Consider the following 288358-nt stretch of genomic DNA (forward strand, 5'->3'; position numbering starts at 1 on the left):
GCGAGGCTGAGGCTGCCGTCTGGGTAGGAAGTTCTGGGTCTGTCTGAGACCGCGAGACTGTGGCTGCCGTCTGGGTAGGAGGTTCTGGGTCTGTCTGAGACCGCGAGACTGTGGCTGCCGTCTGGGTAGGAAGTTCTGGGTCTGTCTGGGATCGCGAGGCTGTGAGGTCTTGATATATATATATATATATATATATATATATAATAGGAATTCCCTGTCCCTAGGTGGTACATATATATGTGGTTATTTAGGTGTAAAAAGGCCCTAGGGAGGGGTAACGTTCTGGTTTGGGTTAGAAAGGCTCTGTTGAGCGGGTTCCACCTGATCCGAAAACCCAAGCAGAACATTTGGCGTCACGAACTGTTTACGAAACCTGTGTGCGTTTTGTTTGTCTTATGTTTGCTTTCGGTGTGTGCGTGGTTTTCTTTGCATTCTTTTTTATATATTTGCGTGCATAGTTTTTTTTTTCCTCTCTCTCTTTCTCTCTTCCTTTCTTTTCTCTGCGTTTCTTTATCTTTCTTTTTTCGCGATGTTTTCTAAGAAATCTAAATCTACTCTTAAATTGTCCGTTGATATTCCCGGATGGGATTCAACGCCTTATGGAGCCTTAGCCCGTGAATGGGCTGACTCTACTGGTCTGAGTGAAAATTGGAACTCTTCTTTGGAGTCGGCGGAACCGGCTGACGTGATTACTTGTTTGCAGACGGCACCTGTATTGAAGGGTGAGGAGGTTCCCGCTTTGGGGCGCAGAGGTTGGGTTATTCTGTCTGCGTATCGGATTCTGCATGAGAGATTGTTGAAATTACAGATCTCTCTTAAGGATGTGGAGGCACACTTTGTTGAGATTCAGAATTCTAATACTCTACTGCGATGTCAAAATAAGTTGCTTTCTGACAAACTTGACACTTACCAAACGGTTGCCGAAAGGGCGGCTGTGCGGATTGCTCGTTATAAGTACAAGAACAGGCGTGGTCGAGTTTCGACGCGTAAGGTGCGTCTGGTCGTGGCGAAAGCTGGACTAGATTGGAATCCTGATGAATGGGATGGTAATATCTGGGACTCGAGTACCTCTTGTTCCTCGGGTGAGGAGTCTGTTACGCACGAGTTTTCTCGTTCCCGTCATGAATGTAAGTCTGCTTCTCGCACCTCTGATGGTGCACCCCGTGATTATGCTCGTTCTTCGGGCGGGATCGATGCTTCTTACACTGATTGTCCCTCTACTAGTACTGCTCGAGCTCCTTGTGATGCTCGTCCCGTGGTCTCTGCGCATCCGGTTTTTCGTCGGAAGTTGCAGCAATCTCCTAATGCTCCGCAGGGTGTTTCTTTGGACTGTTTAGAAGATTTTACTCAACAAGAAATTAGTGATATTTTGCAGCGCTTTCGGCAGCGGACTGGTGAGGCCTTGCTCACATGGATGGTGCGCCTTTATGAACTGGGCGCTGCCGGTATTATGCTGGATACTGGCGACTGTTTGAAATTTTGTTCTTTGAGTTTGGATTCTACTGTGCAAGATCATTTTCGTAACTATAATGGTGGTGGTCAAATTTCTTTGCTCCAATTGGCGACTGAGGGTTGTAATTTGAAGTATCCTACTGAATCTGACTGGCCTGTCAATGACAAGCCGTGGTATACCTTGCGTGATGCTGCGCAACGTCTTAAGGAGGAAGTGATGAAAACGGCTATTTTTCTGGGCACTGCTGACAGGTTGCTTGATGGGATGTTGACTTCTTCTGTGCGGAATCGTATCATTCGCTCTTCTCCTGTCGCCTACAAGCAGGTCATGATGACTTTGTTGATTAACCAGACTGGTAATGTGCTATCTACGGTGTTGGAATCGGTGCGCCAACTCGGTGAGTTGGGTGAGTGGTTTAAACCTGAACGTCAGCCCCGGTCTGACACTCGTACTCCTGGTGAATATAAATTTACTAGACGTGATATCTTTACTGGTCTTTTGGCTGATGGTGTACGTCGGGAGGACATTGATGGTGAGACTACTGCTCATTTGTGGGAGTTGTTTCGCAAACGGGGCCTGGATCGGAAGGAGGGTGCCCGGCGTGTTCGAACGACTGAGTGTGATCGTGGTTGTTCTGATGGTAGCGGTGATGACGATCGCCGTGGGCGCTCTGTTCGTCGTGATGATCGGTGTCCTGTACGTGATCTGTCCCCCCGTCGAGAGCGGGACAGGGAGAGAGAGGGGGAAAAGGAAAGGGGGAGAAATGATCATGCTTACAGCAGGCGTAGAGATGATAGGGATCAATCTCCTGAGTTGAGGAGGAGAGAGAATCGTCACAGCTTGGTTGATCGTAACCCACGGTATAATACTGAAGACTTGAATCCGTTCCGTACGGGGAATGGATATGAACAGGAGGTACCGATACCTAAGAAACGTGAGAGTCTTTATCCTGATTTGTCCTGGTACACAGAATGCAGTAAGAATGACTAGGAAATAGGTCAAGCTCCGGTACACAGATGGGCTCATAGAGATAATAGACCCTATGTAGATATTGATATTTATTGGAGACATCGTAATATCCAAAGGGCCCGAGCATTAGTTGATACAGGAGCGGAGGCCACTCTTATTCATGGAAAATCAAAGAAGTTTACAGGGCAGCCTTTTACTATTACCGGATTAGGAGGAAAAGAAACCCCTGCAGTTCAAACTTTGCTTGAAATGAGAATAGGTAGAATCCCTAGAAAGGAATATTCTGTATTCGTGGTGCCACTCTTAGAATTCATAATTGGAATTGATATTTTGAAGGGAATGACGTTGCATCTTGATGATGGGTGTTACCAATTTGGAACGACGCATTATATCTCGTCCAGACCTATACGGGTTGGTCGTTTAAGGATGCCCCCCATACAAGTTCCCCAGGCGACCAAAGTGGTTTGTCAGAAGCAGTATCGTATTCCGGGTGGTCATGAAGAGATTAGTACCACCATTCAGGAGTTGGTTGATGCAGGTGTTATAACTCCAGTTACTTCTGCTTGGAATAATCCTGTTTGGCCGGTGCGTAAGAGTGATAATTCTTGGCGCATGACTGTTGATTATCGAGAATTGAACAAACACACGCCCTCTTTGACTGTTGCAGTACCGGATGTTATTACCCTGATTGAAAGAATCCAAACACATCCAGGTACATGGTATGCGTCCATCGATATTGCTAATGCTTTCTTTTCTATTCCAATTGCCCCTGAGTGTCAGGAACAGTTCAGTTTTACGTGGAACGGGCGTCAGATGACGTTTAGAAGTCTTCCTCAGGGCTATGTGCATAGTCCTACGATTTGTCACCGGCTGGTGGCAGAACATTTGGCTGAGGTACCAGTTCATCCCAAAATTCAGATATGTCATTATATTGATGATGTTTTGATCCAAGGCGAAACACAAGAGGATGTTCAGACACAATTAGATAGAGTCATTGAGTGTCTGCGTGAGAAAGGTTGGGAGATCAATCCGGATAAATTACAAGGTCCGTCCCAAGCTGTAAAATTTTTAGGTATTAATTGGCATGAGGGACTCCGCGAGGTGATCCCTCAAGTTAAACAGAAGATTCTTGATTTTTCGGTTCCGAGGAATAGGAAGGAAGCCCAGAGCTTCATTGGCTTATTTGGTTTTTGGCGCCAGCATATTCCTCATTTGAGTCAAATATTGGCCCCTTTGTACCGAATTACACGTAAAAAGAATGCATTTGAATGGGATAAGCAACAGCAAGATGCATTTAGTCTGGCGAAAGAGGCAATTCAACATGCTATGGATCTATGGCCTGTACGTGATGGTGATGTGGATTTGAATGTGTCTGTGCAAGGCCCTTATGCAAATTGGAGTTTGTGGCAGAAACAAGGCAGGAGTAAGGTACCGTTAGGTTTTTGGACCAAAAAGCTACCTGATGCTGGTGAGCGTTATACACCCTTTGAGAAACAGCTACTTGCTTGTTATTGGGCTTTGGTGGATACCGAGCAATTGACTTTGGGACATGATATATTCTTGCGTCCTGAAATTCCTATTATGCAGTGGGTTCTGAGTTCACCGAAAACTCATCGAATTGGGCATGCTCAAGAGGCGAGCGTGATTAAATGGAAATGGTACATACAAGACAGGGCACGTGTGGGCCCGAAAGGAGTTGCGTCTTTACATGAGCAAGTGGCGCAAGCACCGTCGACTGAGACTGAGAGTGAGTGTTCCGTACCTTTAGAACAGGAGTCTCCTGTTAAGTGGGGTAGACCTTTTGATGATTTGTCCGCTGAGGACAGAAACCATGTTTGGTTCACAGATGGGTCGGCGAAGTTTATTGGGACGACACGGCACTGGAAGGCGGTGTCTTATAATCCGGTCACACAGAAACTGTTGAGCACAACTGGTGAAGGGAAGAGTAGCCAATTTGCCGAGCTTTACGCTGTTTACCAAGTTTTGAAACAAGAATTACCTGGTACATGTCATATTTTTACCGATTCTTGGTCAACTGCCAATGGACTGGCTGTTTGGTTGCCAACTTGGCATTCCCATAATTGGAAGTTACATTCCAAAGAATTGTGGGGAAAAGAGTTATGGCAAGAGATTTGGGAGATGCTCCCACAGAGTACTGTTACAATCTTCCATGTGGATGCTCACACTCCAATAGACTCCCTTGACAAATTTTTTCATAACATTGCAGATGAAAAATCTAAAATTGCTGAGGCAGTGGTGGACAGACAAGATCCTGATATTGTGGGATTGGCGAAATGGGCACACCAGAAGGCAGGACACTTTGGAGAGAAGGCCACTAGCAGGTGGGCTGCTGATAGAGGAATTTATATTCCCCTGGATCTAATCAAAAATGTTATTTTACATTGTCCCGTCTGTCAACATATCAGACAGCGTAAGGTACCCCAAATTGTTAGAGGCCATTTACATCGCGGGAAATTGCCCGCTCAAATTTGGCAGATTGATTACATCGGACCCCTTCCCATGAGTAGGAATTGTCAATATGTTTGCACAATTGTCGATACATATAGTGGCTTGCTGGTAGCTCTTCCATGTAAGCAAGCTACCCAATTGAATACCATAAAAACATTAGAATTAATTATGATGTATTATGGTGTGCCATTCCAAATTCAATCTGATAATGCATCCCATTTTCGTGGAAGATTGGTACAAGAATTCTGTGTGGAAAATAATATTGAATGGATATTTCATATACCCTACTACCCGCAGGCCTCGGGCCTGGTGGAGAGATTGAATGGCCTGTTAAAGGACCAATTACGAAAGTTAACAGATGACAAGTATAAAAACTGGCGAGACTTTTTACCACAAGCACTATTGATTCTGAATAATCGTCCTTTTTTAAATGCTGAATCTCCACTTATGCGTTTGTTTCCCCCAAATGTTGAGACTATGCCTAATGTAATCAGTGAAACTGTGATGTATTGGGAAATTACTCCCGGAGCTCTGACTCCATGCAGAGCTACCCCAGGGTCGGCAGGTTTAGACTTGCACGCCATGGATGACACCGTTCTGGAGAGTAAGAATCGGGTCATCATTGCTACTGGTGTTGGTATTCATATACCACCTGGGAATTTTGGATTGATCGCCCCTAGATCGGGGCTGGCTGTAAAAGGCATCCAGGTACTTGGAGGTGTCATCGACAGTGACTATCAGGGAGAGATTAAGGTACTTCTGCTAAATAGCAGTGAGATTGACTTACTGATACACCGCACTGACCGAGTGGCTCAATTACTCATTATGCCTGTTTTCAGTGGCGAGATATTGAAAGGCACTGCCCCAACTTTGCTAACTGTACGTGGCCAGAAAGGCTTTGGCTCTACGGATAACCCTGGGGCCAGGGTTTGGGTGCAATCGCCTAAGAATCCCCCTGAACAAGCAGAGGTTATTGCCACCGGTCAGGACAATACCATTTTGGTTATGAGGCCAGGGAAAGATAGCTGGGAAGCTGTCCCAGCTGATAAATGTTATTTACGAGAATGATTAATGCCTGTATTTGGTTCTTTTTCAGATCATTCTTTGGATTGTTGCTGCAGGATGTGTCGGAACTGGACTCCTTTTGGATTGGTTCGGCGAGAGAGAAGGGATCCCGTCAACCCGGGATGAACTGAGAACCCAAGTGTTGCGTTCCTTCAATGCGTGGGATTCGTCATCGAACTTTTGGACATTACTGGCCAAGAGAGTGACTGATGCCCCTCACTTCTGCTTGACACCGATGAGATCTGTGCATGACATTCTAGCGACTTGTCTAGTTGCTGTCCCCGCCTCACTGGAGACTTTAATTAGTATCTTTAACGTTTCGAAGGCTCGTCCGAATATTATCCTGGGTGATTTTGCTACCCATGTATATTGTCCTTTGTGCACTGAACTGCCGAATGAGCAACTCCCCATCCAGTCCCAAATAATTACGTATAATATCACACGAGGTGACCTATGCTTCTTTCTTACATGTAATCCTAATGCAATTTCTGAATGCCTACGCCTCAAGTTAAGAGGCGCCACTTCATTCACAACTCACGAACGGACTTTGTGTTTTCAGAGGACACCGACCACATGTGTCTCAGTCCAGAACAATATGACTTGCAATAGTTTGGTAGTTACACCCAGTCACTATCGTGCGATGTTGCTACCTGCCGGATGGCTTTTCTCATGTGGTAACACTTCCTGGCCATATGTCCCTGCAAACATTTCCGGAGGCCCGTGTGCCATTACCAGACTGAGTTTGCTGATGTTCTCATCACATCCAAATGCCAACTCTCGTGTGCTTCGAGATACTATGATGTTACAGGAGGATTGTGACTCATCTTTGCATTTATATTCCAAGTCTGAATATCTTAGCCTAGCTGTTTCAATTATTGGTGTTCCTGCTTTGGCGGTTTATAATGCCAAATCTATTGGGAAAATGGCTTGCTGGATGGTGAAATCTATTAATCATACTTCTACAGTCTTGTCTGACTTGCTATTGGACGCCCAGGGTGAACGTAGGGCCATTTTGCAAAATAGAGCAGCCATTGATTATCTTTTGCTTAAACATGGACATGGTTGCTCGGACTTTGAAGGCCTCTGCTGTTTTAACTTATCTGATCATACACAATCCATTCGTGCACACCTAGATAAGTTGCATGACTTAACGGATGAAGTTAGAAAACACATTGATCAGGGCTGGTTTGACTGGCTCTTTAATTGGTTACCGGACGTGCATATGTTACGCCACACATTAGGTGGCATTTTGATTGCTATCGCTGTTTTGATTTCTGTTGCTTTATTCAGTGTATCCCTTCACTGCTTCACTTCTGTACACTCGGTACTAGACATAGATCAGTTAGTTTTGTTTCATATTATTCTTCCACCGATGTTAGTTCTGTTTAATGGATGTATAATAGACTGAAGTCAAGGGTGAAATGTACTGCTCGATTTTCCCGGCCTTCTTGTGTTGTAGAGCGATTAATATGACTTCAGTCTCTTTCCATCCAAGTCTAAGGATTAGAGTAGTGAATAGAGCCTATTTATTAGACACTTTGACACGATCCTGTGCTCCTCCCCATAGATCAGGGCTTACATACATAGCCTAGGGGATAGATTCGTTAGTATTAAGGATAACCTGCCCTATAGTGAGGGTATTTCATGGAGTCGTGCTGAATTCAGGCCTGGTAGGCCTCAGACAGGAGAGACTCCATCTTTCTTTCTGCCCCGGCAGCTTGGGACATTTCTAGGTGAAGGGTGATATTTTAGTTATGAGGTGTTATTCGCTCGGAGAGAACCGGTTCAGGCCGGCCCTTATCGAAGGAGTGTATTCTTCCCCTGCCGAAGACACTACATCAGGCCGGCCGGCTGGGAACGTGTCCTTGGCACGGGGAGGTACAGGAATTTGGTGGGCGGCAGGTTTCGAGCTGGAATTTTCCATGAGAGAATGCACCTCTATATTAGTGAAAGTCTGAGTTAGATATTGGCACTTGCTTCTAGTCCATAGGCGGCACCTGGCCGTTAGCAGAAAAGCTACTACTTATTTCAGGGAAGACAGATGATGAACTTGAATCTAAAGAGGAGAGAGTAGCCGATGAGGAAGAGGTTCCAGTGACTCGGAGAGGGAGAAGGGAGTAGATCCGCGACTGCGGAGGTGTGACTTCCAGGCGAAGCCGAGGCACAGACGAGAAGGGAACCTAGATGACCATTGAGCACAGGCTACATACGACTAAGGTGATGTCGACCCCTTTTTATTGAAGTGTATAACTTAACCTTTTACTTTCCTTGCAGGTTGTATATATGATGTATTCTGTGAGTGTGCATGTAGCAATTAAATAAAGTATTTAGCTTGTTGTGAGTCAGCATGTGTTGTGTATCCTTGTATAGGAGGATAGCCTATTCTTCTAGTCAGATTCAACTTGACATGAACAGATGTTAATCCTGATCAGGTAAGTGGTAACTGAATGAGGGAGAAAAGAGCCCCTCGAACTAAAGAACAGGTTGTGCTCAACTAATAGTCTTTGTGTGATCTGATACATAGTAACCCCGATTCCCCTATCGTGTACTGCGGTGATAATAGGATGAGCTCGTGCTAAGGCTGCCGTCTGGGTAGGAAGTTCTGGGTCTGTCTGAGACCGCGAGGCTGTGAGGTCTGAGACTGCGAGACTGTGGCTGCCGTTTGGGTAGGAAGTTCTGGGTCTGTCTGAGACCGCGAGACTGTGGCTGCCGTCTGGGTAGGAAGTTCTGGGTCTGTCTGAGACCGCGAGACTGTGGCTGCCGTCTGGGTAGGAAGTTCTGGGTCTGTCTGAGACCGCGAGACTGTGGCTGCCGTCTGGGTAGGAGGTTCTGGGTCTGTCTGAGACCGCGAGACTGTGGCTGCCGTCTGGGTAGGAGGTTCTGGGTCTGTCTGAGACCGCGAGACTGTGGCTGCCGTCTGGGTAGGAAGTTCTGGGTCTGTCTGAGATCGCGAGGCTGAGGCTGCCGTCTGGGTAGGAAGTTCTGGGTCTGTCTGAGACCGCGAGACTGTGGCTGCCGTCTGGGTAGGAGGTTCTGGGTCTGTCTGAGACCGCGAGACTGTGGCTGCCGTCTGGGTAGGAAGTTCTGGGTCTGTCTGGGATCGCGAGGCTGTGAGGTCTTGATATATATATATATATATATATATATATATATATATATAATAGGAATTCCCTGTCCCTAGGTGGTACATATATATGTGGTTATTTAGGTGTAAAAAGGCCCTAGGGAGGGGGTAACGTTCTGGTTTGGGTTAGAAAGGCTCTGTTGAGCGGGTTCCACCTGATCCGAAAACCCAAGCAGAACATTTGGCGTCACGAACTGTTTACGAAACCTGTGTGCGTTTTGTTTGTCTTATGTTTGCTTTCGGTGTGTGCGTGGTTTTCTTTGCATTCTTTTTTATATATTTGCGTGCATAGTTTTTTTTTTCCTCTCTCTCTTTCTCTCTTCCTTTCTTTTCTCTGCGTTTCTTTATCTTTCTTTTTTCGCGATGTTTTCTAAGAAATCTAAATCTACTCTTAAATTGTCCGTTGATATTCCCGGATGGGATTCAACGCCTTATGGAGCCTTAGCCCGTGAATGGGCTGACTCTACTGGTCTGAGTGAAAATTGGAACTCTTCTTTGGAGTCGGCGGAACCGGCTGACGTGATTACTTGTTTGCAGACGGCACCTGTATTGAAGGGTGAGGAGGTTCCCGCTTTGGGGCGCAGAGGTTGGGTTATTCTGTCTGCGTATCGGATTCTGCATGAGAGATTGTTGAAATTACAGATCTCTCTTAAGGATGTGGAGGCACACTTTGTTGAGATTCAGAATTCTAATACTCTACTGCGATGTCAAAATAAGTTGCTTTCTGACAAACTTGACACTTACCAAACGGTTGCCGAAAGGGCGGCTGTGCGGATTGCTCGTTATAAGTACAAGAACAGGCGTGGTCGAGTTTCGACGCGTAAGGTGCGTCTGGTCGTGGCGAAAGCTGGACTAGATTGGAATCCTGATGAATGGGATGGTAATATCTGGGACTCGAGTACCTCTTGTTCCTCGGGTGAGGAGTCTGTTACGCACGAGTTTTCTCGTTCCCGTCATGAATGTAAGTCTGCTTCTCGCACCTCTGATGGTGCACCCCGTGATTATGCTCGTTCTTCGGGCGGGATCGATGCTTCTTACACTGATTGTCCCTCTACTAGTACTGCTCGAGCTCCTTGTGATGCTCGTCCCGTGGTCTCTGCGCATCCGGTTTTTCGTCGGAAGTTGCAGCAATCTCCTAATGCTCCGCAGGGTGTTTCTTTGGACTGTTTAGAAGATTTTACTCAACAAGAAATTAGTGATATTTTGCAGCGCTTTCGGCAGCGGACTGGTGAGGCCTTGCTCACATGGATGGTGCGCCTTTATGAACTGGGCGCTGCCGGTATTATGCTGGATACTGGCGACTGTTTGAAATTTTGTTCTTTGAGTTTGGATTCTACTGTGCAAGATCATTTTCGTAACTATAATGGTGGTGGTCAAATTTCTTTGCTCCAATTGGCGACTGAGGGTTGTAATTTGAAGTATCCTACTGAATCTGACTGGCCTGTCAATGACAAGCCGTGGTATACCTTGCGTGATGCTGCGCAACGTCTTAAGGAGGAAGTGATGAAAACGGCTATTTTTCTGGGCACTGCTGACAGGTTGCTTGATGGGATGTTGACTTCTTCTGTGCGGAATCGTATCATTCGCTCTTCTCCTGTCGCCTACAAGCAGGTCATGATGACTTTGTTGATTAACCAGACTGGTAATGTGCTATCTACGGTGTTGGAATCGGTGCGCCAACTCGGTGAGTTGGGTGAGTGGTTTAAACCTGAACGTCAGCCCCGGTCTGACACTCGTACTCCTGGTGAATATAAATTTACTAGACGTGATATCTTTACTGGTCTTTTGGCTGATGGTGTACGTCGGGAGGACATTGATGGTGAGACTACTGCTCATTTGTGGGAGTTGTTTCGCAAACGGGGCCTGGATCGGAAGGAGGGTGCCCGGCGTGTTCGAACGACTGAGTGTGATCGTGGTTGTTCTGATGGTAGCGGTGATGACGATCGCCGTGGGCGCTCTGTTCGTCGTGATGATCGGTGTCCTGTACGTGATCTGTCCCCCCGTCGAGAGCGGGACAGGGAGAGAGAGGGGGAAAAGGAAAGGGGGAGAAATGATCATGCTTACAGCAGGCGTAGAGATGATAGGGATCAATCTCCTGAGTTGAGGAGGAGAGAGAATCGTCACAGCTTGGTTGATCGTAACCCACGGTATAATACTGAAGACTTGAATCCGTTCCGTACGGGGAATGGATATGAACAGGAGGTACCGATACCTAAGAAACGTGAGAGTCTTTATCCTGATTTGTCCTGGTACACAGAATGCAGTAAGAATGACTAGGAAATAGGTCAAGCTCCGGTACACAGATGGGCTCATAGAGATAATAGACCCTATGTAGATATTGATATTTATTGGAGACATCGTAATATCCAAAGGGCCCGAGCATTAGTTGATACAGGAGCGGAGGCCACTCTTATTCATGGAAAATCAAAGAAGTTTACAGGGCAGCCTTTTACTATTACCGGATTAGGAGGAAAAGAAACCCCTGCAGTTCAAACTTTGCTTGAAATGAGAATAGGTAGAATCCCTAGAAAGGAATATTCTGTATTCGTGGTGCCACTCTTAGAATTCATAATTGGAATTGATATTTTGAAGGGAATGACGTTGCATCTTGATGATGGGTGTTACCAATTTGGAACGACGCATTATATCTCGTCCAGACCTATACGGGTTGGTCGTTTAAGGATGCCCCCCATACAAGTTCCCCAGGCGACCAAAGTGGTTTGTCAGAAGCAGTATCGTATTCCGGGTGGTCATGAAGAGATTAGTACCACCATTCAGGAGTTGGTTGATGCAGGTGTTATAACTCCAGTTACTTCTGCTTGGAATAATCCTGTTTGGCCGGTGCGTAAGAGTGATAATTCTTGGCGCATGACTGTTGATTATCGAGAATTGAACAAACACACGCCCTCTTTGACTGTTGCAGTACCGGATGTTATTACCCTGATTGAAAGAATCCAAACACATCCAGGTACATGGTATGCGTCCATCGATATTGCTAATGCTTTCTTTTCTATTCCAATTGCCCCTGAGTGTCAGGAACAGTTCAGTTTTACGTGGAACGGGCGTCAGATGACGTTTAGAAGTCTTCCTCAGGGCTATGTGCATAGTCCTACGATTTGTCACCGGCTGGTGGCAGAACATTTGGCTGAGGTACCAGTTCATCCCAAAATTCAGATATGTCATTATATTGATGATGTTTTGATCCAAGGCGAAACACAAGAGGATGTTCAGACACAATTAGATAGAGTCATTGAGTGTCTGCGTGAGAAAGGTTGGGAGATCAATCCGGATAAATTACAAGGTCCGTCCCAAGCTGTAAAATTTTTAGGTATTAATTGGCATGAGGGACTCCGCGAGGTGATCCCTCAAGTTAAACAGAAGATTCTTGATTTTTCGGTTCCGAGGAATAGGAAGGAAGCCCAGAGCTTCATTGGCTTATTTGGTTTTTGGCGCCAGCATATTCCTCATTTGAGTCAAATATTGGCCCCTTTGTACCGAATTACACGTAAAAAGAATGCATTTGAATGGGATAAGCAACAGCAAGATGCATTTAGTCTGGCGAAAGAGGCAATTCAACATGCTATGGATCTATGGCCTGTACGTGATGGTGATGTGGATTTGAATGTGTCTGTGCAAGGCCCTTATGCAAATTGGAGTTTGTGGCAGAAACAAGGCAGGAGTAAGGTACCGTTAGGTTTTTGGACCAAAAAGCTACCTGATGCTGGTGAGCGTTATACACCCTTTGAGAAACAGCTACTTGCTTGTTATTGGGCTTTGGTGGATACCGAGCAATTGACTTTGGGACATGATATATTCTTGCGTCCTGAAATTCCTATTATGCAGTGGGTTCTGAGTTCACCGAAAACTCATCGAATTGGGCATGCTCAAGAGGCGAGCGTGATTAAATGGAAATGGTACATACAAGACAGGGCACGTGTGGGCCCGAAAGGAGTTGCGTCTTTACATGAGCAAGTGGCGCAAGCACCGTCGACTGAGAGTGAGTGTTCCGTACCTTTAGAACAGGAGTCTCCTGTTAAGTGGGGTAGACCTTTTGATGATTTGTCCGCTGAGGACAGAAACCATGTTTGGTTCACAGATGGGTCGGCGAAGTTTATTGGGACGACACGGCACTGGAAGGCGGTGTCTTATAATCCGGTCACACAGAAACTGTTGAGCACAACTGGTGAAGGGAAGAGTAGCCAATTTGCCGAGCTTTACGCTGTTTACCAAGTTTTGAAACAAGAATTACCTGGTACATGTCATATTTTTACCGATTCTTGGTCAACTGCCAATGGACTGGCTGTTTGGTTGCCAACTTGGCATTCCCATAATTGGAAGTTACATTCCAAAGAATTGTGGGGAAAAGAGTTATGGCAAGAGATTTGGGAGATGCTCCCACAGAGTACTGTTACAATCTTCCATGTGGATGCTCACACTCCAATAGACTCCCTTGACAAATTTTTTCATAACATTGCAGATGAAAAATCTAAAATTGCTGAGGCAGTGGTGGACAGACAAGATCCTGATATTGTGGGATTGGCGAAATGGGCACACCAGAAGGCAGGACACTTTGGAGAGAAGGCCACTAGCAGGTGGGCTGCTGATAGAGGAATTTATATTCCCCTGGATCTAATCAAAAATGTTATTTTACATTGTCCCGTCTGTCAACATATCAGACAGCGTAAGGTACCCCAAATTGTTAGAGGCCATTTACATCGCGGGAAATTGCCCGCTCAAATTTGGCAGATTGATTACATCGGACCCCTTCCCATGAGTAGGAATTGTCAATATGTTTGCACAATTGTCGATACATATAGTGGCTTGCTGGTAGCTCTTCCATGTAAGCAAGCTACCCAATTGAATACCATAAAAACATTAGAATTAATTATGATGTATTATGGTGTGCCATTCCAAATTCAATCTGATAATGCATCCCATTTTCGTGGAAGATTGGTACAAGAATTCTGTGTGGAAAATAATATTGAATGGATATTTCATATACCCTACTACCCGCAGGCCTCGGGCCTGGTGGAGAGATTGAATGGCCTGTTAAAGGACCAATTACGAAAGTTAACAGATGACAAGTATAAAAACTGGCGAGACTTTTTACCACAAGCACTATTGATTCTGAATAATCGTCCTTTTTTAAATGCTGAATCTCCACTTATGCGTTTGTTTCCCCCAAATGTTGAGACTATGCCTAATGTAATCAGTGAAACTGTGATGTATTGGGAAATTACTCCCGGAGCTCTGACTCCATGCAGAGCTACCCCAGGGTCGGCAGGTTTAGACTTGCACGCCATGGATGACACCGTTCTGGAGAGTAAGAATCGGGTCATCATTGCTACTGGTGTTGGTATTCATATACCACCTGGGAATTTTGGATTGATCGCCCCTAGATCGGGGCTGGCTGTAAAAGGCATCCAGGTACTTGGAGGTGTCATCGACAGTGACTATCAGGGAGAGATTAAGGTACTTCTGCTAAATAGCAGTGAGATTGACTTACTGATACACCGCACTGACCGAGTGGCTCAATTACTCATTATGCCTGTTTTCAGTGGCGAGATATTGAAAGGCACTGCCCCAACTTTGCTAACTGTACGTGGCCAGAAAGGCTTTGGCTCTACGGATAACCCTGGGGCCAGGGTTTGGGTGCAATCGCCTAAGAATCCCCCTGAACAAGCAGAGGTTATTGCCACCGGTCAGGACAATACCATTTTGGTTATGAGGCCAGGGAAAGATAGCTGGGAAGCTGTCCCAGCTGATAAATGTTATTTACGAGAATGATTAATGCCTGTATTTGGTTCTTTTTCAGATCATTCTTTGGATTGTTGCTGCAGGATGTGTCGGAACTGGACTCCTTTTGGATTGGTTCGGCGAGAGAGAAGGGATCCCGTCAACCCGGGATGAACTGAGAACCCAAGTGTTGCGTTCCTTCAATGCGTGGGATTCGTCATCGAACTTTTGGACATTACTGGCCAAGAGAGTGACTGATGCCCCTCACTTCTGCTTGACACCGATGAGATCTGTGCATGACATTCTAGCGACTTGTCTAGTTGCTGTCCCCGCCTCACTGGAGACTTTAATTAGTATCTTTAACGTTTCGAAGGCTCGTCCGAATATTATCCTGGGTGATTTTGCTACCCATGTATATTGTCCTTTGTGCACTGAACTGCCGAATGAGCAACTCCCCATCCAGTCCCAAATAATTACGTATAATATCACACGAGGTGACCTATGCTTCTTTCTTACATGTAATCCTAATGCAATTTCTGAATGCCTACGCCTCAAGTTAAGAGGCGCCACTTCATTCACAACTCACGAACGGACTTTGTGTTTTCAGAGGACACCGACCACATGTGTCTCAGTCCAGAACAATATGACTTGCAATAGTTTGGTAGTTACACCCAGTCACTATCGTGCGATGTTGCTACCTGCCGGATGGCTTTTCTCATGTGGTAACACTTCCTGGCCATATGTCCCTGCAAACATTTCCGGAGGCCCGTGTGCCATTACCAGACTGAGTTTGCTGATGTTCTCATCACATCCAAATGCCAACTCTCGTGTGCTTCGAGATACTATGATGTTACAGGAGGATTGTGACTCATCTTTGCATTTATATTCCAAGTCTGAATATCTTAGCCTAGCTGTTTCAATTATTGGTGTTCCTGCTTTGGCGGTTTATAATGCCAAATCTATTGGGAAAATGGCTTGCTGGATGGTGAAATCTATTAATCATACTTCTACAGTCTTGTCTGACTTGCTATTGGACGCCCAGGGTGAACGTAGGGCCATTTTGCAAAATAGAGCAGCCATTGATTATCTTTTGCTTAAACATGGACATGGTTGCTCGGACTTTGAAGGCCTCTGCTGTTTTAACTTATCTGATCATACACAATCCATTCGTGCACACCTAGATAAGTTGCATGACTTAACGGATGAAGTTAGAAAACACATTGATCAGGGCTGGTTTGACTGGCTCTTTAATTGGTTACCGGACGTGCATATGTTACGCCACACATTAGGTGGCATTTTGATTGCTATCGCTGTTTTGATTTCTGTTGCTTTATTCAGTGTATCCCTTCACTGCTTCACTTCTGTACACTCGGTACTAGACATAGATCAGTTAGTTTTGTTTCATATTATTCTTCCACCGATGTTAGTTCTGTTTAATGGATGTATAATAGACTGAAGTCAAGGGTGAAATGTACTGCTCGATTTTCCCGGCCTTCTTGTGTTGTAGAGCGATTAATATGACTTCAGTCTCTTTCCATCCAAGTCTAAGGATTAGAGTAGTGAATAGAGCCTATTTATTAGACACTTTGACACGATCCTGTGCTCCTCCCCATAGATCAGGGCTTACATACATAGCCTAGGGGATAGATTCGTTAGTATTAAGGATAACCTGCCCTATAGTGAGGGTATTTCATGGAGTCGTGCTGAATTCAGGCCTGGTAGGCCTCAGACAGGAGAGACTCCATCTTTCTTTCTGCCCCGGCAGCTTGGGACATTTCTAGGTGAAGGGTGATATTTTAGTTATGAGGTGTTATTCGCTCGGAGAGAACCGGTTCAGGCCGGCCCTTATCGAAGGAGTGTATTCTTCCCCTGCCGAAGACACTACATCAGGCCGGCCGGCTGGGAACGTGTCCTTGGCACGGGGAGGTACAGGAATTTGGTGGGCGGCAGGTTTCGAGCTGGAATTTTCCATGAGAGAATGCACCTCTATATTAGTGAAAGTCTGAGTTAGATATTGGCACTTGCTTCTAGTCCATAGGCGGCACCTGGCCGTTAGCAGAAAAGCTACTACTTATTTCAGGGAAGACAGATGATGAACTTGAATCTAAAGAGGAGAGAGTAGCCGATGAGGAAGAGGTTCCAGTGACTCGGAGAGGGAGAAGGGAGTAGATCCGCGACTGCGGAGGTGTGACTTCCAGGCGAAGCCGAGGCACAGACGAGAAGGGAACCTAGATGACCATTGAGCACAGGCTACATACGACTAAGGTGATGTCGACCCCTTTTTATTGAAGTGTATAACTTAACCTTTTACTTTCCTTGCAGGTTGTATATATGATGTATTCTGTGAGTGTGCATGTAGCAATTAAATAAAGTATTTAGCTTGTTGTGAGTCAGCATGTGTTGTGTATCCTTGTATAGGAGGATAGCCTATTCTTCTAGTCAGATTCAACTTGACATGAACAGATGTTAATCCTGATCAGGTAAGTGGTAACTGAATGAGGGAGAAAAGAGCCCCTCGAACTAAAGAACAGGTTGTGCTCAACTAATAGTCTTTGTGTGATCTGATACATAGTAACCCCGATTCCCCTATCGTGTACTGCGGTGATAATAGGATGAGCTCGTGCTAAGGCTGCCGTCTGGGTAGGAAGTTCTGGGTCTGTCTGAGACCGCGAGGCTGTGAGGTCTGAGACTGCGAGACTGTGGCTGCCGTTTGGGTAGGAAGTTCTGGGTCTGTCTGAGACCGCGAGACTGTGGCTGCCGTCTGGGTAGGAAGTTCTGGGTCTGTCTGAGACCGCGAGACTGTGGCTGCCGTCTGGGTAGGAAGTTCTGGGTCTGTCTGAGACCGCGAGACTGTGGCTGCCGTCTGGGTAGGAGGTTCTGGGTCTGTCTGAGACCGCGAGACTGTGGCTGCCGTCTGGGTAGGAAGTTCTGGGTCTGTCTGAGATCGCGAGGCTGAGGCTGCCGTCTGGGTAGGAAGTTCTGGGTCTGTCTGAGACCGCGAGACTGTGGCTGCCGTCTGGGTAGGAGGTTCTGGGTCTGTCTGAGACCGCGAGACTGTGGCTGCCGTCTGGGTAGGAAGTTCTGGGTCTGTCTGGGATCGCGAGGCTGTGAGGTCTTGATAGATATATATATATATATATATATATATATATATATAAAATAGGAATTCCCTGTCCCTAGGTGGTACATATATATGTGGTTATTTAGGTGTAAAAAGGCCCTAGGGAGGGGGTAACGTTCTGGTTTGGGTTAGAAAGGCTCTGTTGAGCGGGTTCCACCTGATCCGAAAACCCAAGCAGAACATTTGGCGTCACGAACTGTTTACGAAACCTGTGTGCGTTTTGTTTGTCTTATGTTTGCTTTCGGTGTGTGCGTGGTTTTCTTTGCATTCTTTTTTATATATTTGCGTGCATAGTTTTTTTTTTCCTCTCTCTCTTTCTCTCTTCCTTTCTTTTCTCTGCGTTTCTTTATCTTTCTTTTTTCGCGATGTTTTCTAAGAAATCTAAATCTACTCTTAAATTGTCCGTTGATATTCCCGGATGGGATTCAACGCCTTATGGAGCCTTAGCCCGTGAATGGGCTGACTCTACTGGTCTGAGTGAAAATTGGAACTCTTCTTTGGAGTCGGCGGAACCGGCTGACGTGATTACTTGTTTGCAGACGGCACCTGTATTGAAGGGTGAGGAGGTTCCCGCTTTGGGGCGCAGAGGTTGGGTTATTCTGTCTGCGTATCGGATTCTGCATGAGAGATTGTTGAAATTACAGATCTCTCTTAAGGATGTGGAGGCACACTTTGTTGAGATTCAGAATTCTAATACTCTACTGCGATGTCAAAATAAGTTGCTTTCTGACAAACTTGACACTTACCAAACGGTTGCCGAAAGGGCGGCTGTGCGGATTGCTCGTTATAAGTACAAGAACAGGCGTGGTCGAGTTTCGACGCGTAAGGTGCGTCTGGTCGTGGCGAAAGCTGGACTAGATTGGAATCCTGATGAATGGGATGGTAATATCTGGGACTCGAGTACCTCTTGTTCCTCGGGTGAGGAGTCTGTTACGCACGAGTTTTCTCGTTCCCGTCATGAATGTAAGTCTGCTTCTCGCACCTCTGATGGTGCACCCCGTGATTATGCTCGTTCTTCGGGCGGGATCGATGCTTCTTACACTGATTGTCCCTCTACTAGTACTGCTCGAGCTCCTTGTGATGCTCGTCCCGTGGTCTCTGCGCATCCGGTTTTTCGTCGGAAGTTGCAGCAATCTCCTAATGCTCCGCAGGGTGTTTCTTTGGACTGTTTAGAAGATTTTACTCAACAAGAAATTAGTGATATTTTGCAGCGCTTTCGGCAGCGGACTGGTGAGGCCTTGCTCACATGGATGGTGCGCCTTTATGAACTGGGCGCTGCCGGTATTATGCTGGATACTGGCGACTGTTTGAAATTTTGTTCTTTGAGTTTGGATTCTACTGTGCAAGATCATTTTCGTAACTATAATGGTGGTGGTCAAATTTCTTTGCTCCAATTGGCGACTGAGGGTTGTAATTTGAAGTATCCTACTGAATCTGACTGGCCTGTCAATGACAAGCCGTGGTATACCTTGCGTGATGCTGCGCAACGTCTTAAGGAGGAAGTGATGAAAACGGCTATTTTTCTGGGCACTGCTGACAGGTTGCTTGATGGGATGTTGACTTCTTCTGTGCGGAATCGTATCATTCGCTCTTCTCCTGTCGCCTACAAGCAGGTCATGATGACTTTGTTGATTAACCAGACTGGTAATGTGCTATCTACGGTGTTGGAATCGGTGCGCCAACTCGGTGAGTTGGGTGAGTGGTTTAAACCTGAACGTCAGCCCCGGTCTGACACTCGTACTCCTGGTGAATATAAATTTACTAGACGTGATATCTTTACTGGTCTTTTGGCTGATGGTGTACGTCGGGAGCACATTGATGGTGAGACTACTGCTCATTTGTGGGAGTTGTTTCGCAAACGGGGCCTGGATCGGAAGGAGGGTGCCCGGCGTGTTCGAACGACTGAGTGTGATCGTGGTTGTTCTGATGGTAGCGGTGATGACGATCGCCGTGGGCGCTCTGTTCGTCGTGATGATCGGTGTCCTGTACGTGATCTGTCCCCCCGTCGAGAGCGGGACAGGGAGAGAGAGGGGGAAAAGGAAAGGGGGAGAAATGATCATGCTTACAGCAGGCGTAGAGATGATAGGGATCAATCTCCTGAGTTGAGGAGGAGAGAGAATCGTCACAGCTTGGTTGATCGTAACCCACGGTATAATACTGAAGACTTGAATCCGTTCCGTACGGGGAATGGATATGAACAGGAGGTACCGATACCTAAGAAACGTGAGAGTCTTTATCCTGATTTGTCCTGGTACACAGAATGCAGTAAGAATGACTAGGAAATAGGTCAAGCTCCGGTACACAGATGGGCTCATAGAGATAATAGACCCTATGTAGATATTGATATTTATTGGAGACATCGTAATATCCAAAGGGCCCGAGCATTAGTTGATACAGGAGCGGAGGCCACTCTTATTCATGGAAAATCAAAGAAGTTTACAGGGCAGCCTTTTACTATTACCGGATTAGGAGGAAAAGAAACCCCTGCAGTTCAAACTTTGCTTGAAATGAGAATAGGTAGAATCCCTAGAAAGGAATATTCTGTATTCGTGGTGCCACTCTTAGAATTCATAATTGGAATTGATATTTTGAAGGGAATGACGTTGCATCTTGATGATGGGTGTTACCAATTTGGAACGACGCATTATATCTCGTCCAGACCTATACGGGTTGGTCGTTTAAGGATGCCCCCCATACAAGTTCCCCAGGCGACCAAAGTGGTTTGTCAGAAGCAGTATCGTATTCCGGGTGGTCATGAAGAGATTAGTACCACCATTCAGGAGTTGGTTGATGCAGGTGTTATAACTCCAGTTACTTCTGCTTGGAATAATCCTGTTTGGCCGGTGCGTAAGAGTGATAATTCTTGGCGCATGACTGTTGATTATCGAGAATTGAACAAACACACGCCCTCTTTGACTGTTGCAGTACCGGATGTTATTACCCTGATTGAAAGAATCCAAACACATCCAGGTACATGGTATGCGTCCATCGATATTGCTAATGCTTTCTTTTCTATTCCAATTGCCCCTGAGTGTCAGGAACAGTTCAGTTTTACGTGGAACGGGCGTCAGATGACGTTTAGAAGTCTTCCTCAGGGCTATGTGCATAGTCCTACGATTTGTCACCGGCTGGTGGCAGAACATTTGGCTGAGGTACCAGTTCATCCCAAAATTCAGATATGTCATTATATTGATGATGTTTTGATCCAAGGCGAAACACAAGAGGATGTTCAGACACAATTAGATAGAGTCATTGAGTGTCTGCGTGAGAAAGGTTGGGAGATCAATCCGGATAAATTACAAGGTCCGTCCCAAGCTGTAAAATTTTTAGGTATTAATTGGCATGAGGGACTCCGCGAGGTGATCCCTCAAGTTAAACAGAAGATTCTTGATTTTTCGGTTCCGAGGAATAGGAAGGAAGCCCAGAGCTTCATTGGCTTATTTGGTTTTTGGCGCCAGCATATTCCTCATTTGAGTCAAATATTGGCCCCTTTGTACCGAATTACACGTAAAAAGAATGCATTTGAATGGGATAAGCAACAGCAAGATGCATTTAGTCTGGCGAAAGAGGCAATTCAACATGCTATGGATCTATGGCCTGTACGTGATGGTGATGTGGATTTGAATGTGTCTGTGCAAGGCCCTTATGCAAATTGGAGTTTGTGGCAGAAACAAGGCAGGAGTAAGGTACCGTTAGGTTTTTGGACCAAAAAACTACCTGATGCTGGTGAGCGTTATACACCCTTTGAGAAACAGCTACTTGCTTGTTATTGGGCTTTGGTGGATACCGAGCAATTGACTTTGGGACATGATATATTCTTGCGTCCTGAAATTCCTATTATGCAGTGGGTTCTGAGTTCACCGAAAACTCATCGAATTGGGCATGCTCAAGAGGCGAGCGTGATTAAATGGAAATGGTACATACAAGACAGGGCACGTGTGGGCCCGAAAGGAGTTGCGTCTTTACATGAGCAAGTGGCGCAAGCACCGTCGACTGAGACTGAGAGTGAGTGTTCCGTACCTTTAGAACAGGAGTCTCCTGTTAAGTGGGGTAGACCTTTTGATGATTTGTCCGCTGAGGACAGAAACCATGTTTGGTTCACAGATGGGTCGGCGAAGTTTATTGGGACGACACGGCACTGGAAGGCGGTGTCTTATAATCCGGTCACACAGAAACTGTTGAGCACAACTGGTGAAGGGAAGAGTAGCCAATTTGCCGAGCTTTACGCTGTTTACCAAGTTTTGAAACAAGAATTACCTGGTACATGTCATATTTTTACCGATTCTTGGTCAACTGCCAATGGACTGGCTGTTTGGTTGCCAACTTGGCATTCCCATAATTGGAAGTTACATTCCAAAGAATTGTGGGGAAAAGAGTTATGGCAAGAGATTTGGGAGATGCTCCCACAGAGTACTGTTACAATCTTCCATGTGGATGCTCACACTCCAATAGACTCCCTTGACAAATTTTTTCATAACATTGCAGATGAAAAATCTAAAATTGCTGAGGCAGTGGTGGACAGACAAGATCCTGATATTGTGGGATTGGCGAAATGGGCACACCAGAAGGCAGGACACTTTGGAGAGAAGGCCACTAGCAGGTGGGCTGCTGATAGAGGAATTTATATTCCCCTGGATCTAATCAAAAATGTTATTTTACATTGTCCCGTCTGTCAACATATCAGACAGCGTAAGGTACCCCAAATTGTTAGAGGCCATTTACATCGCGGGAAATTGCCCGCTCAAATTTGGCAGATTGATTACATCGGACCCCTTCCCATGAGTAGGAATTGTCAATATGTTTGCACAATTGTCGATACATATAGTGGCTTGCTGGTAGCTCTTCCATGTAAGCAAGCTACCCAATTGAATACCATAAAAACATTAGAATTAATTATGATGTATTATGGTGTGCCATTCCAAATTCAATCTGATAATGCATCCCATTTTCGTGGAAGATTGGTACAAGAATTCTGTGTGGAAAATAATATTGAATGGATATTTCATATACCCTACTACCCGCAGGCCTCGGGCCTGGTGGAGAGATTGAATGGCCTGTTAAAGGACCAATTACGAAAGTTAACAGATGACAAGTATAAAAACTGGCGAGACTTTTTACCACAAGCACTATTGATTCTGAATAATCGTCCTTTTTTAAATGCTGAATCTCCACTTATGCGTTTGTTTCCCCCAAATGTTGAGACTATGCCTAATGTAATCAGTGAAACTGTGATGTATTGGGAAATTACTCCCGGAGCTCTGACTCCATGCAGAGCTACCCCAGGGTCGGCAGGTTTAGACTTGCACGCCATGGATGACACCGTTCTGGAGAGTAAGAATCGGGTCATCATTGCTACTGGTGTTGGTATTCATATACCACCTGGGAATTTTGGATTGATCGCCCCTAGATCGGGGCTGGCTGTAAAAGGCATCCAGGTACTTGGAGGTGTCATCGACAGTGACTATCAGGGAGAGATTAAGGTACTTCTGCTAAATAGCAGTGAGATTGACTTACTGATACACCGCACTGACCGAGTGGCTCAATTACTCATTATGCCTGTTTTCAGTGGCGAGATATTGAAAGGCACTGCCCCAACTTTGCTAACTGTACGTGGCCAGAAAGGCTTTGGCTCTACGGATAACCCTGGGGCCAGGGTTTGGGTGCAATCGCCTAAGAATCCCCCTGAACAAGCAGAGGTTATTGCCACCGGTCAGGACAATACCATTTTGGTTATGAGGCCAGGGAAAGATAGCTGGGAAGCTGTCCCAGCTGATAAATGTTATTTACGAGAATGATTAATGCCTGTATTTGGTTCTTTTTCAGATCATTCTTTGGATTGTTGCTGCAGGATGTGTCGGAACTGGACTCCTTTTGGATTGGTTCGGCGAGAGAGAAGGGATCCCGTCAACCCGGGATGAACTGAGAACCCAAGTGTTGCGTTCCTTCAATGCGTGGGATTCGTCATCGAACTTTTGGACATTACTGGCCAAGAGAGTGACTGATGCCCCTCACTTCTGCTTGACACCGATGAGATCTGTGCATGACATTCTAGCGACTTGTCTAGTTGCTGTCCCCGCCTCACTGGAGACTTTAATTAGTATCTTTAACGTTTCGAAGGCTCGTCCGAATATTATCCTGGGTGATTTTGCTACCCATGTATATTGTCCTTTGTGCACTGAACTGCCGAATGAGCAACTCCCCATCCAGTCCCAAATAATTACGTATAATATCACACGAGGTGACCTATGCTTCTTTCTTACATGTAATCCTAATGCAATTTCTGAATGCCTACGCCTCAAGTTAAGAGGCGCCACTTCATTCACAACTCACGAACGGACTTTGTGTTTTCAGAGGACACCGACCACATGTGTCTCAGTCCAGAACAATATGACTTGCAATAGTTTGGTAGTTACACCCAGTCACTATCGTGCGATGTTGCTACCTGCCGGATGGCTTTTCTCATGTGGTAACACTTCCTGGCCATATGTCCCTGCAAACATTTCCGGAGGCCCGTGTGCCATTACCAGACTGAGTTTGCTGATGTTCTCATCACATCCAAATGCCAACTCTCGTGTGCTTCGAGATACTATGATGTTACAGGAGGATTGTGACTCATCTTTGCATTTATATTCCAAGTCTGAATATCTTAGCCTAGCTGTTTCAATTATTGGTGTTCCTGCTTTGGCGGTTTATAATGCCAAATCTATTGGGAAAATGGCTTGCTGGATGGTGAAATCTATTAATCATACTTCTACAGTCTTGTCTGACTTGCTATTGGACGCCCAGGGTGAACGTAGGGCCATTTTGCAAAATAGAGCAGCCATTGATTATCTTTTGCTTAAACATGGACATGGTTGCTCGGACTTTGAAGGCCTCTGCTGTTTTAACTTATCTGATCATACACAATCCATTCGTGCACACCTAGATAAGTTGCATGACTTAACGGATGAAGTTAGAAAACACATTGATCAGGGCTGGTTTGACTGGCTCTTTAATTGGTTACCGGACGTGCATATGTTACGCCACACATTAGGTGGCATTTTGATTGCTATCGCTGTTTTGATTTCTGTTGCTTTATTCAGTGTATCCCTTCACTGCTTCACTTCTGTACACTCGGTACTAGACATAGATCAGTTAGTTTTGTTTCATATTATTCTTCCACCGATGTTAGTTCTGTTTAATGGATGTATAATAGACTGAAGTCAAGGGTGAAATGTACTGCTCGATTTTCCCGGCCTTCTTGTGTTGTAGAGCGATTAATATGACTTCAGTCTCTTTCCATCCAAGTCTAAGGATTAGAGTAGTGAATAGAGCCTATTTATTAGACACTTTGACACGATCCTGTGCTCCTCCCCATAGATCAGGGCTTACATACATAGCCTAGGGGATAGATTCGTTAGTATTAAGGATAACCTGCCCTATAGTGAGGGTATTTCATGGAGTCGTGCTGAATTCAGGCCTGGTAGGCCTCAGACAGGAGAGACTCCATCTTTCTTTCTGCCCCGGCAGCTTGGGACATTTCTAGGTGAAGGGTGATATTTTAGTTATGAGGTGTTATTCGCTCGGAGAGAACCGGTTCAGGCCGGCCCTTATCGAAGGAGTGTATTCTTCCCCTGCCGAAGACACTACATCAGGCCGGCCGGCTGGGAACGTGTCCTTGGCACGGGGAGGTACAGGAATTTGGTGGGCGGCAGGTTTCGAGCTGGAATTTTCCATGAGAGAATGCACCTCTATATTAGTGAAAGTCTGAGTTAGATATTGGCACTTGCTTCTAGTCCATAGGCGGCACCTGGCCGTTAGCAGAAAAGCTACTACTTATTTCAGGGAAGACAGATGATGAACTTGAATCTAAAGAGGAGAGAGTAGCCGATGAGGAAGAGGTTCCAGTGACTCGGAGAGGGAGAAGGGAGTAGATCCGCGACTGCGGAGGTGTGACTTCCAGGCGAAGCCGAGGCACAGACGAGAAGGGAACCTAGATGACCATTGAGCACAGGCTACATACGACTAAGGTGATGTCGACCCCTTTTTATTGAAGTGTATAACTTAACCTTTTACTTTCCTTGCAGGTTGTATATATGATGTATTCTGTGAGTGTGCATGTAGCAATTAAATAAAGTATTTAGCTTGTTGTGAGTCAGCATGTGTTGTGTATCCTTGTATAGGAGGATAGCCTATTCTTCTAGTTAGATTCAACTTGACATGAACAGATGTTAATCCTGATCAGGTAAGTGGTAACTGAATGAGGGAGAAAAGAGCCCCTCGAACTAAAGAACAGGTTGTGCTCAACTAATAGTCTTTGTGTGATCTGATACATAGTAACCCCGATTCCCCTATCGTGTACTGCGGTGATAATAGGATGAGCTCGTGCTAAGGCTGCCGTCTGGGTAGGAAGTTCTGGGTCTGTCTGAGACCGCGAGGCTGTGAGGTCTGAGACTGCGAGACTGTGGCTGCCGTTTGGGTAGGAAGTTCTGGGTCTGTCTGAGACCGCGAGACTGTGGCTGCCGTCTGGGTAGGAAGTTCTGGGTCTGTCTGAGACCGCGAGACTGTGGCTGCCGTCTGGGTAGGAAGTTCTGGGTCTGTCTGAGACCGCGAGACTGTGGCTGCCGTCTGGGTAGGAGGTTCTGGGTCTGTCTGAGACCGCGAGACTGTGGCTGCCGTCTGGGTAGGAGGTTCTGGGTCTGTCTGAGATCACGAGGCTGAGGCTGCCGTCTGGGTAGGAAGTTCTGGGTCTGTCTGAGATCACGAGGCTGAGGCTGCCGTCTGGGTAGGAAGTTCTGGGTCTGTCTGAGACCGCGAGACTGTGGCTGCCGTCTGGGTAGGAGGTTCTGGGTCTGTCTGAGACCGCGAGACTGTGGCTGCCGTCTGGGTAGGAGGTTCTGGGTCTGTCTGAGACCGCGAGACTGTGGCTGCCGTCTGGGTAGGAAGTTCTGGGTCTGTCTGAGATCGCGAGGCTGTGAGGTCTTGATATATATATATATATATATAATAGGAATTCCCTGTCCCTAGGTGGTACATATATATGTGGTTATTTAGGTGTAAAAAGGCCCTAGGGAGGGGGTAACGTTCTGGTTTGGGTTAGAAAGGCTCTGTTGAGCGGGTTCCACCTGATCCGAAAACCCAAGCAGAACAGATGCCATCCGCTTACTGGAGGCATCTAATAACGTAGACTCTTTATCAGGGGGTGGGGCATCCCCTGAGGTTTGTGAGGTGGCTCTCTTTCAGGCGTTAGAAACCACTAATGAGTCTAAAGGGAGCTGGCCTTTAATATACGCTGTGTCAGTAGGGGCAGGTTTATATTTTTTCCCAATCCGACGATTGATAACTCTGGCTCTGACAGGGTCTTTAAAGACCTCTGGGGCATATTTGATGACCCCCTTGAGCATTGGCAGTGTTATTGTGGACCTTTGCGGAGGTGTGATTGTGTCCATGAGGAAGTCATCATCTACGGGGTCAGTGTGCATATCTACCCCATGAAACTGAGCAGCCCTGTGAAGTAGATGTGAAAATCCTATGGTGTCGTCTGGAGGGGATGGTCTAGAGGGATAAATGTCCTCCTGAGGCACATCAGGTGCACCTGGTGCTTCATAGTCTTACCAGGGGTCATGTGATGGTGAATTAGGATCCCTAGGGTCTTCGAATGGTTCTTCATTGTCTACGTCCCCAAAATCCTCATCCAAAGGTGGTGGAGTGTTGGGTAATGGTGAGTTTATAGGAGAAATGTCAGGGTCAGGCACCAATGGAGGTGGTGAGATGTCCCTTATGGGAGAAGTCTGGGCATTTTTCTTCTGAGGAACTGGAGCTGGAGCTGGAGGGTCCAATTTCCCCTTTTTAGGCTGCAGTATTATTTGACCTGTTTTGGGGTTTTGTAGAAGAGTCTTTTGGGATGGGTCCGGCTTAAAAAGCTCTTCATCCACAGTGTCCTTTTTGGGAACAGATTTTACGGGTCCGAGCGTTTGTCTGGTGTAGCTTTGGGAGGTGTTTTCGACTCCTTTTGATCGGAACCTTTGTTTGGTTGGGGACCAGAATCTTTTTTCGTTTCGGAAGGTTTAGGATCGAAATGTTTTTTGGAATCCTGTTTTTTGGGTTTCGAAGATTTTTTTGGTACCGGTTGTTTAGGTTCCGAATGTTTTTTCGGTTCCGGTTGCTTCGGGTCCGAAAGGTTTTTTGGTTCCAGCTGCTTTGGTTCCGACTGTTTCTTCGGTAGAGGTTGCTTGGATTCCGAAGATATTTTCGGTTCCAGGTGGCTAGGTTCCGAGGTTCCAGGTGGCTAGGTTCCGAAGCTTGCTTCGGTACAAGTTATTTGGGTTTCGGAGCCGGGACTTGGTCGGAGTGGAGGGAAGGTTGACTCGAGCCCGAGTCACCTGAAGGCTTTAGTTTTGTCTTCTTTGCCGGGCCAGAAGGTGGGGTGTGAGAAGTGTTAGAATGGCGTCCACCTAGGCCCGAGGGTCAAGGTGTTACCATAGCCTTGTCCGACGTGGAGGGGTGAGAGGGGTCAGTAGGGTCGACGTCTGTACTTACGACCCGTTGACCAGGTGGAATGCTGTCGTCAGTCTGCTTCGTCATCGGCCTGTTGACCATCTTCAGAATCGGGGTCTTCGGCTTGAGAGTCGATGACCAACTGTTCCTCGGTGTCTTCGAAGTCCTGTTGATCAGGAGTCTCTGGTACGATGTTGTCGACTGGAGGCGCTGAAGCTTGAGCCATGGCCCTTCAAGCCTGTCGATCCCGGATGGTTTTCTTTGACTTAAAGGAAGTGCAGACCTGGCAGTGTAGTCTCTCGTGTTGTGGCGACAAACAGAGGTTGCAGACTTGGTGCAGATCAGTGTGGGGGAATTTGTGTTCACACCGAGGGCACTTTTTAATTAAATTCTGTTTATTTAACATAAAGAAACTTTGGTCATGTTATACAGTTCCGTTCAGTTACCTCACAAGGTATACTTGCATCAGTTTATACATGCGTCAGTACATACTGTTCAACGTAGCAGGCGGAGTTACATTACATACATTGTAGTTCACACTGTACAGTGGTCTTCTGGGAAAGAGACAACTGGCGGTTCACATATACCCGCCGGTACACATTCCACTTTGTCCAAATCGATAACCATTTTTTGGGGCATCCCCGTGCAACATATACAGTTTTCTCGCAGACCATACACCAGTCCATATCGTCCTTCCATTTCTTTAAGGTAGGAGGTGCAGCGGCCCCCCACAGTTGCGCTATGTTGCGCTTGGCCACTGTCTGCTCAAGTGTGACCCACAACCTCCCATGTATGGGTAGATCTGTGGGCTCCCACACATTCAGAAGGCATCTCTTTGCCTCAGGCAACACGGGTACCCCCCACACCACACTCATTACTTTCAGCACGCACCGCCAGAAACCATGAATTACTGGGCACTCCCAGAGCACATGTAGGAATGCGCCCTGCATTCCACAGCCCCTCCTGCAAAGCCCGTCCGTACTACTCTCCATGTGGATCAGTTGGGTCCCTGATAGGTAGACTCTGTGCAAAATCTTCAGCTGTATTAGTTTCAACTTTGCAGAAATAGCCCCCTCCTTGGGTGAGGAGAGGGCCTCCTCCGAGGGCACTTTTTGAAAGGACTTCCATCGGCCAAAGGCATGATGGCGCAGATGGGCCCGACGGCCCGCGTGGACAACCGGAATCGATAGATGGAGGTTTTGAACGATGCGCGTCTAAGAGGAATCGCGATGAAAAACAATACAGACGATAGGGTTATGGATTGCGTGTCGAAAGGTCGATCGGTAACTAACCCGACCGGGAGCACGACAAACACATCCGAGCCCGATGGCGGAAAAAAGAATCTGAAGATGGAGTCGATGCCCATGCGCACTATAGTCCATAGGAGGAGTCACCTATCTTGTGACTACAAAGACTTCTTCCAGGACAACAACAAAGTGTAATCATCTGGGCCCACCACCAGATGGCGACCTATGCACAGTGTGTGATCTGCAGCTCATATGCCTCGAACATAATGTTCCAACCTCACTTCAATCAGATTACACATAATGTTTTCCAAGCCCTCATCACAATGCTAGAGATGCAATCAACTCTATATATGTAGGAATATTCCTACAAATATAGTGGTCCTGTGTTGTGATAAAAACCTTTTGAAAAGAGATCTTAAGCCATATCAAAGGTGTGCTGGGATTTCCGATACCTAATGACCCACTTATTATTATCGTGGGTATTCAACCTCCTACCCTCCAAAACATGACAGGACTCTCCTACGCCACGTGACAGGGGGCAGCCAAATAGCTCATAGTGGTGAATTGGAAAAAGAAAACTGCTCGACACCAGACTCAATGGTTCCACAAAATATGGCAGATTCTGGCTACAAAACAAAATACACCGAACCTCAATGATACTGGGTGCAAATTCAAACGCATCTGGCAACCCCCGATAGACTATGTCTCGAATAGAATTCTCCTATTACAACCCACAAAGCCTCTGAGTTTTACATCCTTTTGATTGAACTGGCTAGGGAAGATCCCACAGAGAAACACCAACCATGCTGACTTCAATCACCTAACATTCCACGAGCTCCTACAGAACCTGCAGCTTGCTGGACTCTCTACTATTCAAACACACTGAAACTGCCACTTAAAAATCCTCCAATATTAATCTATGGCCAACCACACTGCGCACTTTGGGACCATACATTTGGGGAAGGCACCACCCTGAACCCTCCTACAGGATCTCCCTGACCAACCACCCCCCTATTCTGCCCTCTCCTTAACCCCACCCTGTGTAACCCAGTTCATGTTTAGACGTTCTATTTCCATCGTTTTGGACAGATGATCACCAGCATTTATAACGCAGCCAGCAAAACTATACTGAGCTAAAGCACATGCCACTACCCCTAATGCACTAGTTTATTATTTTTTAAATAAGAAAAATGTTTACAGAAAAAAAGGAGGGCTAGTATAGCTGGAAACTTACTGGAATCTTCCAACCAATATTGTAACTGTGCCCCCAAAAAACCTTGCTTATCGCAGTCAAGTTTGGTATCTGAAGACCGTTTTGCTAGGGCCGGAAACTTCGGATGATGGAGGATAAGTCATGTGAAAGAAAAGGTAAGACTCATTGGAAAGGTGCAATTGCGGTGCAGCAAAGTAATGGTTGAATGATGCAAACTGATGTTTGATACAAGTCCCTGGGAGACAAGAAATAGTTCGAAGGAGAATCCTAGCTTGCGTTTCGGATCCCATAGCCGCGAAACCATAGTACATGAACGTCACCGCTATTACAAATGGGACCGCGTAGTCGGGCTTTACACGCGATACTGGTGACCTTATCTGCTATTACGAACGGGACTCCGCAGCCGGCTGAAAATTCGATACTGGCAAGCGGACCGGTGTCAATTGCATATTTTAAGCGACAACCGGAACGGGCAGAGTAAGGAGTACCAGTAACCGGATGAATAAAGAACCTAAAATATCAGGTAAGCTACCGCCTGTGCATGAGTAGAGATTACCGCATCCATCCAGACCATGCATAGCCACCTTTAATGATTATATATAGGTGCCCGAATCTGACACGCTTATTTAGAAAGAACATGGCTATTTTTTCTAAGCATTATATAGGCGCTTAACTTGACGCCACAAGCATTTAAACGCAGGAGCTCTTCACCTATAATTACAGGCATGTTCAAAGACCGTTAAAAGTCTTTCTATGGTTATTCCATCCTTTTCAAGTTCAATACAGGCTCATAATTCGATGCCATTATGAACCACATCTAGGAACATTTGATTTACAGCCAGCAGCGTAACAGCATAGACCAAACGTGGCCATTCCTTTCTAGGAGTATAACATTCATTTTTAGAAGCAGTCTAAATAAACTTCATTTCTAGACTCAGAGCACTAGCACTAAACAGCTCCTACCGATTTCTCTTCGTAGATAACACTACGTCTCATCTTTTATTTGGACTGGAGAACTTGAAAACCACCGATATTGGTAGGCGCCTGTCAGCTTCCCAGACCCTTAACATGACAGTAAACAACACATACTAGTCATCCACTAGTATTTTGTCTCTCGTCAGGTTTGTAGACCATACATAAAACGCAAAGTATTTGGCTACCTTCTTCAAAATCATACTTACACGTCCAGTTATAAGGTAAGTGTTTCTATGGCATTATGCCACTAATCATACAGGAGATAAAGGTCTCTATACTTCGTTTTATACTTTACCTTTTCTTCTTTTTTCACAATTTTTCGTTCTATAAATTGCATGCAGCATCTATGGTATACACACCATAGGCACACCAATGTGGAACCGTTAGTTAGACCTTTTTGGTGCATTATTCAATGTTATTCTCTTTCTTCACGTAGGGTGGATGCGGAATGTATCAAACATTCATTCTTCACAATTTTTCTTTAGTGGCCCACCATGGTTTTTATTGTACAGTTAAAAATAACTACATGAAGTGGGACCTGCATTTGGTAATTCAGATGCATTTCTGTACATTTTTAGGATTTACATCAAACATGGCTTCCTGATGATGGCTCAAAGCCGGAACGCACACAGGACATGACTGATTTTAGCCATGACTATATTGAATGTTTTCTTCAATTGAAAGAGATGCCATATCCCTATTGGTGAAACCACATCCTCATTTGAATTGTTATATATTCCACATGGATACAATCTTAATCATGTTTAGCACTGACCAATAGTCATTTGTAATAAAAATACTGGACAAACTGTTTTGCCTAAAAATACAATACATGTTATGAATTCTTGTATCAAATTACATGATCAGATAAATAGTGGATGAATGTGGAAGAAAGTCTAGATAGGATTTGGTTATAATTATTGTAGAATAACACCAACGGAGTGGAGTGACATGCACTGTATCTATTTCCTGAATACGAATATGAAATATGAGTGTTAATTTTTAACAAAAAAATGATAAAAGAAAGAAAAAATATTTAATTGCGTTGAACAAATAAAAACATTTTTGTAAATTATTAGCATCTGGACAATGTTAAATTGATATTGAAACCTTTAAGGTCTACTTAGTATTGAATTTCCTAAAAAGAATTCAAGCAATTGTTACTTTTTCCCTGATTTAGGAATAATTTTCATTTTCAGGGGTACCCCTTTTGTTTGTAACTATTGTCTCCACAGCCTGGCTGTCCAGGGTTGTTTTGTTCTTTCCAAGTAAAGAATCACTGGCTTTTAATGATATATATATCTTGTAGTTTGCCACTGTTCACCCTATTCTTCTTACCTATTTTTCTTATCTTTAAGTTATTCACACACACACAAAAAAAAAATACCTTTTTTTCATTATTATTTGTCCACTTGATAACTAAGGAAAGTTACCTTACATTCAGGAGCACACGTAGGTATTCCAGTTTAAACCACATTTTTTCCCAATTTTATAATCACATTGTTCATTTCACACACTAATCAGTATGGATAAACTACAAACTTTTGGTTTTATAGATGAAGACTTTGCCAGACTAGTGGGAGAATCATCTCGAGGAGGCAATATAACCAATACTGCCATGGTAGGTAGTGAGGATACACAGAAATTAACAGCTCTTAGGAAAAAAATCAAAATAATAGAGCTGCATGGGCATTTTATGCTCGAATATTTAAGAGCAGGAGCAATTCCACAAGAGCTTCGAGTAAAGAATATACCGGGCCTATTTGTACAAATACGGAAATTTCTTGAATGCTAGCCAACAGATGTTCACGAGATCTCATGATCTTAATAGTTGAAACAGCCAAGGAGCTAGTTCAAACCCTTCTGGACAAAGTACAAGAACTTGGGACAAAGATCAAGGCTAGCCATGCTGTAGAAGAGGCTAAAAAGAAATTGGAGGCGATAGAAAAAGATATAACCTCTTATAATGACTATCTACTTAAGAGGAAAACAGAAAAACTTAAAAAAGATGTTAGGTTTGCCAGCCAGGAAAAAATATATCCGTACCTAGCAGATAATTTTTACCAACAAGAATCTAACTACACAGAACAACACAACCCCACATATAATCGACCACCAATAAAGAACTACATTTTCTGATACCTCCGATTCGGAGGGAGAAGGATACACCAACAACTATGAGCAGAGCTCAAGTAGGAATTTTAGGGGAGACCGTCCTCCTTTTTTAGCCAGGCGAGGGAATCAAAGGAATCAATGGCATACCAGATATCAACCCATGTTCCATGGCAATTATAAACAACCTCAGAACCAGTACCAGGCAGGGCAGAATCAATATCAGAACGAGAATCTATATCTCGTAACCAGACATGGCCAATACTGGTGAGATTAGATCTAATACCAATATTTAATCTCAGTCCCCACACGACAGATTTATCCACCAAATCTCTCCTTACAAAAGGTTTCTCCTTTGTCTCCCATACCAGAGCTAACAAATTTGAAATCTTTCAAGACTTAATGACCTTCTTTAGGAAGATCAGGCTTCGCGCCTACTTTGAAGATCATAACGACCAAACATTAAGTACTCACAACAAATCAGGACTTACCCCCATTTCCACCTTTCTTCCCACATTAGAACAAGTGGGTCCCGAGATAGCAGTCTTTGAACATGTCGTGTTCAACAAAATGAAAGCAGCTATGAAATACATCCCTGCACCTCCTTACAACATATCACGTGAAGAACACACAGCACAAAAGGATTTGATTCAAAACAGAGAACTCATGGTCAAAAGCTGTGACAATGGGGGTGGGATAGTTTTGTTGGAAACTGACCAATATCTTCTCAAAATGCAAGACATGCTTAAAAACAGGGAACATTATATACCGATTAAGATTGATCCCACCAAGCAAGTCCAAAAGCGAATCCTTGAGATAACCACAAAGGCTATAACAGACAACCAGACAGACATGCACTGTATCTATTTCCTGAATACGAATATGAAATATGGGTGTTAATTTTTAACAAAAAAATTATAAAAGAAAGAAAAAATATTTAATTGTGTTGAACAAATAAGGAAAATGCTACTTACCAGTATGCATCTGCTCTTGGCATGTAGAGCTGCAGAGTTGTACACTGTGCAATAGATCGCCATCTGGTATTGGGCTCAGATGCTTGCACTTTGTTGTCTTGGAAGAGTCTTTTGTAGTCACGAGATAGGTGACTCCTCCCTTGGACGATAGTGCGCATGGGCAGCGACTTCATCCTCAGATTGTTTTTCGCCATGATGGGAAATGATGGAGTCAGTAAGAAATAAAGAGATGCCCATGTGAATGTATCTAATTAAGATAGTACTGGAACAGATACAGGTTCTGGGGAGGCAGGTGGGCGTGTACAACTCTGCAGCTCTACATGCCAGGAACAGATGCATACTGGTAAGTAGCATTTTCAGTTCGAGGCATATGAGCTGCAGATTGTACACTGTGCATAGACTGTACAGCAGTGTCTCCCCTAGCGGTGGCCACCTGTATCTGTTGCAGTGGTTTGAAAAAGTGTTTTAAGAACAGCTTGGCCTACAGATGTCTGTTGCTTAGCCTGCACGTCAACACAATAGTGTTTGGTGAAGGTGTGTGGTGTAGACCATGTTGCTGCTTTACAGATGTCATTAAGGGAATGTTTCCTAAAAATGCAGTGGAAGCCCCTAGTTTGCTTGTTGAGTGCGCTCTAGGGGGAATTGTTAATGTGCGTTTAGCCTTCTGGTAGCATATTTGAATGTATTTTACTATCCACCTAGTGATCCCAGCTTTGGAGATGGGGTTATCTTTATGAAGTGGTGAGAAGGTTAAAAACTGTTGTTTTGTCTTTCTAAAGGGTTTAGTTCTGTCAATGTAATAAATTAGGGCTCTTTTGACGTCCAGTGTGTAAAGAGCTCTCTCTGTTACAGAGTCTGGGTTTTGGAAAAACACCGGTAACTCAACTGATTGGTTAAGATGAAAAGCAGGGATTACTTTGGGAAGGAATTTTGGATTTTTTCTAAGAACCACCTTGTTACGATGTATTTATAAGAATGGTTCTTGTATAGTTGAAGCCTGGATCGCACTTACTCTCCTGAGAGAGGCAATTGCGACAAGGAAAGATACTTTCCATGTGAGGAACTGCAGTTCACATTTGTGTCTTGGTTCAAATGGTTCACCCATGAGCCTGGTAAGACCAATGTTTAAATTCCACACCGGAGATGGTGGCAGTCTGGGGGGGAATTATCCTTTTAAGGCCCTCCATAAAGCCTTTAATTGCAGGTTCTCTAAATAGTGACAAGTGTTGTCTGTTTTGTAAATAACAAGTGCCGCTAGGTGTAATTTTATGGATGAATATGCTAGATGACACCTTTGTAAGTGTAGCAAATAGCAAATTATGTCCTGCATTGAAGCATCCAGCGGATCGATGTTATTGCAGTAGATGACAAATCTTTTCCATTTTGCTGCATAGCAAGCTCTAGTAGTAGGACTTCAGGAGCCAGATCGCTGGTTTCAGTTTACCTGGATCGGGGTGCCTTATGTCTCCATAGTTCTGCGTTAGCAACGTTGGGGAGGGACGTAGTTTTTGGTGTGGTACTACTGAAAGTTACAGTAGTGTTGTGAACCACGGTTGCCGTGCCCATGTGGGAGCTACCAGGATCGTCCTGAGGGACTGTTCTCTGAGCTTGCGTACTACTTGGGGAATCAGTGGGAGTGGCGGAAAAGTGTATGCAAATCTGCCTGACCAGTTCATCCATATCGCATTGCCTTTGGACAACGGGTGTGGAAACCTGGCGGCAAAGGTTGGGCATTTTGCATTTGCGTGTGTGGCGAACAGATCTATGTCTGGTTGACCCCACATTTGGAAAAATGGTTGAAGGACTTGGGGATGAAGTTCCCATTCGGGTATCTGATGTGTCTGTCGACTTAGCAGATCCGCAATGTGATTGTGAACTCCTGGAAGATGTTCTGCCAGAAGTTATATGTTGTGAGAAATGGCCCATCTCCAAATGTTTTGCGCCAGCTGCAAAGAATGTGTGCCTCCTTGTTTTTTGTATGTAATACATGGCTGTCATGTTGTCCGTTCGGACTAGGACAGTCTTGTGTTGTGATGTAGATGTACTTGGAATGAGTTTAATGCTAGAAAGATTGCCAGTAATTCTAGGTGATTGATGTGGAACACTTTCTGTTGAGCAGTCCATTTGCCTTGAATTGTGTGGTTTAGGAGATGGGCTCCACAGCCGATGAGTGATGCGTCTGCTGTTAGCACTATTTGTGGAACCGGCTCTAGGAACGGCCGCCCATTGGAAAGGTTTTGTGTGTTCCACCACTGCAGAGAGCGAAGTGTGCGGCTGCCCACCAACACCAGATCTGTACGTTTTCCTTGAGCCTGGTTCCACTGACGTGCTAGGCATTCTTGTAAGGGGCGCATCTGAAGTTTTGCATGAGGTACGATAAAAATGCAAGAGGCAATCATTCCTATGAGTTGCATGAATACCCTTGCTGGGAGGGAATGCTGTGGCTGAAATTTGGCGATTAGTGTTTGTATACCGGTTATCGAGGCTGGATTGGGATATGCCAGAGCTCTGGAGGTGTCCAATGTGGCCCCTAGATACTGATGTATGTGGGCGGGCTGAAGATGTGACTTGGTATAATTTATTGTGAATCCCAAGTCGTGTAGCAGCTGGATGGTTTGATGAGTGTGATAAACACACTGTTTGAATGACTTGGCTTTCATCAGCCAGTCGTCGAGGTATGGAAATACATGGATTTGTTGTCTTCTCAAGTGTGCTGCTACTACTGCAAGGCACTTAGTGAACACCCTGGGTGCAGTGGTCACCCCGAATGGAAGGACTTTGAACTGATAGTCTTGTCCGTCGACTATGAATCTTAGATATTTCCTGTGAGCAGGGTGTATGGGAATGTGGAAGTAGGCGTACTTGAGATCTAGTGTGTCAAGGAAGTCGCCTTGTTGAAGTAGTGGGAGGACCTGTTGAAGAGTGATCATGTGAAAATGATCTGACTGTACGTAGAGATTGAGGGGTCTGAGGTTGAGTATTGGCCTTAGGGTGCCGTCCTTTTTGGGGATTAGGAAATACAGCAAGTACACCCCTGTTCCTTGATGCTGTAAGGGAACTAGTTCTATTGCCTGCTTTTGAAGCAGTGAGAGAACTTCTTGTTTTAAAAAAGTGTGAGATGTTATGTGGACATTGGACGCTGTTTTGGTGGTATGGTGGGTGGGGTTGCTGTAAGTTCAGGCAGTAACCATTCTGGATAATTTGTTTTACCCACTTGTCTGTAGTGATGGAATTCCAGACAGGTAGAAACTGTGATAGTCTCCCTCCGACTGGGGTGGAATGGTCTGGGGGGAGTGAAGGGAAGTTACTGTTTATTAGTGGGGGAGGCACGAGTGTTGTTGTTACCTCGGCCTCTCCCTTTGTTGTTCTATCCCCTGTATTCACCTCTAAAATATCCTCTGTTGGGGGATGTTTGCGTGGTGTTTTTGTAGGAAGAAGATGCTGTGTCTGTTCCGATATTTTTGGATACAAGGAGCGACGAAAGGAACCACGTGTGGATGGAGACTGTAATGCCCCCATGGATTTAGCAGTCTCGGTGTCCTTTTTCATTTTCTCTAGAGTGGTGTCTACAGGCGGTCCAAAAATGTGTTCTTGATTGAACGGCTGATTGAGGATAGTTGTGTGTACCTCCTGTTTGAAGCCTGAGATGCTTATCCAGGCATGTCATCTGAGTGACACACTAGTGTTAATGGACCTAGAGGCTCGGTCAGCTGCATCAAGGGCACACTTGATTTATGCATTGGTTATTAATTTACTCTCCTGAATTAAATAATTTGCCTTGGTTTTATATTGATCAGGTAAATGTTCCAATAGGGTTTCTAGTTGGTCATAGTGAGCCCTATCGTACCTAGCAAGTAATGCCTGTGTGTTGGCTATCCGCCAGTGATTAGCTGCTTGGGCAGCAACTCTCTTGCTGGAGGCATCTAACAACTTAGACTCTCTATCCGGAGGTGGCGCATCACCGGAGGTCTGAGAGTCGGCACATTTTCTAGCATTAGTTACCACTAGTGAGTCTAAAGGTAGTTGACCCTTGATGTAAGTGGGATCATCAGGAGCGGGTTTATATTTTTTGTCAATCCTGGGATTGAGAATTGTAGCTCTCACAGGGTCCTTGAATATGTCGGGGGCAAGTTTAATGACACCCTTTAGCATTGGCAGGGTTTGCACAGTCCTTTGTGACTGTTCAAAGGTGTCTAGAAGAAAGTCCTCTTCTGCAGGGTCAGAATGCATCTGAACACCATGGTTGAGAGCAGCTCTATTTACAAGCTGACCAAAGCCAATATTGTCATCTGGGGGAGATGGCTTTGTTGGATATGCCTGGGGATCAGGGCGGTCTGGAGGATCTAATGGGTCATCATAATCGTCTCAATCGTCCTGTGGTCTGTCTGTGTCGTCATCAGGGTCAGTGAAAGGGTCATTGTTGCCTCCCCACCCCGAAATCATCATTATCCTGTGGTGGTGGTGAGTGTGGTGGAAGTTTTGGAGAATGTGGAGGAGAGACAGGCTTAGGAGGAAGAACAGGAGAAGAGGGTTGTATAGGTGAAGTGGCACAGTCTTCTCTTCACAGGCACTGCAGGAGGTGTGTTCAGCTTCCTCCTCTTGTGTGGAACAGCAGCCAAATGTCCTGTTTCGTGGTCTATGTGGAGATTTTTTTGTTTTGGATCGATAGGATCCAGTCGAAAAAGTTCTTACTCTTCGGTAACCGTGTTCGGCGCCGATTTTTTCGGGTCCGAGCGGGGTTTGGATTTCTGCTCCGAGGCCTTGGGAGGTGGTTTGGGGTCCTTCGGCTTGGCTGTGGAGGCGGAAATCTTTTTCGGTTCCAAATGCTTTGGTTTCGGATCCGATGTCTTTTCTTTCGGCGTGGAAGTGGTCGGTGCCGATGTCTTTTTGGGAGTAGGCTGTGCTCCAGTCTTCGGTGCCGAAGGCGCCTGCGGGACTGTGAGATGCGGTTTGCTCGGTCCCGAGCAACCAGAAGGCTTGTCCCTTATCTTTGGGGGCGGGGCTTCTGAAGCGTGTTTTCAGGCGAAGTCTTGACCAGGGCCACCTTTTTTTGGGGTGGAGTTGGGGTAGGGGCAATTGTACTCACTCGTTGACCAGGAGTGATGTGGTTGTCTGAGTCGTCTGCTTCGGAAACGATTTCCAGGTCCTCAGAATCCTCCTCCGGGACATCGGGGCCTTCATCGTAGGTTTGTCCGCCATGACCCGGATGGTCTTTTTGGATCTAAAAGAGGCGCAGGCCTGGCAATTGTTCTCGTCGTGCTCAGACGAGAGACACAGGTTACAGACCTTGTGGTGGTCACTGTGTGGGAATTTAGCTCCACACTGGGGGTATTTTGTAAATGGAGTACTTTCCATTAACTGTAGGCCTGAACGGCGGCGATAGACCCAGCGGCCCGCGTCGACAACTGGAATCGAGTAGTTGAGGTGCACGTCGAAGATCATGCGATCGAAAACAATACCGTAGAGTTTTAGATAGTTTGCACGTCGAAAAGTTTTGGCGAATCTAGTGCCGAACCGGAGCGCAGAAGTTACATCCGAACCCGAATGCGGAAAAAAACAATCGGAGGATGGAGTCGATGCCCATGTGCACTATCGTCCAAGGGAGGAGTCACCTATCTCGTGACTACAAAAGACACTTCCAAACCGTTACATATTTTTTCACAGGAAACTGTGCAATATGGATTTTATCATCAAAATAAAATTTCGAACACTGCTATGTAGAGTTTTTTTGGGCGAGCTACTAATATTATGCAACACAAAAGGCCAAGTTAAACTGCAAACTTATCTCAAGTTTGTGTCTAAAGCTGTAAATTATGCAGGACATTCTCTGGCAGCAATCTTTCATCAATTTAAGCTGAACATTTTTTTTATCTGTGAATTATGTGGCAAATGGCCTTCACTGTGGCCCATTATGTTTTTTAATCAACAATTACTTCATGAAAGGTAAACAATTCTAAACAGTCCCCATTGTCAGATGCCCTTCGAATAAAACAACTTTTTCAGGCTAACCAACCAAAACAGACATGGTATAAATAAAATGCAGAACCTGTTATGTGCAATATGGCCCTAAAATGACATCTCAGGGTTCTGGTGATATTCGCAAAACTGTTCCTTGGTCCCCTGGTGTTTGTGTCATCCTCAAAATCCCTCAATAGCCATACTGGGCATTATTATACAGTTACCAGTTATGCATTTTCTATATACATAAACATACATTATTTTTGGGTACATCATCCCAGTATCTTTATCCTTTTTATCTGTATCATTTGTAACCTGGTCTTACGTAGAGCACGCTTTCTCTTCTGGGATTGGTTCCACCCTATAACCAACTCTTTATAGATAAATGAATTAATATATGAAGCTGCTCAGGGTAAACAAACTCTGCATTAGCAGTGAATTCATGAAGTTCTTCTAATTTCACTATGTAATCTCACTTTCTGTGATAATGGGCTTGAAGTTGCACTCCCTTCTCCCATCACACCTTAGGAAATACACATTTTTCAAATGTGCTAGAAATCCCCACACAGGACGGTGACAGAAAGGTCTAGGACTAAGTAAGTAAAGATCAACTGCGATTCAGCATCCATATTCCATAACTTTAATAACAAAAAGACAATACACAATTATTTACACATTTATGTAAACAAATACAAGTGTCCCAAAAACCTGAAACGAAGTAAGCTTTAACAGTATGATGTCAGGATCTGAAAAGCTTGAAGGCATTTCACAGAAATTGCATTGATTACTGGGTCTGGTGAGATGCTATTAAATTCCTGGTCACAGTATAATAACAAAAGCACCCTTTTGCTCAGCGTAAGTAAGAATTAAAACTGCACAACAATAATCTATATAATCTGTCACAAAGAAATAAAACATTTGAGCATGTCTTGACCCTAATGCTCTCTAAAGAAGAAATATGACATCTACATGGGAGCTGGCTGATACGTTCAATGAGGTGTACTAGGTCTATATCCATTTCAACGCTCAGGCATGGCTTCAATCGGCTGCGTACCAACCAGACTCAATTTCAGCTACGGCTTGCTTGCCTAGTTCATATGGTTGAAGATACTCAACAGCTTGGCAATAATCTTTGCATCAGGCTATCAGAAGGGTTACAGTAGCTCACTCATTCGTCTGAGGTAGATAAAATCTAATATGTGCAACTGCAAACAAGCAAAAGGTTTCTTGTTCATCAAGTAATCTTGTGTACTCTTTAGGAGGAAAGGTGCTATGGAAGAACTGCAACGACATCACCCTCAGCCAAGTGAGGGGATGATATACATACAATGATTTCTCAATTTACATAGGTCATAAAGCGACTATTTGGTTGTTGCTACCTTTTTTACATCACGTAATAGGATGAACACACAAGTTACCAAGTTAGACACGTGCCTTACCCACAGCATCTCATTTTGGATAACACTTCGAAAAGGAAAGCAGAAATAAGGGCAGGGGTAGAAATACCATGGGGGAGAGAGAAATATCACAGAGGTAGGGAGTCTGCATCAGGAAATGGTACTACCAGAGGCCAATGTTCCTCCATAGATAAGAACGATAAAGCGAATGAGAGGAGGGAGAGGAAGCTCGATACATGGCAAAACGCAAAGTAGTTAAAAGATACAATGTAAAATTAGTTCCCAATTTTTTGGGTACAGCAGGTAAATCAAAATTGTGCAATAAACTGGAAAATAGGTTAGGTAACATAGCTTTGGACAGTTTCCTGGTTCTATACATTTAGATCTCTCGTTTTATACAGTTTCATCTTACCAACGTTACAAAAACAATACATTACAAATGCTCTACCTAACTTATGCAAGTACCTTATGTAGAATTGAATTTCAAAATATTCTACAAAACAACCTAAAGAGTGTAGAATTTCACAAGCCTTGAAGAAGCTTACAAAGGTGAACCACTACTGTTGACTACTGTTTGCATATACCCTGTGTGGCAACTTACCAGTCATTTTAAATAAAGTGACATACTGCGAAGCAGCTCAATGATGCCTAAAGAAATGCAGACTTTTTTCATTGACTGAGCCAAGTATTTGGTTCGGCAAATCCAAGAAAACCATCAAAGTAAGGGGTGCTGCCCATCCTCAAACTGCTATGTATAGTTTGAAGCAGCCATACCATAAACAATTGCTGGACATGCTCCATTAATTTAAGTGCCTGCTACTTTTCATAAAGTGCTTGTGTTGCCAGGATTCCCTTAGGAGCATTATGAAGGGTGGATAACCGTATCTTCTCACAGGCAAAAAAATGGCAGCACCGCTGGCCTTCACTGTACTTTGGTTTATTGTGCAATTCACTTTCTAATGCCATCTCACTGCAGAAGACTGACTGAAGAACATTTTTCATGGACTCGCAGTAATAAGGATTAACACTGTGAATAGCAATATTTTTTGTTTGTTTCCATTCCTGCGAGTAAGCAGAGACGGCCAAGTCTACATTAAAATGTTCTTATTTTTCTTTGGTGAGAACAAATTTTTTAGTATTTGTTTTTAAATGAAACTGCATGAACATGTCCCTGAAAAGAAACACTTTCCCTGCCCGTCACTGAGGCAGCAGCTGTGAGATCTGGAACACCACTCTACGATACACTTGGTAAGTCACATCCAACTAGAATACACCACGTTAATCAATTAACATTAAGCATGCTATGCACATAGTGCATTTTTTCCAACAGGAATGCCTTTTCAACAGGTGCTTCGGACTCTGAAGTGCCCTTGACAACATCTTGCTTGAGATGTTCTCCACAATAAGGAGGACCGGACTTTCTTATGAAGACACTATTCCAGCTGGTGGACCCAACAAAATGTCTATATCCTCAGAATACCAGCCTGAGACCCTCAGGTATCTGCTATTGTACCAGTAACACTGATACGTTAATATGCAAGCACACATGTATATCAATTACAAGATGATGCCCGTTCTCCTCTGTACTCAATTATTGTTATATTTTTAATCATATCTCCAAATGTAACATTTCCCCTTTCCTTTCACAGTAAAAAGTGTAAGGAAAACAAAACACTGAGTGAGTCATGTTAAATACAGAAGAGCAACCATCTGTTCATGACATCCATGTAGGGGTGAGAAAAGATGTTTATTAGACAGGAGTGGCATACCTCATTTTCTCAGGCCTTTTGGCAGAAAGTTGATCAAATGTTTGCATACATGGTTTGACGACGGGGAGCCCCAATGCTGGTTCAGGCCTTGGTAGGATAGATATGCGTCCTCCAAACACCAGTCTAACATTGCAAAAAGTGTTGCACAGTTCTCAACTCTAAGACTTTTGTGTTTTTAGACTTTCTCTTCCAGCTGTTATCGAAAAACTATCAAAGGAATTAACTGTAGACTACTACTACAGTTGGGAAGCCATCAGCCTGGTCTTTTTTCACAACCTGGTTCTTCTCTAAGATTTCTCCCATAACGCGCAGGATAATAGGAGGGCCAGACCCTTCGTACTGCAAACAAGTAGAAAATTAAATCATATGCGGGTATTCACCACTTTCTGTTCTCTTAAGCGGGCCATCTATCTATACACTGACACCACTGTTTGTGAAGTCTCACCTGGACAACAGAACTCAAATTCTTTTAAAGTGCTACTAGCCAAGCAAAGGGTGTTCAAACCAGTTAGTTTTCAACATACCTCATTAAAAGCATAAATTATATTTTACTTGAGATAACTTTATAGTTGGCGTATTACAAAAATATGAAGAGTTATCAAATGTCTCCATTCCGCCTGCCCTGAAAAGTGTCCAGTATGGAGGTAAAACCAATTGGTGCTCCTTGTAGCACACAGGTGTCTGTCTTGATTTCCTTTGGATTTTAGAAATTTTTTGGTCTTTAAAGAGAAGTTTCCAAATACCTCTCAATAGGTAACAAAGTAACAATTATCCTTAGTAAATGTCCCATTGTGTACAACATATGACATTGCGCAAATTACTGCCTTACCTCAAGTGCAACAACTGTTGCAACAGTTGTTGTAATATGAAACTATGTTTCAGAAGAATTATAAATAATATATTTTGAGCTGGAAGTGGTTAGGAACTTTATGCTCCACCAAAAAGAAAAGTGATAAGCAAGCCTTTAAGTAGTAGGCAAAAACCGAAGGCAGGAATGAATAAGTACGTATGTATCCACAGAGTAAAGAATGCAGTGAAGACCACGACTATCTGTAAGGATTTCAGACATATAGACACAATATGTTTCTATTTCAAACTGCAGTCACCTCAAATCCAACCTGAGTAAAGGAGAGTCATCTTTAAATAAACAACTATACAAATTGCACATATTACAGCAATTAGCTTGGGGTGGGCGCCCACGAGGGTCACACAGGGAACACCGCAGGCAAAAACTGCAACGTATCCCTTTTTCAAAATCTAAGCATCCTGTTAACGTGCATAAACTCAGGACGATCACTGGAGTACCCTGCTGATGTAGGTGGTGGTTGGGCTGTACCAAGTTTAAGGCGCATGTGCTTTCCCTCAGAATGTGCCTGCCACTGTGAGGGCAGTTACAACTCTCGACGTCCCACTGTACAACACTGTTCACACGCTGATCACAGAAGCATGGCTTAACGGTTTTAGGCAGTCTCTGGGAGATGCGTAACCATCATCCACTGGTAAATTCAGCTGGGGCTTTTGATAGTCTGAACTGTCATCCACAGAAGCCGTGTTCTGGATAATCTTAGGCCTGTCATATTCTCCCTCGGAGTTCCTAGAGCTCTGCAGAGATTTATAGTCCCCACCTGCAGGATCCTTTAGGCTGGAAATTCCTATGAGGGGAATGTTCAACTGAGGGGCGGCAGCAAGGACTGGCACTTTGTAGCCAGACACAGTGGTGAATGCCTTCTCTCGCTTGGTGTGCCGCTCTATGATAGGCGTGGCGTATTCTGGCTCCTGGTTCATCAGTGGCAAGGCATACTCATGTCGACTCGCTCTGTGAGGGTAGTCGTAGTGATTCTCAATCTCTGCTCTTCCAATCTGGTCTTTCGTCTCAGTGTCGAGCGGTTTGAAGGTAGAGCCTTTTCTTGTCACAGTGTCTGTCCCAACCATGAGAGGCAGCTGAAAATCTAAAGAAAGGGAAGAGTTCACTTCAGAGAGAGAACAAAACACAGTACAAGGGTGATTGCTTTCATGCGAAAATAACTGAATATGTTGTTGAACATATGCATATGTGTCTATTTGCAGAACTTGCCAGGTTGGTTTTTCTTGACAATTATAGGAAGTTCCCTATTTCTGAATTCTCAAAACACTCCATTGACAAATGGGAAAGCCACTTCTACCATTTATAAAATTCTAACACTGGAGGAAGGCAACTTACCAATAAAGAAAACCCTTTTGTTAAACAGCAATGAATAAAACAAAACATTAAGTAAAGTGGCATCAGTAGATTGACCTGGTCTATAAGGATGGAGTCCTCACCAAAACTGAATGTGAACATATTGTTTTTTCAATGGGTTTGCTACTCCAACCAGGCATTCCAGACGCCAATTCCTACACATCAACTATCAAAGGACACAGACACACAAACACGGAGACATACACACAGTCTGTCGGGTATCTCTCTTTTTTTTCTCTCTCAGCACAATCAATCATTCTCATGCTTATTAAAGTATAGTGTAGTTCTCCCGGTTATCGTTACACCGGACAACATCAATGATCACAACCTAGATGAATGTGTCACAGAGACATGGTACACATCCATATATACCCTGCACATCCCAGTACAGTACAGCATCCAGAACATACAAGACAGAAGATGAACTAGCTATCTTCTACAACTCCTCTTGGTTCTGCACAGTCCACCAAGGAAAGTAAACCAAACTTTTCAATCTCCTCATGGACGTCCTTCAAGAAGATATCCGCAACTTTTTGTAAACGACATTAGATGTCACACTCCTTGGCATCTAGAACACTACCCTGAAAAACAGAAGGCCAGCTAAATGCATCCCTGAAAACACAAAAACCTTCACTTATTCAGTGTACCCAAGAGCTCTCTGACAAGCGCATCCATAAACAACCGAAAGAAGACCAAATGATCCTGACATTCTCTTCGGACTTAAAACTCTCCACTTTGAAAGCGAAGCCCTCATCACATTTACCAAATCCAACTTCTTGACTATCCACAAAGCTTCTAACAGAAACAAATCTCTTAATAGTCAAACATTGCACGTTCCAGACCCACCCATCCCTCAGTCAACTGAGTGCAAAACATTGAAACATTTTCACCAACAAATATCAACAAAAGAAGGCCCCACCTACAACACAAGAAAATTTACTCTACTTCCTATGTCACACCACTACACCCCGAAATGGACCGCATTCAACCGCCTCTCTTACAAGGAATTCAGGATCACCAGCATGCTGAACTCACTCAAGGCCATCTCCAATGAAAACAATGTCCTTCTATCTTGCATCATTAAATCACTTCAAAAAGGTGCCTTCCTGAAAACAACATCCTTCAATCCTTCATCATTAATCTCTTCAAGGAAGAACCACTGCTCCCAATCTCACCATCATCAATTCCTCCCTTAGCCAAGGAATGCCTCCAGATGCTCTTGAGACAGAACAGATCTTCCCATTACTGGAGATACTAAGTTTGGACCCAGACGATCTCACCAACAACAATCCATCACCTACTATTCTTCTTCGGAAAGACCACAGAGAAATAAATCACCACCCAACTCCTGGGGCAAATCAGCAAGAATGATCTTCTAAAGGGACTATGAATCTAGTTTCAGCCCACACTGTACCACAGAGACACCTGCCACTTATAGACTAATGAAAAAAATGAGCAGTGCCTCCGGATCCAGCATGGCCTCTCTGAAGCATTTGCCACAGTTGACCACTGTTCATGGAGTTAAACCCTGATAAAATGCACAGATTTCTCTGAAACAGTCCTGCAATGGTCCACCTCCTGCCATGCCAATAGTTCATCCAAGTAGGACCCACAATATCCCAGAAGCTCCCCTTCTAATGCAAAGTTCTTCAAGGATCCCTTTTTTCTTGCATAATCTTCAACCTCAGGATAGAACCGCTTAGAAGATCCCTTCTCACCAATGACATTAAGATCCACAAACATGTAATTGGCATCCACCTTTACCTTAAAGTCTCCTTAGCTGACGATGCTACTCCAGAACATGATATCCAGTACCTCCATGAAGGTTGTCTCAACAGAGATGAGTAGCTCCAAACAACCACAAATCTAATTATGACTCGCCAACTAGAACAAGAGTGATTGACCCCCTACAGATCATCAGTGAAAAATCACCTGATTCGTCCCCAACAAATAACTATTTCATAGAACATATCTCTAGGAAAACAAAGACAGCGTGGTCTCTCCTTCCTGAAGAAATGTAAACTTTTCAATCCTGAAAGTGATTTCATACTCACAAAGTAGGCCACGGTCCTCTCACATTAGGATGAAGGCAATGCTCTGCACCATGGCTGACATGAACTCACTATGGCACCGCTTCAACTTATCTTCCACAAAGTAACCTGCCTGATCAAGGGCTTTGGAAGCAAGACCACAGTACCGCCACACTGGGGGAACCTTCATATACTTCTCCTCTTGGCCTGCATTTTAACAACCAAATGCATCACCTACAAGGCCATCAGAAATGTCAGCCCAACATACCTTGCCAGGAAATTAACCACCTCAGAGAGCCAGTGCCAAACCAGAAGTCATGACATTAGCTGGCAAGAAAATAAAATATGCAATAAAAAATAAAAGAGCAGGCCGGCCTTTCCAGTCTTCGCTTCTAGGATATCGAACAACATAACCCTGATGATCTCAGGATCACCGCAAAGCTCCTACAATTCAAACAAGTATAAGGTATGTTACCCCTTCCACAATAGGAACTCACTCATCACCCATTAAAATGCAAGTCCTAGTAATAAAATGATGGTCCTTCGAACTTACATTCAGTTGCTTCCCAGCTAGGAGTGCAGTGTATAAATAACCATATATACATACAAGTTAACTCAAGGTAATACAAGGTAACTCAAGTACTTCTGGTGCTCTAGCCTACAACCCTCGTTTGGATGTGTGGGGTATCCATGCCCAGTATGTGAAGGGACCTGTGCATTGCAAAGCATCTGGAAAGCTCAGAGGAGGCTCAACCATATTGGTGTTTGAGTGGAATATCACCATACATTTTTGGTACCACTCACAGGTCTTCAGTTGTGCACGGTCACCTCACAGAGGCACAAGATTAGAGCTCAAGACCCATAGCTTGCTAGAGAATAAATTCAACTTATACATGTATGATGGGCTGAGCAGTCCATCGCAAATGTGGTTGAGTTTTATTTGGCTTGTGGTGTATTACCTCTCTAAGTTGGTGGCCCTCAGTTCTCCAGCAAAGCTTGTTTATGCTTCTATGCCAATCATTAAGGTATCTTTTCATTTTAATTTTCTCCCATTTAAAAAGCATTCCAGATACATAGTTTTGTTCTCATGCTCCAATATTGAGTCCGCAGGAACTTTTATTTAAGAGTTAAATACTTCAGTGCTTCACCTCTGTGACCCAGCCTGGCTCATAAATCTGCATTGCTCATCATCAGGCCCTGCTAACTGTAGCCTGATGGTAATAATAATAAGTAAACAGCCTTCCCTTAATGTTAAAAGGAAAATGTGACCCTGTGCTTATTTATAAAGGAACTCAAGGCGGTGGGCTACTTTGACGGTGTCTGGTAGCTCGCAATCGACTGGTTGGAGACACCTGCTTTAAAGCCTGAAATGTAGGCTCTTAGAAACTTTGTATCATGCAAGACTGGAACGGAGTATGCCAATGAGCAAGAGCAGAAAGGGGCCACAACAATTAAGGTGTAGCTTTAACTGTGAATGGAATAACTGTGAATCAATGGTGGCATGATTTGTACATAGAGAAGTTCTACGTGCCTCCAATGCAATGCTTAATTTGAATGAGAGAAAAAAAAAGTATGTGCAAGGGCCCTCATTAGGAGGCCACTGGAGCTTGCACCATCCATTGCCCCTGCCAGCGTTGCCAATGACAGTACCAACGCAACTACTAACCATGACACTCTTCTTACAAGAGCGACGATTCAGACTATTCCAGAACCCCACAACTAAGAGTGGCTTTGGTGGCAGTCATTTTAATGCATATTAAATTACTAAACAACGGTTATCATACTTTTCTCTGTATTAGACAACACTGCCACCTTGTGGTAGAATGTCAGAAGTGCTGTTGTTGACAATGTGCAGTTGTCGAGCACCGGAAACCACTGTCTCAAATTAAGCATTTCTCCAATGTACGGTGAAGGATATAATGATAGAGAAATATGCCAATTTAGAATGGGTCAAACCAATTAGTTTTAGTGTCCTAGTAGCCGTCCCAGATCTAACTTTATATTCCACAGATTTTGGATGTGAACCAAGGACAGGGCAACAAGCATTTTCTCTGCCATTCTGTACTGGTCGGGAATAGAGCCTATTTACTTAATGAACTCTGAGCGCTTTGTGTCAACTCTAAAATTGCAAGCATACACATTACACAAAGAACAACTATGTGAAACCACTGGATTACAATCTTCCATACTGCATACATCATTTCATTCATACATACATACAGCAAGTTGGTATTTTAGTCATCAAAAATACTTTCCCTTCTTCAGTGACACAATAAGCAACCAAAGCACTAGTGAGGGTAACAAAAAATGTTATAGTTACCTGCCATGTCACAAGTCACCAAATCTAATTTTTGTACGGTGTCCTTGTCATTACTATAGCTGATGGTAAACTCGGTTGACTGCTGTCTGGCAAAGGGCTGTTTTATTTGCTTCCAACAACCTATGACAGAAACAACAAAAAACAAGGATGGACAGTTTAAGGGGCATTGCTAGCCTTCGTGAGTTACCACACAATCAGACCAAAAGAATATTTTTACCAACCTGTTTCTTGGGCTTTGCTTAACCCAATGCCACTTCCTTGAGTCTTTTTCCTGCAAGAAATACCAATTTTAGGGGGTGTGAGCTTCTGTGGTGATATTTAATACGACTGTATGCTATATCAACAAAAGTATTGTCCACATAAGTATTATTTCCTTATTGACTTTGCCTCTTTTCTTCTATATCAGTTAAATGTAATTAAAGGAATTCATGTTCCTTTTCAGGTCTGCTTAGAGACGGTTTTAGAATACTTGTCGGCCTCGTCTTATAAAAACAATTCATAAAATATCAGAAAAAACACGCTTGGTTAAAATCTTGAATTAATTTGAATTGTGATGATAAATTAAAAATCCCTTTCTACAGAAAGAATGTGTCAGGCCGCCTTGTTCCAGACATTTGCTGGTAAAGAGACATGGGGGAAAATGTGAAAGCGTTTACAGTTTACAAGAATACAAAAAGTGTAACACAAGAAAGTCAAGTTCAAAGAGCAACACCTCATCCTGAAACAGAAATTGACAAATCAAAGCCCTCTATGAAGTAGGCAGTAAGTAATAACTCAAAATAAAACAGCGTTTCTGTCTATAAGTATAACTGAGTCACTGAATGCAAGTGATGTCAATTAGCTTACGAATATACTCATTATGAACAAAAAAGACCGCTAACTCTAAACCTTTGACTTTGCAGGTTGTACAGACCTACAGTTGTTAAAATAATAACCCCAAATGAGGCACAAACAAAAGCATGCTCTGAAACTAGAGCGGATGAATCCTGCTTTTGCTGGCGGCCAAGTATGCTCAAATAGTGTACACAAATGATGGCATGGGCTGAGAGCGGAATGAGCTGCAGGGAGATTTAGACAAGTTGGGAATTGCAAGCCGAATATGTAGGACGGATCTCGAAAAATATATTTTGCTGCACACCAGGGGAATAGAGCATGCCAGGCAAGAAATGGAGGAAAAGGACAGAGAACCATCAAACTGCATGATGTAGAGCTGTAACAGACTGGCGTTTGAGGTCAAGATAAAGAAAAACCGGAGTATTACAAGAATATATCATTTACTTATCAATAACAAAAATAACAATTAAAATAATAATCAGTAACAAGAACTACAACAATAATAATACATGGTCATACTGTGTTTAACACGCAATGGTACTCAATTTACCACCCTTTGAGCTGGCCATGCCTGAATTTGAACCTGTGCCCTGCAGATCACATCCACTGTCAACCGTGAAAGCTTTATGTTTTATCAGCAAACTTCTGTGATTTTGAATGTAGGGCTCTCATAAATCCAGCCCGCATAACCCACAACATTTACCATTCCTTATAATATCTTATAAAAAGGCAATTGATTTTCCCTGCTTACAAAGTCAGGACCTGTACTCGAAAAAACTCATCTCAATATCAGAAAAGACATGGAACCAAAAGTAGTGAACACAATAGTGACTTTTCCTCCTCCAGGAGATATTTTTTGTCTAGCACAGTTAGTTAGTTAACAGATTACAGGCCACTTTCCCCATCCCAAAAAAAATACAGTTAAGAATGGGTAGCAGATTGTTATGGTACAAGCCTCTGTGAGAGCCTCACATAGCGTTTGTAGGTGCTTGATCGCCATCTTCCTACATTCTTGATGCCCTCCTCTGTAAGCCCCCACCTAGCAGCTGTTGGTGCTCTCCCAATGGGAAAGGAATGAGTGCTAAACTCTGCTGCTTGTAAACCGGCCTTTGTGAGTGCCATCCTCAGCACCACCTGAAACTGGAACCTGCTCAGGCACTACCTGTTGTTGTGTTTGTATAGCAGACTTTTCCCTGCGGGGCGGATTGCCCTTTACTCCCGCATCCACTGCATCCGACACATCGCAGCTTGACAGGCCCTGCAGCTTTACTACCGTACCCTTTGCCTCTTGATCAGTCTTGGATCTCCTCGGCATCACCTCCATGTGTCCCGGGACTCTTACTATTTCATTTTTAGATAGAGCTACCAACTTGCGTACTCTAAAGGCCCCGAAGATGGCGAGCATGAAGGCTGCTTTGAATAGAGTAACTTTTGATGCGTCTGTGCATATCTGAGGCAGAACCCCCTAGCAGGTGTGACAGCATGCTGAACGCAATGGGCCTCCGTTTGTCCACCTTCACCCCCTCTAGGAGCCGCCAACCCTTCATTGCTGCTCTGAGGTAGGGAGCTGTTGTTGGATCTTCCCAAGTGGCAAGCTTAGCAAAATGGGCTATTGCTGCCAAATGTGCTCGTGCCCAAGATCTGGTTTTGTTGTGATCAAATGCCCACTTCACAAACTGTCTGCGGCTCGGGCTGTACTCGCTGTTTCTTTGAAAGAGTGCGGCACCATTCATTTACTCAACGTTTCTTTGTAAGTGGCATACCTCTGCGCTGTCTTAGGTGCCAATGAGTGCTCTACCAGCATCTTTTAAGGACCACAGCTCCACTTGGAAGGGGATCAATACACTATACTGTTTGAACCAGTTCCTTGAATTTCCCCATCTGGAAACGAGAGAGCGCATCCGCTTGAGCATTATTGATCCCTTGAACGTGCCTCGCCCTCACCTTCATGTTTCCTGACAAATGCAACTTCGCCGGACTTCTCAGTAGCCTCAGCACTAGTGTACATTTGGCTGTCCCCATGTTAATAGTGTGTACTACAGGTTGGTTATCAGACCATAGTGTCAGATTCATGTTGCATAGTCTTGCTCTCCATTTTGTCAGAGCCACAATAGTTGGGAACAATTCTAGAAATAATATGTTCTTTGTTATCCCTGAGCCCACTTCTGTGTGCACTATTTGTCCCTCAGAGTTACTCTAAAATCCAGGCTGCCTACTGTGTCCCGTTTACAGGGCCAGCTCTCCTCATCGGCGATCCACCCTTCCCTCCATCTGAGCACCCATTCAATTCTTGCATGAAGGATAACCAGAACCCCAAATCCTTGTCAGCTGGCCCTACTGTTTTGTTTGCAGCCAATGGCACACCCAACTTGACTCTCAGTATGTGCTAAGTAGGGTCTCACACTCTTCACCCCCGGATGGAAGGGTAGTACCCGGAAACCAAATAGCAAGATGATGTGTCTCTAGGAAAGGCTCCGCTAGCCAATAAGCAGAAAACTGATTCTGGGGCAAGAGACCACAAGGGCAGGTCAAACTTTCACAGACTTCCCACCGGATTCACAGAATAATCCTGAAACCCGCACAAGCTCATGCCACCCTTTCAAACATTTTGCAAACGAAAATCTGACATAAATGTGACCTAGAACAATAACTTTGACTCGTTTCTCTTTTGGACAACACTCTTTCCCTAAACTCCCCAATTAAATTGGGGGAGCTCTTCCTGCACTTACGTCTGTCCTTGAAAGGAGGCACACAGAGCGTATCCAGAGTGGGAATTTACATACAAAAGGTGCATGAATATCCACAGACCTACAAGTAGTTGTTCATTTACTTTTGAGGATTGGACATAGCCTTTCTTCAATTAAAATACATCTTCTATCAGTAGTAACAAATTTAAACAAACTATGCACTGATTTCTGAATCATGTCAACTTAAAACGTCCATTAGTACTTCCATTGACAATTTGTTTTGTCTTTTTAAAACACTAAAGATAGTTGAGCAACATACTTTCTTAAAGTTGCACAGGCACAAATACCACCAATCAGGAGCAAGAGAGACAGGATTACTGGGGCAACTATGATTGCAACTTTCAGTCCTACAACAGAGAAAAAAGAAAAGGAAATATTAGACTAATTGCAGTTTTCTCTTAAATCTGATAGAAATGTATCAACTTACACAGCTTTGCTATGATTTAACGGATAAAGATCATAATTTGATAACAATGCTCAGTTTGCGAAAGGAAAATGCTACTTACCAGTATGCATCTGTTCTTGGCACGTAGAGCTGCAGATCCACACACTATGCATAGATCGCCATCTGGTGTTGGGCCCGGATGTTTGCACTTGTTTTTTTCTTGGAAAAGTCTTTGGAAGTCACGAGATAGGCGACTACTCCTTTGGATGATAGTGCGCATGGGCATCAGCTCCATCGCCAGCAGGGAAATTATGGAGTTTTGTGAGAAACAGATAAGATACCCATGTGTGCTGTATCTAAATAAGATAATACTGGAACAGATAAAGGTAGCCGGTGAGGTGGGTGGGTGTGTATGGATCTGCAGCTTTACATGCCAAGAACAGATGCATACTGGTAAGTAGCATTTTCCGTTCGAGGCATATGAGCTGCAGATCATACACTATGCATAGATTGTCTAGCAGTACCCCTCTTTAGCGGCGACCACCAGTTTCTGTTGCAGTAGTTTGAAATAATGTTTAGAGTACAGCCTGGCCCACAATTGCTTGCTGTTTTGTTTGCACATCTACACAATAGTGCTTTGTGAATGTGTGCGGTGTAGACCATGTAGCTGCTTTGCCGATGTCATCTAAGAGAATGTTCCCTAAAAATGCCATTGAAGCCCCTAACTTTCGGGTAGAGTGGGCTTTAGGGGGAACTGATAATGTACGTTTTGCTTTGTGATAGCAAATCTGTTTGCATTTGACAATCCACCTAGCTATCCCAGATTTTGATATGGAGTTGCCTTTATGTGGTGGTGAGAAAGATGCAAAAAGTTGTTTTGGTCTTACGAAAAGATTGTGTTCTCTCAATGTAATAAAGCAATGCTCTTTTAACATCTAGAGTATGAAGAGCTCCTTCTGCGACTGTTTGTGGTTGCGAGAAGAACACTGGCAGCTGTACAGACTGATTGAGGTGGAAGGGAGAAATAACTTTAGGATTCGTTCGGAGAACAACCTTATTATGATGTCTTTGTAAGAAAGGTTCCTGAATGGTTAGTGCTTGGAGCTCACTAACTCTTCTAAGAGAAGTGATGGCCACTAAAAAGGCAACCTTCCATGTTAAAAACTGTAGCTCACATTTATGTAGAGGTTCAAAGGAAGGACCCATTAGTCTTGTGAGAACTAGGTTTAAATTCCAAACAGGTGAGGGTGTTACTCTGGGAGGAATTAATCTTTTGAGGCCTTCCATAAATGCGTTGATGGCAGGTACTCTGAAAAGTGATAAGTGTTGCCTATTTTGTAAATAAACAGGTAGAAAGGTGCCTTCAAGGGATTTGTTTGGTAAATTTGTATAATTTCGATTCTTAATTAAAGGTAGGGCAGTTATATACCTACAAATGTATTAATTATCACTTTTTCAATACTTAAATCAGCTTAGTTTGTCAGAATCAGGATTGAATAAGGTGTGAGTGAATCATCACATATTAACCGGAATACAATAAATTCAATAAACCAAAAGGAGGAGAAACAAGCGGGTGTATATATAAAAATTGAATTTATATTTCTAGTTCAAAAAAGGGTACTTCAAATTACAACAATTAAATACAGTGAAAGGAAATATTTCAATATTTGATGCCTTCACTTTCAAATTGATCCAACACTTTTTCACAACAATATATAGCCATTTCTCTGGAAAACAGTGTGATTGTCGACGTTTCGGTCTTTAGGTTTTCTTTACCAAGACCATCCTCAGGACAATTGTATTTACAAGGTTGACCCCTCAAATCACTGCGGGTTATTTTATCCACTGAAAATCAAGCGGGACGTCCTAAATTCGTAACTAATCAGTATATTGTAGTCAAAGAAATTCAGTTGATTGTCAAAAAGCTCCCGTCTTAATCTGTAGGTTATTTAAATCTCAAAAGAGCCTCTGTGTGTCAAAACTACTCTTGTGTCTGTTTACCGACACCGTTAAACACTCAAGTGGTCGTGAAGATGTCAGCGAATTAATCTGGCTGTTCTGAAGGTTTGAGTCTTGCATGCACATCTGGACGTGCATGCAAGACTCAAACCTTCAGAACAGCCAGATTAATTCGCTGACATCTTCACGACCACTTGAGTGTTTAACGGTGTCGGTAAACAGACACAAGAGTAGTTTTGCCACACAGAGGCTCTTTTGAGATTTAAATAACCTACAGATTAAGACGGGAGCTTTTTGACAATCAACTGAATTTCTTTGACTACAATATACTGATTAGTTACGAATTTAGGACGTCCCGCTTGATTTTCAGTGGATAAAATAACCCGCAGTGATTTGAGGGGTCAACCTTGTAAATAAAATTGTCCTGAGGATGATCTTGTTAAAGAAAACCTAAAGACCGAAACGTCGACAATCACACTGTTTTCCAGAGAAATGGCTATATATTGTTGTGAAAAAGTGTTGGATCAATTTGAAAGTGAAGGCATCAAATATTGAAATATTTCCTTTCACTGTATTTAATTGTTGTAATTTGAAGTACCCTTTTTTGAACTAGAAATATAAATTAAATTTTTATATATACACCTGCTTGTTTCTCCTCCTTTTGGTTTATTGAATTTATTGTATTCAGGTTAATATGTGATGATTCACTCACACCTTATTCAATCCTGATTCTGACAAACTAAGCTGATTTAAGTATTGAAAAAGTGATAATTAATACATTTGTAGGTATATAACTGCCCTACCTTTAATTAAGAATCGAAATTATACAAATTATTTACCAAACAAATCCATTGAAGGCACCTTTCTACCTGTTTATTCATATTTGCCCGAGCCCTCAAGGGTATATTGGGTTGTCCACTGCACTTACCTTATTTAGTAAATAGGCCGCTATGGCAGCGAGGTGCAACCTGATAGATGTATAAGCTAAGTTACACCTTTGGAGATGTAGTAGGTAATCTATGATGTGTTGGATAGATACATATAGGGCATTGATGGTGTTGTTATGACAATATATAATGAATCTTTTCCACTTGGCTGCATAGCAGGCTCTAGTGGTGAGACGTCTAGCCTCCTTAATAACGTTCATACAGTCAGGGGGAAGGTTAAGGTAACCAAATTCTAAGACCTCAGGAGTTAGATTGCAAGGTTGAGCTGAGCTGGGTCTGGGTGTCTGATCTCTAGGATTCTGGGTTAAGCGGCGTAGGGAGAGGTGTATTTTTTGGTGAGGAACTACAGAGAGTTCCAGTAACGTGGTGTACCATGGTTGTCTGGCCCAAGTTGGAGCAACTAGAATGAGAGTCAGTGAGTGTTGCTGTAGCTTTCGCACCACCAGTGGAATGAGTGGGAGAGGCGGAAAAGCGTACGCAAATCTGCCTGACCAATTCATCAATATCGCATTGCCTTTGGACAATGAGTGAGGGAATCTGGCAGCGAAGCTTGGGCATTTGGCGTTTGTGTGTGGCGAAGAGGTCTATGTGTGGTTTGCCCCACATTTGAAAAAAATGGTTGAAGAACTTGCGGATGAAGTTTCCACTCGTGAATCTGTTGCATTTGACGACTTAACAGATAGGCTATGTTGTTGGGCTAGGAGAAAAATGTTCTGCGGTATAGCCCATCTCCATATGCTTTGTGCTAGTTGAGAGAGCTGTAGAGAATGTGTCCCCACCTTGTTTCTGTATGTAGTACATGGCTGTCATGTTGTCCGTGCCGACTAGGACAGCCTTGCCTTATATTTGCTTCTGGATTGCCTTTAGGGCTAGGAATATGGCTATGAACTCCAGGTGGTTGATGTGGAGTAATTTCTGTTGAGGAGTCCACCTGCCCTGCATGGTGTGATGTAAAAGATGAGCTCCCCAGCCGGAGAGCGATGAGTCTGCTGTCAGGACAATCTGTGGAATTGGCTCTAGGAACGGTCGCCCTTTGGGAATGTTTTTGGTGTTCCCCCACTGCAGAGAGCGATGAGTGCGACCATCTACTAACACCAGATCTGTTAACTGACCGTGAGCCTGGTTCCATAGGCGTGCTAGGCACTCTTGGAGAGGACTCATCTTGCGTGAGGCACTATGAATATGCAAGAGGCCATCATCCCTATGAGTTGCATGAACACTCGAGCTGGAAGAGAGTGTTGAGGCTGAAATTTGGTTATGAGGGTTTGAATGCGTGCTATCCTGGCAGGACTAGGATAAGCGAGCGCTTTTGAGGTGTCTATTGTGGCACCTAGGTACTGTTGTATGTGGGACGGTTGTAGATGAGACTTTGCGTGGTTTACTGTAAACCCCAAGTCGTGGAGTAGTTGAATGGTGGCGTGAGTGTGGTGTACACACTGACTGTATGAGCTGGCTTTTATGAGCCAGTCGTCCAGATATGGGAAGACGTGAATGTGTTGTCTTCTTAGATGAGCTGCCACTACCACCAGGCACTTGGTGAATACCCGGGGTGCGGTGGTGACACCGAAAGGGAGTACTTTGAATTGGTAGTGTTGACCGTCCACTACGAACCTGAGATATTTCCTGTGAGATGTGTGAATAGGAATATGGAAGTAGGAGTCCTTGAGATCTAGAGTGGCAAGGAAGTCGCCTTGTGAAAGAAGAGGAACGACCTGCTGAAGAGTGACCATGTGAAAATGGTCTGACTGTAGATAGAGGTTTAGGGATCGGAGGTCCAGAATAGGTCTCAGAGAGCCGTCTTTTTTTGGTATGAGAAAATACAGAGAGTAAACTCCTGTGTTTTGTTGGTGCAGGGGAACTGGTTCTAGGAGGGAGTTGACTTCCTGCTTGAGCAGTGATAAATGTTCTAACGACATTGGGCACTGTTTGGGTGGTATGTTTGGGGGGGGGGTAGAGGTGAGTTCTAGACAGTAACCCGATTGAACGATTTGTCTCACCCACCTGTCGGTGGTGATGTTGCTCCAAACAGGCAGGAACTGTTGTAAACGTCCCACGACCGGAGTGGAATGGGCCGGGAAGTCATTGGGTAGGGGAGGAGGCAGAGCGGGTGTTGTTGGTCTTGCCTCTACCTTTGTTATTGTTGCCTCTGTAGCCTCCTCTCTGGTGAATGTAGACTGGGTGGGAGTCTTATAAGAGGTGGAGGGGCTGTCAGAGGAGTAGCCTCTGGAGGTGCCCTTGTAAGAGGAACGACGAAAGGAACGTCTGGGAGTTTGCGTTTGAAAGGCTCCCATTGATTTAGCTGTGTCCATGTCATTCTTCATCTTTTCAAGAGATGAATCTACATCAGGGCCAAATAGGTGTTCCTGATCGAATGGTTGGTTTAAGATGGAACTTTGTACTTCAGGTTTAAAACGTGAAATGCGTAGCCAGGTATGTCTACGCAGGAGAACACTTGTGTTGACAGCTCTGGAGGCGCTATCTGCCACGTCCAGCGCGCAACGAATGGAGGTGTTAGTGATGAGTTTCCCCTCCTGTATAAGGTGATTGGCCTTGTCCTTATATTTGTCCGGGAGGTGTTGCAATAGGGTTTCTAGCTGGTCGTAATGTGCCCTATCCTACCTGGCTAACAGTGCTTGAGTGTTGGCGATACGCCATATGTCAGCTGACTGTGATGCGGTTCTTTTAACAGAGGCGTCTAAGAGTTTGGACTCTTTATCGGGGGGTGGAGCATCCCCTGATGTCCGAGAGTTGGCCCTCTTTCTAGCATTGGAGACTACAAGGGAGTCTAGTGGTACGGGGCCCTTAATGTAAGCTGGATCTGCTGGGGCAGCCTTGTATTTTTTCTTGATCCTGGGGTTAATAACCCTAGCCCTGACAGGATCTTTAAATACCTCAGGTGCATGCTTGGGGACTCCTTTTAGCATGGGCAGAATAGTGGTGGACCTTTGTGGGTTATCAAAGGTGTCCATAAGGAAATCTTCTTCCACAGGGTCAGTATGTAAGTCAACCCTGTGGTATTGGGCAGCTCTGTGGAGAAGCTGATGAAAACCCATTGTGTCCTCCGGAGGGGAAGGCCTGGAGGGGTAGATGTCATCCTGTGGAACATTAGGGACATCTGACGTACTGTAATCTTCCCAGGGGTCAGGGGAATAAGGTGCGCCCCCTAGTGGCTCATCATCCACACCCCCTCCTGTGTCATCAGTGGTGTCATCATCATCATCCATTGGTGGAGGAGATGGTGCAAGAGAATGGTGTGGGGGGGGGGGGGGGGGGGGGGGGGGAGGTGGAGAAGGGACCCTGAGGGGAGATGTTGCAATGTCCCTTTTTTTAGGTGGTGGAGCCGGTACAGGCGTATCCAATGGTCTCTTCTTTGAACTCAAAGTCAGCTGACCAGTTTTAGGGTCTTTTAGAAGAGTTTTCTGTTTAGGGTCTGGTCTAAATAGCTCTTCTGATAGAGGCAGGTCTTTCTGCGCCGACCGTTTCGGTTCGGAAGACTTTCGCGGCACCGACTCTGGAACGGTTTTGTGGTCCTTTGGCTTGGAACTGTGATGTTTTACAGTCTCTGTGGGCGTTTGTGGAACCGGGTGTTTTTTGGGTTCCGAGGCTTTTTTCGGTTCCGAAGGGTGTGAATCGGAAGCTTTAGGGATCAGCTTTTTGCTCGGATCCGAGTGTTTTTTTCGGAGTCGATGGAACGGTGCCTGTAGGTTTCGGTGCAGAGTGCTTGGATGTGGAAGCAGCGATCGGCACGGAGGAGGAGGGCGGTTTCTTTTCCGGTGCCGGTGACTGCTCGGTGCCGACGGTACACTGACTCGAGCCCGAGTCGCCTGAAGGCTTAGTAAGCTTCTTTGCCGGGCCCGAGGGCGGAGGCATGGGATGCAGTCTCTCGGTGTGCACCTGGGCCCGAACATGAAGGTGTGACCGAAGCCTTTTTCGATGGTGTAGGGAGTGGGTCGGGGTCGACGTCTTTACTTACGAACCGCTGCCCAGGAGTGATGTCCTCGAGGTCGGAGTCATCGGCTTTGGAGGCGCTGACGGGGCATTCATCGATTCGCTCCTGTTTTGGTACATCAACGCCCTCCTGGAAGATGTCATCAGGAATGGGTGCCGACGAGCGAGCCATTGATCTCCTGGCTCGACGATCTCGAATGGTCGTCTTGGAGCGGAAAGAGGCACAAGCCGCACAGTCTCTGGCCTCGTGCTCCGGAGACAAGCAGAGGTTGCACTCCTCATGCAGATCGGTGTGGGGAAATTTCGACCCACATTGAGGACATTTCTTGAATGGTGTCCTTTCCATGAGCCAGATACCAAGGCTTAAGTAGGCCCGAATGCCTTCGTCGATGACTTCGATGTTGAAGAGATGCGCAACGACTAGGGATCGCAATCGAAAACAATATCGGAGAAGGGTGAAGGATTGCGCGTCGAGAGTGGAATAGGTGACGGTTCCGAACTGGAGCGTGAGAAACACATCCGAGCCCTATGGCGGAAAGAAAACAATCTGAAGATGGTGCCGATGCCCATGCGCACTATCATCCAAAGGAGGAGTCACCTATCTCGTGACTGCCAAAGACTTTTCCAAGACAAAAACAAGTGCAAACATCCGGGCCCAACACCAGATGGCGATCTATGCATAGTGTGTGATCTGCAGCTCATATGCCTCGAACATGTATTTAGAAAAAAACTACACACTATTTGTATTGTAACAACAATGCAGAAAAACTTACGCTTTTCAAACTCAATTGAAAGAAGTGGTCAATGTGATAAGTGATATGTGCCTAAACAAAAGTTATTTAAAACTGCAGTTTCCTACCCATTTTTAAAATTGGAGTGATTGCAATTATGCTGATCATGCCGTTATCTGGCCAGTAAAAACGGCCAATTCACAGCGCAGGGCTCCGGTCGGATGCCCTTTGCCCCCGCTGCTCCCATCCCAGCGCAGACTTCTATCACATGATGTGGCTTTGTCCTGCGATACAGAGGTACTGGGAGTCCTTAACAGGAGAATTGACGGAGGTCTTGGGCTGGGAGGTCCCTCTGACTCCTACGCCTATTCTATTGGGCATAACTGATGGTCTGGATGGTAGCAGAGCCGAAAAGCTTTTTCTTAGCACGGCCTTGGTGGCAGCAAAGAGATATCGCTGCCCATTGGCGGACTGCTACAGCACCAACATTGTCGCGTTGGTGTAGGGGGGTGGACTGGTGTGCCGCCCAGGAACAACCTCTTTATGTGGCCAGGGGATGCCCCGGGAAATTTCGCCGAATATGGGGGAAGTGGGTGGGGGTGATAGAGTTTTAAGGTGGGTTGGCTGGATCTACGGAATGCTTCTAGGGATTTGGGCCTTTGATTTTCATGTATGTCACCTTTTATATCAATATGAAATGTGCTTACCCTGGACTATTCCCATGCGACGTAATTCTGAATGGTGCTGTTTGTTTGGTTACATTGGAAACTCAATAAAAATGATTATAAAAAAAAAAAAAAAAACGGCCAAGCAGACTCTCTCATTAAAAATGGCCGAATTGGTATAGCTGAAGCTAAATTTAAGAACCCTGAATGATAGGTTTGGTAACTTAGGTTTAGTTGTATACATTCTAATAGTTCCTGAACCAACATCAATTGATTACACTTTTGCAGTTTAATAAAAAAAAAAGACAAAATATTGTGATACTGAATATGAATCCATGTGCAGTGAACAGCATTGGGGCAAAGCAGATGTTAATTTTGTGGTTTTGTTGAGGATGAAAATAATAATAAAATTAATATTAATACACACCATGTCAGAAAGTAGTTTATCTATTATCTAAACTAATAATACACCGATTTTCATCTATGTTGCGCTCTTGAGTGACTGTAGGTTCATCTCCTGAGGACTGCCAGCCTTAGTCTTTTCTGGGCAAACTCAATGGCTTGTTGGTAAACTGGAAAGTACAAAGAAGCTGCTCCCCTTGACAGAGTGTAAGTGATCGCTATGCACTGCACAGTGTGTGTTCTTTCTGGTGGATACTCTACACAACCGCAGATTCCTCACCTTTAGACTATTCCTCAGGAGCCGATCTGGAAAGTTTTCATTAACACCGCTAGATGGTGCCATGACGCTCAAAGTTGACTTCTTTCCTCTCAGACATAACAGAGCTGTTTAAAAGCAACACCCCTGTGCACTAACATCCATTTCTGGCTTGACTCTTTCCGCACCCTCAGGCAGAAAGCACAAAACAATTGCTGGTACCAGTGTGCAGATCTCTAATATGGAACCATTTTAGATGATAATAAGAGACCACTTCACTGAATAGGTTGGTTGCACGGCAGGGAGGAATCTGCTGTTACATAGAGTATTCACCAAAAATAGTGTTACCGAAGGTAATTAACTTGTTCTTTCAATGGACACTGCTAACTGCATATTCCTCACCTTTAGAATATACACAAAAGCAGTACCTCCCAAAGGTGGAGGGTCTTTGGAGTGGGCTCAGTTCAAAAAATCCTGCAGGGTTAAACAGGCAAAGTGCCCTTCCCCTCAGACCTGGCTGGCAAGTCAACAGTGCTTGCTGAATGGGTGAGCCAATGTTGCAGAATGGCAGCTGTCAAGGACCGGCGCTCTGCATGCCAATGCAGTGGTTGCGGGAAGCAAACAGTAGACACCCTGTATACCCAGTTGAGACCGGGTGTCAATTCTATGTAACAAACAACAATGGCTCAACAGGTAATATTAGTGAGAGTTAATAAGACATGCACATTTAGTTGCAAAAAGGGAAGACAGGGAGCCAGAAGGATTGGTTTGAGAAATGTAAGAGTGGTTGATATTTCAAGTCGATTAAGGCCAGAGAAACAGTATCAGCACTATTTACAATAAGTGTAAGTAGCCCAAGGGTACTAGTCCACATAAGTGCTCGTGAAAAGTTGAATGGTGCAAATGACAAGTGTTACAGTGAGAGGCGGCGCAAAAATAAACAGTAATGACAATATTCACAAAGGTTTACGGTTCACGACTATTGGAATACAAAAATGCAGCAGGGTAGGCAATTTAGGTGAACAGTGGAGATGCACCAATAGTTGCACTGGATAGTCAACGACGTTTCGACCTGTTATAAGTTCAGGTCATCTTCAGGACCAGGTTACAGGGGTATTGTGCTGATCGGACGGGGGTCCTTGATGTGAGGCAATCACGGGTACAAGAACGGGGAAAATGTCTAGGAAAAGAATGCAGGAGTGCGGGAGAGGAGGCATCCAACGAGTGTTACCGGCGTGGAGGGGAGGCCGTCTGGTATTAAGGGCCTTGAAGTAAGCAAACCGACTTTGTTAACAACCGAGGTGCGCTTGGAATGACGAGGCAGAGCACAGCAAACTGGAAATGTTCTTTACTAACCTTAAACTGCAAGTAACATCTGTGGGATTGCAGGCAGACAGGTGAATGTATGCATCTTGCAGGTTGAAGGCTACCATCTAGTCACCTGGATCCAAGGCAGACTAAACCTGGGCAAGTGTGAGCATTTTGATTTTTTCTTTCCGCAGGAAGGCATTCTAAGGGAGGGGGGAATCTAAAATAGGATGAAGGCTTCCACCCTTGTTCGGCACAAGGAAATAGCAGTAGTAACAAACCCTTTCCTGTTCTTGAGTCCGGAACCCTCTCGATGATCCTTTTCAAAAGTAGAGCATGCACTTCTTATAGAAAGATGGACAGATGCTTCTCCGATAGTCGCGCTAATGTAGGAGGCATCTGCTTTTGGTCAGATTGGAACTATCTGGAGGACCCATCTGATAGATGTGCTGGATTGCTACAGTGGGAGAAAATGTTGGCAGTCTGTCGCTAAGGGCATGTTAATGTGGCTTGGAGGCTGATGTCACAGGAGAGGGGGACTGGGAAGATCGATCCCCTGGGGACATGAATAGTGCCTGCCTGATTCTGGCTACTTAAGTAGGGGTGACTGCAGTGAGGGGGTGGGGGGGGGGGGGGAGGCAGGAGCTTGGGGATGCCTGTACACCAACCCTCTGCAGTACCCTCAGAAGGGCTGAAACTGGTGAGGAAACTGTCTGGCAGTTATCAAGGGGCCAAAACAAAGCACTGCAGCCCAACTTTCCTTAAAGCATTCCCAGACAATCAGCTTTTTCATGAAATAGGCGGTGGCCATTGAAAGGCATATCCATAAGGGATTACTAAACATTTCAGACAAAAACTTGTGGACCACATCCACACATGACACCAGAACTCCACAATAGTGCCGACTGCTCGTCCCAAGCAATCAGTAGTATTCAGCCTAGCAGGTATGACTTATTCGACTAGATTGTGACCACCTTTAATGGTTTGAGCCAGGGAGGCCCTAAATTCTTCCAAGACCCCAGGGAAGATCTCGCTGGCCATGCTCCAGAGGACATGCTTATTTCGGCTTAGTAAGCAAACCGCGTTGACCGATCACAAGGCTAGGCTGGCAGAAGAGAACATCAGTTTTCCAAAAGCCTCAATCCTTTTTGACTCCCTGTCCATGTGGGTAGTGATGATTAAATTAGGATTCACCTTGCTGGTGGAAACGTGGACCACAGAACTCTCAGGAATAGTATGCTGTATAAAAAAACAGGGTTGCTGGATGCTGGTCTGTGGCATCAGGCCACATGCCTGTTAACCAGTGGGCAAAAGAAAGACTTAGACCAAGTGCCCATGAGAGTATCCAGTGCTTCAATTGAAGTAAGGGCCCATAGAGGACAGGTCCAGGCTGCATGAGGATGCATTAAAAGCATGAGTTGGAGTCATGCCCCCAATCCCCAAACCCCCCAAAAGGCACACATCATGTGGGTCCATTACATACATCTGTTTTCGACAATCAAGGAATGGTTTGAACACTGTAGTTTTAGGTGGTGACATTGTTACCCTGCACACCCATTGAAGAGGGAACACACCTATGGATCAGTCTTTGAAGGTGCGGAAAGTAATGAACTGACATCGGCACACAAGGGTCGCGCTTATATATGCCTCCTCTGTTACTTCCGAGACTTAAACTGAAATCAGAGCCACATGACGTCACCTAGCAATGCACAGCAGCATTGCTATGAAAACTTTCTTAATGCAGTATGGCACCTACAGAATATTCTAAAGGTGAATATTCTGCAATTAGAAGTATTAATCTGAAATTTATTAATTTACATAGTTCGTGAAGTGCTTCAGTGTCCTCTTGGGACCTGCTTCCATGCCCTCAATAATTAAGCATAAGAGCCCATGGCTGAGGGCTTTAACAAATGTTAAAGTCTCAGAACCCAAGTTATAGGCCAGGCAAAGGCCTGGAACGGGTGTGAAGGCTTATAACAACATTGTAGCCCGAGGCAGAAGGGCTATAATGTGGTTAGAACGTTTGACCCAGAGGGTAGAATGTTCTAAAAGAAACAGGAGATACAGAAAGACAGTATTTGGAATGGTAAAAGAGAAAGTCTATAGCAGCTATTATTGCCCGGAGTCACTTCACTGTCTTCATAAGAGCTCCAAACACTCCATTGTTCTAATATAGCCTTAGAGCCCGCCATAGTGGACTCTACCTGCCATTAAAGACCAGCTCCAGTGTTTTGGCTCGGGCCCTTAACAATGGAGCGGGCCTTTAGTGGCCAATAGAGTTCGCTATGGAGGGCTCTAAGGCTATTAGAACATTCTGCCCCTAGAAAGCAGAATGTTCTAATTTGTTAAACAAAGGCCTCAGGGAACCCGAGGGGACTGGAATTCCCTCAAGCTCCATGAGGCCTTTTGCCCACAGAAACAGCTGTGAACAAACATTGGAATGTTGGAGCTACGGGCGTCTACCGGCCATTAGAAGCCCAGAGCACTCCATTGTTTTCAATGGAGCTCCCAACATTCCAGCGTTCTAATAAATAATAATAAATAGTAAACCTTTCGAAAAAGTAACTTTACCCTTGCAGACAAAACAACTGTACACCACAAAGGAGATTGAGACAGGAAGCTCTCTTCAGGATTCCAAGGCTGACAACTCACAAGATGGCACAGCATTTCTCACACAAGTGATCACCTTTCACAGTTGCATGTAGTAAATGTACTGTCTCACATGGGGTGCGCTGCAAATACTTACACAGAACGCTCTTACCTGCCTCATCTTGTGCGACTATGCTCAATCTGAATCCATTTCAAATCACTTTTAGCTGTATGTAATATACAATGGGATGCTTCTGCTAGATCTTCCATAAAACTAACACCACTGCCCGACAAGAAGCTTTGGAGTCACATGGTAATTTCTGCTTTAGAGTACCTCATCCCTCACCCCAATGGACCAAATGTCGTCTTGTCCCTACAAATTTGATAATAGATTCCATGGTGGAAACTTCTCCATAGTGGTTCTGTGATTTGTTTCTCAGAGCTCATCATCCTGCTTTCTGTCATCATTCTACTTCTACAGATTTTCATCCTGCCCAGCTTCAGTCCGCTTGCTCCGTCACTGCAAAGACGTACAACCAGCTTTTGCTGAAACTATCTCTGCACATAGACCTTGTCTACTGGTTTACTCCAAGACAGATCTATTCTTATGGTCTCTTTTTGTTCCTGTTCACTATCCATTTGTACAACTTAACCATTTAGTGTGAGTGAAGCGGAGTATGGGGAAGTAACAGAGTAGAGGTGTAATGTCAATGTGGTGTGTCAGTATGGACTGCTGTTCATATTGTGACCGTTCTGGATATGTAGGAAGCTTTCCCTGCTGCTGCTTGTCTGGCCCTTGTTCTGAGAGCATTACTGTAGCTATAAAAATGCCAGAGCTTTGATTGAACTGACAGATTTGGACTGATGAGGATGCGCTTTGATTGAATTGAAGTTTCGAGGGAATTACCTCCTCTCTGGGACGTTTTTATTACGGCCAGCTTTGGAAATGACATTGAATTATTTCCTTGGCACACCATTGATGGACCTCCCTCCGGGGACACATCGGCTTCCTAAAAATACACTGGGGGCGAATACAAATTGAGCACAGGTCCCCTTTATCCTTGTCCTGATGAAGACCCGTAGCTGAGGAGATTACTCACCCTTTCGCGCCAGGGTTGAAACGTCGACGAATCCCTCCCACGTTGGGCCTGTACTCTATGTACCCCACCCCCCTACCTTGATGACAGATGAAGCACTAATAGGCTTCAACCATAGACTAATAACGACTTAGACTTAAATGTTATTAGGGGCAGGCCTGCTAATCCAAGGATTTTGGCCTTGACAGCTTTTTGATTGTGCAAAATTATTACTGTTTCTCAATTTTTTCTGATTCTCTTCCTCCACTAGAGAACTAACTTTTCACTTTCTCTTTTCACTCCTTGGTAGTAACCCCCCTTTTTCTTTAAAAAAATTATGTTTTGAAATGAAATCATGGATGATGTATAACGAATAAATTATTGACTTTCGGCATAACCACATCTGAGGGTACTGTTCTCATTAACAAGGAATGCAATTTGGCCTTGTGTTTTCTCTCTCTGTTTTATATTACAGGATTTAATCATTCTCTAAAGATAAATTGTCTACATCTATTGTAATATTTATTAGTATTGTCTAGGACCTATTGTTTTCTGTACCTACCAATACCCAGGTCCTTTGACGTTTCTCTGGGTCACCCCATTTATATTAATGGAGAGCTTTGATTTTCAGCACTACCTAAATTAAGTGAAGTAAAAGAGGATTCAAAAAAATATACAAAAAGATGCAAGAATAACCAAATACTATAGAGCTACCTTAGAATGTCAAGCACTTCTTACCTAAATCGCTTTCTTCCGATGGAATGGGCTCTGTGAAGCTTCGGTCTTCATTTATTTCTAATGTGGTTACAACTTGGTTTGGCTTCTGGAGCAGTGGATTGGCGGAGGTAGGAGTACCTATGTTAAAGAAACCCCCCCAAAAGAACATTTTAGAACTCTGCAATGATTTCCCTATACAACTTTAGGGCAGGCCATTCACCTGCCCCCTCCTTAGGACGACCAGTTTCGCATTTCAGGTGAAACCTGTGCTATATATGCAGCAACCAAATGGAAACGATTGACCTTTCTCAGAGTTCTGTTTTTCAACTGTTATAGGCTAGTAGTGCCCGAATCTCCCCTTATCTGTCACGTCACCAACAATGTTCAAATCATTCAACTTCGTCCACACATCACGTTAGCTCCTTTCCACCAGTCGATAATCAGTTGTCGCTCATGCGGTCAACAAACTTTCAGCATTTTCAGTACTTATTGCCAATAAACTGCACCAGGCAGTGCCTCTCAATCTATGACCTTCACCTACCAAGATCAACTACACCTCTGTAAGAGACTTTATTGAGCTTCCCGCATCTCTTTATTTCCTTTTTGTCAGCAATAGAACAAAAATTCCCTGAAATCTATTTCTGGTCACTTAACTCTACACAGAACAAAATAAACTCTTTAATGCACACCAAGATGGAGAAAGGGGGTATTTGCAGTCGTACCTCATCCTCAAAAAGGGAAAGACTAAGGAGCTAATTCTAATGATTCCCAACAAATGCAGTGGTTACTTGTGAGCAAACATTTATGGCCAGAGATGAGGAGCATGATGAAGGACTGTTAGGAAGGTAGCTGGATGGAACAGAGGTTAAATCACAGAGAAAGCATTTGAAATGCTAAAGGAAGAGAGTTTACAAGTTCAGAAATGTGGGTACTGCTAAAGACCTATATTTACATAGAGGTATGACTTCTCACATGGACCTATGATCCCTCACTGCCAAGACAACAAAGCTGTCAACAGCTGCATGTGCCTCTAATGAACTACAGTGGCAAAGGGCTGGGGATCACAGGGGAAATTATAAAATGTACTTTGTAATCTCCATAGATGAGACTCTTCCGGTACATCTCCTGTAATGCTCTCATACTTCCATACAACAAAACAAAACTGTGCTGTACTGGAGCCAAAACCTCTCGCACACACGATAAGGAGGCACAAGGCTAGGATGTTGTGGTCAGCGGTAGTTCACAAACACATCCATCTGAACATTATTATATGTTAAATGCACATACTGCAAGTAACAAGGAAAAGTGAGGCAGATATAATTTTCACGAAGGACAACCAATGCAATGGGAAACAGGGGCCACAAAAGAAGGTTGACGAGCGACTGGGAGCGAGCATGGGGTGGTGGAATATAAACATTTCAATGGTGAGACAACAGGTTTTATTCCCCGTGGAAGACAAAAATGTGTCGGATGTATGGGGTGGAAGATTAAAAAAATAATAGAACAGCAAAAATGTAGGGTCTTTTGATGGCATAAAGGCCATCCACCACCCTATAATATTTGTACGCGAGTTCTAAAAGACATTGTCTTCATTTGTCCTTGCAGGTATCTTGAGCGCATAACATAAGCACCAGCATATCAAGTGTGCATCCTATCTGAGGACAGTGAACACATTTATTACCCCAATTATCACTGTCCTTAGCCTCCCAGAATCTAAATGGCTCCTGCCTCAGTTGATACGCGCGCATTTCCACATTCCAATGAAAGGATATTGTAAGGTTCAATGCAAGGAGAACGATATGCCCCACACAATTTACTCCTTCATTCCCCTGTACATGCAAGTGGGCCTCTAGCAAAACTCACATTTTGTTTAATGTTCTACCCCTTTTTCTTTCCCAGCTTCATGTGTCTACAGTCTTAACTCCACTTGCCTTAAAGCACTCTATCTGTCTGGGTTCACTTCACCTTCTCACATCATTCGTGCAAATCATTCCATAAAGTCCATGCTTGTTATTTACCTTCTGAAGGTAAGCAGCGGTGGTTTAAAGAGATTTACATGACGTAAAAATGGATAAAAGACCCACAATGAAATAAGAAACTTTTTGCGGCATTGTTAATCGTGTGACAATCAGTAATATTAGTAGACCCCGACAGAAGAGTTTATTTGTTTAAGTTCCTTTTTAAAAACTGCTGCTTGAACAATGTTTCATTTTTACTTCATTTAAAAAAAATCTTAAACACTGCATAACTGTAGTAAAATGAAGGGAAAATGCTTGCAAGATCAACAAAGCTTGTACCAGTTAAGAAATATTAGTTAGCACTGGTTTACCTGTATCACTTTCTTGATCAATAATCAGCTTTGGAATGGTTTCGTCATTATTCACTAAAGTAGTAGGTGAACTTTGGCTTGGCTTCTGAAGCATTGGATGGGCTGAAGTAGCATTACCTGTGTTAAAGAAAACCGTATCTTAGGAACCATACGGGGGTGGGTGGGAATTCAACAATATGCATCCTGCCAAGCTAGCCCTCTCGACCTAGCAGTGTTTAATCTTTCTTAAAGAGGAGCTCTTATTTAGCTATGGTGTTTAAACGTCATGGACTCTCAAAGGCGCACTGCATTAAATTCAAGGTAATGGCAATAATCTATACAACAGTTCTCTGCAAATCACCATACTACTTGACCCAACATATTCTTACTATCCAGACAATGATATCCAGATCCTCGGGTAAGAGACTACCAATTCCAACTAAAAGCATGAGCAAGCAGGTCAGTGGTACAGATTCTCCAGCGATATCCTGTGTTTAGGGAACATTATTCCAGAAGACTTTAAAACACTTATGTACTACTGCTATTCAGGAAGGCGTTGTAAACTCTTAAGTGTTTCGCTGGCAATAGCAGTGTATATAGAGGCCATAGGTTTAGTCTCTAGTGCCACATAAAAAAACTCGTTGGTTGACCTATGCATGGCTCAACAGAGCCATTCTGTTCCGCTCTTCGGGTGAGTCTATTCCCATGAACAAAAGACATCAAGCATTTCCACCCATACTCCTGCCTCTAAACTTTTCTACTCTTGGTTCTTTGTGCATTCCCTTATATTGCAGTCATCATTTTGGCTCTGGTTGAATTCTACATTGAGTGTTATAATCTTCCTAATTTCTCCTGCCCCTTTGGTACGTTCCTTCCCCCCTCTCTTTCCCCTCTCCTTGGTTTCTTCCACTTGGAGCTTACCTTAGAATGTTGGTGCTGTTAATCAGTGTGGAGAGTGGATGATTAATAAAGCAGTACCTAGAACTACTCCGGTTCCTGTCTTTCATACTTTCAACACAGGCGACGAGAATAGGATAATTGGGCTTATGGCTCATGCACAAAAACTGATTAATATAAATTCTGCCTTCTTGCCCCTAAATCAATCAAGTGCTCTGCCTCATTATCTGATATACACTGCGCACAACGAAATCTAAATTATTTCTTTATTTCATGCTTTTAATACCTCTTCCTGAATATTCTACTGTTTGGTACCAATTAATTTGAAGCACTATATAATTTCATGAAAATCCATGAAGAATTAACGACTAAAGTCATTCACACAAACTTGGGGAAAATACTGGATAACGGCAAGTGCTTCTTTACCAAAATCAATTCCTCCTGAGTCAATGGGCTCTGTCGTGGTCCTGTCTTTGGCCACCAAGGAAATTCCTGAACTGTAGATTGGTTTCTGAAGGGTGGAGTGGGCAGAAGGAGCAATGCCTGTATTAGGAACAATACAGAAGATACAATTAAAAGCCGACGTAAGGTTCAGTGTCCAGCTGTCCCTCCTTTTTTTGCTGCAGCTAGTCCAGCCAATCATATGCACCTACCTTGGGTTAGTCGACAGCCCAGCAGTTCCACTTTCAGTGCTATTCTCTGGTGCCAAGAATACGGAACAATCCGCATGTAGCGGGCCACAATAGGGCGGAGGAAGCTGTTTCGTGCGTCACTGAGGAAGTTATCATTGCCACTGAAAATCTGCAGGGCAAAAAAACAAACTACTTTACTTTCTGCAAGGACAAAATTTAAGAGACAGTAAATCTGTTATTCTTTGAAGCATGTTTTTTGTTTCAAAAACATACTTTAAATATGCGCCAAAAATAACGCCACATTTAGGAGTATATTTTTGCCATTGATTATTTCTCTTTAGACCAACCAATTTACCTTGGAATAAGAATTCCCTGGGTTGAAAAGTCATCATACAATACAGATGCGGTTTTCACCCCATGATGCCAGCTCTGCATCGCATTTATCCAATTCTTGGTAACCTTTAATGCTGAGGATTAAAGTTGGAATATCACAGTAAAAGCAGAGTCCAGCCAGAGCAGCACTTCAAGACAACAGCAGCAACCGCTATTAAACCCTATCAATACGGATTCAATAGCATGTACAACAGAACCTAATACATGTTAGTGCTGCTTGACGCCTTCAATCACAACATCATTTTATATATATATACATACATATTACCCACTTATACTTAGGTCAGCTGTTCCATAGGAAAAGCATTTTTGTGTTGCTAATAACTTTGGCACCGTTTGACGAATCTCCAAGAAACTTTCCAAAAAGGTGCTACTTTTCGACTAGTTTGTGCATGGAAAGTTTCGGGGTGATCTGTTAAGCGAGGGCTGAGAAAAAACTAGGGTCCCAAATCTCAAAATCCCTATGCATTTGCCACAGACTTCTTTTAAGATGGGCTACTGCACAAATGCTGAACTGAATTACACCAAATTAGGGAGGAAGCTAGATCTTGGTCCGCAGATTGTGCTTTTTGTGATTTGGTATAAATCCGTTCTGCAGTTTTTGAGAAATTAAGGTTAAAAAATAATTGTATATCTGGACGGTTGAGTCCGTGAGAGGCTCAAGAGACTTTTGCGGGAGCACCAATTTAAAAAGAGCGTTCTGATGGACTCATAGAGCTTTATTTCCCTTGGGTCATCTTGCTTAAGAGCGAGCGCACCAATTAGCTGGCAGCAACATCAGAAAAATGTTGCTGGCAGCCATTACAGGACTCTCCACGGTCCTGAAGTAACTAATTGAAAGTAATATAAGGGGGCAGGGGCCAGAATTAATATATAAGAAGAGGGGGGGGGGGGGGGACGCGTGGCTCCCTCCCCGAGCCATCAGAAGCCCTGGGGGGCCTACCCCCTGGGCTGAAATTTCTAAAAATGGGGAGGGCGCGCAGACGCCCTACGGAGCATGCCTGAGCCCATCCCTTGGCCCGAAATGTAGGTTAACGGGGAGGAGGAACCCTGGGATGATATCAATTATGTCATCAGTGATGTCATAAATGATGCCATAGAACATGTCATGAGTGATGTAATATGGGTAGTCATAAGCAAAGCATGGTGGGGCGAAATTTTTTTTGGTTCAAAACTTAATATTGTCTCTGACATAATCACCTAACTATAACTTTACTTTAACCCTTGTTTTTTCCAGTGACTATATATATCTAAATACACATGTGCGCAAACACACACCGAGTGGTCACCACTGTGCAGTTACAGTTAGGACAGAGTTTACAAAGTGTAAGCATTTTTTGTCTTGCTAAATCTTTAGCGCCGTTTGAAAAATCTGCACAATACTTCCTTAAAAAAGGTTCAAAAGCGTCAGTGACTTCATGGGAAGTATTGCACCGATCTGTCTAGCGAGGGCAAAGGCAAATTGTGAGGAGAGCCCCAAACTGTTGATTTCCCTTGTTAATTCAATAGCACATTTTGCTCTAAGATACAGAAAGAAACAGCTGAACAGAGTTACACCAAACTTGGCAAAAATTTCGAACTTTACTCAGATAGCGTACTTTTTGTGATTATGTGTTAATACATTCAGCTGCTTGAGAAATTTGTGTTTAAAGAGGTGCTCAGGTTGGCCATGAAGGAGTTGAAAAAGTTAGGTATATCTGGACATTTGATCCCACAGAAGTCCCATGGTACTGAACATTTTTAAAAGCAGGGTCCGCTGATTAGTCAAGGCATCTTTTTTCCCCCCCCATCGGCCATTAAGGCAGCGCGGACTAGGTCGAGTAGATCTGAGTGATAGGATTGGCTTGCTGCAAAATAGAAGAAAATGACATTATAGGACTTGGGAACACAGCCACTGTGTCCTGAAAAAGTTATTCAAAATAGGCGTAAGGGGGCAGGGGCAGGGTAGGGAACACCTTGACGCACAGGCCTTTGTGGAGTGGGACCAGAGGCACCTCACCATCCACCGGGGCCAAACTCAAATGGAAAAAAGGATTGTGCTACGAGTACCATGGCACTACCGTGGTACACTGAATTACCCTCCCATGAGGCACCACAGTGCTCCACCTTGCACGGTACTGCGGTGCCATCGGGGGTGGGGTGGCACAAGCGGCAGGTACAGCCGGGGTACCGCAGTACCTGAAAAAAAGAAAAAAAATAAGAATAAAAAAAGCCAAATTGTGGGTTAAGGGTTCGTGGGGTATGGGGATGGGTGCAGGGTCTGGCCAGAGGACCGTGTGAAGCAGTGGGTTGGCTGCCCTTTGGGTGCTGGCCGGAAATCAGGCATGGTGGTCAACACCCCACTGCGCATGCCCGTCGTGGCGTTGGACGCTTGCAGCAGGGGTTTAGCGCAGAGCCTGGCCAGAGACCAGGCACTGTGGTCAATCTCCTGCTGTGCAGGGTCAAAGGCCATGCACAGCAGGGGAGTTGGCTGAATACGATTTTTAAAAACAGAAATTCACTAAACACAAAAGAGTTTAAAGTGACATAATATTTAGGTGTTGAAATAAGATAACTAACATTGAAAATAAAGACAATATTCACCAGTTATAATTTACTGAGCTAACTATAACTTGCGATCCTGCCATGCACTGCTTAGAACCTCCCATATTACATGCATACATGCCAACAGACACGAATCAGGTGGGAGACTTCTAATGTTTTAAGACAAAAAATGGCCTAATTTTGCCCACCTCCTGTCTGAAATGGACTCTGGTTGAACAGAAGTCAATGGGGAAAATACATTCTCCCGGTTATTTTTTTATAATTTCCAAATTTCCTCTTCTAAAATGTTGGTATGTATGGACATATTCAATCACATCAATGATGACATGACTGATGACATCTCAAATTACATCACTAGTAACATCACACTAGCATTGTGGCAGCCTCCTAGAGGGTTTGTGGACTTGAAGTAGTTCAACATGCTTCACCTGTTAGCAATTTTCTATTCACCTTAAAGAGATTATACTCTTAAAGACTTCATATGCACAGCAATTTTAAGTTAAAGAGTTTGACATGTATACCTTTGCCAGTGAAAAGACACCTTCTGCCAGACCCTATGGGCAACCCTTTGTAGTTCAGTAAAATGCACTACACACATTCCTGAGATTGGCACAATGGCATACAACCTTGAGCCATTCTTACAAAACTGGCGTGAGATAAACCAAATTCTAAATGGTACAAACCTATTGTCTACTTCATTCAACTATCTGCAATGCCTTAAAATCTTCAGAGATGTTCTGGAAATAAACACCTATACTTTATAAATGTCCCTGCTACTTATAATTTGCCTATAGCTCTGAATTACAACACTTTTACAGAGGCACAAGCCTAGATAGCCACGAGTGGATAATCTGCTGTCAACAGAAACTTTGGCCTTACTCACTGATTTATTGCGAGAGAGTTTTGCTTTAAGCCATAACCAGGGCTCCCGGTTTGACTTTTTAAAAAATTTTCTTTTTACATTTCTATCTGTATTTATCCATGATTATTTTGTGCTTAGTGTAAAAAAAAAAAAATGTGCAATGGATATATTTCCACATTTATTTAACAAACAAATGTTTACTCACGTTTGAATGACCAATGAGTTTGACATTTACAGTTAAATATAGTCATCTGAAATCATTTTCATAGTATAACAGCTTAAACAGCGTTACTGCTGCAGTTATTTACACTTCAGCAGGAAACCTTTTTTCCTTTTTCTTGTTTTACTTTCCTTCCTCTCAGTCTGCACAGCTATTGACCCAACATGCATGATTGACAGTAGTGAGAATTGTGCAGAAGAAAATCTATTTTCTTATTTTTCCATATTTAAAAACCAATACAACCAAGAAAATTGATTGTTTGTTAGTATTTACCTTTAAAAATCTGTATAAAAGGAAAACTGTGAGCTTTAACTAGAACCACTTTTGAAACATACCTCAAACCCACATCAGGTATGCCCAGCCTTCACCTCATTTAACATGGACTACTTCTTGCACCCCAAACTTTAGTCATTTGTAAATAGGGCACCATTTACCTTTTCAACATGCACAACCACACTTCCCTCCAGGGCATACGCTATTTCCATGTTAAGCACTGGAAGAACTTTGTTTTAGGTTTATATTTTGTATATTGACTGAATTAACATAACTGCAACTGAAACACATTTCTTATGATGAATAGAAGTGAAATGATTGATGTTATTGATCTGTTTTAGTTAGGCCACCTGAGCTGTATTCAACTCCATTTTTTATAACATAGCTGACATAGTCCCTCATTCCTGTCCCTCTCCCCATGCACATCCTCGCCCCACAGGTTCTGTAGAGCACAGTCAAGCTGATGACATCATGGTTTATTCACACTGCAGTAGCTGCTTTGCTAGTACTGAATTTTCTATGGTGTGGAAGTGAATTTGCCACAAGTATCCATGTTTTCAGTTCTTTCACTGGTTCCTTCCTTCAGAGAAAGGGGGAAGAATGACAACCCTGATCTCCGCAGATGAGCAGCAACCACCACATCACCTTGATGAATACCCGAGAGACACTGGTAAGGACAAAGGGGAGCACGGCAACCAAAGTGCTCTTGGCCCACTGTGAACTGCAGGTAATGTCTGTGGGCAGGCAGGACAGGAATGTGTAAATAAGCATCCTGCAGGTCCAATGCTACCATCCAGTTTCCTGGGACCAGGGCAGACAGGACCAGAGAGAGCGTGAGCATTTTGAACTTCTCCTTCTTGAGGAAGAAATTGAGAGAGTGCAGGTCGAGGATAAGACGAAGACCTCTTTCCTTCTAGGGCACCAGAAAAACTAGAGGGAATAGCAACCACAACCTACTTCTGGTGGCGGCACTCTCTCTATGGCTTCCTTGCCCAAGAAAGCCATCACTTCCTGGCGGTCTTATGTTATAAACCGCTAGTGGGGCAGGTGATGGCGGATCCTGCCCATGATGGTAAAAGGGCAGACTATAAGGGTTTGGAGGCTGCGACTGTCGGGGGAGTGGTGGACTGGCTCGACCTCTGGCTGCCTGACCCATGGAGTTTGTAGAAACTGCGCCCTCTGCCATGCAAAGGCGGAGAAGAGTATATGCCACAGTGGCTGGGGGGCTACAGAAGCAGCTGCATGCCCCATCCGTGGTGACGAAAGAAGCGAATGGAGGATTTGGGGTGATGAAAGGCCCAAGGACCGGACCATAACCCTGCTACCCTTAAAGCGCTCCAGCACTGAATCCACCTCGTCTCCGGAAAGATGGGAGCCATCAAAGGGCACGTCCATAAGTGATGTTTGGACATCCCCAGAAAAGCCAGAAGTCCTCAACTAGGCGTTGTGCCGTACGGCCACTGTCGACGAAACCGCTCTGCCCAGTGAGTCGGTGGTGTCGAGTCCACAACAAATGGATAACTTAGCTGCATCCCTCCAGTCGGCAACAGCCTGGGAGAGTAAGGTCCAGGCCTCCTCCGGGACCTTTAGCAGCACCTGCGCAACCATATCCCACAGAGAGTGAGTATAGCGTCCCAAAAGGCATGCGGTGTTCATGGACCATAGAACCAGGCTGGTGGAAGAAAACATCTTCTTGTCCAATTTGTCCAGCATCTCTTGGATTTCGTATCGGGGGTTCGGTTGGGAATGTGCCACGATTTCCTTGGGAAGTGGAGGCTTGTACCACCAAGTTCTCAGGGGTAGAGTGTTACATGATGAATTGGGATCCACTCTGGGGCAATGGCAGCAGGCTATTGTCCTGTTCACAGTGCCCCCTCTGTTTAGCCTTGGACCAGGTCCCAAGCAGGACATCAGTGAGTCTTGACAGTCATCGAGGGCAAGTTAAAGTCCAGGACCTCTGCCAACCTCTTCAACACAAATGCAAATGAAGCTCCCTCCTCTGTAGCCATGTTAATGGAAGAAAGCATGCTAGTATCTAGAGAAGTATCCAGTCCATTGTGGTCTGCCATATCCTCACACCAGTCCATATTGCTTTCATATGGCTGGTATTCTTCAAGGTCCAGCGACCCCTACAATTCATTTCCGAGTCCTAGGCCATACAAATATTTCTCAGGCTCTGGCCTGGAAGGTATGGCTCCAGTCGGCGTGGTCGAAGTCAAGGATATAAATGGAGATGGTGCCGCCAGAAGCATCGAACTTGGGACCAGCGCTCAGGAAGGTCGACAAGCCACAACTGGCGCCAAACCGGATCAATCTGTGGATCCGTGAGGCCCGACTGGCACTAGAGCCAGAGATGTAGATCCAGGAGGGGTCCCTCCCGAACCTGCGGGCCCAAAGTGGGGCCAGTGGGTGCGGGCCGCTCAAATATGAGGCGCATGGCCTCGTAAAACTCATGGAGTTGAGCAGGGGTCGATCACTACTTAACAAGGCTCCCATACACAACTCTAAGCTCAAATCCTTCAACTTGAAAAGACTTCTATGCTAACCAAACATGGGGTTCCCTTCCCACCTCCCACCATACATTTCTGAATCTCTTCCACAGGGGAATCAACTTGTAGTTAGCAAAACTTTTCTTTGAGGTGTTTATCAAAGAGATCTCTTATCTCGCCTCTTTAAAACAATCAAAAATATCTACACTTCAGGAGCTATTGCAAATCATTCTCCTTTTCTAACAAGTCCCTCGTTAGGCACACCAGGGCACTTGCAATATACTGCACCCCAAAAATATCCAAACAACTAAAATAAATAGTTTACAAATTAATTTGCATTACCTTAAACAATATTCAGACATATGCATCAGTCTTCACAGTCTAAGGACTACTCGGAATGGCATTTTCAAGGACTGCTTTAACAATGCATAAACCAAACTTGAACAGTCGCTTGCACTGCCAGGAGCCTACTATGGATTGGTGCCCGCCAGCAGGCGTTGCTCTAAAATCATGGTGGGTTCCTTACCTTTTCATCACTGCCAGGGGTGTCTTTATAGGTCTTCCATTTCAAGCCTTCTTTACTAAACTGGACTTTATACGATTGCACGTAAAAAATAAAATCTCGTTTTGTCGATCCTTTGGTAACAATTCCTTTAAAAAAAGAAAAAAAAGGTTACTAGAGTTATTTTTTGTTTTCATACAAAAGTACCCTTCATTTCATAGTTCCACCAATAGCTAGTCACAAATGTATCCTTGGTTTAGCAATGCAAACTTTCACTGTAAAAAGAACTGGTATAACAAAGCTACAGGAGCACTTAGGAAAAAACATTCAATTCCACAGTCTTCAATATTGTATGTCAATGTATCTGTTGTTCAGCTACAACATGGGTAATAGTGTCACCAACTGAGTAAGTAGCTTCTTAAATTTGTGTAATCAAAAAGAAAATCACAATCGCCACTGACGAGCACACCACACCAATCAAAGTCTCATCCTGAAACCTCGCTGTAGGAAAATCTGAATTTACTGAGTCGTCATGCTTGATTTTTCCACATTTTTCTGGACTCCATATTTTTGCTGGCGTAAGAACTCCATACAGTTTAACCCTGATAGCCAGTGGTAACGTGCCTCCTTTAAACATGGTCGAAGTGGCATCTTCCTAACTGGTTTATTTAACTTATCTACAAGACCCTAGTTTATACTACAAAATGTATCCACGGCCTGCAAGTTATATGTCAGTAGAGGACTGCAGCAGCTTTTGTGTCATCTACTACAGTTGCAGTGTAAAACATGGCTTCAGGACTACAATTCTAGCCTAACTTTTAAATATTAATAAACCACCCCATGTAGGCCTTGTGGCCCACATAGCAAGGTGCCTGGTATTTGAAAGTAGGACATTTAAAAATGTAATCTTAACATATGCTTACAATGACTAGCACCCACAAGCTATTTTCACTGTAGCAGGCCTAGCTCTTGTATGCAGAAAACCAGAGTGCAGATAAAAAATCCTAACACTGTATCTCGAGAACGGCAGTAGCTATAATAGTAATTAAACAACTATTTTTAATAGTTATTAAAATCCCATTCAATGGTGAAGTCTGATTTTTAATAAATATTAGGGAAAAGTAACTTTTAGAAAGTTACCTTTTCTCTACCAGGAGGCTAATTTGCATGTACTCTCCCACTTCTATCAGCCAGTAATTAGCATTAGAGCATGTGTGAAAAATCTGAGAAGCACCTCCCAGGAGCAAACAATAGCCTGACCTGAATGGGCAGAGATGACTCCTCTGAACCGGATACCCTATGAGTCTCCAAGTATCTCCCCTGAGATTTAGAAGTGTACTCCTGTGGGGAATTATTACTTAAAGGACTAAAGTCATAAGGTAAAAACTTTGACCAGGACGACCCTGGTTGGTGTATATGACCCAGATGCCAAAGTGGTCAGCGCCAAATTGTGCCTAGGTCCCGGTCCACTGTGACCATTAACAATCATTGGCACTTTGAGCTTCTTGCTGCTCTTCCTACTTAAGTTTCAAAATGTATATCTCTGGTTCCCCTTTTTGGACATTTGTCATTTTGGTGTTGTTCTCTTCAATAACATTTGCTCTATATTTCTAATTAGTTTTGCAATCCTAATTGTTTAGCATTGTGACTTTACTACTGTATTGGCACTGCATAAATACATTACATATTTCCTCCAAGTAAAGCCTGTCTGCTCTGTGTCACTGCTACCAAAACGTTAAGCTCGGGCTTATTTAATGACTTTAGCAGTTCACACTAAAAAGGGTTGTGATTATTCCTTGAGGTGGATAGTCACCCAATGAAATATTAATCCATTTTCTTACACTCACCTGTCAGAGCAGAGTTCTGTGCACGGATTCTGTGAAGTACATGTAGATCCAAAACCTGGCATAGTGATTAAGGTAATACTTTGTCCTAGCAGCTAACTAACCTTTGCACTTTCTTTATCAAAAGTGTTTTATATGTTGTGTTTTTACAGAAACGGTTTCAATACGGCACAAAACACAAACTTCATTAGACTTTTGGCAGATGACTAGTGTTCCTGGGTGAGCACTGATCTTCTCAAAGTGTCTATTTGTGCTTTCATTCCAGTGTAAAATTCATCAATACGAGACTGCAGAGGACTTTTTGAGCTGCACATTTTCATGGTGAATATAACTTTGAACTTAACATTACAACTGATGTACCACACATTGCAGCTTCCAATAATTCCTTTATGCAAAAGGTTTCAGATAGTTTTATATCATCTTTTACGAACAAAAGATCGTGGGGGTGACCCAGTATGGTCGGTCTTGTGCAGGCTTTCAAAAGATTCCGCTACATGCCATAGGGGCAGCAGTTAGGGATGCCCAGTGTCTCAAATGCTTTATTTGCACTGGCAATATAACTATCTGTTGCTGCAATGGGAGCGAGTGGACATATGGAGGCCATTCCACAATATCGTTCTAGGTGGATGCTCTATCACTATTCCTACGAGGCAGCAACACTGGAGAGGCATTCGTAACGAAGGAATCAGGAAATTGGGCAGGATAGCAGGACTAGACAAACTGGGCTAGACCTACGTATTCCCACTTACGCCAGGCTAAACAGAAATACCCTTGTCAATGATTGAACAAGAGATTAAGTGGGAATTGTACACAATGTTAACAGAATGCACGTTTCAAGCAGATGTGGACATGAGAAATGGTAATCTCAGAAAAATAATAACAGTCTTGAAGCAATGCGTAACATTTTCAAAAAGACTCAGTTATTGGTAATAGGACATATAGCTCTGGCCGAAATGGTCCTACTCCCAAAGAGCTATATCTCTAGTCCATTGCTGATTTGGATTCCCCAATCATAGTTCAATGACTTTAATGTACTGCTTGTAGACCTGATAATGAATATAGAAAAACACCCAGTGGTGTTGCATAAACTAGTATTGCCAAAGGAAGAGGTGGTCTTGGGGCACCAGATTTTTAGATGTACTGCTTTATGGCACAACTACAAAGGATAGCCAGGTAGATTAAGGAAATACATATATCGCCAACACCAAACTAACGGATGTATAAATCAGGGATGGGAAATTAAAATACCTATTTATAAAGGAAACCCTAAATGCCAACTGCCCAAAACTACTAGTGACAGCAGTGTAAAGAAGGAAAAGAACACAATAAAACTCAAACAGCCCGATTCTATGTCTCTTAGCTTCCTTTAATAGGACTTCGCCAATTAAGGTCAATTTCATGAACAAACAATTGTACATTTAGACTACTGTGGGCTTGAGGTTTTGTGGATTGTTATGAGGCTGGCAATCTTAGCTCATTACAAAATATGCTGGAGAGCGACAGGCTGCCTGGGGAAGAGAAGTGGCTGTTCTTACACTGTAACATGTTTAAGAAGACACTTCAGATGGTTGGAGAGGGACAGACAAAAACCACCAAAACACAAGGTGCTAAAACTAGTGCATAGTAGGGGTATCAGGAAGCAATTAATTGACACGGTTATACAAAGGACCTATAAACATTAGAAAAAAACAATCTCAATGACATCAGAAGGAAATGGGAAGAGGATCTGGTCAAAGAGCTCAATTGCACAGAATGGAAACATATAGCAACGTAAGCAGATAAACTCTGAATAAACTCACGATTCAAATACACACCACTTAGATATCTGCACACATCCTAGCTTACTCCTAGAAGGCTTCACAAAATGTCCAAAACGATACATTCTTCATGCCCTAAATGTGGATACGCAGATGCAGGTTTTTTTCACATAGTATGGACTGCCCTACTCTTGGTCAGCTTTGGGAAGGAATCACTGGTCACTCAAAAGCTTCCATGAAAGGTGTGGCAGGGGGGCTGTAATCAACAGTGGGTTGCTTGTTGGAGCAATTTCCTTGTGCTAAAATCAATAATGTGTAGCCCTTCATAGAGTGCAGACCCAGGTTGAACCATGTTGAATCACAAATCAACTAGTGGTAAGGTGGTCTCCCCTCTAGATACAATGACTAATCCCCAGAGATAATGAGACAAACACAAGCAAACCCCCCCACAAAATACATGGAAATTAACACTGACCTATACAGTCAATAAGTATATACAGGCTCAGGTAAGAATGCCCCCTTATCTCATTAGAGAATCCCTAAAATGATGAAACATGCATGAAACAAACTTCAATACAAGCAGGAAAAGGAACACATGCAGAAGATAACCAAGAAAATAGCAGTGACACCATATAATTTGGGCCAGGTGTACTAATAGTATGTTAGCAAACAGAGGCCACAAATTCCAGACCATCTTTTAGGAGTGGGACTGATTTTGTGAAGCGACCCATGTATAATAGGTTGCATCACAAAATCACCATTTGCAGGGGGTCGCAAAAACAACTTATCCAACAAATAATTACTAGACAGTCGCAATTTGTGAACCCTATGATTGGCTACTGTTAGACCCATCAGCCTTAGGGTGGTCTTGTCCCAAACTTTTTGCCTTACCCCATCCTGTTTTACTGAATGTGTTTTTGTTGGCCTTAGGCCACTGTGCACTTTACCACTGCTAACCTGTGCAAAAGTGATTGTGCTCACTCCCTAAAATGTGGTCAAATTGGCTTACACCTGATTGGCATATTTAATTCACTTACTGTGCCACCCACTTACGTAGCCCTTCCAAACATGTCTCTGGTCTGCAATTTGGAGCCTGGATGCAGTTTTAAACTGCCAATTCCTCCTGGCAAAATAACCACTTTGCCAAGCCTAAAGCTTCCTATTTAATACATATAAGTCAGCCGTAATGTAGGCCCAAGACAACCCAAAGGACAATTTGCAGTGTATCTAAAAAGTTGAATCACAAGGAGGGATTGGGGTTTGACAGGTTCAGCATATGTGCCCCTTGTAACAGTGGCGAAAACAGGGGTATACAGTTCCTAGAGGAAGCAGGAGAGGAGGTAAGTAAGGACAATATACCAAGTGTCCACAAGGGAGTAAGAATAGAGGTGGAGTAGCTCCTATTAGGAGCAAGGGCCCTCACACACCCCAAGGGTGTCATGCCTCATCATCGGGCAGCTCCTCGTTGGGCCGGCGCTGCAATGCCCAACGGGCCCCCTCACAGGGCCCGTCTCATAGATGCCAACACTTAGCGGCAAAAACCATGACTGGGTGCCAGTCAACTTTGTCTCAACATGCACCTGATTGCCACGGGTTCTGGAAAAGCCAAGGAGTTTCCTTCCAATCCAATACCTAGATATATAGTCCTTGTGGCCTGTCCATTCATAGTGGGTCAGCAAGAAAACAAGGCCCATAAACACCTCTGTGTTGGCCTTTACCTTGGATATTTTGGTCTATGGTGCACAAACGTGGAGACTTGCTAGGTTTCTTGAGAGAATAAAAGGTAGCTAATGCCTACACAGGTGTGGTTATGAGTTGTACCTAACCTGGCATGTCCTGCAATTTATTAGATGTATTTCTATGTACAGCGCATGCTCATTGAACACTTGATATAGGTTATCAACCAAAGTCATATTTGCAGGTAGCACAAATGTAGGGTTCTATAGCACATAGAGAGTTTGGTGACAATGATTGATACAGGTGTCAGAAAAGCAACACAAATTTAGAAGCAGTGCCTGAAGACTTCTAATTTCTTAGACATGGAATCATGAGGAAAATTAAGCCAAAATCACAGAAAGATATGTAAGGGAACAAATTGTACAGAAAGCATACCCATATTTTCAAGATCTTCGTTCTCTTGAATATCTCTTATATTGTTTTAACAATGTCACAAAAGGGCTCAAAATGGGAAGGCGCGGTTAAAGGCATAGGCTTGGTTTTTAACAGAAAAGTCTTTTTTTTTAGACAACCAAACTTTTGAAGTGCTAGTGGACTCGAGTAGTCCACAGAGATCCCCAGCTACCTTTCCTTTCATGGCTAAGAATAGTCGAACTAAAGATGTATCCTTGAAAACAATTACATTTCCAGCACCATTACATGGCTGTCTATTAACAGGCCTTAGAAGAGTGATGCTCCTTGGCCATGCTAATGCTGTATAATTTAGATCCTCCAAACTGCCCCTATACAAAATGGCGTCATTTGCGTTACCTTTGTGATAGCAACTTTCCTTTCTATCATCCAAAATATTTTAGAAGAATAAAGTATACAGGATAATGAGTACATCAAGAATGCTAGCTATTCAGTTTCCATTTGTCCACTTTACCAGTTATTCTCCTTCTCTCCCCCAGGTCTATTTCCAGCCACTCTCCGTTAGTGTTGCCATTGGAAGCCCAGGATGGGCCTTGGTTCTGGAACAGCGCTCCGGCTGGAGTCCAACGGACAACCTCTCCATTGGCATTGATGGACTCCCAAGAAGAGGAGGCTGTGATCCCGCTGCTTGAATTGACTCCAAATTCCGTAAGTTGGGGTGTACTGCATCCTAAAAAAAAATCCAAACTATTAATTTACATCCAAGTTTTATCAAAATGGGACATGGTTTTGAAATTGCTTCCTCACAGCTATCGCTGAAGACTTTTTAGGATCTATATCGTAAGATGTAAATTTATCAAGATTGTTGAATAGAAATGCATCTATTGGGAAAAATTAATTTTCTTACCATTTGAGGTAAAAACGAACCGCCTGTCTGACAGCGAACCACTGTAAATAAAAAACAAAAGTTAACTTTTCTGAAACAAAAGTTTCGATTTGATGAATAAGATGCAGTCATTTCTTTTTTTTTTAACGCAGATGTGCTGCCAGGCTATCAAACTGTTCCATTCATTCATTTGCAATAGGTCGGAAGGTACAAAAACAGATCTTTGTAAGTAGTGCACCATTTCTACCCCTTCTGAAATATTTTGAATTCTTACTCATTATCTTTTTGCCTTTATTTACACTCTGCGCCCAAAAGAACGTCAATAAAAACAACTTAATATGGGGGGAAAAAGTCAATAAATGAAGAAACCACAAAAGCAATTAACATCTTTAATAATCCAGCAAACATGGTAGTCATGGCCAAAATTCTATTTAGCAACACAAGAGCGAGTGTGGCGCCTAGAGGTGACCGGTTCATTAAGGACAGCTGATCCAGACCGCTGCGAAGTAACAGGTCAGAAAACTGGTCTAGCTTTTTTTTCTTCAAGATGGAGAACAGTAGTAATTTCATCTATATGCTTCCAATAAATTCCTCTTGCTTTTACCAAAAGGGAAAAAAAAAGTCTATGAAGAGCATCACATTATTTAAAATATTTCTCTTTATAGCCAACTCTATGATGCTTTCCAATGATTAAGGTTGGCATGAGACATCTGTACTGTAATAATTATTGACAATGTATTTGTGGTATTTATGATCACAAATAAGCAAGTGTAGAACTCTTTGCACTCCTGGTTTTAACCCTCTTGGGTCATCAGATCTTTCCTGATCTAGTAGGGAACTAATCAAAAGGTAAAAACAACAGTTGATGGACAGAATGCAGAACAATGTCATACATACACCCCAGTACAGAGATCTGGGCCTAAATCCATCGTTTTTTTGCTCACCATGCCATTCCAGTTTGAACCCAGCCATATGCAAATCAGTCTTGACCCTGTGCCTCATGGGAACAGTCCAGCCCGAACTACCAAGCCAGGTCCTCCCTGGACTGGAACCAAGCATCCTAGGAACGGTTTCGGGGTTTCACCCCTCTTCAGCCGGGATAGCTTGATTCCAGTGGCATGGAAAGCACGGGACTCACGTCTGAGCATATGGCCATCTCTGAACTGGGGTGGCGTGGTGAGCAAAATAACGATGGATTAAACCCAGATCTGTGACTGGGGGTGAATGTTTTGCCAATGTGCAACATTCCGTCCATCATCTTGTGTGTTTTGCTGTTCACCCTATGTGGGAAGGGTATGCCCAGATGTGGGTCCCGTGCTCACTTCGCCACTGGAGTCAAGCTATCCTGGCTGAAGAGGGGTGAAACCCCGAAACCGGTCCTAGGATGCTTGATTCCGGTCCAGGGAAGACATGGCTTGGCAGTTCGGGCTGGACTGTTCCCATGAGGCACAGGGTCAAGAATGATTTGCATATGGCCATCTCTGAACTGGGGTGGCGTGGTGAGCAAAATAACGATGGATTAAACCCAGATCTGTGACTGGGGGTGAATGTTTTGCCAATGTGCAACATTCCATCCATCATCTTGTGTGTTTAACTATTCAAATGTAATCAATTTCCATACTGGCGGCAGATGTTACTATCATGGTGAAAAAGAAGAGTACATCTTGCAATCGTTGTTACTTGCCCTGCACAGGATTAGACTAGCCCATTGCTATGGTGATACTGACTTAATACCCTGAAGGCTGCTCTGCATATTTAGGGCACACCTCTCACGCTACCACTGCTCAACTGTACGATGTGTTAGACTGCAATGTGCCCTGAAAACAACTCAATATCCTGAAGCATGAACTGCGTAGAATGAAATTGTAAATGGTACACGCATACGCACAAATCACCTCATGGGGCACTGTGCCTGCGCTTAGAAAGATCTTCTAATCCGGGAGACGCTGTATTCACAGGCCTGCTTCCTGAGGGTTGCACAACCTACATTTTAATTTGTTTTTCAAGAATTAAACCTAAAAGATGATTTTATCATTAACTAACATCGCCTCGGGGCAACAGTCCTGCCCTAGTGCTTACATTCCTTGACTTTTCTGTAAGATCCCTTTTTTGTACAACAGTAGAATTTGTGTTATTCAGTTTCTCAAACTGCTGCAAAGCCCAAGAGATGGTCAAGAAAGGGAAACTGATGCGGCGGATTTTCCAAATGGGGGTAATTGGGCGGATTTCTAGGAAAAGACATATGTCAACAGCATTTCCTAACTGCACCAGTGCCCATTCACTGCCTTTCTTACCCGCTGCCACCAAATTTAGCCAAAAAAAACACCAGCATTTATCAAAGAATACTAGACATGATTGTTATGTTTCTAGATAGTTTAGACCGTTCATTTATTTGAATGGAACTTTTTAAAGTTTTTAAGATTGCAATCTATTTGTAAAACCTTTGACAAAATATTTCACTTTTCAGGCCTGTTCAAGAATAAAAAGATTATTTCAATGCTTCCACCCATGCCCACTCAATCTAATGTCATGAATTTTTGATTTATACAGTGTCTACTATTGTCTTGAATAATAAACTAATAAACCTCAATTTTGATCCTATTCATCTGTGCACTCAAACCATACACCTAGCGGAATCTACAGGACGTATTGAGCCCGGTTCACATAGCCCAGGTTATAACAAAACAAACAAAAAAAAAACGGAAATCTACTCTTGTAGGATTCCACCTAGCTTTCTAACCTTGTTGGATTTACAAAGAATCGTTGATTCCAAGAGTATATGCGGACGTGTACAACATTCGTATACCTTTATGAGATCTCCTACATCCAAAAATGTACTCTCAATATGGAAAACCTACACGAGAACATTGTGTGAAAATGTGATTTTGCACATGTCAATTCTTTATTATGCACAGTGAAAATATTTGCCTACGAATAAACCGTTAACCATGTGCAAAGAAATATGAGAATGAACCCACCCCTTTTCCACCATGTGAGAGCAAAGCTTCCTTCCATAAACAGAAGCAGTTTCATTTGCCTTTCATGGGTAGGAAACCGCGTGCAAAATATTTGTGAACAAACACAAAGGGGCAAGGTCTTGGGTGTCTGCGCCACGGTGCCTGGTTTCACGCTCCATCTTAAAAGCCCACTCACTACATGCCCCGCCCCACCCCACCTCCTATTGTTATGTGGGTGTAAGATCCACCACACCAGTGTCTCTTCCGCCGTCGTAAATTAATGTTGCTCTGCAAAAATGAACGCCGGTTTGTTAATGAGGATGTAGAATTCAGAAACTTTGTATTTGAAATTGCATTCATATAGCGCTTACTACCGCTGACGAAGCATTTAAACTAGCCATGACAGTGCGTAGCGTATTGTTCTATGACTGCGCTACTTGGGTGCACAGGCTCCCCTGTAAACCAGGCCCGGAATTCTTATTTATTCATGCATTTTTATACGGCGCGTCAGAGCGCTTTAGAAAAGAACCAGTTGCATTACATAAAGACCTCAGAGTACATGAATAACATAAAAGATACAACAGATAAACTCTAAGCTCGCATAAGAATGGTAGTAAGGACAAAAATCTACTACAGATACTAGTGGTTAGAGTTAAATATATAGAAGTCTCAAACTCACTCTTGTACTGCGAGCATTTACTTAAGCACCAGTTTTAGTTCTGCATTTAAACAGCGTGTGAAAACACGCAGGTCTCAAGAGTTATTGCGGGCCTACAAAAATACTTGTTAAACAGGCCATTCTTATGCAGATAACAAAGGCCTCCTCCTGTCAGCGCATAACAATGTCTTGGTCACGTGGTAGTGGCTTTTGCTCTGACAACTTCAAAGAATGGTCATTCAAAGTGCATTTTCTTCCGTGGTCAATGGGAAGGAACTGCCCACTGTTTCGGTGCCACTCACACCCCACTCGCGATCACTACACTACGGGGTGTCAGGGAAACGCCTCACTGCCGCAGCAAAGAAATCGGCAGCGTAGCGTTTTGTTTTTTCCATCATGCCACTCGCAGCGGAATAGTTTACTCTGAATTGTTTTCTGGCGCTCACTCAAAAACTAAGACCTGCCCAATTGTTAGACTGGAAGGCGTTAAAAATGCGTTGGCTCTAACCCGTTCCTCGACCTGCCACTAGGTGGCGGTGTCAGTTTGGTATCTCTCCGTTACTTCCTCGCGCAGGCTGGGCACGTGGCGCCCATAAGCCTCACTGCACAACACACGTTCCTCTGCATGCCCAGCGCGGTCATTTACTGGCCCGCTGCCCGGGGAGATGTGCGTTTGCACTCGGGGCTGGTGTCTAGGGAGAAAACTAGCCCGCAATGGGCTTTACTAAGGTGCCGCTTGGGCTGTCAGGAGAGGAGACATTGTTGTCTCGTCGCATCATTAGGTGACGGGGAGAGCTACAGTTACAGAGTTAAAGATTGCTGAGGTCATCGAGTAAAAAAAAAAAAAAAACATCTTAACCCTGCCACCAATAAACATTTATAAACGCCGTGTGTGTGGCCGTTTGGACACATGCTTTGTGTGTGCGCCATTTTAATCATTGTCTTGCAGTTAAACACCCCTATAAAATTCAATGGTTATTATTAACCAATTCAGTACTAGCCCTTGACCACAATATGCCCAAACTCCAAGAAGGCTTCAGTGAGAGCCGAATCTTTATGAATATTCACAAACAGAGCAGTCTGTATGTTAGGAAACTGGCAAGATACCCAAGTGGGTCAGGGCACAGTCTGTGAGCGGGCCGAGGCACCCTCTGCAGAAATGCGTGTATTCTGCAGACTAAGAAGTGTTTAAAAAATAATAATAAAGGCAGCAGGTCTTTTTAATCCATGCGCCCAGGATGTGAAACAACTGGTTGCTCCAACCAGACTACAATTCAGGAAAGAGTTGGACTCACGGCTTTAGAGATCATCACGTCACCACGCATAAACAGTCCACAAACCAGCCACCTGTCCTTTCACTCGCTGACCTTACGCTGCTCTCTGACCCTGTCCAGCATTCCTGCATTCTGGTGAGGTTTGAACTAGATGAATACCACACACTTTACATTCTGCGGGTCTCAGTAGCCAAGTTGCTTAGACTGTACACAATGTTGTACAGACCGAAATGTGATACGAGTAGAATGTTAGTGTAAAATGCTGCACAGAGACCAAAGTTGCACCGAGAGGAACGGTGCAGGAGCACAATAGTACCTGGAGAGGGTTGCCGTGAGGTACTAAATGGTGCGAGAAGCCGAAAGGTGCAAGGAACAAATTGTTGCATGGAGCAGAATGTTGACGCGAGGGATGCTAAATGGGCCATCTATGTGTAGAGAAAAACACAATTCTCTTTACCCAGTCCTGCACCTCTAACGATCACCAAAAACAGGCATTCCAGAATATCTGTTTGAGACATCTGATTGGGTTTTAAGATCTACTACAATGGAGTTGCTCTGGGCTTATAACGGCTGGAATAAGCCTTCTGCTCCAACATTCCATTGTTTGTCATTGTTTCTTCCTTTTAAATTTAGAACATTCCCCCTTTAGTGGGTGGAATGTTCTTATAGCCTTATAGCCCTTTTGCCTTGGGATATACCAGTTGTAAAATGCCCTCACCTTCGTAACAGGTCCTCGTTTGTAGCTCTGGCCTATAACTCGGGTTCAGGGCCTTTAACAACTGGTATAGCCCTCAGCAGCAGGCTGTATTATGACGTCATTCACTGGATGGATGCATGCTGCACACAGAGAATACTGCATATCGGAATGTTAAATAGAGATGAGGATTATGCAGAGATTAAGGATAAATTGAGAGAACTTTTTCATGAGAAGAAGGTTTGTCACAGAAAAAATGCACCACAGAATATAATGGAGCTTACAGTGTTATACTAAAGAGTATAGTGAAATATAATATAAAGTGGTAAGTAATATGAGAGAAGTGGTATGTGGTGTTGGACGTTACATGAAGAGGAATGGAATTAAACATTCAATCTGGTGGATTTTTGAATCCTGAGGAATATTTCAAGATGTAGAGCATTACATGGAGAGAAAAGGTATGTCAGCTGTAACACTGTAGGAAGAGAACTGATACATGGTGTGGAATGATTCATGGAGGACAAGGTTGCATGAAAAATAATGGAGTGGAATAGTACCTAGAGTTCAACACTACATAGAGAAGAATGCTTCACTGAGGGTAATGGAGACGAATGGAGTAAAATATTGCATGAAAGGGATGTTCGATGAAAATGAGGTATATAGTATTAAAAAAGTTACATGGCCCGTGCAGCATCTCGCCTTTAGCAAAGACGTTAATGCTTGGGGAGCTTGAGGAGAAGTGAAGCAGGAATGGGTAAACACAAGGACCAATCACCGAAGGAGGGATCCCATCGGATTATGAGCCTGTCCCAAGGAAGGCAGCATGGGTGGCTGCCACTAAAGAGGTAAAAAGTAGCAGGTAGAAGAAGCAAACCAGTGTGCCGCGATACTGGTGGAGAAATACTTCATCCATAATAGCAATGCAATTTTCACTTCGCAACAGTTGGATCAGCAGCACTTCTTTTCCTAGCCCCACGCACCGTAACACAAAACATTTGAAATGGGATTTAACTCATGTTTCGGGGAGTTATTCAATAATTTCACTCCGATGAATGATACATGTACGGTTCTGCCATTTTCATCTTTTATTTAATAGTCCTAAATATATCTACTTGTATGAACACCCACAAATTTCTCTCACCGTGCGTGGGTGACGTATCTGCCAAGTGGCCCTATATGTGACACCTTAAATTAGTCCTAGCATCTAAGACATTGTTTTGCGTGCTGGGATTTTTGAGCCCACTCTCCGAATGTTAAAAGTGAAATTATATGTCCCAGAAAACAACATTTGTTGGCAGAAATAAAAAATGACTGACTGAAGGGGTCACATATGGCATGGGGCCATTCTGCTGCTTCTGTGTCACTGGACCTGTAATGGTGGGTGACATGTACAAAGGTGGAACTCTGGCAAGAATGAGAGACCTGGTGCCAAAGGGCACTGGACTGGGGGCTCAGGAGGGAAGCTGATCTGAGCATGCCAAAATGTAACAGAAAATGATAGGAGTGATATGGGAATGATACTTGGCCCACCAACGCAAACCAAGTAAGGGAGATTTAAGAGGAACAGCGTAGAAAAGGACAAGAAACATTACATTTTGATGTGAAAAGCAGGGTTGCACATCCTAAGAAGGAACCCTTGAGCCGGACGAGCTTACATAAACAAACACCAGGAGCAGTCATCCTCCCAGCCCACACAGTGCATGCATCCACATTCGCCAAAATTAAATACTTAAGCCTTATTAATTATTGGCCTCATTTGAGTCTAAGCCCACAAACATTTACTAAATGAAGAACTCATGCGAAAAGTTAAAACAGAATGTGGAAACATTCAGGGCCTGTTTCGCAAATCCATCTGGGCACCTAAACTGAACTCGGATCCAAAAAACAGCATTTTTGTGAGCTTAATGTCACGCTTCGGGAATTAAAAAAAAGTGTGTTTACACAAAGAAAACAGGCCATTTTACACTTGTAAGCTTATTAACTCAAGCATACAGCACAATTTTACAATTGAACGAATCTCCGGTAAGAGGCGGGGAGCGGGTGCCACTGGGCAGGGGTGACTTGAAGAGCCGATGGGCACTCACAGAGCTAGATTCTGTGGGCATTCACGACCCCTCTGCAAGTCACCATCCGACCCGGGATACTGCTGGAGAACTAATCCTCTCAAGGGCAGGAGTGAGACCCTCTGCAAAAAGGGATTAGGGACCACCCATAAAACTGGTTTTGGTGTAGGGGAAGGATATTCTCCAGTGGAAAACATCAGGAAAGTTTATAAAATTCTACAATGCATTTACACGTGCATAACTGTAAACCAGGTACATTTACACACTCTACTTTAGACACCTATGTGTGCGAGTACAAAAGCTGGGACGGTTGTAGAGTCCCAGAAATACTCCTGGAATGCTGTTAAGATAAAAAATAAAAAAACACAATGATGCGTTTACTCCAAATGGAAGAGTAAGACCAGAGTTGTGAATTTACATTTTATTATTTATAAACACGTTTCGAAATACTGAACTGAATTCTTAAAAGGGCCCTCCACTAAACGATGTCACAATACATCTCAAATCCCCAGGTGACATAATCAAATAAAGCTCCATTCTATAATGCCTATTGCTGGGGATTGCTAAAGATGGAGTAGGACATGTTAAAAATAAAGTAGTTTTTTTCCAACACATGGATGGATGGCACCTTTAACATTAACCTCGGATTTACCTTTCATTGTTTTGCTATTCTTCCAAATAAAAAACGTCTGATCTCTGACAAAGAAAAGCAAACGCAAATTCCATCTCGTGGTCTGCAAGACAGAAGGAACGCCCTCCGCCCCTCCTTCAACCATAAATCTCGACAGGGGCCATTATATCTCCACGAACGCGCAAATGAGTCTCGGGCGACAGACTCACCTCGAACGCTGCAAATCACAGATAACGGCGCGCGACAAACGAGCTTTAAGTGAGTTAGGCAGGGCAAGGTCACGTCTGCGGAGATAGGGGGGGCGCTTTACATCACAACAAACACATTCGGGGTAGACATTAAAGGGATCGATACTCCGCCGCAGCGTTTGATGAGCTGAGGGCACGGGGGACCCCCGTGGCGAAATAGACTGATCCAACCAGACAGAAGGACGTTTGCAACTCCAAAATGGCAGCTGTTTATTGTAATACACTGAGGCGGAGGTTGCGTTTTTGGAAAGGTTACTGTACCATTAATCAATTAATGGAAACCACCTGCAGTGTGCAAGGGAAGGTGACCTTCAAGGCCTAGTCTGCAAAAGAATTCCAGTGTGTGGACTTAATCAAATGGAAATGGAGCTATGCAAAATACTCACAACAGACAATGCACGGAGGCTGGTTACCACACCGGCTCTACTGGAACGCAATATAATGTTTTAAAAAGGCTTTTTCTATACCAGCAAGTGTTTTAACTGACGTTTAAGAATTCAGAGCTCCGGGTACTCATGGATATACCATTTGCATACTTGACAACACTCAAATTAGGCAGGAGAATTTTTTTTCCAGAAAAAAGTAAGACATTATAGCCATCGGTGGTTCAAAACCTTGTTGACTACAAAGAAAGTAAAGGGGAAAAATACATGTAACTTTTTTTGTTTCTCAGTCTTCCTCTGAGGTCTTCTCAAATGTTGCAACATATGCATAAGAGGTTCAGATTTTCCTAAAAGAGTCTGCTTTAAAAACACAAAGTGGTCCTAAAGCAAGCCCGAGAAAAACCGAACACGAATAGAGGAGAAAAACGAACTGAACAATAACACCCACTGCTGCCCTCTGGATTTCAAGTGGAGGTCTATCTCTGAAGCACGCAGAGAACAGACTTAGGCTGGAAGTTGTAGGATCTCCCTTTATTTCCTTGTAAAAGAGCCTTCATTTACATGACAGAATTTTCCTTAGGAGATCTGCCTTTCCTAGGATTACCGCCCTGCTATTTGCACCAAGCGTGGCCGCTGCACTTGAATTTAATTAAAATCTGGGGCACCTTTCACAAACCAATATCCACCGCTTTGTTACACATAGGGAGAATTTGACTGGCAGTGTGCATGTGTTTTAAACTGAATTAATTTACCTTGAACCTAATAGTGTTTTGTGACAGGGCCTATTGAAGTTAGTAAAAAAAACCTTAAAAGTACCTTTAATTGGGTCAGGGTTGCAGTTAGTTATGAACTGCACCCACAATGTAAAACACAGAGGAATGTTTTAATTAGGAGCCTAATGGCTTCTAATTGGTACTAATTATTAAATCATTAACTTTTATATCATTTGGGAAATTACAGGTGCTCTGGGGGCAAGTGTGGGCATTCATTAAAACATCATTAGATCTACGCCTTCCTAGGAATTTCCTGTTCCAATTCTTCAAATGAATTTCTATATGGATGCCCAACGTGCTCAGTATATGCAATTTATATGTTAGTAGATTATTAGTGCTAGCCTATTTTCGTTCCAGAAATTGCTTGACAAATGTAATAATATGTTGTGGCCAATCTAGTACCTACTCTAAGTCTCACCCTCTTGTTAGTGACAAAATGCCTATTAATTTCAACTCTGTGTAACTAGAAGTATTCAGTTCCTTTATTTCATAATTTTGAGACCACATTCAGTCACCAAAACGTTACTATCCTAAATATGTACTCGTGCCCACTGCATCTCAAGACTTGAAGTAATGGAAGACTATCTTCTTCATGGGGCTAACTAAGGCACAATCGGAAGCCGCAGATGAAACGTACCAGTGGTAGTGGATTAGAAACCAAATAGCCAGCCCCTAATGAAGGGACAGAAAGGCCTTGAAATTCATAGGGCACACGTGGCTACATATAGCCACTTCTGTCCTACGTTCCATATAAACATGGGTGAAGGGGGAGGGGTCTGTCCTATTAGCCCTACTGCTCATTTATGTTGACGTTAGTTACTAAGTGCCATGATCCCTAAAACATTTGGGCTTGCAAAAACCAAGTGAAAGCTTCTCGGAAAAATATTTTAAGCTCAAAATTACAAAATGGATGAAAAACATTGAATGAAAAATATATATCTCTAGCCATTTTATGGAAAGGACAGAACACAGGGGCCATTACTCAAGATGTCGATGATGCAAGCAAGGGTTTCCTAAAGCACTCTCATAAACCAAAGCTCTACAGAATTCAAATAAAGAGGCGAGGATAATTATTGACAAAACTCTAACAAGAAGACTATTCTGGGAAGGAGAGGTCCCGGGGAAAGAGAATTCATCTGGCCATTACAGAAGGGAACTTGTATCATTAATTTATTACACATTGGCCCTTTTGAATAAGCTCCATTCCTTACTGGGACACAACAGACACCCAAAAGAAAGCATCTCTATTACAATAAAAACACACGACTCAAACAGACTCAAGAGTCTGCAGTAAAAAGTCGCATTTACACAAATTCACGTGGAGACTTTACAAGCAATGCAGGCACTTCTCTCTTAGATCGATGCAGCATCGCACCTGTCACTTTCTCTTCTCAAAGACAACCATATTCAACCCAATCCCACACCACACCACCCTGGAGCCAACACTTTATCAAGGAAATCATCAGTTTCAACCACCTATCGTGCCAAAACATCTTTCTCTATGACGTCGACCACCCTGGTAACTCTTTCAAGGCTTTGCCTCCACATTCATCAGTATGTAGGGCCTCCTAGAGGTGTTCAAGGGGGACTGCATGTGAACCCAGGATGCTGGACACCAGCTCTGGGGCACAAAGTTACCTCCAAAGCCTCCGACTCCCTCAAGTACGTACCCTGGACAACCAGTCAATGCCTAGAACAAAGGAGGTGGCTTTTACATTCCCAATATAGATGGAAGGTGCAGTCAGAGTTGCTACCTTGTGAAAAGTACAGGACTTTACTGATACATTTACAGTAGAAAATAAACCGAACAGTAGAAAATCACACAACACAAACAGAAAATATCAGCAATGACTACAAAGTTGCAACTATGTGCGAGTTGCAGTCAACATACAGTGTTTGCTGTCATTACGATGATCACAATTCGCACTGCTTTTCGGAATGAAGTGTTTACAAACATCAAGGGGCAATCCTATTTCATAGGAAAAGAAGCATAATTCTATCCTATTGTAGGGTGTTCGACAAAAAATGATGGCTCTCACTATACACTTTGACACATATATCCTATTATAAATCGCAGTTTATAATACATAGACCACAATATTCTCTCAAAGGAAACAATGGACTAATGCTATCCTGTTGGAGTGGTTCTGAATACAAAGTCAACCTGCCACAATCCTACGGCTTTTTAAGGAACTGCTAGCGATTACTAACTGAAATCCCTAATACTAATACAACAGACACACAATGCAGTACAGGCAGCTAGCTGACACTTTCAAAAAGACACCAATATGCACCTAGTTGCCTGCAAGCTTTTGCAAGTGTAACCTGCTTTGGTCTACCAGTTTAAGCTTTGCGTTTCAGTGTACCTTCTATGACGGACGTCGTGTGAACTAAAGGTACTACCTGGCTCAGAGTCAAGGACGGATATATACTGCCAGAAAAGAGGGCTCTTTGGGTTTTGGACCCTGAAAGAAAATTATAAAGTGAGCCCAGAAGGGTGCACTCAAGATCCTCTCACAACCCTCTGCATGCTCAGGATTTGGCCAGTACACACTCAGACAGGTTCTGGACCTCTGCCAAGCCAAGCAACATTAGTGGCCCTGCATGTGACTAAGAAGCGATACTATTTGCACAGTCGACACTAAGATTAGTGATGGGCCTAAGTGCAACGTCATTTAAGATGGAGACCGATGGGTAAGGTGGAGGGAATATAAAGCTGAAATAATCAACTGTTACGCAAAATCAGCGTTCTCACCAGTCAGACAACACTCAGCTCACTTATGCTTGTAGCGTTGATCGTGTGCAGCCCATCTCAGATCCTGGGTAGAAAGGGCATCATGGCAGTTTGTACCAGTGTTTGTGGACGCCTGAGGCTGGCTGGGGCTTGCATTGCAAGCAAGTTCCCCACAAGGACAGATCCACAGACTTAAGCCCCAACTGCAGGAAACAGGGATCGTCAGACCCATGTTTAGGATGCACCAGGACAGCGTCCACAGATCTGGCTGAGGTGAAAGTTTTCAATGAGCTGTTGGGCAACGTGTGTACAATCCATGGCAGAAGGGGAGAAGTCCACTGTCACAAATAGTGCTTTTTTACAGTTTCGTAATCCTGCCACTCTGGCTGGGCCAGTACTGTTTCTAGCCACAGGCATGTGTGTTCTGGCTCTCTACATGCCAGCACACAAGGGTAGCCCTCCATGAGAGTCGCTTTTGTGGAACACCAATTTCACACTCCTAGGAAAGAAGATGGGCTGTCCTCATCTTTTCAGTGTGCCACATCCATCCTCCATCTTGCACTCACCATAGAAATAAGTACAAAAAGTTCCTGTGACCAGATGTCTCCAGACTTAATTTATATAGGCAGCCACTGCAACCCAAAATGATGAATACGCCTCCACCAGCTACAACTCAATATAAGAGGTTCAGCGGTTATCCCTTTGAAGCAATACGGTTGGGAGACAGTTTAGAGTCTTCCCCGTTCAAGAAGTCACCAAAGGTGGCCCTGGAGAGCACCTCATTTGCAGTCTGGATTTCCCGTAGATTATTGACACACAGCCAAAAGGGGAGTACATGGGACTACAGGGGTCACAAAATAACTGGAACTAGCTGGGGACATTGGTCCTTAAACCAGAACATGAATAAAGAGCTCTTTAATCTCCTCTCCAAAATAAGCCTATTTAACCTCTCTGAACCACCCCACATCATAGGCAACATTCTCAAGCTAAGGCCATGCCATTACTAAAATGCCACTCAATGACACAGCTGGACCAGACAGACCACACTGCCAGCCTAAACACCAGGGTCAACCAAATCATACTGATGCAAGAGTTGCACTACTTAAAACTCCTCTCGAAAGAGTGTCTCAAACAAGATTGTCTCCTGCAAACACAGTCACACTCAAAAACATCAACACACTCAGCAACCCCACTAAACTCAACACTGAAACAAGGCATAGGGACGTATTCACCCAAAAAAACAGTGTGCCTCTAAACCGGAACCAACTTTACCATGGTACACACAAGGCTAAAATGAGCGATCCCGAAGGAATAAAATTATTTACTACTCAGCACTACTTAAGACTGTCTATTCTGCAGAGATACACCTGAACACCCCAGGCAAACAACATACAATTCATTTACCACAGAAGACTCCAATAAAAACACAGCGACACTTAAGTTCATCACTGTTTCAGCCATCTCTTCCTGATGTTCCACACTTAATACAATCCCATTAACACATTTAATAGTGAATAAATAAAATATATTATTCACTAATAGAGTAATAAAAATGGAGTACAATAAGCTGGAATATGCCCTTCCATTGCAGCTGAGGTAAGTACAAAATGCTTTTAAATGTATGTTGTGTGCGTGCTTGCGGTTGAGAGTGAGTTTATGCGTGAGAGTGTATATGTGTGAATTTGGTGGTATGTGTAGGAGTGTGAAAGTGGAGGTCAAAGGGCATGTGATGTAACTTCTGCTACCCCTGGCATTTCGGTGAATTGACGTCCATGAGATTGTTAAGCTAGCAGAGAGTTGAAACCCTTTAAGTGTAAGAGACGTACTGTGAGGTGTTGCATTGGTAGCAGAGCATAATGCAGAGAAGGTAAACAAATCTGAGGAGTGTGACCTACATTCTGGACAGAATTTCCCCACAACCCACTGCCATCCTAGTTGTGCCACACAAATTCCAAAGTACTGGATCCACAACAAAGAGCTCCAAGGTGCCCGCAAGACGTGAAGCATAATGTAATTCTACACAAAATATAAATGTATATTTTTCTTTGGTGTTCGGGATGCTAATGAGTTAATCGCTGTCAACTTCAATTTCGACTGGTTGCATGCTTGTGGTGCTCTTTCATTTGTAGGGGTGCATCATATTCCCGAGTAGTCTGCACCTAAATGTATTCTTTAGTTGTATTAACATTTGGTCATTAGGATATACTTGGTAATAGTATGTGAACGTGAAATATTAGGATTATTATGTGCCATGTAAAGAAATAACGTGCTAGTTGTGTTTTGAATAATGTAACCTTTAGCGTTTGTCTGCAGTTGATTAACGAAGTTGTTCATTTGTAAGGTAATGCATAGTTTAAACGTGCACCAAATTAAAGTTGCAAAAGGATGTGGCAACTCAAGTTTAAACGTTTAGAAAACATAGGCTGCTCACTATGATTTGTGCATGTGTTTATGTAACATGAAATGCTTAAGTAAAACTGTTAATTTATGTGCATTTCCGTAGGGTCTATGTGTTTCATTCGTATGTTAGCCGATTTCTGGAGGCCTGAAATGTATTGTCCTCGATGGCTCTCATAGTGGGGTAAAGAAATGAATTTCATGTGTATGTTGGATTTGTTCAGTTCTCACGTTTCTGTTGCAGGTGGAGAAAGTTGTCTTTGTTAGTTATAATAATGTCTTTTGTTTTAGGAGTTAGGGTCAGGGAGAAGATACTTTTATGCAAGAATGCTGATAATTGGGAGCCGGTGTTCTTTCTCACTGAAGGAGGCCTGGGAATCAAAGTCATCGAGCCAGGAGCTGGGAGTATCGAACTAACAGGAAATCACCTATGAGAAGTGCCCAGCAGGATGAGGTGATACAGATGCAAACAGTAGGCGTGTTTTTACATTTTTGAACTAAGGACAGTGCCCTGGGGGTTGAGTCAGGGGAGGAGGTGAGGAGATCCATGGAGAAGGAAGGAGCATCTCAGAACGAGCTCTGTAGCTTAGGCTACTTGACCCATACAAAGTGAATGCACTTCTTAGGAAGTCTTCACGCGCTGACACCTTTTCCTAATCTTGCCTGGGGAATGCTAAGTAGGGATGTCACGGTAGTAGTAGTGTAGGGATAGACTAATGCTTTTCACGTATTCACCCCAAATAAAAACGGATCTTGCTGTGGAGGTAATCATTGCCTGTGTTTTGGTTCTGGAATTTGTCATTCTTTTTATAATCCAGCGTTTTCATCTTGCCCGTAGATTCGGATTTGTTTTAAGTCCAATGCACTTCTACAATCTCATCTTGAGGTGTCTGTATATCCAGTTATTTTTGGCTTCGTAACAAACCCACTAACTTAGAATTCGGAGTCTGTGAGTCATGGTTCTTTAAAGTCGTTGAGTTTGCCTTAATGATTCATTTCTCCCCTCTACACTTCTTAGCAGGCAACAAAGATTCATTGACAAAGGGTTCCACAGTAAACTTTTAGAGAGGAACCCTGCCCTATCAATTGGGAGTGTTTTTTTCAGCACTAAGTACAACACACGTTTTGCCACGGAGTTGTAAGATATGTGAGACATACTGTTTGAGGACAAAATGCCTAACATTTTATAAAGGGGAACTGGGGATGAACAGTGCCCACAGGTCCCATACTGGGAGTTTAATTTGTACAAGAATAACTCTGGTCACATACTAAAGAGAGAGAGTTCTCATAGAACAACTCTAGTTAAGCGACATGACTGAGTATTGGTTTGTCTTTTTTTAGGGCGCTTTCCAATGCTGCAAGAAAAGATGGACGAAGGTCGTGCCAGGGGACACTCACAGACATACCACACGCAGTTTACAAAACACTTGTCACAGCTTGGCCTCTATTTCCGAGTAGCACCGATGACGGTTCGCTTCTGCAGCAGCACATTCCCTCTCATGCAAATTTGTGTTTTCTTAACTCCTGATCTGTCTTTCGCCCAAGTGAATGCAAACAGAAGTGAGAAACTTCTGACTTCCGACGGTACAACACTTGCTATACGAGACTTTCCCAAGAATCGCGGTGTGTATTACCAAATCACTATTCACAGCCGAGTTTGGGTTAAAAGCAAAGCTACATGTTTTAATTAGAAGCAGCAATTGACACTGTTTATAGACCTGTTCATCCTTTCCCACGCAACGCAACCATTACAACGCGTAATGGTTACATCGTGGTTTTAACAACGCAAGTCATTACGTCGACTTGCACTGGAAGGCACGCTAGGCTAAGGAATAGTGTGAATTACTATTCCAACACCTTCCCTACTGGACGTAGACTGGAGTTGGAATAGTAATTCACCCTATTCCTAAGTCTAGTGCCCTCCAACGCAAGTCGATGTAACGACTTGCGTTGTCAAAACCGCGATGTAAAATACCGCGTTCTGTTGGTATGCATGGTATCATCATACATTCCTTGCAGAGAGGGATTGGCTACTTACTCCACAGATGTGATTCCGTTGGCCAGGACTCCCTCGTATCGGCCTATCCCCTTGTGCTGCGTCACGTTGATCCGTCCACCCTGCTCGTCCGCAATGACCCCTGCGTGGATGGCGGCTTTGCACAAGAGCGAGGTCTAGAACGCAAGAGGACATGACTCTTTAGAGATTCAGTTGCAATTAAAAGTCCTTTGTTGATAAAGTAGAGCATATTAAGATCAAGGAACTTATATGATCCCATCTTCTGTTATGCACCATTTCACTGTGAGACACTTGCACCATTTTTCTCCTTTCTGATATCTTTCATCTCTCACATTATCACCCTGTCCTCTCATAGGCACAAGCATGTACACGTTCACTCTCTCTCCTCACCTGTAAATGCAAATTTTTATTTTCCTGTTGTCAATATTTAATCTGCTGCATACCTCCTTCACGTACTTACCTACAGAATCATAGCTGGGACACTTCGGTAGAAGTAACTATGCGCTTTACAAGTTACTCTATTATTATTAATAAAACTGGCACATATGGAACTATTGTCCGGTACATTCTGCTGAGAGGCCAAGGATTGGATGTGCATGTTGTCTGAACCCCTTTGTGACCCACTGGCAGGCACAATCACACTTCCTTTCTCTTCAAATCGAAAAGCTCCTGATCTCATGACACCGGGAAGATGGGTGCCATTCTCTCACCTCACTACTCTGCCCATTATCTTCTGACTTTTCTAGAAGTCTTTTTGCTCCCTTCCCTAATCAAAACAGCAAATAAAGAAAGCACTTTAAAATGTGTGCTTGAACTATATTAACTATCATCCACTTATAAATAAGTAAAAAAATACAGAAAAGTCATTTTAAAAACAAGCACTGGTAAATGCATTAGGTTTCACCTACGTGATTAATATTAAGCTGTTTTCTTGTAAGTTTAGGCTTGCTGAGTAGTTGTACAATATAAGTTACAGAAAATCTAGTAAAGTGTTATGACTGGTTTATGTACAAAAACGCAATATATTGTGCTGCTACTAGTGGTATTGTGCGGATAAGTCAAAATTTTGAAAAATGAAAGATGGAAATTATATAATTAATAGATGTAATAGCAAAATTATGTGTTTAGAGGCGTTCGGACAACTTTTGGGCCCAGTGCCAGTGCACCTGCTGCACCATTCAAATCATGCCCCTAGTGCCTGCAAGATAACTGCATTTGTGACTGCCTGTTTAGTAGTAAAATATGGAAATATTAGGTGTTTAGAGGAGTTCTGATAACTTTTTGGCCTGGTGCCACTGCACCTGCTGCACCATTCAAATCATGACCCTAGTGCCTGAAACATAACTGCACTCATGACTGCCTGTTTAGTTGTACAATATAGCAATAATCAGTGTTTAGTGGAGTGCATGGAGCTTTTGGTGCCACTGCACCTGCTGCACTATTGAAATATTGACCCTAGCGCTTGCTAGATAACTGCACTAGTGACTGCCTGCTTAGTTGTAAAATAAAGCAATATTAAGTGTTTAGAGGAGTTCTGACAACTTTTTGGCCCGGATGCACTGCACCTGCTGCACCATTCAAATCATGACCATGTTATCTGCAAGGTAACTGCACTTGTGCCTGCCTGTTTAGTAGTAAAATATAGCAATTTTAGCTGTTTAGCAGGGTCCCTAGAGCTTTTGGCCCTGGTGTCACTGCGCCTGCTACACCATTGCAATCACGACACTGTTGTCTGCAAGGTAACTACACTTGCGACTGCCTGTTTAGTTTTACATGTTGGCACTAATCTGGGTTTAGTGGGGTCCCTTCAGCTTTTGGCTCTGGTGCCACTGCACCTGCTGCACCATTCAGATCAAGTCCATTTTAAATGAAAGATAATTGTGACTGCCTGCTTACTAGTCAAATATAGCAATATTAGGTGTTTAGAGGAGTTCTGAATGTTTTGACCCGGTGTCACTGCACCTGCTGCACCATTCACATCATGACCCTGTTGTCTGCAAGGCAACTGCACTTGTGGCTGCCTATTTAGTAGCAACATATGGCATATCTGTTGTATATTACCTTTATTTTTAATATGCAATGTTTATTACAACATTTAGAATTTGATCATAATGACCAGATAGATTAAGTTGAAAGAAATCTATCCGATAATGCCTACAAGGTGCAAAGGAAAGTACTGAGGCATGAATAGGAAATGCCACAAACTTTTTGAGGCTAAAGTGTCTGCTTCACATAACAAAGTACTAAAAAGCAAGAATTCCAGCATACTGTTAGAAGCTGTATGCCTTTTCTTTGGGAAGAGAACTTATCTTGACAGTGAATGGCACTAAAACAGTGAGAACAGCTTTATTAGAAGCATCATAAATGCATGCAGCCGGGGAAGTTAACAAAAAAAAGTTACACACAATAGCGAATGAACACTGCAATTCAGAGGAGTTTATCTAGAAGCCTAATTTTAAGACTCATGTGCAGGCCTTTGCAGAATCTTAAAATATTAACCAATGTCCAGTATTTGTCTCTTGGTCCTGTCTGGCGCTCACTGGAACGAAGTTCCCACTGGAATCCGATGCTGGCTGCCTGGTGACGGCCCTCCTAGCTGGGTCCTCGACCTCACTGCTGCGCAGGGCCGGCTTTAGGGCGGTGCGACCGGTGCCACCGCACCGGGTGCAGGCTTCCTGGGGGCGCCGTGTTTGATAGTTTATTAAGCTTTTGAAGCACCTGCTGCAGCGTTTCTTTCCGCCGGCAATTACCAGGCCTCACATACATGTCAAGAAAACTCCTGTGATTAATTATCTTCCTGGAGAGAGATCAGCGTTTTGTATAGTTGAGGTTTTGACTTTTAGGTGAAGTTAGTGCAGAGGGTTAATATGCCTGCTGCAAAGAACGTGTACCAAGTAGATTACAGAGTGACTCCTACACTTTCAGTCCTTTGGCTTATGTAACATTTCCTATACACTGATTTACACACGTATGATTGATTGTCTCTGTGTAATGTGTGTGTGATGCAAAGTGCTCTGACACCCTACACTGGTATGAGTGGTGCTATATAACTAATTCAATGCATCTGAGACAGTGTGGTTATGGTGACTTGGTCACTGTTAAAGGGTGCTAGTGAGAGAATCCGTGGTGGAGGTGGTCATTGGGGGGGGGGGGGTGCCAACAAACATTGTCGCACAGGGCGCCACCAGCACTAAAGCCGGACCTGCTGCTGCGGCACTGCAAGGGACAAAGGCGTTCCTCTTCAAGGCGCTCGCTGGGCATGGCTGGATATGTATGGTCCTCTTCGTTTGGTGAGGGAAGGGAGCGCAATTAGAAACCGCTCCCTTTGAAGGGATCCCTTCCTTCCTGCCACACTGCAACATCTCAGATGACGTCAGGAGCCATGTTTAATGCAGTGTCTCCTCACGGAAAATGGTCATTAAAGTGGGCTATAGTAGAAATGCTGTGCATGCAGACATGACCATTTTACCCAAGACCGACACACCCTAGTAAGTATCGGTACTCTCCTCAGTCCTGGAGAAGGAAAAAAAAACAGAAGTGCTGGTACTCAGTACCTGTGAGTGCTGGCCCATTTAAAGCACTGGATATGTCAATCTATTTGAAGGCTTCATGTAAATACCAATTAGAACAGTGGAAGAAAAGAAGTTACAAAGCACTGGTAACGGATTCTTTCTTTCTTTAAGTTTGCCGTTTATTTCACAGCGTGACATTGTGGCTCTCTGCGATTCTGGACGGTTTTCCGTTATCTCCTCCCAGACAGCGGAAGCGGACGGACTGATTGAGAAAGACCTATTGTGGTCTTACCAAGATCTTACAGTGGGCTTACAGCCCGCCCATTGCTTAACACTGGCTAGCTTCACTGTCACTCATTTGTTTGCTTCTTACTTGTTGGCTTGCCTTCTTCCTCTTCTGATGTTTGTCCCTTTACTGGAGCCCAGCCTCTAAACAATCCTTTTTATTGGGTGCCATGTTTCTAATTTGGTTAAGCACTTTAGGAGAGCGCATGTTTTCAGTCTCAGTCTCTCAGTCACCGTCTCAGTCTCGCACAGTCTCAGTCTCGCACAGTCAGTCTCTCTCTCTCTCTCTCTCCCTCCCTCCCTCCCTCCCTCTCTCCTGTGCGGACCTCATTCTCTTGCCTTCTCTCTCCCTCATGTACCCTATCTCTCCCTCTCGTATGCTTTCCCCTTTCCAGCTTCCTGCCCTGTGCTCTATGTTGCTTCTTCCTTCATGAGCTTCTCTCCCCTTGCCCTCCATGTTGCTCTCTCCATCGTGAGCTTCTCCCTACACTTATCCGGTGTAGCTCTCTCCCCGTGTTCTATTTTTCCCCTCCCACTCCATTACTCTTCTACCTGTTAAAGTACCATTTTTGTAAACGAGCAATCGAGGTAATTAAAGAGAACAATGACAAACATTTAAATACCATCTTGCTGTTCCAACAAAACGTAATTAAAAATGTGCAAGAAACTGTGCTACAATGCCCCATGCCAATATTAACTTCAGTATTTGCTGCACTCCACCTTAAACAACCAACAACAACACATGCAGCATGAATTTAGAGTGCGGCATAATTTGTTATTGACTTTCAAGTTGTCATACATTGTGATGTATTTTACATCTCTTCAAGGTCACGGTCTAAAATAGAAAGCACGCCGGAAAAGGACAGAGCGGCCCAAAAACTGACGTGACCTTGACAAATCCACCCGTTTTATCATTTGCATAGAAAAGAAAGCTCTTCTTTGTCCATGAGCAGGCAGACACGTGCAGACAGGAGAGCTAAGAGGAGGACACGGAAGGTCACAACATCACGGGCTTGATAAGGGAGGAAGTAGGGGGGGGGGAGGGGGGTGTTGAGTGCAGAAGGAGCGCCGCAGTTTTGGACAGAGCGGAGGAAAGAGGTAGAGATGGACGGGGGAGAACTGCTGCTGGCACCTGGTTATGTAGGGCGAAAGACGCACCAGAGAGCTGACAGAGGGCAAGGGAGGTGCAGGAGTATTGCATTTATATAGCGTACTACCCCTGAAGAGGCGTCGAAGCGCTTTATCGGCGAGTAGCACGCTACTCCGGAACCCATAAAGGATTAGTGTTGAATTAGTATAGTGAAATACAAAAGTAATTTGAGTATAAAGGGCCACATAGTTCCCGGCAGACAGCGAACGCCGGTGGAGTAGGAAAGTGGTACTGGAGCCTTGGGTAGAGGGAAGGCGAAATGGGTGCCAGGGTGCAGGAGGCTCGGGGCGCTGCAACCGTGGGCACAAGTAACAGAAGTAGGTGTGGCGGAGGCAGAACGCAGCGGCATACACAGCGTCCTAGTGCCGGAGTAAACCGGTTTACATCAGATGAATGAACAAGCAGTCCTGTCCAACACCATGATACAACAGCCAGGTGCGTGGCTACCGTAGGTGCAGTAGGCCGAATGGAACAGAGGCCCAAAGTCCTGAGGGGCCCATTGAACCCCGATAATTGCTGTACATTACTACCCCAACGGCAGCCACATTTGCCTTTTTCCTTGACTGCAGCAGGGCCCATTGCATCCTTCTACACTACTGACAACAGGGTCATGATTACAATCAACAACCAGGTAACCTTCAAAGGGGTTCTAGTAATTACCGGCAACCACAGCACCGAATGTTCCAAATCCATCATCAGGGGGGTGTGGCTGTCAGTGAAGTCAAGCACTATGTGGTACCCATGCCCAAGCTGGCATGCACCACAGACAGTGCCCTTTGATGTGCCCCTGTGCCCTGTAGTGGGAGAGCGAACAGCCACACTGAAGCCTAAGAGACATCCCTTCAGGAATGTCACAAATACCCCAGCCCTGCTCAAGAAATAGTGCGCCCCCACTGGTGCCAGTGTGTCACTGCAGACAAAGCAAAAACTGCAGCTGCACTCAGCGAAAAGGATTTCCAAGAGATAAGACCGTCACCATCTGTTTACTAGACATATTCTTGCTTGGAAAATGAAAACAAAAGGCTGCTGCCTTTTCTCCTGTTATGAGCTTACTGTGCACTGCTTTAAGAATTTGGTTTCAGTAAATAAACACGTTCCACGACGTCAAGAAGGGAAGAACCCCCATGGTCCTAATAAGCCAGTCCTCCTTTCCTTAGATATTCCAAATGTTCTTAGTATTAACTGCACAGGACACAAAAACTTCATAAATCAAACTACTTAATCTCAGTGCTTGTACTTACATCTCTGTAGCCTTCAAGATGGTCTCCAGAAACAGTTCCCGGTATGTCTCTGCACCCAGCAGGGCAGTATCGGCTACAAAGAGAACAATGACAAATGGAAATGATGAATTTCTCCACACCACTACATTAAAAAAAAAAAAAATATATATATATTTGTGAGGCCGCTCTGTAGGATCCTGGGCTCCAGTAACGTGGGAACTTTTGGTGAATATATATATATATATATATATATATATATATATATATATATATATCATACTTCATTACCTACTAGTTAAACATTTTTTTGCTGTTTACTAATTAGCAATTTAGCACACCATACAAGAAAAATCATTGCTCATTGCGTGTGGTTTAGTAGCTAACCTTGGTGCTGAGGGATCTAGCTTTTAATCCCAGTTTACAAGCTCAACACAGGTTGAGTCCTCCTATAGGCCAGACAACTCCATCACCATGGGTCATTTCTCTCCCTCTCTCCTGAAGGGCCTAGGCAGAGAGAGGTCTGAAAGGCAGTTTCATATTGGAGATTCACTACAGTGAGTAACTTGCTCTTACACCCCCTCTGCACACAAATTCAGGGGGAAATGGAAAAGGTTGTTTTGGAAGTTGACCAGAGAAAACAGGTCAATCTGTGAATGATCAAAAGTAGAAATAAAAATCACTAGAGAGATGTACATTGGTTACTTTTATTAAATTAATTGTTTTGTGCTAGGCACACTACAGAACATAGGGACATATGTATGAAAGCATTTCCTATAGACACAAAATGGGAAAAAACCCTTTGATACATCAGGCCCTTAATTCCTTTCTGGTGTTTGCAAGAATGCGCTTTTGGAAGCTGGAAGAGGAGGCGCCCGTTTAGGTGGTTAGCACAGAAGGTTTTTTTGTGTTTTTTTTCTTCTGAAGGGCAAGAGGTTATGACTGCTGCTGCTCGTCTGCAAGAGGTCATTCCGTAGGGGCGTGCCAGCTACTGTCAGCATCAACCTCTTCTGCTATTGCAGTTTAATTTAAGTCCACTAAGGTGGAATCTGCTGCACGGCATTTGGTGTAGGGTTAGTATGGTTTGATTTTCTCCATTTGATATATTGGTGCATTGCCTTCTCAGTATTTTGAAGGGGATACCGGCTTATACTAATGGCCACTGGAAGTTTCTGCGGTCCAGTGTAATATTTAGATTTTTGTGTGAAGTGTCTTAATTAGGCAGATTGAACATTTTGTTGATTTGTTAAGACAGTAGTAAGCTGTGGTATACGGAATTCTCATGTAAAGGAAAGACATAACAAGCACTTGGATTGCCCTGGAGGTTTTCCGCAGAAATGAAAGCAGAGTTGTTTTTTGTATCTTTAGTTTGCGAGGGGTAAATTTAACCACTGCACTTCGGTACTTTCAGCCGTGACCAGCGTCTTGGATTTTACCAACGTTTCTGATCTTGGTTTTGATGGGGAAAATGTCTCTTAAGGTCAGATGAGCGCAGCTCGGGACGGGGTTGGGTGGGGGGGGGGAGGGCTTCTTAGGTGTGTTTATTTTCTGGGAACTGGGATCCAAACTCACAAGTGGACCACCCAAAAATCCATACTAGAGGTGTCACAGCACATCCTGGCACGCTTTTAGAAGACATGCCAGGGCCACTGGGCCAGGAAATGTGACTCCTAGTGCAGGCCCACTGAACTGTAGGTATAGTATCTCTGTACAACACATGAACAGCCATGAAAGTATCAAGAACCGTCCAAACTCACATGTGGTAGAAGTCAAGCCACGAAATGAGAAATCTGGTGTGGTTAATCTGTCTATGACCACACTTTGGTCCAGTGCTCGCTGCACCACTGGATTCAAGCTAGTCTGGCTGATGAGGGGTGATGCCCCAAAGCCAGTCCCAGGATGCTTGTTTCCGGTCCAGGGAGGACATTGCTTGGCAGTTCAGGATGGACTGTTTCCCTGAGGAGCAGGATCAAGACTGACTTGCATATGGCTGGGTCCAAACTGCAGTGACATGGCGACCAAATAACAATGGATTAAACCCAGATCTGTGTCTAGGAGTGAGTGTTTGAAAAGTTTCAATGCTTCGTCCATCATTTAATTTTGTGATGTTGCTATATGTGCCCTAAGTGGCTAGGGCTATGCCCATATGTGGGTCACCTGCTCGCTGTGCCACTGGATTCAAGCTAGCCTGGGTGATGATACCCCAAAATCAGTCCTAGGATGCTTGTTTCCGGTCCCGGGAGGACCTGGCTTGGCCATTCGGGCTGGACTGTTCCAATGGGAAGAAGGGTCAAGACTGATTTGCATATGGCTGGGTACAAACTGGGGTTATAGTGCGAGCAAAATAACTACAGATTAAACCCAGATCTAAGGCTCAGAGTGAGTCTTTGAAAAGTTTCAACACATTTTGTGATTTTAACCCATGTCCATGCCAGGAACAAATCTACCTTTGTCCACTCCAAAATACCACATAATCTGACCAAATAGTACATCAGCCTACAGAAACACTTAATAGAATCATTCCCAAGTTACACAAAGAAACAACCTTTCCAAAAATACAATTACTAGGGTCAGGTAGGTGGAAAAAAAAAAGATGTAGCTACGCATGTGCAGCATGGAGGTATAAGGCAGCAGGACAGAGTGTTAGAATGTATATAACTACTGTCGGTTATGAAGAAAGAGGCCAATTGACCTCTGTAGAAGTTTCATAAGCCCCAAGAACGGAACCTGGAATTCCCAGTCCGAATGCTGAGGGATGTGTCCTTAGCAGTACTGTTAGCTGATGGGGACATCCAAGGCAAAATGTTTTTTTTGTATACATAAAATAAGGCTTTTCACTGCATTCCTGCTTAATTGCTTTACTTGCTCCAGAACTAGAAATAAGTTGGGCTAATTAAAGCCTTTGGAATTTCCTAAACCTCTGGCCCAAGTCACCCACAATCCTTCCAACATGTTGTTATGTACTCTCAAATTAATAGCTATAGTAACGTGATTTGAGGTGGACGACCCAGAAAATTATCAGCGAGCCAAAGGTGGGCTCTGGCTCGAAGAGCCAGTGCAAGTGCCGAGCCCTGAAAATATTTGGCATGCAATTCATGTAACAAACATCACGTTAGGATATAGTAAGGTGTCCTCAAATAAAAAAAAAAGCATCTTTCTTTAACACGTTAAAGCTTTCCAGATTAGCACATCAGATTGTATCCTTGCACTTATTAAAAATGAGAGAAACTGAGACACATTCATACCCTCGCTGTGACGACAATGCTATTGGTGAAAACTAAGAGGTAAGTCAGCTGTAACGTGTACCCCAATATGTGGTCTAGATTCTTGTTAGACATAGATAAATATTATATTTTATTAATTCAAGCAGAAGAGAGCTTTTCGTACAGCACAAGACCTCATATATTTGAAGATGCTCAGATATATTATATTGAACAAAAAGGAAACTCGATACAATAAAGTGTTTCACACAGTTTGGTCAAGCAGGGGAGGCAGCATTGATCCCCTATTTTGTAGTTTCTCGCTGTGCAATTCAGTCACTAGATCAAAGGTAAATGCTTTGTCCTTAATTCTTGTAAGAACAGATTAGCGCCTGCATACCAGGCAGAATCTACATTTTATATTTGACAGTTTCAATTGTGCCCGACAACAAATACAGATTACTTTACACTCTTTTCTGACACTCCGAGAGGTGTGCTGGATTTCCAAGACGCGTAACACAGGTTTCCCATTTTACATGTTTATCCTTTGTGGCCAATAAGCAACATGGCCTCCCATGAATCCTCACTCTGCTCGTTTCGGGCTCCAAGCCCTAAGAGGACCGCGAGCAGAGGCGAGCATCTGGCTCGCGCCTTGCTTGAGCGGTCAGTGGAACGCCCACCTCTAAAGGTGATGGCTTTTTCACATTTATCTATACCAGTGTCATCTGCAGTACCCCATTTTTAGGTCATTTTGTGATTTCTGTGCCGTATATTTTCCACAGAGCCATTGAGAACGTCCAATATATTAAAAATGGCCTTTTGGGATATCGTGGAACATGTTAGATCTTGACATAGCAGAAGCATAACACCTACATATAGAACCCCTGCCGTATTAACTCCTGCCGCTTTCGAAATTTGTATATCAAGTTTACTAGCAAGTGTATTTATCCTTTTAATGTGAATGCCTCGGGCATACGTCGTCTTCACATCTAACTCTCTTAGCCATCTATAACAATAGCATTTAGTAGGTACGTCTTGTTGATACATTCCATATACCCATCGCTCCTTCTATAGAAATATGGATAATAACCCTTGTCCCTGGTGGTCTTCCAAGATTTAGCTAATTTAAGTAACAGTAGCCCCTCACTCTAGGTTTCGGAATGGGCATAAAACATGTTACTTAAATGACATTGCCAACTAGGCAACCAGCAGAAAAAAATGTAATTGAACCATTCACAGTCCCCAAGGTAGCATTTGATTGTAGTAAACTTAAACTGCCATCACTCTGAACGTACAACGCCAGCAACCATGATGCCAAAACGCAGATTAATTCTGAGCCAAGTTCAGAAGCCACTGAACCAGCTATACACAGAGGCCGCATTGGGGTGGTATTAGAATTAAACACAACAGCGGAGGCAATACCAGTGCACCAGCACTCCTACGGTATTGGCCTATTATCGGGGTCCTGATGCTCCACACACTGGAAATCCATCTATTGTCAAGGGAAGGATTATTTGAAAAGACAGAAAAGGGAAGTCTCTCAAAATTGCCTTGGAGAGTATCTTTGTGTTTGGTACTGGTGGATCTGATCTTTACATTAGATAAATGCTTTATAGCAACAGAAGAAACAAAATACCATAGCACTCTTGTCAAGGGGCCAAAATGTTAAAGGATGAACATTATGAAAATCAGTTTTGATGGTAATTTGGGTGTTGGGTTGGTTCTAAAAGGGACATTCCTTCATAAACTTTAACTCCAGTAATCAGCGTAACAAAGATGAAACAATCAAGAGATACTTTTCCCCCGAGGACTTTACATTTTTTTTTCCGCAGCCTGAATGAATAAATGGAAGAGGCGTGAGATCAAGGCAATTTGCCTCTTTGAAACTAGCACACAAAATATTTGTTCCACGTTTCAAAGCGGTTGACTTAGCCTCTGGTGACTCAAATCCTGTTAACACATATTGTCTAGTTACCCTCAACACAATATAGTTTTCTAACAGGACACAACACCAACTTTTAGATGTTCTTGCTAAACTGAGATCAAGTATTGGGGTTATCACCAGTTCGAGGTTGGACGCGGTTTGCTGCAGGTACGAGTCACTCTTTATCAAGCTATTCATGTTTTGGCAGATGTGAACAACCATGCAGGCCCTAGTATTCTGTCGCGAGCAAGATACAGGTAACTGTTGATCTAGGGAGGATTTAACAAGTGCTTATTATGGCATTCTACAGATGCGTGCATAACAAGAACTGACAAAGCTGACAATACTCATCCTATACAACTATCCTACTTTACCCTCCACATCACAACCAATTCCATCACTGAATACACAAGAGTTCTCCAAATGCAAGCTAGACAGGAAATAGTTATTCTAAGCACACCACTGCACCTTCTGGGTTTTCTAAGCATGTCTTGACAAGAAACAAACGCAAGCTACCTAGGTAAATCCGTCCTGATGATTAAGAAAAGATTTAGTGAGACAAAACAGTACTTAAAATCATGAAAAAAACAACAACGTATATTTACCTGAACTCTGACTCAGCAAAATGATTTGATTTTTCCAAACATGTGACTAGATCTATTGTAAATGAAAAAGGTTAGCCGCATCAGAAACAAATACAACTCACAGCATGACATATTTAAATATTTAATTACCAATTTAAAAAATGGCATGGAAATAAACGTTGCATGTTTACAATGTGGAAATTATGTTTAAGGAAGGCGAACGCCATTATAATTTGCAATTAATTACTAGAATGCACACGACAGTAATCGAGATATGCCTAAATATGTCTGATTGCCGTCTCTCGTACAGTCAAAATAATGAACTTTTACTCTATTAATGAAAATGATGACACCCCACAAAACACTTCAAGCCTCACTGTACAACCCATCACCAACTTCAGATTCATTATACAACTTATAAACTAGTACTGAAACTGGGTACATGGCTGCCCCACAGTTATCACAAATTGGCATTGTACGGTCTAATTTCTATCAAAGGTAATACATTTTTATTCGATGAAGGACACCCAAGAAGAAACTTACCTTTAGTATGAGAAAGGGCAATCAAGTGGACCTTTCTCCTGGTTGCTGTATAAGAAGCATTTTATGTAAAGTGATTTATAGAAATGTAGAATGCAAAATACACCCGCAACTAGGCCATGCTAAACCTTACCAAGGTTTATTTTAAGAAAGACAAAAATGAATTCTTTCTTATCCCAAAAAATATCACATGGAGTAAACAAGGATGTTGACTTTACCATTGTTCGGAGAAAAGAAGTTACTCATCAATTAACGCAGACCCCCACTACGTCGGTCTATGAGCAACTCCAAACAGTGAGGCAACAAGGTAACTTATTCCACAACTTAATTGATGATACAGCATAAAATAGATTGATACCTTTATTCAACTAGTCCTAATAGCCCTGCGTTTTCTATGGTTCTGTAACTTTACAGGATCACTGCCAAATATGATGTAGCCATAAACTCAAGAAGACGAATTTAATTGCCGCTTAATCTCCGCTTCCCAAATGAGAATTACCCGGAATAGGCGAGCCTCTCTTTTTTAAATTCAGACAATACGGAGTAATTGGGCGATTTTCTGCACCAAATTAACCAATATGTTAGCTATTTTTATTGTTCCGGTAACCGAACCCCATATTCCACATGTGCTCTTCACAAAGTTTTCAAAGCTGGTAAGTAAAACGGTGTCTCTAACCTACCTGTTTCAATTCTGATTACAATTAATGCAAAGTAAGGATCTATAGCGTGGAACGTAGCTACAGAATAACAGTACAGTACAAAAAGCAGGTGGGTGTTACAGGATAGGGGTCTAAAATAAGACAGGATACATGGGAGAAGAGGATCCTAGAGGGATTGGAAGTTGGGTGGGGTGGCCAGTCAGATTTTAGGATGCATCAAGATGATTTGAGAAGAGTTTCTTAATTTGCTTGGGGTGTATGCTGTAGATGGACTGTAATCCTGGTTCCATATTCTCAGGGAGCAGCAGAAAAAGGGTTGCTGTTGGGTTTCCTCTTTCTCCCATCTCTTGCTTTCCAATCTTCCAGTACTGCTGCTCTGAAAGAGGCTGGTCCTGTCAGAGATTTGGATCTTTGAGGCCAGGCAAGGAAAGATCTATGGGTTGACAGTGCGTAAATGATGCAGTTTGTCTTGAAGATAGTGTATGCTGATCAGGTAGAGTCAGTGGAGTTTTAAAAGTGTTTATAATCATGTCAAACCTCCGGAGACACAAAACTAGGCAGGCTGCTACGTGGAGGACACTTTTTCCGAGTGTTGAGGTAGTTTTTCTGTATTCATAGCAGTCGGCATTGCATCCATGAAGGAACTGCAGTTCTGAAGTCTGGTTCTTGAAGGAAAGGCTTTACTTTCTGAAGCACCAATAGTTTGTGCCAAATGTTTTTCGGCTTTGAGCAATATTAAGGGAAAAGCTAAGGAAGATGTCAATTGGGAATCCAATGGAAGTGGCATTGTTGCAAAGACAAATTGCTTTCCGAACAGATCACTTATAACCGATCCATTCAGATGATTATTTTGAACGTATTCCCAAAAAGTCTCAATGGGATGGAAGGTCCCTTATTATAAGGATGCAGGACTATCCTTGACATTGAAGTAAATGTAATGGGTCCAAATAGGATAGTTTCAAATGTGATCTTCTCGGAAGGACTAGGGTGCTTTAGGTATATTTGTCGCATGACTGCAAGGACACACTTAGTCCTACTTTCAACTATAGATAGTAATCTCAAGTGACCTTAAAATAACTGCAACTGTTGCAAAGACAACTAGTGTCATCTACATTAGTATGCTTCAATATGTGGATAGCTGCAGTGTAGAATCATGAACGTATCTCAATTTGTTGTCTAAAAAAAAGTTCAAATCTTTTCTATGGTCACTTTGAAACATCTCCAGTTTGAGTTTTAACAGTGTATTTTTAGAGCTTAAAATGTAGTGATGGAGCAAGGACTCGTAGAAAAGAGACTTGCTTGAAGAAAATCCTCTCATATAACTCATAACGTCATACTAATTTTATGGCAAGACCGGAGGCTAAGATTATGCAATCCTCTTTATTAGAGAAGAGAAGAAGCTTGTGAATGTGTCTTATTAACAAGTAACCCGAGTGAAAGCTAAAATGGCTGCTAACGCGAGAATCTGTATTGCGCATGCGCCAACTGTATCTACGCAGTATGACGAGCTAACGCTTGGAGGGAATTTCCTGCACCTGCGCAGTTGCTCTTAAAATGGCCGCTTGAAAGCTCACATGCTAAGCATCTGCTCTGCTGAAACTAAACAAAGCTATTTCACTAATCGCTAACGCGGGGAGTACATTTATAAGTAAATGGGATTAGAGTAGAGCTAGGTGGTATACAGTGAAATCATTTTATTTTTAAACTAATATACATTTTCTTGACTTTTCTTATTAGTTCGTTTTCGGGCCTCTATACTAGACCGAAGTCAATATCCCATGTGACCATCACACATGCGCAGTCTAAGTGAGCCAGAAGCCGCAATGCAAATCCTTGAATGCCATCCAAGAAAAACAGAAACATACCCTGGGAACCAGCATGATGTCCTGTGAAAGGAAGAGACTTTATACAAAAAATGTATACTTTGTGTTGTTTAAAATGTGAATACGGGTGGGAATAAAGATTTTGAATAGAAAATTAAGGGGCGGGATCATTACACAATGAACTAAAGAAATTATTGAAAATCTGACATGGTGTGATGATCATCCCCCTTGCCTGTCCAACCAGAATTAGGGGTTTGTGAAATTGAAATATTAATGGGTGGTACATGATTTTAGAAAAGTATAATTGAGTTAGTTAGTTAGTTAGCACAGAGAAACCAGAATGCTGCAGAGCTCGGGATGCTGTCGGAGTGACAAGCGCATGCTGATTGAAGAATCGTATTGCAGACTTCAAATTAAGCCAATTAATTAATTAATTAGAAGATCGCGGAAGAATCGAGGAGGGAAATAAGCCAATTAATTAGAAGAAGATTGCGGAAGAATCGAGGAGGAAGATAGTGTCAGAGAGGGGTGCGAAGCAGGCATCGGATCTAGAAGAGGTCACCTTATCCTGTCCTGAAACCTGAAGCCTTTGTCTCCTGGCCTTTTCCCCGGGGGACCCATTCCAGCTCCTTGGCCAAGGGGTTGGTTTTCACACCATTTAGGTAACTATAATTCTGAGTATTTAAAATTGTACTGCTACCTCTATCCTCTCTCTTCTGAGTAACGTCATTGAAATCCGTACTAATTTAACTTTCCTTCCTTTGGTGATGGAGACCATACTGTACTTTGTATTTGGCTCACATGAATTTATTTTAGATAAAGCATTTAACATTTTCCTGAGTCTGTGGTTATTTCATTGCAGAGAAAGGTAGATTTTTCATGTCATTTCACCATCAACTAATGGTCCATTGACCAGAGGAAATAACTTTTTGATCTGTGATAGATTAGTTGAGAAACGACAGGTAACTAATCTTAGAAAGACAAATATAAAAATTGACCTCAGTGGATTTTAACTGGCCTGTGTGTGAATGTATGGGCCCAATGTGAGTATGTGATATTAGAGTATCTGAGGCTGGTTTACCGCTGGATCAGTAGCTATCACCTAATTGTCTTTTTTAGTCATTTCAATAGAAAATAAGCTTTGGAAAAGCCAATAGGTTTGGCACTGGCCACCAGCTGTTTGGTTTTGTCAAGGTTTTTATTTTGTTTTAGTGTGGTTTTAGCAAAACTTTATTGTTGGCGAAGCTATCTGGCCCTCATCAATTTATAAAACAAATTTGCTAAAAGCAGAGACTCTTGTTTTTCTTAAAAGCGCTCATTGTCATAGAAGACCCTGGGCACTTAAGGGAACTACTTTGTGTGTGGAATTGCTCTTTGAGAAAGGACGAAACACTTTCACTCACAATGTTAGCCAATCACAGAAGTGTTGTGACTCATTGCCTCATTCTTCATGCTGTAGTGGGCAGAAGAATAATGTTAATGAGACAATAAAAGACCAATGGATGGATGGCAAAGGATGAAAGTCCCATTAAGTATATTATATATATTGTAAGTAAAATCAGAAGGTGTTGGCTAATACTGGACCTAAAAATACCTAAATATTAGGCTCATTGAAGCATTAAAAGGCATGCTATTTAACTAAAGGCTGAAAGCTACCTCTTGGCCACTCGCACTTTATGTCCACTTTATGGTGTCAGTAAGAAAGGGAGCTTATACTCGTCTTTGAAATGCAGGTACAACTAACAGGATGGAATGGAGGTTGAGATTCTCTCTACAGCGTAATCATTTAACATTCAGAAACTTAGCAAACTTTTTCCTATTCCTAGGCTTTTTTAACCACACACAGAAGATGTTCATGAACACAGAGGCAGTCATTTAAATACATATTAGGATATGGCTAACAGACATAATTTGTTAACCTATGGCAAAGTCGACTTTTGCCAACATGCTGTAGAATTGCACCCTCCTTTTCGGTACATATGGCCACATTTTTGTTTCCCTGAGAAGTGAAAAGTCACCTTAATCAATGCAAGTGTCCAAGCATATGCAACAGATAGAACTTGACAAGGTATAGTTATGATAATGACAAATGATGACAGACAAAAAAAACACATTTGTTCCTTTGCTCTACAGTACCTGGATGGTCACTGGAAGTAAAACTTAAAAGGAATCCGCGTCCAGACACATGAGATCCACTCTTAAAGCGGACAGTTGCTTCATTAGACTCCAAGTAGATTTCACTCGGTGAATTGGTCATCACTCCACAGTGGTTTACTGGAAGAAAAATTGGAAAAATAGCTGGCATGTTGTTGGATAGATTAATTGTATCAAAATTACATATGACAGTAATTGTATGTATCTCCATACTTTTAAAGCATGCAAGCCTCTTCCAAGTAAGAAATTGGACAACAAGTAAGGAATTGACCAACACCGAGGAAGGAGAATTTGGTCTTCACACACTTAAGATTTCTTGCTATTATTTTAAAAAGCCTGAGACGGAGGTGAATGGAATAGGACTTTAGGGCTTCTGGCAGCATTAAGGCTCAGCGTGCTCCTTCTTCAAACAGCAAAACAACTGTTTAGAGATGTTCATGTGGTCAAAATCATATCTGCGAGGGGAATGGCTAGTTATTCTGTATGATGGTGCCTGAGATATCTCATATTGGACTAAAACAGAGTATAAAAATGGCTTAGTGCATTTGGCTTTGAGGGCAAGTAGAGCTCCACTAACTACACAGTTGAAAGTAGGTAGCTAAGCATGCATGCATAATGAAATCCAATTCATCCGACAAGAGTCTTTCCTCACTTTTTGTAAAAACACCATCATAAATGGGTGAAGGGATGCATGAGAACAACCTTGCTGCAGCTAAAAGGTGACACGATGTTGATGTCAAAAAAGGGAGAAATGTTAAATAAAGAGGAGATGAGGATGTGGGGATTAGACAACAAAGCATAGCAACAAATGCCTTGTGCACTTTAAAAAAAAAAATTAAAGGGGAAAACAAAACAATCAAAAAGCAATCCTGTGTGCCGATTTAGACATGACAAGCATCGGATTATCTAATTATCATCATACAAGAAGCTCTAGAGCTACTAACTTAATTTACTTCTTTAGTATTATTTTTCCTACAAAGCAACCAACACACGCATATGCGGGAATAAAGGAATGCAAATTTAAAAGACGCCAGTGGGATACAAACCATTCTATAGAGATTGACATTAAAGCACCGAAAAAATCATCAAAAGAACCAATTCAACGTGTTCTTAAAGGAATAAAACAGGAGGTAGACATCAAAGTAGAAGGGCGAGAATACCACATCCAATCAGCATTTCGTAGAAAGCAGTTAGAGGTCAAAGTTTTCCACAATGTTGGTGCATCCAACCTATGCTGTAATTCCCTGTAATGTCCTAGAATTATCTGAAACTATATGCTGCTACTGTTAGTTAGATTGTAGAGAGACAGCATACACAGCCACGTGGGCAAGGCACATTAAGAGTGTATAAAATGTGTATTGTTCCTGTTCTCTACAAATAATTTTAAGATAGAATCATCATAAAAAGTTTTTTTTTTTTTTTAAAGTTTTTCATTTTCTGACTGTGACTCTGCCTAAAGGAGTCTATAATACGGATGATCTTTCACAATGTGAGGGCAGACCCCTTTCTGTGTAGAATGGCACACCAAATACTTTTGTTGTCGCACGGTTGCTAGATAGTGGCTTCATCGATTGGACCTCTTGAATGTTAACTATCCCGGAGCATAAATCCCAGCAGTATTTTGAGCCTTTTAGAGCCTTAAGACGTTTTAAAATAGGCAGCAATACAATACGCATCTATAGCCCTGATGTGACTTTATGGTAGCGACAATGAACAGGATCCAGTGAGCTGCGGATAGCAGGGAGAATAGAACTTCTCCTTCCTAGCTGAAATTACACAACTCTTGAGTACAGACCCCAACTAGGGGAGATAGGTTGGCTTCAGATTCAAAACAAGCATTGGCAAAGCCACTAGGTCTCGCCTTTGGGGAATACTGGCTTTGGTGATGCCCTGGACGACACTCCACGCTGTTGAGCTTTTTCCCAATATGCTGCAGCATCATCAAAATAAATAAATATCTAAATAAATAAAAAGGTACAATGAAACAACTGCTACTGCTGGTCACAGCATTACACTGCGGTACGCATTTGTGATGACATATGAACATGTCAGAATTAAAGGAATGATTCGGCACCATTTGCTTCAATTTCTTATAAATCCAAGATGGCAGATGCCATCCGGTAAATTAAAAAATAAAGTTTTTTTAAGAACAAAAGTGCAGTCTTTAAAACACGAAAAGAACCTAATGCTAGGAGACAGAAACAGAGGAGCGAATGCGGGGAGCTGGTGTGGGGAGGCCGAAACGTTCTGTAGGCACACGGAATGAGAACCTCAGCACTGGAGTCATTAAGTTGCAGAAAGTGTGCCTTGATCCATAGTTGGATTCTCTGCAGCTAAAAAAGTAGCAACATTTCAAGCGTCTTCCGAGAGTCTAGTATAGACCTGTGTGTCATCTGAATAAGGTTGATTAACACTTACAAAACAAGTCAAGGAGGGTTATGAGATAAACATTAAAGAAGGGCAGTGAGAATGGTCAATTCAGAGGTATACAAGTCAGTATCCATCACAGAGAAAACGCATTTGATCTTCATCTGCCGGGCCCTGTACTCTCAAGAGTAGGCAAACCACTCGCTTGTTCCTCTTTGCACCTGCCACAGTGAAAAGCAATTCTAACTCTTCCAGCCATGAATCTGCACCATGCTCCAATGTGAACCAATCTAAGTCCTACAATCTTTTCTGGTCCACGATTTTGTGTTTTATTTGCCCCAGTTTTACAGCAGTGTTACCAAATATATGGGTCCATCCTTCTTGCAGTTTTCAGGAGGAAAGATTTGCCAGATCTGCAAACAATCCTAGTGCCGCATATTTCTGACCCTGTTCTCCGGCTTCCAGTAAGGTCGTATGCACTCCAGGAAGTCAAAATGAAGCAATATAGGGGTGTGGGCTATCCAGGAGCAGGACTTGCCAGCGGCCATCTATCCATCACTGCATTATCCACTAATAATCCAAAATGTTCCCTCATTGCGCCAGGTTCTAGATGATTCTCAGTACTTTTAGTCACTGTCGATCTTCAAACAGAACACACTACTGAGCAGCAACAATGTGGCTATGGTGGTTGATGGAGAATCTACAGCTGCGGACTATATATTTGAATCAACGTCAAGTTAGAGAATATATGCTCAGTAGCTTACTATGCAAAGTTGCAAATATTCCCATGACCTCATTTGAGTTAGAAATTTAAAGCAGGGTGGGAGGAGAAGATTTGCTGTGCAGAGGAAAAGCGCAAAATAGCAAATGCATCTGCGTTGGTTTATGTTCGTTATTGTAGACAGCCTTGCAGTTTGACCAGCACTGCTACCTCTGCAGTGAGGTTAAACATATTTGCATACGGCTGGACTTCTCTGATAAGAGTTTGAGGGATCCAAAAACAGGGATTCACCACCAGTAGCTTGAAAGCTAGAACTTTGAATCTTCCACAGTAGCAATCAAGGAGCCATCATTTGAATACACGCTGCCATCATCCCTGACACAGTTCAAATACTCAAGATATAAGCTTTTGTATAGGTTTCATACTTGTAGCTAGAGATTGTCCTCTCAGATCAGCAGCAAGTGTACCTCCTCAGGTATTTTTACAGAAGGCAGTGAATTTCCTGGGGTAAACTTGTTCAACTCAATGCAAGTCACCCCTATTTATTTCTGTATGTCAGAGCTTGCTCTGTACTCTACCGTGGCTTTTTCCTTCCATAGATAATGTGGAAATAATAATACAAATGTAGCAATCTAAACACCTACGGTTTGGCAATACTTGCAGACATACACATGCTAACTAAGCAGTAGTGTTTTGCACTGCACGTTGGTAATTAATAACTTAGACCACCCTTTACTCTCTGTTGTCCTGTGTCCTCGTCTGCCTCATTACTCAAGTCTCAACAATAAAAGAACTGAAATTACATAAAGTCAGACGGGGTTTTCTCAGAAAACAAATGAACACTCTAGTAGAATAGAGTAATGCTTTAAGTGGGATGAAAAAAGTGTGGCGGAGCTTAAAATGGGTGTGGCTTAAAAAGTGCATCAAGAAACCTGCAAAACAAGCGAGGCGCAAGACATGCATTGTGTTGTAATTGCATTTATATAGCACTTACTAGCACGGCCAAAGCGCTGAATCGCTTTACAAAGGACAGCATGCTGCTCCAGAGCCCGAGGTTAATGATTAGCCCAGTGTTATTGGTTATTGTAAGTGAAGTAGAATTCTGTGTTTTACAAATTCACAAATAGAGCCGTAGTGGCAAAGAATAGCCAAAATCAGCAGGCAACAAGATGTAGATTTAAGAGGTTATATAGCACCATCATCCTGGGCAATAAGCAATAAAACAATTGACAAAGTAAATTTAGAAGTAGGCGGCGGCTTGGCTGCTTGCTATCACCGCCCTTAGAATGTTGAATGTACGATGGGGATAACAGTTATTCGAATCGAATTAAACAGTATCTTAAGCCCAAGACACCAATGGCAACCAATATTATTCACTATGTTGCTTCACCCCCATTCCATAAAGGGGATTTATGGTGACAGCGTGTTGCTGCTCTGTCGTGCGGGCATGTAGGTACAGTTTAATTTTCTTCAGCCGATGAAGGACAACAATAGAGGACCCCAAAGCCCAGGTTCAATGTACATTTTTCTTTTTTAAATAAGCAAGGGCTTTGCCCAGGAAAGCAAGGAGAGATGTGAGGAGTCACTGACTCTGCCACCTATGTATGGGTATTTATGCATGAATGTATGTGTGGGTACTTGTAGAGTGTAAACCTAGCTAAAGAGAGAGAGAGAGAGAGAGAGAACAATGCGCATTTGTAGGAGGCACACCTGGGTGGGAGCCTAGGGATACTATTGGAGACCGTTCACAAGCAGGCAGAGTACTTTAGTGTGGGTTCATATCTCTATAGGTGTAGCGCGCTCCCCTTCAGCTACACTCTCTACAGTCGAACATTCACCCCAGCAGAAGGCAACTCTGCTTATGCACTTGAGCTCACTAGATTCTCCTTTTACTTCAAATACAAATGAAGAGTAATAAACTAATGAGCAGTACTTTGCAAAACCTCTAGATACATTTAAAAATAAAAGAATAAAACTAATAGCCTCCTCTTTGCCGGATCTGAACTCTAGAGCACTTGTGTGAATAGATCTTTTTAATCACCGAAGGTTACTATGCCAGGATGCATAGGTCTTCAATAACTGAACCGTATATAAATCTAAAATTGTTTATTGTACTTGTCAGCAAGGATTACAAGATCTTCCTCTGTGCTAAATGACTTCTGCTGAGTTGGCAAGGATACCATGACTGGGCGTGCTCGGGCAGAGGATACACAAAACAACAACCAGTGAAAGAATGCAGCGCTTCAACATTCTGCTACCGCTTCTTACACGAAGACTCTGGCAAGCTGCCGAAACAGACAAACCTCTTTCCCCAAATAATAAAAAGTTCTTCCCTTTTAAGATTGTGTGAGTGAGAGTTAAAAAAAAAAATTATATATATATATAGTTATAGTTAGGACCCCTTTTCCATAGGAAATCCGCAACATTCTATTTTGAATAACTTTGGCGCCGGTCGACGAATCCTCGCGAATTTCTCAAAATAGGTGGGGCGCTCCGCTCCGCTCCTACCCTGAAAGTCTCGGGGGGATTCGTCAAGCGGGGGCTGAGATAAAAGGGGGGTCCCAAAACGCGTTTTTCCCATGCATTTTTCCATAGGACCTTTAGACAGGGCTACAGCCCGAACGGCTGAACAGAATTACTAGAAATTTGGCAGAGAGGTAGTCCTCAGGTCAAGGAAGTGCCTTTTGTAGGTTTGGTGTAAATCTGTTCAGTAGATTCTGAGAAAATAGCCTTTAAATCAATATATATATCTGAGCCAGCTTACGGTACGCTTACCGTAAGCTTACCGTACGCGTACGGTGGCGTGCGCGAGCGCGATTCTGATTGGCTGTTACATCTAAGTAAACATTCGAATCGGTCGAAACCAGGAAGCGGCGGCCGCCATTTTCTCTCTCGCACTCTGAGGGGGGGGCTGTAAATAAAGGCAAAAAACATATAAAGGGGCTGTTTAGACAGCGCCCATGCACATAGCCATGTTAGTTGAGTCCTCAAAGGCCAAAACGGTAAATTTTTATTTTTTGAAAATTTCGCCGATTACGCTTACCGTACGCGTACGGTGCGCTTACGCTAAAAATTTGAATAAAAAAAAAAAAAAAAAACTCTGTGCATGGCATATTATTGTCATCACTTACAAATTAAATTTAACAGATTACCTATCACAAGGAAGCGCATAATATGTCCTCCATGTGCGCACGGTGCGTAACGTGGGCACGCGGTGCGCGTAGCGCACTGCGTGCCCACCTTGCGTGTACGGCACTAACTGCGTAAAGTGGGCGCGCGGTGCGCGAAGCGCACCGCGTGCTTACCGTGCGCGCACGGAACGAACTGCGTTAAGTGGGCGTGCACGCCACGAATGGCGTAAGGTAACTTAGCATTTAAAAAACCGTACAAATTCACTGAAAAAACCATAGGTTTCACACACGTTATAGTTAGGAATTAGCATTTAAAAAACCTTGCAAATTCACTGAAAAAACCATAGGTTTCAGACATGTTATAGTTAGCGGAAATTTTACTGATAAAAAAACCAATGAAATTCCCCCGTTATAGTTAGTGCAGGCAACTATAACTCACGCGACCGCAATCTTCTGCTGATGACATATGTGTCTTTATGAAAAAAAAATATTTCTAATATATGTATAGCTAAAAATTTATGGAAGAAGACATGGGCAAATAAGTGTCTAAATACAGTATTAGCATCAGCAGAGGATTGCGGTCGCGTGAGTTATAGTTGCCTGCACTAACTATAACGGGGGAATTTCATTGGTTTTTTATCAGTAAAATTTCCGCTAACTATAACATGTCTGAAACCTATGGTTTTTTCAGTGAAATATATATATATATATATATATATATATATATATATATATATATATATATATATATATATATATATATATATATATATATATATATATATATATATATCACTGAGCAAAATGTCCATTTGACAGTGGGAGCTCCTTAGCCAGCTGGTGCCCGCGTCGAGGCCAGGACAGGGTCTCGTACGAAATCTTGCTCAAGGATAAAGTACACGGCACACCTCTTGATGATTTTAAAGTTGTTTATTCAGTTCGTGACTGTCTCCTACGCGTTTCGAACCGTAGTTCCTGATCACGGTAGAGTGTTATTCTAGTCCTTTTTCAATTTCCTCTTAAATACACTTTGACTCTTTCTAGTGCATTCTGGGTTGAGTAGTTTTTACACACATTTTTTTATATATACATTTTTCACAAAACTTTATTGTTTATCGCGCTAGTGATTCTCTTGTCTGAGTGGCGAGGTTGAGCACCAGAAAGCAGGGTAATTTTGAATCTGGTTTTTACTTTTGTCGAGTGACCTCCAGGTTGTGATAGGTACGGTCCACTTATAGTAGCGGACGTGCCAATATTGGTGACTTGTCCAATATATTTTATATGGTTACACATGGGGTAAGCTTACGAACTGAGTGTTCAAAAGTTGATGGGCTGAGTGCCCCTTACTTTGCTTTCGATTGCTCATGTCACCAGACAGATAGAGAATGTGCGAGCATCATTGTTGTTAAGGCAACTGCTGTGTAGGTGTTGTTAGCTTTGTCAACACAGTCAGGATGTATACACACAATTTTACTGCAAGCATGTTATTAAGAGTTCATCAACAGGGCAAGTTTGATTTCAGGAAGCTGAGTGCTGTTGGGCTTTTTGTTCTTTTTTGTTTCTTATCTCTCTTTCTTTTACCAATCAGTTTCAAAGGTGAACATACATCTCCTCATCCCCATTGAGGCCCAGCGGTTGTTTTGTTCTGAACCTCATGATCATACTGGACTCTAGGCGGCGTAGTTTTTGTACTCGGTTCCCTCCACGTTCATTTGTTGGAACTGTTATTAGACCTGAGTATTTGATGTCTAGCCATGTTTTGTCCTTGTGTATGGTCATGTGTTTCGCGATTGCGTATGTATTGTCCATGTTTTGTATCGCTCTGATGTGTTCCAATATCCGTTTCTTAAGGGGACAGATCGTACTCCCTATATATTGTTTTCCACAATAGCATTGGAGAATGTATACTACATGTGTGGATTCACATGTGATGGTTTCCTTTATTTCAAAAATTTTGCCCGTTGGATCACTCAAGTTTTTCAGATTTTTGCCGATTTTGCATGCCTTGCAGGATGTGCATTTGGTGAACCCCTTAGATCTCATCTGCAGCCAAGTTTCCGGTTTTTTGTTTTCGAAGTGGCTTCTGATCAAGTGGTCAGTGAGATTCGTCGCCCTCCTGAATGAGACCAAAGGCCGATCTCCAATAGAGTTTCCTATGTCTGGATCTTTTTTGAGTACATTCCAGTATTTGGTTATTCTTTTTTGAATTTCATAGCTTTCTTTGCTATAGGTGAGTATTAGTCGTGGTTGATTGTTGTTAGATTTTATAATATTTTTTTGACTATCTGGATTGCCATCTGTGTCTGTGCTGTTCTCTTGACTGCTCCTTTGTTCTTTTTTGGTCAGTAATGTGTCCGCTCTTGTTTTTTGTCTTGCTTTCATTTCGCCTCGTTTTATGTCTGCATATTTATATCCACGTTGTTTGAAGCGTTCTTTTGTTTCTTCAAATTTCTCTTCCATTTCCTGCTCCTCCGGTGCGCTTACGGTAAGCTTACCGTACGCGTACGGTGCCGTGCGCGTGCGCGATTCTGATTGGCTGTTAGATCTTAGTAAACATTCGAATCGGTCGAAACCAGGAAGCGGCGGCCGCCATTTTCTATCTCGCACACTGAGGGGGGGGGGGGAGTAAAAACAAAGGCAAAAATACATGTAAAGGGGCTATTTAGACAGCTCCTAACCACCGAGCCTTGATGAAGGGGTCCCCAAATAACCCCCAAGGCAAAAAATTAAATTTTAATTTTTTTCGAAAAATCGACGATTACGCTTACCGTACGCGTACGGTAAATTTTTTTAAAAAAAAATAAAATTATCCACACTCTCCACACCCCGTGTGCAAATGGTGCTCGAAGGGCACCATTTGCGCATTATATATCAATAACAATTGATATATAAAAGATTACCTTTCACAACGAAGCGCATAATATGTCCTCCATGTGCGCACGGTGCGCGAAGCGCATCGTGCGTACATGGCCCATCCAGCGTAACGTGGGCACGCGGTGCGCGTAGCGCACCGCGTGCCCACCGTGCGTGCACGGCACTAACTGCGTAAAGTGGGCGCGTGCACGGAACGAACTGCGTTAAGTGGGCGCGCACGCCACGAATGGCGTAAAGTAACTTAGCATTTAAAAAACCGTACAAATTCACTGAAAAAACCATAGGTTTCACACACGTTATAGTTAGGAATTAGCATTTAAAAAACCTTGCAAATTCACTGAAAAAACCATAGGTTTCACACATGTTATAGTTAGCTGGACATTTTACTGATAAAAAAACAATGAAATTCCCCCGTTATAGTTAGTGCAGGCAACTATAACTCAAGTGACCGCAATCCTCTGCTGATGCTAAAACTGTATTTAGACACTTATTTGCCCATGTCTTCTTCCATTACATTTTAGCTATACATATATTACAAATATTTTTTTTTTCATAAAGACACATATGTCATCAGCAGAGGATTGCGGTCGCGTGAGTTATAGTTGCCTGCACTAACTATAACGGGGGATATATATATACACATACACACACACACACACACACACATTACCTACTGGCGGTCGCCAGTAGGTAGTTATAGTTAGGACCACGTTTCCATAGGAAATCCGCAACATTCTATTTTGAATAACTTTGGCGCCGGTCGACGAATCCTCGCGAATTTTTCAAAATAGGTGGGGCGCTACGCTCCGCTCCTACCCTGAAAGTCTCGGGGGGATTCGTCAAGCGGGGGCTGAGATAAAAGGGGGGTCCCAAAACGCGTTTTTCCCATGCATTTTTCCATAGGACCTTTAGACAGGGCTACAGCCCGAACGGCTGAACAGAATTTAATGAAATTTGGCAGAGAGGTAGTCCCCAGGTCAAGGAAGTGCCTTTTGTAGGTTTGGTGTAAATCTGTTCAGTAGATTCTGAGAAAATAGCCTTTAAATCAATATATATATATCTGAGCCAGCTTACGGTGCGCTTACGGTACGCTTACCGTACGCGTACGGTGGCGTGCGCGATTCTGATTGGCTCTTAGATCTTAGTAAACATTCGAATCGGCCGAAACCAGGAAGCGGCGGCCGCCATTTTCTCTCTCGCACTGAGAGTGTGGATTAAAACACAAAGCACAAAAACATGTAAAGGGGCTGTTTGGACAGCTCCAAAACACCTAGCCATGTTGAGGGAGTCCCCAAAGATCCCCCAAGGCCAAAAACTGAATTTTTATTTTTTTGCTAATTTCGCCGATTACGCTTACCGTACGCGTACGGTAAAAAAAAAATTTAAAAAAAAAAAATTATCCACATTCTCCCCTCCCCGTATGCAAATGGTGCCTGAAGGGCACCATTTGTGCATGGCTTATTACAAGTATGAAAAAGTAAAATATTACCTTTCAAAACGAAGTGCATCATATGTCCTCCATGTGCGCACGGTGCGCGAAGCGCATCGTGCGTACATGGCCCATTTAGCGTAACGTGGGCACGCGGTGCGCGTAGCGCACCGCGTGCCCACCGTGCGTGCACGGCACTAACTGCGTAAAGTGGGCGCGCGGTGCGCGAAGCGCACCGCGTGCTCACTGTCCGCGCACGGTGCGCGAAGCGCACCGTGCGCGCACGGAACGAACTGCGTTAAGTGGGCGCGCACGCCACGAATGGCGTAAAGTAACTTAGCATTTAAAAAAACGTACAAATTCACTGAAAAAACCATAGGTTTCACACACGTTATAGTTAGGAATTAGCATTTAAAAAACCTTGCAAATTCACTGAAAAAACCACAGGTTTCACACATGTTATAGTTAGCGGAAATTTTACTGATAAAAAACCAATGAAATTCCCCCGTTATAGTTAGTGCAGGCAACTATAACTCACGCGACCGCAATCTTCTGCTGATGACATATGTGTCTTTATGAAAAAAAAATATTTGTAATATATGTATAGCTAAAAATTTATGGAAGAAGACATGGGCAAATAAGTGTCTAAAAACAGTATTAGCATCAGCAGAGGATTGCGGTCGCGTGAGTTATAGTTGCCTGCACTAACTATAACGGGGGAATTTCATTGGTTTTTTATCAGTAAAATTTCCGCTAACTATAACATGTGTGAAACCTATGGTTTTTTCAGTGAATATATATATGATCAAGCCCAGTTGTTGGGCGAAACGCGTCATCTGCCATGCTGATCAGTATAAGCAAATAAAGAAGCAAATTCATGCACTTAACTGGTGTCCGTATATATCTGTGCCATGTGGCTACAAAAATAAATCACCCGTAACCCCTCCGACCAGCCCCTATAGCCCTTCAGAACGAGATTAACCTAGATCACTAGTACTTGCAATCATTTTCCTATGGGCACACCAGTATGGTCTATGGTGGGACAGGGGTCATGCTGATCTCAGGAGGGTGGGGTGAGGGGCAAGGTGGACAGAGGGGAAGAGAAGCTTGCATACAGTGTAGACTATGAGTAATCAAGTCATTTTGAGGGTTTCATTCCATACAGCTGTCTAATTTAGGTCCCTAGTCTCTAGAAGAGACATTGATTTGACAATGCCATGTTGTGCTGTATCTGAGTTGCTTTGCTGACCCTTTACCATACCTGGAGTAATTATTTTCTGCTTGCTATCACTACATTTGGCGAGTCAGGTATACCAAGGAAGTAATGATTATTGAATTGGAATGAAATAGAATCTTCAGCCTGACAATCTCCTTATGCCTTTAGTCTTGTACCCATAAACATTAGAAGTGCTTAGAAACAGGCTCAGTTAAGGTAGTACATTCTATTTTTGAAAGAGATCTATGACAAAGACCCCAACACCCTAAACAAGGTGTGCAGTTCACTTGGTTAGACGAAACACTCAGCATCAACCACTAGTTCTAGCCATGGCAGTAGGCGACTTGCTATATGATCATGGCTTCATCACTGTACCAAAATATGCTGGTTGCCAACTCTGAATTAAACGTCTGGGTAGGTTCAACAACACAGTAGCATTTCTTTGGTGAGGGTAGGGTCAGAACAACACGCTGACTTCATTCAGCATGCTGTTAACATTTAGTTCAATATTACGACCTTTAAAATTTTTTAGAAATTTTGCTACATCTCAACCCCAGGCAACACTTGGACAATATATACATAAATATATACATGAATACACGAATATAACAAAAGACCAAAATGTAGTTTTAACACAGGTGACTTTATGATTAATGGTAAGCAAATGTACCTTATGTTATGGTTGGTATGTTTGGGCCCTGACCTTCACTTTCCTCAATAGGGTGAATCCCATTTTGGGTAACCGAATTTAGGGCCGGGGCAAGAACTGGACCCAGAAATGACATCACTGGAGCTGGTGCCAGCACTCATGGGGCATCCAACAGCATAACCTGTGATAGAGGAGCTGAGGCACAGCCTGGCACTAGAAAGGGCTGTTTTTTACTGGGTCATTCAGCTACTGGAGCAGGCCTATCGGCAAAAGTTCGACTGTGATCTCTAAATGCATGGGGTCAGGAAGACGCACCAGAGGAAGCCAGACCAAAGTCGAAGATGTGAAGCACAGCCTCCTTTAAGGCAGACATTTGGTGCCTGTGGCACTCTGGGAGCATCAGCTCTAGAATCGGCATTGGATTAGAAAGGATGACAAAGCCTGAGGTGTGTTTTAGAAGAGACCTCTCCCTGGAGCGGCACCGTCTAGATGTCAAAAAGCTACACTTGTGCTTTTTTTTTTTGCCTTTTCTCCAACCTGCTCTTCAAATTCACATTTAACTCACTTGATGAAGGTGAGTGACCTGAATCAGGAGTAACCTCATTTCTTGTGTTCAGCGATGTATAGTTTAGATACCCGCTCCCCGATTACCTTCGCGATCATCAGGAAGCATTTGTCACAGGACTTGGGAGTCATTTTTGGTACCAAACCCCACAGATAGGCATTGAGCAGGACCATTACCAGCATCTGCCTGTGACGCTTACACACAGTATGAAGCCTGTTGCCTTCAGGGGCATCTCCTCTGCACACTACCAAATCTTTTTGTTGGAAGTGAAACCCTTGGTAAAAAAGGAAATCCAAAGCCTAGTTCCAGATCGAGTCGAATGGTGAGGATAAAGTGGAGTGAAGGGAAGGTTCCCTTACGCGGCTCATTGCCGTCAAGACTGGAGGCTGGACAGAGTGCAATGATGGCACTTGTCAGCTTGCAGGCACTACTGCAACTGCACCTGTAACATGTTTATATTCATAATCATGGAATTATGGTAGAGGAACTATATTACTTCACTTTGAGGTCAGCCTTCTCAGAGGGAAGTTTTCAAACACACACTACCTTCTACTAGACTTCATGCCCACCTGACAATCTACATGTGCCTGAACTCCTGCAAACACTGCAGCTTATCCTCAGTCAATATGGTAAATTGATTTAACAGACAAGGAGTCAATCAGAGGGCACACCACAAAGTCCTCTTCTTCATTTGGGAATCTTTAAAAACCAGCATTTAATACCATGGGCATGAATGCAGAGTTGGTTTTCCTGTGTTATTTGTACCATACCACCATGGGAGAACTCTTCCTCTGAATTGAAGAACACAGCTCTTTCTTTTCCTACAGACTGATGGGGCCGGGTTCCCTGTCTGTATATACTTTGGAACCCCTGGTCAATGGACCGTATGTACCTGCTTAGAAATGTAGAGGGGAGAAATAACTTGTCGCATCAGATTTCAGAATCCCAACAGTTCACGACTCCAAAGAATCACAGACTTCAGATTCTAGATTAGTTGGTTTATTACAAAACCAAAAATATTTGGACATACAGATACCTCAAGATGAGGTTGTAGAAACACATCGGAACTAATATAAAGCCAAACCTACGGGCAAAGTTAAATTTATGAAGCATGGAAATAATGACGAATTCCAAGATCAGAACGCAGGCAATGAGTTCCCCAATGTCGAGATTAGACTTCATTGGAGGTTCGTAAGTAAAAAGCATTAGTCTGTCCCTATTCTACCACTAACATCCCTACTTCAGGAAAAAGGTGTCAGTGTTATAAAGACTTCTTAAGAGGTGCGCTCACGTTGAATGGCTCAAGTAGCATAAAGCTACAGGGCTTGTTCTAAGATGCTCCTTCTCTCTCCATCGATCTCCTCTTCCCCCTCGGACTCTACCTCCGGGGTACTGTCCCCAATTCCAATACCAAAAACCTAGAACACACTCATCTCACATCATCCAATCGCCTCATTCGGCTGGGCACATCCTCAATGGTGATTTTCCATTAAGTTTCGATACTCCCATCCTCGGGCTCGGTGACCTGGATTGCCAGGCCTTCTCCAGTGGGAAAGAACTCCATCTCACATTATCAGCCCTACTTGCTCAAACGTATCCTCTCCTCCCCAAGCCTAGCTCCTAAAACAAAAGCGTTATTTTAGCAAAGATGAATTTCTCCACCTGTAACAGAAACATGAGAAAGAAAAATATTCTTCATACACATGAACATTACAAACAAACCCGTTTTGTGAGAGCCAGGGAAATGCGCATGAGGCCTACTGAAAATCGACTAACATAAGAATCACCATGGAACAACATTAAACACGCATATACAGACATTAATATGATACACGTTTAAATCAATGCATTTCATTTCGATAATTTAGCTTTCATTAGTCAGTTACAAACGAACATTAGGACTTTCATCATTTAGAACGCGATTACAATGTTAATTTCCCCATGTTACACGAAGTATCTTCTATCACTTCACTTTTACACGTTATTACATTTCACATTCTAGTAACCAAATGTCAACACGACAAAAGAATAAATGCTGGTACAAAGTACTTGTGATTATAGTGCACCCCTACAAATGAAAGAGCACAATCGCGCTCTATCAGTCTGCTTTAAATATCTCCCTTTGAGGCAAGAGAGGCGCCAAGCGTTTGCATCTTCCTTGCACCCCATCCACCTCAATGGCATTCAAGCTTTAAAAATGCGTCTCGGGTCTGCTGACCATCTGACCATTGAGCGGCCTGTGCCTTAGGTGAATGATGTGTCAAGTTCCAGCCCGGTCTCGTCCTACGTAAGACTCCCCAAAATAGATTGCAAATCCCTTTTCCTCTCCAGGCCCATAACCAAATATTAAGCGTACACACCCAATAAAGTTTAAATAACTCTAAACTGCTAAAAAATCCCTTCAGAAATATAATTACCAAGGCAGTGAGTACTCCTGAAAATATAAAATAAATACAATACAAATAGATATTGTCCACAATCAAACCCTTTATTTACAAATCAATATTTCCGCGGAAATGGCAGACTGTTCTGCATACACAAGCAAGTAGCCTAACTGGAAAGTTAAGCTAGTGAAGGACGGGGGAAGATGATGAAAACACACGCTTAACAAATCACCTACATTCCAAGCATTGCAACATGCAACCAAGGCCTCCACCCCAACCTGTACTGCAGGTTTAACCACGTGCTGCAATTTATGGCCCTTCCCCCTTGTGAGGTTTCTTTTCTTTGCAGTTTTTTAGTCCCTGCTTTTACATTTGTTTTGTTCGCAGCTACTTTCTTAGTGTAATTTAACAATTCTTTTTACCCTTCTTGTTTGAGTTTGTTGTGTTCGTCCCATCTTGTTTGAGTTTGTAGTACTAGTTAGATCTTTCTAAGAGCAAGCTTCTTCCAGTACTCTTATCTTTTCTTCTAGGTATTGGTAATTCTTTTCTTCATTTACCCCAACATTCTTCTCAGCTGGTTTTATAATGCATCTTAGCATCACTTTGCATTTCCACCACAGTACCTACAGACCAGTAAGACTGGTCATAGTGAGTGTTCCAAGTTACAACATGTTTGCCGTTCATGGCATAGAAAAGCAGCTAGCCAATCAAAATTCACATATCATTATCAGAAGCACACATTCTGCCAAAGTTAAAATAGGTAATGGAGCATAATAGATTAATAAGACAACTGCTGGTGTTAGCATCCATTTACTATATATCCACGGGTCACATTTGCATACTGATACCTATTTGGGTTGAGAGCGCATCTCCACCAAACATAGATAAATATAAACAAAAAAGTTTTTTCAGATTGTGGGACTGGTTCTAGGCAGTGTGCGTCACCCCGTGGGGAAAAATAAAGATCTGGGCAGATTAAACCGAAATTTCAGAATCCTTGTTCTGATCCAAACCTCAGCTTAGAGTGCCACACGTGTGTTAAGTGCTGAAGATTCATCCACCGAGGCGCTAGGTCCACGTGCACGTCTGTCACACTCAATTCAGAGGAAACGCTTCTGTGTATCCCGCAAATATTCTATTTCTTGTCGTTTCTCAAACAGACCCGCGGTTTTCAGACACCACACAATAGCCTGTTCTAGGACAAAGTTTAGACTGCAAAAAATAGACTAGGTGATTTATAATGACTGAATGTAATGGTATGGATCCCTTGGCGAGCAAAGCACACTAGTGCAGGACCTGGACGGGTTAGTACAATGTCAAAAGTAGCCCCCCCCCCCCCCCTCCCCAAAGCACGGCTGCACCCAGCCAATAACGCTGCACAGCATCTATATTATTAAAATCAGGAGAAATGGATGAGCCGCATCATTGCATGTGCCACTGACGACCACATTAAAGTGCTCCTTGGCACGAGAGAGAACATTTGTAAATATTGAAAATGGCTTCTTTATAGGGCTTTCAGTACAAAGCAAAGGTGGCCATCTCAAGAAGAGAGCACACAATGATTGCAAGCGACAGCATGTACTAAATGGATACTCGTGCTATACTGATGGCACCAAACACTTGAATATAGGGCTTCGAGCAGTGGTTCATGTGCCAGGGACTAAACTGGAAAAGTTGTCACTCAGCAAAGAGGTTCTGCAACACTGCTGGATCAAACCAGAGAACTGCGACAGGCCTGGGACTAACATAAGGGCTTATGCAGAAAAAAATTAAAGATTACTTTTATTAGTAGACAATTCTGTTTACAATAAATAGAATGCCTTAGTGACAAAGCACATACAAAACGTATGTGTAATAACTGTGTATTGAGTTATAGTGCCTAGTTGCAGGGTAGTTCAGAGGGACTTAATGTAAGAGGCAGAATTATTTCTGTGTTATGTCAAACTATTTGTGAGTGTTCATAGGGTTTTGATGCACCTCTGACCAATTTACTTTAAAAAGGTTGGGGTGACTAGCCCTTGGATCACCCGGAAAGAGTGGGAGTCCTCCCTGCAGTTTTCAAAAACAGTTCCCCGGGTGAGAAGGTTGAGTGGAAGAGTAGAGCTTGTTGCACGGATGAAGGAGTTCCAGAGATAGAGTGCCCCCTCTGGACAGGGTGGGAAAGGCATTCTGCATGTAATATGAGCGAGTATGTTTATATAAAACCTTAATTATTCCATTATTTAAAAATTGAAAAGTTTATCAGTCAGTAAAAATACCCCAGCCACATCTTATTGATAAGAGAAGATAGATTCTTAATACAAATTCCACCAGAATGTGGATGAGTGGGGCAGACAAAATGAAGGCGGTGGCAAGACAGTGGTTTTGATTCCACAGCTATCAGTCATACAGAAAACGGGACACCGCTCTGGGAAGGGGCGTGGCTGAGAGAAATGTGGAAGCTGAAGGCATTTAGAACTTGGGACTTAATGTGGATCTCATGTGTGGGGGAGGAATATGTGTCGTAATCCCGCAGTCTTTTTGTCCGCAGGGAATCACAACGCGGTCGGTATAACGACCGCATTGTGATTCCGCATACCATTACTCCGCAAGTCATAACAACGACTTGCGGAGGGGGGGGGGCGCTGGATGATGGAATAGTATAATTTACTATTCCAACTCCAGTCTGTGCGGACAGTTGGGAAGGTGTTGGATTTTAAATCCAACACCTTCCCCCCATAATGGTATGCGGAATCACAACGTGGTCGTTGTAACGACCGCGTTGTGATTCTCTGCGGGCAAAAAGTTTCGTGGTAGACGTTGTTTACCGTGGGGGAGATCTCCTGGAAGAGGGGGGGGGTGAGTTGGTGATGTTAGCGTTTCTCCAGCGAGAATACTCTATACACAGTAACCAATTCTTGAAGTATACCCAGCTGTGACTTGCCTGGCGAGCAAAGGGTGTGAAGAAGCTGGACCTACCCGAGTTCGCCCCATTAGGGGATCGGCTGTTGCAAGAACATTTGTCCAAGGCCATATCTCTCACATACAAAACACTGAACAACAATATGCCAGACAGACTGAGGGAACGGTGTTACCTAGAGGTGGAATGCCTGAAGGACATGGACTGGGAGGCCGGTTTGATGCACCAGAGGAAGGTGGCTATAAAATCTTACCTGCGCTTGATACAACTGAAAATCCTGCATTGTGTGTATTAAGAGAGATCGGTTACACCAAATAGGATGGGCGGCCTTTCCGGCCAGTCTATGATATGGGGATGAGAAGGGCTCCTGCATGGATAGACTCTGGAGACGCCCGGCCATTCAGACACATTGGACATGGGTACAAGAGACCCCAGTAGGGTGGTGAGTGAAGCCATTCCTCTTGATCCCGAGTACATCCTCTACTGCGGGTGGCGGGAGAAGTCTGCATTCCCAGATGACAACTTATTTTCTGAAATTTAGGGTTGGTAGTCGCCAAGCAAGATATAGCAAGACACCGAGAGCACCTGAACCCCCAACATTACTGAAAGGGAAGAGAGGAATGGACTTGTGCATGGCGGCCGAAAGGGTCACGTACAAAAGTAGGAGATGCCTGTGCAAACTCTATAAGGTGTGGGGAAAGTGGTTGCAATACTAGGACATTCATCTTACGTTGGGAACTGCGGCTTCCTTGCCCCAAATGTACTGTGGTGCTCGGTATGGGGGCAAGCTGTACTGTACTCATAATTGTGATTGCTTCTGTTTATGGTAATGTCATGCAATTGCCCTTTGTGCTGGGGGTATGTCTCCTGCATGGTTTGCTATATTATCGGTCGGTGTACGTTCTGTGCCTTATTGCAATGTTTGCTGTAACAATATTGAAACGCTGACCTAGCAAAAAACAATAAAGATATAAAAAAAACATTTTTGCATGCCCACGTCATGTCAAACCGTTGTCAATTACCATTACCACAAAAACATACAGATCATGATTTGAATTACAAAGTTAGCAAAATAACATTTAATTACGAATATTTGCGGACAGTAATGGTCTCCAGCAGTAATCGGTATTTCGTACTTAGAAACATCAGTAACTCTTACAACGTGTGCGGGAGGGCAGAGGTTTACCGGATTAAAGACATTTGGACGACGGAATAAAACGTGCGTCACACCGCTCCGATCACCTGGTGATATTCGCACCTGGCAACGCACTCGATGTCTCGCGCGATCTAAACTCCACCGACAGGTTCACTCAAACCCGGCTGCACCTGGAGGTCCCAACGAGAGGGAGCTCAGCACCGCACACGCATTTTCTCAGAGCTGTATTCAACAAGAGGCTTCAGCAGATTTTCGCAGAGCTGTATTTACAAGAGGCTTCAGCAGATTTTCGCAGAGCTGTATTTAACAAGAGGCTTCGGCAGATCAGCGGGTCCTGGGAAATGCCCCTTCCTTTTGCAGAGATCCGTTTACGACGAGCCTCCAGCAAACTACTGAAGTCATATACAAAAGAAGGGGCTGTAAGAGTTGCATCTGATCTATCTGAGATTTCTTTCTTTCAAATGGGAAATAAAGGGCATGGGAAGAGCCTTATCTGAATAAAGGTAGTGTTGCAGGATGGGAAACACTTTCTTTAACATAAAAGGCAGAGGCACTATTCAGGTGTTTGCTTTGTGGGCGTAGAATATTGACGCGGGCTGATAATGAACACTGCGGGTGACCTTTGGACAGGAGCCTGCTGCTCGGACCCAACAAGTGCCACCTAGGGGAACTTTATCATGGATATTTAGAAGCTCAAAGAAAATCTCCCTTAGCAATGTATTTTAAGTACTTGGCATATTGCAGCCTACCTCCGAGATGTATCTGAACTATAGCAGGAACATCTCAAACATTCAGCTCCTCTACCACCACCCCCCCCCCTCCCCGTCGATCAACCACATCTCCCTCCCTTCTGCCACTCCTCTACACATGGCCGGCTTTAGCGCTGATGGAGCCCTGTGCGACAATCACTTTTGGCGCCCACACATCCCATGACCACCTCTTCGGGTTCTCTCCCTACCACCTGCAAAAGTGCCCCTTAAATCTCCCATCATAAGATATTGCTAAACATAGCGCCCCCCTGAGGTCACAGTGTCCCCCTCCACAGGTCAGCGCCCAGTGTGACCGCACCAGTCGCACTGCCCTAAAGCCGGCCCTGCCTCTACACCGCCTGGCCTCTCTCTTTCTGTACCCCTATGCTCCTCCCACTGTACCGCTCTAGCCCCCCTCTCCCCCCCTCGCATCCCCCCCCCCCCCTCTCTTCCCACACCCTACCTTTCTTTCTCTCTCCTCTCCCTGGACTATGGAAAGCTGGATGCATTTGGAGGGGAGAATAACATAATGGGACAAAACGAGCCACTAGATCATGTTTTATTTTATATTGCGTATAATTACAATTCAAGGCAAATGGAGGTGAAGTGAATCACACATTTTGTTTGGTCAAGTGCCAGAGTTTAGATTACACCCATCTTTCCGCATTATTTATAAAAAACACACTTATTCCTGTGTACACAAAAAAATTACAACATTGACACTAGATTTTCTCTCCTGCTCAGGAGATGACCTGCATTACCTTCAAGATGCCAGGTTAATACTGATGCAGTTATTTACTCTACTTTTTAATTCCAGCTCATTCAAACTGGAATTGCACTGCCCATCCACACAGCCTTCTCCCAGGGTTCCTACTGAAACTTTTCCATCTCCTCCTCCTCTCATGATGTCCACACCTTCCACCTGCCTTTGTTACATCAGCAACTGACCCTAAGTTGTTCACAATCACTTCCTTTATCACAAAACGGTGTCTCAGCTTCTTGTCTCTGTATAATGTTTGGGAAGAAACTTGTTGTGTGCAAATGCCATCAACGTGACTCCGCATATTTAATTCTATCCCAGACATCTTTGATAAGGAATTTTTGGTCTTGTAAGTACTGCCTGCGGAATCCAATGCAAGAATACTCGCTGGAAAAACTGCTATCCTACAGAGGCAGATGGGTTACCAGCAAATAACCTCTCGGTGGTCAGCATCTATTTCCAAGTATCTGCCTAGATCTATGTAGTACACCCAGCATCAAAGGTAAAAACTGCAATTTACTTTATTTTCATTAAGAAGTTGGCAGTTTCTCTACAAAGATGGGTATTATGCCACCAAGAAGAAAAACAAGAATTGGCATAGCCAATAAGTCTCGCCTTACCGGGACCTTATAAGTGTTTAGCCAGAGCTATTGAATTTGCCTATCTCTTTAAGCTATGCTGCAGAATAGTGTGGCTGCTGTGGAGCATGTTGAAAAGTTATAATGAAAAATAGTTATAAGCATTTTTTCACCTTATATATAACCAGCAAGACATTATGTACAACTGAACGACCATTTAAAAAAATTATTAACATAAAAAAAATGCCTTCTAGTTCATTTATCTTTGCAATGCTGGCAACGTTTTCCTGCCTGTTCTAATGCTCGTTTGTTATAGCTGTTTTTGTTATGGGAGGAGGAGCGGGGACATAAACAACAAGAGGGTAGAGGTTGGGAAATAGTACCTGAAGTACAACACGAGCAGCAGACGAACACTAGGGGAGAATCAACAAATGCCCGATTCCGGAGGCAGACTGAGGTGGCACTGAGTGAAGCTGAAGTGATGGTGTGCTGGTGCAGAGGTGATGCTACGGTGATGCTGAATGATACTCATGTGGTGTTGCTACACTGGTGCTCAGGTGGTGCTAAGCTAGTGCTCAGTCGGTGCTGAGTGATGCTGAGATTGTGCTGTGCTGAGGTAATGCGCTGATGCAGAGGTGGTGCTGCACGGATGCTTACGTGGTGCTGAATCACTGCTGAGGTGGGGCTGCGCTGGGGCTGAGGTGTGGCTGCACTGGTGGTGGTGCACTGATGTGGAGATGGTGCTGTGCTGATGTTGAGGTGGTGCTATCTGGTGCTCATGTGATGCTGAGGGGTTGCTGGGTAATGAGGTGGTGCTGAGTAATGCGGAGGTGATGAAGCGCTGATGCGGAGGTGGTGCTAGGTTAGTGCTAATTGCTGAAAAGATGGGGCTTCGCTGGTGGTGGCGCACTGATACAAAGGTGGTGCTGTGCTGATGTTGAGGTGGTGCTGCAATGATGAGGAGGTGCTGCTGAGTGATACTGAGGTGGTCGTGTATTTGTGCGGAGGTGGTGCTCAAGTGGTGCTGAGTGATACTGTGGTGGTGCTGTGCTGGTGCTCAGGTGGTGCTCCGCTGATGCAAGACTGCACTGCGGAGTTGGTTCTACGCTGGTGATGGTGCACTGATGCAGAGGTGGAACTGTGCTGATGCGGAGGAAGTGCTGTGGTGATGAGTGATGCTGAGGAGGTGCTGGTGCTGAGGTGGTGCTGCCAAGTGATGCTGTGGTGGTGCAAAGTCATACTGATGTGATGGTACTTGCTCTGGTGCTCAAGTCGTGCTCAGTGATGCTGAGTTGGTGCTATGCTGAGATGACACTGCACTGATGTTGAGGTAGTGCTGCGCTGATGTTGAAGTGGTGAAGCGTTGTTGCTGAGTTGCAGCTGAGGTGGTGCTGCGCTGGTGGTGGTGCTGGGCTGATGTTGAGGCTGTGCTGGTGCTGCACTGATGCAGAGTTGGTGCTGCACTGGGGTAGTGCACTGATGAGGAGGTGGTGCTGCGCTGATGCTGAAGTGGTACTGCGTTGGTGCTGGCTTGCTGATAAGTTGGGGCTGCGTTTGTGGTGCTGCACTGATGCAGAGTTGGTGCAGTGCTGAGGTGGTGCTGTGCTGATGCTGAGGTGGTGCTGTGCTGAGGTGGTGCTTAGTAATGCTGTGGAGGTGTTTAGTCGTGCTGTGGTGGTGCTGAGTTGGTGCTGTACGGAGGTGATATTGCACTGATGCTGAGGTGGTGCTGCGCTAGCGCGGAGTTGCTGCTGAGGTGGGGCTGCGGTGGTGCTTAGGCGGGGCTGTACTGGTGGTGCACTGATACAGATGTGGTGCTGTGCTGTCGCGGAGATGGTGCTGAGGTGGTTCTGCACTGGTGCTGAGGTGTTGCGCTGGTGCCGAGGTGGTGTCACACTGATGAGGAGCTAGTGCTGTGCTGATGCTGTGCGGACGCTGAGGTGGTGCTGAGGTGGTGTGCTGAGGTAGTGCTGTGTGATGCTGTGGTAGTGCTGAGTGATGCTGTGGCGGTGCAGAGTCCTGCTGATGTGGAAAACAAACTTCTTTCTTCTCCACCATACAAACAAGGAGGTCAGTAGTTGGAGGTCAGTCACAATATCTTTTATTTATTATAATTGCGCGGGTGCCCATAGTCACAGCGAAAGGCATTGTACAAAGTTCTGCGAGTTTATTTATACCTATTGCATGGTCTGGGGATGTGTAAAACATTTACAAAAAGAACAATCCCTGATTAAGTGACAAGGATAAGGCTTGTTTTCTTTAATCATAACCCGACAGACAATCAAACAAAGGAGCATAAACATTAAAAGTGGACACTGCTCGTTCCTTCTCATACATTGACAGCCAGTCGAACAATTTAGTATAAACTTTACAAGTGGACATTGTTATGCCCTAGAAGGGCAAAGAGCAGGTAGGTCAACACAAGGCGTGTATAAAACACAATCAAAACAAATATGTTTGTGCTGACTTGAAACAAAAATAGAAAGGCACCAAAGTTTGCAATTCAACATCTTCGCAAAATTAAAAAATGGAAGAACTGATGTTGAGATTAATAGAGAAAAATATGTTTTTCACAGTGGGGTGGGACTGGTGCTGAGCTGGTGCTTAGGAAGTGCTGAGTGATGCTGAGTTGATGCTATGGTGAGGTGATGCTGCTCTGATGCTAAGTTGGGTCTGCACCGGTGCAAGAGGTGGGACTGTGCTGGTGGTGGTGCACTGATGCGGAGGTGGTGCTGTGCTGGTGCGGAGATGATGCTGTGGTGGTGCTGTGCTGATGCTGAGAAGGTGCGGATGTGGTGCTGCGCTGGTGCAGAGGTGGTGCTGCGCTGATGCTGAGGTGGTGCTGCGCTGGTGCAGAGGTGGTGCTGCGCTGGTGCAGAGGTGGTGCTGCGCTGATGCTGAGGTGGTGCTGCGCTGATGCTGAGGCGGTGCTGCGCTGATGCTGAGGCGGTGCTGCGCTGGTGCAGAGGCGGTGCTGCGCTGGTGCAGAGGCGGTGCTGCGCTGGTGCAGAGGCGGTGCTGCGCTGGTGCAGAGGCGGTGCTGCGCTGGTGCAGAGGCGGTGCTGCGCTGGTGCGGAGGCGATGCTGCGCTGGTGCGGAGGCGATGCTGCGCTGGTGCGGAGGCGATGCTGCGCTGGTGCGGAGGCGATGCTGCGCTGGTGCGGAGGCGATGCTGCGCTGGTGCGGAGGCGATGCTGCGCTGGTGCGGAGGCGATGCTGCGCTGGTGCGGAGGCGATGCTGCGCTGGTGCGGAGGCGATGCTGCGCTGGTGCGGAGGCGATGCTGCGCTGGTGCGGAGGCGATGCTGCGCTGGTGCGGAGGCGATGCTGCGCTGGTGCGGAGGTGATGCTGCGCTGGTGCGGAGGTGATGCTGCGCTGGTGCGGAGGTGATGCTGCGCTGGTGCGGAGGTGATGCTGCGCTGGTGCGGAGGTGATGCTGCGCTGGTGCGGAGGTGATGCTGCGCTGGTGCGGAGGTGATGCTGCGCTGGGGTTGAGGTGATGCTGCGCTGGGGTTGAGGTGATGCTGCGCTGGGGTTGAGGTGATGCTGCGCTGGGGTTGAGGTGATGCTGCGCTGGGGTTGAGGTGATGCTGCGCTGGGGTTGAGGTGATGCTGCGCTGGGGTTGAGGAGGCGCTTAGGTGGTTCTCAGGGGCTGCTGAGTGATGCTCAGGTGGTGCTGCTGAAGTGGTGCTGAGCGACGCTGATTGGTGCTGTAGTGATGCGAAGGTGATATTGCACTGTCGACTTGCAAGATATATTTGAGTAACCTCACATTACATGCCACGTTTGGAGAGGGCGAGTATGCATCCATTGATATTGATTTTATTCCACCAATGATTAAAACCTAAAGACAGCATCAAAAGTTGAAAGTGTGTAAGTTAAAACTCCTTCCATTTTCATAAAACAAAGCACTAACAGCATGTTTACCCCTTCAATCGTATCCAAATAATCACACTGTCAAAAAGCACAATGTAAATAGGTTGAAACTACTGTTGGGCGTCTTCTTAAAATACACTTCCATTCAGTAAGTATATTATTTAAGGTTTGGACATTTGAGCTAATAAAGCCACAAATGTTACAGGATGGAAAACGACATAGCCTTGGCTGAAAAAGCACTTGCAAAACCAAAAACACTGGAAAACAAGATAGGGACATGATTTGCAGCCCTAGGCAGAGCACGTTTCAAAAGACAAACAAGCTGAAAAAGAAAAAGTAATGCCCAAAACTAACATATGGCTGATAGTGAAATGATCCATGTAACAGGGCCAGTCTCCAGGGCATGACCAAAACAGCAAAAGGAGGGACAAAAGTAAACTATTCACCAATGAAAACAAAGTAATTTCGAAAGGCACATGAAGGAACTAATGAAAACGAATCGGCGTGCTGAAAGCCCATACAGTAGATACAGCATGTCCCGAGAGACCGCAGATGTGCTGCCTTGCAGAGACCGAAAAACAGATTCTGCTTAAACCTGGGCCATATAAACGTTTTATTATCACCAGGGTCTCACAGTGTGCCAGCGCTAGTTTAGCAGTTTAGGCATGGGGGCGGGGGGGGGGGGGGGATGGGGTTTAATTATAAAATTGAACTGTACTGTCCTACTCATGCCCTGCTTTTGAAAAACAGCAATGTCTTTAACAAGGTTAATTAGAGAGGGAATTGCCCTCCAAAATCAGCAATATGTAGAGAACAATACATACAGGCAGGACAGTACTCAAATAATTAAAGAGAAAGGGAGACCACTCCCTGCCGGTCAACGTTGCAGGCTTGCGGGAATCATTGTGCAAGGCATGGAAATGTAAGGGGCTCAATGACCCGCATTACTCAATCACCAGTGAACAGATGTCATTTGGGTTTAACGCATGAACTGCCTCCGCAGTTTTGGAACTGCACATGTGCTCTGTCCTCTACTTTGCTGCTAAACGGTTTATTTTGTTGTGCAGAGCTTGAGTCAAGGGTAGACAAGGGTAGATGCCCTCTACCCACTATTTTCAGAGAGTAAACACTGTATACCCTGTTGCAAAGCTGGCCACTTTCAGCGGAGTGTCACGTTCCTTTCCTACTTCTCACGGAATTCACATAAATATGCTGAACTCGTCCTGGTGTAATTTTCTTACACCAGGACACTTTCAGCAGTGCCTACACATTGTCTGCTTTTGTTCCGAGCTGCAATGTGCAGGTTGGGAAGGGGCTTATCAGATGCCAGCTTCGCCCATAAGAAAAGTCTGAGTGAAGGGGCCAATAGAACTCTTTGTTGGGGTATCCTAGCTGCGAGATATTGGGAGCCTCACACCTAGATCCAATGGAAGGGAAACAAAGGCTCACATCTTATCACTTCACAGGTACTTAAGAGAGGAATGCTTTTGACTCTGTTCAGTACCTGTATACAGAAGAGACATGCATACACTAGAAGAATGTCAGATGTGTAGGTCTCCCCAGTATTTATACAAATAACAATTAATACTCCACTATTTTGTTTTATTTCTTTTATAGCTCTTTAGCACTACTCATCCCAATGCATGGTCAGGGCGCTTACATCACACGTACGGATTATACATTGACAACAAATCATAAGTGTGCACATCAATATAAAGGATGCGTTACATAAAACAGTGAGGGTACAAGGTGTAGGAGCCACATGTCCTTTATACCTCCTTGTGCTATATTAGAAGAATTACAGTTTATGAACTGCAAGTAACAAAAGGATCTCTGTCTTACAAGAAGTAACCGTCTTACCCATTTGCATAAAATAGAAATCTGTCATGTGCTTGTTACATAATGTGCTTTTAGGAGACATATTAACCATCTATGCTACTTTAATTCAAAACTAGGACCAGGCAAAACACAGATCTCTCCAGCAAATATGTTATCCTCCAGAGTTATCTTGTCATTATTATTGTTCTCTGAGATTTAGCTGGCACACAAAGATCTCTGAAGCAGGTTCCTTAACTCCATAAGATATTTTAAAATACAGACACTGCAACCAATTAAGCAGAACAGATTTACTGCCACGTTTCTCCATGTTGCCAATTTCTTTGTGGTAGGGTTTCAAAAAATATAAATGTATAAGTTGAGGCCCAGATTTTGTGACTGTGTTGCATCAATATTTTGGCACAACCCCAATGCAAAATCTAATTTGTTAAATATTGTAATGTCCTCATATATATTCATGATAGACCTGCTAAACATATTTGAGGTCTTAAGATCTGATGTCACTTCCGGTGAGGTCATGGGTTGATATGCCACATGTGATGTCACTTCCTGTGATGTACCCCATGGTGATGTTATTTCCTGTGATGTCAGAAAAAAACACATTACGGAAACTGCCCTCCTCACCGCAGAAGATGACATCCGCACCTTACTAGACAAAGGAGAAACAGCAGCCCTCGACGCAGGGATCCAAGACAAGGCCCTCAACTGGATCCGCTCCTTCCTCTCCCTACACCTACCACCTGCGGAGTCCCCCAGGGGTCCTCCCTCAGCCGTACACTCTTCAACGTCTACATGGCTCCGCTCGCCCCCATCGTCAGAACCTACGGACTCAACATTGTGTCATACGCAGACGACACCCAACTCATCCTCGCCCTATCCAACGAACCCAACACCGCCAGACACAACTTTCGAGAAGGCATGGAAGCCGTCACCAAATGGATGAAAAACAGCTGCCTACACCTAAACACCAACAAAACGGAAGTACTCATCATGGGTCCAAACCCTGATGCCTGGAACGACACCTGGTGACCCCCCGCCCTCGGAAGCCCGCCCACCCCCACGGACCATGCACGCAACCTGGGAATCAGCCTAGACTCACAGCTAAAAAAGGACCACCAGATCAACTCCGTCTCGTCCTCCTGCTTCCACACCCTCCGCCTCCTACGTAAGACCTTCAAATGGATCCCCCTAAAACACAGAAAAACATCACTCACGCCCTGGTCACCAGCAGGTTCGACTACAGTAACGCACTCTATGCCGGAATAAACAAAAACCTCACCCGCAAGCTACAGAACATCCAAAACGCCGTCGCAAGGCTGGTCCTCAACCTTCCAAGACACTGCCACATCTCCCAGCACCTGCGCACACTCCACTGGCTCCCCATCGAAGCTAGAGTCCCCTTCAAGATGCTAACCCATGCTCACAAGACCCTCCACGACACCGGACCAGCATACCTGAACCGCCGACTTAAATTCCACGCACCCCAAAGGACCCTACGATCAGCCAAGCTCTCCTACGCCGTGGTCCCCCGCACCAGAAAGACCAGATTGGGAGGCCGCTCCTTCTCCTTCCACGCGGCCAGAGCCTGGAACGACCTTCCGCTCCACCTCAGACAACATCGCTCCCCATCTTCGCAAGAAACCTCAAAACCTGGCTCTTCGACAGACCCCCTCCTTGATGGACTGGAACCTGCGACCCCCCACCCCCTCAGCGCCTTGAGACCCTTACGAGTGAGTAGTCGCGCTTAACAAACACCTGATTGATTGATGTCACACCCATTCTACTTAACTTGGCGAGTCTCCCCAATTCTTTCTTTAGGCCTCGAGTCCTGCTATTGCGTATGCAGAAGCCTCTTTTACAATGACAGCAAAAATCTTCGAATGCCAACTACTCCTCTTCAGCAAAAGCATAAATTAACGTCACACCCGAGCTCCTTTTTTAGGTCTCGCCTCGCGACGCAGCGCGAAGCGCTGTCGCTAGCGAGATCTACTGTTACTGACTTCCTTCGGAAGGGAGACAGGAGATGTGCACGCGCAGGACAGACTGCAAATGTGAACGCACCCGTGAACACGCACGTACAGACACGCACGATGTGCACATCTCCTGTCCCCTTCCGTCCACGCAAGCCAGCTGCATGCAGTAACTGCGCCAACAAATACACGCACCAGCCACCCCAGCCAGTGCACACGTACTCGTCTCCCTCAACGCGCGTTTCCCATACCTTGCAAAACACCTTTCAGCTTTCCTGTTTTTTACAAGTTTAAAACTGCCCAGATTTTCCAATGTGGGCAACTTTGTGGTTTTCTGATTCGCTAATGCACAAGGGTCCGATAGGCATCATTATGGTGCCATAGCGCTATACAGATGACGACCCCCCCGTCCCCCTGGGTCCAGGAAGGGGGCGGGGGTGTTGAGCCTGCGTCAATTCTTTCCTCTTCTTGCTAAAGTTATGACCTAATTATCCCCAGTACAGTCATCAGATAGTTTGTGATGGATGACCTAACGTTCCCCCGGTTGCTGGAATTTGCCGTTTCCCGTTCCCCCATCATCAGACACTGCTTCAGTCCTACCTTCTAGATAAGCCATGGAGCCTCGCAGGACCTTGGCATCAGTTTTACCAGTAGCTAACCAGCCAAGGGGGTCGCGTGACCCGGCCTCGTGCGCGTCCCACGCAGCGGAGAAAGTTCTTGCCCTTTCGCAGCGTGACGGTAGAAAGGCTTGCAGGGCCCGCCCAACTGGGCGATCAGCAGGCTGGGAGATGAAGTCCCACCCCAGCCCAAAGACTGCAGTGATTATCGCGTCCCCATTGGCAGACTTTGTCTTTATCAGTATTCAGTCATTGCTGCAACTGCTGGTTTATACAGTATTGGGTAGAAATTGTTTTCAAACAGGCGCCGGACACATTTTATGTTTTAAAAATCGGCCGTGCTTCCCAGGTGTATTATTCATCAACAGAGCGCCCACTGCCCTTTTACAACAAGGGCGGCCGGCTGCTCTGCTGTCATGTGTTGTGTTTCAACCCAGTACCCAAGATCGGCTTATTGTGTGAATAGAGAAGCAGTGGGCGTAACAGGAGTGAGATGAACTAATCGGACACTGAATGTACTTTTTCATGACTTGTGCAGCTGCATTTAATTTTTAACTTTATTTATTGTATTGGACTAATAACTTTAATGACCTTCCTTCTTTTTATTTAGCTTTAATGGCATATGGTGAATGTGGTAAATTATGTGGCCCGCTTACATGGGTTTTATAAAGTGAATATAAACAATAAATACATTTAGAAAATAGTGATGCTCCTCTTGCAGACACGTGTGCAATTCATGCCAAGGCAACTCAGCCTTTCATCCTTAAGAGATCGATAACATGAGTGCCACTGTTACCAGTGCCTCTGCAGATTGCAGATGTAAGTTTAATACAATTCTGCCTGAAAACACCAACCTCGAAAGTGAAAATGACAATTGTTCTCCGCATTTTACTTTTAGAATTTCTTTTTCAGGTTCTGGGTGTGAGGGTGCAGTTTTTTTCTCGATTCCGAGAGTGAGTAAGTGCCCTTCTCTTACAGTGGGCCCCTAGATGCTCACTCACTATGGGAGTTTGCAGTCTGTGTGCGTTTCTGCCTGTGTGTGTGCGCGTCTGTGTGTATGATTGCGTGTGTGTCTGTGTCTGCTTGTGTGTCTGACATTTGCAGTGCAATAGTCTTGCATTTGTGAAAGTTTCAGCAATTGCCATTGCAAATGACAATGCCTTTTATTTATGTTTTAAAAACCAACACATAAATAAAAGGCATTGTCATTTACAAAGCCAATAGTTTAAACTCTCGCAAACGCGAGACCTATTGCATTGCAAATGCTTGTTTTAGCTCCTCTGCCATACAATAACTCCCACGCACGCACAGGCATCCCACAATGCACTCGATCTCGCCACGGTGAGGAATGTTGAACGAACGAACAGTGACTTCAGCGAGGAACTGATAAACACGCGTTAATGGCAAACTATGGCTGGGAAGGCAGCACGGTACAGATGTGTAGGAAACACAAAGGTATTGTTTGCACGCGGCATTTTAAAAGGCGTCCTGTCTGAATGGGCTTTCTGCAGGCCCAGTGTGTGGCATGGTGCAGAGATGCACGGTTTAGCTGCACTGGCGCTTCAGCACACCACAGGAATCCTGCAGGGACCCTCCGGAGGCCTTTCAGCCGAGTCTCAAAAGTACAAAGAGGCATAATCCAAGCCCCCAAGGAGTGTGCACATTAAAGAAGAAAGACTTTACAATCTTCTAAAGAGTCCTTTCTTTTATATCTATATTTGGTTTTTATTTATGTTGGTGTTCTTTCAGTGAAGTTTCCACCCTGACTTGTTCATTTTCACGTTTGTTCTCCAATTCACACTTGTAGCTGTCGGGGGTCACGGTTTCACTCTCGTCCCTCTCTGCATCAGTGTTGCTTCTTCTAATTCCCGTTCCCACGGGGGAAAAGGTCAATGCAAATGCGATAACCGGACACGGAGGCCCTTTTACCGTGAGATGCTAATAGAGTGGTGGATGACACATTAACACACACTGCCTTTAAAGGCATGTGTTCACTCACTCCTCCAGTGTGAGCATATGGAAATCAGCTAGAATTCTAAAATCTTTTTTTTTTAATTAAAAAAAAAAATGTTGATCACGAAAAAGAATGCAAAAGCGGAGTACTGGACCACTGAGTACTACGCAGACAAGGGTACATTAAGGGATGAACACGTACATACAGAGCACATGTGCAAACATAAAAACATATATGGTCTGGCATCTTCGTCCACAGGGAATGGTCTATGTAAACATACATAATTTAAGCGACATACACTGAGAAAAGTGCACGGAGCGCTGCATACACTACACTGTAGATAGATGTACAATACATGGTGCATGCAAAAGGGCAGTGGTCGTAAATAAACAGGAAAGGGTGCATATATAGGAAGTGTACATTAACACAAAAGTCAGGGAGCACGCATATACAGGTGTGGCAGGATGGATGCAGAGCAAAGAGTGCGTATGAATACATACATGAACAGCACCAGAGATATTCCGACAACTCTTGGTAAACTAAAAAAGCTAAAGGGAACATTTCTCTTAATTAAAATAGCACACCATAAACACTTCTTCTAGCAGATGTACCCTTTGCATAACACCGCGCGGGAGCCATTCCTAAAACAGGCATGAATAACATACCATACTTTTTCCTACATCAAATATCTGAATCAGAGTTGCCTAGATCTGTTCTGTCATATAGTTCTTCTAGAAGCTGTACTTTTCACCTGACACCACATTGGAGCCATTCCGAACAGTAGATAAATTACATGTTCCTACATCAAGTAAACTGAACATGCATCTGTCTCTACCTCCTCTGTCCTACATTTCTCAACTTTCCAGGCTGATTTCCCTCCTAGTTTCACTGACTCAGCGAGAATAAACACGCGTTACAAACCCTAGATGTAATACCACACTACTGCCATTTGAGGAGTGCACTAGGACACCTAATTATAGAAGAGCGCTGAATCCCCCCTCCCCCCGAAATTTTTATTACCCCCCCCCTCCCCCACCCCCCCATTCACCTTGGAATTTGGCTCTAGTTGCGCCTCTGGGGTAGAGTGGATACAATTATACAGTAGGGTACATATATAGGGGGCATGGATATACACGATCAGGTGGAAACATTGGACACAGTGGTTAAATACAGCAGGGTGGATACATACATGGGGCAAGGTAGATACATTCATAAGGTAACTAACCAACAAAAGAACACAGGGTATGGGGCAATAATCACTGCACCTATCAAAAATCAGGTATAAATAATACTAATATCAGGGTGCCACGGACCTGAGGCTCAATACCCCTATGCCTCCAAGGGAAATTCCCACAATTTAAATTGTAACACAATGGTCCAGCACTCCACTCAAAGTAAGCAAAAATCAAGTTCAACAAATTTAAGATCCATTCAGCAGGTCTTTGTATAGAGGTTCTTTATTCTGAATCTTCTTAAAAAGCAATAAAGATTCAGAATAAAGAACCTCTATACAAAGACCTGCTGAACGGATCTTAAATTTGTTGAACTTGATCATTGCTTACTTTGAGTGGAGTGCTGGACCATTGTGTTACATTCATAAGGTAAGATAAGGTGCTTACATACAGCACAGTGGATACATACAACAGGTTGATACATACATGGGGGAGGGCACAACACAGTATTCTATATACATAAATATAGCAAACTGGATACACATATAGGACAATGTGTGGATACACACATAGTGCCGTTTGGGCACAAGTATGGGAGGGTATATATTTAGCAGGCTCTACATATACACACCACTTTCATTTACTTATTTTCAAAGACATCCTCAATAACTGCCAAACAGCCATGCCAGCTGAGCTATCCTTACCCACTCTCTTGAACCAGATCTATACCCAAATTTACACAAAAGTGCACATATAAAACTCATTTTAAAAAACAAAACCAAAGCGCCAAACCTGTTGTCCCTTCCACCTCCTATTACACAACGTGCAAAGGTCAGATACCTGGTACGAAAGGTCTGCTTATGTTCATTTATCTAACTTTATCAGCAAACACAGTCTTCTTTGCAGCAGATTTTTAAAACATGTATAAGTTGACTGTCAGACTCTGTTTTTCAAGCTCCGCCCCTTGTGTCCACCTCCTTTCCTCTGCCACACCCTGACCCCAATTTATGAGTTTCCCTCAGTTAAATTGTGTCCAATTGCAACTCTTAATGTGCCATGCTTCGGCTTGCATTTTTACAGTGCTAGATGTACAACGCCGACAAACCACCTAATGACCCCTATGGTGGACACTCTCTGCCCTGTAGCGCTTTGAATACGCATTTCTTTGCCACGGGGAATGTAGCGCACAACCGACCCCCTTACAGCTCCTTACAGCAAGGCACACTTGGCTAGTGTGCCACAATGGGCTAGGTATGTCAGTCATCCGTGGCGAGGAGCCCACAGCCACGCGGTGGCAGGCTAGCCACTTCAGCATGGTTCCCCCTGCTCTAAGCAGATGGGGCGTGCTGAAAGGGCCGTGACGTCACCACGTCAAGAAAACCATCCGTACATTCCATTGTGCCGCATCAGCATGGGGGACCCCCGCATGCACGGACAGGTCACAATGGAATGAACCCACTGGTCATTTGCAACTACTGAATAGCAACAAAAGACTACTGCGCGTCGTCATTTGACTCTGGTCGGTGTGTGAACCCGCTTTTTGTCACCACTGCAAAGATGAACAAAAGAGGCCACGGCGGAGAGCCAGCCTCGATCACCAGAGAGCACCGAAAGGAAAACCCCTTCAAATCCCAAGCGCCTGGAAGGGTTTAAATGCTCGAGGCTTGCACATTCTTTACAACTCCCTGCCTGCTGCATCTGCAGCTTGTCCAGACACCAGCCGAGCTTCTAAGAGATACTTGCTGTCCGCTTAGGGCCCGTGACTAGCTTCATATCAATCATTGTAAGCAATGCGTGCAAAACCGGATTCAAGAAAAATCAGTACAAACATTAGCAGCGTTGTGCAGCGTAAGGGCCGCTGTGTTTTTATCATCGCCTCAGCTTGCATCCGTTTATCAAACTCCACTTTCATCACTACAACAAGCCTCACAGAGCCCGCATGTTTCCCCAGCCTATGCATAAACAGGTTATCCAACCATATTTATTCTTTGCACTCTGTGGATAGTTGTCAGGATTTTATAATGGGATCACGGCTCATAAGGACTTCAAATTCCAGAATGCACCCCCCCCCCCAAAAAAAAAAAAATGGTACTTGATAAGCTACTTAGCTACGGAATAGAGAAACCGGAGCGGTCTGACCCCATTCGTTTGAGGTGTGTATGTCGGACCCTCTCCACATGCTTGCAGAATATACAAACAGCAGCACACACCGGTCACTGCCTGCCTTCACGCAGAATAAGAAAGTCTGCCTTGTGGCAATGAGAGTGAGGGTTGATGAATAGATGGATGGATGGATGTGACCACTGTCACTATACCAGCAATACAAACAACTTGTGGACTGTACCAGCAATATGAAGTCTGGCAAGGTTAGCTCCGTGATTGTGACGCTCAACACCAGCTCCTGTGATGTCATCTGCTAGACTTGATTTTACATCTTGGCACGGTTAATCGAGCCTTTCATCTTCCCGAGGTCAATAAATGAGCACTACTGAAATGGGTAACACCTGTTCTTTACAAAGCCTAGAAAAAGCAGACGTGAGGGATTAGTTCTTTAAAGTAACAGTATTACTCTGCAGACAAAACTTCCCAGCGGCCCTGCACGTTGCTGCTCTATAGTTAGCAAACGCTGCATTCTCGGATCAGTCATAGAAAACCCTTAAATCCGCAGAGCTGTTCACGACTGTACACCAATTAAGATTTACTACACACAAGGATTGAAAACAAACCAAATACTGTTGATAAACGTCGATATCCGCTTTAGGTACAATGGCATATTAGAAATGATGCCAAGTACATCTAGGAAATTAAACTCCAACAAGCAGCAGCATTGTGCTTGGGTCAACGTGTGTGCACTTCTGGAAGGGGGCAGTTGTTAAGGTGAGGTACGTCTTTAGAAGTTTCCAGGTGAGTGTGAACATTAGGCACCTGAGTGAGCTCCAAGGCCTCACAGAACTCTCACAGATGGCCTCAGAAATGGCTCTTTTTACACAGCCTTGAAAATGACACAAATATCCCCGGATGAGCAGTATTCTGGCCAGTTGTACTCCTTATAAGCAGGCCAAAACTCTCAACAGTAAATAACAGAGGAACTGCGAAAGCTTGTACCCACCAGCCTGCCTACAAACGAGTGGTATCTGCAGCGAGTGACATACGACGAGAAGGTGCTCACCCAGCCTTGCTAGACTAATAATTTATGTCCACGAGCAATGCTCAGCTCAGCAAAAGAGAATTGCTTTCTCACTCCAGAAGTGATAATTCAAATCAAAATTTCCAAAATTAGCGCGTAAAATACTAAATTTTCAAAACCTTACCCAGGACCCCTGATGACGCAAGAGAACACTAATATCTATTATGGAGTGATCTATACAGGTGTGCGCTCAAAGACTGCACTAAACTTGAAGCTGGCGAGTGACATACTAGGTGAACGTTGACATGGGCCCCCAAAAAGGTGATTTTTTTTTTTTTTTAAACTTGATGCCCAAGGCGACCACCTGGTTCACCTTTATGGATCGGTCGCCGCTGTTAGACCTGTAAACACTGAAGAATATATAATGTAAGTAATTACCAGATTCCAGTTCTGAAGAGCCTTCGAAGATTTTGAAGTAACTCGATTCACAGTCATGGGATTCAATGTCCAAATCTCCAAATTTGATATAGAGTTTTTTCCCTCCGGGTACTTTGATACGCCTTTCACAGAAAGTGTCATTTGGGTAGGTCCCGGGGTAATTCTTGGATGCCAATGTGCCACTCTCCTTACCAATCACCATGTGCCCGCACCCGTCAGCTGAAACAGAAGAAGCCACATATTAAAGATTAATCAGCATTCAACTTTCACTTAAAATGAGCACAAACATTTGGGATGCATGAACGTAGGTTTCTGCCAATAATATAATTTTTTTTTAAATGGCTTGGAACCTACACCAAAACCGCGCTCACATCTCGAGTATTACAAAAAAATAAAACTGCACTCACCCAAGCAAAGACAAAACCTTGTTTCCTTTCAATGGTTTGAGTAAATCTCAACCAAGAGCTGCCTGGAGTTATCATGCGTGGAATAACCTCAAACAGACATGAAGCTACCAACTAGCACTGTAGCATAGACTACGTCAACGGTACCACAAGCACAGAAAAAGTTGCAAACTAGAGAATATAAGTAAACCCTTTGTAACAGGAAGATAGTGTGGCTCTTGCAGAGACTGTGAGAAACCTGTAGGTCACAGTTGCTAATATCGAGTAGCGCGGACTCAGATTTTCATCCAGGGGCAGCTAAGCCCTCCACCCAAGAAAGGTTCAAGGCTTCACTTGCTACCACTTACAAGGTGGTTAAACTACAATAGCCTTAAAGTTAACACACACATTTTTAAACTCTGGACAACCATGCATTCTGCACATTGGCTTACTCGCAACTGATTTTAAAGAATTACACTGCTTTTAAGTTAACCACAGCTGATTTTAAATAACGTGCCTTATTTTCTGAAATCACACGTTCGTTTGTGTTAGATGGTTTCATAAAGTTCTGTATAACATGTCCCTTTTAAATGTTTACATTGTCAAGGTTTTATTTACCATACAATAACATTTTCCACTACAATGGTGCACGAGGCTGTGAGCCCGGATATGCATTGCACGCAGTATGCCTCCCGCTCCAGGGTTTTGAACTTTGAACTGATTAGAAGCCATACTGGGCTGTCCATAGGTATTGTAAAGAATGTGAGGAGGGTTACAATGGGTGCCTGGGAGGAGGCGTGCTGGGAAGCTATCCTGACTCCAACCAATAACTGAATGATCATACTCTGGAAAGATGAATGATCTGCCATGCGTAAGCAATCACTGATAAAGCCAAAATATTTGTTTTAATGTGCTAATTCAAGACAGGACCTACTGGCTTTGCAATGCTAGGGAAGAAAGTATCAAAAAGGGATTGCTTACCATTAAGCGTGCATATCGGAGATGAAGAATGGGATAAGCAGGTTGATGACAGTGCACTTTTTAAGATGTCAAATATGCCTTCATGCATTAAACAGCCAATAGCGTGAGGTGAGAGAAAAAATACTACTACGGGTTGTGCTTAAAGCAGTCTACGTTTATTTTAAAGAATTGGCAACAATGCTTATACAGAAAGCTGCACTGAGAAGTCAAAACTAAAAACAAGACACGCACTTCCACGTAGCCTAAGTGTTCCATACTTACATCTGAAACCAAGGGTGGTTGTTCAAATAGCAGAAAAATATTGTAGAAATACAAAATTTGAAATTTTTCAAAACAAACTATTATATATTTTAAACCTATAAGTAGCACTGAATGTAATTTTGCGTTAGCAGAAACGTAGGACCAATAAATGTCCGCCATTGTGTATCTGGAGCAACACTTAACTGCTGCTATGAAGGAAGCAATAAGCATAAAACTGGGCTCTCTGCACTCACCGAGCCGAATTTCCAGAAGTTACTTATAGAAAATTAAGCATTCATCTGGTTTCCTTTTGCTCGTTTTATTACAGCCTCAACGTCATCGTGGGTCACCGGTAGAGACACTCATTAAAAATAGAACAAATAGATACGTTTTTAGCTTAAAGGCAAATTGAGAGAAGGAATCCTGGTGAGTGACTTTTCAGATTTTGCCAGGTGTTTATTCGCCAACGACACTGGACCAAAGTGTCTTACTATTAATTTCCCTACAAATACTTTTTGGTAGAGAACTTGCAAATTCATTGAAATCTTGGAGAATGCTGCAGATTCATTGTGCTTTAAGGAAAATACCAGGCCCAATATATTGGGGAATAGTTTGTTGCAGGGAACTCATTTGCTTTCACCTTTGTAAAGAAAATACAGAGTACTAATTTGGCGGGTATGAAGTAGTTAATTACTTCAAATTAAGACATGCCATAGAAGAACTGCTATACATAATAAGTACAAACTTGCATAGTAGTGGTAAGTTTAGTTTTATTTTGAGAAAATTATTTTCAGTGGAGAGGAGTTTTTTTTCAAGGTGTGCAAATCTCAAGTGTAAACAACATGTGGAATGGAAAAACAGTCATAGGGGGCCATCCAGTGTAGAGGAAAAAAGTTGTCTTTACCCATTCCTACATCTCTAACAATTATAAGCAATAGGCATTCCCGAATGTTTCTTTGTTTGTTGGCATTTGTTTGGGCTTTAAGAAACTTTATGACATCTTTCACCAGCTGGCACCTTAAGAAAAAGGTGTCTTCTTCAGAGTTTCACAGAACGATTCAAATCAATGCCAAAAGCATCGGTTTTGTATTTGCACCAAGTTCCAGAGGTACCCCTATAACTGCACAAAAAGATTTGTGTATTACCACAAAAAGTGTCGATGGAAAAGAATATTTCCTACTTTTCTAAACTCATAGAAAACGAACATTAATACATGATTTTTGAAATTACTGGCGCAAAGAAAGTTCTAGGAAGGTCAAGCCGAAGTAGCCAGCTTGCCCCTGCAACCACCAGACATGGCCTTGTGCCATTTGTGAGGAGACGTCAAATTTCCACTTCATTTACAGAATCAAAAATCCTAGCACCGATTTACAGGAAGTCCGAATAAATGATACAACAAGGTCATCAAATCACACACAAAAATTCAATGTCTTATTGACCACATCGGAAATGAAATGGGTTAAATACAAAGAACATAAAAAGAACAGAACTTTCATGTCCAAATGTACAAATACCTAATGAAAACAACAGCTGAAAGTCAACTGAAATGCGCTTGTGGGATGTGGGTCAGGACAGAGGAAACACCATTTCATCCTCTAGTCTAGTTGCATTAGGCTGTTGCTGCTGACCTTTCCTTGAGGAACTGCCTTTAAATGTTCCTGATAACATACACAGAATGCAGGTATACAATCAGAAAGATGACTTTGGAGCTAGTCAGTTTTAAGCATGAAGGATTTTGAGAAGCTTAAGAGGTGCACATCTTTAGGAAATATAGTTAAAGACAAACAAAACAGAAGATAAAATAGGCAGATGATGGTGATGCACATGAAAGATTTTTTCGTACATATTGTGGTATTAAGCCAAAAGGTTTGCCCGTTTCTTCCTCTGCAGGTAGAGATGGGGTGAAGAGGAGTGAACAACAAAGATCTCAATTTTAGGTTTAAATCTTTTTTGATTTTGATAGTGATGTAAACAATAAAAAAAGAAACATCTCACCTACATCCACCGGGCGGTGAGGAACTGTCTTTAGGTATAAAACGGTGTGATTGTTGCAGGAAAGAGTCAAAACGAAGGTTTACACATCAAAATAGCCTCTCTCTCTAGTTTGCTATATAATAATGCAATTTTCAGTTTTAGCATTAACAAAAAAGGGTAGAAGAAATAATAAAACAAACACCCTCCCTACCCTCCCCTCATTAATCCCCCACCCCATCCCAGTACCATCTGCCTTATGAGCCTTCTTAACAGGGGAAGTGTAAACATATCTCAATATTAGATCCGCGCCCATCCAGGACCAGGGGCCAGCCACTATGCCCGTCCAACTACATACCCCTCTGACACTCTCAAAAGGCTACACTCTACCCATTTTCCCCTCCCCTGTGAAATAAGCAGCCTAACTATAGAGATGGAAATCTTCATAGAACCGAGTTCATTCCCAGAAATCCAGCAATCATACACTCCAAACTCAAATTGAATGCCTTGACTTGACTTTGCCTCCTGGAGGCGGAGAACATAGTAATCAAATTGGAATCCACCTCTGACACTTTTGTCTGTGTGCTAGTCTATAGGCCTCCGTCCCAGATGCCTTTATTTCCTCCATCGTTGAGCGAACAGTTCGCCAACCTCGTCATCGACCATGCTAAAGTCCTCCTCGTGGGCGATCTCAACTACTGGTACAATGACCCTCACGAAGGTCCACAGTCTACCAAACTGACCGATCTCCTCACCAACCTGAACTTTACCCAACTGGTCTCCTTTCCCACCCATCTGGAAGGGCACATTCTTGATCAAATTTGGACGAACAGCTTGATCATAACTGCTCCCACTATTCTCCCCTGCATATGGTCCGACCACCACTTAATAAAATTCACTCTAGCTCACCCCACCATGGGAAAAACTCCCACGGTCTCAGGCGGGCTGGCTAGGAAATGGAACACCATAGACAGAAAAGAATTTCTTGATACTCTGATCAGCACAGCCCCGCCACCTGGTCCTGACATAATAATAACCAAAGCAAATCTCTCAAGCTGGCAACTTGCTGCAGGCGACAAGCACGCACCCCTCAAGAAAGTTAAATTAGCCCGCTGCGCTGACGCCCAGAGATGGTTCTCTCTCGAACTCAAATCTCAAAAGTTGGCCTTGCGCCAACTAGAGCGGCAGTGGCGACATAACTATGCCTCTGAGAAGAAGCTCCTGTACACAACAGCACAGAAAGAAAACATGAAGGCCATTCTCTCGGCCAAAGCTGCCCACTTCTCCTCACGCATCGTTAATTCGAACAAAAGCTCCAAAGAAATTTTCACAATCATGAATGACCTGTCCAACCCAGACAGAATCCTCTCAAAGGCCACCCCCACTGAAGCTTTGTGCGACTCACTTAATAACTATTTTATTGATACAATCTCGACCATCAAACCTAGCATTCCTAAACATCCCCCCAATACGACCTCTCCCTCGTCTTGAGCAGCAACAATTGCACAATAAATTGCTTTCCAACTATTAGCACTCAGACCTTTCAAGAGCTCTTAGCTAAGGTCAAGTCAGGAGCCCCTACGGACTGTTGCCCACCTCACATACTAAACAAGCATTGGCATAGCCAATAGGTCTCGCCTTTGGGACCTTATAAGTGTGTAGCCATGCAACAGTTGCGTAACTAAATACTTATAAGGTCCCAGAAGCGAGACCTATTGGCTATGCCAAGCGGCCTTGCGGCCGCGAAAGTGATTGCGATCAACATCAAAGCGGCCTTGCGAAAGTGAAAGTAATTGCGGTAAAACGCGGTGCGCGCGCCCGCGCACATGCACTGTAGCTCTATGCTGGCCTGGTAGCACTTTTTGGAGCCCTCTCAATAAGTCTAGCCAGACCAGCGCATGCGCTGGGTCAGGCGAGACCTAAAAACTGCCTCACTGCCTTTCCTGGCCCAGCCCTCACCCTCCTGAACGATTCCCTCTCTTCCAGCCACGTCCCAACAGCTTTTAAAGAGGCCACCGTGGTTCCTCTTCTGAAAAAACCTGGAGCTGACCCCACCTGCTTGTCCAACTATCATCCCATCTCCCTGCTCCCCTTCTTGACGAACGTTTTAGAGGTACATGTAGCAAGAGGTCTGTCTAATTTCCTGGAAGAATCAAAGTATTTCGAGCCCCACCAGGCGGGTTTCCGGCCCGCCCACTCGACAGAAACAGTAGCACTAGCTGTCCTGGACACTCTCCGTGACTTCGCAGACAGAAGCTCCCCCAAGGAACTGGCACTACTAGATCTCTCGGCCGCCTTTGACACGGTCAACCATACTATTCTGGTTGACCGTGTCAGACAAGCCGGCATCCAAGGCGCAGCCGCTAGCTTGCTCAGCTCCTTCCTGGGAGACCGGTCCCAGGCTGTTCGTCTTAGCCATTTCTCGGCCTCCAAACAGAGAACTATGTGGTGTCCCACAGGGCTCCTCCCTTTCCCCCTACCTATTCAACCTCTACATCCTCCCCCTGATTCAGTCCCTCAAAGACAGGCAGGTGACGTCTTCAATTACGCAGACGACCTACAACTGGTCTTCACGGTCGACAATTCATACAGCTCAGTCACCGAATTTTAGGCCACCATGCGGCACATTCAACTAAGGATGGATCAAAACCACCTTAAGTTGAATCCTGGCAAGACGGAGCTAGTACTCACAGGAGATAGCCACACGCATTGGGGTCCACATTATTGGCCGCCAGAGGTGGGATCCCTGCCCACTCCTTCTCCCTCGGCAAAAACACTCCGTGTCACATTAAACAATGATCTCTCACTTAAAAACACAGGTTGGCTCGGTAATCTCCAAATGCTTTTTCCAAATATGAAAAATCGTGAAGCTTCGTCGCCTACTCACGCAGGAAGCCTTGACCCAGGTTGTGATAGCCACCGTCCTGTCACACCTGGACTATGCTAACTCTGTTTACTCTGGCATGCGTTTGCTGTTCAAACGGTTGCAGATAGTCCAGAACCATGCAGCCAGATTGATTCTACGACACTCCAGATGGCAACCAGAGACACCACTGTTAAGGAAACTGCACTGGCTTCCCATCCCTCAATGCTGTGCATTCAAAACAGGATGCTTAATTTTTTAAATCGCTGCACGATAAAAGCCCCAAATTCATCGATAACATGGTACTCAGGCACACCCCCTCCCGCAACTTGCGCTCAGCTCACCTCTCGCTTCTTTCCACCCCGCGTTCAGCCGAAAACGTCTCGGAGGCTGTAGATTTGCAACTCTCGCCTCCAGACTGTGGAACTCTTTCCCCTGGAGATCCGAGCTTGCACTGACCTCATGAAGTTCAGAAGATCTCGCAAAACCTGACTATTTGCGCCTGCCCATAACTGACGTTCCCATAGGTAATGATCAGAGCCTTCTTTTCCTACAGCGCCATGTAACCACCCGGTGTACGTGCGCTTTACAAGTCACTCTTAACATTAACATTCTTAACATTAACATTAGATGGATTAAGCTTAAGCAAGCTAAAATGTGTGCAATCATCTCAAGCCATGATGAGGTCCTCAAAGGTTTAATCCGAGTTAGAAACTGGAATGGATTTACTCTCGCTAATTTGCCTATCAGATGCATAATGTGTGAACACAAACTGAAAGGATCCGTACATTTGGTTTTTTTTTCCATACAAAAAAGGCTCAAAGCCATCCCAGAGAAAATGAGTTGAGAGAATAGTTTTTGGCAGCAGCAAGAATATGGAATTTACTTGAAATAACTTTCTACAGGTCGGTGCCTTTAATATTTCCAATAATCAAATATCTAAATAGTTCAACTAGGTTAGTAGTGTTGCAAGGGCATGAACACATGTCCACTGTCTTACAATATATATTCTTTTAGCATTCAGCCCCAAAACTTACTTGTGGGGTAAACCAAGCAAGGAGATGTGTGATTTTAAGTGCGCAGGTTCGGCTCTTTCATTAGAATGAGTATCTCACTTGGGAACACCCCAGCAGAACTTGGGTGTTCTGCTGAGGCCTTCAAGGGAACCAAGAAAAATCTATATTCATGATCTCTGGGGCTTATATTTTATAGGGCTTGGCTAAATGTACATTCATTCAGCGATGGTGCTGGCCTTCAGGACAAAGAGTGACTGCTTTCTTCCAAGTAAATTCACTGTAACCACTTGGTTTATGAGGGTGCTGGATTCTAGTACCCCTTTCGTCCTCCAAGAGCTACATGTTCATGTTCTGGTCATTCCTGTAATGCTGGTTTAACTTTCCTGTTGGCGTTTGGAATCAGACCCACATATCGAGCTCCTAGTCATACAGCAGATTTGCTTGGTACTATAATGATGTACCAAGCCCTAATACCCCACCACATTCGGATTAGGGCAAAAGTTACAAGTCTGTTGCTGTCACACGCCGTCTAATACTTATTATTTTCTTTTGTAACTTTATTTTTCATTTTGCAACACCCATACAGAAATTATTGATAAGTAACTCACTGGTGTGATACAGAGCTAGGGAACAAGTCAAGTGTGGACATCTGGACGACCTTACAATTAGGCAGTGTAACAAACAGGCATGTAGCACAGACAACAGCACGCTGTTTGATGCTTGAAGGGCACAAGCAGCCTAGCCACAGCAGGGCACAACACCCACTTTCTTTCACCACTGCTGCCTACATGACATGAACAGAGTAGGCAAAGAGACCCCAGATTCTCAGCTCCCTGCTTCGGGCATCTTTGGGAGACTGTTCTTATATGCCAAGGAACCAGCACAAGCACTGCCATTCGGTCACAAATGTCTGGTATAGAGGCGTTATTTGACGTTTCTGGCCTTTACCCTATCCAGTAAATAGAAAAATACAAATAAAGATTGCATATATGTACACACAGTGTTAAGCATTGATGGAGTCAAACTGATGAGCTCGGATGTAGCCAGACAACTCTCCTTATCTGGAGCCCATTTAAATGATCAAACACGTGGGAGGTAGACAACAAATCCCTATGACAAGTCAGGTGCACACAGAGCAGGTACTCTTCAGAGAAGGCTCAATGATGCCACCCAGCTGCCAAGGTGGGCACCAATATATTTCACTGACTGGATTTTGTGTCGGTGCAAGTCATAACATCAAGTACAGAAAGTTGTATGTTTTTCACCAAGCAGTATGCTGGTTCTAGCTAACAAAAAAAGTCATCCTTCGACACAGATGCTACAGGCTGGCTCGCCCAGAAGCATTCACCTTTCCAATCATAAAATCCCACTTGCAATCTCAGCCCACCTTTCCCGCTCTATGCTGGCAGCAAACCTCTGGTACATTCACAACACAACATACTGGAATTCCCACCACCAACATAAACGTAAGCAAGTGCACTCTCTTTGATATCTTCACATATCTCAATCTGTCCACCCTAAGCACACAATAGCCTAAAGTATCAAAGATCCAACCTCGAACCCTGAACAGCAGTAGGGCATTCCTTACCAGATTCCCGCAACCGGAGCTTTTCAACTCAACTAATGCACTTGCAATGGCCTGTAATAGAACACCGATTCTATCTTAGTACAAATGACAATAATAACGCAATAACCTCTTGATCCTTCACCCGATCAAAGAGTAGACTCTCCCCAAAGATATACTGCAGCAGTGTCAGCGGGATGAAGTTTTCAAAATGACAAGTTGCAAATACTGGAAGCTCAAGAGGGCGGATTGTGTGAAGCCCTCTCCTGGAGATGCCCTGTCCACCATGTGCTAGACAAACTGGAAAAGATCCAGAATTCCTGACCCCACTATGTGCCAGCTAGGAATTTCTAAGTCAATTAACATTCAGGCCACCTGTCAGAAAAAGTTCAAGTGGCAAAAGCAGAGGGCAGATCCATTAGGATACAGGGACTGTGAAAGACTCCTATCCAGCCACTAGAGTTTAGGAGTCTCCCAAGAACCAAGCTATACAGACTATCACCAGCTGGTGCACATTCTCATGATAGGGTATTATTGATCATGTATCCTGGATGGATTATAGCCATACTGCATGCTGCCCTACACCCAAAACCAACTACTGTCCTCTCACACCAACATGCAAAATCCAACTGTAGACTGACCCATCACACAGCTAGTTAAACAAAAGACAAAAGTCAGTAGTGAGGAAATGTTATGATATTAAACCTATTAGAAGTAATGCATCTCAGTGGTACTTGGAGTTCGTTTTCTCCATGAAAGTATACTCCACACAAAAATGTCATGTTAGATACAGCCAGAAGCCTGGTTTGAAGACAAAATGTCTCTCGTTGAGGGGTTTTCTATCTAAACAACTCTCGTGCAGGTAAATGCCATGCACATTTATGCAGAATGCTAAATTGTAAATGTAGGAGAGTAGGATCTGCTTCTTATAGTTACCCCCACTTTTTGCTGATGTATCACTGTTTTCAACTTAGACTGACTGGGATCCTGCTATTCAGGACTCCAGTCTATCTGCTTTCTCCTCTAAATTGATTGCATGTACTTTAGGTACGCTCCAGATTGGATTCTGGAGTACCCTTATCAGTCCCTAGTATATGGTACACCATGTACCCAGGGCATAGGTAACCCAGAGGCCTCGCAGGGTCTGAAGCATGTATTGTGCCACCCCTGAGAGGCCATTCAAAATGACACCACAGGTCTGCTACTGCAGCCTGTGTAAGGTGGTGCATGCACCCCTTACTTAGATATAGGTTCACTATATCTATTCTAAATCACTGCACATGTAAACCTATCAGTCACCCCTATGGCAGGCCTTATCAATCCTGAAGGCAGGGTGCTGAGTTTTAGGTGAGAGGGTGCCCCTGCATGAGCAGAGCCCCTCTGCAGCCTTCGGAACCTATTTTCCGGGGTTGTCTGTGATGTAGCCAACCATATATATTTAAGTGCATGATAACCTCGCAGTAAGAGCCAACTTTAAAACGGCTGCTTAGAAACATGTGTTTTGTGTCAAACACCTTGGAATCATACCTCCTCACCAGTAACTGGCGGGGGAGGTATGATTCCACCCTCCTAAAAGGACTTATGTGAGACACCTGTATACCCTGTCCTCCTGCTGCTGAGCCAAGCTCGAGCAGGGGGAAGGCCTGACAATAGGTTTCCTGTCAAAGGGAGGTGTGACCACCTCCCAGACAGACTTTAGTGTATTGGGGCTGGGTTGGTGCACTCTGAGAGTGCCAGAAAGTCTGCACTGGGGTCACATTTGGTGTCCCTGTGCATAGTCCAGCTCAAACCGGTTGCAGGAGCCATTTGCTCCTGCTCTGGCGCGAAACTGGACAAAGGACATGGGTGTAACCACCACTCTGTCCTGACCCTACCCTAGGTGGGTCCCAGAGTTAGTCCAACAGTTTCCTTAGGTATAAAGTAGGAAACCCGACTACAGGACTTTGGATTTTACCTGGACTAAACTCTGCAAGCAGAAACCAAGTACTCGGACGGTCTACACTTCGCTGGACGACAGAAGAATCTCCCTTGGAGTAAAGGAGTTACTCCCCGGCAGCAGCAGGCACCTAAACGCATTTGACCGGTTTGCATCTCCCGAGCTCCTGAGGACTCCTAAGATTTCTGCAACAGGAGGTGGGTTCCCGAGCGTCTCAGACGTCGATCTGCTCTCTCAGCAATCCTGAGACCAGTATCCCTCGTGGGGACCGTGCAACCCGAACCCCTGTGCACCGTGTACATTTGCAGCAGCATATGCTTTTTGGCGATCCCTGAGACTGTGCTTTGGACTACACGTAGTCCCGAGCAGCATTTCCACCGAAGATCTCCGGCCTCCACTCCACGAGTGCTCTGTGATTCAGCTCGAGGTCCCTTCGCGATCCCTGGTATGTTGGCCTGTGGGTCCTAGCGAGGGTCACTTTGATTTCCATTGGGTTTCCCTGGTTTCTCCAGACGTGGCCCGACTCTCCATAGCTTGGAGAGTCCCCAGGACCTTGCTCGTCCTCACCGTAACTTGTTTCCTCTGCCCGCGTGGGGTGCATTTGCCAAGGCTTGTTGGTGTTCAATCCTGACAGACCGCTCAGCACTTGACATCCTTTGTGGGACTGCTCACCTCTGGACTTTGTCGTCTCCTGGTCCCCGTGGCTGCAGAGTCAAGCATCCTATCTTCACACCTGAAGCACCCGACATCGGTGGGCATTCATCTATCGAGCCCCTGGTCACCCTGAAGTGACCCAGACTCTGTCCCCTCTGCTTTCAGGTTCTTCTCACCTCAGATCCAGGCTTGGATTCCACCAGACACTTTTCATCTTTCCGGCAGCAGCACTTCTTCGCATCACGCCATTGAAAATGACAAGGGTTTCCAACACCACTTGACCCCTATGCACCAGGCTCCTCTGGGATAGGTAACACGGGTACCTTGGTACTCACAAGGGTGCTGGCCTTAGAACCTTCTATGTTCCAAAGGGTTTGCTTGAAGTCCTCTCCGAAGTGTCCTTAAACTGTAATGTTCCAACTGCGACTTTCCCATAGAGTTGTATGGAGCACGCGTCTGTGTTCCCACACTGCACCCGTCCTCCGTGGGCTCCCTGTGTCACTCCTTTTGGTGGTTCCTTGGAGTCCCAACGATTCTACGTGCTCTAGGCACTGTGTCTAGTGAAGTCGTCGTTGTTATTCCATTTTTTTAGTATATGGTTTGGTCTCCTACTGGAGCCAGCTGTGTATTGTGCTATATACTGTCGTTCTATTGATTAAGTATTGTGTGCTTTGTGCTCTAATTTCGTATAGAGATTAGTAGAGAGTGTTTAGTAATAAATACATATATTTTATATAACACTTGTGTGGTTCTCCTTTCATTTGATTACTCATGAGGTTCTGATCTGGTAAAACAAGCTGCTTTACATTCCTTCAAGACTAAGCTTGAAGGCTGCTCTCCAAAGCTACCACTAGGATAGCTTTCATAAAAGTTATCTGTAACCTAATCACCATAAGGGTCGTTTGGTTGGTGCAAGGTGCCCACTTTAATTAGTAGACAGCATATACCAGGCCATCTTCTCACAGAAAACATTTATACATTTCACACAATGCAAAATTCAGGAATTATGCAACATTAACTAGTCAGTGTGACACACATTTGCACAGGCATACTGCAACCTCTCCATTCAGAGCCTCTCCCTCTTTAAGAGCAATGCACAACAAAATGTTGATACAGACCACCACCTAGCGCACTCATCTGGGCTTAATCAGCCAGCCTACCCACGCACAGATCTCTGCAGTGGCCACGAGACTTCATGTCTGCTTTCACATAGGACAAACAAAATAAATATACATATGTTCAAATAAAATGGAGAACATCTGTCAGAAGGATTTGAAGAAACACCGGTTTAGGAGCAAGTGAATGAACACAGAAGTATGGGTTTTTAGTAGGGATTGATGCCGAATCTCAAACTACTGCACCAATATATAATGGCACTGCAGATACCTTCTAAATATGGCCTAGAGGATGTTCAATGTTAATGAAACATCAAAATGGCTACCTGCCATTGCATGTAAACGTCACAAAAAGACTCGCTGCTATCACCAACAAGACGGGTGAGGTATATTTCAAAACCGGTATGGCAAGATGATCAAGGGATTGACCCATTCATGTCTGCCTCCAGCTGAGGTTCAGTTAAAAAAGGTGATCCCTTTAAAACATGCATAGCAGGGAGTCCTTACAAAGAATGGGCACGTATTCTAGATCAACATCCGTTTCATAATGCATAACGGATTTATGGCCTATCTGTCCTCCCTGTTAAATATTAACAAATGTAAGGGCTTCAGCAAACCGCTCGAGTTCCCTCTTCTGAGTTCACCGCAAAGGTTTCTTTTGTTTATATGAAGCTACGCAACTCCAACATTAAGTGCTATAAAACAGGACTATGATGACATATTCAAGGAGAAAGGTAGGGCCCGAAAAATATTTGGTCCCCATTTTCGGTACTTTAGAAGTCACCTCGGTCGCGGAACATGAACCAACCTCCCAGTGCTTAACTTTTATTATAAACAAGCATTGGCATAGCCAATAGGTCTCGCCTTTGGGACCTTATAAGTGTTTAGCCATGCAACAGTTAATGTTGTTGCAGTAAGGATACTGTGCCTCATAACTAAATACTTATAAGGTCCCAAAGGCGAGACCTATTGGCTATGCCAATGCTTGTTCTGATAGGAATGGTGTGGCTACAGACTAACCGCCTTGGTGTTGGTAGTTATGGGTGAAGCACTGTGATTTTCACTTTTCCTCTTTGACATCTCCATCTTGTCAAATAAACGAGTGAATAAATTATACAAAACACTGTTTTAAGAATCATGTTAGGGAAGGCAAAGCCAAAACAGAAGCAACTGGAGAAGAAACAGGAACATCGGGGAGACTGTGTTTGGGGAATAACATCCACAATAGCAATGTCTCAGCTCGCATGAGAAGTTCTGTTCATGGGCAAGGTAAAATGTCGAAGTCCCAACAATGATGACTGAAGCCAGAGAGCATTTGCCATTTAAGGATTGTGAACTTCCAGTTTGCTTGCCAAGTAGTAGAGATAGAGAGAGAACTGAGTCACTGATCAGTGCATGGCAAGCATGTCAGCAGAATCTTGAGTATAGACAGAGGATGGTAAGTATGAGTTGAGTTGCCATTTTGTTCTTCGCTTAAGATGAAGCACCACAATTGGAGGTGCAACCTTTCTTAGCAAGATCCACTTGCCAGGTTTACTAGTGGTCGCACTAAGGCACACATGATGGCAACACGCTTTTTAGTGTCAGTAGCATGAGTAGCTGGAGACCACAGCTGGACTGAATCAATGAATGAAAAGCCTAAAATAATGCTGTAATGTGTTGGAAAAATACCACTTTAGTACCAAAAGGACCTAAGGCAATATGGATGCCATGCTAGCACTAATCATGCCAGAACGTACTTTATCAACACGTTGCATCACTCCCTCCAAGAGTACTCGAAAAAGCAAGAGAAGATGCCTGTCCAAAAATGACAGTAAAGCAAAGGTTCTCTAGCAAAAAGGCAAATTCACACAGCATATCCAAAATGTGTGTGCCACAGGGACCCAACGAGTATTAGGCAAGAAACCCAACCCAAGCTTCTTGTTCAGAAGCTGTCTGAACATCACCAACCCTTAATCTGTGTGGTGTAAAAGTGAGCTAGTCTCCTGCTGCCCTTCAAACTTTCAGATATGTGTTTACACAACAACTAGGATGTAAAACATGCTGTTGTCAGTTATTACATAATTAATATAAAGATATGCGCTCTTATCAATGGTGAATTTTTGGAAGGTTTAATAGCATAAAAGTATATACTTCACAATGGAAACCCTGCATCTGGTTACAACATAATTAGACTGCATCTTACAATATTTAGGAGTGGCTAGCTTCCTCAGTGTGACCAGAGATGCATTTCCTATTGCATACCTGACAGCATCCTCCTTTGATGTCCGGACAGGTAGCGGTGGGCACTGCAAGGTCAAATTTACAAATATACTCCATTCCTAGAATATATGTGGAAAGCACAACTATCCCCCAAATAGTTCAGGAGACTTATTTACTATTCCAACTGCAGTCCAGAAATATTTAGGGGGAAAGTTAAAGATTACCCAAATATTTTAAGAACTGTTAATAAGTGGTCATTTTGCATTGACTGCGGTCCTGGCCCGAGAATGCGACTCAAGAGAAAACATGGAATACCACAGTAGCACACTGCTCTCAGTAGTAGTACCTCACTTCCCGTTGCAGTCACAACGCTGTGCAAGACTTTTGCCACATGATTGACCGTTTCAATGTTGTAAGTTACAATGCCTTTAATTTGTGCAACTCTTCTTGGTAATATGATACTAACTTGACTCATTGCAATAGTGAGCCTGGATTTGTTTGTAGTCCCAGAATTTCGTTCAAAACAAACACTAGAAATTCAGGTGTCTTGAAGGTAGATATCTAAATAATATTTACTTCTTTCCTTTCTATAAATGAGATAATGAAAATATAAAAAATAACTAATCTTGAGATTGTATAAGGATCACTACATAAAGCCTGGTGCCTACGTTTCAGACCACACTACTGTGTACATGACTTGATGCTCTCACCCCAAAACTGAACTTTATCAGCATGACGTCTATATGTCGCCCACTGAACAACCACTACCTCTTTCAATTCAAATACCAAACTCACATGTCCGCCGCTCAAATTAATCTCACATCTCCCTATAGTAATTAACCACTAATCTTCTTTGGGTTCTGGACTAGCGTGCTACTCGCCCAAAAAGTGCTTGGACGCCTTGTATGGGGTAGTAAGCGCTATATAAAGGCAATTACTCTGCTGCAAGTGCATTACCTGTTGGTGAAGTGTGAATTGTTTTACCACATTATATGAACTATTCATTCTGGAGATCTTGCTGCACAGCAAGGTATCACAGTAGCTTTAAAAGAAGCAAAGCTTGAAGATGACCTGTATAATGCCCCCCAGTTTCACTACGGGAGCCCAAAATCTCTAAAGAACAAACAAGCCCCAGATGGCACACAGTCACAGGGACGTTATGTTCGTGAGGGGAGGTAATGCATCCCCCTTACTGCTCCACCAGAAGAGTGTCATGGAGCCCCTGGAAGCAGCATATAGACCTTTAGCTGTGGAGAGCGGGTAGAGGGGGGGGGGGATTAACAAAGGCAAAAATGCCAACAAACCCCGTACTGATGCTGCCAGCACACAATTTAACATTCCCCACCCCAAACCCACCCAGGAGCTTTGCAATATTTGTATACAAGCACACCATCTTTGGTTAGTTGGAGAAGGGCGCCATGACTTCTCTTTCAAAGGTTGCATTTTAACAAATGCGTGACCTGCATTTGCATCCTTGCTCCAGATAGTTGCTACGCTACCCTCGCGGCTTTGAAGAAACATGTGCTGTCGCTCATGTTGACAAAGAAGATATGTCGGTGTTGCAAGCGATCTAATCACAGATTTATGGGCATGTTAAACGTGAATCCTAGTAACCAGCACAATAAAAGCTACCTTCGCTGTGTGCGCTGAAAGAGAACTGGATTTGTAGGAACGCTTTTTGCAGGGGACTCAGCGAAAGAGGCAGCAAGGTATAGATTCTTCGTAATAAACTAGCAGCACTGTAAACCAATGAAAAGGGCGCCAACATTGTACGCTTTACTAACGAGGCGCTCAATATAGACGCGGCTTGGCCTGGTGTCCTGCTTGTCAGACGCGCTTGAGTGAGTGCGCTGGCGATGAGCGAGAAGTCGCACAAAAAAAGTTGGATGTCGGACAAGTCCACCGAGGGAGTGGAAGGCAGAGGCCGGCCTCAGAGGCTCACTTGCCGCGTGCAACGTAAGCTTGGGGATTGGGAGGCGCTGTATCACAACGATTGGCAGCATGGGATGCATGCTATCAACCATAATGAACATGTGAGACAGAATCCTGCATTCCGCCGTTCTATTCGATACACAGGAAGTCCTTACCACAGATGCGTGAAAGTTTAGGAAGTCGACCTAGAGCATGAGTTGCGACACCAGTGGGATTCTTAAAAATTGTGGCAAAGTAGAGGAAGGCACTAAAGAAACAAGCCCGGGAGTTGTGTGCGCGCGTACGCGCGCCCTAAAAGAAATTAAAACAAGCACGCGAGTGGTGCGTGCATGCGCGAAAACAAGCACGGGAGTTGTGTGCACGCGCTAAAAGAAAAAAAAAAACAATTATATGCCGGGAAAGTACCTGAAAAGTTGAAGCCGGTCGAAAGCCTGAGCGAGATCACTGCAGTCATCAAGGCTCTGTTTGGTGTGCGGCTAAAGTGAAAGCAGTGCAAATTAACACGAGATGCGGCGGGGGAGAGGCGGAGGAGCGTTCAGAGAGCAATCGAGAGGAAAGACAGATGGCGCCTGATCGGGCGCTGAAAGCTGGCGGCTGCGCGCGTGCAGGCGCTCGTAACCGCAAGCGCTAGGCCAGCAAAAACGTGCGGTAGCACTTTTTAAAGCCCACTACTAAATGTCTCGCAGATCAGCGCATGCGCTGGCTCAGGCGAGACTTAATAAAAAGCACAGGGCCTGTGGCTTATGCTGTCATGCGCTGGAGTTTCCAAATACTAAGGCAGAGTGCTCTTGAATCCCACATTATCCCTTTCCTCCTCCACCCCCACACACATCTCTTTATCTCACTCTTGCAGGTTCTTTTCAAACCCTACTTTCTCGCTTTGTCATCGCTCCTCCTCTGCGTTTTCTTCCCCCTAGCTCTGTTTTGTGCTTCTCTCTCACTCCATTGCACTGGATCAAGGTCTGATAAAATGCAAGTCCCAAAGGCCTAAAACCGATAACATCCCCAGCACAAGTGTCCATTGTGCCGTAGGGCGAGTGTCCTCGTAAGGATTTTTGGGGACCCCTGCTTGGGAAACCTTTATTGCCTTTTTTCTAATAATTCAAGCCTGCTTGAGGCCATTCAATGCTGAACTGCCGGGAACCCAAAAATACATAAAATGGAGCAGAGAGCGAGAGATTCAAAGAAAGAGGCAGGGAGAGCGGATCCGATAGAGAAGGCACTAAAAGTGAGAGAGAGAGAAAGAGAAACTAAGTAAGATCAGTTTACCAGGCGGTCTCTTAAAAGGTGGGGCCCTGGACAATTGCCCACTTTGCCCATGCCGTAAAACACCTCTGTGAAGGATGTGCATTTTTCCCCTTTTCTGGCACTGGAGAGCACATTCCCACCTAGATCTCAGTTGCGATTAGTCACAGGAATCCAGAGGAGATACTAAAACAGAGAAGAAAGAGTCACAGGTTCAACAGCATTGGTGCATAAAACAGTATCGACCGCTGCTTCAGGCTTTTGAGAGTTATAATGGGCGGAGAAAGTAGCTATTGGTTAAGCATGCCCACAGATTCAGGAGGAAACTCTCATTCTCAAACAGTATCACCAGCTACCCAGTCAAGTGTATTGGCCTTGCGTATCATTACACAGATGATCTACAGGCTTTCTTCAGTATAGTTTGATCAAACTTTTACCGAGCTGGTTGCTACTTTCTTGTTACTTGGAGGCAAACCTTGGGTTCACAAAGCCTAGAGTTGGAGGTTGCTCTCTCTGGAATGTGCTTCCCAGTAAATTGATAGCAACACCCGTCAGGAAAACTGAATGCACTGCTTTTTAATCAAGAGGTGTAGGCTACTGCAATGTCCTGTATATTGGGGTCTCTCAGGCATGAATGAGGAGACTACAGCATGTGCAAAATATGGCAGCTCGGCTGCTACTATATCAGTCTCTATACGTTGCCCCTCAGCTCCGGCTCTGGCAAAGTTGCATAAGCTTCCTTTGAGGGAACGGGTTTCCTTCAAAGCCATGTGCTATTGCCACAAAATTCTCAACAGCAAAGGCCCGAGTGATTTGCATCCTACTCCCCTAAAAGAAACCGGAGATCAGCTGAGGCTTTCCTAGCGTGGATTCCCAGCATCAAAAGAGCCCCTACTGGAGGCTGCTCATTCAGGTATTTGGCATCCAAGCCTCCTTCTCCGCTTAGGCAGAAAAAATCTAAGTTATCCTTCCATAAGACAATAAAAACCTGGCTCTTTAGATCAACTTTTTCTCAGCTATTTTGGCACATTATGCTCTGCATCGTAGGAATGAAACCGCAGCGCTGGGACGAGTCAGCTGACGTAACTATCCGTTCTACAAATCATATTATTATTGTACTTTACCAGCCACCTACCTTTGTGAGATAATTTTACAGATTCATCTTCTTACTGCCAAGAGACCCAATGGGTGAGCGTGCCCCTTCTAAGCAAATTTTAACATAACGTGTAGTTCACTCCAAGGACTCACATGCCAGAGAAAAGGGGAACAGCAGTTCCCAGCAGCAAAGGCAGGAGCCAAAGCACAAAGTCAGTGGGCAAAGGGCAAGAACCCACAACACAACCTGATTAAGCTAGGCATTATTCATCGCTTTTTTTAACATGGCTTTCAAGGGGAACCCCAGTCAGCGTTGTTTTACTGTCTGGTGGATCTTTAGCAATGTCTATAAGAGCTTAGCTTCTTGCCTGGCATAACATTACCAGCTTATCCAGTAAAGCCTCTCTGTGCTGGCTTTCACAAAGCTATCTGCAGGTTGCTTACCTGTGCTTTTGGCTCCTCACTTTCACATCCTCACCCCTCTAAAGCTGCTCACTGCGATCATTTACGGATTAATCTTGCCACAGAGATAACAGATAGTACTTCCCTGAATATATTCCAGACAGGGCTTGGAATGAAAATACGGAAGTGTAGGTACTCACTATCCCAGGCTATCAGTTTGCTACTTAGAAGTGCTGGTACTTTCCCATTAAATCTATAGCACCTCTGCTCAGAAGTGCAGATACTCTCTTTTTAAGTGCAGGTGCTCAGTATCTGTCCATTTAAAGCATTGCTTCCAGTCCACAGAACTAAACGTACAATCACTGCAAATGTCAACCGTTTAACTTGCACGATTTGTTGGTAACACTTGAGATACAGATGTTGCATCAGAGCACGGATTAAATTTACCCAGCAGAAGGCACTGAAATGAGCAATACTTAACAAGGTTGATCGCAAGATAACACAACTAGATAAATATTTGTGTCTAAAAATAAATGCTATCACCCTCTTTACCACTGGTACCCTGATATCTGTCCTATCATGACTCCGTAAACTGGCCAAGGTACACCCTAACCACACTGGAGTCTCGGGGTAACACAACCAGAGCAATCAAAGGCTTCTCTGGGAGGTAGTGTTGGGGGGAGGGGGGCAGAGTTGGGGGTGGGCAAGAGGACAGGACTCAAGATTCAACTAAAAATGAAAACCACCATAACATATTCTTTGGTCCACAGAATATATTTTTGGTTAAAAATCCTTCCTGCAATACTTATGGATCCAAGGAAAACGGTGGTATCAGTGCTGATATCCTCAAGACTGGACTACTGCAACACCCTCTTCTCCAGTGCTCCGAGGCGTAGCATTAACAAACTTCAAACGGCTCAGAACGCAGCAGCAAGAATTCTGTTGGGCATCTCTAAATTTGATACAGTCTCCACAGCTCTAGTCCGACTCCACTGGCTACCAGTAGCCAAGAAGATTTAATTTAAATCACTATGTATTGCCTTTAAATCTCTTAACAACATGCGGCCAACACAGCGGACAACATTTTTAAAGCCATACATGCCAGCTAGAGCTCTCAGATCTGCCGAACTGGGAAATCTAATTGTTCCGAGAGTCCGTAAGGTTAGATGGGGCGGCAAGAGTGTCACGGCTACAACTGCTAGCCTATGGAACTGCCTGCCATGTTGAAGAAAGGACCCAGTCTCTCTAAATTAGAAAGGGTCTTAAAACGTGGTTCTTTTCAGCATAATTTTAACCCTCTGTCTATACTGTTACGTCGCAAAGGCAGCGCCTAGACACCCCAGGGTATTTGTCGCGCTTTATAAATTTCTCATCATCATCACGTCAATCTCACAGTATTACACAAAATCACACAGCACAATTAGGAGTCTCAGACACAGAGTAGCAATCCAGTTTGCGTTCACCAGTGAGGTGCTGCAGCTTTTCAATATCCTACGCTTGCTAATAAGTTTTCTAGTGTCTACAATCTCTTGTGGGTAGCACAGGAGCAGGCACAGATTTGACACAGGTGCAGTTCGTTCAAAACACCAAAGCATAGATTTGCATAACAGCTCAGTTCACTTTCACCAATTCAAGGTCACCTGGTAAGAGTCTTTAGTTCACATGACAGAATTATTTCTTTTTCCTCATTTTCTCATTCCACTTAAGTTTAGGCCCTTGGTTACCAGAGTTCTGTAGGTTCAGTTCTGGCAGTGCAGGACAGGTGCATGCAATGGCATCCATCATGCAGCTGTGATGCTTGGTCAGCAGAGGCAGCAACTGCAATTTCTCTCACAATGTGAAAATTGGGTAAAATTAACATGGTGGCTTAGATGGTGGGCGCTTGTCTTCTGCAGTAGCGGCCTCACTAGCTGGGAGTAGATGGTTTTCTTGGATGGCAGGTGCAGCCTCTGGGCCGGTCATTGGTAGGTTAGTGTCTTCAGCAGTCGAGGTGTCATGTCTCTCAGTTAGGCCCAGTGGGAAACACTGCCATTTTACATGTACCTATTTTTCCTAAATTCCCATCTCCTTCACTCATTGACCTTTGACACACGTTTGCATGCGTGACAGTGCAGGATTAGTTTCCATGAAACTACATTTTGTAGCAAATTCCACTTCGTAAGAACACTATCACAACACCTTGAACATCCCGTATAAGGTCTGAACATACATTTTGCAAATGTGATTGTTGTTCGTCCATGCAGCAAAACAGCTATCTATAGAACATAAACAATGGAGGCCTGACTGAGGTCTTGGCTCAGAGCAATAATGCTTTTTGTTGTTATGTTTCTACAAGCATTTCCGGATTTTGGCAGAGGAGCACTTGCTGTCATTGCAAGGTCACTACACACTGAAACCTCAGCCCAGCTGCTTGCTGATACCTCTGCAAGGAGGAGTGTCCAACCTGTGACCAACACAGTGACCTACATACTTTCACTTCAGGTAATGGGGGTTGGATCAGCTGATAGGGGATTCCTGGCATAATACAAAGAGACACCCTAGACATCTAGGTTAGGAAACGGATAGTATGAGGATGCTGTCTAGATACAGTTTTAAGCAAGATTGTGGAACTGTTCATTCTGTTCACTGTCCGGATACTACTAAATCACTTTTATCTGCTTCTGCATATTGATCATTGCTGCACATATATACTATACAAGAATCACTATGGTTCAGTATATATTGAAAACGCCCCTCTGTGTATTCTTTGTATATTTATCCAAGAGAGAGCAGGAGTGACTGAGTGAAAAGGTTCTAGATATGCTACCACGATTTCTGGGGAATCAGGGCTGTCATATTCTGTGGTTGCCAAAACCTCTGCTCGCCGCAGACTTCGCCCTTGCCGAAACCCCGCACATCCGCAGAGCCAGAGCGGGTGGAAGAGCCTACTCCTACATCACGGCAAAGACCTGGAATGAGCTCCCACTTATCAGACTTTCCCCCACTCTGCACACCTTCAGGAAGAGCCTCAAGACCTGGCTCTTTGGCTGAATCGAAACTGCACCCCCCCCCCCCCCCGCCCCCAGCGCCTTGAGACCCTTACAGGTGAGTGGCACGCTTTATAAATCCCAGATTTGATTGAAAACCATTTGCTTCCGGTCTAGGTTGGGGGGGTGCTTATGGTGGCACTGTGAGATAGCTGTCCTATAGGACAACATATCCTGGGGGGGTGCACAAATCAGCCTGGCACCATCCTAATATTTATGTTGGCCAATAAACACGCAGTTCCTACAGGAAAGTGGAAACTAAACGACTGAGGCCTCCTGGTTGGTCAGAGCTTCTGCCTAGGCCGCAATGAGGAATCATCGACATCAAAGTGACAGCACGAGTTTGTCAGGCACATAGCAGGATGCCAAGCACATACAATGCATGGCAATTTCAAATTCTTGAAGACTGGCACACCACTTTATAGACTGGCCACTCCTGGCTTTGTTTCATTGTAGTCACTCGATTTCCCCGATTGTTCCTAATGCTGGAACACGGATGGCTTCTCCTTTTGCAGAGTTTCTCCTCACGCTGGGCATGCCTTCCCTCTCCCAGCAGGCAGGCTCCTAGGAAGACCATCAGCGCCTCCAGCAGAAAGTGCACACCTCTGGTGATGTTCGCTCAGAGAGACTGGCTGTCTTATAGAAACCAGACCCTAGTCATACAAGAATTCTTTGAGTACTCTGCAGAGCATTCCCTTCCTTGGTTTTTAATACACATGTTGCAGACGGGGGATGTAGATCCACTAAAGATTTGATTTTAAAAATGGTTTGGACTGGTTCCTTTTCAAGGGACTTTTTCTGGATATTCTTCAGACAATCTCTGTGTCCATGCGGAGGATTCTCCCAACACATAGCAATGATGCCAGCTCCAAGCAGGAGTATCCAAAACAAGCGCACAATGACGTGAATATGGATTTCATAAGCCTTCCTGAACCAGTAATCAGAGACAGACAAAAAGGTCAGGCCCTGCCTACCTCATCACCATGAGCAACTGAAACCGCAGTCTCACCCCTCACCCCCTACCAATCACCAAATGGCAGTTTTCAGGAAGAACTATTCAGCAGCCCTCGATTAACAAGGACCTCCTTGAATTTTTAAAGGTAGCCTTGTCTCAATCATCCTTCATTTTAGTTCCTTGGACTTCACTCTCCAGCTAGAGGAACACAGCCAATACACTTCCTCCATCAGGGAAAGCTTTACCCACCCTTCATCTTGTGCCGTGCTAATCGAAAATATATCCCACTGATCCCAGTACTCAGTCTCTCACCACACTCTGATTCCTACTACCATACATATGCCACAAACTCACTGCCAATAATGTACTAGACCAGCACAAGGAATGTTAACATAGGCATCCAGGGTTCATATAACAGCAGAACATCAGACAACAGGAGTCAGTAGACCACACTCTCCACCAACGATGTGGATACGCTTTGTGTGCCCTAAATGTCTCGTTACATGCTCTGTACCTCATGTTCCCAGGGAAAAGCCTAAGCCTCTGTGCACATGCTAGATTAGCCAGTCAGCATACCAGTTTCACGTGCAGTCGGACACTCAGGGCATGGGCACATACCCTTTTACCAAGTAAAGGACATTCCCATCTCAGACACCCCTGCCAGATAAATTACTCGGAACCTTACTCCACCATTAGGAGTCTAGCAATTAGACTGACAAAACCAAAAGCAAAAGACACAAAAGTCCATTTGCATTCCTATTATTCTTTCTGGCAGAGTGACCCACCATGAAATCTAAGCTTTGCAATGAGATCGACCATGTCAACAACTTGGGACTCTCACCCTTCATTGCTATCAACCACTTGTGTGGTTTGCGATCTGTCTGGATCACGAACTTGGCACCAAACAAATAAGGTAGGAAACTCTTCAAGGCCCACATTATTGCCAAACGTTTATTGTCAGTGGCCTCCCAGTTCTGTGCCCTAGGATGCAGTCTGTGGCTGATTAAGGCTACTTTTGTTATCAAGTTGAGTCACTACCACTCCAAATCCTTTTCCCAAGGCAGCAGTCTCTACAATGAAGTGCTAACCACAGTCGGGAAAATACAATATAGTGCTACTCCAACAAGCTGCCTTCAAGTCTTCGAAGGCCTACTTACACTTCCTATTAACACATGCAGAACCGTCACCCAGGCTCTTATCACTAGCAAACTGGACTACTGCAGCGCACTGTACATCGGTATCATCACCCAACTGACCAGGAGACTTCCTGTTACTGAAGTATCACATCTATTCTTATTCACTTGCACTAGTATATATTTTGCCATTACAATAACGATTTAGTGCAGAGTTCTGAACACTTTAATCAATTAATTGCAACATGGATGGTGCACACACAATTATTCAACCACCTTTAATCCTGGCACAACCTGGACCACCTAGAACTGAATTGGAAGAAGGGATTAAAATATCTGAGAATTATTTCAGAGTTTACCTAATAGGACAAAATATATTATTGGTGAGTGCACTGGGCAAAGAAGACCAGCGCATATATATTCATGCATCTCCTTGCATGGTGGATAAACAAGGACGGCGAGTTACTGATGCTTACTAGAGAAGCAAAAAACTTGATTGGAAGCTAGATTTGCCAAGTCGGTAAACACATACATTAAATATCACAAACTGTATACTCAACCACAAAGACCCAATGAAAAAAGAGTAATATGTCGCTTGCTTAGCTGAATTAGCTATAAAATACCGGTTAGGGGAGATACCTGAAGAACAGATTAAGGGCCAATTAATAGCCGACTATGCTAGCCAGAAATCGAGTGTGGTGAGAAGTTCAGTGCTCCTGAAGGCAACAGCCATTGCAAAAAAATGTAAATAATCTAATACTTATATGAGGGAGATAAAGAAAATTGTAATGAGAAAAACTGTAAAATAGCTGCGACACTCACGTAAAGTGAAACTGAAATAGTTTTGAAGGCTCATATCTCAAGGTGACTGCTAAAATGACCAGGGTCACTGCATTCAAAATCATAAGCCCTCTAATAGGTATTTGGTGCCTTTGGATACTTTATATAGAAAAAAACCTTCACTGCCCTTTACTATAAGGAAGTTAGACGAGATTGCTTACCCTATGCAGACAACCTGCTATGCGAAACTGTTTAAATACTTTGGAAACGTCACCGCTTTTGAGAGACCTTGTAGACACCTGCTATTTCTGCAAACAGTAATCCTAACCCCTCTCGTTTTGGCACATAGGGCCAGATGTATAAACATTCCTGTACCTTTTCGCCTGTGCGCTTCACAACGTTTTAGCAACTTTGAGCACAGTATGCACTAAGTGTTGACGGGTCCTGAAGAAGGACCTCCTCTGGCGTGTGTGTGATAGAAACCAATCAAGACAGTCATGTGGGCTTCTAGACGCTAGAAGGAAAGGTTTAAAACAACCAGTGTGTCCCCACAAGAACCACAGCCCCTTATCTATGTGACCTGGACGTTCCAAGACAGCCGGGGAGCATTGGGCAGAAAGAGCACACACTAGCCTGAGACTTTTAGCTCAATCACGTTTGTCCACTGGGAGGAGAAACCATCTTCAGGGACTGGGGGCAGGAGTGATATCATATGTGAACACTTAGCAGCACTCACTCCTGCCCCCAGTCCCTGAAGAAGGTTTCGCCTCCCAGTGGTGAAAAGTGATTGACCTAATCAAAAATTTTTTTTTTTAAAAACAATATATATATATATATATATATATATATATAGAGAGAGAGAGAGAGAGAGAGAGAGAGAGAGATCCAAAAAATTAGACTCACTGCAGGCTCATAGCACATCTATACAAAATGTGAATTTGACTCATTTAGATATGTGAGTGAAACAGTACTGTGATACTGTATGAATATTCCAATCCAAGGTGTGCAGCCTTCGACAATGGGCATCCATGGTGTATTTTGTGTTTGCCTCTCTTCTATGGAAAACTAATATTTAAAAAAAGACCTTGATATGTTCTGACAAAAGTAGGCAAGTTGCAATATATTAATTCCATTTGTTTTAAATCTAATAATACATTTGGTTTCACAGGATTACTTTATAAATATTTAGGGTGTCGACTAGTCACACATCATATATTCAATTCATGGTAGTCACAATCAATTAATAAAAATTATAAAGCGTGTATAATTTAAAATGAAAAACAAATGAACAGGAAGTGCAGATGTTTAGTCGGTGATCTTCTCTCAACAACCTACACTGAAAGATACAATAAGTTAGCAACACTTATAAAGCGTTAAAGTAAAAATGGAGAATTTTTTTTTTTTTTTTAAATGCACATTTGGTTAGTAATCTTCAGTCAACGATTGTTTTGGCTGTGCCTTCATCATCTCCGTTTCTAATCTATTATTCTCACACAACTGTCATTGAAGTTAATACATTTCTAATTATACCATATTCTCGTAACAAATTTATGACTGCATTAGAGTAGAGAGAGGAAAAGCAGGCTGGTGGATGAAAGAAGCCTTTGATGTTAGCTGTTCTTTTAGAATATCCTCAAGGTCTAAAACGGAGTATTGTGCTGTGCAATACAGTATGATGGATCCAGTATACGGGATTACAGGTTCCGAGTCGCAATTTCACTGTTCTTTGTTTGTGGCCACTGAAGAGACATGCATACAGGACAGCTGAACCCTTTTTTAGGTCTGCAACACAGAGATTCATCTGTCTGAAACACCTAATAAGTACAGAGGGTCTGCACGCTTGGACCAGCCCCCAGCTTTCATGCGTTTATTATTTGCCATTGCTTGGATGTGCTGTCCATCAAGCCCATGGCATTTCGACAAAGGCTCACTGTCCTATGTCTGTCCCCCTTAGATTTAGGTGGTGGGCCATCAAGATGTCCTTTTTCTAAGGCTGCAGGTGACACAACTGTAGGTTTTTAGGTCTCGGCTAGCGAAGGCTGCGCTTGCGCAGTCTCGCTCGCGAGATTGAATGACTTGGAGAAGAGGGGCTTGAACCCGCCCCTCTTCTCCATTGGCTGGCCTCTTAAATGCTGGTCAGCCATTGGAGAAGAGGCTTGTCTCTCCAAACAAGCCCCGTCGTTTTGCGATTCGGGGGCGTGTTTTTTGTCGATTTTTCTCTGGGCGTGTTGTTCGAGAAAAACACGCCCCCGAATCCGAAAACGCCGCTGCCTTTCTTGGTGTGCTTGTTTTCTTCTGGGAGTAAGCCTCTCTGTATTCAGATGCTGCCTGTGTGCCTGTTTTCTGCCTCGCCGTGTGCTGAAATCCAGAGTTCGTCCCTCTGGGTCGCGTCCACATCCTTCCCCGTGCCTAAATGGGTGACGTAACCGGCGCTCATGTAAGGCGCTACTAATCTCCCCGTGCCGAGATGTGTAATGAAAAAACTGTGCTATGTGGCACGCTCCAACACCTTCCGGTCAAGTTCACGCTATATCATTGCTTTGTCCGTCGGCTACACTGCCAACTTTTGTGTTGGAGACCGGAGTTCGTCCCTCGGGGTAGCGTCTACATCCTTCCCTGTGCTTGAATGTGTAACGTGACCGGCGCTCATGTAAAGCGCTACAAATCTCCCCGTGCCGAAATGTGTAAGGTAAATACGGTGCTATGTAAAGCGCTCCAATACCTTCCGGGCAAGTTCACGCTATATCATTACTTTGTCCGTCGGCTACACTGTCGACTTTTGTGCTGGAAGCCAGAGTTTGTCCCTCGGGGTCGCGTCCACATCCTTCCCCGTGCTTTAATGTGTAACGTAGCCGGCACTCGTGCGGGGCGCTCCAAATCTCCCCGTGCCTGAATGTGTAATGTAAATACGGGGTTATGTAAAGCGCTCCAATAACTTCCGGGTGAGTTCGCGCCATGTAAATATATAACTCTGCCAGCTGGTGCTTTCGTTCTACTGCTGCCTACATCGGGAGAATAAAGGGGGTTAAGAGTGCTGGTTACGTGTTGTGTTGAGGGTCGCGTCCACATCCTTCCCCGAATGTGTAACGTAACCGGCACTCATGTAAGGCGCTCCAAATCTCCCCGTGCCTGAATGTGTAATGTAAATACGGGGCCATGTAAAGCGCTCCAATACCTTCCGGGCGAGTTCACGCTATATCATTACTTTGCCCTACGGCTAGTCTACCAACTTTTGTGCTGGAAGCCAGAGTTCGTCCCTCGGGGTCGCGTCCACATCCTTCCCCCATGCTTGAATGTGTAACGTAGCCGGCACTCATGCGGGGCGCTCCAAATCTCCCCATGCCTGAATGCGTAATGTAAATACGGGGTTATGTAAAGCGCTCCAATAACTTCCGGGCGAGTTTGCGCCATATAAATATATAACTCTGCCAGCTGGTGCTTTCGTTCTACTGCTGCCTACATCGGGAGAATAAAGGGGGTTAAGAGTGCTGGTTAAGTGTTGTGTTGAAGATTTGTGGTGGGGGTTATGAGCAATGCCAATAGCTCTAACTTTAACAATGCCGAGACCATTGCATTGTAAATGCTTGTTGTTGATAGCTGGCATGTGTTCAGTGGTGAATTTACTTTACTGACGCAACAACATTAATTTTAATTGATCATTTATGGTTTTTAGGTCTCGTCTAGGCAACGCACGCGCTGTCTCTTTGAGACATGCTGTATCTACAATGAGGGCTTCGAGCACCTACCATCTTTTTCATGGGTTCCTGCTGCTGCCCTTTGTAAATGCTTCTTTTTATTTGGTGACTATGCTTAATAGTCCCTCCTTTTGGTCTTTTGTAACCTCCCATGAGGACTGCCTCTGTTACATGTATCATTTCACTTGTCCCATTACAGAAACTACTAAAGGAGCTTTTGTTGTTGTTGTGTGAGAGCAGTTCATACAAGCTATGTTTATTCACTCCTCTGAGCTTTTGTGTAAACAGAGCCGTAATTCTTATCTCGTCGCATTTGCCGTTAACAAGAAGACCAAGATCAAATGTCAGACGTGGTTTCCCCAAAGGCGCGTGTTTACTTTTCTTTACCTACATCTGCCCCGGTCCTCTTCCTCCTGCCCACGCACCCTAGCGATCTGTTGCCTGGCTACTTTGACCTGTGCTTCGCGAGCGTGATGCGAAAGGAGACATGATCGTTTGTGAAGCTGTTCAGGCTGAGCCGTGCACTCTGCTTGGGTTTTTTAAGCCTTAGGCACAGTCTGGGGAGGAGCTCTGGGTTCTTACAGCACGTGCCTCAGTCCCAGTGTTATGCAGCATCCTATGAGCAATGCAAACCTCTCTGATGTGCCCTGAATAAAATGAGCTCACTTGGAACTGACTGTTTAGCAACGAGTGCAGGACACTAAATCTCCGTAGTACTTAAATACCACTGCTTAATCAAATATCTCTGCATGCCCAATTAAGTAGAGTACAGCCGCTTTCCTGCAGTAGGTAAAGACATTACAGGAACAACTACGCTTTCCAAGTGCTACTTTCTAATCCCTGCAATTATAGGGTGTGCTGCTGCAAAAGGATTCTATCCATCTTAAAGTTTACAGTCTCTGGGACTTTTACTACTCAAAATCCTTAGCTGGGTATGAAATTGCTGTCGGCGGTGAAGGTCCAGAACTCGATAACAAAATATAAATTTGAGAATCTAATACCCATGGGCAGCTTGGAAACAGAAAATAACTATTAAGCTCCCTCGCTATTGACAAATATTTAAAGAAGTGCCTTTGAGTGTAATTGTTTTTAAATAAATCTGGCTAAACAGTTTCCATTTTGGTAAGTTTGATGTATCTTCTTAACACGATACATATTTTAGAAGAGAAAAATTAGGCCGCTTTTCAGTCACTCTAAACACATCTCTGTAGACTACTGCCCTTTTATTGTCACGATGTCTGATGTACTTGAGAAATAAACCGCAGCTCTGCTGAAGTAGTCATTTTACGCGATACAAAATGTTTTTTTAGTTCCATATAGATCTGTATTTTATTTTCATTTCCCTCCCACTATCCTTTTGAATGGATTAAGCTGTAAGAGAGGCCTCAACTATACTCTCTAAATGATTGGGTGTTTTAGGGAAGGCCACACATCCCTGCAACCAGAAGGCTTTGACCAATGTAACAATATATTATGTTTGTAAATCGACCATCGGGGCAAAGACAATAGGTCTCGGCAATCAGAGAGCTATTGGCGTTGCCAATGTTAATGTATTTGTGTACGGTCTCTGGGGCTGTTTTTATTGATATACACAAATGCATTAACATTGCCAACACCTATAGCTCAAGTAGGGTCCTGTTTCTGTGGTTTGTAGTAGCAGCTGTATTTGTTCATCACTGCCTTTTAAAGCCATAGAGAATCCCCGTCGATAATTTCACTAGTAGTTGTCTTTTAGGTGCATTTCACAATTTGTCCCTTGCACGAGCACAGTGAAAAGAGATTGGTGTTTAACACCGAACTTGCTGGTCTTTTGTTTTTCCCATACATCTAAAGTCATTTTATAAAGGTGCTTAATTTGTCATTATAAATATTAATAAAAGGTCCCAAAGGCGAGACCTATTGGCTATGCCAATGCTGGTTTGTTTAGAAGTCCTTGCTATTTGGGTCCCTCAGCCTGTCAATAGGACTCAGTGCTATTCACTGAATCGCCCTTGTATGTTCATTTGTTTTGCTCTTCCGTCATGATCACAAGTCGGAGTTACAGCTTTCTTGGTCTATTAGTAAACACGCTTTCTGAAGAGTGCAATGAAAATACTGGCCATTTGTCAAAACATATCGACAATACACTATTTTACTTTGTATGACTTTAAAGTATACCGCTTGCAAACCACACAAACTCCACCTTCTGACAACTTAGCAAAATACACATCTTGTGGGTACAGCTTTACTCTGCCAGTGCAGCCTTTTCACCAAATGTGCCTACACAAAGCTTCCATACATTTGTAGTCCAAGACGTTGCTAAATTATTTCCCCTGCTAGGACAGCAGAGAACAACATATACAAAGTTGCCCATCTATTAATTAAACCCTTCCCCCAAAATCAACATCGAGATGCATTTGCTTCACCAATGGTAGTTACACCTGTAGTGAGTAATGTTGTTCTCCAGAAAGGTGCAAATCCAAAACTACTATCCTTATTTCAAAAGCGACACAATTTGGCAGCATTTTCTAAATAGACCAGGTACTCAACGCCAGCCATACGCACTGCATGAGGGGCGAAACTTTGAATTTACAAAGCATAACGGACTACTGAATGATAACAGGGCCATTGCGTTTTAGAATTTTTGCTGTTGTTTATAGACCAGAACCAAGGCCTGCCCTGTAGTAACAAGGCCAGCTGCAGATACAAGTAACCAACCTGCTTCCAAGATCACAAGGCCCATATATATATGGGCATCAGAAAACTGGCCACTCAGATGACGCCTCCAGCATTTAACATCTTTCTTATGCCCGCCATTTTGAAGGGTATAATGTTTTTGTTTTAATTCATTGTTAATATGGCTGTCACCCGAGACTTCTCTTATGTAATATCTCCTGCCTTCCTTCTGTGTTTTGTACTGTGTTATATCCAAATGTTTTGAGCCCCATCTCATGCACTATTTCATCGCTCTTCCATTACAACAACTACGGTCAGTGAAATAAGAAAATACGACGAACACTGCGACATTTTTATGTGGCTTTAGACGTGCAGTAAGCCATGCTTAAGATTTGCCCACAGACTTGCCACCACAAAGCACTAAAGTAGTTTTTACCTTGAACTGCACTACAGTCAGTTGCTGAGTGTGTTAAAATCTGCGACTGCTTACATTAGTAATAATCAGATTCAAAGAAGACGCTTTGCCACTTTCACATTTCAACAAAAATAAACAATTATTCGTTAAAGATGCAAAGGGTTTTGCATCACCTTTGCCTGAAACGATACCGCAAAATAGAGCCTTTGTTCCTACTCGGCCAGAGCTGACGTTAGAGACTTTGCATACATTTGCATGGGTTTTCTATCCTAGGAGCTAGCCTTGGAAAACCCGAGTTTATTTGGAAACAGTTGTCAGTTGGGTCCTGCCACTTGATGCACTTGGCTGCAAAGCGAGACACGCGTACTGGGGCGTATGTAACAGTAACTTAGGCTGGACACTGTGGGGTGCAAGAGCTGCTTTTTATCTAAACTTTATCAGCGAGATGAACTAAAAATAAAACAATATTGACACTTACGTGTAGTTACACTTCTGAGGTGAATGAGCTCAGACACAAGTATGTGCATTGTAAAAGTAAAATTATATTAAACATTTTTAAAATGAAATATACCTACCTGGGTATTGTCAATGATGACAGAATAGAGTGGTCAGTGACATCCTTTAAAAATAGGGCTGTGCGCATTAGGGTTCTAAACAGGTTTACAGCCCTTGACTTGACCTTGGGCAGACATGCTTTCTTTGTGGTGGGCTCTAAACCAGTCACAGAGAAAGTTCTACAAATACATTCAATGGACCTGGCTCACTCGGATCTGGAGGAGTTGTGCGTTCACCCTCTTGTTAATCTTGCTTCCATCAGTGTATACCAGATCCTTGACCAAACTACCTGGTAAAGGGCACAACATTAGCAAGCAACACATGACTATTCGTTAAAGACCAGTGCTTGAAATGGAAACACAGAAGTGCAGATACTCTCTACCAGAGTACCTGCTCGTTTTGGAGAAGTGCCGGTACTCTCCAATTAAAAGTATTACATCTCACTCTCAAAATAAAAAAGTGCCGGTACTCCATACCAGGCAGTACCGGCCCATTTAAAGCACTGTTTAAGACTGTTTCTCTAAAAATGAAAATGGCCTACTCGCTTGCAAAAAAACACGAGGAATCAGGCACAATGTGTTGGCATGGAGTTGAAATACATTTGCCAACAGAGCAGGGGCCAGCGGTGGGTAGTGCTCAAGAAACAGGAGTACCATTAATGCAGGTTGCAGAAGGATCAATATGAACAAGTAAGCCATCTGGTCAACTGATTCTTCTGAAAACCCCAGTGCATTATGTTGCACTTGGCAACCAGGCTTAATAACCCTCAGTAATTCGCTCAAGTATTAGCAGAGCAAGGATTTGCAAAGTATGCAAGCATGGTCACAAAGGTCACTACAGAGGCAAACTGTTAACACAGATAGCAGCATTTTTACATTGTGTCTTTGAGGAGTAACATAGTATGCCCGGATTTGTAATTGTTTTGCTTTTCTACCAGAAATGCTTTAAAATGGTGTGTACAGTAATCCAAATGTGCTTTATTGCAAGAAATACGTTGGCACCTGAAATACTGAACAGCAGGGTTCACAAGGAAGATCGAACATGAGAGATAGTCCAATTCATCACTAATCCTTTACGGGTTCCGGAGTAGCGTGCTACTCGCCAAAAAAGCGCTTCAACGCCCCATCAGGGGTAACAAGCTCTATATAAATGCAAACCTTTTCCCTCTTCTATCCTTCCACTATCCTTCTCAATCCAAATAATTGACTAACCTATCCACCACTCAAATTACTTTCATATTTCACAATACTAATTCAACACTAATCCTTTATGGGTTCCGGAATAGGGTGCTATTAGCCGATAAAGCGCTCCGACGCCTCGTCAGGGGTAGTATGCCCTATATAACTGCATTACACTACAATACAATACCATGCAAAACGTACATTGGAATCAATGGTAGAACACATTGTGGCAGTGAATGACGATTTACTAGTGTTGAATGGCCACAAGCGTCAGGCAGACAGCAACCTCAACTATGAAAGGTATGCGACTTGCGTAGCTGATGGTGTAATCAATTCTTGCATCCTCCATCACCATGAACAATGGAGCTGAATCATGACTATAGTTTCTTTTACTCATTAGCCAGGTGTGGTGTGTGGATTTTCCTGGGCGATGTTTCCTCCTGCGGGTGGTTTCTACCATTCTGTTTTACTTGCCCTACGACAGAATTGGTTTCCTTTCACTGTTAAGAACGAGGACTGCTCCATTTAACTTCTAACCGGAGGTGGTGCTGCCCATCGTGCCGGCCTCTCCACTCGCAGGTACTCGTTTTCTGCTCGACCTGGGCCTTGTGTGGGTGATTCTGGACAGCACCCGACCACCGACGAGGCCTGTGTCCAGCAACCACACAGACACGTCATAAGATACCCGCGCTGCCTCAATGGTGGTTCATATGACCCCCACAGACACAGTGGCGGAGCCAGGCGGTACAAGCCGGTGTTTATGTATTGGCACAGCAACAAAAAAACTAAAATTGCTTGCAAGCAAACCGCCGCAGCTCCCGGGCAGAATAAAATGACACGTCTGCAAAAAAATGCGCACAAGTCTCAACAAATGCCTACCGTGAAGGCAAGCCGCAGACTCCGGTACACAATAATTAGCGCGGGCTGTGTATGCAGATCAGCGACAACATTGTTAAACTCATTCAACAGGCACCACCAGTCTGCAGCTTAGAGAAGGAAGTGGGTTTTTCGGCCTTTAGTCATCTCTGGCGTGTTTGCCTGGCGCTTCTGGAAGTGCACTTTCACAGGGTGAACAGATAAACCTATCCGCAGGACTGCAGCGAAACGCAGACTTCTCTCCTCAAATGTACTTTCCAGTCATGCTCATAGGTGACGTTTAGCCCACACAGCAGGTCACCCAAGCCGCACGCTGCATCTACCCTGATGGGATTGCGGGTAGCCTGCTGGGGAGGCGCAGGAAACCAGGCACTGTGCAATTCGGGCAACTGACATTTCCACTTCGAAGACCCTTGCAGGCTGGGTCCGCCGCCATAACCTACTCTAAGGAACAAAGGGTCCGGTGCAATAAAAGGGCCCTTTTGTGATGCAGTGATACTATTTTAAAACAGCGGGAGAACAATGCGGGCAGGTCAGCGCCACATGCTAACAAGATCACAGGCTCCCAGATTTCCAAAGGCCAGAAAGTAAGGTTTATGGGACAATGCCTCGCAGCGCTGCTTACTGCCGAACTCTTGAGACTGGTTTTCCTAATTTCACCGAACCTCCATTCAAGCACTTAGTAGAGGTTGGAAAGTGAGGGCTAATTAACACCCAACAGAATTTTTTTGTTTTGTTGCAAATTAAGAAGAAACAGGTGAGGATAATTTTAAAGTAAGAAGTTCTAATGCAATATTGTAAAAACAAAAGTCTACAAAGTTTAATTTCTCGTGTGTGCTTGCCAATCAAAGGGTCCCAGTGCAGAGACTCATGAGCCCACTACAATTTGAGGCTTGGGAAGCAATTGTCTGCAACGCCCACGGCTCTCTGCATTACACCCGAAGCTTCGGCAACTCACAACCAGAGCCCCACCCTTTACTGTATGTATATACAGTTGTTTTTTGTCCACAAGCTCTTGGGTACTTCAAAGTGAATGCGTGAACTTGAAAAGGGAACACCAAGGTCAGGCAGGCCAGATAAAACGTATTTAATCACAAGGAGGGGAGGGAGGGAGACGCGATGGTCCATTCAGCTTCCATGTAATGTACAAAGATCTAAAAGGGAATTGACCACTTGTACCTGTGTGAACAGGGCCATGGGTGGTTGGTACCTTTCATAAAAACCCTCATACACGTATGTGGGTGGACAGGCAGTATATCTTGGTTCTCCGCTTATTCGTAAGGTGACAGCATCATCCTAGGGTTTATCTTTGGTATGCTGACCTCGACCAGGAGGTAGACCCACTGGTACTACAGTAGTGTCCAGAGACCAAAAAGGAGGAAGAGTGAAGTGCTCAATGTGAAGTGAGGTTAAAAGTTTTCTACATCCTCATTGCTGTGAAATCATTTATTGCATGGAGATGTGAAAAGGTTAAAAACAAAAAGGTGTGGGTATGTAGATCGCGTTACTAATCTTACGCACTAGTGTAGTCCATATGAGAGGTCGACATGTTTCAGCCCCATTCTGCCCAGCTAGATCTAGGAGGTTTTCTTCAGGACCAATAGAAGAGAGCTGTCGCTATTAGTGCAACAGTGTGAAGTGGGTTATTATTTGGCCATTTTTTATTAGGTCAAAAGTACCTATAATTTCTGAAGGATCCCTATTGTGGGCCTCCATGGGGGGCCGGCGAGATTCTCCCAGCCTTCTGCAGCTTCAGGAGTGCTTGCTTGGGTTCGCTCTGGAGTCGGTACCTCCTGGTGGTCAGCATACCAAAAATAACCCTATGATGATGCTGTCACGTTACGAATAGGCGGAGAACCAAGATATACCGCCTGTCCACCCACGTACGTATATGAGGGTTTTTATGAAAGGTACCAACCACCCATGACCCCGGTCACACAGGTACAAGTGGTCCATTCCCTTTTTGATCTTAGGCCAGATAAAACGCCTGGGCTCTTGAAATGTCCTACTTGGTGTCAATGGGGCGCTTCTTCGAATGCTGGATGGCTTCGATGTGCAAACAGCAAGACTGCACTGGTAAAACCTTCATCTGGGTAAAAGAGATACGATTACCGTAGTCTTGTCCAACAGGTTACTGTAGGTGGCAAACACAGTTTTAAGTGTCAGGCCGCCTCTCTTGGGTGGGAAGGGGCCCTGGGCAAGGATGCCAGGTAAAGGTGGCACAAGCGACATTCTGCAGCATGCCTTTATCTCGGCATTCCTCACTGTTCCTTCAGCCTGCTTCTCTGCTGCTCAGCTCATTTTGGACCAAACTTGCATGTAACCCTCGGGCATGGTTACCCAGTGTATATGAGGGGTTAAGACGGCAGTATGCATCTGCGAAAGGAAGTTTTAGCTCGAAGTATAGCAGTGGTTGTTGAAGTCTCTGCATGCAAGTGCAGGTGGATCCCCGTGCAGTCCAGCTATAAGACCGTGGGTTGTCCAATACACATCAGTGTGTTCTGCTAAACTTTGGAGGTCACAAGATGGGTCACCTGCATGTTGAGGAGATCTGGATGAAGCTGTACTCCATGGGCAGAGGGAGGTAATTTGTAAGGAAGGGGGTAGTTAAGAATGCCACACACAGCTAGGCCACCCACAGGATGCATGCAAAGTATGTTATGTCATACAGATTTTTAGAGTGCACTGTCACACAGGAGAGTGTCCTGGCTCTGAGGAGGTGCGAGTCTTTCAAAAACCTCGGGCCTAGTGGGACTACTCAAAAAGCCAGACCTTCAGTTTCGTGCAGAACTGAAGAAGTGAGAAAGCTCTTATGTGTAGCAGCAGGTCCTGCCACACTGTAGGAGCAACGTAGGCGAATGCTCGACCGCCAGATCAGATTTTCTGTATGTGTAGGTTATATGTAAGTAGGAGTAAGGACAAGCGGAGGTATCTGGAAGGTTTGGAAAGCAGATTTGATTGTTGAAGTATGCTGGGCCAGTGTTATGTAGTGCCTTGAAAGTCTGGGTGAGGAGTCTGAATTGTGCTTGTTTGTGTATGGGGAGCCAGTGGAGATCCTTGAGGTGTGGTGTGGTGTGGTGTGATGATAGTGCCGTGGAAGAGGTCGACAGGGATTATGGCCATCAAGTTCTGCATGGTTAACAACCTTCTGGTGAAGTTTCAGCTGATACCAGCATAGATGATTTTCCTGTAGTTCAGCTTGCTTGTGACAAGGGAATGCAGGACTGTTTTCCGAGTGCTGATTGGGAGCAATTTGAAAATCTTCCTTCAGGGCATGGAATCATGAGGCAGTGATGGTGCGGACATTGGAGGGCATGTTGAGTTTGTGGTTGGTTATGATCCACAGACTTTTGGCTGGGTGGTGGGGGTGTGTGTTGGTTCTAGCTCTGAATGCCATGAGGTGGAGTCCCACGATGAAGTGTTCTTCCGAAAGATTACAATTTTGTCCTTGTCAGTGTTCAGCATCAGACAGTTCGTCTTTATCCAGTGGGCGATTTCAGTCATGCATGCACTAAACTTAATCAGGGTACTGGGTGTCTTATCAATGAGGAAGAGAATGATTTGTGTGCCATCAGTCTATGAGAGGATGCTGATGTTGTTAGAGCGGATGATATGGACTATACGGATCAAGTATACGTTGAAGAAAGTTGCGCTCAGGAGGATTCTTGCAGAGCTCCACAAATGAGGTCAGGAGCATCTGAGATGTACCATGCCAGGCTGACTGACTGGGTCCTTCCACTCAGGATGGACCAGAGGCATCAGGATGTGTATCCTTGGATTTCGATGTAGTGTAGACGTTAGATGAGTATGCGGTGGGAGGCCATGTCAACCGCTGTGGAGGGGTCTAGTAGGATGAGGGCCGCCATGTCTCCGCCACCCAGAGTCATGCAGATGTTATCTGTGGCAGCGATGAGAGTAGCTGCCATGCTGTTGTTGGATCTGAAACCAGACTGAGTGGAGTTGATAGTCATTAAGGTATTCAGCTGGCGTCTGTTGCTGACTTACTCCAAGACCTTAGCTGGGAATGGTAGCAGCAGGGAGAGTTGTCTGCCAGTGGTGAGCCTTGAAGGGTTAGCAGAGGGTTTCTTCAGCAATGGGAGGACACTTGCATGTTTCTAAGTGGTTAGGAAGGTCGTAGAAGAGGTGGAGGCATTCAAAATGGGTGTGTGCATGGTGCTGATGGGTTGAAGTCCTCTGGAGTAGGCGTGGTGGGGACAGGTGTCCGATGGAGGCCCTGAATGCATGGATTTCGTGTTTGTGGCAGCTTCTTCTGGGGGGATCGCAGGGCATGTGCTCAGCACAAGCTCTTTGGATAAGATTGGGAGAAGTTTGATGAGGTCGGTCGTGTTGCATGTTGAAGTTGCTGTAAATTGCAATGATTTTGTTGATGAAGATTATTGCAGAGATCCTGTGAGGGGGTGAGTGAGGTGGATGCATCTGCTGGTGAGGATATCTTTGTTTCTGTTGGTGCTCGCATCAATGTGGTCTGTCTGAGCAGGGCTTTTGGTTGTCTTGGATCATTGGTGGTATTGTCACACGACAGATTTAAATGTGCTTCTGTATGCAGTGTCCTGGCTCATTCTCTATTTGAGCTCCAGATGTTTGCAGTGGTGTTTCCTCAGTGTACTAAGTAGGCTGGGATCTAGATCATGTTGTATTGCTCTGTTTGAGGGGGCCAAGGACTAGCACAGGAGGTGATACAACTGTTGGAAGTTCTTGATGGCTATGGTGAAGTACATAGGGACCATGTAAGATGCATGCAACTAACACCACTAAAGAACGCATCACAGCAGAACAACACTGCTGCTGCATATATCGGGCACAGGAGCAGCACACAGATCGTCCTGTTTGAAACTCAGAAACCTCTCACCAGGCACAGGGAGCAAATAACGAGCCTTTAAATCCTGTTATTTACATCCTTGGTTTGTTCACTTTAACTGAATCTTACACTTACAGTTCAAAATTTTACTGACAAAGCATGACAATTTGGTCCAAAATTCTAAAATCTCCTCTCCTGTTGGACTTGCATCCGAGGATCTCTGAAATCAATAAGCAGTCCAGTCTCCAAAGCTCCTGTAGCAGCAGAAGCGCCTTCATTAAAGTTGCAGTAATTGAGGAAGTTCCCTTCACTTGTTTGTAACATTCCCATGCCCAGCCCTGGTGCAGTGTTTCTTTCCAAGCTAGGATCTGGAAAAGTTTAGTTTTCCTTAGTGCACCTGCCAGGAGCCCCATATGCTCCAGAATCGATGTGCAGAAAACAAGGCAGACAATATAGTGGCTGAAAACCCACGACTAGCTGGCTTCATCAGTTGAGAGAGAAGAGTTGAGAGAGAAGAGAAAAGAAAGGGCGAGAGAGAAGCTTTTCTCCCAATCTTACCTCTTGTCCTGTATTACAGTCTGTCTTCTGGGAAAGCACCAATAAAGGAGACATATCTAACACAGCATAAACAAGAAAGACAATGGCACTTGTTTCATGTATCTTCTATAGGGAATGGATTTCAATGTAAGTCAAGGACTGATGTTGGCAGCTTTTGTTGGTTTGGCAAAGTGTCAATGTTTTTTGTCCACACAAAAAAAACATGAAATAGTAATGAAGAAAAAAAAAAATAGCTTTGAGTTAAAAAAAAAAAACAATAGGTAATGATAAGCCTAAACAGCATGACAACAAAAAACGTTTACATCGAAACACGTTTCCAATAGATCATTCCTCATCACACGTAGAAAGGCAAGCACGTGGAGTTCAGGAGACTCCGCCCTTCTTAGCATTCCACCTGTCGGGATTGAGTCAGGTTCCGTCACCTGTGCATCAGCTGCGCACGAATCAGTCATGAAACCGTGGGTGTGGGAAAAGCAAACCTTTGGTCAGACATAGCTCGGCATCTATTTCTGGCAAAAACTGTATGGTAACTAATCAAAGGAAGAACCGGTTTATGTTGAGAAGCATTGCTCAATCTCCAGTCAAAAATTAGAATAGATAAAGAGGGCATTAAATCGGATGTGCACGTGGCCTGAATCGACAAACCAATTTATTACAGGGATTGATAGCTTCCAATCGAATGGTCAGAACATTGCATCCCTCTGCCAAGATTTCCATCAGCATGTGGCTAGAGTAATCCAGCCTCGTCAATAATAAAAAAGAGCTGGGCAGCAAATGGGAAATTCCAGGCAAGCAGCTTTTTACAATGTAACATCTACATGAACTCTCAGTTTTTCAAACAATTTTCTTTTTAACTGAGCATGGTGGACAGTAAGTCATTGGAGTGACTATAGGGTAAATTCACCTTAAAATAATAGTTGAAAATTCTATGTCAGGACCGGAGGCTCCGATTATGCTTCTCAATCTTTACTAGAAGCTCACAGCAGCCAATAAAAACAGAGATAAAAACCACGTGACAACCATAGAGTCTGGTCCATATAAGGTCCCAGTCAGCACATAGAGTCCTCTTTCTTTGCTGCTCCGCAGCCAGTTAAAGTACCTTATATTTACTCTGTCTTAAATGTGGTAGTATTGTTATGATTATCGTTATTGTGGCGTTTGTATGCCCAAGGCTATTGTTTCTGCTACAAAGTGCGCGCCGACATAGGTGCGCGATCGCTACTAACGCGACTTCTGTTCTATGAGGTTTTTACCTCGCTGCGGCTGATTTCGCTATTGTTTCTTCAGAACTAAGGGTTATTGACGAGCTGCGAGCGCTTACCGGTAGCCGTTTGTCTCGTTGGGATCATTCCCTCGCATCGCTCGGTTTCTGTGGAGCGGGAGGTTCGGAGGAGCGGGGACGCGCGTCTGCCTGACGCGCAGTCCTCTTTTGTTGTTGTGTGAGCCTGGGCCAGCGCGCATGCGCGGCGGCCATTTTTGCCCGCGAAAGTGACTGGGGCTTCAATCGAACACCGGAGCAGCGTGTTGGGGCTGCTTATGACCCGCATTTGGGCCGTTTTCAGGCGAAAGGCTCATTTTTTGGCTCCTCAGACGCCCCTCTGTTTGTGCATACAGTGGGGCTGTATAATTCAGTATACGCTTTGCCTAGAGTGGGGTGTTGTGCAAGCTCTCCCTCCCTCCACATCCTAAAATAAGCAGTTTCATTCACCGTTGGTGACTGTGTTGGGGCTTGCCTGGGGTTACCACTCCCCCTGATCTCCTTTGTGAGAATATTACTTGTGAGCTTGTCTGAAGTCACAAACATTCCTCCAGGGTCGTTGATTGCTCACTGTGTGGCAAAATGTCTGAGTACTATGAGGAGGATTATTACTATTATGATGAAGACCCCTCCGGGTCTATGGAATATGACCTCGTGGAGGCATTGGACGCGGGTGTCCAGCAATCGGTCAATTCGGCTTTGGTTAGAGCGATTGCGCCTTTGAAACGCCATCTTTGTTCTTACGCAAAACAACAAGGCTGGCTTCCATCGTCAGCTCCCCGTGCTAAATCTGGGGGTAAAGGAAGGGCGAATCCCCACGCTGCGGATTTCGCTAAGCTAGCCAGATCAATGGCGGAGCAAGAGCGTTCTACTCCTAGTAGAGAGGCTGCAATTACAGAAATCTCCCAAAAAGATGATGGTCGGGACACCACCCCTGACCCTACCACTGACGAGGAAGAATCCCCTCGTCCTTCCAAAAAGACAAGGAAGGAAAAACATTCTGGTCCGTCCACATCACCTAAGGTTCTCACGTTCGAGCCAGCGGACATTATCCATCCTAATTCCACATCCTGGCGCCCGCCCCAAGAGGTGACGGACTATGTCCAGACCCATCTACGTCAGGCGTTTGACACGGATGTGCGGGCACGACTGCGGTCGGAGTGCCCTAGACCTGAACTGGCGGATAAGGTGGCGGCTACCCCGGAGGTGGACCCGTCTATGTTGACTTACTTGAAAAAGTATTCTAAGGATCCTAAGAAGGGCTTGGACAGGTCCTGGCGCTCCTGCCAAGATAAACTACTGGACGCCATAGGCCCTCTGACGAAGATTCTCGAGCTCGGCTTTAGGGCCAAAGACTCCGCCATGGCAATTAACCCAGATGAATTGATTGGCTGGGCCCAACGGGCGGTGTGCCAACTGGGCAACGCTAATTGTGCATTATCAACGGAGCGGCGCAGATCCATCCTCGTAAAATTGGATCCCAGGCTGGCCGAGTTAGCCACGTCGGAATCAGGGCCGCTAGCCCAAGGTCTCTTGTTTGGTCAGCCTTTTCTAAAGGAACTCACAAAGTTCGTGGCCACATTTAGTGGGCTTGACAAGGCCCAGGGTTCTTTGAAACTGGCTTTCCGCCCGGTTTTTGGCAGGGCCGGACGCTTTCGCGGGCGCTCGTTCGGCCGGTGGTATAACCAAGGCGCCCAACGTGGCCAACAAAGAGGAGGTTATCAGGACAACACCGCCAATACCTCCAATTTCTACCCCTCGCGTCGTTCCAGAAACAGGTTCCGTAAAGGTGGCAGATTTGGAGGAAACTCCAACAACCAGCACGATGCCGGAAACTCAGGTGAGCCTCATTTTTTTTTCGGAAGTGACATTGGGGGGCAGAGTGGCATATTTTCTAAGCAAATGGCGCGAAATTTCGCAAGATGCATGGGTGTTGCAGACTGTACAGGGATACAGGCTGAAGATGTACGCCTCCCCGTCGCAGGGCTCTCGCCCTCCCCCTCTGTATTTTTCCCAAGATCAGAGCTTTATCGCGGCAGAGATCGAGTCCCTATTGCAGAAGGGCGCGATTGCGCCCTCCGTGATACACCCTCATGGTTTCCTGAGCACTGTTTTTCTCGTAGACAAGAAAGGGGGCGGCTCCCGCTTGGTGTTAAACCTCAAAGAGTTCAACTCGTGGATTGTTTACAGGCATTTCAAGATGGAGGGGATCCATCTGCTCCGCGATCTTCTCCAGGAAGGGGACTGGATGGTCCGTTTGGACCTGAAAGACGCGTACCTCTCCATTCCCATTTCCCCCCCCTCCACAGGAGGTTCCTGCAGTTTGTCTGGGGAAAGGTATGCTACAAGTACAAGGTCCTTCCGTTCAGTCTGTCGTCGGCGCCGTGGTGCTTCACGAAGCTTCTGAGACAGGTGGTGGAGTCTCTCAGGGCCCGAGGAGTCCGCCTCATAATTTACCTGGACGACATTATTATTTTGGCGTCCTCCCCTCAGACGGTACAAACGCACCTCAATTAAGCGATCAACCTGCTGCAGGGTTTGGGGTTCATTGTCAACCCGCAGAAGTCCGTGTTAACTCCCTCTCAGTCCATCGAATTTCTGGGGTTTCTGATCAATTCCGTATCGTGTCAACTCTTGCTGCCGATGCCTAAGGTCAGGGCAATCAAGAAGGAGTTGCGGTCGACCCTGCGCAAGCAGACGACGTCCTTGAGATCGTTAGCCCGCATAGTGGGGCTCCTGGCTTCTTCCATCCAAGCGATCTTCCCGGGCCCCCTTCATTACAGGGCCCTTCAGAGGCTCAAGATCTGCCATTTCAGAAAAGGCCTCAGTTACTCAGAACAGATACCTCTCTCAGAGGAGGCGAGGCTGGAGATGGATTGGTGGTTACACCACATGGAGGCCTGGAACGGCCGGGTGCTATTCAGATCGACCCCGGATGTGGTAATCGAATCGGATGCCAGCCGTTGGGGTTGGGGAGCCCGGTGTGGTACGTTGTCCACGGGTGGTCGCTGGTCGCCGGAAGAACTTCGATTACATATCAACTGCCTGGAACTGCTGGCTGGTTCCTTTGCGATCAGATGTCTTTCGCCTCAAAGCAGATTGTTGTATCCTCCTCCGGATGGACAATATATCGGCAGTACGTTACGTCAACAAGCTGGGGGGTACCAAGTCACGAATGTTGGCGGAGATCGCCAAGGACTTCTGGCACTTCTGTCTGCAGAACAGAATTTCGGTTGTTGCAGAATAACTGCCCGGTTCCAGCAACCAAGTGGCGGATTGGAATTCTCGCCATCTGCAGGATTCCAGCGATTGGATGCTGTTACCCACGGTGTTTCGGCACCTGACCCACCTTTGGGGCCCCTGTCAGATAGACCTATTTGCGTCCCGATTGAACAAACAAGTTCCTCAATTTTTCAGTTGGAGGCCGGATCCGGAGGCGTTAGCCACGGATGCATTCCTGCAGGAATGGCCGAGGTCTCTATGCTACGCATTTCCCCCGTTCCTCATGATTCCACGAGTGCTAGCGCGAGCAAGGACCTTCCAAGCAGAACTCATTTTGATCACTCCTTTATGGAGGGCTCAAGCATGGTTTCCGGTATTGCTAGACATGAGTTGTGCGAGTCCGATTCTTCTTCCCCAGTTGCAGAACCTATTGCTGGACCCTCTTCAGAATCCTCACCCTTTGGTGGCATCGGGCCAGCTTCCACTCGTTGCTTGGCGGGTTTCAGGGACAGGTGGAGTGTCCCGGGCCTTTCACGAGAGGCTAGTAACTTCATCAAAGAAGCTGGGTCGGCCAATACCCACAAACGATATTCTTCATCTTGGAAAAGATGGAGTGATTGGTGCGCTCAACGGGACGTGGATCCCGCTAAAGCACATGTGTCTTTAGTGGTCAACTTTTTAGCCTCTATGGCTTCCTCTGGGTTAGCGTACAGGACGGTCAACAACTTTCGATCCGCCATATCGGCGGGGCATTTACCTGTAGAAGGTAAACCCATTGGAGAGCATCCTTTGGTATGTAAGTTGCTGAGAGGAGTCAGGATGGCGAAACCCCCTTGCCCAAAGTACTCTCACCTGTGGGATGTCTCTCTTGTCCTTAGATTCCTAGAATCCTGGCCATCCAACAGGTTCTTGTCGCGTAAGCAACTCTCGGCCAAGCTTATGTCTCGTTTCTTGCAAACGGGTTTCTGACGTCCGAGCGCTTGATTTGGCGGGGCGTAGATTTACCCCGGAGGGGGTGACATTCACTTTGTCCAGGAGAACGAAGTGTAACACTGCTTCAGTCACGTACCCGAGTTTTCCTAATAACCCTAAACTGTGTGTGCTGCAATGTATTAAGGATTACGAAGTGAGTACTGTGGAATTTCGTGCAAATATGCAAGGACAGTTGCTTATTGCTTTGCAGAAGCCGTTTCGCCCAGTGACTCCAGCTACCTTATTGCGATGGATGCGTTGGCTCATGGGCGAGGCAGGGATTGATATCTCCAAATTTGGAGCCCACTCTGCACGCAGAGCCATGGCTTCGAAAGCATTTGGGGCAGGGGTCAGCCTGGCAGACATTATGAGTGCGGCTGACTGGTCTAATGAAACTACTTTTAAAACGTTTTACTATAAACCTATTGTCAATGTTGCTTCAATGGTGGTGGCTCAGCTTTGAACAAGCATAATCGGAGCCTCCGGTCCGGACATAGAATTAAAAATTTGAGAACATTCGTGACAAGAATTTTCAATTCTATTAAGGACTACGGAGGCGAGGATTATCCCACCCGGAGATACACAATGTCTGGTGTAATGCTATGGATTTCATACTTGCATTTGCTGTTATGATGCTTTATTGATTTGATCATGCTATGTATTTGCATTGCTCTGTGTATTTTCCCACCCTAAGTATTCGTGATGCACTGCTGTTGTTACAAGCAATCTCAAACGGCTTTTACGGGGTGTTTCCTTTCTTTCAGGTACTGACAGCAAGTAACACCGACTATGGTTAATCGGTGATTGGACGCTTCGCAGTTCATTGTTCCGCTCTCAAGCGAGTTATATGGACCGGGATCCAGTGAGAAGTTCGGCCCCGTTGGGCGCACATTTCGTTGGTTGGAGAAGGCCCTAGCTATCGGTGATCCTCAGGAACAGGTCGTGATTGGACTTTTTTCTACTGTTACAAAGAAAGAGGACTCTATGTGCTGACAGGGACCTTATATGGACCAGACTCTATGGTTGTCACGTGGTTTTTATCTCTGTTTTTATTGGCTGCTGTGAGCTTCTAGTAAAGATTGAGAAGCATAATCCTCGCCTCCGTAGTCCTTAATAGAATTGAAAATTCTTGTCACGAATGTTCGCAAATTTTTAATTCATCACATTTTGAATGAGGAACACTGTATAAAAAAAAACCATTAACTAAATATACAACAATATATCAAAAAGAGAGCTCAGATTTTAGCAATCAGTAAGTGGCTCAGCATCTTCAGATAAGAGAGGACCTCCATAACAGGAGAATGAAATCATCCATGTATGTACTTTTTCCACATGAAAACATTCTGCCAGGCTTACAAACAGCAAAGTGTGTAGGATTTGCCTCTAGTAGGCGAGTTATTCAATATCCCACATTAATATTAAAAGCACTAGCTCTTGATGTAATTGATCAGAGGCTGATTGTCCTGCCATGGAATTTCTTTGCCACAAGTTCACCTTTCTATTCAACTATGACAAAAACTCTGATGACATGGTCTTGGGTGAGGCTTCCGATCACCGCCCAGGAAGTCCTGTGACAGAAGAGATCTTTCTGCTTCACACCTGTGTGTGACTACAGGTGTCCGTGGCTTACACTCTGGGGCAGGGAGAGGCCGTGAGTCGCTCGCTGAGTATCTCTAGGAGTTCGGTTTCACCCTGTGACTCAGAGGCTGGGAACCAAAATTAAAGAGGCTTTTTTTTTACAGGGTCATCGCTTTCCTATAATGTGTCCAAGATCTTCTAAGGAGATACTGAACGATCAAATCGTATCAACCTCATCTTAAGTGTAGCTGTTCTCACAGCTAGCTCAAACGTCACAGTCCTTGCAACATTCTCAACTGTACTCTAATGATAACCACAACAGTTCTCAAAAGAAAATTGTAAATTCGCACTCTTAGCTTTAGGATTACATTTTAAGTAAATTCTCATTCTCAATTTTTGGTACTTCACAACAAATTACAGGAATGCTCCTGTGAGGCTTCAACAATCACATCTTTCTAGGGGTATTTGCATGCACAAGTATTTTTTGCATCCATAAAGTAGTGTGTACATTTACGGAGGTGTGACTGCTTGGCTAAAGTTAGGCTGCTCTTTAAAAAAAAAAAGATATCTTTCTTTTATTTTCCAAAGAAAAACAATTTTTCATGTCAAAACCCCTTCCCCCGCAACCCACCAATTTTAGGAATCTTCCCCCGCCCCCCCTCATTCCAGTTAGGCTACTGATTTACTCTTTCCATTGAAAAGTGTATATGCCCAACTGTATCCAGGGTAGGAATTAGTCTTTCAAATGTTTGTGAAAGCCCACAAACTTGCACGTTTGGGGGTATTTACCTACTTTTCAGGGAATGCCTACTTTGTACCATCCATACCCCCACTCCAGCAAAATTGACTTGCCCCTAAAGTTAAAATATACTGGAAAATTTGATGTGCAAGCAAATCTATTTATATGGCTAAATCACATTGTGCGAATAAAATATGAAATTACACTTGCAAAAGAGATAATGTGCATGCCTAGGTATAACTCCGGTGCAGAATCTCTCCCATGACCCGCTTTCATTACACCTTTCACTTGCCGATCTACTGGAGAATTTCAAAGGACGAAGCCCTTTCAATCTGTAAAGATACCTAGTTTTGAGAAGTTGAACAGAGCAACAGGACAGCAATAACCTTGAAATAAGCATCCATCCCTTTAGAAGGGGAAAGGCACTGCGGAAGAATACTAGGGCGATTACGGACTTACTCGTTTTCACATAGTCTTTATGCTTTTCTGTTGAAAACACACATTTAAAATAGGTCTTAATTTCATGAAACAAGTAGGCTTATAGCTTTGAGTTTTGTGCCACGACATTGCACTGAAAAAGAAATGTCATCGGCGGACCACCGAAATGACAATAGCCTGTAAGCAGCATATGTTCTTTAAACGTAGAACGATTTTCAATATTACATCTTGGATTAGAATAATACTAGTGACATTTGTCCTTTCCCAGCAAGTTCCATGAACGGAGGCCTAAACATGTCCCTTCTGACAATGACCGAAATTCTTCTGTTTAAAAAAATACTTCCCAAGAGACACTTTTGTTCTATGTTTGTGGGAACACACTGAATTTCCTGGCGATCTAGGGAGCTATTTAACTGTCCAAAAATCTCAAGGGCTTAAATGTGGCAGTTTCTGCTAGATCTGTGCCACCACCAGCACAAAAGATCTCTTCCTTGTTCTTTCAATGTGCAGCCTCAGTGACTGGCCTTTCGCATGGAAACAGACTGTAGAGGGAGACCTGTTGCAATCAAAGAATGATCCTCGGTAGGCAGGTAGAGTAGATTTTATAATTAGATTTATTAGGAGATAAAAGTCTCTGTTACAGGTTACAGATGTGATGTAGATGTAAAATCAATGCCCCGCCAGGAGCAGACTCTTGCTGCTCAGCCCACTCACTCCAACTGATCTCTCAAGCATACATAAGCATTCTAATTCTATGACATCACACAAACGCACATATACATACATACTGGCTGAGCAGTAGGTAGCAGAGAAATAAGGAGAGCATACATCATACCCAATTCAGGATATAAGTAGATCATTGCATTTTGCCAGAGGTTAATGTTCAGCTCACTGTGCTATCCTCCAGGATGTAAAGGTTACATAATGAACAGCACACTACTGCGTACTAAGTAGGATAAGGGAGAGCACTCCAAATTTACAGGATCCTTTCCTGTCCCTCGGTCTCAATTCCTGGGGCCCAATGTGCTTAACAGACACTGCATTTGTGGTCATTGCTGTCATTCAGACTTCATTTCCTACTTAAGCACCGCCCTTTCTTAAAGCGGATTGATTCTCAATGTTCCAGACCAAAATGGTGTGTATTGCCAGAGGGACCTACAGAACCATTCTGTCACCATTGTGAAGGACTCCCTACATTCACGGGTTACTCTCAGATGCTTGCCTCTGTTGCACACGGCTAGTTAACTCCATTGATGACCTCTAGCAGTGCAATCAGCGCAACCATGCATACTTCAATAATCCAAGATCACCACACTGCTACAGAAGTATGTGGCTTGTTCTGCTTCCAACGCACAGCAGCCATATTGCCCTCGCCACTGCAGATACTTAGTGCTGGTGCCACAAGGCTCAAGATTTAGTGAAACAGAAATGCCCAGGGTTGGTTGGACCCACACAAGACTTATTTTACTACTCTAGTGTCAAGGGTAAAAGAGAAAATTCCATTATTATCAAAGCCCAGCCTGTTCATCCAAACGATGTATGTTAGGTGCACTGCAGAACACTGGAAGTGCCCGAACCAAGTCACAAGAACATAAGAGTTAAAAATCTACTTTACACAATTTCCAAACCACCATCCATTCCTGGTAAAAAAAAAAAAAAAAAAAAGTCTCAAAGGAAACGCTATAGACCTCCGCGCACCAGCCATAGCGCTACCACAGCAGGAAGCTGTTAAGCTGCAAATAATAGTGGCAGACACCGTTACAGAAGCCGGTGTAGCACAGGTTAGTGAAGAAGGCCTGCAGAATCGCACACTCAAACATGTGTGGCAAACCCCCAGTTACATAGCACACGCCTCAAATATACTAACATATGGTATTATAAAATATAAAATGACTAACTTCAAGCGTTGCCTCTGTGCATTTAGGTCACCCCTGGGGGCATTTACTGAATGAGAGAATCGATGCTTCCACTAATGCTTCAAGGGCTCACACAAATAGATGCAGACACAACCTACGCAAATGGAGGGGAAAAGCAGAGGGCAATGAAGCTGGCTTGATGCAATGTAAACACAACCTGAGCAAGTATTAGTAACAGGAACAGCTTAACTGCCTGAAGCTTTTCCCGTAACCGTAAAGTGCTCTCAGTGGTGATCTAGCATGGAAATAACTATGATTATTTTATATACATCCACTAAAGAAATAGAAATAAAAATATTGGGTGGGTGGAATGTTTAATACTGCCCATGGAATTGGTGACTTTGTGTTACACTTGTAACTCGGAATTCTGGCCAAATTCCACCAATTGCTGTGTGGTGGATGCAAGGCTCCAGAAATGTGAGTGCGAACGAGGTTTGCAGTCCCTTAGCACCATTTTCTAACCTGGGTGGTCGCGGTAAGAAGGCTGCTTCCGGAGTAGATGTACTGCCGCACAAGTGGATTTTCTACCTCTAGCGGCAACAAACTCAACTCGAATGGCCACGGTCTCTTGAACACTGTATGGTACTGTTCGCACTGATTTTTCGGTGATGCTCATGCTACTGGCGTGAACTTGCAGCACAACGTGCATATTTTTGCCCGTTGGCTGGAATCTCGCCGAGTTTTTCTGTAACCCCGAGGAGCAAAACTGTGATTTTCGGCCACCCATAAATAAAACAGGTTAACCATGTCCTCAAATATTTCAAACCTGAAACAACTTCTGTTCCAATGCAGATGCAAAAAAGAACATGACCTATGTCTAATAGTTTGTAAAGATATATTGGCTATTTCTTAATGAACATTTGCCTACAAATTGCATTTTGCCTTCTTTCTGGGAGTAAATATCACAGCTCTGATGTGTTTGGGTGGCAAAGAGAGGGTGGTGTAGTCTGTAATGCACACTGCACAATGGACAGTTTTTTCATACACTTAGTAATAAAAAAGCAGTAATCGTTATGTATGCCATAAGAAAGTGTTTAGACAGACCATGAAAGTCAGCTGAGATTGCAGTTGACTGGCTGGAGCAAGATTTCTTCAGAGATTTCAGAATGGGAGTGGACTCTTCAGCTTTGGCCTGGCAGAGACCGCATCTTCCAAATAAGACCAACAGCAATGGGCCCCCATTTGACTCTGCAGCAAAGCCTGGACTTTCCAGGACAGTGGTGTTTCACATGGCTTGATTATAATGCATAGGGTACTGTTCCACCCTGATATGAGTACAAGTCATATGAGTAGACATTTAGAAGCATGCATTGTGTAGGTTCACTAAAATGCAACTGCATGAATATACCTTACAAATGTGAACGTTTTACTTCTAATTTGTTTCACATCCCATTTTTTAACTTTTATTTTACTCAATTTTCCTTTTTACTTATGTTTTTTATCTTCCCATTGTATTTGCTTTAATTTAAATTTAGAGTTGCTTTCGGTGTATGCTTTTCGTGCACCTCAGTCGCTCATTTTCTAAGTCTCGACTACTATACAGCACACATGTACGTAATGTTATCTTACAGTGTGAGCTTAGAGCATCACATTGCTTTACATTGGTTGGCTTGTCACTCATTTGCTTGCTTCTTATTCATTAGCTTCTGTGGGCTTTCCTTCCTCTTCTTGCCTTTGTCCCTCCCCTGGAGCATGGACACATTACTATTGTCCTTCCACAGCCTACTATTTTTTAACTTTTTCGTTTTGTTTAAGCACTCTACCAGAGTGTGTGTATTTTCCAGCTGTATCCCTCGAGTACTTCTACCCGTCCGCTTCACTCACTTAGGTTGCTCTTATGCTGGATGCTTGTTTCCGGTCCAGGGAAGACATGGCTTGGCAGTATAGGCTGGACTGTTCCCATGAGGCACAGGGTCAGACTGATTTGCGTATGGCCATGTCTGAACTGGGGTGGCGGAGTGAGCTAAAGAATGATGATGGATTAAACCCAGATATAAGTTGACTGGGGGTGAGTGCTTGCAATGTTAACACTCCGTCCATTATCCCCTTTGGTTTTTGCTCTTATGCTGGCATGGTGAGTCTCCCCACCCTCCTCGATGATGCCCTCATGTGCATATCCCCAGTATTGCTTTTTCTCCTATCGGAGATGCTGTACTACATGGCTACAAACATTGACAAAGCCAGTGGGTTCCAAAGGCAAAGTATATTAGCTTTGCCAATGCTTGTTTTTCATTTTCCACTATCTTTTTAGCTACAACTAGTAAAGTTGCGTGCTCCATTCATAGTGAATATACTATGCTTACTTTAATGGGCTTTAAGTCAGCCTTCTTCAGCAACGGGCTTCTTTTACTCCAAAACCTTTAGCTATAGCTGGAGACATAGTCAATGGTATTTTGGCTTGGTCCACAGACATATTTCAGCCTCAACATTTTTCTAATGTCTCTTTGGTAGTGTTACCTGCAGAGACGTTTTAAGGGATGGGCAAAGTGGGCTCTGGCCCAGGGCCCCAGCCTTCAGGGGGCCCCCTGATAGAGCCAGCTCAGTTCCGCAGAGAGTCTTGCCAGGGTGACCCTGAATAATTCTTACACAGATTGTAATAGACTTTCACACATCACCCATACTGAAAATAAATGAAAGGAAAAGAGTATTTGAATCAGACATTTTGCAGAGAAATGTTGCGTTCTTTCAGATTAAAGCAGGAACTCACATAGTCATGTTTCACAGAGATCATCTTCATTAATATAAGTGAACTGCTGCTGTGTTACAGTATTGAAAACACACCTCACTATCCCTAAATATTAGATGTAAACACATTAAGAATATGGACCAGTGCGCCTGTTCACTGTCAGTGACCTGGCCAAAGAGTGCATGAAAGAGCTGAAAATGGATCATAAATTCAAAGCTGTTCCGAACAGGGGCCCCCAAAATACGTTTGGCCCAGGGCCCCCAAAATCCTTAAGATGTCCCTGGTTACCTGTGTTCCCTGGAATGCCTGAGGGATACTCTTCCAATCCAAAATAGACCCGATAGCACTGGGGAACAAGTGCTGACTTATGCATGAAAAAATGGATGCTACACTCCTGCACAATCAGTTTTTCAGATGCAGATGTCTGCACCAGCTCTGAAGTACACAGCAAAAATTGGTAGTGTCAGCAGCACGCCATGTAAGTGTTAAAATGTGTCAATACTTGCTTTCGTATGATGGAAACAGCTGTCTGCATCATAGCAGTTGTTACCCCCACACCCTTTGTTATCCATTTCCCCCCCCCCCCTCTGTGCTCCCTCTACCCCATCCCTCCGTGTTGCCTCCCACCCAGCACTCCGTCCTGCTAGCAATTAAAAAAAAAAAAAGTGCTAGGACGCTGACCACATCATACCTCTTAAATATTATTTTTGGCTTTTAGCCATGCTGCTATACAGTATAACTAAAAGACCTACAAAGCCAATAGCTCATTTAGTAGGAGAGGCCTTTTGGCTTTCCCAGTGCTTGTTTATTTTCCTTTTTCTTCTGTCTTACATCTACCAATGACTGCTGCAGAAATTACCTGATGTAAAGGCAGGCCTCTATTCTGGGAAGTCTCTCGTCTTCTGCATGCAGTCTTTGCCAAAGGCCAAAGACAAGGGAGCAGCCGTTCCAAGTGGGCAGCAGACATGAGAGCACAGACTCACAGAAGTAATGGATCATCTTTGTATACCTTACACTTACTGCTTAGAAACATACCTCACTGTTGAAGTTGCCAGCTTCTATTACACATGTACATTCCTTAGAACCACACCTTAGTGACCCAAAGAGTCTAAGGAGTAATGGTGCGTGTGACATTGGCATTAAATAATGCCTTGTTCTTGAGTAGGTCAAGGCGCTAAGAGCAAATGCCATGCATTCATGATCAGTTACAACTAACAATGTTCCTAAGAGGATGCTTCGGAAGATCTTCTGGTGGATCCCCGCAGAGACCAGGAAGACCGTCACCCAGGCCCTCGTCACCAGCCGACTGGACTACGGCAGCGCACTCTACGCCGGAACCACCGCCAAGATCCAGAAGAGACTCCAGCGCATCCAGAACGCCTCAGCCAGACTCATCCTCGACATCCCACGACACAGCCACATCTCCGGACACCTAAGAGACCTGCACTGGCTCCCGGTCAACAAGAGAATCACCTTCCGCCTCCTTACCCACGCACACAAAGCTCTCCACGATCAAGGCCCGAGCTACCTCAACAACCGCATCAACTTCTACGCTCCCAAACGCCACCTCCGTTCTGCCAGCCACGCCCTCGCCGCCGTCCCACGCATCCGCAGAGCCACTACAGGAGGAAGGTCCTTCTCCTACCTGGCCGCCAAGACCTGGAACTCCCTCCCGGCCGACCTGCGCCTGACCCAAGACCACCCCTCCTTCAGGAAGAAGCTCAAGACCTGGCTGTTCGAGCAGTAGCGGCACCCCCCCCCCCCCCCCCCAGTGCCTTGAGACCCTACGGGTAGGTAGTGCGCTCTATAAATGTCTTGATTGATTGATTGATTGATGTATTCATACATTTCTTTTCGGTTGGTCATGGGATCCAACAGTTATCAAAAAAACACACAAGAAACTCACATCAGAAAAGCGTACTGGCCTATACAAATTGTAGTACATAGACCCACATATATCAATGAATACATAGGAATCAATTAAATCAACAAAATCAATGGCAACACCCATCTGAAGTAAGATCCCACATAGATATAGTTTATATGGAGTTAATCCGAGGATCTTCGAGTGGCTTAGACTCCTCTTACATTGAGTAGGTTCACAGTCCCAATGAAACGTCCATTTATTTATAATATTATTGACCCAGTCCCCCTGGGGGAATACTGCGTTGCCCAATTTATGTTAAGCATTAATTCATGATCATCAGGACTGAGCAGGGCATCATGATGTGATGAATTGAATAATCCTAGTCTTAGACAATAAGCAGCTCAGAACTTGCCAGATATTTTAAGGGTGTGAATCTGGGCGTTTTATAAGCAAAGACCGTGAGTGTAGAAACCCATGTAAGCTTAAGTCTTGCTAGTATATAACTTTCCATGCTCTCTCAATTTTTACAGAACAAGTGTGCCTGATAGTCAATTGGACAAACCTAAGCGCTCAAACTCAAAGAAGATACACGTTAAAAAACATTAAAAAAAGAAAAAAAAAAAAAAAAGAAAGGAGGAACACAACACGCCCCACAAGTTCTATGAAGTTTCCTCCATAGATAGTACAGTTGATGAACGTGTGAAAGGGCTGGTGCGGATGACTGAAATGTTATTCATTGAAACTCTGTAAGCTTGGAACATGGGCCACTGACCTGCACAGAAGGAATTGGTCAAGTCTCATTTTTCAAATTGCAGAACTGATCCGATTCAAGCGTGAAAGTTTAAGCACTAGGCAGTTACAATCCTATGGTCAAAATTAGAAGATCAACTACATGTTTTAGACAACCAGCTCTTGCTTGTGATTTTGACATGGGGATCATATGAAGCAGACAGAGCCTCTTTTGTTGGGGTGCTCATCACCTGACTCACGTCAGTAACTACCAGTACACTGACAAACAAACTAGAACCAAAACACAAGTCCAAAGAAGGTAGGCACAAACCAACAAACTCGCTCTTAAAACAGAAAAGGGATCCCTGTCCTTGAATGGTTCCAGGGAGGATGGTGATACACAGTAAACGCATAGGACTGGACAAAAGGGTCTGAATAGAGGGGCACAGATGCACTGTACCAGTCTTGTATTACTTTAATCTTTTATGAAGAGTTTTTGGTCCCACCGTGTGGGGATGGAAGTTTATGTGAGGAGGAGTGAGACAGGCACAAGAGTAATATTTGTGCTACCATACGTTATTGAAAAATTCAGTCTGTTGTAATGCAACTTACTCACGATAATGCTCAAGGTGTCTAATCAACTGAAAAGAAAGATTAAATTAGAGGAGCTACCTTTAAGCATGACAGCTTTTCGAAGGTTTCACAAGAGCTCAAGTTAGGCTTTTCTCAGACGTCGGCTGACCACGTGGTGTTTGGAATCTGGAAATGTAGGAACTACTCAGCAATAAAGACCAGAAAACTGGTGTAACAAGACTTATGAAAAATACTTCAATCCTACACATTAATGGAACAAACATGATCAAAGTCATGTTTCTACACGCTCAGGAATTTTCAAAATGGATAGTTAGAAGAGAATTTCATTCCCACCCCTCCCTCACCTCCGTTTTCTTTATTTATGAAATGCTTTGTTTCAGTCTTCAGACACTCAAGCCTGATTTAGCTGCAGGAGCTAGGTGGCATACTCACAGCAAGGACAGTGAAGAGGGGTGGGGTGGGGACAACAACACCACCCAATTTCCCACTGTGCAGGGGATCAGTGGACAGGACAAGATATGCTTATAGCCAGTTCCTTTATTAGATTCAGAGCTGCATCCCTCCAGCTCCTACTTCGCATATGGGGTGACATGCTCACATTTACTTGTAAGTTCACTGAGGGATAGTGAAAGCTCAGTGCTGCTACCAGCGCGTGCCTGGTGCACCCAACATACCGGCAGCCTACTCTCCTTCAACTGCATACACATGCTGCTGATGCCTTTTCACAGCAGAACAGGGCCCGTGCACAAAAGCCCCATAAGGAAGCTCTAACGTGACAATGTGTGTACTCATATCAGAGGGGTACAAGTCTCCCATGGATTATCATCTAAAGCGCCAATGCACTTTGAAGTACAGCCCATTGCTATATTTTTTCAAAAACCTGTTTTAATCTAAGACCCCAGGCTGCTAAAGAAATATCCACATCCAATCCCAAAAAACACAATGTACTGTAAAAAAAAACACAACTATTGTTATACAGCAAACCTGCCTTTCTTGCCTAAGGTGTTGGAATAACACGCTACTACTCAAACAAGAACTTACAAACATACTCACCTTTTACTAGTTCTGACCATGCAAGGCTAGTACAGCTACGGTTTTGTTGGCAAAGACTGTGTCCATTGTTACGTTTTGCTCTGTTCTTAAATGGGGATCGAATACAAAGCGTTTCAAAGGTCTTTATAGCTTTTCATCTGAATAAATTCTCATCCTCATGACAAGGATATATAGCACAATCTGCAATTAGTGCCGCAAGGAAGTAAACAGCTCACAAGCTTATTAAATCCTTTGCCAGGCTTGAGTGAACTCCAGAAGAGTCGGAAAAAAACTTAGCTCTGTACATAGCCTGATATTTGTGCTGGATCACGATGATCTACTGGTAAAGCACATCACGCAAGTTCTATCATTGATTTTGTGATACTGTACATCACAAACAATTATTTGAATTAAAAAAAATAAATAATTACATTAGGTATACTACACACAAGGGTTGCAAAGCAATAAACGAGATCTTAAGGCACTCGTCGGTTTGCATCATCAATGGCGTCAATTCTTTGATATAAAATTATGGCTGAATGCAGACAATACAATATTCAACCTGCTCTCTACCTTCTTATCTTTAGGCATGTCACAGTCTCTGACCTCTAAGCATCTATTTTTCACACCTTTGCCTTATCAGGTACAGTTTGGCTTTTCCTTCCATTATCTTCTTGTTTTGCTTAACATCACTCATTTCACTCTTTTGCACCATTATTGTGCAAGCCCCTTCCTTTCCAGTTCACCACTTGCCCTTTACACACAACTTCTCTCCTCTTCACTCTTCCACTCTCCCTAAACAACTTCCCCTTTCCAGATTTCCTTTTCTCACTACATTAGTCAACAGGTCTGTTTTATTTACTGCCTTCTTTCCCTTTAAGCGTGCTCATTCCTCCTCCAGGTCGCAATTCACTCACAAGCAGTGGCATGCGAGGACGTTTTCGGTTCAGCGCATGTACATAACAGTTTGACATCTCATGGGTGCAGTACTACCTCAGCACATTTTTATATTCTTATAACTGCTAGTGCATGCAATCACGGCAAAACAAACTCAGTGGACTCAGCAGAGGCACCCCCTACATGGTCGCTCCACCCGAATCCCAATAACTTCAGACCACCACGAGTTTGTTTTTATGGAAGAATTGAGGCCGCAGTTTATTAGGCATTTTCAACTTACAAGCGATCCTTTACACATCCTTACTTTGTCCAGAGAGCCTGTGTCCTTACCCCATAAGCTCTGCACTGTGCCTTGCCTTCAGTGCATCTCACCTTACCCCTGGCAAACTATCCCCCTGGGAACGCAACCCTTCCCTTTCACTCCGGGCAAGCCTCTGCTTCCAGCCCGACCGGGTAACCTTTTTTAATTCCGGTTGCCACACTCCTTGGGTAAGCGTCTGCTTCCAACCCAGCCGGATGACCCTTTGCCTTCCGGGGCCCACACACTCCCGGGTAACCAGCCGGTTCCCACCCGGCCGGGTGACCTTTTCACTTCCGGTGTCCACACATTTCCTTCCGGGTATGCGTTTGTTCCCAGCCCAACCCTGTGCTTCTTCCGTCCCGGTGTGTACCCTCTTTATTACCTGGGCAAGCCAATGTGCTTCCTGCCCGCCAACCTGTTTGACTGTTCCCATACCCCTCTCTGCGAAGGTGACCCGGTAACAGTTACCCCACTTCTTCCATGCCACTGGCTCTGCCCTCCGTTGCATAATTAATTTTTTACTTCCGGTTCACCGGAACAAAGGGGCTTGAGGAGCTTGTCAGTGCCCACTGGGTCCTGACTGCCCCGTTTGCGGTCTATGCCCCCTTCCACCCTGTTTCTTGTATTCCTCTTGGATCGCTTTGCCTGGTCATTGCCACCTTTAATCGTCTAAGATCTGTTGCCGTTCCTCACAACCGACACCCGATGACCTCTTGAAAGTCCGCTATGCCTCTGCGACAATTCCCCCCCCCCCCCCGTTGACCCACCGCCTCCCCTCCAATTTTTGCTCCTAAGCGGGTGGGTGGGCGGGTCTTCTCTTTACGAATTCCCAGGAGAAAGAGGGCCTTATGCCCGGTGCCCACCTTTAAATACCCCTGCCTCCCTAACACATTCCTACCCTAGATTTACGGCTGCTCTGGCCCAGCCCTAATACCAGCCCTATCATCTGGTGGTCCCACTTCCCTGCCCCCCATCCCTTATCTCTACCCAATCCGGTCCTTGGTGTTCGGGCTCAGCTTCCCGGGGGTGGCCTCCACTGAGGCCCCCGGTCCAGCCACTATCCCCCTCCCCCTGGGGAGCGGGGGGCCGAACCAAGGGGCAAAACCATTTTCTACACCATATCTGCGCTCGGGCGCAAAAAAAGTAATTTAATAAGACATATGATTTGAATCTGGATTGAAGGACATGCACAAATGCAGATGGATTTTAATATTATGAACACTCTGCTATCATAGCAGATTATCTGCGGTACCAGTTTCAGGGTCATATGGAACTGGGGAAATAGTTATTTCCTTGCACCAAAAAATGTTTTCTGTGCAAATGCATATATCAGACAATCCTATTCATTGGTAGCGCATAGATTTAAAATGCTTCACCTTTGGCATTTTGTGAATCCCCATATAACAGGGGTAAATCAATGATGTGTAAACTTCTCCCCATCGACAAAAATGTAATTAATCTGGCTGAATTTTAGTGACCAATAACGCTTTAGTAAAGCAAAAATATGTTTTAAAGTGGTGGCTTAAGAAACTCGAATGACTTCAATCTTGGAAGTTTAGTGATGGCTGATTCAACCATTTTTAACATACAAGTTAGCTAAGAGAAAAAATTATGGAAGCAAACACAAAAAACCACTTTCTGCCCAACCAACGTTCACAAAATGTTAGTTTGTTAATAAATAACAGTGTTATGGACTGCAAAACCTAGGATCCAGATGGAAACGTGATTGTAACATGTAACTATGTATGACACCATTAAAAACTATACATATGTAATATCTTCATTCAAAATCCATCAAAGGAGATTTCACAGATCTTTCAAACCTTGAAGTAACAGCACTAGCTCCCGCTTCCAGCGTGAATCCATTACAAATGATGCAGAATTTTTTTTACTAAACCCTTTCACTGGAACATCTCCAACTACTGCGACTTATACGACCAGACCAGCACACCGACGTCCAGGTTTGAAATCGGCTCTTTCACAAAGATAAAAAAGTCACTCGCGGACAAAGAAACTCCTTTTCTGTCTCCAACTTATCATTCCAAATTTCCCCATATAGCATGAGGTTGCCGTTAAAACCATTCTTGAGGAAAGAGGGCTCACTCACATTCGAGATGTAAGGTCAGCCACGTACAAAATAAACAAGGCGATAGTCCTGTTCCCCCCCCATGCTGTGTCTTAATCTTCAGACATTCGGGCATCTTTCCATAACCAAATCCTGTATCATGTACCAGTATAAAAAACTTGCACGCATGAAGTCAGACCCACAAAGCAGTCCCCCTGAGCAGGGGTGGCCTTTCACTAGTCTCTCACATGTCCACAGTCCTACACATGCTACAGTGACCGCTGGCATTCTTTTTTCGAGGCTCTGTACACAGTAGAGTATGGCAATCCAGAGGACATCAACTCCATCAATTTATAATGTGACTTTGATTAGGGGTGGGTGAGACAGTACTGGGATCTCTCAAACTACTTATTGCAGAACCGTTAACAAACTGACCAATTATTCACATCAACAAGGACAGGAGTGCTGCCTAGTAGAAAAGAGCACACCACAAAATCTACCGATTATAGGTGCTACAAAAATTGGTAAAACTTTTCATAGTGAGAGTAAGATTGAAAGTGTATATATGCAGAGGTGGCTTGCAGCACAACAATGTATAACCGTGCAGAATGAGGAGGTAAGTTCACGAAACTACAAGGCACAAAATCCAAAGACTTTGCTACATGACTGTGGCAATACAGTATGATGGCAATAGAATTAACTTAAATATAAAGATTTAAAAAATGAATGAAATAACATGATGTTAAATACAAAGGTTTTACAGAATGCAATGTTGATGTAAACTGCAAGTGAATGTGAAAAGTGAAACTTCAATTTTAATAAAATTAGGAACACACATACACACAAAGGTTTTGAAAAAGTACTAAACTGGATTGTATCTTTGCGCCAATTGCTTCGGATGGCTGCAACACTTGTTCATGTGTGCAGTGCTGGTGTGTCAACCTTGGAAACTCTTTCCACTGGCTCGAACCCACCTAAGTACCCAACAAGCTGTCCAATGTATTAACACTCGAAGACACACATCCAAGCAATGTCAAGCACAACACTCATGGTGTCTCCACAATGAAACAGAGTAGCAGCATTAGCAACACATTTACTGGCAAGAAAACTCACATTCAAATTTTACACAAAAACGCACCCTATAATTTCAGTAAAACACAAATGCAGCACTGGTTTGGAATCTAGTACTCTGAATCTTTCCTATGAAAGAAATTCTGCATGGGATTTTTTTTTGTGATGTTTAACAACCAGCATTAAAAAGGAAATCTCCAACGAACATCTGAATACCACCAGCCCCTTTATTTATAGATTTCACTCAAGAATGCAGAGAGCAAGCAGGAGCAGCAGTGAGGCACATATTCCTTGGAGGAAGACTATTTTTAAACATCAAAGAATCTGGTAAAAAATTCAACATAAAGATCATGTGCAGGCAATGTGATGTTATACTTGGCTGTAGGGGCCAAATGCATACAATTTTGAAGAAGAAAAATAAAAATCGCATTACATTGTAGCGTTTTATTCCCACTTTTATTCTATCTTCTCACAAAATAGAAAAATATTTGCTGCAGTTCTCCATAAAAGAAGGCCTGAACAAGCTGAGATGTAACAGTGTGGTGTCACATACTGACTTTAGGAGCGGCTCGGCCTTTCAGCATTTGAACCCGCAGACTCCCCTCATCTACTTACACGGACATCGCTCCACTTCAGGGACGCTGGTTCCTAATGCACACATTTTACTCCCACAGCAAACAACTTTAATACAAATGCGAACGTGCCTACCACAAGTCACCAAAGAATAAGATGGAGAAGTACTTGTAAAACTACCAAGTTCACTTGCCCAGTAAAACTAAACTACTGTAACCGTAACAAAGAAGGTCACGGGTTCCATTCCTCAGAACACACAATTCAATGTCCACTGCCATTACTATTTTATCGTGGTAAGCCCTTCCTGGTCCATACTCTGCTAATGAAGCTTGGAATTCAAGACACTTCACTAAGATTCTCAAAAAGAGATGATTGTTGCAAAGAATCGCTGCAAAACATTCAGGGTGTGAATTTCTCAGTCCGCTTAGGTCAAGAGGAAACCAACCATCTTTGAGCTTCTCCTCAGATACTTTAATGGTTATAAAGGAGGGCTTCAGGTCACGGTTTTGGAAATATTTTTACAGGAGCATAGACAATGAATGTAAAGGATAGTGATAACTCCTACTTCCTCTACAAAGAAAGTCTAAATTGGGTGGACTACAACCTTCACTGTGAGCATGTGGCTTAAAATGGGAATTAGCAGACCAGACAGAGAAGCAAAAAAAGCAGGGTCAGCTCTATGGGTCATCAGCAGAGGTGCCTACCAGATCGCCCCTAAAAAGAGCCGGTTTGGCACTCGTGCCAGATGGTGCAGGAGAATGAACGGCAAAAATACCACATTGTCTTAGGAGAAAAAAATGTGCTCTACAGCCACCACCAGTGAGTAATATGGCGTTACTAACAGACATGTGAATGCAAAAACTATGCCAATGAGGGACACGTTTACAGAAGCATGAGGATGACTTAGAAGGAGTGCAAGCAAAGAATCCCAACACAACACATACCAGCAGTGACCAGCTTACTGCCACTGAAAAAGCTGGAGACTGGAGAAACGGATTACGTTTTTTGTATAAATAGGGCTCCCAGTTTTATGGTATTTGTTATTTTGACATTTCCGTCTACATTTATCTGTATTTATTTTTTGGCCACCATATTGCTATTTATCCATATTTATTTTAGGTTTTGAGAATAAATGCAGGTGTAACATGGTATACTTCCACATTTATTTTACTGATAAATATGCAATCATACTTTTCCCCCTGTCACGTTTTAGCAAATTAAACAGCCAAATATAGCAAAACACTACAGCCATAGGAAAATATCAGAATTATAGCACAAATATATGTCCATGTATGCCTGTATTGAGGGAAATCTCAACCTGTTTTTTTGTTGTTTTTTTAAACTTCCCATGCGGTCTATCTGCTCAGCTATTGTCCTGGAAATCATGAAAGACAGCAAGTGAGTCACAAACAAGTAGCACGGTTTTCCGTATTTTGCTGCTTCTAAAAATAAATACAGAAAGGAAACACTTTTCTGTCTGTGTTTATCTGTAAAATAAATCAGTAAAAACTGAAAACTGGGAGCCTCATATATAAAGCACATGCAGATAAATGAATTAAGATACCTGTCAATAAGCAGCAAATAGCTAAAGTACAAAAATCATTATGGGCTTGTGATTCTGGAAAAGCTGATAGATTAAATCAACACTGCGGCTGCTCCTTCTAGGTGAAGAAGAGAACCTCAGCTGCAAGAACTTCAAGCTGGACAGACCCATACTAAACAGAAGCTTTACAACAGTGCTTATCAGGAGGGTGCCGCTGGGTAGCAAACAAATGTTAAATATTGACAGCATCACTTTCTGCTATGAAAGAAAATAAGTATGGTCACAGCATTAGTATCCGATGATTCAATATGACGCTGCAAAGATAACGGGACATTTGACGTGGTGATTATCTACTCTGAAACACCAAGGATCACATCACCTTTCAACAGCTTAAAGACTTGACAATGAAGTGCGTCAATCAAATAAAAGACCCACAGATTGCCAAAATGTCTTTCCCATAAGAGACTTAGGTGCAATTTGCACAACTTAAATGCGGGGAAATATCTTCTGATAGGGTGCCCAAAATTACAGTCACTGAATCAAGTAAAAACTACAACTTTAGGGATGAAAAGTGCTTTAAGCCTTCTGTCAAAAGAAGGGGCTCACACTCAAGTTTACAGCACAAGAAAGACACCAGTGACAGCAGGAGGACAGTTGTTGATCCCAACCGGGCCCTGTCTGCCCAAGGGAGATACTCAAAATATGAGCTGTAAAAATTATTCTAAACAAAGCTGAAGCCATTTTGACTAGAGCGAGCTCTGATCGATTGTCAAGGCTTGTCGCTGAAAACTATATATTTTGCGAACAGTCAAGATTGATGAATATTTCTGCCTTGGGGCCAGCAGATCTCTATCAACACTCTAACTTTGCTTTCAATGGGATACTGAGCCAGCGGTGACTAGCCTTCCAGTTTTCACCCTAGCATTCAAAAGGGTAAGAAAAGTAAATATTGTTTTTAATTAAAGACTGAGCTTGTACTACATGGTAGATGCCCCTGTGCTCAGTAATGTGCCCTTGGACGCAGACCGGAGTTTAATTATCACTCTTGTTCTAAGTAATGTTCCTCGGCAAGGCTGAGAGGAGCATTACATATGTTGACAGCCGTTTGCAACCTCAAGGCACTACTATACAATATAATTTGATGCTGGCTTTGTAATGAGGAGAGAGGGGCTGGTGGCACTGCATGATCAGCTGCGGACTGCTGAGAGTAAAGCAGTGATACTCAATATCCTAGACCTCTCTACCTGGAGTGTGACGGAGGGCGATTGCCGAGCACCAGGTTCTCAGATCCCACTGCGAGTCTCGGGAGGACATCAGGGAAGGAATGATCGCGCATGCTGTGAAGTGGCCAGAAAATGTGGTTTGTCACAGCCATGAGCTAGAAATTGATCCCTTGATCGTTCAGCATTTCTAAACGACGCCAACTCAATAGAGAACATGACTGTGACTTCCTCCAGTAGGTCAGTAAATCCTCTGTATTACTTTGAAGCAATATGACCTTAGTCAAGAGAAAAGAGCCTCCTTGTCACCAAAACATTTGAATCAACACACCTTTCACACCAAGAGGATGAGGATGGACAGCATGAACATAATAAAAACAGATAGGAAGAAATAAATCAGGAAACTTTATTTAGCAATTCATAAAATAGAGTACAAACTTAATGATGTACAAAGTCACGTAGCTATTAAAGAAGCAAGGACAATGTCAACAAATCAGTAAACAAACGATCATAAAAAGTTACTTAAAAAAACAATCAGTATACTTCTAATAATATAAGGAAAAACATACACAGTAATATACACCACAGGACATAAAATTGGGAACAAAGTAAAAGGAAAAAATAATCCTATTGACATAAGGAAATCACCAAATCAAAGATTTATCAATTGCGACCCTGAATGATACCACTTTCGAATGTGTGTCACATAAACCAGTAATCATAGATTTTAGGTGGTTTCCTCTAATAAAAGCATCGACGCGTTTCGGTGGGCAATAGTTCACAGCCAACACCTTCTTCAGGAAATGCACAATAGAATCCCAATAACAGTTATCCTAAAACGAAATAATCTGAAAAAAACATGTAACATCATTTTAGTCAATTCCCAAATTTATTTCTTCTCTTTATGGCACATTACAACTGTCCACAACCTTCATCCTACAACTAATACTCAGACAACCATACATCTGCACCACTCTAGGCTTCTTTATTTTACAACCAATAAGGTATGTTGGTAGAAACCCATTAGATACAAACTAAATGAGCTATCATTTCAGAATATCTATTAAGCCTATGATAGGGCTATACCATATGAGTTCATGGTGAGAAATCTTCTTACTACGTTTATTACAAGTGCTATACTATAGTATCTGCACTCCTACTTGTGTTTGACAGAGAACGGATAGTCCCTAATCCTGCTGAAGGACCAATTACTATCCTCTTCGCATTACTTCCTACACATATCTATCCAGAATAGAACTCACATTTGTTCTTTATTAGGCTGTGTCCATATGGATCCTGCCAGAACTTCTGTGTATTTCGTTTTTATACATTTTCAGGAAACTTCTTCACAATGAAATGGTACCTATTTAGATAGAAAATGAAATGCCAAATTTATTTGCTTGGTGCCTAGATAGGACTAATAAATAGTTTATACTATCTGAAAGTTAGATGCCATTCCATGTACCTTAATTTCATCGACTCCGGGTCTAAATGGACCTCAAGACACTATTTCCTCTATCTCTATCTGGATGCAGTCTTTCTTTGTTATTCCAAGAAGAGAAATTCAAGAGACCTATAGACAAAGTGAGAAAGTATGTACATTTTCTCAATGATCTTAAAAGACAATGTATATTTTCGGTTCCTCCTGGATACCGAGATTACAAGACCTATAAATAAGGTGAGTAGGTTTGTACTTTTTTTCAATGATCTTAAAAGAAAATGTATATTTTCGGTTCCTCCTGGAAACCGGAATTACAATAACTCAGAGGTGTGGAAATGGAACTCTGCTACACCAAAGAATCATTACAAAGAAACGGGATACACTAGAGGCGTTGCAGATAATTTAATGGACACTAACAATACATGTCCATTCAGCAACCACATCCTTAACAGAAGGACAAACCCCTCTCGTAATAGAGCTATCAGTCCCTACACCAAACCCATGAATGATAGTGCGAATGAACCCTCCGGCAGTTGATCAAAGCCCCTCGTTGCAGGATCGATATCATATATCTTAAGGACATATCCGTCTTAAATTTAGTGATGTGTCTCCTTAGACCGATTGCAACATATCCGGCCATCACCATTTTATCATAACAATCCCAAGGTCTATCCAATCAACGAAATAGGACCAAGGTATCTGATTCGATACTAAAAACCTTCAAATTACACGTATCTACCACTAGATACTGTTGATCGTAACAAAATGCTCAGTAAATTGGAACCCCTCCTAATAGTGCCTAACAGGCTTCCAAATTGAATAAAATAAGATAAGAACCGGATGTATGGTTTGAAGAGTTACCTTCAACACTATCTCAATAATGGATTACCATGCCTTCGTGGGGTGTGGGCAAACAGATAACCCAGAGTTCGGATAGGTGCCAAATTACGCACTGTGGGAAAATTCAAAAATATCTGGATAAGCCATTATTTCTTTACAAACGGCGAACCACCTATCCCCCATCCAGCCCATAGCCATCTGTAATCAGAGCCTACCTCAATTAGACTTGTTACGGTACACACGGTAAGGTCTTCTTAGTCGAATAAGCTTCATTCACGAAGGACGGAGAATGTAAATACCGAGTACTTAATTGCATCGACAATAGGAAGTAAACCCAACTCTTCCGGGGTAATACCAAATGGATGTAAACAATAACCAGACGCCCGCAAATGGGCGCGCCATCTTGGAAGAGTGTGATGTATACAGATACACCTAATGCGGTGCTGGGAACTGAATGTGCCTATTGACAACAGTCATTATCACAGATATTTGTTTAAGGCCATATTTGCTTACGCACAAAGTAATCGAACTATACCAAAAAGATAGCCAATATAAAATGTCGAGAAGGATCTTTTCTCGATAAACCTTACGTCTTTACTAATATTCCTAGATGCTTATACTTTGTGATCAAGTGGAAAATACCCCGCTAACCACATCCCTCTTGCATATAGTAGAGAAGGTATCCCTTTTAACACTTTCGAAAAACAGCCGCCATTATGAACAGGCGGAGAACCCAAGAAATCCAAACGGCACTAAAGTGAAATAAAGCATCAATATGCCGTGTAATTTCTGAGAAGACAGGTAAACTATCAAGGGATCAAAGATGGTTACAGTATAATGGTCAGTCCCTGCCTTTAATGTTGTTATTAAAACTCAAAGATACACTTTAGCTTAAGGGAACCCATATTAATGGCAGAAAGCCCTCCCCTAGCCAAAACACTGCTCTTACCCCCTGATAGAGAATTCCTTCAGAGGTAGGGAAAACCTCAAAACCAGCCGTTGCTGTTGGGCTGAGTGTGAAGTACTAAAAAGGACCCAAACCAACAAGGTGAACAGAACCAAGAAAAGAGGTGAAATCATAACACCATATCCCCCATCGCAGAGTCTTAACTTACATTATCCATTTCAGAGCACCTTTTTTGTTTCCAATCAACTAGGTATCCATTGCTTTCAAAAACAGTCACCATTTGTTATCTGGCACACGACAAGCCATATACTCTATTGGCAGGAGAGGCAGACACTACTAACCGCACGGATGAATTAAGTCAGACATGTTGAATTTACATTTATATTGTCTGTGGATGATGCCTTACCCTACTAAGATATTTTTTCAGGCAAAAAACGAAGGCTTGGTCTGTTATGCTAACATCTCTTTTAACTGCAATATTGCGTAACATGCCTGGAATATAGTTAGGCAAAAGCAAGTTACTACTTACTGGGGTTAAAAGAACAAGGTGCATGGCTTCTCAGTGTTGCTTAACTGACGATCCACAATGCCACAGGGCTGTGCAGTTTAACCTTACAAGACTTGCTGCCTGATAACCTTGCCGTTGGTCACTTATGCATTTTTGATACCCACAGGTGGCCACAAAAACTCCTGGTTTGATATATCGGCATGTTCAGCTTTTGCTGAACAACCAGATATAGAACCTTTAATAGGCTGTAAAGCTCTCAACAAGACTTAACTAACTCCTTCACAGAGAAACATTTATAAGAAAGATAAACAGCTTAGCATTTCGCTCATTTTCCCAATAACAAACATTTCATAAAAGTATCTAATCAGGAGATTTTTGCATTTATTCTTTTAGAGTTATGTTGTTTTATGTAGATTTCGATATAAGTGGTGACATACCATTCAAATGTGAGCTTCAGGGGTGACCACAAAAGCAATCATTGGAGAAACATACAGTCACAAATAGCAGTCTTAAAAACAGGCAAGTCTGGAGAGTCACCCTCGTTTTGACAGAGGCGTTGTCTCAAGTCTCTTGCATCAGAACAGGTTTTTCTTGCATTTAAGCCTAAAACGGGTGACACTCATTTAACAACCAGATGCTTGGGAGTAGTGTCATCTTTTTGTCACAGTATATAAATGTGAGGAATGGTAAAAATAATTAGAAAAACTCCACGAAGACTTGTAGAAAAGTTACACCCTTCTAAAAGCAAGGCTCTAGTGACAAAAAGCAGTCATAGCAGAGCAGTAACCCAGAAGACAAGCAGACCCTATAAAAAGAAGTTGTACCTCATGACGTAGCAATCCTGGGAAACCATTTAAGGTACATAACTGCAGCAGTGGAAGACAAGGTCCCTACAGATTCCCCGAGTGTCACTCAAGATAAAGTGCAAACATAAATGTCATGTTTTTCATATATTGCGCAACACTGAGTTAACGGGATTACTGTGGCACTCAAAACGAGGCACTGTAAGATAAAACGATTGATTGACAATCAAAACATTTAGTTAAGTTGAGAATCAAGAGTTACTACTTATATCCAATATGCTGAAAATCTAACCGCGACATCTCTCAAGTCAGACAGGCTCAAACCAATAAACCATCTCCAAAACCACTTAGGCCAAACAGGCAAACAACCTACCCAAAAAAACAGTATGGTCGGTGGGCTCACAGCCAGTATTATACCTACAATACCATTATGTCATACAGGCCAACAACCTAGCCACACCACCTTTACAGTCCGAGTACCTGAGTCAACACCTGCGCCACATAGCAACTCAGTTCAGGTCGGCTGTCAACTAGGTGAAAGCATGATTGTGGGTCATAAGTGTCAACACCAAACAACTTAGTCACACCATCCTTCAGGGCAGACAAGCAAACATCAGCTGGCCCAACAACCTAGCCATAGATCACTCGAGCAGACAGGCCCACAGCCAAATCTATATAAACAAAGCAACACCAACGACGGACCACGGTTAAGCACTTAAAATTCCAAAATTTCTTGTAAAGTATATATAATAGATTTATAAGTGTGGTGCAACAGCTTCCAACATCCGTCGTTGTTGGATGTACAGTGAATCCAAGAATTTTACATAACGGAAGGTTCACTCAAAATAAAGTCCAAAATAATACATATATTCCAAAATAGGTTTATCTTCCTTTATTTTTAGAGACAGCAGACAGCCACGCGTTTCGTTCCCTTAGCACAGGAACTTCTTCAGGGCATATTGGTAGTACTAATATGCCCTGAAGATGTTCCTGTGCTAAGGGAACGAAACGCGTTGGCTGTCTGCTGTCTCTAAAAATACAGGAAGATAAACCTATTTTGGAATATATGTATTATTTTGGACTTTATTTTGAGTGCACCTTCCGTTATGTAAAATCCACAGCCAAATCTAGTCACAACAACACTCAGGTCAGACATGCTAGATGGATCACAACCTACAACTTAGATGAGGCACAACCAGCAACCTAACCACACCACATCTCACTTACCATATTGCCCAGGCTACACAGTATAACATTATTTCTTTAAGAGACACCCATGAAGTCCCTCCTTATCCACGAGTATTTGAGAGAATAGGTAAATGAGTGTCCAGAACATTTGTCTTCAGAATACCACTGACTTAGCAGTGGAAGTCCATTTCCACAACACAGTCTCCAACTACAAGTAAGTGCAAGAGGGTAACCTTAGCATGGCAGGCCAATGTGCAACTGTTTAAATATGAATAGTCTAAACAACATAACTTTGTTCAGACGAACTGTCCCCCTTCCTTTCAAGGTGGCTGATATTATCAAAGCGCCTAGATTACATATAAAAATGTTAAGACAGGGAAAAGCAATAAGCTCTGTTCAAACAGCTCACAGAGAAACCTCCAGCACTATTTAACTAAAAAAGAACACAGCAGCACGGATTCAAATATAGGATGTGGTAGGAAACTATAACCATACATGCACACAACTGTAATTTCGGAAGCAGTTATATATAATTAAAATAAGCATACACAGCTATTAAACTTACAGAACTGTAGTGGAGTTGTGCTCGCTTTTCTGAAAACAAGTTGTTGCAAAGCGTCATCTATATCAGGGGTGTCTTCATTGAGACACTAGTGTCATAGGGTTTCTATAATAGTCATTGCTTTGACAGAGTGGCCAAACTAAGGGCTTTATAAACAGGTTGACTAGATGTCCTGGTTTTTCATTATTTATCCTGGCAAATTTAACTGATTTCAACTCATGTCCCAGTTTAGTTATTAAGGAGTGTAATGCTTTTAGGTCTTCCATGCACAATTTGTGTCAGGGCTTTTTCAGGAATCAACTTAAGTAACATACATGACTGTGTAAAAATTGCGTTTAATGTATACTCCTTGCCAATGTTTTCTATGTAAGCAAGTTCTATCCGAAATCATTCTGAGGAACTCGTTAAGTTCACAGGTTGAAGTCCCACTTCTATGTTTATTAAATATTCCAGTTTTTTGTTGTTGTTTGTTTTTTTAATCTGGTCACCCTATAAACAGAACTAAAAAAGCTGGGGCCATTTTCATAACACACTTGCATAAATCCCACACATGTGGAAATTCAGATCCAGCGGGCTAACTTTCTCCTGCATCGCTCCTAAAGCGTGGATCGACCTGCCACTACATATATCCTCCTCACTTCTTGAATTCCGCAAGAAACTGAAGACCCGGCTTTTCGAGTATCCCCACTAGAGCCCAGGCCTGGCTAGACTCACACCTGTTCGGCGCTAGAATACCCTCCTGGGTGATAGCCCATTCTAAAAATCTGCATAACATAAGACGTCCAAATAGTACACACCACCTTAAATTAATCCTGAAGTTGTATTAAAAGTTCAAAGGATTTAAGGTGAATTAGGAATTCCTCATGAAATCAGACCACTATAACCTCTAATGATGTTCTAAATTAGGTTTAATTGCCTTCCCGAAAAAACGGACATTCAAAGTTTATAAAGCAGCCCTTCTCTGCCAACAATTCTAACAGGAAAGGATGTGGGGAAGAGAAAATAAATGTTAAAGTGGTCATTTAGAAAACCATTTAGGTTCATGCTGAAAGCGTTAATTGAGGACAAATGCAAACTACTCACAAGAGGTGTCGTTTGATGACCTGCTGTGATGAATGGCCGGCATGTACTCTTCTGCACTTAGGGAGTTTGCAATACTCCCTGAAGAGACCCAACTGGGCTTTCACCGAGGGCTAACTGTGTGGCAGGATGTGCCATGCATCAAATTCTGGAAGTTTCGACATTTTCAACATTCACAGAATGATGACAATTCTCCCTTGGGCAAAATCCGTCGAGAACTATGCATTATGCACGTGCCCTATTTAGGGGCCATTAGCGCAATCTGCCACAGTTTCTGACCAGGGCATTTAACATTTTAAAAAGAACTGGTAAAGTTGTGCCACAGGTCACTGTACTCTTCCTTCAAGAAAATAAAGTCACCAGCTGCTGTGGCCTTTTTAACAACAAAAAAGCCAAGCCAAAAGAAAAACAAATGTTAGCCCAGGCGTTACAAAAACATGTTCAAACGCAGCTCTTTCGTTAGGGGGAAAAAATACACACCTGCCAGAAATACTGTGATACAAAAAACAAAAGAGCTCGTAGACAGAACTCCAAGTGACAAAATGGATACTGTTTTAAGGGTAAGTCAGTTTAACTGTGCTATGGCCCCCCTGGGTGTCCCGTCTGCCGCCTGGCGTGGGGTCCAGACGTGCTGTTTTAGCGCCACAGTGTAATAACGCCTCCGCCCGGAAGTGTCACTTATGTTACAATACACAGTAACACGTTCAAGGGCCCGGGGGTGAGCCGCGTCCGATGGATCTGGGAACACTGTTCGCGTGAAAACAATTCATGTAATTAATGAACACACATTGTACACCGGGGGCAGTTTGCTCCATTAACTGGTGATTTAAATAAAAAAAAAACACAGCCTCGAGTAAGCACTGGGCAAAACCAATCAAGGAGATGGGACTTTGCAACAATAGTGGGTTCGCGGTACTTTTCACATTCTGCAAAAAAAGTCTGCAGCTGCACATTATCGTAGTACTGCCGTTTACATCCAGTGAAATACGGAGAAGAGATCAATTCATAATAAGGGGAATTGAAGAATGAGTCACGTGGCCAGTATAGGAATTAATTTTTTTTTAAAAAGTGCTTTGGCTTCTATACCTATTGATTGACCATTAGGTAGCAAAGAGCATGTCTGCTGCGTGCATTTCCGGGACGAGCAGCGCTTCTTGAATGGCCTGTCAAAGGCCGTCCACTGATGCCCGCTGCCAGGCAAGGTTCGGAGTCGGCCCTGGGAGCGGCAGCTTCTGAGCCTATGTGCGCCCCTCCGGGTACAGGGGCTTCATCTCTGTGACTAGACTGACTTAGTCTATTAAATTAGTTGCTGTTCGATAACATCTTTTTAAATGAATGACATTTACTGGTGTTTTGATGGTACCCGATAGGCATCTGCGAAACGAAAGCTTGTGGGCCACATAAACCTTGGGGGGGGGGGGGGTGCAAATTCCACTTGAAACATTTCTCAGATGAACTGTCATTCTTTCTCCCAGTACCACATCTGGTTGGGTCAAGAGTGGCCGAGGGAAAACTGCAGAAATCGCCCTGTTAATTACGACCTTGCTGCCTCGGCTTACATACAAGAAAGTTTCGCAGCTGACGTACACGTACACGGGGGAAGGGTCCGAGATGGTGGCGAGTAACTGGTGTGTAACCGGTCACATGCAGCCCGGAGCGCTATACGCATGTGAATAGCCAAATTACGGGGTTTCCACTTTACCCAGAGATGCACAAAAAAAAACATATTAAAGAAACAGTCGAGTGGAAACAAGTAACGCAAACACATGAATCAGAGAACGAATTGGACAAAACCAGGCTTCTAAGTCAAAATAACAATTTCAGAGAATGGATTTGGCGCATTTTTTCTGTTGCATCAAAGATACATGGATTCCTGGGTAGTGCCCACCCACAGCTCTGTCATTGTCCCACAACAACCCCCGGTCTCCTGCACTCCCCAGCTGAATTCGAAAACATAACAATAAACCGCCTGTGCAGGGCTGAAGTGCCGTTCTCACTAGACCACAACCCACGCTGCCTCACACATAGCGCCTGTCCCGAGATATTAAGCAGAACAGGTCCGGGCATCACACCCGCCGTTGTTTGCACCCCCTCTGGCAGACACACGCTGCACACAGTGTGCATTCACGCTACCCCTTTGCACCCAGCACGCAAAAGAACTGCACTTACAAGAACGCCTATGCACCTTTGACACTGTTTCTGCCCCAGCGAGGCGTGCTTTGCCACTGCCCCATTACAGCAAGAGCCCCCCAATCATACAGGCTCGTCAAGTGCACAGAGAGCGTGGTACTCGCCTTCTCCGGTGGGTGCCCCTTAGCACTGTGTGCCCAGTGAGCACTTTGCAACACTCCGCGCTCTATCGCACTTTGCTCCAACGACACTGCCCGTACTGCACCCCCACCGCCCACTGCCACCAGACCCTGGACGGACTCACCTAGGGTGTCAGCCAGCAGGCAGTGCAGCGGCAGCACGCCCAGCACCAGCAGCAGGCAGGAGCCCCGGCCGGCTTCCTGGCTCCCCGGCGGTCGCACCATGTTCCTCAAGCGCCGGTTCCTTCCTCTTCTCCCAGACTCCTCCAGTGGTAACTTTCGACCGGCCCTTCGCTCCTGCTCCTCTTGTCAGGCTTCCACCCTTGACGGCTGCTCCCTCCTTCCAACGGAGATAGACCGGTGGCCGGGGTGCAGGACAGTCCCGCCTCTCACCCGGGTGCTGTGGGAGTTTCTCCCTGGGCTCCCCGTCTGCTGCTGTCACCCGGGAGCAGCGCAGACTTCCAGCGCTTCCTGTGGCTCCTCCTATCGCGCTGTGGGCGGGAAAGAGAAACACGGGGCCGCCCCTGCAGCGGCACTGAGCAGATGCCGTGAGCCCAGGAGTGAGAACGAGGGAGCCCGCGCGCACCTCACCACAGCCAGACTCCTGCCCTACCCACGCGCTCACCCACCTCACTCACTGAGTCTTACGCATTAGCGAGGGAGTCCCTCCCACCCATGGTGTGTTCGCGTCATTCCAAAATGTCACGCGTTTAGACAGTGCCTTGGTAAGCACGCCTCTGTTTCCCGGTGCCGCTACATCATCAGTAGCTACGCCTATGATTTCAAAAGTAATTAGAAAATCATACTGTTCCTTTTAAAATGAATGCATCTTTATTCAAAACTTAAAAGTTTTAAAATTGCACCTTTATATGTTTTAATCTACCTTGCAATGACACAAAAATAATAAGCTTCGTGCACCTCACTATGCTTTTGTTTGAGCACAAGTGTCTTGATTTTGTGTGTGTGTTGCACCATCAGCCTCCAGTCTTCTGACGGAAAGGAGCAAAACCAGCAGACACTCCACAGTGTAGAAAATATTCTTTTGGAGCTGAGGGCTGCACTTACTTAGAAAACGCATAGCATCTGGCTGCATCACTTTTACAGAGTATCCTAATAAAGTCACAAATGCAAATCTACCCCTTACGCAGATCACTCTGGGTTCTATCAGCCTTGATACAGGGCCCACGTGACCTTTCTTGCTGCTGCCTCTGGAAAAACTCGCCTAGCAGTTCTCTTTCTTGGACGGACCATACCTCCACCAGTTCTTATACCTACCTACACTTCTATTCCATCTTTCCCTACAGGTGTAACCTTCAGTCCCCTGGACCTAACCATCAATCATACTCCTAGTCACCACTCGACCTACAGGAACATCAAAGATTTGTGAAAAAAACCTAACAAGATTGCTCCTTATGAAGAGAGCATGTATGTTCGAAATGCATTGAGCATTCGTTAAGAGATTTTGTTGCCTGGAGTTATGATAGCTTGAAAGCAGGCACCGGTTTTAGCACTGGTGGCGCCTGGAGCGACAATCATTTTTAGCGCCCACACACCCTATAACCGCCTTCTCGAATTCTATCACTACCACCAGGCAAAAGTGCCCCTCATCTCTCCAATCATAACTTATTGCTAAACAAAGCACACCTTTGAGGTCAGCGCCCCCTCCGCAGGTCAGCGCCCGGTGTGGCCGCACTGCTCTAAAGCCGGCCCTGCTTGAAGGATTTTCAAGGTGAAAGATTAATATAATGTTGAGTGGAGAAATAAGAAGGCAAAGAACATATTGGAAATTTGCCCTTTCAGCAGTGTCACTCAAGATGCTTGACTTCTTTTGCTGAACCCCTTTTTGTTGGCCATCATGCTTCCCACACTTTACTCCTGCTAACCAGTGGCAAAGTGCTTGCACTCTCCCTTTAGACACTGGAAAATTCAAATATTCCTAATTGGCACATTTATTTTACTCCTAATGACATAATATATCTACTACATTCACCTAGGGCTGTAAATTAAAAGCTACTAGTGGGCTGCAGCACTCATTGTACGAGCCACTATAGTAGCACTGTAAACATGTTTCCAGGCCTGCCCCTGCAGCCTGTATATAAAGGTTTAAACTGCATTTCAACCTGGCAACATAAACATTTCACAAGTCTCAACCTTCTTTTTTTGAAATTCTAAATCACCCAAAAGATAGGCTCTAAATGCCTCTAGTGCAGGGTGCATGGTATTTAAAAAGTAGGACATGTATATTTAATGTTTTAATATTAGTGTGGCCAGACAATCGCTGTTGTCCCCTTGTGCTTAGTTTTTGGCACTATTTTTAATTTGAACTTTAAATATTCATGTATTTGGTTTCACTTACGGGGGTTTTGTCGTTTTAGTATCATTTTATCTGTTAAAATGTAATCTATTTTTCTAAATTAGTTTGGGATTTTTGTGTGGTGTTTTCACCTTACTACTGTTTGAGTGCGGCATAAATATTTAACATATTGACTTCAATTTAAGCTTAACTGCTGTGTGCCATGCTACCAGAGAAGCACAGGTTTATTTCTTGACAATTATGGTTCTCCCTTACAATGATTGTGATTATTTTTTGAGGTGCGTTCTCACCCCTCAAATAATACTCCAGTTCCTTACAAGACAATATTTTTTTGGTTTGAAAAAATGCATTACAGTTTTTCTTTGAAAGACGTAAGGCATTTTAGGCTTGGATTTTTATGTGTCCACACTGGTGAAAGATATGATGGCCATACCACACTGAAGACTGACTCACTCCTTCCTGCACCAGTATGTCTTCTGCGTTAGCGAGGTTACATTAATTGGCACCATACCTGTGGGTGTTGTAACTAACGCCAAGGACAAGCTCAAAATCCCTCCCCAAAATCTGTGCACCCTCCTAGCCCTGATAACCAGACTGATATCCAACTGATCCTGTGCTGGAGCCTTTCTACCTCACTGCTGCTTGACGTCTTACTCGCCTTTGCACACCCCGCAAAGCACCAGGTAAACAGATACTTTACTCCACACCTGGATCTCCCATGATTTTACTGGAAAACTGTTTTCAAGCATTCACTTTTGTTAAAAACCCATTAAATGTTGGTCGTCTGAAATTATGACCCAAAAAGATCAGACACCTTGTAACGTGGAGGCTCAGCACTCACTTTATGCAAAAGACGGTGCCATCCATTGTGAGCATACCCCTCACATTTTTTTAAAATTCCTCCATTCTATCCCTGACCTCCTCAACTTAATCCCGCCTTGCAAATCCCCTGGAATTCTGTGTGATATTCAGGTAAATTAGATTAAGCGATTTACTGCTCATAGTACCAATCACAACACACAATTGAATACATCAAAAAGAATGATGTTAGGTTCTTGGTATTCATCAACTCCATAAATGTTCTCACAAACTTTTACCCACTTCTTTGGATCCCACATTTGCTGTTAATTCTCAGCGCAACAGCTTGGACACCTTCAACTTTTTTGCCAAAATAACAGAGAGATGTACCAATCAACAAATTACTAATTTTCATGAGTCTTGTGCCCTACTCAACTCTTAGCAATCAGGTTCTCACTCCTGATTAAGCACTGAGACCATGTTGATTATGGCCACCAATGACATCAGTCTTAGCTTGGACAAGGGGGGCAGCACCTTCCTCATCCTTCTTGACCTTTCTGCCGCTGTCGATTTGGTCTCCAATACCGTGTTGCTTACAAGGATGAAGGAGATGGACATAGGGGAAACAGGGTTTTGCTTTTGTTCTGAGTGGAATAACAAGCTGTTTTGTAGGCCACCTCACACGGCACCTTTAAAGCAATCACACGCAGAGTGTCTCATGGATCTTCCCTTAATCCAACTGTTTTTAACCCATACATTGGCCCTCTTCCTAACCTGGTAGCATCTTTTGGATTGTCATTCTTCATTTACTCAGGTGGGACCTACATTATTTTAAGGTCAAAAGCTCCATCCTAGAGGACACACGAACAATTCTGTCTGGTAGCTCTAGCCACCTGGATGAGGAACAACTCACTCTGCTTAAACACAAAGAAGATGGAAGTGCTCATCTTCGGTAAACCTGACCTGTGGCCCTCTTGTTTGTGGCTGACCTCCTTTGGCACCCCTCCTACTCCAGCTGAATTAACTCAAAATCAGAAAGCGATTTTAGATTTGAGTTTTTATTTCAGAATGTATATTTTAAAACTCACATCAACCTGTTTTTTTGTTGAAAGCACTGAAGAAAATCACTCCTCTTTTACTTCCTGATTAAAGAAAGATCTGAGTTCAATCCTTAATATTAACTAGACTGAATGCCCGTAATTCCTTATACACAGGTCTCCTTATCTCTTCTATCCCTAAGCTTCAACTCATACAAAGCGCTGCAGTACCCCTTGATTTATAAATGACATACATTTACACAAGCTACGCCCCAGAGCTATACTGGATTGTCGCTCTTATGTTGCAATCCTTGGTCTTTTATCTATAAAAGAGACTATTGCATTTACATGAGGTCCTTGCTCTGTAAAAAATCATGCAGGAGGCCTTCAGATCCCAGAGCAACCCTGCCTGGGGCTCCTCCCACACCGTCGGAGAGCCATTCTAGGCATCCAGGCCATGGGTCAGTCCCCTGGGGCAGCCGCGTCCTCCAACTCCCAAAGGCCAATGTCCCAAAGCGGCAATGCTCATATGTGAGAAAAGTGATTTATTAGATGGGGTAGTTGTGAGACCTCACCAAGTAATAATATAACGAATGCGTATCAAGTCCAGGTGGATTTAAAAAAAAAAATCAAATAGTAGCTCAGTTCTGGGATCTGTGGCACAGAGCAGCCTTTGATCAGGCCTAACTCAAACAAAAACAAGTGTAAAGTATTTATCAGTACCAAAACGGTCAATAAGTAAGAAACATGAAGAAAAATCACTGTTCAATTTATAAAAATAGAGTATATTATTTACCTTCAAAGAGACACCAAAACAGTGGTGGCTCCTCTGCTAAAGAGGAGGAGCGTCGCCCCACTGAGAAGGTCAAAAAGGTAAAAATAAAATGATAATAACTCATTGTTATTATCATTTTATTTTTACGTCCTTGCTCAGCTGGGGCGGGGCTGCTGTGCTCACAGAGCAGGGTAGGGGAGGAGTGGTTTGCCCACTCCTAGTGTGCATGACGCTTTGGCCGGCCCTCTCAGGCCGATCAAACTGTCATGCGCACTTTGTATGTTCTCCATGCAGGCTGCATTTTAGCCTGCATGGAGAACATGCCCAGCCTCCTATTCTCTGGCTGAGCTCTGATCCACAGTGCTCAGACCAATCACAATGCTGCATTGCAGCATTGTTATTGGTTATATCGGGAGGCTGGGAGCCGGGTGCTTCCTGCCCTATGGGCGAAGAGGATCAGGAGGAGGAGGCGACAGCAGCAATGGCGGCAGATAGGTAAGTGTATTTTATTTTAACTCCATCCCCCATCTCCCCGCCCTTCCTCGCGACCTGCCCCCACCCACCGCCAGTAAATACCAGCCACCACTGCACCAAAATAACAAAAATCGGACAAAAGGAACCAGAGTTATGTAAGATTTTCATAAATCCCGGCTTTTCACTCCAAAAAAAGTTCTGAAAAGTTTATAATTCAACAATTTTCACTCTTTGCAGTAGTCTATGAGCCTTAAATTCAAGGGTCTAGGGCAAAGTCAAAGTTTCAGGCCGATGAAAGAACGGGTCGGATATGGCCACCGGGTTTGTCCTGGTCATAATTTTATCTTCTCATTTAGAAACATTTCTGGATCTTTTTCTCGCCATTGGTGAGGTTGGCGGGGTCCTCTGCAGCTTGACTCTGGAGTTGGGTTTGACGTCAATGGACTGGCAAAGTTCAGCGGTCCAGTGAAGAGCCTTGGTTCTCAACAGTGTTCAAGGCCACCAACGAACTGCTAAGTAGCAGGAGTCTATGATGCCCCAGATACCCAGCCAAGGAAATTTCATGGGCCAAATTGAGGAGGAAGGCCTTGTACTGTTAGGAGAGCACCCGTCTACTAGTGGGTTCAGGTTTGTGGTCCGTAGCTTCACTATACAGGACACCATCCTCCCAATAGACCCTGTGGGGTCATCTGACATCCCCTTTTTCTTGGTCCTCAGCCTGCTGTCTCAAAAGTAGGACAGGTCCTCTGACCTTGGCACAACTCCTCCTTGGAGGGTTTCCCTGCCTCCTCCAGCCCTGCAAGCTCTGGTAGATTACTCATGGGGGGAGCTTCCCCTTCAGGCTCCTGCTCCTTCCTCTGAGGGTCAGACTTCTTTTCGGCCATGGGAATCTCCTTGGTTGGTTTCCCAGGCTTCCTGCCCTTCCTCTTGTTTGCAGAGGCCTGGGCAGCTATTCCAGGTTCAAGTGCCTTTGACCCCCCTTGACATGCTTTTTGGGCCCTGGTTGTCAAATACATCAACTCAGTTCGACCCAGCATTTCTGCATGTGTCTTCCTCTCTATATCTGACCAAGCAGAAGTTTCCAAATAATTTCCCAGAAGACAGTCTACTAGGATGGCAGGGGACAACGCTACATTCTTCAGATCTGCAGCATCCCCCATTCACAGTTCATCATAGCTATGGGGCGAAAAATTACCTCATTGTCAGTATTGACAAGCTTGTGTAAGTGATCAGTGCTTGTCTGCTCTGGGGACACCAACTTGTCTACCACAGTGGTCCTGCTGGCTGCTGTGTCCCTCAGAGCCTCTAGTTTAGAACATTGATGCTTGGCTATTGCCTGGGTTTGGTCATGTTGGAAGGTAAGGCATCCAGGGTCTCAACATCCACCTCACCTACGGAGACTAAGATGACATCAGTGTACCCCTTGGTTTCCCCTGGGCAAACGTCCGTCCTAATCCCTACAATCCCAATCCCGGAGGACTGCCCACATGTCTTTGAACGTTCAGAATTCTTTCCCTGGTACTCCCTCCCATTGGACTTGGATGGGACACAGAACTCCCCCTCTGTTGCAAATATTTGGGGCCCTTTAGAAAAGTCCTTCTTTTTGTCTTTAATGCTTAACACTTTCCCCTGTTGGTGGCCTAACCCCCTTTCTTAGGATCACCCCTTGGGACTTCTTGGGCACTCCAGCGTGTACCCACCCATCAGCTATCTTACCCAGTTCTCTGGGACTGGACAGCATAGGATCTACTAGAAACGGGTGCAGTTTATCTGAAGAACAGTTGGTTAAAATGCGCTCTTTCACAGTCGACAATTAAATTGCAGCACCCATCGTAAGCTTTGACTTCATTGTCCTTCAATCAACCTTCTAGTGAAATTACTGATATATCTACAAAGTCCATCCAGGACAGCTGTGCTTCTTTGTGGGTACCCCTAAACTACTTTCCGTACTGTTCTGGGGTAAAAACAGATTTCTCCACTCGGGCATCCTTCATGTGGAGGTAATACATTGCTACTTACTCATCTAGTATCAGGAGTCTATCCATCCCACTGACTGAAACAAATTTCCACAACAAGGATCCCCATTGATGGCCGCCCACCTTCCCCATCCTGAGTGGTCCCTCAGAGGAGGTAAACCACTCGTCTACTCCTCCTCAACCACAAAGCTTGGCACAATCCCTTTGGTTAACCTAGGGTCATACGACTCCCCGCTGATACTTCTTGTTCACTGCCACCATCTTTTTTGGGCCTCAATCACCGTCTGGCCCTCTTCTCTTCTAGGGCCAGTCTCTTTCCTTCAAGGGCTAATTTCTTTTCCTGCGGAGCCAGTATGGCAACTTTCTCCTCTACTTCTCTGCGAGCTTTGTCAGACTGGCTGGTGCTTGCTGAGCTTCCCTTACTGCCAGCAACAGAGGATGGCCTTGCTGGATTGCCTTGGGTCAGAATGTCCTCCTCATTATCCTCCTCCAATGGAGGGATGTTGTCATCTTCCCTCTCTGCGGCTTCTGCTGTTTCAGAAGTGGTCTTGGCTAACCTGGCTTTTTCAAAAGTCCTTAGTACTTTCTGGATATCAGCTTTTGTATCCCTGCTGCCAAACTTGAGCTTCCTTTCCTTGCACAGGGCTCACAACTCCCACAGGGTGTGCAGGTTAAGCAGGTCTAGCTTTATGGTTCCCATAGCTTTATAAAAGGGACAAAAATCAAAATTACCCAATCACATACTTAGACCAAATTAAAAATCAAATATAATTTTTTGCCGAGTGACAATTTCAGGATATTTAATCTCTTAGCTTACTAGCTGAGTTGCAAAGCTAAACACAAGTTCTGGTTCCCACCGCTGAAGCACCAATGTGAGAAAAGTGGATTATTAGTTGGGGTGGTTGTGATACCTCAACAAATAATAGTGTCAATAATCCATATCAGGTCCAGTTAGGATACTTTAAATCAAACCGTAGCTCAGTCCTGGATAGCTGTGGCACAGACCAGTCAAAGAAAAACAAGCGTAATGGTAATGGTAAAGGTATTTCTAAAGCGCTAACATTCATCCCAAAGGATATCATGGCGCTAAGATTGAACAATATACAGCGAGCGTTTTAGTGAGTGTTAGGGAACAACATGGTTTTAAGTTTCTTTCTGAAGATGAGGTAATCGTCAGTCAGTCTTAAGTCGATTGGTAGTTTGTTCCACAGGTTCGCAGCTAGATGTGAAAAGGCACGACCACCCGCCCTGACCTTCTTTATACGGGTGGCTGCCGCTCTTGCGGTGAGTTGAGATCTAAGATTTCTGTTTGGTACATAAAAGTTAACTCTATTTTTCAGGATGGTCGGGCCGGTATCGTGTAATACTCTATGAGTGATGCAGAGAATTTTGAAGGAGGCCCTTTCTCTCATAGGCAGCCAGTGCAAAGTTCTTAGGCAGCTTGCGGCGGAGTCGTATTTCTTTTTGTTGCATACAGCTTTTGCTGCCGCGTTCTGAACAATCTGAAGCTTTGAGAATAGGTAATCTGCCATGCCGACGAACAGGGAATTCCCATAATCAAGTCTGCTAATTAATAGTGACTGGACTAGGATCTTTCTGCATTCCAAAGGATTCCAGGGAAATACTCTTCGTAGCATTTTCAGAATCGCGAAGCCTTTACCACAAGTGATTGTTACGTGGTCTTTCATTGACCGATGTGGACTCCCAGATTCTTTGCCATCAGAGTTGGTTTGGGGGGTGTGCCAAGGCTGTTTGGCCACCAGGTGTCATCCCAGAGCTGTTGGGAACCACCGAACAGTAGAATCTCCGATTTATCGGCATTTAATTTCAGGCAATGATTGTGCATCCAACTAGATAGTTCAGAAAGGCAATTGCGCAATCTGTTTTTAGAGCCTTCTTCACCATCTAATGCAATCATTAGTTGCGTATCATCTGCATATGAACAGATGTTAACGCCCCACTTCTTCCCAATGGTGGCTAATGATGAAACATAAACATTGAATAACGTTGGGCTTAATGATGCCCCCTGTGGTACCCCAAACTTGATCTTTCGAGGAGTGGAAGTATAGCTGCCTAGTCGGACAGATTGCGATCTGTCAAATAGGAAATAATTTAGCCAAATCAGGGCTTTTCCCTGTATTCCTTTTGCAGCTAACATTCTTAATAGGAGGTTGTGGGATACGGTATCAAAAGCCGCTGATAAGTCTAACAATATCAGGGCCACCGTTTTACCCGCATCAACCTGGTTTCTGATGTCATCCAGTACTGCCAGAAGGGTTGTCTCAGTGCTGTTATTGGACCTGAATCCCGTCTGCGAGGCATCAAGCAGGTTATTGGTTTCCAAAAAGTTTGACAATTGCCTGTTCACCAGTTTCTCCAACACTTTTGAGAGGTATGGCAGTAGCGAGATGGGTCGGTAGTTAGCTGGATTGTTTATGTCCGCACCTGCTTTTTTTAATAAGGGAGTCACTACCGCTGTTTTCCAGATAGTAGGAAATACCGCATGGTCTAGAGACTGGTTTAAAACTTGCGTCACTATTGGACCAATTAAAGGGATTAATTTTAGGAATATGTGGTGTGGGCACGGGTCCAGTGGCGAGCCCGATTTAATTTCAGACATGACTTTGGCAACGTCTTCCTCTGAAAAAAGGCCAAAGGCAGAACAGCTGGCCAATAAGCGAGGCTCTACATCAATATGGTGCTCTGTCGATTCCAAGTCGTTACTTGGGAAGGATGAGTAGATTTTGTCAATTTTATCGAAGAAGAAATTGCTGATTTTATTGCATCCTTCCTGTGAAGGTACCAGGTTTGTTGTGAGACTAGGGGGATTACAGAGTTCTCTCACAATTTTAAAAAGTTGTTTAGAGGAATGTTTGTGTTCGAGTATTTGCTGAGAGAAATAGTCTTTTTTTGCTTTCCGTATGGCTGCATTATAGGCTTTCAATTCCTTCTTATAAGTGGATCTATCCTTCATGGTTTTACTTAACCTCCATTTATGTTCCAACATAGTGCATCTTCTTTTGAGAGTTTTGAGATCTGGGCCATACCATTTTTCCGACACTGTACGTCTGGGTTTAGTTTTAGTAACGTTCGTTGAGCAGTGTTCAAGTGCATCTCCTATACTTTTTTTGTAGACCGTAAATTTCTTCTTCTACTGCGGAGCCTAAATTAGTGTGGAAATGGAAGTGCTGTTGGAATTTCTCCAATGAGAATTTTTTCCAATTTCTAGCTGTAGCTGGTGTCTGTATCATTGGTCTCATATTTTTTATAGGTAGGCTGATGTTGAAATCTATCCTGAAATGATCAGTATATGTAAGAGGCACAATGTTGTTGATAGTTGTGGTCTCAATATTCGTAAATATCAAGTCCAATCTGTGTCCTGCTCTGTGTGTAACCTGGTTGACTATTTGTTTTAGTTGCAGGATTCCCATGTTATCTGCAAGATGCTTAGTGAGTGAATTGGTATGTGACTCAAAGTGTACATTGAAGTCTCCTAATACTAGGATGTTTTTATGTTTTAGGCAAGCAGGTAGTATCTGAGAGAGAAGCTGCGTGCTAAATTCTACTGTACTTCCAGGAGGGTTATAGATAATGGCTCCTCCCAACAGTAGATGAGTGCCTAAAAAGACTGAATAAATCATTACTTCGTGATTGCTGTCCTGTGTGGGCACTTCTTGGGTGCAAGTGAACTTTTCTTTAAATAGCAAGGCTACCCCTCCACCCTTCTTTTTGGGTCGGTTGAGGTTTAGGAATAGCTAAATAGTCAATAACTAAGAAGCATGCCACATTAAAAATCGCGCACCAATTTACAAAATAGAGTATGTCTTTATCTTCTAAGAGACACCCACACAACAAAAATCAGGTGAAGGAAATAGAAGGTATGATTTTTGTAAGACTTTCATAAATCATTTGTTTTTAACCCAAAAATTTTGGAAATATTTGAAAAAGTTTGTAATTCACTGCTTTTCACTTTTCGCTGTAGTCTATGAGGCTCGAATGCAAAGGTCTGGGGCAAAGTCAAAGATTTAGGCCAGCTGCAATGGAAGTTGGAGTCAGATGTAGGCGCTGGGGTGGTCCCGGTCAAGATTTTACATTTGCACTTAGAAACGTTTCTGGTTTCTTTTTTCTCATTGACGGCAAGGCCCTCTGCAGCTTGAGCCCCGCATTTGGTTCAACATCGACGGATCGGCGTAGTCTACCAGTGATGAGCCTGGTTCTTAACGGCGTTCGAGTCTACCGATGAGGAGAGGTAGTCTATGTCCTTTGGACTCTGTGTTAAAAAAACAATTATTGTTTGGCTTTGGCTTACAAGTTGCAGCTCTGTGGAGATAAAAGTGCCCACTTCAACAACACCAATCAAGGGAACAGGACCTGAAAATGACCTCTTGGGGCTAGAGCATGTTTTCAGGGGCTCCAGTAGTGGAATTCAGTGCATGTGCAGGGGGAACTGGTCAGCTGGACGCTTTGCAGGTTCAGGGCTTCTTTAGTGTTTGTGTCCCTGAAGCTCAACAGAAGGCTAGCAAACTAGCCCTTGGAGTCCACTCAGTGGTCCTTAGCACAAGTAGTAGCAGGTCCAGACCTGGGAGTCTCAATCTATGAGTTCAACAGCAGGAGCATCCCATCTTTTTCTCAAGTCCTGTCGTGGGTCAGCAGGAGCAGCAGATGAAGTCTTCCTTGATGTAGCCTTCCTTTCTAAGGTCCAGAGGTTCAACAGATGCAGTCCTTCTTCTGTTTTTTCCACGTCCAGTGGTATTCCGAGGCTGAAGGCCAGGGGTGCCACTTTTATGCTAATTTTGAGCTTGTGAGTGGGGAAGACGCTCTAGCCAATGGGGCTACATCCCTACCCACTTTTACATCATTTCACATGGTATTGGCACTAAGCTATTCCACAGTGCCCAAATCTAAGATGTCAGGATCCTTCTTCCCTGGGATACAGCCATGGGCACACCCCTGAGTTGTGTCCAGTATAATTAGCCACCCCTCCTGTAAAACTGGTTCTGCAACCGGCTTTCCCCTTCTGGAAGAGATGCCTGCTTGTATACCTACACACAGGGAAGGGCAGGCTGCGGAGTGACTCGTCTATTCCTATCAGAGGCAGTGACCCCTCCGAAGTTAGGCCTCAGTTCCGAGTAACTCCCAGCACTCCCAGCGCGCAGTGTCTTTGAAGGGCACACAGACACAGCACACCCATCCCCCGAGAGGCAAGTATTTATGTTAATCCCCACGCTGTGTAGAAGCATTAGGTGTGCGCTGCGATCAACATGAACACTTTAACAAAAGCAGACAGATCTGCCCCCAGCCACGCCCTATTAAGAAAGTGCGTGCTTTCTATTAACAAAAGGCTTGCAGCAAGCCTAAGAGCACGACCTGTGCTTTCACAATCACTAATATGTATTAGTGACTAACATATATTAGTGATTGTGTAACAAGTGCTTTCACAATCACTGTTAGATATTAGTGATTGTGAAAGCACACGTCGTGCTTTTAGGCGCGATGCATGCCTTTTGTTAATCGAGCGCAGCAGATTGCGTGCCTTTTTGAAAGTTTTCATGTTAATTGCAGCCCCGTGTATTAGCATGTCGGGCGCTGCAGTTAACAGAAAACTTTCAAAAAGGAACGCAGTCTGCTGCACTCTATTACCAAAAGGCATGCAGCAAGCCTATAAAAGCACGACATGTGCTTTCACAATCACTAATATATGCTAGTGATTGTGAAAGCACACGTGGTGCTTTTCGATTTGCTGCATGCCTCAGACCAGTCACAAATATCTGCATTTCTCTTCCGGTAACATTTTTTTTAATTATTGCAGTTTTATATTTCTCCAACTTAAGTGATTTGCTCAGGATCACAAGATGTGAGCCACACCGAGACTCGAACCAGGGTCCCCAGGTCCAAAGTAGGCAGTTCTTGGGTCTTAGCTGCATCCTCGCCGCAATCACTGCTCCGATCCGAAGAACACCCCAAAACGCAAACCACTAACACCTCTCCCTCCGTCCCCCCAGCCCGAACAGAAGTGTTAAAGGAGTGTTTCAAACAGAGGGTGGGTCATTCCATATGCCTAGTATTCATCAGTGGCTTAGGAAGGGGGCTGCGGTGGGTGCGGGCCACCCCGGGTGTCATCACTGAGGAGGTTGACAAAATGGTGGACAGCGTATGGATAAGAAAGGGGAGGGGGTGTTTCTTTCCGTCAAAGTCTGTTTCTGCAGTTTGTACTCGAGGGAGGTGACAAGAAACTATCCGCACCGGGTACCACCTGACCTTGCTACGCCACTGGTATTCATTGGACTTAAGTGTGGCGTTTCCAATGTTTATTGTGATTATGTGACGTTATTGTACAGATGGATCATGGACATTCGAATTAAGTACATCATATTTTATTCAGAAATACCCTGGGACTCACCAGAGGCATCCGCTCCGTGGGCAGCCTTCATCCAGCTGTCTACCGCCGCGTATAACACCCCAATACCATGGCACCCTTCCGAGCATACAAAATACATGAGATTCAAACATGAACTTACAACACAACACTAAAGTGTGACCCTTTGAGTGACATTTTATTTGGAGTGGCGCAAACCGGTCATATCAATGTAAGAGAAAGCATTTCACGAACGAACCCTTTATGTGCACTGTTGGCCCCTCTATGAAAAATGTGCTACTGTAGCAGGAGAGACATTTTCTACATTTGCACGCTATTCAGTTTATGCACCATAAAAGCACATTCTTTATTGATATATAGAGTTCCCTTTGATTATGTCAAAAATACTGTGTGCAGACAAACATCATAAATAATTATGACCACTCTTATCCAGTCCAGGGCTTACTTAGCATTCTCGTACTAGTAGTATTGTAAAACCAGGACCACAAATCCCAGAATGCAAGGGATAGATCTATCAGCACTACTCGTCACACAAGTAGCTGGGAATTGTGGAAGATATGCTCATGCCTCCACCTTCCCAGGTGTGAACTGGGCCTTTCCTCCTCCAGGTCTGTACCAACGTTATGTCTCCACAACAAGGGTGTTCTCAGCCCCTCTACGTGGCTTGCATTTCACTCTTCCAGTCTGAGACTGGCCCAGATTGTTCTCAGGGGCAGAACTGGCAACTTATTTTCCATGATCAGTCTCTACCCTACTGTTGACTGAGTGTTTTTAGGTGTCGGACTCTTTGAGCTTTGTCCACCACTCAAAATCTCTGATGATAGACTCCTGAGGCGGAAAGCCGGGAGCGCGAAAGCTATATTTTTAAAATTGGTGTGATACTTTGTTACTTTTAAATCACTTGATCTTTTTGCACTTCCTCGCTCTTCCCTAAACAGCGGATCCAACGCTGCAACGAACACCTACCTCCTGGTCGCCATTCCCGACGGCGAGGTGAGCCACGAGACACGCCCATCTCTGTTGGCCACGCCCCCTCACCATATGCATAAATAGCGCGCGCTGACAAGAAGCGCGACACTGATGAGAGACTCCTGAGGCGGAAAGCCGGGAGCGCGAAAGCTATATTTTTAAAATTGGTGTGATACTTTGTTACTTTTAAATCACTTGATCTCTTTGCACTTCCTCGCTCTTCCCTAAACAGCGGATCCAACGCTGCAACGAACACCTACCTCCTGGTCGCCATTCCCGACGGCGAGGTGAGCCACGAGACACGCCCATCTCTGTTGGCCACGCCCCCTCACCATATGCATAAATAGCGCGCGCTGACAAGAAGCGCGACACTGATGAGAGACTCCTGAGGCGGAAAGCCGAGAGCGTGAAAGCTATATTTTTAAAATTGGTGTGATACTTTGTTACTTGTAAATCACTTGATCTCTTTGCACTTCCTCGCTCTTCCCTAAACAGCGGATCCAACGCTGCAACGAACAACTACCTCCTGGTCGCCATTCCCGACGGTGAGGTGAGCCACGAGACACGCCCATCTCTGTTGGCCACGCCCCCTCACCATATGCATAAATAGCGCGCGCTGACAAGAAGCGCGACACTGATGAGAGACTCCTGAGGCGGAAAGCCAGGAGCGCGAAAGCTATATTTTTAAAATTGGTGTGATACTTTGTTACTTTTAAATCACTTGATCTCTTTGCACTTCCTCGCTCTTCCCTAAACAGCGGATCCAACGCTGCAACGAACACCTACCTCCTGGTCGCCATTCCCGACGGCGAGGTGAGCCACGAGACACGCCCATCTCTGTTGACCACGCCCCCTCCAACGCCCGGACCATCTAATATAAATTATGTGCCTTGGCAGGAAGCGCAGCGGGCGCGACGATGGCGCGCCGAAGGCGCGCTTAAGGCAAGCTCGTCTGCGCTCGTCCGCGACTGTCCGGGGCTAGGGGCACGTCACTCTGCTCATCTTACCATCTATTCCCCCGCCCAATTACGCTGCCTCCGGGGCCCATGGTCGCTACCAGCCTCTACCTGTTCTCGTATTTCGTCTCTTGGCTTGTCTCCGCCTGCTCCTCTCGCCATCCCCCCTCCCCGACTTGCCCTCCCTCTTCCCTCTAGAGGTAATGTTCTTCCTGCTACCTCTAAAACCTTGGCGGCATACTATTTGAACACCCGGTCTGCAGTAGCCCATGCCCACGAACTTTCGGTACTGCTGGACCTTCTTGCCCCTGACCTTCTTTTTTTAACGGAAACTTGGTTTTGTGATGACTCCCTCCCTGCCTTACTGGCCACCCTACCAGCTCCATATTACGCCCTCCGTGCAGACCGTCAAAATGGTAGAGCCGGGGGCGGGGTGGCGGTCATCGCCCGAACCGACCTTCCCTTTCAAACTCTGTCCCTGCCAGATGTCGCTACCACGGAGTATTTAGCTATTCGTACTACTTCCATCACGCCCCCTCTCACCTGCATACTTATCTATCGCCCCCCTCAATCCCCTTCATTGTTTCTCCCTGACTTTTTGGAAGTTCTGGCCACTATTACAGTTAATAACTCTTCCATTCTGCTCTTGGGTGATTTTAATTTTTGGCCCTCTGACCCAGCTGAATGCCCATCCTCAAAGGAATTCTCTGACACCCTTTATTCTCTCAACTTCATACCTCACATTCATTCTCCCACCCATATCAAAGGTCACATTCTTGACCAGGTTTGGTCCCTAAATTGCCCCGTAGAGTCCCTTACCATCTCGCCCTGTACATGGTCTGACCATCACCTGATCTCTTTTGCTCTTCCCATACACCCCCCGGTCAAGCCCCCACTCCCCAAAAACATCTGGGTTCGTGCCTGGGGACGAGTAGATCCCGAAAGTTTATCCTCCCTACTTACCACCTCTTTTCCTTCCCTGCAAGGTTTATCCACCCGTTCCCAGGTCACGGCCATTGAACAATGGCTCTCCTCAGGCTGTGACTCCATCGCCCCCTTGAAACGGCTCTCAACCAAACGAGAGAAGGACGCCAATCAGTGATTTAACGAAGATCTCAAAGCCACTAAATTGGCGGTACATCGAGCGGAGCGGGCCTGGAGGAGAAACTACTGCCCCTCTCTACGATTGGAGTTTATTAACATCCTGACCCTATACAAAAAGGATATCCTGGAGGCAAAAACCACCTATTTCTCCTCCAAAATCCTCGCAGCCGAAAACCAATCAAAGGAAATTTTCTCGATTGAACACAATCTGGCGTTTTCGGACAGAACCTCTCTTAAGCCCACCCCTTCTCAGGAACTCTGTCATTCCCTCAATAACTTTTTCATTCAGAAAATAGTCACCATCAAAGCTAACATCCCCCCTCCTTCCCCTACTTTTGTGGATCCCCAGTGTCCCCCCCCCAAGGGACAACTCACCTCCCTCCCACCTCTCACTAAGGAATCTCTGACTGCCATAATTCCACTTGTCAAATCTGGTTCCCCGTTAGATCCCTGCCCGGCTCATATTCTTCGTCATATCTTTACCAGCTGTTCAGACCCCCCCCCCTTCATCTCCTTAACAGCTCTCTTTCCCAGGGCGTGGTACCTAACCCACTTAAAACCGCAGTCATTGTCCCCATTTTGAAAAAACCGGGCGCCGACCCCTCAGTTCCCGCTAATTTTCGCCCCATCTCCCTTCTGCCGTTCCTGGCGAAAGTACTCGAGCGCCACGTCACCTGCGCCCTGAGCTCTTTCGTGGAGAAGAACGGGGCTCTCGCCCCCCTCCAGGCCGGGTTCCGCCCCGCACACTCTACGGAGTCCGTAGTTCTCTCGGTCCTTGATAACCTCAGGGAGGGAATGGATACCAACCAACCCCAGGCCTTGGTCCTCCTCGATCTCTCAGCCGCCTGTGACACGGTGGATCATTCCATCTTGCTTTCCCGTGTCAGGGCGGCGGGGATCGGGGGCACCGCATTGGTTTGGTTATCCTCCTTCCTGAGGGACCGTACCCAGGCAGTTCGCCTGGGTGATTTTACTGCGGACTTTCGCAATGTTCAGTGCGGGGTCCCCCAAGGCTCCTCCCTTTCCCCCCTTTTATTTAATCTTTATATTTCCCCTCTTATTTTTTCACTGCAACAAATGGAGGTCGCCGTATTTAATTATGCGGACGACCTCCAGCTTGTCTTCAATCTTTCCTCTTCCCCCGATTCTGTTCTTAATTTCCAAACCATCATGATTCATATCCGGGACTGGATGAACCACAACCATCTGAAACTCAACCCAGACAAGACCGAGCTGGTGTTGACGGGTGGTTCATCCAGCCCCTGGTCCCCTCTCTTCTGGCCGCCTTCCCTAGGTCCCCCACCTGTTCCCTCTACTTCAGTCAAAACTCTAGGCATTAAGCTCAATTCTCAACTCACCCTTCACTCCCAGGTCAGCTCTGTGGTTTCTTCTTCTTTTCTTTCACTTCGCACTATACGCAAGGTGTCCCGTTTTTTCTCATTTGATGCTTTAAAATTGATCACCCTGGCCATGGTCGTATCCCGCCTGGATTATGGCAACGCCCTATATGCAGGTATACCTGCATATAGTCTCCGGCGTCTGCAGCAGATCCAAAACCAGACGGTGCGCCTGGTGTTCAAACTTCCAAAGTCCCACCATATCACCCCCCTCCTAAAGTCCCTACATTGGCTTCCTGTTCGTGCTCGTGTCCAGTTTAAGCTTGCTTCCATCACCTTTCAAGCACGACTGGGCACGGCACCGGCTTTCATCTCATCTGAGATTATCCCTTATGTTCCATCCAGGGAACTGCGTTCATCTACCCAATCCCTTCTTACAGTCCCACGGTTCCGGAGAAAGAAATGGGGAGGCTTGAAATTTGCGACCCTCGCCCCGATCTTCTGGAACTCCCTGCCTCTCGAGCTTAGAGCTTCAACCCTGTACCCGCATTTCCGGAAACAGCTCAAGGCACATCTCTTTGCTAAATTCTTCAATTAATTCATTAGCAGTTAATCTTTTTCTTACTTAGCTCCAGCTCCCTTGCCCAGTCCTCTGTCAGTTGTAGCGCCATGAAACCGCTGGTGTACGTGCGCTGTATAAATAATTTTAAATTCAAAATTCAAAATATTTCCTTTAAGTCAGGTTTAATGCAACAATTAATTTGGGGTACTATGTTTGGTGGTCCCAACTTAGCGCATGGGCTAGAGAAACCTCATGTTAGCCAATGGGACTACCGGCCTTACTACAATGAAAACAGCTACATGTCCTTCTTTTTAATATTCAGCACCCTACCTCTGGGCTACCAACGCCTGCCATAGGGGTGACTTATAAATATTAAACAGGAAAATTTTGAACCTGCAAAATGGGTTATTGGCCCATGTCGAGGTGGCCGATTAAAGCTGCATAACTAGGCTGTAATTGCAGACCTAGAGCCATGTGGTCTGGTCAGCAGGGTCCAGGACACATCAGAGTCACAAACCAACAGCATCAGTCCAAACATTGGGAGGTGACCATGGAAAAAAAGATCCCTTTCCTTAAAGCATGCTTGAAGGTGGGTAAAGGGGCATGGAAAGCGACTTACTCAATACCCCGCCAAAGTGCAGATTCTTTAACAAATGCTGCAGGCATCCCACTTTGAGATTCCCTTGACATGGGTGTCGTATGTCTAGAACTTCTATGCGATACCAAAGGAACTTGAAGTGTCTCCGTCCACCATGAACTCATCCCGCCCCAATACGACAAAAGGCACAAAATATAACATGACAGCTCCTGCAACAAAAAAAGAAAGTTAACCAAAAAAAACCTGTGAGCAATATTTTGTACCAGAAAAATACCCCTGACACTACTTAACTGACTTACAGATTCTCTACAGTCAAACCACTACCTAATGGGAATGAGTGGGTGGCATAAGGCGAGCAGTCCTGCCTGCAGCGGCTCCTGGATGCTGCTGCAGGATTTCTCTTGGCGGCAGGAGGTGGTAATGTTGTTGCGGCAAGGAGGGCAGGAGTAAAAGGTTGAGCCCAACTTCCCTGCACCTTTTGTTGTTGTGGTCGCTTAATGCCATGCCCATTGCCTCCTCCTACCGTCACAAGATCACCCTTGTGACAAAAGGGAGAGTCATTCGCAAGAGGGTAGAACATGCATTAAAGAACAGGCATTGCTTACTGGCATGCTACTTTGCAATGCGCTCGGTCACCCCATGCCCTCTAAAGAGGCCGGCTTTCCCCATTTAGGAAAAAGCATTAGGACATTTTAAAAGCACTTTGCATATGTCTTAAGGCTTTGTAAAGAAAAATTGCTGTATGCCAGTTGGCATGTAGACCCATTGCTCACAAGTGTTTGAAACGTACCTACAAAAGTACATAACTATCTCTTGAACATCTTCTTAAGCATGACTAGAACTTGAAAGTTGATCAATCTGTGTAGAGTTTTTGTAAACCTTCATTCATCATATCAATAATTAATTAATCTGCATATCCAACATAACAAGATGTGGCGTCTCTGCGATCCATCTAGGAAATGATGCAGTCCCTTACAACGCTTGCAGGTAGAGTGGCAGGTGACAGGAGAGCTCCACCTGCAGCCCATTTCTATGGGACCTGCAGGCAGCAATGTGTGTATGTGTGGGTGAGAGGTACCAGTGAGCCACCATTACACTCTGTCCACATGAGGACATATGTCAACATATATGAGGGGGGTTGTTGTACTGTGACTCTTCATTGTTCTAATGCATTGTAAGCATTCTCGCCGGCAGCAGGTGCACGCGCGTGACTGTTTCTTCCTGACTCACTCACGCGCTGGAAACACCGCGTACGCCAGAATGTCCATGGCCATGACATTCTGTTTATCTTTGAAACATGCATCAGCGTGCAGACAGCTTGGTTCTGGGAGCGGATGCATGTTGCCTTTCAAAACTCACTTAGCTTTATTTATACTGTTTAGACTCACAGTTGAGTCAGTTGTCTGTGGATTTGCTTGCTGCCAGACCTGCTGCTGTGGGCTCTTTGGATTTACACTTAAAAATAAATACTTTAATACTTTTAATACCCTGGATTGCCTTTCTCCTTTAACTTACTAAAGTTCCACTTCACCTGGAAAGTTCATACTACATTTTGGCGACGATTTGGAGTTAAAACACGCATTTGGGGCCCACAGAGCTGTGTTTTTACAACCCCTCTTGCTGAGGACATCTACCTTTCTTCAATTTACTGCCTGGTCATCCCTGGAATTACTCCTTGGGTTATTTCAAGATCGCTATGCAAAGGGATTTGCATAAAGCGCTTCATCTTCAAACTGTTGGATTATAAGCTACACAAGAGCTCATGCTGTATTTACAAGTTGCTGTCTTGCTCTGATTGTGTAGCACCTTTACCGCCTGTCTTCAACGGTGACAGGCACACCCTGTAAGTACTTTCATTATTTTACTTCTCTTCTAACTTTTGGGAAACCATGGCTACTGCTAATACTGCTGTTAATTCTTTGGCTCACTTGGCTTCCTTTCTGGAACGTCCAGGAAAACCACTGGTGAAATGGGTCCTGTGGATTAGAGCATTTGAGAACTATTTGATTGCTGTTGGTGCTGATGAATATGTGGCAAAACGCAAAGCTTCCATTCTCTTCAGTTATTTGGGTCGTGAGCGACAACAAGTCTCTGACAATTTGCCCAGAATACCAGCTCCGACAGATGAGCAGGATGAATGGGATGCATTTCTGGAAGCAAAAGCTCGCTTACAAAAGAAATTCAGCGAAGAGCCAAGTATTCTGTTGGAACATTTTAACTTTGTCAAAAGAAAACAAAACTCTGATGAATCTGTGGAGGACTACTTATCTGCATTGCGTCTATTAGCCACTAATTGCAATTTTGATGTGGCATTGGATGTATATTTACGTGATCAATTTGTCTATGGATTCAAAGAAGATACAAGAAAAACTACTATGCTTCAGAGATCCTTTCCTCGGTGAAGACATAACTGTGGCAAAAGGCATTAAACATTCTATTGAATCATCTAAGGCCATGGGTCAGGATTCAGTTAGTTCAACTCCTGTGCATGTTATTGATAACAAAGTTGATGTAAATGCTGGTAAACAAAATCCTGAGGGGAATAAACATTTTAACAAAACAGGAACTTTTTGTTACAGGTGCGGTTCAAAAGCCTACATAGGTAATTCGCCTCATTGCCCAGCTATTGGTAAACGGTGTATTAAATGTAAAAAGATTGGACATTTTCATACAGTATGCAGAATGAGTAGAAATCAGCCAAGTGTAAGCAATGTGATTTCATCCACAGAAAGTGAAAATACTGATAGTTCAGATATTGTACTCAATCTTAGTGTTCTTCAAATTGCTGACAATGATATTAAGGATCCTATATGTCAGGTTATCATAGCTGGATTCCTAACCTTGGACATGATGTGTGACTCAGGTGCACCTATCACAATTATATCTGATGTTCTATTTTTCTCTAAATGGGGTAAGGGCGCAAAATTACATTACTCTGATGTACAACCAAAAGCATATGGAGACCAAGATATTGATATGTTAGGTTTCTTCAATGACAGAATCACTTGCTTGGGAAAGACTGTACATACTAATGTTGCTAAGAAAGGTAAAGTGATTGTGGGATGGAAGGATCTCGCTAAATTAGGTATCTACCTAGTTCCTGGTGGTGATCCCCCTGTCAGGATTCGTGATCTTGCTAATACATACTTGTGCACACTTGAGGAGTCTAATTTAGTGGTGTGGAAAAATAAATTTCTGCTTGTTTTTAGTGACTCGTTAGGTTGTGTTCAAAAATACTTACACAACATTCTGTTAAAAAAATTCTGTCCCAGTCACATATAAAGCACGCCCCATTCCTTTAAGTGTCGGGATGAACTGAAAACCCTTCTTGATAAATTGTTAGTTGAAGGGGTAATCATCAAAGCAGACGCTTCTGAGTGGGTCAGTCCCATAGTTATTGTGCACAAAAAGGACAAATGCATCAGATTGTTTGCATACTTGTGCAGTATTAACAAATGCAAAGTCATTGAAAGCCATCCTTTACCCAGAATTCAGGAATTGTTAGCTAAAATAGGTGATACACAACACATTATTGGATATCAAATATGCATACCATCAAACTCCTCTTCATCCTAATTCTCAGAGTTTTTTCACGTTTGTCACACCCTTTGGTGCTTACAAATTCACTAGACTGCCTTTTGGCCTAGCGTTTGCCGCCAGTGTATTCCAGAGACTAATGGACACCATTTTAAAGGATATATCTGGTGTGCAGGCTTATCAAGATGATGTTCTGATATTTGCTGGAACCATTACTGAACATGACAACATTTTGGACAAGGTTCTTAGCAAATTTACTGAATATGGAATCACCCTCAGGTTGGACAAATGTCAATTTAATGTTAAGGAATTTGATTATTTGGGGCATTCCATTAGTGCCAAAGGTATTTCTCCTAAACTTTGTTTGGTTAAAGCTATTAAGGATGCACCTGTTCCAAGGGATAAGGATTCATTACGCTCATTTTTGAGTTTGAGTGAGTACTATTCAAGATTTGTGGAGGGATATTCAATGGTGGTACAGCCTTTGAGAGCGCTGCTTAAAAAGGGGCAGAAAGTTATTTGGAATGATGAGACACAGACTAAGTTTGAGAATGTGAAACAATTAATTATTTCAGGGCCTGCACTTTCCCCTTTTCAACCAGATAAGGAATGCATCTTTACAGTGGATGCAAGTCAGGTTGGGTTGGGTGTAGTCCTTTCACAAACCATTCAAGGTAAAGAACGCACAGTCGCATTTGCATCTCGCTGTTTGTCTTTAGCGGAATCACAGTATAGTACTATAGAGCGAGAAGCACTAGCGTGTCCATGGGCTGTGGAGAAGTTTAAAGTGTTTTTGTGGTGACAGCACTTTATTATGTTCACAGATCACAGGCCATTGTAACACTTATTGAATGGGAATGGGTCAGGTAAAGCTTCTTCTCATTTAGTAAGGATATTGTCAAAGTTATAAGAGCATAACTTTACATTGAAATATATACCAGGTGGAAAAAACATAAGAGCTAACTGCCTTTCCAGGCTACCCATTTTGGAGGATTTTAAGACAGATATGAACTCTGATGAATGTGTTGTTGCAATTGTTGATGAAGTCATTTCTAATTCTGCCTCTCTTTCACATGAGGATTGGTTAAAGGCTTTTGCATTGGATCCTGCTTTAGTCATGGTGGCTGATTTCATTAAAAAAAGATGGCCTACAATAGGAAGTGTGGAACCCTACTTGCAACCTTTTTTACTGTTTCCCTAAGAATGTCTCTTATCAAAGAAGGTCATGCTGGTCCCTTAGGTATTTCAAGCACATGTAAAGCATTGAAGCAATTGTTTTGGTGGCCATCTTTGGAGTCTCAAGTAGAAAAGTTTGTTGAGGATTGTCCCACTTGTTTGGTGTCAGTCAAGCATTGGAAAAGACATGACACACCCCTTATGCCTGTTCCTTTGCCCGAGGAAGCGTGGTGTAAGATTGCATTGGATTTTGCAGGACTGTTTGAATTATTGCGTTCAGGTCAACGCTATATTATGGTAGTAGTAGATTATTTTAGTAAATGGGTTTACTTCAAATTCACATCACAACCCGATACTGATTCATTCATAAACTTTTTGAGGAGGGTATTTTTTATTGAAGGTGTTCCAAAGGGATTAGTTTCCGATAATGTCACACACTTTGTGTCTAGGAAAAGGTGTGCATTTTTAGATGAACATTCCATCAGACACCTAACCACGGCTTTCTATTCTCCTTCTGTAAATGGACCCGTGGAAAGAATGAACCGCTTTCTAAAAGAAGGCGTTCAGACAGCTTTGACAATGGGGTGGGATGTGAAAGACTTTTTAGTAAAAAATAGTCTGGTCATATTTACTCACACCTCACAGCACAACTGGTGTGTCTCCGTTTCTTTTATTCAGGAAAAGGTTGCCAAGGTGTTAATTTTGCCCAGATTGGGTTAGAAACATGAATAAAGAAGGTTCAAGTCATTGGTTGGAAGCTGTAGCTGAAAGAGTTGAAAGAATGCAAAAGCAAAGTAAACTAGCTTTTGATCGCAGACATAGAGTTCATGAAAGCAAATTGAAAGTGGGAGATTTTGTTTTAATTAAAGTTCCTAGGAGAGTAAGAAAAGGAGAGTCCAAATGGTCTCTCACTGTGGGAATTGAAAACATGTCAAAAGAATCAGCATTATTGAATGCAAAAGGTTGGTGGAGTAAGAGAGATTTAGTACATGTTACGAAAGAGCAGGCAAGAAAAATATCCTGCATAAGAAAAAAGGACGATTCTGATTTTTTAGATTTAACAGCATCTGATCTTGAAGAACTTTCTACAACAATTCGAATTCACCTACCAATGAGGTAAATGTTGATTCTGATGTATTTATTACAGCACCTTCTCCGAATGACATTTCTGAGAAGGCATCTTCTTCTACTGTTTCTCAAAGACTTGCACGCAATGTAGGGATGCCTACCAAATTGAAAGATTTTTATATAGATTAGCTGTATCATTTGTAAGATACTTCTATTGTAACTTCTCTCTTTTTCTTTTGTTTTATAAGGGGGAAGGTGTTGTACTGTGACTCTTCATTGTTCTAATGTATTGTAAGCATTCTCGCGGGCAGCACGTGCACGCACGTGAGAATTCCTTTCTGACTCACTCAAGCGCTGGGCACTCCGCGCATGCCACAATGTCCATGGCCATGGCATTCTGTTTATCTTTGAAACATGCATCAGCGTGCAGACAGCTTGGTTCTGCGCGCGGATGCATGTTGCCTTTCAAACCTCACTTAGCTTTATTTATATGGTTTAGACTCACAGTTGAGTCAGTTGTCTGTGGATTTGCTTGCTGCCAGACCTGCTGCTGTGGGCTCTTTGGATTTACACTTAAAAATAAATACTTTAATACTTCTAATACCCCGAATCGCCTTTCTCCTTTAACTTACTGAAGTGTCACTTCACCTGGAAAGTTCATACTACAGGGGTCACCCCCACCATTTGCTTATTAATCTAACAGCCAACTTTGGAGTCATCTACTTGGTTTAGTGATGGCTCCTTAATAGGGCCTGGGCACATCTCAGGAAAAAAGATGGGACGTAAAAAAGAATCATAAAGAGTAGGGCTGCGGCCCTTTGGCAACATTTGTTGAGCATATATGAGTCAGGTTGACATCCAGGTGCGTACATTGAGACCCTCGCATGACTTGTGTTATGGGGCTATCAAAGTTGGAGTCACTCCTACTGTGATAGACTCCTTTTTGGACAAAGCACATGGCAGGGGAGGGGGTACTTAAAAAGGAGCAACGCCCTCAACACAAATTTCAAAGACTGAGACACAAAATCAAATTTTTGTCTGGAAATGGATTATAAAAAGGGGAGCTTGAGGATTCAAAATTGTCTAATTGAAGCTGTACATCAGCATGGAGAAGCTCTGCACTACTTCTGTTTGTTGTGACTAGGACTGGGGACCAAGGGTCTGCCAGTCTCCCTGCTACATGAGGGTACATCACCTAGGAGAATCAAAAACACTCCCTTGGAGCCTGGAGCACCAACGTATGCCTGATCCAAGGCCAGAGGACCCTGTGAGGAGTAAGAGATCGCCTGAAGGCAGCGTGGTCCAGTGGGGACCCTGCTGAGTGGATCCCAGGAGCGATGTGAGAGATTCTAGCCTGTCGGGACCACCACACCATTCGGGTTATCAGCCCATGCGTGCTGTTCGTGACCCCGGATCCCAGGTGAGTGCAGCGTGGAAGAATGAGGGTTATCGCCCTGGTGGCGTGCTGTGATGAGAGAGGGACTGGAACCTTGTGCAGCGCTGTGACCTGGAAAGTGCTGTTGCCTTATTTGTGCCTCCTTATTTGTGCTGCATGCAACCCCCATGTGCCAGCTGGGGGCCCTGTGAAGATTGAGTGCGTCTCACTTGTGCATGGCTGCAACATGAGGAGGGCCACCTCCCTGTGCAGTGTTGAGACCCGAAAGGGCAGTCGCTCTCTGTGCTGCTGTTTGTGACCATCACAGGCTGCAGACGAGCATCTAGACCCACTGCACTGCCATTCCTGGGAGAGTGGGTAAGACTGAATACCAAGCTGCTGGGCCTCTGAGGGACCATGGTCTGTCTAATGCGCTACAGCACGGGACAATTTGAGTTTCTAAAAGCCATCTCAAAGCCATTGTGAAGCTTTTAAAACTTGATCTCACTAACGGGGCCTAGCATGGAGGTCTCCTCATGTGAATGGGAATAACCATGGTCATTAGACAGGGAAGTGGGACTCGAGAGCTGACCTGGGTAACACTAGCGTGCCTGCCTTATGAAGACTGTGTATATTATTTGTGGTGTGCTGCATTAAACTTAATGTTTGTATGCAAACTGCACCTTTTACATAAAAGCAAGTATGTGACTTAACAGTCATTTATTGCGGTCGCTCCTTTTTTGGGGGTTTTGATCCAGTGTTCACCCTGCACCTACTTCCACCCAAAGAAGCCTTGAACTGATAAACACATGATGAAGGAATACTTGGCCCTGTTGTTTAGAGCCCATAGTAGACTGGGCCCCATGACATCAAGAGTGGAAGGCCTCAACCACCACGGTTGGGCCCAGTAGCTCCTGCTTGCCCCATGGCCCTCTGATCCTTGTTCTGACAGTAGATAAATGTAGTTGGTGTTCTTTCAACAATTTGAATTTTCATATGATGCTCCTATCATTATTGGAGTCAAAACACTATTTATCCTGATGATGGTTTTAAATATTAATTATGTTTAGAACCGAAACTTCAACTTACTGGGCAAAGGTCCCCATATATAATCAACAAGGATCTGAAGAATATTATATTATATTATATTATATTATATTATATTATATTATATTATATTATATTATATTATATTATATTATATTATATTGTATCATGTCGTATCATATATTAAATCACTTCATGTAGTGCATGTATATCATATTATGTGGTATCAGAGGAGTGGCAACACCTCAAGTTCACTCCTGGTGTCCTTGCCTCTAAACACTCCATCAAATGATAACAATACTTTCTGTTTTGTTATTGGGCATTCCAGGTGACATGCTACCCGACGTTCAGCCATAGGCAAAACATAGTGCTCCAATAGTGCATCACTGCGTGATTCATTTTCATTATTATTACACTAGTAGAGTGTTTTACAATAATGTTGGATATCTCTCTTGATATATTTTTGTGGTACCTGCCTACCTCCCATTTCAGTTACTAGTTTGTGAGCCATGGAGTGTCCAGGGTTGTGTTTGGCCTGCATTCTTAAAATAATGTTGTTTTTATTAATTGTAGTGAAACATGTCCATTGGGCCAAGCGTGTTCTTATAATCATTCATCCTTTTGTGATGTCAATCATGTGCTCTCTTTAGGAAGCAGGCCAGCAACAACTGCAATGTATCTACTTCTAATTCTAGAGGCATCAAATTCATACACAAGGTCTTTCTTATTCTCATCTCGGTGGAGAGTTCCTGTCCCCCATATATACACTTTAAAGGCATCCCACAAAGACAATAAAGGATCTCATTTTAGCTTTAAAAGGCATTTCTGCAGTTGCACTCATGGGACTTGCTCCTGCTTGCCCCATGGCCCTCTGATCCTTGTTCTTACAGTAGATAAATGTAGTTGGTGTTCTTTCAACAATTTAATTTTTCATATGATGCTCCTATCATTATTGGAGTCAAAACACTATTTATCCTGATGATGGTTTTAAATATTAATTATGTTTAGAACCGAAACTTCGACTTACTGGGCAAAGGTCCCCATATCTAATCAACAAGGAACTGAAGAATATTATATTATATTATATTATATTATATTATATTATATTATATTATATTATATGACATTGTATCATGTCGTATCATATATTATATCACTTCATGTAGTGCATGTATATCATATTATGTGGTATCAGAGGAGTGGCAACACCTCAAGTTCACTCCTGGTGTCCTTGCCTCTAAACACTCCATCAAATGCTAACAATGCTTTCTGTTTTGTTATTGGGCATTCCAGGTGACATGCCACCCGACGTTCAGCCATAGGCAAAACACAGTGCTCCAATAGTGCATCACTGCGTGATTCATTTTCATTATTATTACACTAGTAGAGTGTTTTACAATAATGTTGGAAATCTCTCTTGATATATTTTTGTGGTACCTGCCTACCTCCCATTTCAGTCACTAGTTTGTGAGCCATGGAGTGTCCAGGGTCGTGTTTGGCCTGCATTCTTAAAATAATGTTGTTTTTATTAATTGTAGTGAAACATGTCCATTGGGCCAAGCGTGTTCTTATAATCATTCATCCTTTTGTAATGTCAATCATGTGCTCTCTTTAGGAAGCAGGCCAGCAACAACTGCAATGTATCTACTTCTAATTCTAGAGACATCAAATTCATACACAAGGTCTTTCTTATTCTCATCTCGGTGGAGAGTTCCTGTCCCCCATATATACACTTTAAAGGCATCCCACAAAGACAATAAAGGATCTAATTTTAGCTTTAAAAGGCATTTCTGCAGTTGCACTCATGGGGCTTGCTTAATCTATTGCATGTGAACGTAAAGGGCACATCATTGTATTCAGTGCAGGAAAATGTATCTGGAAATATCACATCAGCCCAGCTACATCTCCCTTACGAACTCATGTTCCTTCAAGCAGAATGCACTTTGTAGTCCCCACCTCAGTTCCTAACCCCAACACCGGAACAGAGAGAAGCAACAGGGTCAACTAAGCATTGTGCGCTCTTTGGGAAGTCGTGCAATCTGTATCTCGAGGTGGTGGGAGACAGTGGTGGTCACCTCATCACCAAAGTCTACTTCACAGGCTTCAGTAGAAAGTGAAAAATGAGAGTACCACATCCACAATTAAGGGGAAGAGTTTCCACTCAGGATAAACCATGATTTTGTATTATTTGCCTGGGGGGCAGCATGCTTTCAGAGGGAATGCCCGCCACACACACCATAGTACTAAAAGATGGTGGCCAAAACAGTGAGGCTGGCAGAATAGCTATTGAAAGTGATGATGGATGGAAGTGAGACAAATATACTACTGAACAGTAGGAGCAAGATCCCAATGCTCTGGTGGATGTTCACTTGAGCAGGGAGTTACAGACAGTGAAAATGACAAGCCTTTTCATGTTAGGCAGTTTGCAGGTGACTGGGTGAAGAGGGCCTAGAAGAGGTTCTCAGAAAGGTCAGTCTGTAAGAATCTACACTGCCCATACATCACCAGCATGAACCTGAAGTGCAAGCTGCATAATGGATCATGAAAAAGGCACCTTCCTTATTATGGCATGACTATCCTGACATCCATGGTGCTTTAGGGCTTCAGAGCTATGGCTGAGAGGAGAGATAGACTCCTGCTCTGTGACCCCTTGGAGCTCTGGAGCTGTCCAGCCTGTAGGTGTCCAGGATGAACTTCTAAGACAACCTGCCGTGAGTTAAAGTTAGCGTGGGCTTTGCAACCCAGCTGGATAACTCTCTTCAGTGTAACCATCCACACTCTTTGTTCAAGGTTTACAGGAATTTCAGAGTGACTTTAGATCCATGGGCCCTATAATTCAGTGGTGTAACAAAGGGTATGGCTATTCAGAATGGGGATGTATGGCCGGCTGGATGCTGGGCTAAAGATGTCACATCAATGTGGAAACTATTCCAAACCAACAGTGACAAAAAAGTCGTCTTCAAATTCTTTTTTATAAAACATTTTATTTGGGTTTTGTAGTCTCCCTCCAACAAACATTACAGAGGGATCAACATTTATAAAGTAACCATTGCATCCCAAGTTACATGGCTAAATCCAGGACAACCCAGTTATTTCCAATATTAAAGGGCAACCCATTCATCTCTTCATAGAGAACATACCCACGTATGAGAGTGAATACCCTTTCTCTATGTTCAATTGATTCCTCCTCCAGAAAGACCAAATCTTCCTGTGTTTCCCCAGGCAGCCTCTAGCATTATATAAATGTTCTCCCGCCACTGTACATTGGTTCATCCCCTCTGCCAGTCTATGGGAGGACTTTGGGATCCACATTTCTGTGCAATATAAAATTTGGAATCAGGAGATCAATCCCGACTAAGGCATGCGAACCCCTCACGCCATCCCAACCATCCATTTTTCCCAGCCTTGCTATTTTTGGATCAATGGGGACGCCATGACCCACTACTACCTGTAAGGGCCTGATTACGAGTGGGCTTGTAAATTCTGACCCGTGCGTAAACCCCTGTTTACACACAGGTCGGAAGTACATGTTTGGCTGTATTTAACGCATCCGATAATTATTGATTCATTAAATACCTCAGCTGTGGTTACATTTTGGCAGGTTAAACCTGCTGAAATTTAACAGGGGAAATTGTATGGTATTTACCATACCATGCAGACTTTGGTGCGTTAAACACCAAAATCCGCATGTTTTTCCCCATAAACTTGTGGTAGGTGTATTTATCGCACATGATAAATAACATGCACTGTGGTATCATTATTTATCATGTGCGATAAATAACACCTAAACTCGTAATCAGTCCCTTATTGTCTGTGTAACTGGGTCCAGTTGTACATTATCAATGGACAACCCCAATGGTAAGTGTTGCAAAGTCATCCTGTGCCCTGGGCACCCCCCAGCTTTTTGTTGACTGGTACTGGTGGTAACTGACTCTGACTGACCCTGGGCTCTGCCTAAACAGGCTCAGGGCCAGGGCTAGGCTGCAAGAGACACTTAGAATACAGTGACAACACCTACATACACTAGGGTACACTACAGGTTAGGGTACCCCTGTGGTTTGCATGACCTCCCCTATAAAGCCCTAGTACATAACAGGGCAGGGGATTGCAACTACCTTTAAGTCCCTAGTATAGAATAGAGCAGTTTAGAGGCCAGACGCCTTTTCTGCACTTGCATGTGTGCACTGCTGGAGCCTGCGGTCGGTTTAAAAGCAGCCCTGTGTTTAAAAGCATAATGTGCTTTTAAGATGCACATTATGCCCAAACTAGACTTTGGTGTTTAGGGGAACTTAAAAATTGATAAACTACAATGTTTGGGTACGGTAGGTACCCCCCAGGGTCTCCCCTACGAGTCCCAGGGTTGGGGTGTCAGGTACTTATAAGGAGAATCCTTATGAAAAGGTTTTTGTATGTCCTGGGGTTAGTGAAATTGCACTTTTCACTCTCCACATTGTAGTAAAGTGCTTCCCAAAATCGACTTTTGTGCTATGAGCACTGTGAAATGAGGATCTGCAATATTTTCATTTACTCAGCACCCCTAAAGTCTTTCCTAGGTGTTCCAGGGATGTGGGGTCCTGTAGGTAGGTTTAAGCAGGGTCCTTATAACCTGTTTTATAGGCCCCGGAAATGAAGACATTTCCCAGTTCATTTTTCCATTGCAGATTCCCAGCCCATAGGTTAATATTGGAAAAGGTTACTAGTAAATAACTGGAGAAAGAAAAGCCATAAAACTAGGATTAAAGGACTAAGTAGAATGGTAATGATAATTCCAACAATATGGTATGGTTGAATTTATTCTAAAGTGTACAGACAAGAGGTTATAAGACTTTCTTGTCTGTAAGATGAAATGCAGCCCTCTATTGCTCTGCCTCGATTGGTCAGAGATAAGTAGGTGAGCTTGGCTGCTTTGAAGAGGTGACAAATGACCCCTGGGGTTAAGAAGCCTCTCTGGGAAGAGAGGTTGCTGGGCATAGGAATGCCAGAGCCAGGGGGAGGGGTAGTAAATAATGCTCAGCAAGGAAAGGGGGAGACAAACTGAAGACATAATTTTTATCTCCTCTTTGAACCAAAGGCAGATGCTAGTCTTACGAAAGGGATGAGTAGATGCAAGGGGGAGAGACTATGGAGATTAGCCATCCTAGGGGTGTGTTTAGCCAGCTCTTGTCTCTCTGCTGAAAATTCTAACATTGAATCTTGGACGAATAGTGCATTCTGGGTTAGCATTGTGCCACACTTTGGAGGAAGTGGTCATGCTCTGGGGTGTTGCCCTGCACCTCATTGGACAGGAGTGCCCTCCTGCTTGACCCCAGAGAACACTGAATAGGTATCTGAGAGGGGCAGTGCTTCTCAGATTTGTTTTTGAAACCTAAGAGAATCAGACGGGCCCACGCTGAAGAGTTTGATGTACGTTCACCAGTCCTGCACTCTGAAGATTGTGCCTTTTGCACCATCCGAAGCTACAGATGTGGATCAAACCTGCTTCAAAAGGACTAAAGAGTAGACTCCCTGCAAGCTACAGGTTAACAGAGCTCACCTGGACCATCACCACAAAGAATTCTCAGCCTGGAGTACTACCAGTGGATTTGTAAGGGTTTTGTCCAAGTGGATTGTGGGAATTGAAGTCTCACACTTTCAAGGACCCTCTTGGAGATTTCAGACCCTTGGATTGTGTGTGGGACACTTTGGACCCGCAAGAAGAACTTCAGGAAGGAGTTCTAACAGGATCAAGCCTGCTGGAGGAGGATGCACAAGTTTGGTGAGAGATCCTTCAGAACAATTGCTACATGTGATTTTGTCCCCATGAGAGGCAACCAAATGTCCCAAAGTGGCACTGTTGGTTTCTAACCACTACAAAGTGACTAATCTTCAAAAAGTCATATCTCTAGTTCCCTCAGTGGATTTATTTCATTTTAGTGTGAGTTTAAAGAAAAAAATATTTTCTATTTTTATAACTTGGTGTTTGATTTGTATTGTGTGTTGTGTCTTAATTATTTACTGAATTGGTGTGTTTAAATGCTTTACATACCTGTCTTTGAAGTTAAGCCTGCCCGCTCGCAGCTAAGCTATCAAGGGTTGAGCATGGGAATAATTTTCTAAGACCTATTCTGAGCCCTATATCGTGTCAGTGGTATTATTGCCAGTGGTAAATGCATATCTGCCACTACTAATAATCCACTTTCCAACAGTAAGTCTCACATTGTCTGCGCTAGACAAAAAGGAGACAGGGCTCTGACCATCTGCCACATCTGGAAGGGTGGAAGTAGACCCTATGAAGATATTTGAATTGAATTAGCCTAAGGTTAGCTTGGATAGCTAAGACACATGGAGCCATTTTGCCTCAGTCCTCATAATTTCCCAAACCTTATTCACATTTGCTGCTTAACTTCAGGAAGGGGTCTGGAGCATTGAGTATCATGGACCTATAGACCTGTGACATACCCTTCTTCTTCCCCAGCTGCACAATAATCATCTTAGACACAAGTTTATCCCCATAGTTTCCTAGTACTAGCTGAGGATAGAGGCACCTAAAAAAATGGGATTTATGGGGAGAAAAGCCTGAGGTCAGTTGCTCACATGATTTCAGATAACTAGATGCATATAAATCACTGAGCCTCAAAATGCTGATGAGTTCCCTTGCCCAAAATCCCTGAAGCTTTGTTACATTGGGCAGAATTGATCCAAGCCACGAGGGGATTCAGCTGTTACCTTGGACATTTAATGTGACTCAACACAGCTTTTTCCAACACACCAGCAGGTTTCTATTGATAGAAGCACCGTTGGGCATTGAAAGAAGATTGAATGACTCGACTGGATCTAATTCCAGACGAATGACTGTGTCCCCTTTGCCGCAGACATTGGTATTCAAATGTTACCTACATTTAGCAATTCGGCCTTAGGCTGTTCTGGGTGGATGTTTTAAAATGAGGTGCATTTAGTGTACAGAGAACTCACAATGAACATTTTGTATCTAGTAGAACAGATAACTACTGAGTCATGATGGTTCATCACAGATGCCTCAATGGTTGACAGGGTTGAAAGGACTCCTCAAATTGCCTGGAGTGCGCCGCCTAATGACTTGTGAATAAGGCAGAAGGACTTGAATTTGTCACTCGTTTTTGGTTGTGGGCCTCTAAAAGTCTCCAGCACTAGAGTGATATTATTGAACAATTCAACCGGAACGTGAGCCAGATTGCATTGTTTGGGCGCCTCTGAAATTCTGCGGTGTCATTTTTAGCAGCTGTTATAAAGTGATTAGTGGAAGTCCAGCAGAGATAAAATTACAGTGAGCGCCAAGGAGAAATTATGGAATAGTTAAGACAAGGAAGGACTCCTCAGATTGGGTTTAGCTGATCAAATGCACTACTGGCATTATGTTAATGTGTGGAGAGAAAGACAAGTCAGAGTTAGACAGCGTTTCCTAGATTACATACTTTCCCAACTGGCTGTGGGGCGGGGGACCCCACTGAATAAGACCAGAAGTTCCAGAAAAGTGAGGGGCAGCAGGGCTGACAAGTAACATTTCTTTTGCATGGCTTTTGGGATAAAGTCTATTGCACTCAGGCGCGTAGCTAGGGGGGGGGCGGTGGGGGCGGACCGCCCCAGGCGGCACTATATTAAGGGCGGCGGCGGCCTTTTAATTTATTTAGGGACACAGTGTCACTAAATAAATTATAAAGTCCGCCGCGGCCGGGAAAGCAGCGCGCACTAACCTGTAGTGCTATGAGTGCCATGATGACCGTTAATCTCTCTGCCCGCGGCGCCGCCCATTCCAGCCTGCTCCAGGGCCGTCAATCATGGAGAGCGCGCTCCAGCGCTACCAATGACGGCCCTGGGCTACATTTTTGCCCGGCCCTCGCGATGAGAACGTAGCGGTGACGCGTCACGCGCTTCACCACTACGCACTCTCGTGAGGACCTTGTGGCCTGGGGCAGTCTGCTGAGCCTGCTGCGTGGATAATTCGTTTTAGTGCAGACTGCAGTAGTAGGTAAGAGAATGTGTTTCATTTCTTTTTTTAAATATGCGCAGGTCCAGCAGGACACGTACTTCGTGTGCGCTTCATTTAAACAGTTTTTATCATTATCATGGCCGATGCAGGACAACAATAAGACAATAAAAGGTGCCCCAATAACGCTGGTGATTAATGATTCGCTTGAGACCAATTATTTGTCTGTCAGTAGTTTTTAAATGCAGATGAACTGTATTTTGTGTGGATGCTCAGTGGGTTGCTGCCTTTGCCACAGAGATCCTTGTGTCACTTGCAGTTCAGAAGGTTTCCTTGAGGATTGTGAAGGATTCCGTGTATAAAGTGAAATTGACCATAACTGAAATCTCGCTCAAGCCTACTCTTGGGTAGGATGCGTTGTTCCCTATAGTCCTTCTTTCAAGCAGTGATTACCTGGCTCAGCATGCCCTGGTATTAAAATACTTTTGTGTGTTACAGAGTAAACACAAGGCAAGGGTTCAAACTTTACTATGGCAATGACGTGGTGCCTGGGTCTATGCGCTCTGAACCTCGAACCCTGTCAATGAGGTTGCAGATGTACGTCATGTCTGTATTTTTCCTGCGGGGTTCCTGCCAGTTCTAGGTTTAGTGTAAAGCTCTGTGTCCAGCCACATTACTATTTCCAGGATGCCAGTGTGCAGTGTCACAAAGACCTGCTGTCATTGACCTGGCACTGGAAAAGCGGCCGGGATGCATGCATGATCGGCTGAAGGCCATGAGAAAAGGAGGCGTCAGGTAATTATATGTTTTTGTAGGACGACCCTGCAAACACCTGCCTCAGATGGGATGGCTGCCTCTAGGCGCTTTCAGCATCTTGATGAGCAGCTTGTGTCTCGCATCACATTTCACATGAAAGACACAGTTGACCACTTTATCCTTATATGCCTGTCTGGCTAGGAATCTCCATTCTCTATCACGGGGGGGGGGGGTACTGTTTATTTTATACTCCTTGTGAACAAAGAATGGATACCATCTCATGGAGCGAAAAGAGGGGGGCAACAAGTCATATAGTTGATACTGAAGTTTTTATCATTATCATGGCCGATGCAGGACAACAATAAGACAATAAAAGATGCCCCAATAACGCTGGTGATTAATGATTCGCTTGAGAGCAATCATTTGTCTGTTAGTAGTTTTTAAATGCAGATGAACTGTATTTTGTGTCGAAGCTCAGTGGGTTGTTGCCTTTGCCACAGAGATCCTTGTGTTACTTGCAGTTCAGAAGTTACAATCCTAACATAGGACAGTGACCAATGAACTGAGTCTGTCACCAAAGAGCTGCATACAAACGTGAATGGTATAGATATGTTTTGTGATATAGTTAGAACTTCCTCAGTCTTTCATCATTCTAATGTTGCTAAAATGAGTATGTTTGGGCAGAGATACATTTTTATCAGTAAAGCTGACCCCCATGGAATACTCTTTTAAATCCTAAGGTTGTGTTTCCCCAGACCAAACCCTCTCAAAATATACTGGCCACCAGTATGGATGACACGGACCTACTTTGAAATACAGTGTAGCAAAGGCTACCGGTAATGCTATTAGGTTTTTGCAGCAAGCAGGAGTGTGTGCAGTTGAAATAGCATACACATAAAGCAACACTTGGAGTGTTTTGCTGCGAATAATCTTTTATTGGGAAGGTTTTTAGAGACCTTTCATAACAAATCACACTTTTGCTTCCCTCCTCGGCATGTTTAATTCCATTTTGCTAACATTACAACGAAATCATTGTATCTGTAGCAATGAAACAAGATGAAAGAGGGTGTGGATGAATTCAAATGTGAGCGCTTTGCAGAGACAAGAAAAGACAAACAGGGGCATATTTATCAAGGTTTTGCGTCGTCGCAAGGGCACAAAACGGCGTCACAAAACCTAAATGAGATTTATCTAGTCCCGCAAGGCCACCTTGGTTTGAGGAATCTAGAGTAACACAAGGCAGCGCAATCGCTGCCTTGCGTTAATCTGCAGCAGGGAGGCATGCCTCAGGTGGAGTGTAGGTGTTCCAGCACATTTAACCATGGATTCTGACACATTCCCAGATTCACCAACATTAGTAGACCTGGGAATGTATCAGAGTTGTACGCCTCCCCACCAGAGGCACAACGGGGAGAAATATCTTTATTTATGGTTGTTGTGTCCTCTTTCTAAGTATGCAGCAGATTCCTACACCTTGTAATCCTCATTGGCTTATGTGACATTCCCTGTAGACTGATTTACATACTTGTATGATTCATTGTCTCTGTATAATGTGTTCGTGGTGTAAAGTGCAGACACACTACACTGATATGAGTAGCGCTAAACAACAAATGCATATGAGAGAGGGGCTACGGAGCGATGAGGGGCACAGGTGGAGGGTGGCAGTGAGGTAATCTGAGGAGGAGGTAGTTGGAGGGGCTGTGGAGCGATGAGGGGCACTGGTGGAGGGTGACTGCAGGGCTCGAGTCGGGGTACCAGGCGGGTGGATGGCGTCCCCTCACTTATTTTCGCGGGAGCTCGATTACTGGAGCCACACATTTACTCTTTGGCCTCTCTGGGGCGAGATCGGAGCTCATTCAGAACGCTGCTCACGCGCTGGCTTTTCTGATGCAATGGCATCTAAGGGGTGAGCGAGGGGAGGCAATGAGTCTGATGGTGCAAGCCACCTTTCGTGACATCACTTGCTGTTGTGACGTCAGCGTCCCCCCACTTCTTTTTTTAGGACTTGTGCCCTGGGTGACAGTGAGGGAATCCGAGGAAGAGGTCATGGTGTGGAGGGGGAGCTAGGGTGAGATGAGGAGCACTGGTGGAGGGTGGTAGTGAGGGAGTCTGAGGAGGAGGTCATGAGGGGGAGAGGCTACAGAGAGATAAGGGGCACTGGTGGATGGTGGCAGTGAGGGAGTCCAAGGAGGAGGTCATGAGGGGGAGGGGCTATGGGGAGAAGAGGGGCACTTGTGGCGTGAGGGAGTGAGGGAATCTGAGGAGGAGATCACTAGGGGGGCCATAGAGGGATGAGGGGCACTGTTGGAAGGTGGTAGTAAAGGTATTTATGGAGAAAGAGGTTATTAGTGTGGCGCCAAAAAATACTTTCGCATCAGCGCTAAAGCCGGCCCTGTTATGGCCTTTCTGTTTTTGTTTATTTAATTAGCAGTCGGGTCATAAGGGCTACTGTGGAACATACTTTAAAGTGCATGCTAATTATATTTACTGCTATATTCAATGTTTTAAGTTTGAAGGTGATTTTACTAATGTTTTTACCGGGAAAAAGCAAAGTGGAGCCCGATGGGGCCTGATATGGGGCTGGGGGCCCAAGGTCAGCTGTGAGATAAGGTGCACTGGAGAGAGGAGTAGTGGATAATCAAGCCTGTAAGGGAGAGCGTTGCCGAGTCCGGGGTCAGGTGGAGGTAGTAATGAAGAGGGATTCTCCCTGAAGGCTCGCACAGAGGGAGCCCGTAAGGGAGTGCGTTGCAGAGTCCGTGGTCAGGTGGAGGTAGTAATGAAGAGGGATCCTCCATGAAGGCTCGAACAGATGGAGCCCGAGTAGTATCACTTGCCTGATACTCCCACCTCAGAAACCTCCTCTTCCCATCAAAGGAACATTACATGGAAAGTGATAATATTTAGAAAGAGATTTGGAAAAGAGTGAGTTTTACTGGTCCTATTTTTCTGGTTTCTTCTGAATATTCAAGGAGTGCCGCAGCGCCGGAACAGTTGGTCCCGGGTCTTGGATAGAGTTGAACAAGTTCCCATGGCCCCCACAACTGTGTTTAAGGATTGTGATCATAATGTGTCGCCCCTCCCTGTATTTTAGCTTTGGGCCCCCAGGCAGGCTGTGCACCATGTGTGTGCTGAGGCTGCTGTGAAGAAGAGATGCACTATTACAAGCTGGTTTTGGGAACCAAGAGCACATGTCTTTTCATTCCCAGGGAGTTGGTTGCTGCTGCTTGGAAGTAATGACAGGGAGTGACCCCTGGTTGTTGCCTCTGGGCCACCAGAGTGGGCTTTGTATCCGGTCTGTGTTGGCAAGGTGGAGCTGACTGACCCCTTTGTGCTGCGTTTAGTTTTAAGGGCACACAGTGAGTCATTCCCTGTGAATAATTAATTTGCTGTTTTTGAAAGATAAAGAATCACAGGCTTCGATACTGTTAAGTTGGTTTTGGGTCCACAGAGCACATCACGTTTGTGCAGGTCCCCACTGCTTTAATGGGGGGGGGGACCATGATGAATGGTCATTTAATGTAAGCTGTAGATGAAGGTTACATGAACAGTGTCATGAATGTGCATGTTTGCATTGTGTTGAGGGGATTACCAGGTAATTGTTCACGCAGCTCTCTGATGGATGTCACATGCAGTTTTTCTGAGTCCCCAGATAGATCATGCAGTCTGTGTGTTCTCTTTTATACTGCCAGTCACCGGTGTTTTCAACTGTGTAGCCTTGGACCGTGTCATGTATGTGCATGTAACTTGCATGATAAAGGTAACTATTAGCGGCCATACTACGTGTCTCTCGGACCTCTTTGAAGTGCATGCCCTCCCCCGGGGGGGGGGGGGGCGGCAATCTGAGGGATAGCCCCGGGCGCCACAAGCTCTAGCTACGCCACTGATTGCACTACACCCACTCCTGAACAACTTTCAGGTACTTTGTTATTTGTTGGTGATCTCAAGATATCTCATTCTGCTTGAAGGATCTCAGTTTTGATGGAGCTGGAGAGACTCATTCATTGATGGAGCTGGCGCCAAAGAAAAAGGGACCGCGTTGATCTACTCTGTCGGATTTACTAGGAACAATGTGAACCAGGTGAGGGTAGTCCTTCTTGCCTGCTGGCCACTGTTGCCAGGCAGTTCAACAAAATTTACCAAATGCTGCTGAGTGGTCCAACAATAAAAATATGGCCTTTATACCCTCCCAAACAGTTTTGAAAATAAGAAACCATCAACTAAATGAATATTTTATTCATTTTACAGCTGCATGTGACAGCATATACAGAGCAGACTATGGAAAAACCTTTCTTCTTGGGCATACCTGTTCCATTGTTAACAGCAATGTAGAATTTTCAACAGGACACATGGGTCCAAATTAAATAAGGTAATAACACAACAGTCACAAAAAAATAAGTTATCAACAGGATTCTAAAACCGGGGTGCATGTTATCAACCATCTCGTTCAACTTTTTCACAGCTAGCATAGGACCTGCACTTGTAAACTCGATTAAGTTGTATGAAAAAATATCATCAACGAAAACTTAGTGAAATAGGAATATTGTGTCAGAAATATTGTCAACAAAAATATTGAATTTACTCACTTTGAATATAAAGTACAAAAATATTGAGAAAAACAATATTGTGGAAATGTGTTGCTATTTAGCAAAAGAGTGACCACCTCATTTCTAGGCCAATACATACACTGTTTCTAGTCTTGAACTTTTGTGTGACCTCATGCATTTTGGGTGTTGCAGTCTTGCTTAGCTTCCATTGAACTAATTAGACTAACACACCTGAAAACGTGAAAGTTCAGGACAGGAGACAAGGTCCATATAGACTAGAAGTTGAGTAGGTGGGTGCTGATTAAAAAACCCTATTAATAAGCCAAATGAGGGCCCAGTCCTTTGAGGTCATCTAAGCTGTCTATCTAGCAAGAGGCGTGACAGGTTAGTTATAAACCGTAGCTATTTAGGGGAAATGTCAACCAAATGCTAAACTACATATGTAAGGCTGCACTTTAGTCAGCTCAGTCCATGCAAGTACTGCCAGACCCGGAAACAAAAGGTCATGAAGGCAGGAAGTAGATTCTGTGAACATGCACAGGAAAGCCTCACCCATATCATGTGCTGCTGACCAACATGCTAGTAGGAAGTAGAGACTATTTACTATTGTTCCATATATTGGGCATTCCTGATTGCCAATAAGCCCTACATCATTTATTGAATACTAATGATTTGAAGTTTTCAAGTGTTTTTTTAGGTTAATGAAAGTCCTTCATGTAAAGTTGGTTCTGAAGTATTACACTTTGGATTACTTTCATATTAGTGTAAGGGTCTGATTTAGATCTTGGGGGACGGGTTACTCCATCACAACGGTGACGGATATCCCATCCGCAGAAATATAAATCCCATAGCTGCATAGCATATAATGAGATTTTTATTTCGGCAGACGGGATATCCGAGTAACCCATCCGCCAAGATCTAAATCAGGCCCTTAATATATTTTATTGAGGGTTCTTTCGTGCGATTAATGTCCTCTTAGTTTCTATAAACGTGGCCGGAATTTGGTAGCTCCTTTTTATTGTTTTTACCATTTGAACAGCTTAGTAATAAAAGATTTTTTACTAACTAAGCAGTAACAAAATCAATCAAACTGCTCCCGGAATTTTACGAGCCACTCGTAATTAGATGAAGAGTTTCTAGGTATGTGGGAAGTTTGGTCTGTAGTCGTTTCGAATGTCTTAGTAGGCATAGTAGGTATTAGATCAGTAGGTAACAGTGTAACACATGAAGTTCTGCATTAGGTTTCCATCGGAGAAGTATGACGTATGTTTCAGAGAAAGCAGGATGGAAATGAACCTGGTAAGTTGGGTGTATGGCCTGGAATATGCAATAACTATTTCACTATGAATGGAAGAAACACACGTAAGGCACACAACACATTTTTTTAATCAACAGTGTGATGTAAGCAAACAATTCTCCACCCAACCGAATCTTATAGAATGATTTTTAAAACTTGACGTTAGATGTATGTACCAACATTTCGTTCTCGTAGTATTTTTCTATGAATATGTGGTTGCCATCGTATTGATAATAAGTTAACATTTAGGGCCTCATTACGATGGCAGTGGGACCGCCACCGTCAGGCCGTTGGTGGCGGTCCCACCGCCATCGGACCCTGCAGGACCACCCACCGCATTATGATGGCGGGCAGATGTAGGGCAGGCAGAGAGACCAACCGTCACACATCCGACGGGCTCGAGGAGCCCGCCGGACCATCTGCAATCCCTAGAATGGTGGTGGTGCCTGCTCAGGCACTGATGTAGGGATTACAATGTCCCTTTCTGCCAGCCGGTTCATGGCGGTTATCCCGCAATGAAAAGGCTGGCAGAAAGAGACTTTGGGGGGCCCTAGCAGGCCCCCCTTCACCCCAGGCCCTCCTCTATGGGCCCTGGGGGGCACCATATCCGTGCACCATGTGACAGGCACCACATGGTGCCTGCCACAAAGTGCAGGGTTATGTCAGATGTGTTGTTTTTGTATTGTAGCATGTGCTGCAGCCCGCAGCACACGCCACGATACAGAAGATACACAATACGATCGCCGTGCAGGCGATCGCAACGTAATGCGGCCAGTGGGACCTCCGACTCCCTCTTGGGTGGTCCTGCTTCCGCATTGGTATCAGGTGAACGTAAGTCCGCCCGACATTATAATCAGGCCCTTTGTTATGTTATAATATGTATGGAAAGATGTTTCCTTTTTGTAGTCACTAAAACATTAATTGAACTTTTGGAACAAAAAAGAAATTGGCATGAAACACACTATGTCTTGTAAAATGCATGCATTCATTTATAATCTTGTTAATACTTCTTAACAAACACAGCATTTATGAATGGTTCCTAATATGCAGAACCGCTTTCTCTATAACACTTAAATTAACCATTTTTGTAAATTGTGTTGATAGTGGAACAAAAGCAGGCCATGAAAGCCATGATCAGTAAATGGAACACAGACCATATTGTGACGATCAGCAAAAAGGTGAAGCAATAAAATAAAAAATGTTGAATATAAAACTATGGACAATATTGCTTGATTTAATGCAGAATTCAGCAACTAATTTATTTATTTTTTATTTGATTTAGAGGGTTTGCTATAGAGCTGGCAAAATCCGTGGGTATCAGAGCACTTTACAATATTGTCAGGCAATATCAGTCAACAGCAGTCCTTTACAATATTGTCAGAGGCATTGTCGGTCCACAGAGATAAAGAATAGTACAAGTGTCGAGCCATTGAATAATCCTTGGGATATACCTCTAAAGGACAAGATAGTAATTCCAGAATGAGTTAGATGTTTTTTCCTGGATAGCTGAGGTGTTGATTGAGGGGGAATTATTTTAATTGTCTTTTGAAGCTCATGAAGGAAGGGTTTGTTCTGATATGTATTGCGAAGGAGTTCCAGTTTTTGTGGACATTGCCCGAGAAAAAATGAGAGCCTTGACCTTGTTAGGTAGGTCGCTCCCCCACCACACAGCTCCGCCTGTGTGTCCTGACCCTGCCCCAGCTGCCGCTGCTGTAGAAGTTGAGGCTCTCCTCCACCCGCAGGCTACCACCTGCGCCTCATCCCTGGTGGCCAGTGGTAGGCCTTAGGTTTGTATCACTGTCGCTGTCTGTCTGGCTTCCCCTGTACTGCCCATACTGTCTTTTGGTGTCTGTGACCACTGTTGCCTGTCTCCCCCCTGTGCCTGCATTCTTTCTGTGGTACAAAAGGGGGTGGTGATGGACGGAGCATCAGAACCAATCAAGCCAGGCTTGCTTGAATCCAGTGGCAAAGTGAGCAAGGGACTCACGCCTGAGCATACCCTGCCAACTTACGGCGAACAAAGCGGTACAAAAGGGGGTGGTGATGGACGGAGCATCAGAACCAATCAAACACTCACACCCAGTCAACAGATCTGCGTTTGATCCATCACCGTTCTTTAGCCCACTCTGCCACCCCAGTTCAGACATGGCCATATGCAAATCAGTCTGACCCTGTGCCTCATGGGAACAGTCCAGCCCGAACTGCCAAGCCATGCCTTCCCTGGACCGGAAACAAGCTTCCTAGGACCGGTTTCTGGCATTTCAGCCGTCTTCAGCCAGGCTTGCTTGAATCCAGTGGCAAAGTGAGCAAGGGACTCACGTCTGAGCATACCCTGCCAACTTATGGATTTAGGCCCAGATCTCTGTACTGGGGTGAATGTATTACATTGTTCTGCATTCTGTCCATCAATTGTTGTTTTTGCATTTGTCACCCCGAGTGGGACGGGTATGCTCAGACGTGAGTCCTGTGCTCTCCATGCCTCTGGAATCAAGCTATCCTGGCTGAAGAGGGGTGAAACCCCGAAACCGGTCCTAGGATGCTTGTTTCCAGTCCAGGGAAGACCTGGCTTGGCAGTTCGGGCTGGACTGTTCCCATGAGGCACAGGGTCAAGACTGATTTGCATATGGCTGGGTTCAAACTGGAATGGCATGGTGAGGAAAAAAAACGATGGATTTAGGCCCAGATCTCTGTACTGGGGTGAATGTATGACATTGTTCTGCATTCTGTCCATCAATTGTTGTTTTTGCATTTGTCACCCCGAGTGGGACGGGTATGCTCAGACGTGAGTCCTGTGCTCTCCATGCCTCTGAAATCAAGCTATCCTGGCTGAAGAGGGGTGAAACCCCGAAACCGGTCCTAGGATGCTTGTTTCCAGTCCAGGGAGGACCTGGCTTGCAAGTTCGGGCTGGACTGTTCCCATGAGGCACAGGGTCAAGACTGATTTGCATATGGCTGGGTTCAAACTGGAATGGCATGGTGAGCAAAAAAACTATGGATTTAGGCCCAGATCTCTGTACTGGGGTGAATGTATGACATTGTTCTGCATTCTGTCCATCAATTGTTGTTTTTGCATTTGTCACCCCGAGTGGGACCGGTATGCTCAGACGTGAGTCCCGTGCTCTCCATGCCTCTGGAATCAAGCTATCCTGGCTGAAGAGGGGTGAAACCCCGAACCGGTCCTAGGATGCTTGTTTCCAGTCCAGGGAGGACCTGGCTTGGCAGTTCGGGCTGGACTGTTCCCATGAGGCACAGGGTCAAGACTAATTTGCATATGGCTGGGTTCAAACGGGAATGGCATGGTGAGCAAAAATACGATGGATTTAGGCCCAGATCTCTGTACTGGGGTGAATGTATGACATTGTTCTGCATTCTGTCCATCAATTGTTGTTTTTGCATTTGTCACCCCGAGTGGGACGGGTATGCTCAGACGTGAGTCCCGTGCTCTCCATGCCTCTGGAATCAAGCTATCCTGGCTGAAGAGGGGTGAAACCCCGAAACCGGTCCTAGGATGCTTGTTTCCAGTCCAGGGAGGACTTGGCTTGGCAGTTCGGGCTGGACTGTTCCCATGAGGCACAGGGTCAAGACTGATTTGCATATGGCTGGGTTCAAACTGGAATGGCATGGTGAGCAAAACAGCGATGGATTTAGGCCCAGATCTCTGTACTAGGGTGAATGTATGACATTGTTCTGCATTCTGTCCATCAATTGTTGTTTTTGCATTTGTCACCCCGAGTGGGACGGGTATGCTCAGACGTGAGTCCCGTGCTCTCCATGCCTCTGGAATCAAGCTATTCTGGCTGAAGAGGGGTGAAACCCCGAAACCGGTCCTAGGATGCTTGTTTCCAGTCCAGGGAGGACCTGGCTTGGCAGTTCGGGCTGGACTGTTCCCATGAGGCACAGGGTCAAGACTGATTTGCATATGGCTGGGTTCAAACTGGAATGGCATGGTGAGCAAAACAACGATGGATTTAGGCCCAGATCTCTGTACTGGGGTGAATGTATGACATTGTTCTGCATTCTGTCCATCAATTGTTGTTTTTGCATTTGTCACCGCGAGTGGGACGGGTATGCTCAGACGTGAGTCCCGTGCTCTCCATGCCTCTGGAATCAAGCTATCCTGGCTGAAGAGGGGTGAAACCCCGAAACCGGTCCTAGGATGCTTGTTTCCAGTCCAGGGAGGACCTGGCTTGGCAGTTTGGGCTGGAATGTTCCCATGAGGCACAGGGTCAAGACTGATTTGCATATGGCTGGGTTCAAACTGGAATGGCATGGTGAGCAAAAAAACGATGGATTTAGGCCCAGATCTCTGTACTAGGGTGAATGTATGACATTGTTCTGCATTCTGTCCATCAATTGTTGTTTTTGCATTTGTCACCCCGAGTGGGACGGGTATGCTCAGACGTGAGTCCCGTGCTCTCCATGCCTCTGGAATCAAGCTATCCTGGCTGAAGAGGGGTGAAACCCCGAAACCAGTCCTAGGATGCTTGTTTCCAGTCCAGGGAGGACCTGGCTTGGCAGTTCGGGCTGGACTGTTCCCATGAGGCACAGGGTCAAGACTGATTTGCATGTGGCTGGGTTCAAACTGGAATGGCATGGTGAGCAAAAAAACGATGGATTTAGGCCCAGATCTCTGTAGTGGGGTGAATGTATGACATTGTCCTGCATTCTGTCCATCAATTGTTGTTTTTGCATTTGTCACCCCGAGTGGGACGGGTATGCTCAGACGTGAGTCCCGTGCTCTCCATGCCTCTGGAATCAAGCTATCCTGGCTGAAGAGGGGTGAAACCCCGAAACCGGTCCTAGGATGCTTGTTTCCAGTCCAGGGAGGACCTGGCTTGGCAGTTCGGGCTGGACTGTTCCCATGAGGCACAGGGTCAAGACTGATTTGCATATGGCTGGGTTCAAACTGGAATGGCATGGTGAGCAAAAAAACGATGGATTTAGGCCCAGATCTCTGTACTAGGGTGAATGTATGACATTGTTCTGCATTCTGTCCATCAATTGTTGTTTTTGCATTTGTCACCCCGAGTGGGACGGGTATGCTCAGACGTGAGTCCCGTGCTCTCCATGCCTCTGGAATCAAGCTATCCTGGCTGAAGAGGGGTGAAACCCCGAAACCGGTCCTAGGATGCTTGTTTCCAGTCCAGGGAGGACCTGGCTTGGCAGTTCGGTCTTGACTGTTCCCATGAGGCACAGGGTCAAGACTGATTTGCATATGGCTGGGTTCAAACTGGAATGGCATGGTGAGCAAACAAAAAAACGATGGATTTAGGCCCAGATCTCTGTACTGGGGTGAATGTATGACATTGTTCTGCATTCTGTCCATCAATTGTTGTTTTTGCATTTGTCACCCCGAGTGGGACGGGTATGCTCAGACGTGAGTCCTGTGCTCTCCATGCCTCTGGAATCAAGCTATCCTGGCTGAAGAGGGGTGAAACCCCGAAACCGGTCCTAGGATGCTTGTTTCCAGTCCAGGGAGGACCTGGCTTGCCAGTTCCGGCTGGACTGTTCCCATGAGGCACAGGGTCAAGACTGATTTGCAGATGGCTGGGTTCAAACTGGAATGGCATGGTGAGCAAAAAAACGATGGATTTAGGCCCAGATCTCTGTACTGGGGTGAATGTATGACATTGTTCTGCATTCTGTCCATCAATTGTTGTTTTTGCATTTGTCACCCCGAGTGGGACGGGTATGCTCAGACGTGAGTCCCGTGCTCTCCATGCCTCTGGAATCAAGCTATCCTGGCTGAAGAGGGGTGAAACCCCGAAACCGGTCCTAGGATGCTTGTTTCCAGTCCAGGGAGGACCTGGCTTGGCAGTTCGGGCTGGACTGTTCCCATGAGGCACAGGGTCAAGACTGATTTGCATGTGGCTGGGTTCAAACTGGAATGGCATGGTGAGCAAAAAAACGATGGATTTAGGCCCAGATCTCTGTACTGGGGTGAATGTATGACATTGTTCTGCATTCTGTCCATCAATTGTTGTTTTTGCATTTGTCACCCCGAGTGGGACCGGTATGCTCAGACGTGAGTCCCGTGCTCTCCATGCCTCTGGAATCAAGCTATCCTAGCTGAAGAGGGGTGAAACCCCGAAACCGGTCCTAGGATGCTTGTTTTCAGTCCAGGGAGGACCTGGCTTGGCAGTTCGGGCTGGACTGTTCCCATGAGGCACAGGGTCAAGACTGATTTGCATATGGCTGGGTTCAATCTGGAATGGCATGGTGAGCAAAAAAACGATGGATTTAGGCCCAGATCTCTGTACTGGGGTGAATGTATGACATTGTTCTGCATTCTGTCCATCAATTGTTGTTTTTGCATTTGTCACCCCGATTGGGATGGGCATGCTCAGACGTGAGTCCCGTGCTCTCCATGCCTCTGGAATCAAGCTATCCTGGCTGAAGAGGGGTGAAACCCCGAAACCGGTTCTAGGATGCTTGTTTCCAGTCCAGGGAGGACCTGGCTTGGCAGTTCGGGCTGGACTGTTCCTATGAGGCACAGGGTCAAGACTGATTTGCATATGGCTGGGTTCAAACTGGAATGGCATGGTGAGCAAAAATACGATGGATTTAGGCCCAGATCTCTGTACTGGGGTGAATGTATGACATTGTTCTGCATTCTGTCCATCAATTGTTGTTTTTGCATTTGTCACCCCGAGTGGGACGGGTATGCTCAGACGTGAGTCCCGTGCTCTCCATGCCTCTGGAACCAAGCTATCCTGGCTGAAGAGGGGTGAAACCCCGAAACCGGTCCTAGGATGCTTGTTTCCAGTCCAGGGAGGACCTGGCTTGGCAGTTCCGGCTGGACTGTTCCCATGAGGCACAGGGTCAAGACTGATTTGAATATGGCTGGGTTCAAACTGGAATGGCATGGTGAGCAAAAAAACGATGGATTTAGGCCCAGATCTCTGTACTGGGGTGAATGTATGACATTGTTCTGCATTCTGTCCATCAATTGTTGTTTTAGCATTTGTCACCCCGAGTGGGACGGGTATGCTCAGACGTGAGTCCCGTGCTCTCCATGCCTCTGGAATCAAGCTATCCTGGCTGAAGAGGGGTGAAACCCCGAAACCGGTCCTAGGATGATATTTTTCCAGTCCAGGGAGGACCTGGCTTGGCAGTTCGGGCTTGACTGTTCCCATGAGGCACAGGGTCAAGACTGATTTGCATATGGCTGGGTTCAAACTGGAATGGCATGGTGAGCAAAAAAACGATGGATTTAGGAACCAGATCTCTGTACTGGGGTGAATGTATGACATTGTTCTGCATTCTGTCCATCAATTGTTGTTTTTGCATTTGTCACCCCGAGTGGGACGGGTATGCTCAGACGTGAGTCCCGTGCTCTCCATGCCTCTGGAATCAAGCTATCCTGGCTGAAGAGGGGTGAAACCCCGAAACCGGTCCTAGGATGCTTGTTTCCAGTCCAGGGAGGACCTGGCTTGGCAGTTCGGGCTGGACTGTTCCCATGAGGCACAGGGTCAAGACTGATTTGCATATGGCTGAGTTCAAACGGGAATGGCATGGTGAGCAAAAATACGATGGATTTAGGCCCAGATCTCTGTACTGGGGTGAATGTATGACATTGTTCTGCATTCTGTCCATCAATTGTTGTTTTTGCATTTGTCACCCCGAGTGGGACGGGTATGCTCAGACGTGAGTCCCGTGCTCTCCATGCCTCTGGAATCAAGCTATCCTGGCTGAAGAGGGGTGAAACCCCGAAACCGGTCCTAGGATGCTTGTTTCCAGTCCAGGGAGGACCTGGCTTGGCAGTTCGGGCTGGACTGTTCCCATGAGGCACAGGGTCAAGACTGATTTGCATATGGCTGGGTTCAAACTGGAATGGCATGGTGAGCAAAAAAACGATGGATTTAGGCCCAGATCTCTGTACTGGGGTGAATGTATGACATTGTTCTGCATTCTGTCCATCAATTGTTGTTTTTGCATTTGTCACCCCGAGTGGGACGGGTATGCTCAGACGTGAGTCCCATGCTCTCCATGCCTCTGGAATCAAGCTATCCTGGCTGAAGAGGGGTGAAACCCCGAAACCGGTCCTAGGATGCTTGTTTCCAGTCCAGGGAGGACCTGGCTTGGCAGTTCGGGCTGGACTGTTCCCATGAGGCACAGGGTCAAGACTGATTTGCATATGGCTGGGTTCAAACTGGAATGGCATGGTGAGCAAAACAACGATGGATTTAGGCCCAGATCTCTGTACTGGGGTGAATGTATGACATTGTTCTGCATTCTGTCCATCAATTGTTGTTTTTGCATTTGTCACCGCGAGTGGGACGGGTATGCTCAGACGTGAGTCCCGTGCTCTCCATGCCTCTGGAATCAAGCTATCCTGGCTGAAGAGGGGTGAAACCCCGAAACCGGTCCTAGGATGCTATTTTTCCAGTCCAGGGAGGACCTGGCTTGGCAGTTTGGGCTTGACTGTTCCCATGAGGCACAGGGTCAAGACTTATTTGCATATGGCTGGGTTCAAACTGGAATGGCATGGTGAGCAAAAAAACGATGGATTTAGGCCCAGATCTCTGTACTAGGGTGAATGTATGACATTGTTCTGCATTCTGTCCATCAATTGTTGTTTTTGCATTTGTCACCCCGAGTGGGACGGGTATGCTCAGACGTGAGTCCCGTGCTCTCCATGCCTCTGGAATCAAGCTATCCTGGCTGAAGAGGGGTGAAACCCCGAAACCGGTCCTAGGATGCTTGTTTCCAGTCCAGGGAGGACCTGGCTTGGCAGTTCGGGCTGGACTGTTCCCATGAGGCACAGGGTCAAGACTGATTTGCATATGGCTGGGATCAAACTGGAACGGCATGGTGAGCAAAAAAACGATGGATTTAGGCCCAGATCTCTGTACTGGGGTGAATGTATGACATTGTTCTGCATTCTGTCCATCAATTGTTGTTTTTGCATTTGTCACCCCGAGTGGGACGGGTATGCTCAGACGTGAGTCCCGTGCTCTCCATGCCTCTGGAATCAAGCTATCCTGGCTGAAGAGGGGTGAAACCCCGAAACCGGTCCTAGGATGCTTGTTTCCAGTCCAGGGAGGACCTGGCTTGGCAGTTCGGGCTGGACTGTTCCCATGAGGCACAGGGTCAAGACTGATTTGCATATGGCTGGGTTCAAACTGGAATGGCATGGTGAGCAAAAAAACGATGGATTTAGGCCCAGATCTCTGTACTGGGGTGAATGTATGACATTGTTCTGCATTCTGTCCATCAATTGTTGTTTTTGCATTTGTCACCGCGAGTGGGACGGGTATGCTTAGACGTGAGTCCCGTGCTCTCCATGCCTCTGGAATCAAGCTATCCTGGCTGAAGAGGGGTGAAACCCCGAAACCGGTCCTAGGATGCTTGTTTCCAGTCCAGGGAGGACCTGGCTTGGCAGTTCGGGCTGGACTGTTCCCATGAGGCACAGGGTCAAGACTGATTTGCATATGGCTGGGTTCAAACTGGAATGGCATGGTGAGCAAAAAAACGATGGATTTAGGCCCAGATCTCTGTACTAGGGTGAATGTATGACATTGTTCTGCATTCTGTCCATCAATTGTTGTTTTTGCATTTGTCACCCCGAGTGGGACGGGTATGCTCAGACGTGAGTCCCGTGCTCTCCATGCCTCTGGAATCAAGCTATCCTGGCTGAAGAGGGGTGAAACCCCGAAACCGGTCCTAGGATGCTTGTTTCCAGTCCAGGGAGGACCTGGCTTGGCAGTTCGGTCTTGACTGTTCCCATGAGGCACAGGGTCAAGACTGATTTGCATATGGCTGGGTTCAAATTGGAATGGCATGGTGAGCAAAAAAATGATGGATTTAGGCACAGATCTCTGTACTGGGGTGAATGTATGACATTGTTCTGCATTCTGTCCATCAATTGTTGTTTTTGCATTTGTCACCCCGAGTGGGACGGGTATGCTCAGACGTGAGTCCCGTGCTCTCCATGCCTCTGGAATCAAGCTATCCTGGCTGAAGAGGGGTGAAACCCCGAAACCGGTCCTAGGATGCTATTTTTCCAGTCCAGGGAGGACCTGGCTTGGCTGTTTGGGCCTGGACTGTTCCCATGAGGCACAGGGTCAAGACTGATTTGCATGTGGCTGGGTTCAAACTGGAATGGCATGGTGAGCAAAAAAACGATGGATTTAGGCCCAGATCTCTGTACTGGGGTGAATGTATGACATTGTTCTGCATTCTGTCCATCAATTGTTGTTTTTGCATTTGTCACCCCGATTGGGATGGGTATGCTCAGACGTGAGTCCCGTGCTCTCCATGCCTCTGGAATCAAGCTATCCTGGCTGAAGAGGGGTGAAACCCCGAAACCGGTCCTAGGATGCTTGTTTCCAGTCCAGGGAGGACCTGGCTTGGCAGTTCGGGCTGGACTGTTCCCATGAGGCACAGGGTTAAGACTGATTTGCATATGGCTGGGTTCAAACTGGAATGGCATGGTGAGCAAAAATACGATGGATTTAGGCCCAGATCTCTGTACTGGGCTGAATGTATGACATTGTTCTGCATTTTGTCCATCAATTGGTGTTTTTGCATTTGTCACCCCGAGTGGGACGGGTATGCTCAGACGTGAGTCCCGTGCTCTCCATGCCTCTGGAACCAAGCTATCCTGGCTGAAGAGGGGTGAAACCCCGAAACCGGTCCTAGGATGCTATTTTTCCAGTCCAGGGAGGACCTGGCTTGGCAGTTTGGGCTTGACTGTTCCCATGAGGCACAGGGTCAAGACTGATTTTCATATGGCTGGGTTCAAACTGGAATGGCATGGTGAGCAAAAAAACGATGGATTTAGGCCCAGATCTCTGTACTGGGGTGAATGTATGACATTGTTCTGCATTCTGTCCATCAATTGTTGTTTTTGCATTTGTCACCCCGAGTGGGACGGGTATGCTCAGACGTGAGTCCCGTGCTCTTCATGCCTCTGGAATCAAGCTATCCTGGCTGAAGAGGGGTGAAACGCCGAAACCGGTCCTAGGATGCTTGTTTCCAGTCCAGGGAGGACCTGGCTTGGCAGTTCGGGCTGGACTGTTCCCATGAGGCACAGGGTCAAGACTGATTTGCATATGGCTGGGTTCAAACTGGAATGGCATGGTGAGCAAAAAAACAATGGATTTAGGCCCAGATCTCTGTACTGGGGTGAATGTATGACTTTGTTCTGCATTCTGTCCATCAATTGTTGTTTTTGCATTTGTCACCCCGAGTGGGATGGGTATGCTCAGACGTGAGTCCCGTGCTCTCCATGCCTCTGGAATCAAGCTATCCTGGCTGAAGAGGGGTGAAACCCCGAAACCGGTCCTAGGGTGCTTGTTTCCAGTCCAGGGAGGACCTGGCTTGGCAGTTCGGGCTGGACTGTTCCCATGAGGCACAGGGTCAAGACTGATTTGATTATGGCTGGGTTCAAACTGGAATGGCATGGTGAGCAAAAATACGATGGATTTAGGCCCAGATCTCTGTACTGGGGTGAATGTATGACATTGTTCTGCATTCTGTCCATCAATTGTTGTTTTTGCATTTGTCACCCCGAGTGGGACGGGTATGCTCAGACGTGAGTCCCGTGCTCTCCATGCCTCTGGAATCAAGCTATCCTGGCTGAAGAGGGGTGAAACCCCGAAACCGGTCCTAGGATGCTTGTTTCCAGTCCAGGGAGGACCTGGCTTGGCACTTCGGGCTGGACTGTTCCCATGAGGCACAGGGTCAAGACTGATTTGCATATGGCTGGGTTCAAACTGGAATGGCATGGTGAGCAAAAAAACAATGGATTTAGGCCCAGATCTCTGTACTGGGGTGAATGTATGACATTGTTCTGCATTCTGTCCATCAATTGTTGTTTTTGCATTTGTCACCCCGAGTGGGACGGGTATGCTCAGGTGTGAGTCCCGTGCTCTCCATGCCTCTGGAATCAAGCTATCCTGGCTGAAGAGGGGTGAAACCCCAAAACCGGTCCTGGATGCTTGTTTCCAGTCCAGGGAGGACCTGGCTTGGCAGTTCGGGCTGGACTGTTCCCATGAGGCACAGGGTCAAGACTGATTTGCATATGGCTGGGTTCAAACTGGAATGTCATGGTGAGAAAAAAAACGATGGATTTAGGCCCAGATCTCTGTACTGGGGTGAATGTATGACATTGTTCTGCATTCTGTCCATCAATTGTTGTTTTTGCATTTGCATTCTTTCTGTGCCCGTTTTTCTTGCCTTCTGTTCCCCTATTTGCCCCTTGATTCTGTGCCCTCTTTTGCCTTCTGTTCCTCCTCGCTGCCCCCTGATTTGTGCCCCTTCATTCTGTGCCCTCTTTTGCCTTCTGTTCCCCCTCGCTGGCCCCTGATTTGTGCCCCATCATTCTGTGCCCTGTTTTGCCCTCTGTTCCCCCTCGCTGCCCCCTGATTTGTGCCCCTTCATTCTGTGCCCTCTTTTGCCTTCTGTTTCCCCTCGCTGCCCGCTGATTTGTGCCCCTTCATTCTGTGCCCTCTTTTGCCTTCTGTTCCCCCTTGCTGCCCCCTGATTTGTGCCCGGTTGCCTTCCGTGCCCTCACCGCTCCCGTTCCCAAGCTGCCTCCCCTGCGGCCCCGCCCCCCTCACTGCCCATTCGCTGCCCCTGCCTCCCGCCTCCCAGCTGCTCCTCCCTCCCACCTCCCCATATATGGCGGTCGCTGCGTGGTGAGGAGAGCGACCCTTGACCTTGTTAGGTAGGTCGCACCCCCACCACACAGCTTTGCCTGTGTGTCCTGACCCTGCCCCAGCTGCCGCTGCTGTAGAAGTTGAGGCCCTCCTCCACCCACAGGCTACCACCTGCGCCTCATCCCTGGTGGCCAGTGGTAGGCCTTAGGTTTGTATCACTGTCGCTGTCTGTCTTTCCCTGTACTGCCCATACTGTCTTCTGGTGTCTGTGACCGCTGTTGCCTGTCTCCCCCCTGTGCCTGCATTCTTTCTGGGCCCGTTTTCTTGCCTTCTGTTCCCCTCATTGCCCCATCATTCTGTGCCCTCTTTTGCCTTCTGTTCCCCCTCGCTGCCCCCTGATTTGTGCCCCTTCATTCTGTGCCCTCTTTTGCCATTTGTTCCCCCTCGCTGCCCCCTGATTTGCACACCTTCATTCTGTGTCCTCTTTTGCCTTCTGTTCCCCCTCGCTGGCCCCTGATTTGTGCCCCATCATTCTGTGCCCTCTTTTGCCCTCTGTTCCCCCTCGCTGCCCCCTGATTTGTGCCCCTTCATTCTGTGCCCTCTTTTGCCTTCTGTTTCCCCTCGCTGCCCCCTGATTTGTGCCCCTTCATTCAGTGCCCTCTTTTGCCTTCTGTTCCCCCTTGCTTCCCCCTGATTTGTGCCCGGTTGCCTTCCGTGCCCTCACCGCTCCCGTTCCCAAGCTGCCTCCCCTGCGGCCCCGCCCCCCTCACTGCCCATTCGCTGCCCCTGCCTCCCGCCTCCCAGCTGCTCCTCCCTCCCACCTCCCCATATATGGCGGTCGCTGCGTGGTGAGGAGAGCGACCCTTGACCTTGTTAGGTAGGTCGCACCCCCACCACACAGCTTTGCCTGTGTGTCCTGACCCTGCCCCAGCTGCCGCTGCTGTAGAAGTTGAGGCCCTCCTCCACCCACAGGCTACCACCTGCGCCTCATCCCTGGTGGCCAGTGTTAGGCCTTAGGTTTGTATCACTGTCGCTGTCTGTCTTTCCCTGTACTGCCCATACTGTCTTCTGGTGTCTGTGACCGCTGTTGCCTGTCTCCCCCCTGTGCCTGCATTCTTTCTGGGCCCGTTTTTCTTGCCTTCTGTTCCCCTCATTGCCCCATCATTCTGTGCCCTCTTTTGCCTTCTGTTCCCCCTCGCTGCCCCCTGATTTGTGCCCCTTCATTCTGTGCCCTCTTTTGCCTTCTGTTCCCCCTTGCTGCCCCCTGATTTGTGCCCGGTTGCCTTCCGTGCCCTCACCGCTCCCGTTCCCACCGCTGCCTCCCCTGCGGCCCCGCCCCCCTCACTGCCTATTCGCTGCCCCTGCCTCACGCCTCCCAGCTGCTCCTCCCTTCCACTTCCCCATATATGGCAGCCGTTGCGTGGTGAGAAGAGCGACCCTTGACCTTGTTAGGTAGGTTGCTCCCCCACCACACAGCTCTGCCTGTGCGTCCTGACCCTGCCCCAGCTACTGTAGAAGTTGAGGCCCTCCTCTACCCGCAGGCAACAACCTGCGTCTCATCCCTGGTGGCCAGTGGTAAGCCTTAGGTTTGTATCACTGGCGCTGTCTGTCTGTCTTCCCCTGTACTGCCCATACTGTGTTCTGGTGTCTGTCACCACTGTTGCCTGTCTCCCCCCTGTGCCTGCATTCTTTCTGTGCCTGTCTTTCTTGCCTTCTGTTCCCCTCATTGCCCCTTCATTCTGTGCCCTCTTTTGCCTTCTATTCCCGCTCGCGGCCCCCTGATTTGTGCCCCTTCATTCTGTTCCCTCTTTTGCCTTCTGTTCCCCCTCGCTGCCCCCTGATTTGTGCCCCTTCATTCTGTGCCCTCTTTTGCCTTCTGTTCCCCCTCGCTACCCCCTGATTTGTGCCCCTTCATTCT

General features: G+C 44.4%; 1 protein-coding gene across 1 annotated transcript; it reads right to left on the reverse strand.

Moving 5' to 3' along the window:
* Window positions 1-41509: 41509 nt before the first annotated feature.
* Window positions 41510-232484, reverse strand: DCBLD1 (discoidin, CUB and LCCL domain containing 1). The gene is made up of 17 exons (XM_085611297.1): window positions 231943-232484; window positions 157232-157450; window positions 120745-120882; window positions 115608-115659; window positions 109903-109975; window positions 103736-103869; window positions 86907-86947; window positions 86514-86729; window positions 80335-80459; window positions 73049-73196; window positions 72822-72938; window positions 71520-71636; window positions 69212-69328; window positions 54467-54554; window positions 50848-50897; window positions 50627-50746; window positions 41510-46007 (listed from the first exon to the last, which is right to left on the reverse strand). Exons 1-17 carry the CDS (start codon window positions 232040-232042, stop codon window positions 45484-45486), a joined length of 2379 nt encoding a protein of 792 aa, XP_085467423.1. The 5' UTR covers window positions 232043-232484; the 3' UTR covers window positions 41510-45483.
* Window positions 232485-288358: the final 55874 nt, after the last annotated feature.

This window comes from Triturus cristatus, chromosome 6 (genome assembly GCF_964204655.1).
Source record: "Triturus cristatus chromosome 6, aTriCri1.1, whole genome shotgun sequence".
Taxonomy (NCBI): domain Eukaryota; kingdom Metazoa; phylum Chordata; class Amphibia; order Caudata; family Salamandridae; genus Triturus; species Triturus cristatus.

Coding starts and splice junctions, on each gene's coding strand:
- DCBLD1 (XM_085611297.1), bottom strand. CDS start 232,042: ATGGTGCGACCGCCGGGGAGCCAGGAAGCCGGCCGGGGCTCCTGCCTG. Junction 120,883..157,231: donor CTCTTCAGAACTGGAATCTG/GTAATTACTTAC, acceptor TTTTTCTTCCAG/TAAACCACTGTGGAGTGATG. Junction 69,329..71,519: donor TGATCAAGAAAGTGATACAG/GTAAACCAGTGC, acceptor TCTTTAACATAG/GTACTCCTACCTCCGCCAAT.